The sequence below is a fragment of the Misgurnus anguillicaudatus genome, chromosome 24 (genome assembly GCF_027580225.2).
Source record: "Misgurnus anguillicaudatus chromosome 24, ASM2758022v2, whole genome shotgun sequence".
In the NCBI taxonomy this organism is placed as follows: Eukaryota; Metazoa; Chordata; class Actinopteri; order Cypriniformes; family Cobitidae; genus Misgurnus; species Misgurnus anguillicaudatus.
The window spans coordinates 5,408,955-5,697,312 of record NC_073360.2 but is presented as its reverse complement, the minus strand read 5'-3'; the positions used below and the strand labels follow the sequence as shown (position 1 = coordinate 5,697,312).

At 37.5% G+C, this 288,358-nt stretch overlaps 7 protein-coding genes across 25 annotated transcripts; 3 read left to right on the top strand and 4 right to left on the bottom strand.

Moving 5' to 3' along the window:
- The first annotated feature begins 13,595 nt into the window (after positions 1-13,595).
- On the top strand, positions 13,596-32,430 carry cul3b (cullin 3b). Its single transcript, XM_073863538.1, has 16 exons — positions 13,596-13,855; positions 16,560-16,753; positions 18,382-18,495; positions 18,590-18,750; positions 20,959-21,073; positions 21,366-21,594; positions 24,174-24,319; positions 24,419-24,599; positions 26,497-26,663; positions 26,754-26,861; positions 26,941-27,065; positions 27,162-27,258; positions 27,342-27,473; positions 31,018-31,204; positions 31,290-31,435; positions 31,519-32,430. The coding sequence occupies exons 1-16, from the start codon at positions 13,789-13,791 to the stop codon at positions 31,648-31,650; spliced, it is 2,301 nt and encodes a 766-aa protein (XP_073719639.1). The 5' UTR covers positions 13,596-13,788; the 3' UTR covers positions 31,651-32,430.
- Positions 32,431-34,383: 1,953 nt separating this feature from the next.
- fam124b (family with sequence similarity 124B) lies at positions 34,384-44,524 on the top strand. Its single transcript, XM_055195719.2, has 4 exons — positions 34,384-35,355; positions 35,828-35,859; positions 38,996-39,762; positions 43,032-44,524. The coding sequence occupies exons 1-4, from the start codon at positions 35,279-35,281 to the stop codon at positions 43,578-43,580; spliced, it is 1,425 nt and encodes a 474-aa protein (XP_055051694.2). The 5' UTR covers positions 34,384-35,278; the 3' UTR covers positions 43,581-44,524.
- A 2,888-nt stretch (positions 44,525-47,412) lies between these two features.
- On the bottom strand, positions 47,413-66,896 carry mmp28 (matrix metallopeptidase 28). Its single transcript, XM_073862784.1, has 8 exons — positions 66,603-66,896; positions 64,567-64,643; positions 64,015-64,211; positions 56,395-56,616; positions 55,798-56,043; positions 48,420-48,550; positions 48,173-48,338; positions 47,413-48,043 (listed from the first exon to the last, which is right to left on the bottom strand). The coding sequence occupies exons 1-8, from the start codon at positions 66,684-66,686 to the stop codon at positions 47,640-47,642; spliced, it is 1,527 nt and encodes a 508-aa protein (XP_073718885.1). The 5' UTR covers positions 66,687-66,896; the 3' UTR covers positions 47,413-47,639.
- A 4,369-nt stretch (positions 66,897-71,265) lies between these two features.
- On the bottom strand, positions 71,266-79,470 carry taf15 (TAF15 RNA polymerase II, TATA box binding protein (TBP)-associated factor). Of its 9 annotated transcripts, none has more exons than XM_073863473.1 (16): positions 79,326-79,470; positions 78,852-78,885; positions 78,632-78,674; positions 78,479-78,548; positions 78,274-78,406; positions 78,048-78,181; positions 77,762-77,888; positions 74,414-74,448; positions 73,853-73,885; positions 73,488-73,597; positions 73,269-73,398; positions 72,490-72,609; positions 72,291-72,375; positions 72,126-72,214; positions 71,876-72,011; positions 71,266-71,768 (listed from the first exon to the last, which is right to left on the bottom strand). In XM_073863473.1, the coding sequence occupies exons 1-16, from the start codon at positions 79,333-79,335 to the stop codon at positions 71,729-71,731; spliced, it is 1,329 nt and encodes a 442-aa protein (XP_073719574.1). In that variant the 5' UTR covers positions 79,336-79,470; the 3' UTR covers positions 71,266-71,728. The 9 variants fall into 9 exon arrangements, with proteins under 9 accessions (XP_073719574.1, XP_073719575.1, XP_055051690.2 ...); XM_073863474.1 differs by having other exon boundaries at positions 78,536-78,548; XM_055195715.2 differs by having other exon boundaries at positions 78,536-78,551; positions 79,326-79,469.
- A 1,977-nt stretch (positions 79,471-81,447) lies between these two features.
- Positions 81,448-120,408, bottom strand: porb (P450 (cytochrome) oxidoreductase b). Of its 5 annotated transcripts, none has more exons than XM_055195708.2 (16): positions 120,268-120,408; positions 115,835-116,027; positions 100,673-100,721; positions 99,700-99,828; positions 99,461-99,610; positions 95,528-95,652; positions 95,229-95,318; positions 94,849-94,947; positions 90,014-90,130; positions 88,901-89,019; positions 88,616-88,797; positions 88,192-88,341; positions 87,826-88,093; positions 84,349-84,494; positions 82,632-82,717; positions 81,448-82,539 (listed from the first exon to the last, which is right to left on the bottom strand). In XM_055195708.2, the coding sequence occupies exons 2-16, from the start codon at positions 116,008-116,010 to the stop codon at positions 82,395-82,397; spliced, it is 2,031 nt and encodes a 676-aa protein (XP_055051683.2). In that variant the 5' UTR covers positions 116,011-116,027; positions 120,268-120,408; the 3' UTR covers positions 81,448-82,394. The 5 variants fall into 5 exon arrangements, with proteins under 5 accessions (XP_055051683.2, XP_055051684.2, XP_055051682.2 ...); XM_055195709.2 differs by having other exon boundaries at positions 115,835-116,024; positions 120,268-120,375; XM_055195707.2 differs by lacking the exon at positions 120,268-120,408 and adding an exon at positions 116,957-117,020 and having other exon boundaries at positions 115,835-116,024.
- A 963-nt stretch (positions 120,409-121,371) lies between these two features.
- Positions 121,372-125,809, top strand: sbds (SBDS ribosome maturation factor). The gene is made up of 5 exons (XM_073862599.1): positions 121,372-121,617; positions 121,790-121,916; positions 124,001-124,201; positions 124,308-124,472; positions 125,293-125,809. Exons 1-5 carry the CDS (start codon positions 121,487-121,489, stop codon positions 125,419-125,421), a joined length of 753 nt encoding a protein of 250 aa, XP_073718700.1. The 5' UTR covers positions 121,372-121,486; the 3' UTR covers positions 125,422-125,809.
- Positions 125,810-129,349: 3,540 nt separating this feature from the next.
- On the bottom strand, positions 129,350-260,092 carry dock10 (dedicator of cytokinesis 10). Of its 7 annotated transcripts, none has more exons than XM_055195703.2 (56): positions 259,828-260,092; positions 196,504-196,620; positions 189,357-189,446; positions 186,997-187,079; positions 182,281-182,353; positions 182,069-182,200; positions 181,160-181,294; positions 180,877-181,063; positions 179,662-179,747; positions 178,507-178,590; positions 176,069-176,221; positions 175,130-175,375; positions 174,369-174,491; positions 171,589-171,671; positions 171,322-171,444; positions 170,858-170,937; positions 170,582-170,769; positions 170,306-170,371; positions 170,126-170,218; positions 169,918-170,041; positions 169,695-169,816; positions 169,519-169,602; positions 169,343-169,435; positions 164,785-164,903; positions 164,428-164,497; positions 163,090-163,203; positions 162,935-163,006; positions 162,112-162,258; positions 161,870-161,953; positions 160,731-160,827; positions 160,576-160,608; positions 157,338-157,516; positions 157,134-157,250; positions 156,903-157,011; positions 155,091-155,212; positions 154,093-154,207; positions 151,673-151,739; positions 149,888-149,935; positions 148,363-148,464; positions 147,883-147,992; positions 147,624-147,739; positions 144,395-144,532; positions 143,931-144,113; positions 141,938-142,048; positions 141,437-141,652; positions 141,148-141,205; positions 140,807-140,908; positions 138,164-138,270; positions 137,959-138,081; positions 137,756-137,869; positions 134,210-134,356; positions 133,877-134,087; positions 132,177-132,367; positions 131,976-132,076; positions 129,840-129,978; positions 129,350-129,656 (listed from the first exon to the last, which is right to left on the bottom strand). In XM_055195703.2, exons 1-56 carry the CDS (start codon positions 259,933-259,935, stop codon positions 129,642-129,644), a joined length of 6,450 nt encoding a protein of 2,149 aa, XP_055051678.2. In that variant the 5' UTR covers positions 259,936-260,092; the 3' UTR covers positions 129,350-129,641. The 7 variants fall into 7 exon arrangements, with proteins under 7 accessions (XP_055051678.2, XP_055051677.2, XP_055051675.2 ...); XM_055195702.2 differs by having other exon boundaries at positions 196,504-196,623; positions 259,828-260,091; XM_055195700.2 differs by lacking the exon at positions 259,828-260,092 and adding an exon at positions 219,459-219,945 and having other exon boundaries at positions 196,504-196,623.
- Between the last annotated feature and the right edge of the window lie 28,266 nt (positions 260,093-288,358).

The following is a 288,358-nucleotide window of genomic DNA, read 5'->3' as shown; positions in this document are numbered from 1 at the left end:
TATGACTCCACGTGTCCCCACACAGAACATAGTAATGTCATGGTCTTGCCAGATACACTCAGACCTGAACCTAGTACACAAAGGCCTAGCAAGCCCATGACACTCCAACCACGCCAGAAAAAGTCGCTAGATTTGCCCTAATTGCTTTTTTGAAATAAAGTGGGGTAGAGGGGTTTAGAAAGTTGCTGAATCTAGCGACAAGTCACCAAGTTGGCAACACTGCACTGCTTAGACTTTTACACTGTTGAGACTGCTCAGACTGACTGTGCATGTGCTTGTGTGTCCCACACCCAACACATACACACGCACACACAAACTAGAAAAACCCATTGCCTGTTTGGCTGAGAGAGAGCCTATTTGGCTGAAAATCGCTTCAGTGAGATCAATTATAGCACGCAGCATTTTATTGTCAGTAACAGTAACGGCATTATAACAGGGAAAACAGTATTTTATTTGATTACTCATTACTGAAAAACTAACACCATTAGTAACGCATTTATTTCATTCGTACATATTTTACAAGTGGGTTAATTCGTATGAATTCATACAAAGTTAATCGTGCAAAAACTTATGATTCTCAATAAACAAAACCCAACCCCGCACCTAACCCCAATGTCAAAGGGGTCAAGGAAATCCACAAAAACTTACGAATGTGGTCGTATGAATTATTACGAATTAGCCAACTCGTAAAATATATACAAATTCTCGTGAGATAGTGTTGTTTAATTATAACACCATTATTCCCATCACTGATTAACGCTATATGCTAGTTAATGCTATATGTTAGTTAGCGCGATAATCTTGTTAATGCTATATGCTCGTTAGCGCTATATGCTAGTTAATGCTGTATGCTAGCGTTTAGGCTGAAGCAGGTCCTTACTGAAAAAACATAAACTTACCACTCAGAAACGTCCATTAACAATCTGCAAACAATTGATTATTCCTCAAAATCTGTATATTCGTCTGATACAGACTTAAACGTAAGGTCTGTTTACACACACACTGAGCTACTAAAGGTGTTGATCTGAGAAACAGCCAATCAAAGCAGAGCTCAACATTATTAATCAACCATTTCAAATAAGGTAATAATTGAGCATTTCATTCTAAAGACAAATCCTATAGTTGTGAATGGGCATGTAAAACCATATCTGGATAATTTTTGCACTTAATAAAGCCACAAACCTTCTATGTAGATATCAGAGAACAATGTAAAAGATTATTTCAATGCATTCTTAGGCACCAAATTAACATAAAAAATATGTTGATTTGATGTATTTTTTACAGTGTAGTTCAACGTGTTGGATTTTAAAAAGAAACAGTTATTATAACTATGCATTCTGAAATCGCTGATGTGAATATTTTCAGTACTTTTCTACTTTTTTCTACTCTAATTTTTTACACTTGCTTAGTAGACACAGATAATCACAGGCCTTTTCTCTGTCACTGTAGCTCACAATCTTTGTCTCTTTGATACTCTTGTATAGCTCAAGTCGTCACACTTTACTCTGACTACTTTGTAAACGGCTCCAACCAATTTTAGTCGGTAATGCTGGAAAACCAGCTAAGCCAACAGGTAAAACTAGGTAAACACCAGCTTGACCAGGCTGGAAGACCAGTTTAAATAACTTTGCCAGGATGGAATGACCTGCTTAAACCAGCTACTTCCAGCCAACCAGCTACTTCCAGCCAACCAGCTCAAATATTACACTCATGCTTTTGTGGCCTCAAAAAAATACATACTAATACGTTACATATGGTGGCCTATTTCTTATAATAACAAAGTTCTGACTGATATCAATATTGCATGACCATTTACCTAAATACAGATATTTCAAAATGATAAATGTTTCTTTCTACAGAAAACATTATTATGACTGTGCGGCGATACTCCATCTCCTCCAATATTATGAACAGCCCTCGAAAGAATGAGATTTCACACAAGCCAAGTGTGACTATAAACAACAATAAATGGGCCAAACTGCATGATGGTTTACACGGTCGTCCTTCTAGTGCTTACGGTAAACCAGACATGGAAAAATTAACCAACAGACAGTCCCTTCAGGAATATGACAACAAAAACAGGTTAGTTGAGCTTTGGCATGTATCTTCCTTAAAAATGTTATGTTGCAGATACTATATATTATGCTAATCATTGTATTTAACATTTCAGAGCCAAAGTCAAGACGGTCACTTTCTTGTTGCCTGTAGATGACATTTACACAAATCGACCCGAACGCATTCCTACATGTGAACTTGGTGAGATATCTGAGACGGACTCATGAGCTCTTAACTTGTATCGGGAAAAAGTAAAAACCAACAACCCTGAGAAACGGATGTTTATGTTGACAAAAATGAGGTTTAGTGATGTGGTTGACCTCCCAGTCTTTAACAACAGAACAGAGCATGCTTTAGGTCAGACAGACCACAAATTCATACCTATACCTGACCCGGATACTCGGATTCCAGTTACAGATTTGGTTTCTCAAATTCAGAAGAAACCCAATTCATCTTGTGATCTCTTCCGATGAGCTGTCAGCCCCAGTATGGGATGCGGATCGGGTGTCTGTACACGTGGGTAAAGTACCAGCAGAGATACAGGTTTCCAGAGTTTTACTATTGAGTGACTGTTTGGTGTCGGTGTCACACACTGTGCTCTGACTATCATTACTTATTTATAGTTGTTTGTTTTTTATCTTTTACATTTTCACTAAAACATTTGGAAAATTCCCAATTACTGTAGTTTAGCCAACTACAACGTGCAAAGAATCTTCATTGCGATGCAAGACCTTAATTAACAGGGCAAAAACAAACCATATAAACAAAAATTAATCATGGTTTTACTTCAGCAAACATTGTTTAACCATGATATTTTTGAAAAAATTACGATCATACAAATATGTAAGGTAATCAATCTGCAAATAAAATGATGGTTGCTACACTTTTACTACAAAAAAATCTGTAGTTAAATTTCAAGGGAACACACATATCTTTTCCCATACCATTAATGCATCCACTGCATCAGTACGATTTTCAAATAAACTCACTCAAGGTGTGTTCAGGGTCTCATTACCTCCTGACGATCAGAGATTGCATTGTGTACAACAGAAACCAGTTTTTGAGAACTGCAACAAATGGCTCACTGGAACAACAAAGCACTTTTTTTATGTAAAGTCAAATGACGACATATCCCTCAAATCATTTGCAAAGAAAGTGGATGAGGCCTGTTTAAACTGCTTGGGTGGTGTGTTGTCACTACGCTAAACAGATGCTGTTTTCCCCATAGATATATATTAAGGCTATCAAAATTACCATGTTAATTACGCACTAACGTAAATTAATTTTAACAATACAAATTTTATTAATGGTTGTCCACCCACTTGCACGTCAAAGATGTTGGTTTCGGTTTTAGAACATGCAGGAATTAGAAAATAAAGTGCAGGACTTGCTTGATGTTCAAATAATTATTAAGAGAGATCAAGTTCAGGACCTGATTGATGTTTAAAGAGATATTAAGAGCGAGAAGACTCAAAAAACGATCTTCCTCTCGCTGACTGACACATCTGAATGCACACAGGCGCGCAACCCCAATATATCACACATAAACAGAATTAAAGTTTAAAACATATCTGTTCTGAAAATAATTCACGCAGATATAATCTGTTAAGATTTAATGTCTTATGTAAATGTTTGATTAACTGTTGGGGAAAATATCTGATGTGTATTTTATTAGATCCTTTCCTTACAGTAGATTTTGAAACTGTCTGTGTCTCAATGTCAATCAAACAATAAAAGAAAAAAAATATTGTTTTGTGTTTTGACTATTAGTTTTACCTGTGATTTTAAGGTATGGATGCTGTGATTTTGTTTTTGAACCTTAAAAATGTTTAACTGGATTTTAAAAAAATTATTTTTGCTGACACTTTCACTAATAATAAACATACATTTGCATAAAGCATCTATATTTGAAGAGTTTGATTCCAAAACACAATAAATCCATTTTGACAAATTTTGGTAAAATATTTTTTTCTCTATCAAGAAAGTGACAAGATGAAAACCACTACTTTCGGTTACAAACTTTAACATAGCCTCTTTAGGCTATAATAACATTTAAAATTCAAATCCATAATTAGATTTTCAAAGATTTATTATAAAAACTGATTTTTATTTATTTATTTTCGCAAAAAAAAGGTTTTTTTTATGTTATAAATCTATTGAATCAATATATAAATGTGCATTCATCTTTGCCATGTTATTTGCCAATTAGTTGACTAGTGGTATACACTGATTAAAAAAATAAACGTGTCTATAAGCTTTAATCAAAACACTTACTTTGTCATATTAAGAACACTCTGTTTACTGCGTCATCCTTGGGACGTTGTCGCTGAACTTTTTTGACAGCGATCAGTTGTAAAATGTTTTGGTCCTACTCGACCAATTAGGGATGCGAAGAAGGGGAAAGCCCCTGGAATCGACATGATACATGCAGAAATGTTGATCGCAGATATCACCACAGCCTCCAGGGTGCTGAACAACCTCTTTGCCATGATATGGGAACACAATGCCATGCCAAAGGACTGGAGCAAGGGGATAATATGCAGGCTCCCTAAGAAAGGTGACAGGAAATATTGTGACAACTGGCGAGGCATAACACTCTTGTCCATCCCTAGTAAGATCTGTTGCAGAATCCTTGTTGAAAGACTTAATGATGTCATAGATATTAAGCTAAGAGAGGAACAGGGGTGGATTTCGTAAAGGTCGAGGCTGTATTGACCAGATCTTTACCTTACGTAACATCATCGAACAGAGTATTGAGTGGAATGCCCCCCTGTATGTTAACTTCATTGATTTTAAGAAGGCATTTGATAGTGTTCATTGCGAGAGCCTATGGAAGATACTTAGGGCATATGGAATACCTCCCAAAATTGTTACCATCATTAAAAGTTTTTATGAACACTTTGAATGCAGTGTTATCCTTGATAACACCCTGACAGAGTAATTTCCTGTCAAATCTGGAGTAAGACAGGGCTGCGTCCTCTCCCCTATTCTGTTTTTAATTACCATTGACTGGGTGATGCATCAAACAACATCAGACTGTCCCCATGGAATCCAATGGACTCCGTTCTCATTTATGGAAGACCTTGACTTTGCAGATGACCTCGCGATCATGTCATCCACTCATAGCCACCTTCAGGAAAAGACTGATCGGTTAAGCAATTATGCAAAACAAACTGGTCTGTACATTAACCAGATAAAGACCCAGGTGATGTGCATCAATACCCCAACAAAACCTCCAATCACCATCGATAGAGAGGCGCTGAAATGTGTTGAATAATTTTCATATCTTGGAAGTATTATAAGCAGTGAAAGTAGAACCCAAAAAGACATCAAGGCACGTCTGAATAAAGCCAGAGGTGCTTTCAGCCAACTGCGCAACATCTGGAAGTCCAAACAATATAGCCTTAGAACCAAGATCAGGCTCTACAACAGCAATGTCAAGGCTGTCCTGCTGTATGGCTCTGAGTGCTGGAGAGTAACAAAGCAGGATATGAGAAAGGTTGACGTCTTCCATAATAGCTGCCTCCGTAAAATCTGCAACATATTTTGGCCAAATACAGTCTCAAATGAGGAACTCTACAAGAGGACAGGCAGCTTGCATATGCCTCTGGAGATCAAAAAACGCAGACTAAGATGGCTTGGCCATGTACTGAGGATGCCCAATAGGACAGTAAAGATGGAGCTGAAGGGTATGGTTCTTTCCTGTGACGAAGCACAGGCCAAAGCACGAGACAGGGTTCAGTGGCAGTGTATGATTGCAGCCTTAAGGGCGATTTATAGTCGTGCGTAGCCTGACGCGCACCTCGCAAAATTTTTAACAGCGCGTCAGTTCTACGCGGACCGCAAGCTCTGTGATTGGTCCACCAGAACCCCTCCCGTCAGGTAAAAAAACTGCGTCATAGGTATTTCCGTTTGTGACGGTGAAAACAAAGATGAACCAAATTGAGGAGTGATTTAACTCAAACTGCAACAAAAGTCGCTGTTTATTTACTTCCATTATTGCTGGTCTTCTCAAATTATACACAACAAGTTGCTGTTTCATCTTCGTTTGTTGGTTAACTTGCCCGGTTTCTTCTTCTCTGACGGTCGCGCTGCTACTGTGGTTACACGCGTGGATACTGCCCACCCGCGGTCGCGCGCGTATTTGCACGTCGACGCGGACGACGACGCAAAAGTATAAATGAAAACCGACGCGGAACCTACGCCGTAGGACCTACGCACGACAATAAAGAGCCCTTTATGCCCCAACTGGGATGAAGAGGATAAGTAAGTAAGTACAGGGTTTACAACCAGAGGCTACGTAATGTTGTGGTATCCTGGAAAACTGCGCTCCAAAATGGCAGATGTGTCTACATATCCCTGCTGAAAAAAACAATAAAACCATTACAGAAAATGCTATTGGTTTTATTGGGAATTGTATTGGTTCTAATGGAATATGGAACAAAAAAAAAACTCCAGTGAATTGTTTTTTGCTGGTCTCTAATGGTATGTTTTGGTTCTGTGTATTGGTTCTAATGGAATATTGCCCAAAGCACAATACAGTGTAGTGGTTTTGATGGTAAAATCTAATTGTTCCTATTGGTATTTTAATGGAAACCATTAGAATTTCCTGTAATGGTTCTATTGTTTTTTTTCAGCAGGGATATAGAGTGGTCGAATGATCTAAGTATACATATCTATGATTTTTCCACCCTGATTCTAAACCTCCTTTATTTGGCCTACCTAAAAAAGATGATGTTGATGTAGTTCTTAGTTGTGGGTTCACTTTTTTCACTTTGTAATTCTCTGTTCACTTCTGAAATACAGTCGAAATGGGTGACAAATCACACCAGACTGGACCAGCATAATACAACTCTTTAAAATCCCCATGTGGTGAAAATCAAGTTTTTATTGTTTTTATATATCTATGAGGTGTCTTAATTCATCATTCAGTATGAGCATTTCTCCATAAAATTGGACTTTACCAGCGCGGTTTGAGCAGAACCTAACAGACTGGTAAGGTAAGGATACTAAAACATAAAATGTCTGCATTTGTGATTGTAGAAACGAAAGACAACAAGCCCTACTCTGCACTGCTCAAAACATGTGTTTGAATCATGGTTTAGTCAGTAGTAAATTCTTTAAATATGAAAACATATTTACAGGCTGTGAGTCGGGTTGAGCTATGATAATGACTGCGTGTCCATGTCAACAGGCTGAGGAAGTAAACTGTCAACGACTACTGTTGCTTACAATTCTTGTTTTTGTTGTAGTCCAAGAAAAGAGATTTGTTGGAGACAATAACTTGCGTCATGGTTTACTTTGGGATTTATACCTTTTGCATATGGTTAACATGTACTAATACACACTTACACACCAAAGGAAATGTAAAATCGAGAATCGGATAATAGGTGCTCTTTAAACACTTTAACGAAGTGTTCATCTTTGACTTCATCTTTGAATTTGACTTCAATTCATATTTGTAATAACAAATTATGGATACACTTGGAGCAAAAAGCAGTTCATAACTACAAGAAGAACCTAATATGAAACTGCCTGATGTGTTTAATATTTGAATGTTTCCTCTCATTAGGCCTGATAGGCATGTTCTTAATTTTGGACTCATCTGAAGATCCAATCCCTGGGTAAAAACTTCCAAAACTTTCAGATTCCCATGGTTTACCTGTTAGTGAACACAGCTCTATGCAGTTAAGATTATAAGACATGTCAATGCACTCCTTTATTTTTATTATTGTTTTTATAGTCTAACACAACATGGCCGCCACACCAGTGTTCCCAGCCCTAACTTGTGCCCTTCCTGTACTCAAGGTGGGGGATTCAAGCACAAGAGTCTGGTCTCCAGTCTGACCCTCTTCCGGTTTCTGTGCGAGTGTGTGGTGTTCTGGTGCGCTTAAGATCCTGATTAGTAGCAAAGAGAATAAATAATCTTGGTAAAACATTCATGCATTACACTCAACACAATCCATCCGAGAGGTATTAAAGTGCATTTTAATGTTAATGTCTCTCTTTTTCATCTGTTTTTATGTTTGGGGGTTGGTGGCTTTGTGCTAATGGCCAGACAGGAAGAGATGAATGTTGAGGTACAAAACTGCATTCGATCTCCATCTCCTCTACCACTTCTGGATTATTTAGCTGAGAGGTTAAAATAGCACAACGATTGTGTGAGGGAGTCAGGGTCTGAAGAGGCAAATGCTGGGTTGGTAAGGGCCAGACAGGAGGAGGTGAATGTTGAGGTACAAAACTGCATTCAATCTCCATCTCCTCTACTGTGTCTGAATTATATGAGGTTAAAGTAGCACAATGATTGCATGAGGGACTCAGGGTCTAAGGAGGCAAATGCTGGGTTGGTAAGGGCCAGACAGGAGGAGGTGAATGTTGAGATGAAGAACTGTATTCAATCTCCATCTCCTCTACTGTGTCTAGATTATATGAGGTTGAAGTAGCACAACAATTGCATGAGGGACTCAGGGTCTAAGGAGGCAAATGCTGGGATGGTAAGGGCCAGACAGGAAGAGATTAATGTTGAGGTACAGAACTGCATTCAATCTCTATCTCCTCTACTGTGTCTGGATTATATGAGGTTGAACTAGCACAATGATTGCATGAGGGACTCGGGGTCTAAGGAGCCAAATGCTGGGTTGGTAAGGGCCAGACAGGAGGAGGTGAATGTTGAGATGAAGAACTATATTCAATCTCCATCTCCTCTACTGTGTCTGGATTAAATGAGGTTGAACTAGCACAATGATTGCATGAGGGACTCGGGGTCTAAGGAGCCAAATGCTGGGTTGGTAAGGGACAGACAGGAGGAGGTGAATGTTGAGATGAAGAACTATATTCAATCTCCATCTCATCTACTGTGTCTGGATTATATGAGGTTGAACTAGCACAACGATTGCATGAGGGACTCAGGGTCTAAGGAGCCAAATGCTGGGTTGGTAAGGGCCAGACAGGAAGAGATTAATGTTGAGGTACAGAACTGCATTCAATCTCCATCTCCTCTACTGTGTCTGGATTATATGAGGTTGAACTAGCACAACGATTGTATGAGGGACTCGGGGTCTAAGGAGCCAAATGCTGGGTTGGTAAGGGCCAGACAGGAGGAGGTGAATGTTGAGATGAAGAACTATATTCAATCTCCATCTCCTCTACTGTGTCTGGATTAAATGAGGTTGAACTAGCACAACGATTGCATGAGGGACTCGGGGTCTAAGGAGCCAAATGCTGGGTTGATAAGGGCCAGACAGGAGGAGGTGAATGTTGAGATGAAGAACTGTATTCAATCTCCATCTCCTCTACTGTGTCTGGATTATATGAGGTTGAACTAGCACAACGATTGCATGAGGGACTCAGAGTCTAAGGAGGGAAATGCTGGATTGGTAAGGGCCAGACAGGAGGAGGTGAATGTTGAGGTACAGAACTGTATTCAATCTCCATCTCCTTTACTGTGTCTGAATTATTTAAATATGATGTTGAAGTAGCACAACGATTGCGTGAGGGAGTCAGGGTCTGAGGAGGCAAATGCTGGGTAGGTAAGGGCCAGACAGGAAGAGATTAATGTTGAGGTACAGAACTGCATTCAATCTCCATCTCCTCTACTGTGTCTGGATTATATGAGGTTGAAGTAGCACAAAGATTGCATGAGGGACTCGGGGTCTAAGGAGCCAAATGCTGGGTTGGTAGGGGCCAGACAGGAGGAGGTGAATGTTGAGATGAAGAACTGTATTCAATCTCCATCTCCTCTACTGTGTCTAGATTATATGAGGTTGAAGTAGCACAACGATTGCATGAGGGACTCAGGGTCTAAGGAGGCAAATGCTGGGTTGGTAAGGGCCAGACAGGAGGAGGTGAATGTTGAGATGAAGAACTATATTCAATCTCTATCTCCTCTACTGTGTCTGGATTAAATGAGGTTGAACTAGCACAACGATTGCATGAGGGACTCGGGGTCTAAGGAGCCAAATGTTGGGTTGATAAGGGCCAGACAGGAGGAGGTGAATGTTGAGATGAAGAACTGTATTCAATCTCCATCTCCTCTACTGTGTTTGGATTATATGAGGTTGAACTAGCACAACGATTGCATGAGGGACTCAGGGTCTAAGGAGGCAAACGCTGGATTGGTAAGGGCCAGACAGGAGGAGGTGAATGTTGAGGTACAGAACTGCATTCAATCTCCATCTCCTTTACTGTGTCTGAATTATTTAAATATGATGTTGAAGTAGCACAACGATTGCGTGAGGGAGTCAGGGTCTGAGGAGGCAAATGCTGGGTAGGTAAGGGCCAGACAGGAAGAGATTAATGTTGAGGTACAGAACTGCATTCAATCTCCATCTCCTCTACTGTGTCTGGATTATATGAGGTTGAAGTAGCTCAAAGATTGCATGAGGGACTCAGGGTCTGAGGAGCCAAATGCTGGGTTGGTAAGTGCCAGACATGAGGAGGTGAATTTTGAGATGAAGAACTGTATTTAATCTCCATCTCCTCTACTGTGTCTGGATTATATGAGGTTGAACTAGCACAACGATTGCATGAGGGACTCGGGGTCTAAGGAGCCAAATGCTGGGTTGGTAAGGGCCAGACAGGAGGAGGTGAATGTTGAGATGAAGAACTGTATTCAATCTCCATCTCCTTTACTGTGTCTGGATTAAATGAGGTTGAACTAGCACAACGATTGCATGAGGGACTCGGGGTCTGAGGAGGCAAATGCTGGGTTGTAAGGGCCAGACAGGAAGAGATTAATGTTGAGGTTCAGAACTGCATTCAATCTCCATCTCCTCTACTGTGTCTAGATTATATGAGGTTGAACTAGCACAACGATTGCATGAGGGACTCAGGGTCGAAGGAGGCAAATGCTGGGTTGTAAGGGCCAGACAGGAAGATCTTAATGTTGAAGTACAGAACTGCATTCAATCTCCATCTCCTCTACTGTGTCTATCACATTCACATGATAAGCCTGAGGTGTTACCGTAAAAACTCAAACAAGTCAATTAAAAATTGCCGTTTCAAACATATGGCTGAAAAGGTTAAAACACAAACTATTGGTCTATTTAAAGTACAAACACTAAACTGACTTTCCCACTTACAGGTACTGATATGCCTCTGTGCTTAAGTTACCCGTCACAGCAACAACACAAATTTTTTTATATCTTATGATGTATCAGGCGACTTCTTCATTTCATTCTCCCACTGGGTTATACATGGAAAGTGTAGTAAATATTTACCATAACTGTTTTAAGCTTGTTTTGTGCGTGCTCTCACGACACTGTTTTCTACCAGCCGTCTATTGAAATGGATATCTTGCACAAAAAGGGAAATACGTCATATCACTTACTTCCGTGTTCAAAAATAAAGTGAGTAAAGCTGAGCGTGTGAGCGAATCACAGACGAGATTGATTTCATACAGCCTTATGTTATAGTTTCTCCTACAGCAGCAGAAGTTTTATATAGTTTTTTCTTGACTAAATTGCGTTCATTGTAATTCTTGTTACTTCTCTTCTCCTTTCTGTTTATAGGCGCCAAGCGCCCTCTGGGGGAAATAATCCTCTTCTGTCCTGTTCAGTCATTAACAATATTAGCCATTCTACTTATAAAATAAATTTTATGTAATCTTCATTCATGAAATCTTACCGTGGTGTAATGGAAAAAATGAATTCAATATTACACAGTTTATTTTTTAATCAAGCAAGTTTATGCTTAAAACAGGTAAAGATATCTGCCAGTGGGGTTTGCTGGATATCAGTTAAGAAACATTGCTAATACTTTACAATATGATTGTATTTGTTAACATTCGTAAATGCATTAGCCAACATAAACTAAGAATGAGCTATATTATCACATAATTTATACATTTTTACTTTGTTAATGTAAGTTAATACACTTGTTCACGTTAGCTTATGTGCATTAATTAACAGTAACAAATACAGCATATGAATATAAAAATGCTTAAATTAACATAAACTAACACTTTTACAGCATTTATAAATATTAATTCATGTTAATTAATATTGGTCTCGAACGATTGGCCTCTTTCCTGTGTTTCATTTGGAAATATGTTTCCTTTACAATAAACAATGAAAGTAAATATAAAATATTCAAAGTAAACACTTAAAACTTTTGGAGTTGACTGTTGACTCCCATTTAAGATGATAACATGATGGCATTTTAATATAACATTACTAAATTGTGTTATACATCTGTGAAGGCATAAAGGGTGAGTAAATTATTAGATTTTTTTAGTTTCCAATAAGCTATTTATTTAATGGAAACATCTTGCATACAACATCATTAGTAATTCTAGTAGAAGTCATAGTGGTATTATGGATTTGCATTATGTTTTAATTTCATCATGTGTCATGATGTCTGCACAGGAAGCTTTTAATTACAAAAGTATGCAAAAAATTTATAAAACAAGCAAAATCAATGCATCTTGATTTGAGAATTTTTAGATATTTGTACTAAAAACAAGACAAAAATAATAAGTAAGAAAGTATTTTTATTTGTGTTTCCTTTTGATTACAGTTGTAAAGCAAATGTGTTTATAAAATACAGCATTTTCAGAGAAAACGACAAGAAACCCTGGCTATTTTTCGATTCAAGGAATCTAACAAAACTTTTTTGACCACAGTTTGCAATAGTTATAGCCATTTTTCATTTCTCTGGACCAGAAGGTGGCACTGTGACAAAACTGTGCGCATGCCCCACAGTTCATGACTGTGATGATGAAGCATCATGCTGAATGAAACAATTTTTTAAACACAAATTCAATAACTTTCTTTTATGAGTGGCTCTGAATGCCATTTATCAAATGTCATTAAAAATTGAATACATTTGAAAAATTCAAAATGACATTATCGAAACATCCAAGGATTCAGAGGTTTCCAGCCTTGAACTTTCATGTCAAAAGTTATGAGCATAAAGTCCAAATTTGTTTTCGTAACTTTTCAGACTGTCCTCTACTGTATCTGTGTGCCAAATCTCATAAATTTCCCATGAACAGTTCTGTGGGCAGCCATAAATTTTAAGAGCAGAAAAAACACACTAAAGGATTCAATTACTGCGCTACATCTAGTCTGGATGTATTTATGAATGTAGCTTTTTGTATTGCATATTTCTATTCACATATTACAAAAGCACTTTGAATGACCTCTGTGTATTAAATGTTCTACACAAATAAACTTGCCTTGCCTTGCTTTGCTTTGCCTACTATACACCATTTCTGGAATTAATATACTATAAGGAATTATACTTCTAGTGTACCTGTGTGTCCCATTGAAACCTTAAAAACATTTAAATATAAATGGAGGATTCTGCTTTCTGTGCCGTCAGCGCCCCCTAGTGGAAGATAATTTTCTGAGTCGGGATTCATCTCAGGAAATAATAGCTAAAATAACTTTAAACATTTAGAACCTAATGGGTAATACATTTAATAATTAAAGTGTTCAAAATATTAATAGATTACTATATTAAACGATCATTTACCATAGTTTATATTTTGTATGTGATTCTTAAATCCAAGGTCTCGCGTGATTTACCTCAGTGTTGAGAGGCCGCGGGATTTGCACGTCCGCCATCTCTGTGTGGAGCCCGAGTTGTTGTGCGCAAAGCTGCTTGTCAACAAACCCGAAGAGTGAGACTCGTTACGCTGAAGTGGAGGCTCAGCTGTGCCTCGGTGTTCCCCGTCTTTTCCCAGAGAAGACTTTCATGTGAAAGGAGGCTACGGCGGGGAATAAGTCAGACATGTCAAATCTAAGTAAAGGCGGCACTAAGAAAGACACCAAGATGAGGATACGAGCCTTTCCTATGAGTATGAGCGGCGGATAGACGCTCAGAGCCGGCGAGTTCGTCACTCGAGCACCGGGGATTTAAAGTGACAGGCCTGCGTGGACAAATCTTTTTGCGTGTACTCTCTGTGCTTGTAAAACTTAAGCATAATCAAATAACCATCATGTTTCATCATAGTTTAATTTAGTGGTGTAGTGACAAGCATAGTTGCTTGTGGTTTTGGGCCAAGTTTATAATAAGTCAGGTCAACGAGCTTGTTAGACGCCTAACTCGTTTATAGAATTAAGTAAAAACATAAAAATGCGTGGTTTTGTTATCGCACAGACAGTGTAGAGTTTCCTCTAAATAAATAGCATGTATTATCAACAATAAATGCTAATTTTGCTTTCAATCAAACGGCCTGAACCAAATTGACATAGTTAACACGGAAACCTTTATTGTGGATTCTAGAAATAACGCCTGTGGGAGTTTAATTGTCTGTCTTGACTTTACGTTTGCTGTATGCATGTTTTACGTCACACATGGCAGGAGCGTGTTTGTGTGTGACGTCACACGTGGTTTGTGTAAAACGACGTCCATGAAGCACGTAGAACCCGACAGTAACAGCAGATTTATTTAAAAATATGTCTGTTGGTTTCTGTTTATTCTTTATAATTAATTGATATTTCACAATCGTTCATTGGTTATGGACGGTGACAACTCACTCAGTGAATATAAAAATGAAACGACTGGAGAAGATATAAATGTAAGAGAGTGGTAACGCTTGATAGAAACATTGAGTGCGTTTACATCCACAGTGTTACCTTGATTATGCTTAATAAACTGATAAGACGTGGGATCATGTAAACACGTAAACGGTTTTCTGTTATCGGGAAAGCCCATAAACAGCGTAAGTTAGCCAAAAACGACCGACACAGTTAGTTTTTTGCTCATTACCCCGATTTCTTCTTACATGTAAACACATTAACCGGCTTTCTCGCAGTTTTGTTCATGTGCGCATGTCTCCGCATGTGAAAGTTAAACGTCACAAACGGAAGTAAGCGTAAAGCAATGCGTAAAAGTCCGCACTCAACTAGTGCAGTTGGCAAATAAACTCTGAAAATATAAGTTCGTGTTACAGGTTCTGCAGACATGAGAAGAGATACAACAGTATAGCTTTAAAGTGATTCCCGCCGGCTTTTTAAATGACTAGACGTACTATAGGCGGTGACGTCACTGCCTGCGGAAACCTGACAAATCTCCAAATCTCATGTTAACGCTGTTATTTGCATAGTGTTTGCATGTAAACAGGTTTCTATAAAAAGCAGATTTTTAATAGATATCCTCATGTAAACGCACTCAGTGTTTGTACGTGATGGTCTGTTGTTATTCTCAACATTTTGTGGTTTATGTCTTGTTAGCAAAGGCTTCTGTGTGGCAGCATTTGAATTATTACATCCTTTGTGGTACATACTTTAATGTACCACCATGTATAAATATCATTGCATGAGATAACATGTGCATCTACAGATGCATTTTTGAGCCATTTCCTCAATACTTTCTTTGATCAAGTTTTCACATGTCCTAGCAGTGTAACAACTGATGTAGTTTATCACTTCATTTGTATGTCTCACTAACATTTGACAGCCATAAAGCTTCACACCACTTTTTTACTGTAATTAACCCTCATGTGGTTAAAAAAGTGCCATTATAAAAACGCAACCGTTAATTCATTGTTGTGATATGTAACCCACTCTGTGAAAACTGTTAAAAATGTTGTCAAAATTTTTATTTTTTGTGATTTACTTTTTGTGATTAACATGTGTCTACTTAAAGAGCATTCTGTTAAAATATAACCTTGATATCATTGACCTTGTTTACATGCACCCTCATAATGTGATTATAATGGGATTTTGGCAATATTTTGATTATACTTTACCTCATGTAAACACAATACTTTGATAAAAAATAATGCGATTAAGTTGGACTTTCAAATACGGAGCCCCTAAGGTAGGGCTGCGCGTGGTATCGTATGCGATTTATCGTGCAGCCCTACCCTAAGGGGACATGGAGCAAAATTAAATAACGTTTAGTTTCGCATGCGCCTGAAAACTATCGCGTGCTCACGTGAAACTTTCGCGTTTCAAAACGAAACGAAAGTTTTACATGAGCATCCAAACTAAACTTTAAAAAAAATTCTGCATATGAAGGTTTCACGTGAGCACATGAAACTAAACTTTTGATTTTTTTGCTCCAATGTCACCTTAGAGGCTCGGTAGTCAAAAGATTAATCGCATACAAAAAAAGTTGTGTTTGCGTAATATATTTGTGTGTGTATTATGTCTAATTATTATTAGTAGGCTATATAAATACAACCATACATATTTTATGGTGTTTTTATTTATTTATTTACTTTTTTATGTAAATATAAAATCTATTGACCGACCTACCTACCTTACCTTACCTTACTCTGATTATTAGAAATAATAGCATAATTGGTCAACTTGTAAACGTAGCCAATGACAGAGTTGGAAATCAAACTTTGATGCTTCATCATTAGATCATGAGACTTTAGTCTGGATTTCACAGACAGGGTCACATACATATATTTAGTGACCTGTAGGTTAAGTGTTTTCCTGATTCGTTCAGAGAACTGACACAGAAGCAGTGCTGTTGAATAACAAGGATGGAAACAATATGGTGTTTTTTTTTTTAATCATTCCTCACCTTAATTTTCTCTTAGATGACCATGGATGAGAAATATGTCAACAACATCTGGGACCTCTTGAAAAATGCCATCCAGGAGATCCAGAGGAAGAACAACAGTGGGTTGAGCTTTGAGGAGCTCTACAGGAATGCCTACACCATGGTACTGCACAAACATGGAGAGAAGCTCTACACAGGCCTGAGGGAAGTGGTTACTGAACATCTCATCAATAAAGTAAGCGCCTTTGGTCAGAGAGAACAAAAATTTGAGTGTAGATGAAGAACAGTTCATGAACCGTACTATGTGTTTAGGCATGTGCTGGTATTAAGTATTCATGTTGCTGTAATTGATGAAGCTTTTATTATCACAGTGTTGAATTGCATCACAAAAACAAGTTGCTAAAGTTGCCCATTCGTACTCACTTTTGCAGTACAATAGTGTAATCAAAACACAGACAAATACACATGTAACCTCACAATCATGGCTTGATATTTAAATGAACATTATTTACTGACACATCACTTATTTTATAAATAATTACAGGTCAGTGTCAGCAAAACAATGGCACTGTAATTTATGTTTTTTTTTATAGCAAGCTAATATAGCTAAATAGACCTTTAAAAACAGCACAGTGTGACAAGAGACAATTTTATTGAAGGGCTGTGCAACTAATCGTTTTTCAATTTCGATTTTTGCACCATTCGATTGCAAAAACAAGATAATCGAGGTAATTCGAAAACTATTCGTGGCACACATTCTGTTTGTGTCATTTCGTTTTGTGTTATAAATCCAGTTCGTCATAAGCAGCTGCGCAGTCCAAACACAAAGTAGTAATCCTTATGTATTTGTTAAGTTTTATGCGTTTCAAGCTAGCAGAGACAAACTATCCCTCTTATTTAAAATATAGTCAGCTGCATTGTGGCATTTACTACAAAGCCGTAGTTCATCGACAAGATGGGCAATATCATGTTCATAATCGCGGATGAATCGCCTGTGATTATGAACGTGATATTGCCTAGCTTGTCGGTGAACTACGGCTCTTTGTTAGCCTGGCTAACACCGGACCAGTCTCATGAGTCGCGGTCTGTGAACCACATGTTCATTTTCTCGTATTTGAGGCGTGGGTTACGAATGCCCAGAGCCGTTTATTGGGCGCTACGAATGTCTATCAAATGCGTCCGTACGTAGCTCATAGCCAATCGGTGTGTAGCATAGACGTCGTCATCGTCTTGCTGCCCCCTCCCCATTCTGTGATTGCTTCCCTATGCCATTTATTGGGTGATTTGAATGTCTATCAAATGCGTCTGTACGTAGTTCATAGCCAATCGATGTGTCGCATAGACGTCATCATCGTCTTGCTGCCCCCTTCCCATTCTGTGATTGCTTCCCTATAACTTTTATTGAGTGCTACGAATGTCTATCAAATGCGTCTGTACGTAGCTCATAGCCAATCGGTGTGTCGCATAGACATCGTCTTGCTGCCCCCTTCCCGTTCTGTGATTGGTTCCCTATTTCAGGCGAAAATTTGGACCATGGTTTCCATACTAGATTTGCAGAGTTAATAAATTTGAGCCCAAGGCAGCATGGGAAACCCAGGCTAGCTCTTTGTAGTAAATGCCGCTCCATCTGAAAGCAGGTGATGGTGATTTAGTACCAATCACAGAACCGGCTTTACTGATAAGATGCGCAAGATAATTGCATGCGATTAATCGTGCAGCCCTAACTACCACACACTTTTACTGTTGTGATGCATTACCGAACACCGGCACATGTCTAGGTGGGATGTATTGCAGGTGTTAATTCATCCTCTTTGCTGGCTTGATATGAAGCAGGGTTTACTGAATTTTGTTGTCCCCTCAAAGGTACGAGAGGATGTACTGAACTCTCTGAATAACAACTTTTTGCAAACACTGAATCAAGCCTGGAATGACCATCAGACCGCTATGGTGATGATCAGAGACATCTTGATGTACATGGTGGGTCCTTAGTGTTGTTTTGATTTTGTTAAAAAAAATTGTTTGATTGATGGTTGTGTCAGCTTTCACTCATTTTCTACCCCTCTTTTCTTAGGATCGGGTGTATGTACAGCAAAATAATGTAGAGAACGTCTATAATCTCGGTCTCATCATCTTTAGAGACCAGGTGGTTCGATATGGTTGCATACGAGACCATCTTAGACAGACCTTACTTGACATGATTGCCCGTGAGAGGAAAGGCGAGGTGGTGGACAGGTGGGTGTCTATTTTCTTTTAACATACACGGTTTGCTGTGCTGTAGTGTAGTGTATCAAGTACCATTGGCATCAAACTGTATAGGTTTTGTATCCTATGTACACACAAACGGCACATTTGATGTGTATAAGCTGTACACAATGTTCACTTGAACATGCAGCTTTTCTTTCTGAAGCAAACAAAGTTTTTCCTGCTCCCTGGCACGCAAGAAATTTCAGGGCCTAGGCAGAAGGTTGGGTCGTGACAGTGTTGCCAGCTGCCCTTAGAGTAAATCAGCTTCTGTTTTTGTCCACCAATCCAGTAGCTTGTCATAAATTAGTAAAAAAAAACTGCACTGTAGTTTACTAGTTCTTGCACTAGATCTCTTTGTCAGGTAAATGAGTTTTATGCATTTCTCAAACACAGTCAATTCTGATGTGCGTTAACACTTGTACTCAGGCAGATATAATTATGGATCAGACCAATAGCACACAGGAGACAAAATGATGGTGAAATAACTTGAGTTTATTGAATAATCTAAGATTCAGCAGTTTTTTTTATATCAAGCAGACAGTGGAAATGTACTGCTTTAAAACACATTGCCTTTTAAAAACCTTGAGATTGAGACATTCCCTTATCTGTTCTTCTGAAGACAATACAGCACCCAACATAAAATAATCAGATCGAAAGTAATGTAAAATGAGAAAACATTTCATTTTAAATGCACATATGAATAAGAATAAAAATAAGAAGTGAAATACAACACGGATATATGCTTTTACTCTTGAGTTAGTATTTCAGTCATCTCAGATAATACACGGACATACACATTGCTTTTAAACGTGTTAGAGGCGTGCAAATTGATTCATAAAGGCTTATATATATATATATATATATATATATATATATAATGCAAACATATATTTTGAAATATAAAAATGTATACGAGAATCAGATATTCATTTCCTAACAAACGTGTGTGTTCATACACGCCGATTTCTTTTTCCGCCAGTGGGTGCTCATCACAACGTCAACAGCAGACGTTGTGGAGCGCCCAAGCACTTAAAAAAGAAAGATGAAAGCAGCGTGTTTTCTGAGTGGTTTTACAAATGAAATGTGAAGCGCCCCTTATTAAGCTTTTTCATCAAAGCATTGTAGGAATTGCAACTCATAAAATCCACCAATCAGACTGTCTAATATATCTTTACAGAGAGTATGTATCTTTTTGTTATATTTTAAAATTTTATGCAATTAGATAAAATTAGAAAAAGGCATTTATACTGAATGAAATATTGTAATGTCATAGTAAAAACCTTTTTACCAATGAACAACTATTTAGCCAAACAAAAAGTTGTTTTGAAATATGTTTGTCAGACAATATTTTCATGCAGTATACATTATTAGCCATCATATACAGCCTGGTTTGTTATTCTCTTGTGTCGGATTGCTTTGGCGATCTCAAACTGATTTTTTGGTGCGTATCCGAGCGTGTTCAGTGTTATCCTGTAGCTCAATGGTAGAGCGTTGCATTAGCTGTGTAATTGGTTGTGGGTTCAAACCCAGGGAACACGCATAATGAGAAATTGTATACCTTGTAGTGCACTATAAGTCACTTTGGATAAACACCAATACGAGTGCTTTGTCTGTTTCATTGCAAAAAAAATTAAAAAGGCAACTTGATTCTGTATTTGCACGCCATTTAAGATAAAGCTATGGAAGTGTTGTGCTTCTTGAACAGTGTTAAAATACTGAATTGAGTATCTTGCCTAGTTTTGTGCTTGAATATTTTAATATTTTTTTTATTGAAGTACTTTACTAAGAGTTTAAATGTATTTGCCTAAGACGTATGCAAACGTTTGACAGTAAAAGAGATAGGTCACCTAAAAATGAAAATTTTGTCGCTTAGAAGTGACACTCACCTTCCATAATAGTATTTTTTTTTTGCCTACTATGGAAGTCAGTGGTGCTCCTGTTTCCTGCTTCGTTACAAATATCTTCATTTGCGTTTAGCAGAACAAAGAAATTTGTAACAGATTAAGGGTGAGTAAATAATGACTGGGGTAATTAAATAAATTGGGGTGAACTATCCCTTTAACTGTAGGTGATAATGCATAATACGGAAATTCAGTCATCATCTATTAGTAAGCTTAACTGAATAGTTATTTTTTATAATTTAACTGTTCCTGTTCCTTAGTAAGGATTGTTAAATCTTTTTTTATCTTGATGTAGAGGAGCAATCCGTAACGCTTGCCAGATGCTGATGATTTTGGGCTTGGAGGGACGTTCAGTTTACGAAGAGGACTTTGAGGCCCCATTCTTAGAAATGTCTGCAGAGTTTTTCCAGGTTTGTAAAGCTGATTTACTTGAATTATAAACTTGACAATATTAGTATTAAACACTTCACTTGGTATAATCAAAATGAGACCATAACAGAGAGAACATTTCATCATAAATTAAAAGAAGTTTAACCAAAAATGAACTGTTGCCCCAAATCCTGTTATTCAGTGTTTTAAAATGACATGAAATATTTTCACACGCATATATCCTTTTATGTTAAACTATTGATTTTAAAATACATTTTTTGTTTTCCATTTAATTCAACTTTATTAATTTGTTGTCATGTTTTACATTATCAGATGGAGAGTCAGAAGTTTTTGGCTGAGAACAGTGCGAGTGTATACATAAAGAAAGTGGAGGCTCGAATAAACGAGGAGATTGAACGTGTGATACATTGCCTGGATAAATCCACGGAGGAGCCGATTGTAAAGGTGGTGGAGAGAGAGCTCATCTCCAAACACATGAAGACCATTGTAGAGATGGAGAACTCCGGCCTGGTGCACATGCTCAAGAATGGAAAGACAGAAGGTGCGCTATTCAGATTTAATGTGAAGTTGTATGTTTAAGTGTTTATCATCTGTGGTATAGTAATCAGTACCAAATGAAAGGTTGTTTTAAACCTTTTGTCATGTAATCTGCTATATTGTAATAAGCTGTTTAGGGCCAATGGACTGAAAGAGGAAAGATCCCATTGTTTCCCTGAGTTTTTTTTTTTAGTTGTTGGGGTGTTTGTTAGCCATTAACATGCTTAAAAAGAGCCATGTATCTAATAAGGCACCATATTAGGTCAGTTGCATTTTAGCTAGATACCTTTTTGAGGACCTTGCCCAACACTAGTTTCTTGTTTTGCAAAACTATCCACAAGACTTCAAAGGTAAGATATAATGACCTGTACATTAGAGATGTATCGATCGACCGGCCAGAGACTGGAATTGGACGATTTTACGCATGATCAGACGGACCGGTAAATAATTTAATTCCGTACCCGGAAACGTGATCCGTTTTACATAAAGAATGTGCCTTTTACTCCCATGCCTATATTAATTCCCGCCCTGCATCCGCAAATGACACATTGATATTAGGGATGCTCCGATCGATCGGCCGATCATGCTTGCTATGTTTCTCAATGAATTACGGTGAAATGCCGCTACATCCAAAAGCCAGGGGGCGCTCTCGTGCAGAAACTCAAAATGCGCTGTAGACGAAGAACAATACACACGCAGCTGTGATGACACGCAGCTCCATGAAATGGCTGAAGGATATATTTATATTTCTGTTGTTCAAACCTTTTCAGGTATTTTCATGATAATAAAGAATATGTTTAATAATTATGTTTGACGAGGGTTGCTTTTTCAAATGCATGTTATAAACGACTCAAACTAACAGTGATTTTAGATCGATAAGGACTTACTGATCAAAAGCCGCAGTACATGAAATAGCTGTAATAAGATCGGCTGTCCGATTCAGAATAGTGATCTGGAACGTATTATTAGTGGAGATCAGCATTGATCGGAGCATCCCTAATTGATATTATTCTACCAGTTCACCTGCTCGTTTGCAGGGCTCTGCTCAGGGGTGCCTCAAACAACGATATAAATCGCTGCTGAACCACCATAGGACGATGTACTTTACGATGAACTAGCTTTTCACGACTGTTTCCCGAAAACATAGTAATGTTCGTTGTTTAAACTATGTTGGTTCAACAATATAGTTGATGATGTCATGTAGGGGGTGGAGTACTAATTTGTTTGTTCAGATGGATTTTAAGGCGCTTTAAGCGAATCTGTGCGATGTCACTTTCTGTTAATGTTTGAACTGTTTTCAAACAAACGGAGCGTAGCTAACTCCTCCCCCTCTCTTCCGTGCTTTCATGAACACGCCCCACCCCCAAATCCTTCTTGTCGTTTATTGTCAGGAACACTTTGTTATGTTTCGTGTTGGTAGGTTTGGCCACTTTGTTTTTATTGCAGTTTGTGGTGACTGGGCTGTCTACAGAGATCGCGATTTTTTTACAGTTTGATCATCGGTCAGGCAGCAAGCAGATAGTGAGGAGATGTTTGCTGTATGTAACAAAAATGTTTTGTGGTCTAAAACGCGTGAATTCGCTTAGAGCACCTTTAATTCAGATTATTGCTGTGAATAACGTACATTGCATCTAAAGACTGCTTTTGTTGTCGTGTTTTACTTTTCCGTAGTTAAATTTCAAGATATTTCATTCATTCGCAAGTTTTCTTCTACGTGACTCATCACAGGGATTCCACAGGGTCTTAGGGGTTGTGCACACCAAAACTTTTAAACGAGGCTGAAAACGCCTGGACAACGTCGAATGCCAGCTGTTTTTCAGCTGAGTGCCAGATTTCTTCAGCTAAGCGCTTTGGTAGCTCTGATACGTCAGCTGTGAGACAGTTGGTTGTTGTTATACTTGTCCCGCCCCTCCTCCACTGTGGTTGGATGACTGAGAACTGACATTGACGAGCGGAGCTTTTTTACCCAATGTTGAATATTTTTCAACTCTCAGAGCTGAGCGTGGAAAACCGCCGGGTGCCGGTTTTCAGCGCGGAAGAAACTGCTAGCTGCTGGCTTATTTAAAAAACCGGCGAGCTTCCATTGGAAACAATTGAAAACATGCGCTGGCCGTGGGCGTAAAATTTTTGGTGTGTTTGTAGCTCTGTGCTAAAATCTGCAAAAAATCTGTGCTAAAATGTGCAAAAATTGGTATTGGCAGGACACAACTACAGAAAAATCTGATTCGGTAAAGAAAATTGCAATCGATGCATATCTACTGTACATAATTGGACAGTGCAGTGTTTCCAAACTTTTTTTTATAGAGGCTCCACATCTGTGTATTTTTGATGACATGTGGACCTACAATTCCTTCCATATTATGACTGTGTGGGGAAAATTATTATTGGATTTATTGGAATGCTACTTTTTTATCTGCATTTGTAGCCAGTTGTTGCCAAAACCTTAATGTTATTCCTCCAACCTCTCAGTGTTTTGAAGGTCACCTCTCTCATAATTTCATATCTGTTGCTGTTTTAAATGCGTATTTTAAACTTTATGGTAATATGACATTAATGCTGTTTTTTGGGTGTGTGCGCACACAGATCTGGCCTGCATGTACAAGTTGTTCAGCAGGGTGCCAAATGGCCTAAAGACGATGTGTGAGTGTATGAGCTCTTATCTGCGAGAGCAGGGAAAAGCTTTGGTGTCTGAGGAAGGAGAGGGGAAGAATCCAGTCGATTACATTCAGGTACAACATCTCCTCAACCACCTAAAAGAGATCACATCAAATGAGGAAAGACCCTTTACATTAAAATCTTGTTTCTCATCTCTTTTTATTTGTTTTTAGGGTCTTTTAGATCTGAAGTCACGGTTTGATCGTTTCCTTCAAGAGTCCTTTAATAACGACCGCTTGTTTAAGCAGACTATCGCAGGGGACTTTGAGTACTTTCTGAACCTCAACTCCCGTTCACCTGAGTATCTCTCACTGTTTATAGACGACAAGCTAAAGAAAGGAGTTAAAGGGTTGAGTCGCTTTCTGCTTACCAAATCTTGCACGGGGAAACATTTTTATTCGTTTAACTAACCAGAAGTCACCTTGGGGCTGGATTACACTACACAAATTGAGCACTGATTTTCAAGTCTGTGCCATAGCCTGTAAAAAATATGGACATAGATTACTTGCGGGATTTAAAGAGCCAGTAAGATGCCAATTTTAAGCGTCCCATCACTGTTTATATGTCCCGGACAACAGGTTTAAATGCACGCAAGGTCAAAAAACACTGTAATTTTCTCAAAATATACATTTAAAATTACCCTATTTTTCAGAGATCCCCAAACGATTCGTGTGAAGCCGTTCAATGACTCAGTCTGCCTAAACCCCACCTTTCAGTAGCCTACTCTGCTCTGATTGGTCAACTGACAGAGTCTCCACACAGACCACAGATCAGTGGCACAGACCAACAATAGTGCAACATGTATTGACCTAGTGCTAATATGATTTACTGTTTATGTAAGCTAACCGGGTCTTAGCAAAACCGTAAGTGCACATGCGCTAGCCGCTTGCTAACGTGACTCTCTGACAGTATATTAAGAGTTTAAAAAACAACATCAATACACATCATTCATCATTAGTCCAGGTTATAAAAACGAAGACAGACATTAACATTTTTACACTCATTTAAGCAAGTATGTAGTAGGGCTGGGCGATGTGGCCCAAAATAAAAATCCCTGATTTTTTCACAAAAAATCCGATTTACGATTTAAATCGATTTTTCCCCCCTACTGAAAAATCATTCTGCAGATTGCAAAGAAATTGTTCAAAACAAGTTTTTAACTTTATTTCCACAGTATGGGGACCATATCTTTAGCAATGTACATTGCGACTGCATCTGTGATCATTTTTCCAACTGCCCCCTTCTTATCATACTGGATAGGTACTGGTGATGCGCAGGTCAGGATTTTTTTTCAACCCGCAGGTCCCACTTTTATGAAAAATTTGGCCCGCCTCGCACCACTGTATGTATGTTTCCAACCCGCCTGTGACAGACATTAACATTTTTACACTTATTTAAGCATGTAGCTAAATCATACTTACATGTTGTGGTTAGGAGACGCATGTTGTTCCAAATAAAATGGTTACTGAACCATCTTTCATTGCCAAACGTCTAGTAAATTTCTCTGTGAAAAAGTAATTTTAACCACTGATTTTTTACAGCCAAACGTTTAGTATATCCCTCCTTGAAAAAGTAATTTTAACCACAGATTCTTCATATCTTGTAAATACTCCTTTGGTAGTAAAAACAACACAAACTGACAACACAGTGTGATATAAGGTTTACACACTAACTAGCTGTGGGCAGGTCATAGTTTTCGTTTCTCCCACGGGCAAGGCTGTAGACGGAGATTATTATGCAAAGTGTTAGTATTACGTGGATAAAGTCAGGCAGGAGATTCAATCCATATGACGACTCGTTTCAGCGATTCAGAGTCAACTCCCTACTTTAGAAGCCAATAACTTTATTAATCGTGCACTTTTTGGTTCAACTACTTTGCACATTGTTTACATTGATGACAGCTACATGACACACTGCAATACAAGTCATTTTTGATTTTGGTTCTGTGTGGCTCTTTAACTTCGCGTCATGCGAATTTTCCGCTCCAGTTGAATATTTCGGCAATTGCCCCGCCCAGTTCGCGTCGTCCGCGAAATCATGTCGATTTGCATCTCTGCATTGACTTTGAATGTAATCTGCTCACACAATTAATTAATTTCGCTTCTGGTGTGCACGCAGCATAAAATTATCAGAATAATGACAGTGACAAACCCGAAAAAAATTGTAATGTTAAATATTGTTTATTTCAATTAATTTAAGAAAAATATAATTTTTTGTTTTATTAACTTGTTTTTTATTCATAAAGGGTTGACAGAGCAGGAGGTGGAGTCCATCTTGGATAAGGCAATGGTGCTGTTCAGGTTTATGCAGGAGAAGGACGTGTTTGAGCGCTACTACAAACAGCACTTGGCCAGAAGACTTCTAACCAACAAGAGCGTCTCTGATGACTCGGAGAAAAACATGATCTCAAAGCTAAAGGCAAGAACATCTTCTGTATATCGGTGGGTTAGTTTGCTCATAATGCAAATGTTTGTTTGATCGAATGTCGTTGTGTTTCTCGTTCCACAGACCGAGTGTGGCTGTCAGTTCACATCAAAACTGGAAGGAATGTTCAGGGACATGAGCATATCTAACACAACCATGGATGAGTTTCGCCAGCATCTTACAACAACAGGGGTAAAATAAAGCGAGAGGAACTACAAATGATCTGGTTTTGATTCTTTGGTGCTCATTTTTTTATATTCTTATTTATTAGGTATCTTTAGGTGGTGTTGATCTCATAGTGCGGGTCCTAACAACAGGATACTGGCCCACCCAGTCAGCAACTCCCAAATGTAACATCCCTCCTTCACCAAGACATGCGTTTGAGGTCTTTCGAAGGTGTTAATTCTAATTTGTCTTCTCGTTTGTGTGGTTAGTCTTGAGGTTTTGTCTAGATGTTTGTGTTGACAGCCTGTGACCCGTCTATAATTGCAGGTTTTATTTGGCCAAGCACAGCGGCAGGCAGCTCACGTTGCAGCATCACATGGGCTCTGCGGACCTCAATGCCACATTTTATGGGCCAATCAAAAAGGTTTCTACACTAGTAACACTAGTTATCATAGATCAAATGGGGACCAGTTGTATCATCGTCATCCTGGGTTCTTCTTCCTACAGGAGGATGGGTCAGATATGGTGGGTGGAGCTATGGTTACAGGCTCTAATGCTAGAAAACACATCCTGCAGGTTTCCACATTCCAGATGACGATACTCATGCTCTTCAACAACAGAGAGAAGTCCACATTTGAGGTATAGTACATATACATATATTGGGTCATAAAGTCTAAACCTGGGGTTCATTCTTTGTATAGTCGTTGGCATTACTGGTTTTCAGAGGCTTTGACTTGGTTCCTAAACACAACTGGCTATTTTCCCCATGCAAACTTATATGGTGCAATCTACTTTTTCATGTTGCTAGATTACTCTGCAGATGTTTTATGAGTACACGAATAGCAAAGCAGTGTAATGAAATCTGTAGTTTATGACCATTCAGAACAGAAAACTGTTGACATCATTAGATGTTAAACTGGTCACCAGGTTTGATCAGATTATATACACTTTTGCTGATAGGTTTTAGTGTTTAATTATGAATTAATGTTAGCTGTAATGTACTGTCATTGTATCAAATTCACCCGAAATGTAATTTATTTAAATGGGTAATGTATATTTACTAGGGCTGTGTCACCAACAATTTCCCGATACGAACTGTATCCCAATACAATGCCACGGTATGATACGCATCACGATACAAGACCATTTTGAATTACATTTTTGTTCAGAGTTTATTAACATTATTATGGCAAGGTGTGCAGATGGTGTGCGCACGAGACCTTAAAAAATGTGACCAGAATAATTTATGTACTTTTATATGATTTATTCAAGCCTTTCTTTATATCATTTACTAAATAGGATTTAGAATGTAATTAGTAACTAGTAATTAATTACTTTTTGAGTAATGTACCCAAAACTGTTCACAGATCACATGCGTACTTTCATGCAGATCAACTGCGATTCGTCATGCTACCTTCAAACGTGCATCGAAATCGATAAGCAAGGTATCTGTATCGATGCGCGCATCATCAGGAGTTCATGACGGTGTATTGTCGTATCGATATTTTAAACAGAGCACTAATATTTACTGCTCCTTAACAAAGAAATTAGCTGGAGAAATTTTAAGAGATCATATAAAACTTAACAAATCCTTAGCTACTCAATTTGTAATCTAAGACGTAAAGTTTAAAATTTTTGAGATGCAAGGATTTGAAAATCTGGAACTTGAGATTGCAAAAACCTAAATATTGAGAAAATCGCATTTAGTCCAAATGAAGTCCCTATACAGCAACACATATTACTAATTAAAAGGTTTGTGATCTAAAAAGAAGAATATGTAGGTTTTCTGAGACTATATGAAATATTTTCTTTGTCTTTCTTTATCATTTATGCAAAGCTGTTTTGAAACAATGCAACAGTGTTGTTGCTACTGTAACATGTCTAAATAGTAGGGATGTAACGGTATCAAAAATTCACGGTACGGTGGTATTTCGGTATGATGCCCACGGTACGGTAATTATTGAAACTTTGCAGGAAGGAAAAAACAAATGAAGACTTGGAAAAACTGCCATAACTGTTTATTAAACAAGAACATTACAATGTACAAAGTGTAGTGTTTACAATTTTCTTAAAAGGACAAAAAAAATTAAGTTTCAGTTTAGTTTGTCGACTTTAAACAACTCCCAATCAGTCAGGTTTTAAGAATTGAGTGACTCCCTCAATTGACCTAGTTTTTATTATTATTAAAATTAATGCTAATGCTTAGTACTCCTATGAAAGCAACGGTTGTGATTGTAGAATCAAGAAAAGATGATGGGTTTTAAGATGGGTCAATTCCTGAAAACAAAAACAACCCAGTAAAAAATGAAAATTGCTTGCTTATTGGAGCTGGACTTAGAGCTGAGGTCAGCTCACTTAATACAGGGACGCGTTTCCCAATCGGAAGTCTGCAGCCTCTATGGGTCGCATTTGTAGGCTGCATACGTAATAAAGACCGTCTTATTTCAAAATATTAACATTTTTCAAGTTGACTATTATTCTTATTTAATCGTATATTATTGTAACACGCTTATGACTTGCGAATGTAATACTCAGTTAACTTAAATACACCAGGCGTGTAATGACGGATGCAGCCTGCATATGCCACCTAAGGAGGCTGCAACCTTCTAATTGCGAAACGGCATACACACTCTGCTCATTCACTGATTTACTCACTCGTTTTTTGAATGTCCATCACATTTTGTCCTTTCTCGTTTCTTGTCACAGCGAACGCGAACTTTTTCGACACATCAGATTTAAAATTCGTGTTTCTTTTGCTTCCGCCATTGCCGCTCCACTTGTAGAGAGGTGTCAGAGTAGCATGCATGGGATTATGGGAATTGACGTTCCCGCGTCCCTCCACTCGCTCCACTTGGCCGGAAAAGAACTACACGTGTTGCCCGGAAGACCTAACGTTTTACCGATCATGTGACCACGGTGGTACCGGGAAATGTTTCTATCGCAATACCACGAAATTTATAATACCGTTACATCCCTACTAAATTGTCTAATGTATCAAAAATGTAATGTTAAAATTATACCCCAGTATATTATTTCATAATGATGGTATTACTCCTTTGCTCATCACATCTGTGTATTGACTCTAAGGGCCCTATTTTAACGATCTAAAGCGCACAGTCTAAAAGGGTGTGTTTGAATCCACTTTTGCTAATTTAACGGCAGGAAAATTTGGTTTGTGCGCCTAGCGCACAGTCTAAAAGGGTTGTTCCCATTCTTGTAGTGAGTAATGGGTGTGTTACGATCGTAACGTGCAATAAACCATTTCCCCTTTAAAAGCCAGTTGCGCTCATGCCATGCCGATTTCCTATTTAGATGGCGAAATTTTTAAACTTAAAATTGTTTTGTTTTAATTTGTATTGAAATTTTTCTTTTTTATCCAGAGGTACAAAGTCATCATATACAATAAATCTGTGGGGTAGCATAAAAAAATAAAAATAAATTTAATATTTGCATTTTTTAAAGCAAAACATTAAATTACTTACCAGTTTATATAGGTGAAGCAGCTCTTTATGCCTTCTAACGTCTCATAATCAATAATAATCAATCCTCATTTATGTCCAAGAGACTCAATAATAATCTTTTATATTTTAATCCTTAACGTTTGTGTGCTCTCCATGATTGTAATAAGCAAACGCGCGTTGTCGTCCCATTTATAGGCGCATATTACTAACGCGCTCTTTAAATAACAAAAACAATATTGCCCCATTGACTTTAGACTTTAGACCAGGTTTTAGTTGGTCAATGTTGTAGTCTATATCAGTTGCCTCAAAATATCAATGCGCCAACAATGTGCCTGAACACACCTCATTTTCAGACCAGCATGCCCATGGGCACCCAAATGGGTGCAAATGCATTTGCTATTTAAACAGTGTGACGCTGAAAGTGAAAATGATAACTGTTCTGGGCTGAAACTAGCAAAAAACACTTGCGTCGCGCATTGCACTGGGTGTATCATAGGGCCCTAAAGGTTTGTCATTGAAAGCAATGGGGTACCCTCCATGTCCCTTTGCATTACAAAGTGATGCAGAGTGATCCTGACCAAGCGTCAGTATATGACAAGTTGGAAGTGAGAACGTGTTGGTGATATTAATGATGTTGCTTTATTTTTATCCCCGACCTGAATTAAGTACTTTACGAAATCTTGGTATTTGGACACATTCCTCTGTTTGTTCCTTTACGACAGGAGATTCAGCAGGAGACAGATATCCCAGAGAGAGAGCTCGTGCGGGCACTACAGTCTTTAGCCTGTGGAAAGCCAACGCAGCGCGTCCTCACTAAAGAGCCGAAATCTAAAGAGATCGAAAATGGCCACGTATTCACTGTAAATGACCAGTTCACTTCCAGACTGCACAGAGTCAAGATTCAAACAGGTAACAGCTTTTTGTCTAAACCTAGTCGAGCCTAACCATCTGCTTGGCTGTAAAATCAAACTCGTCTGTTTGTCGTTTTCTGCAGTTGCGGCCAAACAGGGAGAATCGGACCCTGAGAGGAAAGAGACACGACAGAAAGTGGATGATGACAGGAAACATGAGATCGAGGCAGCCATTGTTCGCATCATGAAGTCCAGAAAAAGGATGCAGCACAATGTTTTAGTAGCAGAGGTACAGAGACTACAGTTTTATGATACATATTTATGATGAAATATATGTGCGGACATTCAGTTTTTGATCTTTTTTAATTTCAGGTCACTCAGCAGCTAAGGGCTCGTTTTCTCCCAAGTCCTGTTGTTATTAAAAAGCGTATTGAAGGACTTATCGAGAGAGAATATTTGGCAAGAACACCAGAAGATCGCAAAGTGTACACATATGTAGCATGAACAAAGAGCGAAATGAAATCGGGCATGAAAGAGCGTGTGAGTTTTCGGACTTTGCCACAAATCCGACTTGGACATTATTTTATTTCTTTAGTTTTTTTGTTTTTTATTTGTACTGGGGGAAAATGTTGAATTCTATTGGATTTATTGTGAATTGTTCACACAAGGCCTTTCACTGTATCAGGTTGAACTCTAGGCTTTCACAGAAAGTCTCAGTCTCTATAAGAGAATTAAGGTATTGTGTGCTTGCCTTTCCACCAAGAATCCCAAAACTGTGAATTAAAGTACAGGGGGGATGATTAGCCAACACGTGATGGATGCTTAAGGCTATTCATATCATTATGAGTTACCTTCCCAAACTTGTTTTTATGTCCATGTAAATGTGTTGGTGTCTGTGGCACCTTGTTGCTTGTACAGGTTGTCTGACACTTTCGGCCACTGCGTTTGATTCAAAGCATGCTTTTACTCAACAAAGAGTAACACAGTTTATAAAAAAGATGAGTTGAACGTTTTTTTTTTTATGTTTTTCTTTAACATGTCTGCCCTGGCCAATTGTAGAGGTTGACTTGAAGCTTTTTTAAAGCCCCTTAAATGTAGTTTAAACAGGAATTGGTAGGGGGTTCAGCATTATAAAAAATGGAAGCATAATATTTCAATGTGTATAAATTGTAAAATACTTATTGTACTCGATGCTGGAGTGAACTGTACAGGGCCTTGTTTTCAACATTAAATGTAGAAAAGACAAAAATAATAAAAGGATTGGCCGTTTTGGGTCAGACTGCCTGTTTCGCTCACAAAGGATCGTTTTAGGCACGGACAACTGTGTCTATTGGTGTGACAAGCTACGTTTCAACTGAAACTATTTAAAACAACGTGTTTCTAATTCAGGTACATATTATTTATGCAGTTAAAACCTAATATTAAATGCATACAAGTATTACTTTACTATTGCTGATTTAAAGGTAGTGTGTGTAGATTTTACTAGCATTTAGCAGTAGAATTGCAACCAATGGCTCAGTCCACAGCTCGCCCCTCCACAGGACAAACATGGCATCATCCGAGACAACAAAGTGACGAAACCGTTTGTCCATTTGGGGCTACTCTAAAAACATGGCGGTGCAAAATGGCAACTTCCATGTAAGGGAACCACTGTGTATGTAGATAAAAACAGCTCAGTCTAAGATAATAAAAACAATACAGTTCATTATGTAAGGTCTTTATACACCACTGATTATATAGTTATTAATAATATATTACATTTTTGTCAAGAAATCCTCCTTAAAGTTACACAATGCGCCTTTAATATTAGGTCCTAACTGCATAAATAACATTTCCTTTTGATAACATTAGCTAACATGATCCAACAATCAACGATACTGTAAGCATTTATAATTTTAGTATGTTTATTTTAACATTTACTAATAAATATTTAAAATGAAAATAATTATCTAAACCTCAAAGGCACAGTCACTTTTAGTCGTCAGTCTGGAGTGTGGAATAACTTACGAATGAACTATTACGAGGATCTCAGATTCCGTAGTTATAATGTTGTATGCAATGCGCTATAATATACGATACTATTACAAAATATTTAAATGGATAATTCAGTTTACTTGGGAGCTAATGTTGATCAATTACAATTGGTGTTACATGTGATCTCTTTAATGACTAAGTTTAAAGTTTGGTGGCCGCATTTTGAACCTTGTAATCGTTTCGAGGAAGAATTATGACAAGTTTAAAAAAATAATGACTGCAGTATTCAAGGCAGGAGAAAATTAAAGCATTTATAATCATCTCTATCTCTACTTTGTACACAATTGGCCTCAATTTTGCTATATTTCTCAAATAATAAAAAATGATGAAAGAATTAACATGCTGATAAAGAATCGAGGCCTGTCCAAAATACACACCTAATTTACGAAGGGTAGGTTAAACAAAAATAGATAATGGGCCAAGACTTTCCATCACCTATGGGAGAACACCATGGGGACAGAAATGCAATTTGAACTTTTTGCAATTTAAGAGAACATACAATTTAATTTCATTTGGTTTACAAGAAATACACTGCAAAAAACACTTGCTTTCTTAGTATTTTTGTCTTGTTTTCAGTTCAAATATCTAAAAATTCTTTAAGACGCATTTTCTTGATAAGCAAAATGATCTAAGAAAATTATTCTAGTTTTTAGACAAAAATATACAATTTTAATCTGCTGATGGGGTAAGAAAAAACTTTTTTTCTTGAACACTTTATTCAAGAAAATTTCAAGAACATTTTTCTTACCCGACTGGAAGATTTTTTTTTTTTTGCTTGTATTAAGCACATTTCACTTAAATATGATATTTCGTCTAAAAACTAGATTTTTTTTCTTTGGTCATTTTGCTCATCAAGAAAACAAATATAAGACATTTTTAGATAGTATTTTGTCTTGTTTTCAGTACAACTAAGTAAGAAAGTAATTTTTCAGTGTATGTAGTTGAATGTCATCTGCATAATCGTGATCGAGAAAGTAAATATAATGTAAAGAGCAGTGGGGCCAAAACAGAACCCTGGGGAACACCACAGGACAAAGATGCTGTTAATGAGACATAATTTTGAACAGTGACTAAAAATACCTTTCTGATAATTATGACAAGAACCACTTCAAGGCTGTTTCAGGGATAACAACATTTTCTCACAGTCTCTCAACTAAAGCAGCTGTGTTGTCTAAAAGAAACTATACAGAGCATTAAATCTAAGCAGAGCATTAAAACATCTAAGCAGAGCAGTTTCAGTAAACTGCACTCAATAAAAAACAAAAATTTAGTTTAATAATTTAATGCAAGTTGATTAGCGGGCACCTTTTCCAGGATCTCGGCCTCAAAAGTTAAATTATAGACCTATAAGTTTAGGGCAAAGATGGATCGTTTTTTTTTTTTTAATTGGAACAGCTTGTTTAAAATAATTTAGAATAATGCACAATCAATATACAAACAATAACAAATGCATTTGTATTAACTACCATACCATATGTAACTTGGATTATTTAAATTTAGCAAAGTTTACTCTAGGATGACTCGTCAGTCAGTTCATAAAATACATTTACAGCGTTTATTAATCTTAGTTCATGTTAATGCCAGCATTTACTAATACATTTTTTTTTAAAACTGTTAACATTAGTTAATACACAGTGAACTACTGTATTGGCATTAACTCACATGAACAAAGAATTAATAGATGCTAAAAACTAAATTGCTTACGATTAGTTTGTGTTAGCTAAATTATTTACTAAGCTTAAATGGTTTCACTTTGTAAAGTGTTACCAACTTTTATTATTTAAAACAACTCAAAGAGTTTTTTTTTTTGGTGTTTTACTATTAGCAAAACTGTTTTACTACAGATGAGACCTTGTTTTCGAAAAATACAATCTAGTTATCGTCATCTCGTATGAAACGGTTGGATGTAAAACAGCTTTGTTTTCTGTGGGTTCGCGTGCCTCTCATGAATGATCAGCATAATAAATTATAACTGCGAGAGTGACGTCAGCGTCAACCGAGCCTGCTAACACAAGCGACTTCACACAGCGAGGCTTCATAATGGGATGCAAAAAGTTTGGGGATGTTTAAAGCCGGTTTTACGTGAAAGTTAAGGCGCATGATGCTCCGTTCACCGCTTAGCTTTGACTGGGGAAGAGAAGATGAAACGGCGGATTTTAGCGGGGACAATGCGGGGTGAGTTAGCACAGAAAGCTAAACATTAACATCATATCCACTCTTGTTGTGTTTACGTCTCTAAGCGACAGCGCTGAACGCTTTATGACGTAAATCAAAAAAGTTACAAGATCGTAAGATTGTTAAAATATCTGCGTGTGTGTTATTTTTTTAAGGTAGTGCATTCAAATTGAAGACTCGAACGATTAGAAATAATGCATTAAGGCGATCATAAACAAGCTGGCGATTAATCTGTATGCAGTTTGCCAGTTGTCAACAAAATAACCTACTAAATGTGAGATGTTTATGTAAATATACATTTTAGTATTTTTGACATCCCTGACTTGAACTGACAGACTGTGTGCAGAAGGATACTGAACAGTGTTATAACAGTGTGTCTAATAATATGATCTGAAAGAAAATCGACGTTTAATTTTTTGACACATTTCTCTTGGATTTGTTGTAAACACAACACTTCATTTTATTTCTTTAGATCTGACTGCCGTGAAATGTCATGCAGCATCAGTAAGTCCATTTCTTTTTTGTACATTTCCTTGAAAACAGTTCACCCATGTCATTTATTGATGTCTTTTCAAAAACATGAATTTGAGTTTTTTTTACTGTGCCGCACATAGATGTTAAGACCAGGGCTTCTTTTAGGGGAGAACATTTCAAGGACCCCATAACAGTTATTAATTTAAAGCATAACCCTTAACAAAATTTGTAGGGGAGAGTGGGGCACTTTTTGGCACACATCAGTTGGTTCAAATGAACACTTAAAGTTTGTTTGTGGCAGCTACCGTTATCGTACAATTACACCAAAAGTGACATGAGTGCAAACGTAAAATGAGTGCAAAATGTAAGAAAGGTGCAATATAAATAAAATGTATTATTATTATTATTATTATTATTACTGAAGGAAAAATGAAAATGTAGCTTTTATAGGTTATTGTTCAAATAAATTTTATTTATATATATCACAATTGGTAATTGTTTCAAAGCAGCTTTACATTAATAGAAGCAGGGAGAAACACAAGCATAACATAATACAGATAGCATAAGCAGCAGAATTTGCTGCGGATATGAATCAACATTATAAGCGAGCGTATTACTAGTGTAACGTATAGGAGAGGGTGCTAAGTTCAGCCAATGAAGGCTGACTCCCCGGGTTGAAAAACCCCCTAGGAGAAAAAAAACAGACTTTTTTAGCCGGGGAAAAAGTCCTAGGAGGAAAAAACCCTTAGGAGATATATTGGGATATAAATAAATATATATATCTTCACGTTGAAGGACAGCTAGTAAATCTGGGATGTTCCGACCTTCACATTTCCCAGAACTGGGTCTGTTTGTCTCGTTGTCCTCGGGATCGAGGACGAGACAGGGTGAGAGAAACAAAATCCTATTAGCGTAGGGGCCGTTCACATGTAATGCAGGTGTCACACAGTGGTGTGGTTTAAGTCAGCTCGATTCCAGACAGGCTAACTATTGCGGCATATGTATATTACCCATAGTTAAGGATTTAGCAAATTTGTGGGCCCAGGGCGAATCTATGTATGGGGCCCCCCATCTGATCGTTAAAACAGTAACAGAAACTCATTTGACTAAGGCCAGAAGCCCCACTGTTGTCGTTAATACTAATGTACTGTGGCAAATGGTTCTGTATGACAAACTATTCTCAAGACCATGGGAGAATGCCAAAATCGCAACCCAACCATACGTCCCAAATTAAGACTCAACCGTCTACAAATTCAAAGTTTCAACATATTTCTTGAGAATATTGATACAATTTACCATGCTTTGAACTGTTGATGATAATAAGATTTTAATTAATTAATTTATTATTATTATTAGGTTGTACAAGCTAGCTATTGTGAGATAAGTACCATTACTAAAACAAATTATGTGAATGCCTTGTTAAAAAGAAAAGTTTCAAGTCTAGATTTAAAGTTATCTACTGTGTCTGATTCTCGAACATTATTTGGTAAATCATTCCATAGCTTAGGAAAAAGGATCTGCCACCTTTAGACACTTTTAATATTTTAGGGATGATTAAGAGACCAGAATTTTGTGACCGCAGTGTACATGATGGATTGTATTCTGATAGTAATTCTCTAAGATATGAGGGTGCTAGGCCATTTAAGGCTTTATAGGTGATTAGTAATATTTTAAATTGTATGCGATATTTAACTGGTAGCCAGTGTAAAGATGCCAGAATTGGGCTTATGCGGTAATACTTCTTAGATCGATTAAGCACTCTTGCAGAAGCGTTTTGAACTAGCTGAAGCATGTTTACCTGATTTGCGTGACATCCCCCGAGTAACTAGTTACAATAGTCTATTCTAGAGGCCATAAAAGCGTGGATAAGGTTCTTTGCATCTGATGCAGACAACATATGGCGTATTTTTGAGATATTTCTGAGATGGAAGAATGCTGTGCAGCAGACATTGGCGATATGACTATCAAAGGATAAATTCCTGTCGAACATCACACCTAAATTCTTAACTGTGGAAGTTGGCACCACAGTGCAGCCATCTAGGGGCAACTTGTAATCTGACATATTATGTTTGTAGCGATTCGGCTCGATAAGAAGTATCTCTGTCTTATTGGAGTTGAGCATAAGAAAGTTATGTGCCATCCAGTCACTATTGTCACTAATTTATTAATAAATTTACCAATAAATTTACCAGTTATTAATCTTCCCCGTTACAGAAAACCATCACAGGTTTATCAATGCCATTAAAGTATTTTTTTGTTTTGTTTTTTTGTTGATCATGAAGTACAAAGTAGATGAGGAAAACTAGGATTTTGTGTATTCAACGCGCTGCCATTGTTGTTTACAATGCGCTGTGATTTGTTGAGCGGATTTATTGCATTTTGCAGAAAAAGAGTAGTGGCGTTTATTGCGTTTTGGGAAAAAGGGAGAAAAGGTGACAGAATAACACAGCGGATATTGGATTTTGCATAAAAAAAGAATGTACTTTTTAATACTGACCTGATATAATACTGATTTTGGCAGTAACTTATTTTTTAAAAGGCGTTTATCATGTTTTGGAACCAAACTCTTCATATATACTTTATTGCATTATTTTTATAAATTTAACTGCTATTACATTTTTACAATTTATTTTTATAATTGTTTTATTTTTTTATTTTCATATACAGACACTTCCATGAAAAACTTGTCTTCTTTAAAACTAGAGCAAGATAAGGCTTTTAGACCCAAGTTATATTTATTTAAAGTTGTACATCACCCCCCCCCCACGCCCACTCTCAAAAAAGGCTGCCCACGTTAAAAGGGTAAGGTCATTATATTATGATTGACTACAATACTGCAATTGATGGGTATAGCAGTTAGTTACACGAAAGATGCCAGATTATTTTCAATCCAACGTTGGGTCAAAAGGGAACAAACCCAGTCATTGGATTAAATTAACCCAGAAAATTTTTATATTTTACACAACCGTGGGTTGAAAAGAACCCAGCATTTTGTAAATGATCAATATTTTATGTATGAAATGTTCTGGTGGTATAGGCAATTTTAGAGAAGACAACTGTGTAAAAAGTTAAGAAATGACACACAGCGCTGTAATTCATACTTTAGTGTCATTGCTCGATTGTCAATTTTGCTGCTCTTGTTAAGTTCACCTGATGTCTGTCTTAGGTCAGGAGTCCCTTCCGGTCACCATGCACTTGCTTACCAATCCTGGCGACTCGCTCTTGCTCCAGCATACTCTGGACCGTCTGCTCAAGTGGGTCCGTCCCGATCTTCGTCTCTTCCACGTGTCCGAACGGGCTTGCCCTCTTCGTGATTACTCCAGAGCTCAGCTGTTCCCCGTGCCCGGCTACCCCTCGCACGCTGTGACGCTCTTCCTGCACGAGTCTTACGGAGAGGAACGGATTCTCCAGGCGCTGGAATTCCTGCAGTGTCCACCCTGGCAGTATCACCATTCAGAAAGCTGTGGTGGCAGAGCAGGTGACATTAGCTCCACCACGTCCCCTTCCAACGCCCTCCTAAAGCCCTACCTCGTCCCCAGTCGGGACTTCTACAGCCTAGGTGTTGGAATGCCAGTGTGGGGGGTGCGGACGGTGCATTACGGAGGGGAGGTGGTGCGAATTACTTTGCACAGCACCCATGATAATTTCGAGGACACTGTGCGCTTGTACGAGACAGTGCTGCAGAGGAGGGCGGAGGAGCAGAAAACCGGTTTCTGCTGGTTCACGCTGTTTGTAGAACGAGGGTTTAGCCTGCAGTTGGCCATCAAGCAGCTCTCAAAAGGGCTCAAAGTGGAGCCCTGCTGCTCCTCTGTTCTGCAGTTTAGGGTAGGTGAGGTCGGACAACTAGTGCCCTTGCTGCCCAACCCTTGCTCGCCCATTAGTGCCACCCGCTGGCATACTGAAGACTTGGATGGCAACAAGATCCTCTTTCAAGTAAGTCACTAAAAATGACCTAATCATTTACAGTCATACACAGCCGTGCAAAAATATGATATTGGTATCGAACTTAACTGTTATTGGTGTGAATAGAAAAATTTTTTCCTTAAACTTAACAGTTGTCTACACATTCATTTGGTTTACACTCAATATAATTTTGATGAATTCAGACAGTTTTAAAGGCGGAGTGCACAATTTTTGAAAAACGCTTTGGAAAATGGAGTCGGACCTTGTAGCCCAGCAGTAAGGGGAATGTCTACTAACCAACATGGTTGCGTATGTGTGGGGCGGGTCTTTTAAAAGAAGGTCCAGATTCTATTGGGGTAGGGGCGTGTTTGTTTAGGTGATTTCAAATATCAACATTGGCTTGCAGAGATCATGGATCCTGCCTTTAAATAAGGGAGAGATTACTTGGGTTCAGACAATGATTTTCCACACCATGCATTACTTACTGTATCTCCCCACTGTGAAAAAGCATAATTTTTGTCAAATCAACACATATTTTTATGTTAATTAAGTTATGTCAACTTATCACAAGTCAAAACTTAAAGCAACACTATGTAGTTTCCATGTAAAAATGACTTACAGCTCCCCCATGTGGTTGAAAAGCGCAACAGTGCCTGGTATCAGACACTCTTCTGCGGGTAGGGGGAGGGGCGGGGCTGTGTTTCCTACCCGCCACCGCCACTTTCAGAGTGTGCTTGTAGCAGCTAGGAGGCTGCTCAGGTTGCAGCAACAGTACAATTTGTCCAGTTAAAAGTTGTTCTATCACTGAAACAATTTTAGAGACATTATTTAAAGGTAAAAAAAACTACATAGTGTTGCTTTAAAATAGTAGGTTGAATTGACTTGCAAAACCAAGTTGTTTTAACTTTGTTTAACAGTGTGCATGCTTTCTTGCTTTTTCTAAAGTAAAACTTCTGACTGAGATCAAGCATGGATTTTGAAGAATCACATACTCAGTTTATAATAATAATATTTAAAAAAGCAAGTATTTTTACTTGAAGAGACAATTAAACAACACAACTTTCCCTTACTTTTTATTTTAACTTAACAATCAGTCTGTTCTTCTCGCTCTCAAAAAATATTAAAAAAAACCACACACATATATATATATATATATATATATATATATATATATATATAAGAGTTTTTTTTATTTTTCAGAAATCTCATTTTTTGGTTGTGCATTCCTATTAGTATCAATTCAACTGCAGTTGGTTTGTTTTGATTTAAACCTTCATAACTTAAAAAATACAGTTAAGTAGCACCATAAAACAAAATAATAACATGATAACATAATAATAAACATGTTTTGACAAAAATGTAAAAAAAAAATGGATTAATCTCGTTTTGCGACGAAACACTTCATATAAACACATTGAAACATGAATTTTAAGTTCATAAAGAAGTTACATATCCGGTAGTTTACATTAGTAGAAATTTGATTGTTTGGTGTCTGATGATTGTGATTGTAATGAATATATGGTACAGTGCCAAATGAGTTCAAATTACTTTTGTTCAAATTAAAATGTTAAATATTTTGTTTTTTTATTGTCTGCTGTATGAGGGATTTCTATGGACTTTATCTTTCTTAATTGACTGGAAGGTTTAAATGGTAGCACAATGTTATACTTTGAATATTTTATCATTATAAGGATTGAACTGAACAAAATTTCAACAAACAAATTATAAATTTATAAATAAATATTACATAATAGAAATGTGGTATTGTAGACTAATTGTATGTTTATAAGTTTTAGTAAAATTTTATTACAAGTTTTATTTCATTTTTGTTGCTGAAGTCCCATCTGCTGGGATCAGAATAATCATACTTTTGGGGATCAAACAAATCCCAATCTTACTAAAAGTTTTGAACAGCACAAAGTGATGATTTGATCCAGATCAAAACCTAGATTGGATTTTTTTGTTTTGAACAACCCATTTTGAAATGTTGATCTAATCCAATAGCCGAAATCCAAATGGATTACTTTTGAACAACTTGCCCCTGGTTATCAGAGGAATCATGTAGTAATTATTTTTACCAACAGAGGGCGCTGCAAGTATTTGAAGAACTTGGAACAGTAGAGCTCATCATCTGGTGTCAAAAGACACCATGTTATTTCTATCAGGGTGATCACATACTAACTACTTATGTTAAATAAAGTAGGGGTGAGTGGGGCACAAACTACACGGGGTTAATTGTAACACTTTACATACAAGGCTGAGCAATCTGTGCTTTTGGTCTTGTTCTCTTACTGTCAGATGATCTGCTGTAAATTTGTGAAAAGTTTTGTTGTGTTTTGGTAAGATATTGAACAAAGAGTGTTTTGGAGGCATGAAAGTAAAATTCTTCATCTTAAGTTTTTCTCAATATCTGAGTTGGGTGTGTACGTCACCAGATCCAATCTTATATTGTTTTAATCACGGTCTTGTAACCTAAAACATAACACCAACATGTCAGCAACTCTTAGTAACTGATAGCTGGGATTGAAAACATTTTTACACAGTGTAGTTGTCACACAGTGTTACAATGAAGCCTCAGGTATACAATGATAATGAAATGAAAATTTAAATACTATTAATCAAAATGATAACTGTTAATACACAATTATGATTTTTTGCCCTTTAAAAAAAATCTATATGCACAATACAAGGGTGGTTGGATAAAGGATCATTGATGGATGAATGTGTGGATATCTATCTATCATATGCAAATACATAAACAATATCCACCTTTAGCATATACACAGAATTTATTGAATTATTTGTGTTTAAACTAAACTGGTTTCTAGCAAGTGTTACAACAAACCCTCAGTTTGTTACAATGAATCCCACCTATCGGGTAAGTTGTCACGTTTGCACTCCTGACACTTTCGGTGTAATTGTACGATATAACGGTAGGTCCCACAAATAAACTTGTTCATAAAAGTGTTCATTTGTAGCAGAGATGTGTGTGTTGATGTACAGACTAGTGGTTAATAAAGTAATGATAAAGCCAATAAGCATTACTTTGTGCCCTGCTCTCCCCTACTACTGTTTGTATGTACTATATAACTGGGCCGAAATTGTTTTGCATACAATTTGAAACAACCTTAAAGTATAAGTGTGGGTCAAAGTAGAGTTGTGATATGAGTAAAAAAGCAACTTAACAATTACAGAAATGTAAGGGTGTATACCCTTTGACATGTTGTGCTAAACTGTTCTTTCAGAGTAAAATGCACATGTTGAGCAATTATTAAATCGATGACTTTATTTTCCGTTAGGTTAAAGGTTCTGCACAACCTCAGGGGTCCCTCACATCTGCGTTTCCTCTAAACTGTCCCAGCCTGCCCTCCAGAACCCTGTTGAGAAACGGTGGATCCAGCAGACCTCCATCAGCTTCATCCGGTAGCAGACCGTCTTCTCTGAATGAGCGTGCCATGGGTCAGTCCCGTTTGGAGCTGTCTCAGTATAATTCTCCTCGTAGTTTGAAATCGGGGCCATGTACCGGTTCGGACAGCTCCCGCAGCACCCCTACCGGAAGTTCCTGTTACTCTTCTCAGCGCGGCAGCCCGGCAGGCCTGTCGGTTCATCAGTATGAGCCAACAATGACCTCTGAAACCTCCGTGTCAGAGCCAGAAACCAATGTGGACACGGGCTGTGCTGTAAACCTGCTCCCTAAAAGGCCGGTGAGGGCTTCTGCTTTGGAGACTCTGGCGAGGGACCTAAAATACAGCATATCTGAGCCACCAGCAGACCCCTTCACCCAGACACAGACATCACAGTGTCATATTCAGCATCAAAATGCGCAAGCAGATGAGTTCTTCATTTGACGCAGAAGTATAAATGAATGAAAACTGAGATGTACCTTACAACATAGAGGCTATGGCGTATGTCCTACGCTAAAGTATGAATCTGTCATTACTCGACATGGAAAGTGGAGTAAATAGATGCTTTAAAGGTGCAGTGTGTAGATTTTAGCGGCATCTAGTGGTAAGATTGTGACTACAAGGCTCAGTCCACAGCTCACCACCCCCTTTCAAATGCAATAAGAAGGACAACACAGGACAAACATGTCATCGTCTGAGACAACGTAGTGACAAAACGCGCTCTATAAGAGCAGTTTGTTCGTTAAGCGAAATTCATGTAGGGGGACCCGCAGTGTGCGTAGATAAAAATGGCTCATTCTAAAGTAATAAAAACAATACAGTTCATTATGTAAGGTCTTGATAATATAGTTTTGTGTATTATATTGCATTTCTGTCGAAGAGATCCTCCTAAAATGTACACACTGCACCTTTAATTCAAAGCGACTTCTATAGGTTTGATCAATATGTGCGTGTTGTGTCTTTGGGCTGCTAACACAATGCTCTACCAACTGAGTTACCGGAGATAAAGAAACAATCTGCCAGTATTATTTCAGAGAGACGGATGCATTGTTTCAATCACATGTGTGCTGATCAGTATTGATTAAGATTCCTGGTTATTGGACGATAACATATACCAGCGTTTTTCCTTAGTCAGTATGTATAAACTATACCTCATTGTGTCTGGCATCAGTATAAAATCTAATTTGTAGCCTAAGATTAAAAAAACATTATTGTTATAATTAGGCATCAATTCCTATTTAATATTGTTATTATAGTAACTTATACCTATTATTATTTCTTAACTTTGATTTCAAAAGTGAACCTGGAGCATTTTAAAAGTGAAGTCATCTGACCATTTACAGCTGTGATCATGGCATTATCCAGGTCTGCTAGGGTGGCAGGTTTGGTTTGATCGATTGGTTCATTTAAGGGTTTGTGAACGCTGCCATCCGAACTTTGAACTGAGACCGCTGATGTGTTTGTGACTCCATTAAACATGTTATGAGCTCCTTGTGAGGTAAAAATCACCACTTGACATTTAAAGGCTGTTAGTGTGTATGTGTATTACTAATAGACCTAAATGAGGTATTTATTCATTTTTTTTTATACTTGTGTTTGCCTTAGAATTTTTGTTTTTTGTGTTCACTAAATTAGAATTGAAAATAAAATGCTACATAAACTATTTTTGAACTGTGTGTAGAAATCAAGTATCAGGTACTGTGTTTTACAATTAATACTTGTCATTAACCTTTGCCAAACAAGTTTAACATTTATATCAAAATGTCAAGAAGGGCATTAAATAAAATGAAATCTGGAGAGGTTGTCTTCATTAATATGCTTTGTTGTTTTCTATTCTGCTTGTCAAGACTGTAGTGTCATAAAATGTGTTTTTGTCAGATTAACCGGGTCATTCCTACAATTCGGTGACATTTCAGGGTAGTAACTGGGTGATTCTCACGAAAACTTGGTTTTAAAAATGTCAAGCATGAAAATGTAAAAATTGCTTAAATTGACTTTTTTCCCACCAGACATTGAAAAACAAAGTCTGGAGTAAATGGGAACATTAATTTAAAAACTTTTACTTATCATTTAACACTTTTTGTAACATAATTTAAAAAATTTGTCCTAAAAAATCTCATTACCGCAACAGTCAGAAAACATCAACACTGACATATTTTCAAAATGACATGACAAACCTGAAAGAACATAATTTGGAGATTCTGCACATGCATTTAAAATCAAAATATTATGCTTCTATTAATTAAATTGACATTTAATAAGCATCTGTTGCGGTAATGATAATCAAAATGTCGTGTAAGCATTCTGACAAGACAATATTTCAAATTAACTGTAAAAAAATGATCTTACCTGGTAGCCATCTTGAAGTAACTGGTCCATGTGCTTGGTCACTCAAAATCAAACTTTATTAAAATTCTGTATGTGTGCTTAAACTGTTCTCAAAAAGTGTTGCGGAGGATGAGAACATCAGGCATGGACACATCATTTTCCTAATTTTTCTTCATTATTATTATACATGAATATTCAGTAAATATTTTTTCTGTCATCTTAAGTAGTCTAGCAAAACATCCATTTATTTTTTTTCTTAATATTTTTGTGTTAATTTGATTAAATTACAACATAACGCATGTTCAAACACAGCCGGACACATTGCGGTAATGAGAATTTCAGCAGAAAATGAGATAAAATTTACAATTATAAATTCTTATGTTGAAATCACACATTGTGCAAGGTAGAACACAGTATTGTGTTAATTCTGATGCTTTTTAATGTTACTATATTACACATTTTAAAGCTAAAATCATTAGTGCCGTGGTGTTTCAATGGTTTCGTTAGAATCACCCAACTAACTTTACTTTTTTTTGCATTATTTTATAATTTCAGCTAAAAGAGGATTTATTGAACTGTAAGAAAAATATATTGGTCCAGCTCAAATCTTCTTTAAATATATAAAATAAAAAATAAATAAAACTACAAATCAATACAGTGTACAATCATAGGTATAACAACAACAGGAGTGACATTTTATGCTAAACACGGCAATTATTACTCATGTGGTAAACAACAGACTAACACATATTGACCATAGAGGAAGATTTTTAACATGTTTATTAACAATATTTCTCAAAATTACTGAGAGTCATGTGACTTTTATTGAAATTTCGATAAAAGTAACGGGGGACATTCATCTTAGGGCCACAACTTTATTGAAAGATTTTAATAATTAAAAATGCATCAATAATTAAATAAAGCAATAAGCCCCGCGAAGCAGTGGGTTACCAGTGCATTTTATAACAGCTAAGGGGTGTTCTTAGGCACGACGCGAAGCGTAATGTCGACTTGCACTAAATAACGAGTAATTTTTTTATTTAAGTACATGTCATTTTGTTCTTTAGTGGAGGGGTATTTAAATAAAATATACACTATTATGTCTTGGGCACACAAATGGCACAGAATAGTAGGAATGACCCAACCATAAAAATCTTTCTGTAATAACCACCCATTGGCCCGAAGGGTACGTGTGAAGATATCTAACCTTTAATGTATTTTCTTTGCATTTTTTGTTTCTTTGTAGTTAACTTTTTTTGTCCATACTGTATTGTGTTCTGCACATAATTTAGAGACTTGACTAATTTTAATATGTTTATACTATATATTATTTGTTTGAGTTATTTGTTCATTAGGGACACTACTGTTGCATGGTCACAAAACTGAAAGTCTGATCCTAGTGACCATAGCCAGATCTGATGCCAGGTGCCCAGTTTTATGACAATCTATTAATTTATCATAAATTCTGTGTTATCAAATTTAAAAGGCCCAAATTATGCAAAATACACATTTGGAGATAAATTGGACAATGAAAAAAATCCAACCTCTCCTTTTTATCCATATTAAACCAAATCAGTCTCATTAGACATGCCCTTTTGATTCTCTTGTTAATGTGATGTCACACTGATAAAGCCCCTCCCACTGCCACTGCCTGACTGGTTTATTGTACAGTACCTAAAAGCTTTCTAAATGTGTTTGCTAGTATGTTGTTGTGCTAATGTGGCTAAAGATCATCTCAGACTGTATTTACAGGAATCAGATCGATTTTTAACTAAAAGCGTTCACTGTCTGTTGGTAAGGGAGGGACGAACTGTAGCTCATTTGCATTTAAAGGTACAGAGCTTGGGTCTTTGTGGACATTCTGAGCACACCTGAGACTTATATTACATCTTATAAAAATGGGCATAATATGAACCCTTTAAGAAAATAAAACTATCAATTAACTAAATTACATTGTGTAATTTAATGTTTTTATTTAATTTTATATCGATTTATGTCATGAATTTTCTTTGGGGGAAACGCATGCTGAAAAGTTTGAGAACCCCTGCCCTACACCTTTCTATCATTGGGAACTCAACCTAAAATCGAGTATATCACTTTATCTTTCTGTTGTTGTATTTGTAGACAGTTTTCCTGTTGTTAATTGCACATCTCACCAACACCTAATTCTTCTGATCAAAGTCCTAGAAGGTTATTAGGCTTTAATGATGAAGTCTGGCAGCCAGTCCACTTCAGTCTTTCTGTCCACTTTCCATTGGCAGTGACGCGCACCTTCCCTGGATCAAACCTCCAGTAGTGCTGTTCTTTAAAGAAGTAGAGTTTTCCATCAGGCCGCGTCAGGGCCCCGTTTACCCCCCGTGGAATCCCCGTCCAATCAGTCAGAGGACGAGGGTAATACGGCTCCGGTTTAAGAGTCTCCAGGTTTAGGACGTAGTAACGCGATCCTTTCAGGAGCACCATGTGGCCTAATGGCCGGTAGAAGAAGGCACAATCAGGATGCTTTGGGAGGCCTAATTTAATGTTGTTCTTGGGAAATCCAGTGTCAAGATCAGTGCCTGAGAAACGCCACATCCATTTGCCTAGCAGTAGAAATTAAATATATAACACTGTGATATATTTTGGATATTTTATTACAAGTATCTTACATATTGTGGCTTTAACATCTCAAAAAATGTGTTGTCTGAACTCCTGAAGGACTCTTGACCCACCTTTAAAGAAGTAAAGTTTGTTGTCTATCGGGGAGAACGCAGCTGCTTCAATGGCTAATGGGAGTTTTGGCCAGCGTGTCTGTAGAGGAAGTGGAGCGCTCGCAGTGCCGTTAGATATCGTCCAGAACAGACGGCCCTGAAACACCAGCACCGTCTCGTTCTTATCTACAAAACAAGCTCAAGGTGAATGTCAGGCACTGTGTTTTGTTCATTATTGAGAGTATTCAAGGCTCTTGTTGTTCTTATCCATGGTGATGGCATCAAAGAAATCCAGACAGTAGTGGGGTATAGGGGAATCTTCAGAAATCTCCCAGCCCTGTACGGCCCAAGTCAAATCTTGTCCTGTCAACTGCTTAAATCCGGCATCAGATGGTTTACCTGTTCACTCATACACACATGCAGTATGACAGAGTAACATTTACAGGATATTTACAACATACTAAGACATTCACATCCATATTATCCATATTGTGAAACAGTAATTGCACAATTTGATTTAACTGTATCAGCTTATTTCATAATGTTGCATTACGAGATGCACCGATTTATCAGACAATAATCAGGTATCAGACGATAAAAGCACATTTTCAGACTATCAGCCGTCAATCAAAAGTGAACAAGAAAATGCAATGAATTTGAGCTCTGTGTATAGAAAATGTCAAGAAACATCACTAGTTTAATGTTCACACTGTAAAAAAATGCAACTGAGGTTAAAACAACTTGTTTTGCAAGTCAATTCAACCTAACATTTAAAGTTTTGCCTGTGATAAGTTGACATAACAAATTAAGCTAAACAATTTCAACTTTTTTAAGTTATAGTAACATAAAAATATAAGTTGATGTGACTACAATATAGAATTTTCTTACAGTGCAGTATTAATGGTCATTATATGAATGAATAACATTAAGAAAATGTAATTTAAGTTAATATAGCCACCAAACTATCGGCAGATGGAAAAATTTCATATTTGTGCATCTCTAGTTGCATTCCATTTACTCATTTTCATTCAATTCAATTTTATTTATATAGCACTTTTCACAATTTGGTAATTGTATCAAAGCAGCTTTACATTAATAGAAGCAGTGAAAAGCACCGAAAATCTACCGATAGCACAACATAATACACGATAGCACAAGCAGCTAAATTTGCTGTGGCTATAAATCAACATTAAAGCGAATGTATTACTAATGTAATGTATAGAAGTTAAGCCCAAGAAGGCTGCCTCCCCGGGTTGAAAAACCCCCTAGGAGAAAAAAAACCCAGACTTTTTAGCCGGGGAAGTAAAAAAAGTCCTAGGAGGGAAAAACCCTTAGGAGATATATATATATATATACATTGAAACGGATAAGGAGATTAAGTGGAGATTAAGCGGGTTCTGCCGGTGATCATTTTCCAGATACTTTTTCTACACTGTTAACCCTCATGTTGTTTTAACCCAAATAAATAAGTACACTTAACCTAAACCCTTAAAAATGCCCTCCATTACGCAAGTTTTTAAGTTTAATCCACGAATTGCAAGATTTCTCTCATTCAACAAGAAATTTTGAGTTGAATCAACTTATTTTAGCTTATTTAAGTCTCTGGATTTGAAAATTTTACCCATCATGCATTGTAGCATGCATAAATAACTGCTACTGTTATATGTGTGTTGTTTTGCTCTTTGTTTTTCTTTATTTATACTACTGCAGTTGTTTATGTTATCGTTGTAGCTTATTATTTCTGTGTAAAGTGCAAGAGCTCATCTTTTCACTTCATGAGATTTGATTACTGTCACAATTATTGAGACTTGTGTGTTCATTGTTGAGGTCTCTGTGTGAAGTTTACACCTGTGTTTACTTGATGTTACCTTTGCTTTGCAAGGCATCTTCGTTTTTTGAGGGGCAAAGATTGCAGAGTTCTCTTAACATTACAAGTTTTGTAAAACTATGTTAAAATAAGTTTCTCTTATTGTTAACTGACCATTTGTAGAAAAGTAAATGTTTAGTTAATCAAACAATGGAACAAGACGTTTTACATTCAGATAACGAAACATTTAAATGGCCTGTTCAGCAATTTTAAGTAGATTTAACTTAAAATTACTTGTTTGTGTAACTTAAAATTACTGATTTGTTTAACAAACGTTTTTAGGGCAGCGAGTTACCCTGTGTTTTTTAGGTAGAATCAACTCGTCTGGGCTTACAGTGTATAGCAACTTACAGTGCATTTCTTTATATTACATTTTTCTTAATGGTTACAATCAAACCCATGACCTTTGAGCTGCTAATGCATTGCTTTAGCAATAGAGCTACAAAAAATGGAGTGCATGGCGGCACATCATCTGATAAACATGTAGACGGACACACACACCCACTTTGTCTACTGAATATTCAACAAACATTTGCGTCAGCAGCAGATAACATCACAGTCTCAGTAGACACACAGAATAATTACACACAAGCATGCATGGCTTAGATAGACAACAGGAAACATTATAAGCACTTTACCATCCCAAGATATGCAGAGATTTCAAAACTGATTTATGCCTGTTTGTTCTTTCACTTTAGTTTTTATATTTGTTTACTTTTGTTATATTAGTAGGCATTACATGTTTTCTTTTTAACTTAACTTAAAAACATTTAGTTGTTGTTATTGACAATAGCAATGGGTTATAGTTCACCAAAATATGATGATTCCCTACTAACCCTATGATGATGTACATGACTGTCTTTAATTACACTAGTCAACATTTGAAGTGGATCAGAACATTTCATCCAAACTTTCAAAGACAATAATGGGTATTGGGAATTGGTTTTAAGACCACTTTTATAAGAGATTTTGATCCATTTCAAATGTTGACTTGTATATTTTGTTGAACTAAAGCTGGTAATTGGTGGGTGGATCAATGGAAAACTCATTTAAATAATGACTGAGTTACACTAGTAAAGAGGAAACATCCAACAATTGTCCATGTGTACAGGTGAAAAGATATAACACAGATATTTTCTACAGTGTAATATAAAATACTGTGCAGGTCAAAAGAAAGCTTTCTATGCAGCATTTTATAAATGGGTCCAGATTTGTGGAAAAAATTGTCATTATAAGTGTCATAAATGTGATAAAAGTCAAAATATGGGGGCAAAAAGTTCTGAATACAATATTATTTGGGAGAATTGTACAAAAATTTGACCCAAAACATACTCGGACATTTAAGTTGCAATGCAACTCCTCTTTATCTGTTCCTGTACACTACTAGGGTAATTCTTACTTTTTGGGTCATCATTTGGACCTACTCATTAATGGAGGTATTCTTAAAGTCCCACTCTGGGGAAAATCAGGTTTTTATTGTTGTTTATGTCTATGTGGTGTTTTTAATATGTTTTAGGACAAACCATGTGCAAATGCATCATTCAACACCATTGCTGACTATTTTTTCCATAAAATTAGTCTTATTCCCGTGGTTTAAAACCGCCTTGGTTTCCATCGTCACAATCGTATGGATGTCACATAGACCCGGCGCTGAAATGATCACAGCACTGCTGCTTCAGATGTACTTCTGTGATGCTCACATGTGCAGCATAAATGCTCTCTAACCTTTCAACATCAACGCTTAAAGGTGCATTATAAAACGGCTCGTTCTGGTTCTTCATTCTGATTGGTTGAAACACGTTCTAAGCCGTGATAAAATACCCTGGTAAACCCACGGTTCAGACCGCGTCACAAGTGTCATTGCGCCACTGTTGCTGCGTATTGATTTATGAAAATAAACACCACAGTCTTTAATCATTTTTTAATTTTTCTACCTTTGCACAATTATGGCGATATCCAGATAAATGTCAATAAATAAAACATTTCATCAATAAAGAGAAAACGTTCTCTGAAGTTTTTTTTGTCTTATTGATATTTCCGCTATTATCCACTAGAGTGCAATCTTACGCAACTTAAACACTGAGGCATTCACTCGACACAACAGCGTTTTGGTGGATTTAGCGTGTGTTTTGATCAGGCTCTGAATCTGATCTCTAAGTTCCTCACAAAAATGGAATTATCTCCGCATTTAGCTGAAAATTTGAGAGGTGATAACTGATAAGACAACAAATGAAGGTAGGATGAAAGTTTTTTGATGTTGTTGGAAAGCGGATGGACTGTTCTTTCATTTGATATCTTATGTTTATTTAAAGAAGATCATTTTTCTGTAAGGCATTCAACTAAAACTGGGTGGCAACTTAAAAAAAAACGCTGACGGGGAAAAAGTTAAGCATGCTTACAAACATATTTGATCATCACTTCAACAGTTGCACGATATAAATGTTAATGTATAAATTAGATGAATGTTGATATATAAAAATAAACACCACAGTCTTTAATCATATTTTCATTGTGCCTTTGCTGCGTCTCTGTTGTTTGTGAACTGCGCTCTGTTGCAGCCACACTTGATTCTGAGGAACTACTTTGTTTGGCGGAAGAGTAATATTTATACTAATATAATTACAACTTATTTGTGTTTTATTTTATAAAATCCCGCTAACGTTATGCGTATGAAGTAACCGTTTTATAAACGCAATAAACCCCTCGAAGCGTTGGGCCACCAGTGCACTTCACAACAGCCAAGGGGGTTTAGGCACTCCGCTTCGCGTCGTGCCCAACAACGCCCCTTAGCTGTTACAAAACGCACCGGCAACCCAACGCCTCTTGGGGTTTATTGCTTTAGTGTGTAATATTTAGAAGGATCTCTTGACAGAAATGCAAAATAATATACAAAACTATATGTTCAGGGGAGTATAAAGACCTTTTTATAATGAACCGTTATGTTTTTATTACCTGAGAATGAGAAGTTTTTATCTAAATACACAGAGAGTCCCCTAGTGGAAGTTGCCATTTAGTGCCGCCATGTTTCTACAGAAGCCCTTAACGGACAAACTTTTTTTACTAAGTTGTCTCCAACGATGACATGTTTTTCTGGTGGCGGCTACGTATCTTCTCTATGCGTTTCAAAAGCGAGGGGTGAGCAGTGGACTGAGCCGTTGGTTGCAATTCACAACCTTACCACTAGATACCACTAAAATTTACACACTGCACCTTTAAAGATTAGGGCTGCAAACGCGCAGTTCACGTATGCATTGTGTGAAACTGAACTAAGCAATTGTGTCTGAAACTGTCGACTGTAGCATCTATTTACGTTTATATCTATGGTCCGAGGTGGTGTGAAAGAGTAGAGGCGGGGGCTAATTAGCATATTTAAACTATTGTCCGATCTGTTCGATTAAGTAGAGGCGGGCACTCATTTGCATATTAATAGATACGCATACACCAAATGAGGCGAGGGAGTAGAGTTACATTCAAACTTTTTTGAAAGCATGAAGAAATTATTGTCACATTACAAACTTTATATATATTATGATGCTCATAGATGCATTTTAAATGATACAATTCTTGACTACAAACCAATTAAAAAGTGTATATTACAGACGACGTCATTCTTATCAATGATGTTGTGACTTATAGCTAGAGAAGACCATATAGTCAAAACCTTGTCAAAACTATCCATTACTAACCCTTGAGTTACTGTATATATATCAACTCACAGACAGACTGAGCAACTTTTGGTAAATGGTAAATGGAAAATGATATTGCCGACAGATACCTTAAACAATTTCTCATATATTTTAACAATCATTTTATTTCAGATGTCCCTTTGCTTTATGCATTGCTTATGTGCATGTCAACATTGGCTGTCAAAGAATGAGAAATGCAGAAGAAGGATTAATGAATAAATGTCATTGAAATCTTTCATAAATATGTAAACATGTAAAATAAAAGTTCATTTATAACAAGGGCAAAGCACATGATAGCATGATAAGCTTTCCCCCACTTGACATAAAGAATCCATTTATCATGAAAACATTCAACATTTTCCATTCAGTGACTTAGATTCAATAGGTAAAGCTGAAATCTATATAAAGTTAGGAATGTGTAAATAGAGAGTTAAGGTAGCTGTGGTATGCATTCCTCCTGTACACTAAAGACTGATGGTGTGGCGTGTGGAGACCTGTCTGACCAATGCTTGACGACCAGCTGACAGTTTCACCAGATTATCTGTCAGAAAGAAACTTGAGCTATATTTGTTTTCCAGTATAAATCTTTATTCGTATCTCTTTTACAGCTGCCTCACTATTTGAGTTAGTTTCAACTGTGCTGCCTACACAAAGCTTGTATAAACACCAGGATATAAAGATAAGGGTACCTGAATGTTTGCAGTCTGTTCATGAGCACAGATTTCCCCACACTTGCTGTTTATACGTAATACAATAAAAAATAGAAACTGTATGTAGCCCTGTGATGGAATAAATTTTTATATTACTTTAACTTAATTTTTTAAGTTAGGTTAACTCCTCACAAGCCAAAACCCAAAATAATAGGTTGAATTGAATTGCAAAACCAATTTGCTGTAACTTTTTTTGTTACAGTGCAGATGTTTATTTGGTCTGGCGGACATGCGGAAGCCGATAATAGTTTTATTTCAGTTGAGCAATTTGGTTGCTATAATACTTCTGCTTTGTTAAACGATGCACCGGTTGGTTGTTGTGATATTTGTCCCGCCCATCCTCCACTGTGATTGGAAGGCAGAGTGAGAAGTGACAACGATGAGCTGAACGTTTCACCCAAAGTTGAAAATTTTTCAACTCTCGGCGCTCAGTGCGGACAAAATCCACCAGCTGCTGGGGTTTTTGAAAAGCGCGGGGCTTCCATTGGAAAAAATAGAAAATATACGCCGCTTGCCGGTGTAAACGCTTTGGTGTACACGTTACCTAACACTCCAGCATTAAGGGCGTGCACCAGTGATGCGCGGGTCAATGTATAAACAACCCGCACTCAACCGACGTTTTCAACTAACCCGCCTGCAACTCAGACTGCAAAAAAAGAAAATTATTGTACCCGACCCGCTTCCTTGCCTGCATTTTTTAAAAGTAGTAAATGCTCATCGTAGCGTCATTGGGCCAACAACATAGGAACTAGTTGCTATAGGGTGTTCTTTATATTATTGTAAACTATATAAATTACAAAGGTTTAATTGGCATCTTTATTTCAAACGACCTGACCGACCACGACCCAAATACCACAAAAAATATTTTTGGATGACTCGTAACCACGGGTGATCGCAGGCACCCGCTCGTTTTGGATCGACTTGCGCAACACTGGCATGCACACCAAAGCGTTTAAACGTGTCTGAAAATGCCAGGCAGGCGGCGACTGTAGGCGCTTGTCAACTTTTTTCAGCTAAACGCTTTAGTTGCTATGATACTTCTGCTTTGTTTATTAGTCATAGAACGATGCGCAAATGGTTGTTTCCATATTTGTCCTGCCCCTCCTCCACTATGATTGGACAGCCAAGTCAAAAGTGACATTGATGAGCTGAGCGTTTCACACAAAGTGAACATTTTTTAACTCTCGGCACTCAGCGCCAGGCACAGAAAAAACGATGAGCGCCGGCGGACGCCTTGTTGTGCACGCCCCCTTATGAAAACAACATGCAAGCACTGCTCACATTAGTCAGTATTATGTTTTCAATATTTTTATGCCCACCTACAGTGTTAGAATGTTCACAAGGCATAATCCTTTTAAGATGTAATTAAAACATTTATTTTACCATATAATTGTTGTATGGCGGTGATGTCATCCCAGCTGAGCAATGTATTGCGACCCATCTTCTTATAGTAGGGTGACATAAGAGCATGACGGACGGGTGAATGAACCAAACCCAGGGTGTGGCCAATCTCATGAGCTGTTACCAGAAACAGATTGTGTCCTTTGATGCCATTGAGTGTCCAGCGTTCAGCCATGTCAAAGTGAGCCTCACCACGAAATGGAAAAAACGCGTGAGCCAGAGAGCCACCTGAAGTCATGCAGAAACTATATGACAAATCTCTCATCATTTCCTTACCATCAAGTTGTTTCAAATCTGTATAAATTGATTTGTTCTGCTGAACACGAATGAAGACATTTTAAATAATGTTTGATATCTATAGTAGGAAAAAATAATACTACAGAAGCAAATGGTGCCCCAGATCTGCTTGGATATTAACATTTTTCAAAATATCTAACATCATATGTTTTATACTAAGAATAATCGTTGTCTCTGTTAATTGAGTTGCAGTTAACAATCACTCTTCACCTCTTTTGATACCAAAAAGTGAAGCAAAATGAATGTATAAGAATAAAAAATGTCATGTGATCACTCCTCCACCTGGTCCGTCGAATGCGTTCCCTGTTCCATCATTATGTTCTCCTTCAAAGAAGGCCAGACGGATGTCGGTGGGACCCTGACTGACCTCCTGAAAGATCAGTCCAGATACATTACTCCAGAGCTGAAAGGCCGTGTTCACCGCCAGACGCACTTGACCGGGAGAAAGGTTATGTGGCCAGTTCATGATACGATAGGTCAGGTGACGTTTATACCACTTCTCACCTGTGGAAGCAGAAAACCACCATCAAACCAACTGTTTGTTTTAAATGCTTCATACACTAAGTGAGTGTCAACCAAGTTTAATCATGAAACTAGTCTTGTAAACCAACATCTTGCACATGATTTACACCGATTAGCCTTATGTGTCATTTGTAGCCAAAAAGATTGCATTCCTAGTGTTTAACAAAGACCCTCCACCATCGCTAATTTCTTTGGTTTAGATATGGGGGATATTTTTCTCTATTATGTTATAGAGCAGTAGAAAGCCCCCCTAAGCAACTTCTATCATGTGGCACTGGGTGGAGACTTGGTATAATAACTCTCTACACCAGGGTTCCCCAAACATTTTGGCTACCACAATGAAAACAAAACTATCTGGAGGGCTAATTTTTTGTGTTACTTGTTGATTTTTTTTATTGATTAATATGTTTTATTATTGTTTAAAATGTTAACATACAGAAAAGAAGCCAAGCTAATATGTAATAAATAAATATTAACACTGAGGATATTAGTAGAATGTGCTTTGGTGGGCAACTCACAAACTTGGTGCGGGAGACCACTGATCTAAACCTATATGGGAGATTTCCAAAATTGTTATTTGTTTCGGTAACACTTTACAATAAGGTTGTATTTGTTATTGCATTAGCTAATATTAACTAACAATCAATGTTGTAGTTGAGTTCAACTCAAATCCGAGTCAAGACCAACACGAGAGGTCGAATACGAGTCAAGACTGAATCCACATCCAGCTTTATCTGGACTCGACACTCGATCTCTGGTCCTGGTCTTGTCTCGGACTAAAGTTGGACTCGACTACAACACTGCTTACAATGAACAATACTTCTACATCATTTAATAATATTAGTTCATGTTCATATCGGCATTTAATACATTTATAAAACTAAGCGTTCTATCTGTCAGCACCATGAACTAACATGAATAACTGTATTGAAATTAACTAACATTAACAAGAATAAATACATGCTGAAAAATTATATTGTTCATTGTTTGTTCATGTTAGTTAATGCATTTACTAATGTTAACAAATACATTTACATTTAGGCATTTAGCAGATGCTTTTCTCCAAAGCGAATTGCAAAGATTAGGAAACAATAAAAGCGATGTGTCATATCATATTTCTAAACAATACCTGTTGAGAGAAAAGAAAGAGTTACCAGTGGACTTAAAGGTTCAGTGTGTAATTTTTAGAAGGATCTCTTGACAGAAATGCAAAATAATATACAAAACTATATTATCAGTGCTGTATAAAAACCTTTCATGAACCGTTATGTTTTTATTACCTTAGAATGAGACCTTTTTTATCTACATACACCGAGGGTCCCCTTACATGGAAGTCGCCATTTTGTGCCCCTATGTTTCTACAGAAATCCTTAATGGACAAACTTTTTGTCTCCGATGACATGTTTGTCCGGTGGCGGCTACCGTAGCTTCTCTATGTGATTAAAAAACGAGGGGTAAGCAGTGGACTGAGCCCTTGGTTGCATATCACCAGCACCTCACCACTAGATGTCGCTAAAATTTACACACTGCACCTTTAACACTACAAATCGACCACCGGATGTCATCAAAAGCCGGCGGAGTAGCCCAAGGGAGTAAGGGAGATGGGCACGAGACTGCGTCAGCAATTTCCCCGATGCCGGTCTAGGCTTCATACTACTCCGTTACTTGACGTCCTCCTCCGCAGAAACCTCAGGAGAAGGGCAGAGCAAGTGATAACGTTATGCGATACTTATCTTTTATTCTTAACTCAGTGTTTTGGAAATGAATACCCAATTTGGGGTTTTAATAGTCTTGTTTTAGAGTAATGGTCTTGTTTAGTGGACTTTTTTAATACAACCTTATTGTAAAGTGTTAGCTTTGTTTCAAAGCTGCTGTTCCAATAAAGTATATTGCTCTGTTTTGTGTAGCCTCTTATGGAACGGCTGAAATTCCACAAGGGGGCGTATTTGTTTCTCAGACGTTGCACAATAAACGTGACATCTGAATATATTCATTATAAATCGTGAATGAAAAGTAAGATTCGAACGAATGTCCGTTAGTGAACTAATTGTATACAGTATTTATATCGTAATTTGGTCAGAAACGTCAAGATTGTGAGATGAACAAATCGTTTTGGATTAAAAGGCTTGGATATTCCATTTCCTTGGACTTTTGGGGATTTTTATACAATTTGTTTTGGACAATTTCATTGAAGCAGATAAAGGGAAGATTTTGAAGGTAAGTAAATATCCTAAATCGGCGCCGCCTGGTTCAGGTAACTAACAACTAGATTACAGTTTTATGACTGCTAAAAATCATATTATGCTTCGTGTGCGCGCTTTATGGAAACCCGAAAGTCTAAGCTTTACAACGATGTGCCGCATGACCGTATATTTTGAAGAGTTAATGCTTCAAAGTTACAATGACGTTTATGCAGCCTCACGTGCAAGAGAGGGGGTGTACCGTGTACGGCACAGTGTTCCTTATCAGGTTAAAGATGGGATGATCCCAAAATAAATTTCCTGAATGACTATACTGTACATTTAAGATTAAATTGAACAGATATATCTGTTTACCAAACTTATGCCAATACTGCTTTCATATAGACACACATACCAAATACAACCATAACAAACCCTGTTTCCCCCCCAAATTTTACCTTAAAATTACCTTAAGCACAAACCATATTAAACTCAATAGTCTTGGTTTATTAAATATATATCAGTAGGTTTGGGGACCTTTAAAAGGAACTGGAACCACACAGGTTCTAAAAGCACTGCCGATGTGATGCACAGGCAAAGCGCTGGGAGCGGTCACTTTAAATAGCCATGTCTTACCTCATAAATATAAATTTTGTTGAGCCATTTTTACAGTCACGCAACCAAATTAACACATTCACATGTTAAACATGTCTAAAAGAAAGTCAAAAGTATGGATTCATTTCCAAAAGTATAACAATGAAGCAAAGTGTGAAAAAATTATCCTGTAAACACTTGCTCCAACACATGCAGTATGATCAAATCATGCAGTGTTTTTGAATAATTGAGAACTACTGCTTCTAACATGTCCACTTAACCAGGCAGGAAACCTTACGAGGACTACTTCAACAAGAATAAATTATATAGTGATTGAAAATATTAATTCACTTTACATTTTAGCATTATTTTTCATATTTCTTTTATTAAATGGAATTGGAACCGGGAATCGTTAGGCAGAACTGGAACAGGAATCGGAACCAGAAAATTTCGTACAATACCCAACCCTATACTGTATATCCACTATTAATATCAAACATAATAGTCTCGGTGTATTCTTAGTTTAAAAAGGTGACATTATGTGATGAAATAAAATAATAAAGAGATAACTTTAAAGATGCAATTTGTATTTATCCGGCCGCTAGATGGCGCCAGATCAAACAATAACAATGATGTTGTTTACTGACGCTCTGAAGCAGCGTGGAATTATGGGATTTGTAGTCTTTAACTCAACCGCTGATGGCCATCAATCAGACGCGAACGAGAAATCACGTTGATGGATAAGGTAATCAAGTCTTATAAATGTTGCGTTTGATGACATAGTTTATTTCATTATGTAAGTTTATATGTGTGATGTTCAAAACTAAATTTTCAGTCATAGATATTATATTAGTCCAAATTCGATGGTAAACACAGCACAGAATTAAGTTTTCAACTTACAATCTACAATGATTTTTCACATAATGTATTGACAGTACAGATCTTATTGTGAAGTGTCTTAAAATGACAATTTATATTTCTGTACAATACCTTTTGATGTGCATATCGTCCGCGGGAAGACGCGCTGATTACAATCTACACACTAATGTTGTGATCAATATAATAGCATACGTTTTTTGAAGGGTTACGAATCAAAACAACTCACCCATCGCGTAAAACACAAGCAGGATAAGAATCTCTGTCTAGTTAAATGTTGTCGTGAAGCTCTCTCTATCCAGATAATGCAACAACAAATTGATCCTCATTCTTTCTCTCGTTTTATTCCAAACTCTTCTTGGGTCGTTTGGTTGGCCCGTACACTTACAGGAGCTGACACAACAAGCGGCAGACAGTAAAGAGTTATCCATAAGTCCATAAGCAAGCGCGTAGCCCGACAGGCGCTTCCGCATTTGTCCACGACACTTGCTGCGTCCGAAAACTCAAGACAGGGACTTGTTGCCTCGCTGCCTCATGAGGAAATGACTTTGGAGGCATGAAGGCAGCTCAGAGAAAGGCTTTCCGACGCACTTCAAAGGCAGCGTGTTTGAAATATGAACAGAGAGCGCCTTTGTGATAACTAATCACATATTTGAAAACTACAATACTAATTTCTCGCTAGAAATGCAATTAAAATGTGTCAAAAGTGAAAATATACGTTTATTTACACTAAATTTGTGCTCCAGTCGCTTCCTTGGCCGCCATTTTATTTTTTTGAACTCGACCAGTGTTGTCATGTGTTTTACTTCCGTAAAGGCGGTGACAAAGGGTCACATGGATATTAACGTCATTGACAGGAGACTGCACTGCCCCGTGTCAATGTTTTGAATGGCAATTTTCTCACGATTTACAAGTAGTTGAAAACATACAGATATTGATAGTAATCAGCTGGACAAAAAATATAACACTGGCCTAGTGGTTTTTGGACGTTTTACTGCAAATATCTTACAAATTGCACCTTTAAATATTTAAGATAGTTTGAATTCCTCACAGAGAAATATGTGTATGTCCAGGAAAGACAAGAAACAGAAACACGTCTATTCTTAATCTAAGAGCTGAACTCAGTCAATAATTAACTTCACATGTGACTACATTTAATGACTTAGAAATAATTACAAACTTCTATACAGTTGTCAGAAACACAATTGACTCTACAGTATTCTCAGTGCATCTCAATCATTTATTTGTTTGTCTTTGATATCAACTGATTTATGATCAAAGTGATCATGAAATATATTGGGTTTTCAAATCAGTCAATCCAAACTCAAAAACATGCAGAAAACACATGAATGAGGCTGTCATGAACATAAAAACACTCAGAAACACCCACAATGCACAGTATAGATTCACAGACATGATTCACTTTACAAAAATGCATCTAGATGTAAACGTGAATAATTTGGATTTGTTTGACAACATAATGAAACCCTTCTGAATGTTGAGTGGAGACACTACAGATGTGTTTGTGCAGTTTGTGGGCTTCAGGTACTGACATGAACAAATGTGCTGCATTCCTCAAGTATTAGCAAATTCTTAAACTGACAAGAGTGTGAATTTATGGTTTCATGGCCCTGCCAGCTCACGCAATACACACACAGATGAATTTTTTATTTCAATGCACTTCCAAAAATCTCACCACTGTCTGAGATCATATGAGGGACACTCTTATTTACTTTATTTCACAAAATAAAATGTTGGGCCAAAAGTTTCGCTCAACATGCAGACACTTGGTATGTATGGACACTAATAAGGTCTCCTATTGTAATTGAACCCTTTATTTATTGGGTAACACACCCTACCCAGCAGGCACACAATTACCCCACGCCTAAGGAAAGACTTTTATACGGCTAATAGAGGAGGCAGGAGTTTGGGTGGGTTAGCTTGTGAGACTAAAGGCTGATTTATACATCTGCGTATGATCCCATTTTGAGATCATTTTGAGGGGCAGTAGGTTACTCATTTATTTATTTGTTCATGTTTACTTATTAATGACAAGTCACTTAATTGATGAACAAAAAATAAGCAAGGGCAGCACTGTCATGACCACAATCTTCTTAAAACTGATGCCATTTTTCGGAGCGCAGAAAAGCCCAGCCGCTCTAAAATTTCCAGGGAACAAAACACTTGCTGGTTTTAACCCTCTGTATGCTAACAACATCTCAAGGAAAAGTCAGAGCCTCGCAATATTACAAGCTCATGTGTAAGGAAGAGTCAGAAACATGCACATTACAGAAGGAGTCCATGCCGCACGCATTCAGGTCCGAGCAAGAGTCCGTTACAAGCTCTTTCGCACAAAGCGAAGCCCACAAACCCCTCATGTGAGATAAAGCACGCAATGCGCATGTTAATGTGACACTATGATGATAATAATAATAACCATCGCCAACTATCGTCATGAAAGCCCACTGTTGGTGATATGTCTGACAATTGTCGATACACGAAACTATCGTATATCAGCACAACCCTAGTATGACCTACGCATCAGTTTTTATGTATCAAGAAGCTGCTTGTTGTATACATTGTTGAAGAAGCATCAGCAGGGATAGAATCGTTAAAGCGGCTGGAATCGTTAAATATCAACTTTTATTTTATTGTTGCAATGCGGATAAGAAAATGCGACGCAGAGGTCACAGCGCTTGTGGTCTGCATAGAAGAAACGTTGTTACGCTTTCGGAGAGGTTTGCGTCAGGCTACGCAGAGCCTACGGTGTGAAGGTGCCTTTTTACTATACACAACATTCGGACATGATTGTCGAAGTTCGCCCCCTAGTGGCAGCCGTATGAAGTATCAGTTTAATCGTAACCTGGGAGAGAAGCTCATTCTAATGTTAATAATAGTGGAATAAATAAATGAATAAAACAATAAACAGCTATGCATATATGACAATATTTTTGGAGAGAATGGAGACATGATTAAAATAATAACGTATACATATAAAAATGCAAATGTTACTGATAAAGTTCAACAAAAAAGTATTAATATTTTTCACCTGGCACAGTGTTTTTATTGGAATACTCTGAAATATATCACTTCAGATCGGCGTATCGGAGGCGGTGTAGTCGCACATTTTTAAGATATTACACTGACTCTGAATATAATCTTCATCTACTGTTCATACTCTTTAAAGTTCGGTCAATAAGTATTAATAGACTTTATTTTATGGTATCACTGTTACAGTGTAATTATACATTTAAGTACTAAGTAACAATCATTAACAACATGTACTTACTATAGGGTTGGGGTTAGGATTTGGTTTAGGGTTAGTTGCATGTAATTATGTAAGGAATAATTGACGACGGGCCATTGAATTATAAGAAAATAATGCACACCAAGGTGGTAATGCGGCACGACGCGAAGCGCAGGTGTGCATTATTTTCAAAAAAATTGTCAATTTTTCCACTTATACCACGGTTACAACAAACATTGCTCTGATGCCTATTGTTAAGACATTTGACAAGTTAGGTGTGCGGTTTACAGAAAAATAATCAACACACATAGAACATTTCTCAGCCAATCAGAATGCAGCATTCAACAGACCCGTGGTATAAGCATAATTAACTGTTAATACTACCGTATAATAATTACATGTGGCATGTGTAACAAAGACACCTTAAAATAAAGTGTTACCATAGATTCCAATACACATGAATGTGTTTTGCAGGGTGCATACCTGACACAACGTTACGTTTCTGACGAAGATGCTGCTCGTGTCGGTACAAGTGGCCTGTGAAGATGCTGTTGACCCTTTGACCCCAGGCACTTAGGCTACGGGCATCTTTAACCCCACAGCGGGGTGATGTCATCTTCTCCAGTGTGGCACCATCCAGTTTTCCAGTGATGGGCATGTGAGACAGCCACTGAAACTCTCTAAGAAGGGCACATATACGTGAACACAGAGGGCAGCACAATGTCTGTAACAGCTGCATTACTTTTGTTTAGTGTGTTCACTAATGCTTCTGTTAATGATGAACCGAAATTTAGGTTGACAAAAATGTTGGCCGAATGACACTTATACATATTTCTCTCATGCATATCATGATTAAAATTTGTACTGTGGTTGATTTTAAGTTAGTTCCAACAGTGTTAATGGACTTCAGTATTTAATTACAGAGTAGTTTACATAAGACAAGTGCAAGAGTGCTTTGTTCCTCTTTTTTTTTAATAAAAAGTGAAAAGAAAACATCATTTGGTTGGATAAGGAAGGCAAGAGGCATTGCTTTACCTGATGGCTGATTTGACTTCAGCTGCATTATGAGTTTTATTCTTCTCATGCAGGTATCCATACCGCTCCAAAAAACCCTGAAGACAAAGACGTCATGACATACATCTTTATTACCATCAGCCCTGATATCTACCTCTCAGATATCTGAAACCATTATTTATCAAAGATGAAAAATAAAGCATTAAAATAGCTACATTTGCATGTAGGCGAGGCATTACATTTGTTATACAGGTGTCAATCTCAGTGGCTGCCGGTGACTTCTTTTTCCAGGGCGCACAATGCAAATCGTTTATCATAAACCCTTTCGATGTGTGTGCAGCAGGCACGTATTTTGACAAGACGCATGGTTCACATGATGCAACAAACACATATTTTGAATCTGCGCGCTTGGAAGAGAAGTTACCGGCCGTATTATCCCCTTCTGACATCACAAGTGGATTTAAATTTCAATGACCTATTTTTTCACATGCTTGCAGAGCAAAAGAAGTTACTCAAGTTTTCATGGTTGATACAAGCACTGGGTATCCAATTATAGCACTTAAACATGGAAAAAGGTATTTTTTATGATATGGTTCATTTAAGTTAGCTTTATTCTGAAATAATATTTACTATCTGGATCTGAGCAAATGCTTCAATTAAACTATTTACAACTGGAATTGTCCCTTTATGCTCTGAGGGGTGTATTCACTTCATTATCTTGCAAATGGGTATTGGACAATATCATGGTGAAGATTTTAGATTATTTTACCATTTTACGTTTAAATATAGTAAGAAATGATCAAATTTATGCACATTGGTATTTACATATTACTTAAAGTTACTATTATTAATTATTATTAATAAATTATTAAAAAAGTACCATGTTAAATTTTCAAAGACATGGTTAGCCTACATATGTAAATGTCCAAATAACTACAGAACTGTCCAAAACTTTTTGTGTATAAATAACTAACCAAGTGCGTCGTAACAAACTGATCGTAACTCAAAAGATCATTTGAATTGTTATGGTTTAAATGTTGTATATTGTTACAGTCCATTGACGAAGCAACATGTCACCTGTGCCCGGCCGGTGGCATCGTATTTAAGAGCGCGCGTCAAGTTTTGTGCACGAGCAAAGCAAATCGGCGCGCAAGCAGAGAGAATGAATGCGCTCTCGCCTTGTAATAATGCGCTCGCGACATATTGTCTTTAAAATAACGCCATAATTGTTTCCTATAACATAGACAGACCTCGAGGAAGATCAGCGTTTTTGTTCCTCTAAACAATATATATGTGGAGCTCAGATGCAAAACCCTTTTAAAAGTATCCTTTTACTTTAACTGTGATGCCAAGACAATGTCTGACATTTTCCTGAGAAGTGTATTAGTTTCCAATTTGTGTTTTAGAGACAAGATGTCAAAGTATTGGCTTGTAAACTGGATATTTTCATTTCCTGGTTGTCTGCAAAACCACACACACTACAGTAGGCTACAGTACATACGTCACAGAATTAAGAAATTACTCATTTATGGCTGAAAGAAGAATCCATTCCCGGAAACAACTTTACAGAAAAACTTGAAAAAAAGTGCTTAAGACCATATATCAATGTTTGGATTATAACATTTTGATTAAATTATTTTTAAAAAGAAATCCAATGGATACCATAATACCATCGCGTGCTAGAGGCCAATATTGCGAGAGCCCTAAATGCTGTAGTAGCTACGTTATTATACGAATTAATTAAAATCATCCACATGGATGCCACAAGTGCAAGAAAAAAGTGAATCAATTGTTAGATGCTGGACTTAGCTATGTATGACCCTCCAAGTCATAGGCTAGACAGACATAACTTTATTAGGCTATTTAGTTTGATATTTATTATATTTCTATTTTGTTTATCACTGCTTAAATGTGGAATACCAAAGCCCCGAGTAGTGCAATTTATAATGATAAAGCGCACTTCGCATTTTGTCACTCAGTTTTGAAACACGATAATATTTCACATACAAAGTAATTAAAAGCAGACGTGTGTTATAATAAACACCACCCGGTCTTACCTGAGCTTTTGCTGCTGTGGACACTGGAGAATTTACAGCGGTCTTCACGCACACCGAAACCCACAACAGCACAAACATCTCCATCGGTGCGCATTCACTCTTTGTGCCTCATGTTTACCTCATGAAAACAGACGCAACACAATAAAATGTGAAATGAAATCCAAGTTAGGAGCTCCAGCCTTCATCATCAGTTTCACTAACGCACACTGCCAAACTTCAGCGGACTGAGCAGCTGTTTCGCTTCCAGAGCGCGCGCGCACGCGGCCAGGGACGCTTCTGCACTTAACCTGCACTCATGTTAGGTCATGACTCATGTGTATAAATATTAAGTCTGGTACGCGAAGAACCGTACGCACACACGACTGCCGAATGTGCCGATAGTGACCTATTTGATCGTAAACAAATTATTTTTTTCTTTAATATTGATTTATTTGTTCTAGTTTTATCAGGAGGCAAGAACAAAACTGAACAAGCAGGCAATCAGTGTTTATTTATTCATTTCTTCAATTTTTTGTATATTTTAGAGCTTCTTTTTAATCGCTACCAGGAATATATGTATGGTTTATTTGTAGAAATTAAATAATCAATTATTACAGCTAAACTTGGCGTAGTGATATAAAACTGTGAAGTCAACAGATCTGGCTGGAACTACTTCATAGGTGTGCCTCTACTGAAAAATAATGCACACCCGTAGAACGTTTCTCAGCCAATCAGAATGAAGCATTCTATAGCACCGTTTTGTGTTCAAAATAATAGCAGTGTACTAAAAAAAACGAATAAAGTGCAAACATTTTAAAAACAGAGTATTTCCATATTTCAAATGTATTGAAAACATTACACATTCAATTTCAAATCAAAACATTAACACAATTCACAAGTCTGTCTTAAAGGGAAACAAAGAAAATGATCATTAAGCTGTTCAAAAAAAAATCAATGTCAACATTTTTCTTTGAAGACACTTAAGATATGTTTTAAGATTTATACGTTAAGTGGTTTAAAGGAACAGTATGTAAGAAATGTATATCAATTAATCATAAAATGGCCCTGATATGTCACTAGACATTAAGAAATCATTTTCATTTCAAATACTTATATCACACACTCAAAACAGTGGTCTGGCCAGGATATTGTCATTTAAAAGGTGGATTTGCAGCCCTCAACTGATGTTTATGTTGTCATTTTGTGTATTGCCCACCAGTTGTGTGATTGCAATACCAGTTTTGGCCACAATCCTACATACTGTTCCTTTAAGCTAATATTTAGTTGCATAAGCATTGTTGTTGATAACTGCTGCACATCTGTGTCAAATCGAGTCAACTGGCACCTAGAATATTTCAGCCCTGTCAATTTTTAGGTTTTGTGTCAAAAACTGCATTTTTAAGTTTTTAATGGGGTAGAGATGATGGGATTTAGCTGTACACTCCATAACCTCAATCCTTTCTTTCTGGAACCAAGACTTTGCCCCCTTGCTTCTGTGTTTGTTGTCTTGTTGAAACTTCCATTTAAGTGTCATTTCCTCTTCTGCAAAGGGTAACATAATCTCTTCAAGTATTCTGATATATTCAAACTGATCCATGTTCCCTTGTATACGATAAATAGGCCCAACACGGAAAAAAACATCCCCATTCCATGACTTTTGCACTACCATGTTTATCTGTCGCCTACTGTGCCTTGAATTCAGTACACTGAAAAAAATGATTCATTGAATTTAATCAATTTTTTTAAGGTAAGTGGTTGCAATCAATCCACTTAAGCAACATCCAAACAAAAAAGATTAGTAACGTAAAATAAAATATAAAACTTTTGTTTAATTGTAGCTAAAACAAATTGACTGCAACCACTTACCTTAAAAAATTTGATTAAATTCAATTAATCATTTTTTTCAGTGTACCCGGGGGTCACCTGAGGTTTTGTCGATAACCAATAGACCCCAAAATAACAATTTTACTCTCATCAGGCCAAAAAATCTGAATGTCACAGTACTTACAGATCATCTTTGAGGTGTTGAAAGGCTGAATCTTTGCCATCCTGACTATTGTTGCTTGTTTTCTACCGTGTGCTTTGGATTTGTGTTGCCATTTAAAGCATTTGAGATCATTTAAGCTGAGCATCCTAAACTTTGCTGCATTTCTTTTCTGCATTCAATTCTACGGAAATGTCAATTTTTACAGAAATATTATAATATAATATATATTAAAATGAAAAAATATGTTATTTGAACAATTGCACCTTCGTGAGCCATCAATGTGGCAATACATTAATTAATCATACACTGAAAAAAATGATTCATTGAATTTAATCAATTTTTTTAAGGTAAGCGGTTGCAATCAATTTATTTAAGCTACATTTAAACAAAAAAGATTAGTAACGTAAAATTAAATATAAAACTTTTGTTTAAATGTAGCTTAAATAAATTGATTGCAACCACTTACCTTAAAAAAATTGATTAAATTCAATGAATCATTTTTTTCAGTGTATTAATTAATTAGAATTCTAAGCACCACAGAAGTGCTCGTCCCCACAGTCATGTCAATGCTTTATTTTGAGATCAAAAATTGTGTTTTCTTCCATTTAAAATACAATAATTTGTCCATTACTATCAAATATATGATGTAAATTACATTAAAAAACATCATGCTAAATAAATATTATAAAATATATAATGAAAGTAGTGGTCCCCTGGAGTTGTATTACTGGTGTTACCGTTTAACAAAAAAACGCTTATTTTAAAATAAAAATCACACTGATGACATCACTTCACTTTCTTCTTTCACTTTCCTGGAGATCTATGAAGAGAAGCCCATGGTAAGTCCACTATCTCTTTTCAGGTATTAGAAATCTTTTCATTTATCTCATGATTTCATATAAAGCTTTTGGTTTAAGTCACTGGTATGACCTCCTTTATTGTTTGGAAATTGCAAAAAACTAGGATACAAATGGATTAAACTACTCAATTTAGTGAGTATACAATGATTGAAAACATGTGATTTGATACTTTGTAGCAGCAATTTTGCAGCAAAATTATCACTGGTGTTACCTTCCTTTATTGGTAACCAGTAAAGATCAGTGACTTGTGACACTAATGTTACTGGTTTTTTTCTTTCACATTAAATAAAATCTTTCACATGTGACATGATGATAATTTTAAATGCATTGAATTCTAGTACACTTAAGAATTAAGCTTTAACGCTGAAAAAAATAATATTTCATAAACACCTTTAATATTGCTAAAGAAGTAAGGTAACACCAGTGACAAAAAATGGTGTAAGCAGTCTAATCATTAAGCTGTAATTAATGTGTACTCATAAATTCAAAGAGTAATCGAATAACATGGTCTAAGTTTAAATGTTAGAAAAATAAATCAATTTAAAGACATCTTGACATACCAAAAGTGGACGTTTCTGTAGAATGACCCTTATATGTTTTCCCCTCTCAAAACAACCATTTAATCAAATTGGGTTGTTCCTCTGAGCAATGATGGAACGGTCCATTTAACTTAAAAAATTAAGCAGCAGATATATTTTATAACAATGGGTGAACTTATTTTCTTCCCCTCTTTGTTAATAAGAGACATAACTATAGACAATGTGCTCGTTTTCCATTTAAACTCAACACTGCTATTATTTTGATCATGCTACTTTCAATAAAGGAGTCTATGACTTATAACAAGTTAGTGTAGATATCATTACAAATGGGTCTACTGTTTTTTTTGTTACACTACTACATCTGTAAGTAAATCATTTTCTTTGCAAACATTACTACTATAAATTACAGTGGTTTATCAGGTTACTGATGTTGCACTGCTATTATTTTGAACATAATGGTTTATATATATCGTAGTATTTTTAAAGAATTTTAACACCCATGCAAAATAGGATTATGACCAGAGTACACCCAACAAAACTATGGTTAATTTATGTATGAAGATAATCAGCTTTAAAGGTGACACAGAATGATTGAACGGGGTATTTATCCTTGTTCTGTGATGTGACATGTAGACAATTTTTTTTGTTTGGGTCTGTAATGCCTTAGAAGCTTCCTAAAAACCTCTCTAAGAAAGCTCTATTAGGGTGGGGGATTTCAAACAAGTGGTTTTGCACCTATTTGGCTCCCCCTACTGGCTTAACTTGCAATCTCATTACTGATTGGCTGACTTTGCTGCCACTCAAAAAATGTAGCCAATTATTTTAAAGTGGAGGGGCAGTTAGATGCCTGTGATGTCATAAGCATCAGTTTTTCTGATTGGGCTGTTTTCTGGCTGACATTTCTAAAAGAGGAATTTCTATGAGACCAAGATGTTTGGCATGTCTAGTACTTTATGTATGTTTGTGAATGTGGGTAGACTACCATTATTCAACAAAGACAAGGTAAAAATGGTTTTTCATTCTCTGTCCCCTTTAAATCAGTTTAGTGTAAATGTCCAGTTACATTGTTTTATAGTTCAAGTGCTACTGTACTAAGACTTCTTTAATGCCCTCCATTTATAGCAAAAAATACAGAGCCAATGAAAGCATAAGTCAGTAGCTAATCAGAAATTCAAACAGCTATATAGATGTATGTATTGGTGTATAAACACTTTAAATGTAAATATGTAATGATTAACTCAAGATTCATTTTTAGTTTTCAATGAAAAGCTGCTGGATGAGAATTTAAAAACCAAACATTAAGATCATAAATGTGTTTAATATATGCAAAAGAAAAACAAGTAAAACAGTTCGTGTTGATTTTACAAAACAATAAGCATTTCACAAATCTAATCACGCACTAAATGCCGGATTCTACAAATCAGAAAATTAAAAAGTAACAAGTAACATCTGACCCAAACCCCCCCATTCACCTAGAGCAAAACAACCCTTTAAAGCTGATCTGTGGACAGTTTTATTTGATTTCACAGGTCTCAGACAGACAGAAGAGGAGCTCTGAGATCAGTTTTGCCCTTGCCATATCATCTCTACTCATAGTAGATTCAACATTAACAGGAAAATTTGCTCATTTCAGACCATATGCAGGATGCTCATGCAAGGTATGCACACACAAACCTCTCCCAGTTACCCTTCATTAAATCTACACCCCGTCCCTCCCCCCTACAATAAGCAATGGGCTGGAATGGCATCCGCGTGAAGTCTTCAGTATGGCCGGCCTCGTCTATCATCTCTGTGATCTCCTCTGAAATAAAAAAACAGCAGAGATTTATTATTTTTAATCATTTATATACAAAACAACCTAATTGAAAATGGTTATAACCTATGAAGTATAACAGAACAAACACTTACCTTCCACCCATTTTGTAGCCACCACCTCCACGGTCTCCTCCACGAAAGCCACCTCCTCCTCTGCCACCTCTATAGCCACCACGATCCCCGCGGTCACCCCCGTATCCGCCACGACCACCACCACCACCACCACGGTCTGAAAAGGAAGACAATTTATGAAGTGAACAAACAATAAAACTCGGTAAAATGCTGACTTTTAAGTTAATAGAAATTGGTCACAAAGTGCTTGAAGCACAAGATTTTCACGTACCTCCACCTCCATAACTATCTCCTTCTGGTTTTGGTGTACCACACTTGTTGCATTCATATCTTCGGGCAAAGTTCATATTTCCACACGAGCTTAAGGTGGAAAACAAATTATTCAACATTTCTTCACACACACGGTTTTTTCCAAACATGTCTTAATCTTTTCTACCTGTTAGGACACGGCCAGTCTCCTCCTCTGACATCAAATGAGGGACCACCACCACCACCTCCAAAGCCACCTCTGCCTCTAAAACCTTTAAGCAAAGACACAAATATGCCCAAAAATATACACAATTATAGACTGAAATGATCTGCTAGCAAGCTTAAGCAGGAGCCAAACAAAATTAATAAATATTTTTAAAACACACCACCTCCACCACCACGTCCTCTGCCGCCACCACCTCCTCCTCCACCGCCGCCTCTTTGACTGAACTCAGCCCGCCTGGTAGCAAACGACACCTTGATGGGTCTTCCATTAAAGTCTTTCCCTGTATTCCAGAAAAACAAAGCAAAACGAAACGATATTATACAACACGTATCAGGGCTCAGAAGTGTGAACAATTTGGTCGCACATGCGCCCTAATTTCTCAATGGTGCGCCTTAAAAAAATTAGGTCTCAATCGTGTTTATTGTCTCCATGCTTTAAAACATCACAATATCTTCCTTTGCCTGTAAAGTGGTGATCTCTGCGTGACACTACGTCTCCTTCATTAAGTTGTGAGAGAGTGTGAATGGCTGTAGCCATTGTAGTGTATGAAATAAATATGGATTAAATAATACCCATCCCTGCAGAAATTTAAATTAAATATTTAAAATGGAAAAAATATTTCGACAAATATGCACACTTTGAATAAAAAAAGCCCCAAATGAACATTGAGTTTTTAGTGCTTTCATGACAACCATGCAGGAGGCATGATTTTTCTGAATAGTTTGAATTAATGTAAATAAAGACCTCTTTAGGATGCCAGTGTCGTCGCATTGCTTGTAAAACTGCAGCGTTAAATGCGATTGTCAAAAATTTGGGTGCACCTAACTTTTGTTCTGGTGCACCTAAGAAAAAAGGCGCACCAGTGCAACCAGTGAAAAAAGTTAGTCTCTAGCCCTGCGTATGGTCCAGACAAAGAGACAACATTGATGCTTCTCTTACCATCAAACCAATCAATTGCAGCTTTGGCTGAAGGAGGATCATCAAATGACACCGTGGCTTCACCCTTTAGTCGGCCAGTGGCTTTATCGGTGTACAGATTGATCATGGGTTGACCGGTCTTTTTGTTCACCTTTGAAATGAACGTACTTGTTAAGACTAAATTTGTAAAACAATATTTGCCATTTATAAGTTTCTTGACCCTCGAGTTAGTTAACTTGCCTTTATGATTCCAATCTGTTTGAAGAAGTCTCCCACTTCTTGAGGGGTAACGTCATCACCGAGACCCTGGACAAAGATGGTGTTATTGTCAGAGTTGTCCTGATCACCATCTGTAATTAAGAGATGAAGACAGAGAACATGAGAAATAGTTGTGAATGTATTTACTTACGAGCTTAATTTAACAACACCTCACAAAGATGGAGCAATGGTTTGGTATAATATAATTTGTTGTAATATATAATTTTTTTATATATATATTTTTATCAGCTCAAATTACATTACTTAAAAATGTGCATACTTAATAACAACAACTTATTTTTGCATATTTAATTTTTTTTTGCAAAGTTGACACTATTAACACTTACCACCATCATCCTTTTGACCATAGTCTCTGGATCCTGAAAGACAACAAGAGACGAAAAAGAACAAAAACTTTGAGAACATCAGAGAGACAGATAACTTAAAAAAGAAAGCATAAACATCTAACCCAATTTCACTAAACAAATTGCTATGAAGATGATACGTTGTTTAAAGCGAGTTTAATCTATGTACCAATGCATCTCCAAAATTGCCACAGCACTTTCCAACACCTATCATCACCAGCACAAATTTGCTGTGAGTTTAGTCAAATAAATCCACCAAGTATTCTTCAGTTACGTCCCTTCTTCGTCATGTGCACAGTTGGCATCCAGAACGCAGAGCGTTTAATTCAATTTCCTCATGCAAGAATACCATTCTTATCAAAGTAAAACTGAGATGTTACACTTTAGCCCACTACCAGACAGGAGAACAATAAAAAGCAAACAGTAAGAGGTGTGAGACTCCTTTGGTTTTGACAAATATAATGGTGGCTCTCAAGAGTTAATCTTTCTGTATCTCTCTTAACTCCTTCCCCCATTGAGACAGTTCTGATGCTCATCACTTACCACCGTAATTTTTGTAGCCACCACGGTCACCACCACTGCAGAAGAAAAAATTGAAGATATGATGGCTTTCCTTTGTTGAAACCTGAGAGCGCAAGGCTCCCTCTCTTTATCAGTATTCCTGCCAAGGTTTACTAGTGAGGAGGCTCCCATTGACAGATGGATTACAGATAAAGGCCAATATAGTAAGTGAAACTTTTCAAATTTAATCCAAAGAGTTTTGTGCGCTTTCAAATTAGAAACTAAAAGGAAATCGTTTCAAAATACTCAAACTTGAATTCTTAACTAAAACCAGAGTCGAGCGTGGAGGACAACCTCCCAGCTCCCTCTTTAACTATTCAAATTTAGTCGAATTGTCTAAACGTTGTGGTCGATAAGCACACATTTTCTTCCATTATGAGTGCGCTTAAGAGTTCCAAAGGTCCAACTTTAATTTCACTCACTTTGATACCTGTAGTATAAAATGTAGACCATGTTAAGACAAAAAGAAACAACACTTTAAGACACGCTTTACTGGAGTGACTGGGATTCGTTCCTTGAGCTGAATCTTTCAATGTAAACCGATTTCACCCAAAGAATGTCAATATGAAACATTTTATCTAGGGCTGTCAAAATTAACGTAAAATCATTTTAACGACGCTAATTTTATTAATGAGCGATTAATGCAACGCGCAATTTCTGTTTGCTCGTAGACTTGAGACGCAGCCTTAGACGGTAAAGTGTCATCAAATGTCTAAAATGATCTTTACGTCTACGTTTTCTGTCCTAAACGCAAAACTAATACAAAGGATGTGCGTCTATTCACTTGTGCTTCTGAGATTTTGGTTTTTAAATGTGCAGGAATTAGAAAATAAGTTGCAGGACTTGCTTGATGTTAAAATAATTAAGAGAGATAAAGTTTGGGACCTGATTGATGTTAAGAGTTATTAAGAGCGACAAGACTAAAAAACAATCCTCACGCTGACTGACACACCTGACACCGACATCTACACAAAATTACAGTTTTCAAAATATTTACTTTGACAAGAATACACGCAGATATGTCTTAAGTGAATGTTTGATTAACTGCGGGGAAAAACATCTAAAATGTGACATTATATTAGATCCTACAACTTTAAGATATACTGTAATGTCTGTCTCAATGTCAATCAAACAATAAAAGATAAAAGTTAAACATATATTGATATTGTTTTTGACGGTGTGTGCCAATTCTATTAGTTTTACAGTCATTTTAAGGTAAGGATGCGCGGATTTTGTTTTTGAACCTTAAAAAAATATTTAACTGGATTTCTCAAAATTTTCTTTTACTTATAAAAAAATACATTTGCAAAAAGCATGTATATATTCCACGTCCATGTTGATTAGAGTATTAAAAACTTGAAAAGGGTTAAATTAAACGGATAACTTGTGATTAATCGCACATTTTTAACTCATGACAATCATGCGATTAATCTAGATTAAATAGTTTAGTCGATTGACAGCCCTAATTTTACCGAAACTGAGAAGAGTGCAGCCAAACGTGAAGACTTAATTAGTAGGAATATTCCAACCAGGACAAATCCCAAAGTGATGAGAAACTAAATCACCATATGAACTTGAAACTTTTTACCTTACATTTATTAGGACTGCCCTTCTTTGGCTTTGTTTCAGCAACTTTCAATTCAGGGTAAACAGACATTTGTACACAATACACAGTTTACCAACTCTGTGAAATGTGTTCATGTTGTCAGAGGGTCAGGACTGCTAACACAGACTAATAAATAATAAACCTTATACAAGTAGACAGGCTTTCATTTACCTCAGGTGATTCCCACCAAATGTTATTGATTATTTCACAGACTACATTATTCAAATGTACACACAAGAAACAAATATGTTCACGTTGTTGTTATAAACCGAGGGTCTCAAACTCGAACTGGCTTTGGGCCACTAGCGGGATGACAGAAGCTGTGTCTCCATTACACTTTAAAATTGCGCAAATTGACATTGCAAATTTAAAATACGTTTTTATTTTTTTCTCCGTGTCTGTTATCTGCCCCTCCTGTTATACATGTTATGTCATGTTGTATGCTTTCTTTTATGTAATGTTTAGTGACTATGCAATAAAAAATAATAGTTATAATTAAAATACAACCAATAGAAATATAAATTTCACACAAACTCCAATATAATGCAAAAAAACTTTACACTCGCATTAGGTGGTTTTCATTCTATTCTAACTTAGCTATTGATTAGGAGGGCCATTTCTGGAACGGGACTTTAATTTTTCATTACTTGGCATATTTTGTCATAATTCATGTAAATAATAATAAAAAGTAAAAAGTTTTTTTACTTATAGATTTACACGTTTTGATTAAGTGGTATGTTTAAATTGACGATTGTACAGGAAAACTAAAATATTTGTTTGTGGACTGGATGGTTTTATTTTGACATCAGGTCCAGCTCAAAGAGAGACAGTCGAAAATTACTCTCAGGCCAGCAGTTGAGACCCCTGTTATAACCCCGTTATATATTTAACAATGGGTCTCATTCACTAATAATTGCACACATTTTTCCTATTTATATGCACATTTTAACTTCTCACAAAATCTAAATAAATCAGAACACGCGTGTATGCACAAATTTGTTTCCTATACTTTTACGTTAGCGAATTTTGAGTGATTGACGTTTGGACTTTACGTTTACATTATAAAAGCGACTGCTTAATGCAAAAAGATTTTAAAAATTAGGAAGTCAAAGAGTAAAGAATTGTCAATGCGCATCTTTATATGTATAGAAAGTTATTTATATAATTATGTATACAAAAAATATTACAATATAAAATTGAATAATGCAAATGTCAACATTTGACATACACATCAGTATATTAAGTATGAGACTATAGTAACTATGTACTTGTGGTAAAAGTTGTTCTTGAATCAAACTTTCTGAACGCACATTTGACGCACAAATTTACACGTCCCATGCTTAGTGAATGAGACCCATTGATTGTGAAAATAAGCATATATGTGCATAATGAAACCTGAATATTTAACACGAATCTTTTCAGAAACATCCTACTCACTTCAACAGCTGATTGGGTTTCAGAGATTCATACAGTGGGTGAATTTAAAAATTTAGAGGGTAACCCCCTCCAAAAACATTAAAGATACAATCGATCCATCTCTCGCACATCTAATCAGGAACTATTTAGCCAAACAGTCTGAGAAAATGCTTAAATATTTAGATATTTTATAATATTTAACACCTTTCACGTTAATAATAACTGTGCAATTAAATTACAACAGCATTGTTTCATGCATTACACGACACATCATCCCTCTTATACCTTCTAGCGGGTGACACACTCACCCCATACCGGAGGGTGGTCCTCGGCCACCTCTGTCAAAGCCCCCACGGTCATAACCGCCACGTCCTCTGCCCCTGTAACCTTCAGAGCTGTCAGAGCCACCATCATCACCATATCTCCGGCTATCACCTGAGAGAAAAGTAAATGACTACAGTGAAAGCGTATTTTGTGTCATGATTTACTCATGTATCCTACAATAAAAGTCAACGGGTACCATCAACTGTGTGCTTGTCATCATTTATCAAAATATCTTTATGTCTTCAGAGTAAAGAAACTCAAGATTATCACCATCATTGCGTCGCCCGCCTCCAGCCTGATACCCTCCATACGAGCCTCCAGATTGACCGTACCCCCCAGCGCCACCGGCTCCACCAGACTGCTGCCCATACGAGCGCGGTTGCCCATATGACTTTTCACCATATCTGTGTCAGAGGGGTGAAGTTTATCAAGCATGCCATTAACGTACCAGTTATGGGAGAAACGTTTTGTTAAATTGCTAAGAAAAATCTTTTACCCGGTTGAGGTTTCAGAGGCCTGTTGCCCATAGCTGTCATAGCTCGGTTGGGTGGGCGCCGGCTGCTGCTGCGGCGGTGGCTGACCATAGGCACCAGAGGAATACGACGGGGCTGAACTGCCATATGCCTCTCCTTTAAAGAAATACAGGATTACACTTCATCCATCAATAACAGACAAACCCATCACATTTACAGACTACATACCACCCGATTGCCCGTAACCACTGTAGCTTTGAGCACCATAAGAGCCATTTCCATTACCCTGTCCATATCCCTGCTGAGGTACAAAAAAACAACAATCAACACCAAAATTTGAGATGCTTACAAAAACAAAAAATATAACAATATAAAATTTACCTGTCCACCTGGATAGCTCTGCGATCCACCATAGGAACCATAGCTGTTCATATAAAGACATGATGCATTATAACAAAGCAAATAAAAAACTGGCTATATTGTTTCAAAAATAAAACTAAAAACTTATCCTAATCAAAAATACACAATACACTCTCAAATATATAAAGTTAAAAGATTACTTGGAGGAATACTGTGGGTAAAAAAATGAACAGTGAATTACCTTTGTTGAGCGCCAGGCTGACCGTAGCCTGAATCTACAAGGCAAACAAACACAAACAAGATTCAAATAAACAACTCATATTAGTTGCAAAGAGCTAGAAGACAACTGGTAGTTAAATTTATTAACTTACAAGTAAGGATATGTGAAAAACCCGTGCATATAACGTAACCATTTGGGAATGCTAATGCTAACCACGCCACTCCACACCATAAACATGGCGCCCAAATACCACTCACAAGAATTAAACTATTCGAGTTGGTGGTGTACTTTAAACATGTTACCTTCATTAAATACAAGCATGTATTTGTTCAGAAATGTATACTTTCATATTGACCAAACACGCGCCAACCCATTAGCTGCTAATGCTTAAGCGCACTGTGCTAACGAACGCATGTAGCTAACGAAACTACACAAAGTCGTTTATACAATCATAATTTAAAGCGCGTCTGCGCTTCTTTACGTTATACATCTTACCTGACGCCATCCTCCTGAATTAAATAAAACCAATGGGGATCTGTTTCAAAATAAGAGATATGATTAAAACCCCGGCACGACCAAACCGCGCACTGCCGCTCTTATGAACTTTAACCCAAAACTGTCATGTACCATCCTCTCACCGGAAGTATGCGAATTAAACTTTTTGTGATTTGGACACCTTAACATTAAAAACATAACAGTTTATATTTAAAAAAACAAATTGTATTATGATTTTTTATGACATAGAGATTGTAAAGTTAACCAAAAACATATATTTTATCGAAATGTATGTTGAGGAAGACCTCTGCTTAGTGGAAAGTGGTACAATCCTTGCGCCTTTTCTTTCACGTGATCTCTACCACGTTTATAACGTCACAAAAGGATTGCGTTGACTTTTATTAATGTCTACCTGTAATATACGTGTAATTAAAATACACATTTACTCACAGTTTGTGTAATTTCGTTATCATTTATTAATAAATTGTTTTAGTAACCGTGTGCGTTTACCCGTAAAAAATGTTAACACGTGACTACATTCGTTAGGTAGTCTTCGGCCGTTTCTCAATTCGAAAGCTGCAGCCTCCGGAGGTCGCATATGCAAGCTGCATACGTCATCAAGCCTGTTTTTTTAGTTATCTGAGCATTACATTCGCAAGTCATGAACATACTACAACAATTTACGACTAATTAAGAATAATAGTCAACTTTATAATTGTTAATATTCTGAAATAAGACTTGATGAAGTCTTGATGACGTATGCAGCCTACAAATGCGACCTCTGGAGGCTGCATCCTTTGGATTGAGAAATGGCGTTCTACGCCATATATGCGTAAATAAATTACTTGAAATAAGTGTGCTTCGAATTTCTATACAAGACTAAAACACTTTTTATATTGAGTTGGAAAACAACATTAAAAAAGAGAAAAAGCCTTGTAATGGGAAAAAAATTTCATAAAGGAAACGTTTCAACTTGCAATTAAATCAAATCAAATCAAATCTGTGCTTTAGCTCAGTTCATATACAACAAGAAAAATATATTTTAAAATGTAATTTTAAATCCATTTCAAAAGATTTCAAAAATTGACAAAAATATATTTGCTGAAATATATTTTGAAATGTTTAAAACTGTATTTTTCACCAATGTATTTTTTGACAATTTTTGTATATTTTGAAATATATTAAAAAATACATTATTATAATAATTCAAAGCATTTATATTTACGTAGCATTGAAAGTAAGCTTATTTTCGTTACAAACCTGTAAACAAAAGGTTCAAATGAAATAATTTTTTTCTGCAAAAATATTATTTTATACTCAAACTCTCTCTCTCTCTCTCTCTATATATATATATATATATATAAATATATTTTTTGCCATATGGGTTGTAAAAGTAGAAATGTATTTGTTGCCCCTGAAATAAAATATATGTTGATATTTGAAGGTTAAACTAAATATATTTAAAATAAAAATATATTTATTTAAGCTTTCTTTCTACAGAATGTATTTAGCATATATTTAAAACATATTTTTGGTAAGAGAAATGCAGTATGGGTTGGGGGAGCATTGCATTAGCAGCACAAAAGATCATGGGGTGGTTTCCCGGGCAGGGTTTAGATTAATTCAGTACTAGGCCTTAGATATTTTACGACATTTAAGTATTTTTACAAACAAACTTTACAAAAACTATACGAGTGCATCTTGAGACAAAACAACAGTACTGATATATGTTAAAATATGTCAGTGCAAGGTGTTTTGAAATGAAAGCAGCTTAAACATTTAAGTCTGGGGCTAGGATAAACCCTGTCTGGGAAACCACCCCATGGGTTTAATCCCAGGGTACACAAACTCATAAATTGTAGCTTGAAATTGCACTGGTAGTTGTTTTGGATTAAAGCGTCTGTCAAATGCATAAATATAATGTAAATTAAATCTGGTCAACTCTATATATGGTGAAATTCTTATTTAATCATGACCATTCTGCAGATAGAGTATGTAAACTTGAGCAGAACTGTATATTTAAAGGTTAAAACAATAAAATATATTTTCATGTTATTTCATCTTATTCTCAAATGGTAAAGACAAATTGGTAAATGTGGATAAAAAAAGCAAAATACAAGTGTGATGGTACATTTTTACATTTTATTAATTAAAAAGACATGCCTAAATAGTAGTAATGTATAAGAAATAATAGTTGCACATGATGGATAATTAAAAAAAGTCAAGAGCAACTACTAGAATATATAATTTTTCTCCGGCAATCCTTATCTTTAGGTTAATAAAAAGACAAGCTATTCTGTAAATAAGGCACTAGAGTCGGTGACTTAACAAACCAGCATTACATACAGAAGACTCAATGAACAACTCCTCTAGCAGTTACCAGCGCACAGAGGAGAAAGAACAGGGTTGGCATTTATGTGCACCTCAAGAAAACAGAAAATATCCAAGGATTTACTTTTAATATTCAGCCATAATTAAAACCATACACAAAGTAGGAAAGGAAAAATCTAAAGATTTAAGACGCTTTTACTTTGGAGAACTACAAGCTTATTTTGTGATCCACCTTCACAGAAAAACAGCATTTTTGTATTAAATCTCACGGCTGATGAAAAGATTTTAGGAATGACTTATTTGAAAAGACAATGGATATCAGTCGATTTCATATTTCAAACATGTTTTAGTCCCATGTGCTACATCATCAATTGCATTACCATAAAGCCTCTAAACAGAGAAGCAGCGTTCTTTGACAAAACCATTATTAGTTGGCTAAAAAAATGAGTATGCATAATATGAACAAGATACATTCATCCCTTTAATTGCATGAATCACTACATCATAATTCGAATTAAAATCTGTTATTTAACAGTCAATATCCTACTTGATGTCTCTGCTGTATTTCTCTGCTTTTTGGTTTTATAAATCCCCTAAAATCAGCTTCTGAATTCTGCATGGTTTCACTGCTGTGGCATCAACGTTTTCGTTTCCTAGACAAACATGTCACAGAATTGCAAACATATTTAAACCTATCCTCATGAAAATTGGTTTCGAACAGGAACATTGCTTTGCCCTTTAACTCCAGACGTCCTGCGAGTAGCGTCCTTTAGTCATCAGTTTCTTGATATAATCTACAGCTTGTGTGCGGCTCATACCGCCCAGCTCCTCTGCGATCTCATAGAAGGAGTTCTGCACATCTCGCGCCATGTTACGAGCATCTCTGTGGGAACCAAACAAATGTTTGAATCATTAAAATGCTCAATAAAACATTTGACCCAATATTTTAAAATGTGAAATGTAATGTTTACGAACCCGCAAACGTAGATGTGAGCATTTTCGGTGTGAACCAGCCTCCAAATAGTCTCCTTGTTGTTCCTCAAGAGGTGCTGTACATATACCTGGATGTACAGTTAATACAAGTTAACGTAAGTAACGCAAAGCAATCATGTATGAGGTAAAGGTGGATTTAGCATAGCAATTTTAAAAAAACGTCAACAGTTGTCATTAGTTTATCAGTTTTCGTTTACTAAAACTAGACTAAAATGTCATCGGTTTATCAGTTTTCGTCGACTAAAACTAAAATGTCATTAGTTTTCGATGACTAAAACTAGACTAAAATGTCATCAGTTGTTGTTGACTTAAAACTAGTTGTCAGTTGTCATTGACTAAAAGTAGACAAAAAAGTCATCAGTTTATCAGTTTTCCTCAACTAAAACTAGACTAAAATGTAATCAGTTTATCAGTTTTCATGAGCTAAAACTAGACCAAAATTTCATCAGTTTATCAGTTTTCGTCGACTAAAACTAAAATGTCATCAGTTTATCAGTTTTCGTGGACTAAAACTAAATTGTCATCAGTTTTCGATGACTAGACTAAAATGTCATCAGTTTATCAGTTTTTGTCAACTAAAACTAGACTAAAAATGTCATCAGTTTATCAGTTTATGTCAACTAAAACTAGACTAAAATGTAATTTGTTTATCAGTTTTCGTCAACTAAACTAGACTTAAATGTCAACAGCTGTCGTCGACTAAAACTAGACTAAAATGTCATCAGTTGTTGTCGTCTTAAAACTAGTTGTCAGTTGTCATCGACTAAAAGTAGACTAAAATGCAATTAGTTTATCAGTTTTTGTCAACTAAAACTAGACTAAAATGTCATCAGTTTATGTCAACTAAAACTAGACTAAAATGTTATCAGCTGTCGTCGACTAAAACTAGACTAAAATGTTATCAGTTGTTGTCGACTTAAAACTAGTTGTCGGTTGTCGTCGACTAAAACTAAAATGTCATCAGTTTTCGATGACTAAAACTAGACTAAAATGTCATCAGCTGTCGTCGAATAAAACTAGACGAAAATGTCATCAGTTGTTGTCGACTTAAAACTAGTTGTCAGTTGTCATCGACTAAAAGTAGACTAAAATGCAATTAGTTTATCAGTTTTTGTCAACTAAAAGTAGACTAAAATGTCATTAGTTTATGTCAACTAAAAGTAGACTAAAATGTCATCAGTTAATCAGTTTTCTTCAACTAAAAGTAGACTAAAATGTCATCAGTTATTCAGTTTTCGTCAACTAAAAGTAGACTAAAATGTCATCAGTTAATCAGTTTTCTTCAACTAAAAGTAGACTAAAATGTTATCAGCTGTCGTCGACTAAAACTAGACTAAAATGTTATCAGTTGTTGTCGACTTAAAACTAATTGTCGGTTGTCGTCGACTAAAACTACACTAAAATGCCATCAGTTTACGTCAACTAAAACTAGACTAAAATATCATCAGTTCATCAGTTTTCGTCGACCTCAGACTTTTAGTCTACTGAAACTTGACTAGACTACAATGAGTATGAATGTGACTAAAACTAATAAAAGCAAAAATGACAGCTTGACACAAAGACTAGACTAAATCTAAAATTAAAACAGGCCACCAAAAACAACACTAGTTAACCATATTCTGTAACAATCTTGACGGGTACCGTCCCAACAAAATCATTATAATTAGTGTAATCTGAAACCATTTAGAAGACGTGTTACCTTATGTACTTGGTCTCTGGAGAAGGCTACATTGAGCTTAGTCAAAACTCCAGATTTTTCAAATGCCTCAAGTTCTTCATGGTACAAGAAGTCCTCATTCTTGTGACGACAGCCAAAGTACAACACTGTCTCTCCTACATCCTTACCTACAAAATAAAACACCTCAAGTTGAAAATTAAGCTATCAGTTAAGGGTGAATACGTAATACTGTGCAGATACATTTATTAAGGATTGGGTCATTTTCTGCTACCTTCACCTGTTTGTTTGTTGCAGCCCAAACCATACTAGGATTTCTATATTGAACCCTCTAGCACCACACATTTGCATGAAATTTTGTATGCACAAATATTATAATTATGGCATTTATTGTTTTCTAGGGCTGCCAAAAAATTAATTGCATACAAAATGAAAGTTTGTTTTTACATAATATATGTCTGTGTACTGTGTGTAATTATTTTGTATATATACATTTTTTATATTATTTTGTATATAAAAATTTTTTCTAAAATATTTACATATATGTGTGTATTTATATATACATAATAATTACACACAATACACACACAAATATATTATGCAAACACAAACTTTTATATTTGTATGCAATTAATCACGATTAATCTTTTGACAGCCCTATTGTGACCAATCAAATCATTCTTGTATATTGTTTTAACAAATTCAAAATAAATGTGAGGCTGTATCTCTGCAATGCTCTGGCACAATGAAACGTGGTACCCTGAAGGTATCTGCAATGTTTTGGCACAGCATCATGCACCCACAGATGGCGATTGTGCTGAAAACAATTTAATACTTTAATAGAAAAAAATTGCCATTGCTCATGTTTGTTTTGCACTAAAATTTGCATGCACCATTAAGAAAAGCTCATAACAAAAAGCATTTTAGTTCTTGAAATTTACAAATTAGATGGCAAGATGTCACAAAGTATCTAAGCCTGTATCTCTGCACCAAAGTGTCACATCACAATCGCAATTTGAAAGAATTGCATTAAATTTAATGGCAACACTTACCATAAGGTTACATTTGGTAATACAAATAAGTTGATCCATTAGCTCAGTGCTTCCCAATCCTGGTCCTCGAGGCCCCACTCACAGAAAGTCCCAGATGTCTCCCCATCCAAAACACCTGATTCAACTCATCAGCCTACTTTAAAAATGGTAAACATGTATGTCTCCCTAACAAGCTGATGAGTTAAATCAGGGCCGCTTCTCAATGTCAAGGATACTTCCTTGGCAGGACTAGTCCTTACAAGTCACTTCCTTCAAAGGCTAGGCATTCGGAGAACATGTTAAATTGAACAGGCTAGCAAGTGCACGACGGACGCCGATGACGTAGCATCCTCGAAATTCTGGCTTCCGAGGATCCTTCCTTGACATTGAGAAACGGCCCAGGTGTGTCAAACAAGGAGACATCCAAAACTCTCTGGGAGGGGGGCCTCCAGGATTGGGAGGCACTGCATTAGCTAACATTAACTAATAATAAACAATACTTATACAGCATTTATTAAAAAGACAAGTTGGGTATTTCACACCCAAAGCCCTGTTTTCAGATATAGAACGGTTTTGACTGAAATTTCGACATATGCGGCTGCCCCGAGAATTTTAGGGTGTTTGCGCTTCACCTCACACCTCCACAATGGGTTCAATGGTGCACTGGAACAACCCCTCCCAAAATGCACCAAACCCTCATCCACAAAGACGTGAAACCCAGCGAGTGGCCAGGGGCGTCCACCGACATGCCCACACAAAAATCGCTACAAAAGATGCCCTCCAACAGCTGTTTTAGCATTGGTTGTTAACTTGTGGACCTATTTTTCCAAACGCCTCACACGTGTATATTCTTCTGCTTAGAGCTTGAATAATAAACACTCCAGCCCAGGTGGTGGCGCTAATCGGCCAATGCCAATTGCTAGAATAGAAACAAAGTTCCCGGCGCGGAGTAATACCGTACCTCACAGCACAACTAATACAAGTCAATGGAGTTGGCAAAAACTACGATAAAACAGCTGTTGGAATGCCTATCCTGCAGCGATTCCCGTGTGAGCACACCAGTGAAGACCCCCGACCACTCGCTGAGTTTCACGTCTTTGTAAACGAAAGTTTAATGCATTTTAGGAAGGATTGTTGCAGTGCACCATTAAACACATTGTAGAGGTGGGAGGTGAAACACAAACACCCAAAAATTCTCGGGGCAGCCGCATATGTCCAAATTTCAGTCAAAACCGTTCTATTTCATCATAAACAATCTGAAAACAGGACTTTAAGTGTAAAATACCAAACTCGTCCTTTAATCTTTGATCATGTTATTTTCGGCATTTTTGAACATTTATAAAATCAAGCGTTACACACATATGTATAATTAAAAAAAAAATATATATAATAAATATTTATATTTATATATAATATAAATTATATTCAAATTATTAGTCGCAACTAATCTTTTGGCATCCCTTATATATTGACGGTTTAAGGTTTTGTAGTGTTCACAAAAAAGCTATTAACTGAGGAAATGTTTTGCCATAGCAATTTGAATATCTGATATATTTCTTGCCCTGGCCCATGTTTCTGATCCTCCTGTATTATTATTATTTGAGTTTATTTCCACATGTTTGTTTTTTATAAATCAAATACAATTCAGCTGTAAATTTTAGAAATTATGGAGCCATACAGTAGAAGTGACATAAATCAAATTGGAAATTAAGAAATAAACTTTGACCCTTAAGCAGCAGCAGTCGCCGGTTGGACACCCGATCCAAGCAGGTAAATAGCTTTATGAATATAGCTAATTTTTCTTCTTTAGTAAGCTACATTTGTTACCTTTTATCAACATAAATTGAGGTTCAGGTGCCATTTTTAAATTGAACAAATTTAAAATGCATTTAAACATTTAAATTAAATTTAGAAGTGTGCGTGTTCACCGTAATTTATTTAGAATTAAGTCCAAATGGCAAACTTCATTCAACCTCTATATACACAGACAAGAAATTTAGTTATTTCTTAATTAATATCCAATTTTATATATCTTGCATTGTATCTAAAACTAATTATTTAAAACTGAAATTAAAAACTTCGTAACTCATTATGTTTAATCAAAAACATTAACCTGCTCGAAACAACCTCTCTTTACTTCCTGTCACAATGTATGGCGTGAGGACGGGGCTATCGGAGACTTTTTCTGCTCAGGAAAAGATTGCAGTGGTTAACAATAAGCAATATGGTCCAACTTCCAACAATCCAATTAATTCTCGATGAACGAAATCAAGTCCCGCCCTACAGTTTTCCTAATTTCAGAATCTTTTTTACTCGGATATTCATCACAATACAAAAATGAAGTTTCAGTTTCATGGCGACTTTAACACAGTGGCATCTAGAGGCTGTTTAATGAATAATCTATGGCTCCATAAAAATAAAAACTACATAAAACAGCACAACAGAACTCAACCTCTCGCTTAACTCCCACCTTGTTCTTTGAGCCAGCCACGCTCCTGAATGAAGCCCATGAAGGGTGCGATACCAGTTCCAGGTCCAATCATAATAACTGGGTTTGTGGACTTGAAGGGCAAGCGGAACTGAGATTTGCGTATATACATGGGTACTGTAGCCTTGTGTCCATTGTCGGTTGGCATTTTGCCCTTTAACCAGTTAGTGGCTACCCCTTTGTTGACACGATCCGTCTTAGTCTTATACTCGACCACTACAGCACAAATGTGGATGCTGTTGGGATGCACCTGTCATATAAGAAAACCACTTAACTTCAATTAAACCGACAATGACAGCATTCAATGTAATTGCTGGCTAAACTGTGTCAAAAAAGTAAAAAACTGACCTTGGATGAAGATGCAATGGAGTAATAGCGGGCCTGCAGGCGTGGCAAAAGCTCACAGAGGTGATCGATGGGCGGCCGCAGAGAAGGAAAGTCTTCCAGAATAGCCAAAATATTTCTAGACGAGTCCAGCACCCAGCTCTGGTATAGTGCCTTAGATGACAAAAACAATGTTAGATGTCTCACTATGACATACATTTAAAAAAATAAAGAAAAGAATGTAGGTGGTGCAAAACCTTCCACTATGCTAAGATGACACATAAGACAGGTAGGCAAGACAGGTTAGACATGGAGCCCTTTTTTTTTTATCCATGTGTGTACCAAAACCATATTGTGTCCCTGCTGCCAAAAAACTCTTCTTCATTTCATATGGCTGCAAAATGAAGTCCTTGTAGCATGACTAAAACTAAAGCAATGTGATGCTTACTTTGCCTTCAGGTGATGAGGAGGCCATCTTACGCATGTTCTCCTGTTCTTTGGGGTCAGACGCATATTGAGCCAGTTCATACAGCACGTTTGTGCGTGGAGAGTTTGTGATGTCCAGATAGTGAGTCAATGCAGTTCGATATGTTGTGGGACAAGGGAACGGATGTTTCTTATTGGATTCCTCTAAAAGAAAACATACACACACATTTGAGCAACTCATCTTCACAGATGTTAAAAACTGGTCATAAATAAATGAGTCATAACAGTCTCAGGGTTAAAGCCTTACCGTCAAGGTTGTTGAGGGAGATAACAGTATCAAGGTCCACACCAAGGATATCACCAATCTTGGTCACAATGGTAGTGTCGTTGATGGGATATACAGCAACATGGTCTCCTGATTCATATCTGCAGGAGCAATTTTCATTCAGTTAGCACTTCAAAATTATTAGCACAAAAATTTTATCATTACTACAGGGCTCCAGACTGCCACCAAAATGTAAGATTGTGCCACTGAATTTTACATCCATGTGCAAAAACAGTAAATTTGACTTTTTTTGTGATGTGACACTGAATGTGAAACAGTACATTGTACTTTCTGCATCGTTCATCAAAGTATTTATTATTAATACAGTGGAAATGAGAAGAAATGTGAATATTTGGTTAGCATGTTGATTTACGCCGTGTGCCCCTAAATTTTCTGGTTGCGCTTCTAAAATTTTCAGTTGGGGCTATACACTTGACTATAATGTTAACTATGATCTTAAAATCATTTAAGCTGAAAGAGTATGGTTAATGCTTCAAATTACTTTTGTAGACAAAATATACCTGTGCTAAACAGATACATTTTTGTTTTTAGAAAACTAAAATTTTATTTTAAAATATTATTTTTGAAATAGATGACTTACACTGAATATTGAAGAAAAAGGAGTGAATAAGAGCCCAGATTAAATATGAACTCTTTCTATACTCTTTAAAATTCATCCTAAATTGAAAATTTAAGAAGCTTCTTAAAAAAATTACACGCATATGGTTCAACAATTTCTAGGCAAAGGGTGACTGCACTTCAAATAATAAAATATAACAGAGTTTTGGTTTATTGCGGAAGCTTTTAGTCACCAACATAATTTCCAAAGTTGCATTTGTCTTATGCCATAGGTTTGATGAGTTTATTATTATTATTATTATTATTATTATTATTATTATTAATATGTTATATGTATAATGTATAAATAAAGAATGAGTGAATGTGTCCTCCAAAGTATGTGGGTAGATAACACTTTAACTTCATTCATGGCAAATTCTGAAAAATTTCTTATCAAGTAATAGCTCAGACGTAAAAAAACAATCTTTGAAATGTGACAAAGGTGTATAAAAGTCAAGCATGTAGAATAAACTTTACCTTATCTTAGATCCTGTGATGTCTAGCTCTAGGTGCATCAGGTGTCTGTCGCCGCCTTTATTGAGCTTGCGGTTCACTGTGACCGAAGCCAGAAAAGGATTCTTTGCATCGAAAGGCCTACAAACACACATTTACAACATTTACAAACACAGAACTTTGGGTTAACAATGTAGAAGATTGACACAACAACATCGCTACTGTAGAACTATGCTACACAAGAGCCTTCATTAAAACTCTTTTCCCCATAAGCACTTGGTCCTGCCATGAAAAATTGTGCAGCCAAATTCAAGATAATCTATTAATTTGGTGAGCCAACCAGGAGAGACCGATAAGAAGAGCACTTATCACTGCAACAAGAAGAGAACAGAAAAATTTCAAAGATTTTAGTTTCTGAAGATTACTGAAGATTAACTGACTATGTTTGAGGACTGTGTTTGTGGAAGCAACTTCATTGATTACATTGTATTAAAAATCTTTATTTTGTGAGTGAAAGAACAACTTAAATTAAACAGACCAATGTTCATAGTGTAGTATTGTTTATAATTTTAGGCTTGGTCCTTTTCTGGATTTTGTAGAAACTGTTAAACAATATAGTCCGTTTATCTAGAGATTGTAGAAGCTTGGTCCATTCTCTAGATGTCTGTAGGAATTGTTAAAGAACAATTTGGTCTATATGTCCAAAAACTGTAGAAGTCACAGAAATAGTTTGGGACTGATATTCCTGAAAGAAATTTAGATTCTTGACTGGGTGCTGATCAGTAGCCCCTATTTGGTTAGATTCTAAAAAGATTCGAAAACTTGCACTTCTCCTGTACTGGCCATGGCTGAGTCTGAGATGAAAAACAATGGTTGTGGATCTAACCTGAGACCCACTACAGAAAGACATGGAACAGAACCTCCAAATGTAACAATTGATCAGATATTGGAAAATCTGAATGCATATTTGGACAAAAGGCTGAAAATAATGACATGCCATGATGACATCTGTAGGAAATACAGTATCAAGCACTCAGAGTGTGGACAATGGGCCTTGCCAGACATCAAAAGGGCTTATGGACACAGCGCTCAAGAACAAACACTAAAAAAGATGGATGGGTCTGTGATCTTGCACAAACAAACAAATTCAACAGCACCTGCAGAAGTGGGAGACTGATAAACTGCAACATCAGATTGAAGATGAGAAGGCTAAGGTTCGAGCATTAGCTGAATGAAAGCAAAATGAAAAGAAAGATAAAAAGCAACAGTTAAACCAGAATGAGAAGTTGCTCAATTTGATTTCCAAACAAATGAAATCAAAAGACTGTTTCATAATGAGGACATTAACTAAAGAAACTTGTAGCTGCAACAAGCAACTGACTGAACAACAAGTTACTGAAAATCAACAGCGCAGGGCTCAGCTTAGAGAGTAACCACATGACCACTGTGAAAGTGGTGCTTTAGATAGAGAGGCTACATCACCATTTCACACCTATGTTCCAAAGAGCAGATCTATGGTCTCTCCTGTTATTTTCAAAAACAACTGAAGTTGGCAAAGAGGAGAAGTACGAGAAGAATGGAGAGAGACGAACTTGCACCATGACAAAAGTGGTCAAGAAATATGTTCCACATAGAACACACTAGCCAGCAACACCTGAGCAGATTGACAAATGGTCAAGGTTTGCCAAGATATTCAGCAACTGCACAAAATCTACATTGTACACAAGGGCTATTCAAATCTTACCCTGGAGGGCCAAGCACTGCAGAGTTTAGCTCCAACCCTGATCGAAACACACCTGAGCAAGCTAATCAAGGTCTACATGATAACTAGACAATCACAGGTGGTTAAGTTAGATTAGGGTTGGAGCTACACTCTGCAGTGCTCGGGCCTCCAGGGTAAGATTTGAATAGCCCTGCTCTACACCCATTAGATGGAGCAGTCATTCTCAGTCAATTTAAGGGATCGCTTTAAACAAACTTGGCTGGAACATTTTGGTTTGAATGATTGTGAGGATTTTGAAAAGGACACTGGTATGCCCTTTAAAAACTGCATACGTAAATGGACTAAAACCAAAACCCTGAAAATGCATTACATTGACTGAGACAGAATTGGGGTTGCTTTCAATCAGGTTGTTCAATGGTCAGCAAAGACTGAAAGAACACAGGATGTCCAGCTGAGAGCCTTGCAAACAAAATCTGTGAGTAACAACAAGAGAGACAGACACAGACACTCAAGTGCAAAAATCCAACATGGACGATGCAGATATTGCAACACTGGACAGCATGAGATTAAAGACCAAAATGTTGATGAGGAGTACCTGGATTTTTAGCAGCTGACAGTAGAACAAAAACAAAAACAATACGAAAAGCTGTTAAGTGGAATTGAAACTAAAGAATTTCTCTCTACAGCACCAGCTAGTGGCATTTCCTTCAAAACTAGAAATTTTAAAACAGAAACACACAGAGAAACCTCAACAACAGACACAGAAGGTGATGCCCTAGTAGATGATGCTGTTAATCGAGCCGTGAATGAAAGGGGTACACACCTGACAGTAAGAAATCTCAAACAATAAAGACACTTGACTTCAGCCATTAAAGAAGTTCATAATGAGACCTCCAAAGAAACAAATGTTGCTGATGAAAGATTCAGCAAAAGAGAGGGATGGTTAACAAGACAGGAATTATGTCCATGAGAAACCCGGTTTAAGCCTTTTAAAAATGTCACAGGCAGGCCCATGCCCTTACTCAGAACAGAAAACATGCTTAAAGCTCATCTATATGAGAGCCAAGTCCTGAACGACTCCGCCTGGCAGAACAGGGTCCTGAAGAGCAAGTTCTGAATGTGTGCGAGCTTTCTCAGAGGGTAGCCATGGTATAGTGCGCCTGGTCAATGGATAATCATTCAAAATTCCAGTCTGGATTCAGATCACGACATAGCACTGAGTCTGCACTGTTAAAGGTGCACAGCAACATTGCTCAGTTTGTTGACACCAAGAGCCCTGTTATTTTAGTGCTACTTGATCTCATGACAGCGTTTGATACAGTGGACCATGAAGTCCTTCTGTCTTACCTTTATCACTACGCCGGCATTCAGGGTACTGCAATTCAGTGGTTCTCATCATATTTGACAAATAGAAAATTTTCTGTAATGATTGGGGACTCTTCCCCTTCCACTACTTCTCTCTCTTGCGGGGTGCCTCAAGGCTCTATTCTCGGGCCTGTCTTATTTTCACTTTATCTGCTGCCTCTCGGGTCTATCATAGGCAGACATAATATATCCTTTCATTGCTATGCTGATGATCTGCAAATTTACTTTCATATCTGTTCAAAAAACTCTGACCCAGTTGGATCACTAATTGATTGCATTTGTGACATTTAATTATGGTGGGAGCAAAATTTAAATGAAGAAAAGACTGAATATATTTTATTTGGAGAATCTGTATCTTTTGACTTTGAGGCGCTGAATTCAAAGCTAAGAGCAACTATCAGAAATCTTGGTGTGGCTTTTGATCTTAGTTTGAAATTTGATGAACAAATTGACAGTTTAGTTAAAGCTCGTTTTTTTCCAGCTACGTCTTTTAGACAAGGTCAAACCATTTTTGAATCGCTCTGACCTTGAGAAAGCCATTCATGCTTTTATTAGCTCCAGATTAGATTATTGTAATGCACTTTATGTTGGTGTCTCACAGTCGTCCCTAAAGCGCATTCAGCTGGTTCAGAATGCTGCAGCCCGTCTTTTAACCAACACACGCAAACGTGAGCACATAACTTCAATTCTTTAATCACTCCACTGGCTTCCAGTTTCTTTTAGAGTTAATTTTAAGATTCTAATGTTTGTTTTTAAAGCTCTTAATGGCCTTGCCCCGCTTTATTTAACTGAGATGCTGGCCCTGCGTCAGCCAAACAGAGTTCTTAGGTCAACAAATTAACTTTTGCTGGAAGCCCCAAGGTCACGGTATAAACACTGGGGTGACCAGTCTTTTTCTGCAGCTGGGTCCAGACTGTGGAATAAGCTTCCTGTTGATATATGTACTATCACTGACCTTGGCCTTTTTAAAGCTAAACTTAAAACGTATTTACTTAGACTGGCTTTTAATGTCTAGCAATTATTTATTTATATTTAAATAGTGTATTTTTGTGTATTTTATATATTTCTTGTTGTAGGTTTTTATTTATTCTTTCTTGTTTTTATTGTTCTGTTTTAATTGAAAAGCACTTTGGTTCACCTTAAGTGTTGTAAAGGGCTGTATAAATAAATGTTGATTGATTGAACTCTTAGATGAGTCGTTGCTGTGCTCTTGGGGTAATTTTGATTAACTGGCCAGGGTTCTCCACTGCTCCATTTTTTTTTATCATTTGTGGATAATGGCTTTCACAGTGGTTCGCGGAAGTCCCAAAGCTTTAGAAATGGCTTTATAACCTTTTCCAGACTGATAGATCTTAATTACTTTCTCATTTGTTTCTGAATATCTTTGGATCTTGGCATGGTGGCTAGCTTTTGAGGATCTTTTGGTCTATGTCACTTTGTCAGGCAGGTCCTATTTAAGTGATTTCTAGATTGCGAACAAGTGTGGCTAGAGAAATTAAACTTAGGTGTGATAAACAAAAGTAAGGTTATGTTTAAACAGGGGGGCAAACACTTTTTCACACAGGGCATTAATAATACCCCGTGATAATAAAAATCTTAATTTAAAAACTGCATGTTGTGTTCACTTGTGTTATCTTTGAGTAATACTTACATTTGTTTAATTAAAGTGTGACAAATATGCAATAACTTAGGAAATCTGGAGGAGGACCAACACTTTTTCACACCTCTATACATTTCTGATTTTAAATGTTTAATCAGGTATTTTACTCACGGCTTCTGGTTCTCAAAGCTCTTCAGGCGTCCCAGCTCTCCACTATAGATCTTATTCATGTTTAGATCAGTGTGTACTTTCAGCTCGTACTGCCGAATGCTGGAAGACAGAAAGTGTGTGTAAGAGAGAGACAGACTGTGCTTCTGTAAGAAACCCACCAATATCCTTCATTCATACTGCTTCACAAAACATTTGTGACAACCCATTCTGTATTTATCTATGGAGCACTGAAGACTAATCTGAAAAGGCCAGCACTTGTTCTTAATAAGTAGAAAAGAGGATCTGACTAGAAGACCCAGGTCACTGTGACCCAGTAACAATGGCAGAAAGAAGAACAGACGGCACACTAAAGACCTAGAAAGATCATTATAGTTTCAGACCTGGACTCTTCACCAGTCGCTTCAACTCCAAAATGTTCACACACAGCTGGCCAAAACTGCTCCCTCCATGAAACGAAGTCCTCCTCAAGACTACAAGAGAGACACAAAATAAATTATTTTAGTCTTTTTGTATTACGTAAGATTAATTCTCACCACATGCATGTGTGTGTATTCATATATACATAATTATTAAACATAATAAACAGTAAATAAAAACTTTTATTCTGCAAATTATTAGTTTGCCCTACTTAAAATATTAAAGAAACAGTAAAAACAGTGAAAATGTACATGTGACTCACTTTGCATCATCATCTCCCATTCCCAGATCAAAGATCCTCTGAGCTCCCAGCTCGGCCAGTCTCTTGTCCACATACTTACCCATGGCATTATAGTGCTCGTATGTCTTATTGCCCAGTGCAAAAACCTTCAAAATAAGTTGGAAATTTGGAAAAAATAAGTATCATTGATAGAAAGAAACATTCAACATTCTTACTAGGGATGGACTTCAAATTATATCACGATAATTTCTGGTATTTATCTTAATAATGATATTAATGACAATATAAATATAGTACCAGTGTTTTTGGCTACAAATGACAGGTGCATGCAGACTTAAAAACCTTTGAAAGACACCCATTATTAAATAAGCTCCTAAAATATACAAATTAAATGAAAGATTAAAAAACAGTAAAAATCAGCACCTTTTAAAAATATAAAAGTGATCATTTTCTTTTGTAAATAGTGGAATTGTGCAATTGTACTAAAAACAACAAACAATAATAATTATTACACAATAATAATCCAAAGCAAGGTTTACAAGTTTGAAACAAAAACATAGGTTCTGTGTTATTTCATACTCCAATACTGCAAACAGCAAAAGTAATGAATAAATTGTCATGGTAGGTGCAAACACACGAGCTGAAGATTAATTCTTTCATGACTTTGAGATTTCGGAATGAAGATCAGGAAATAACGGGAGTTTGGCTGCACTCGACTCATTGTCAGGAAGCAGTCGGGCCAATCCTAGCTTAACTTAGGGACTGCACTGGAGAGGGAGAGAAAGAGAAAAACCCATTTCACACTCCTCATTTTGGCAGCCATGGGACCCGAAATGCGAGGAGCAGCACTCCGGTCCCACCATCATTTCACACGTGTGCTTATATTCCGCCACACTTGTTATGGCTCTGAATGTGAGCAGAAAGTATGATGCAGACCGAAATACTAAGCTTTATTGTTATCATCAAAGGGAGACTAGCTCATATTGTTGGGAGAATTTTAACCTGTATATCGTAAGCGATAAGATACCATCCAGCCCTAATTCTAACCTTGGTCTTATTTATTTATTTTTTAACAATTTATGTAAATAAGGAAATGTTATTTAAATGGTGTACCACAGGGATCAGTTTTAGACCCCATCTCTTTCTCACTATACATGCTTTCTGCTTTAAAAGCTGAAAAGCTACTAACAAAAATAAAATTAAAATGGCTTGTAAACGGCAAAGGATTCATGATTATTTACCATTATTTTATTTTTTTCTTACTTTTAACTGTAGTCATCTGTTAGTCAAAGTTTAAATTAAAGTGCACTACAGAAAGAACCCAACATGGTAAAAATGTAAAATTATTTAACTTAAAATTGAGAAATTGTACATAGAAAATAATTATAGATTATACATAAAATATTGCGCAAACTAGATTACTAGATTACCCCTTTACTCCCTTGCTCGTCCGGATTTCAATAAAGCTCGGTGGGTATAGATTTGTGGTGTTAAGCCCACTAGTCGGGGACGGGACTTCAGTCCTTAAAAGGGTGTCACTGCATCCATTTCCAAAAACATTCGCCGTCCCGTGCATTTTTCTCGTTCTCCCTAAACCAAACTGTGCAGAGTCTGTCACTGGGATGACGTTGCATCAGCTATATATATGTTTGTGCATATGTACATGTGTATACATATGAATGGCCCCTATGCTAATTGGGTTTTGTTTTTCTTTCTTCATGTCTCGTCCTTGTCTCCGAGGACAATGAGACAAACAAACCCAGTTCCGGTAAATGTGAAAGTCGGCACACCTCTGACCCACCGGCAGACCTTCAACGTGATGCCCAGCTGATGCATGACCAACGACCACCGGCAGAACCCGCTTAACCTCCGCCTAATCTCCTTAATCGTTTCAATGTATATATAAATATATCTCCCAAGGGTTTTTCCCTCCTAGGACTTTTTTTTTACTTCCCCGGCTGAGCCTCGGTTTTGTTTTCTCCTAGGGGTTTTTTCGACCCGGGGAGGCAGCCTTCTTGGGCTTAACTTAGCACCCTCTTCTTTACGTTACATTAGCAATACGCACGCTTATAATGTTGATTCATAGCCGCAGCAAATTTAGCTGCTTGTGCTATCGTGTATTATGTTGTGCTATCTGTCGTTTTTCTGTGCTTTCCACTGCTTCTATTAATTTAAAGCTGCTTTTAAACAATCACCAATTGTGAAAAGCGCTATATAAATAAAATTGAATTGAATTGAATTATAACCTATGCTCACATGCACTTTTGCTTTAAATACTTGACCTTTAAGTATTTAAAGCTTTCTCCTATGTTCCTATGTTTTTTAGTTTGATTTGATGGTAAAGTAATTTGGAAAATATAGGCTATTAGTGAACTCTTTTAACCATTCATTAAAACAAATCTTTTCAAAAGGATTTGCATACAGTATGTCCATTAAAAAATAATTAAAGAACAAATCTTTTCCTTAGTTTGCCAATCATACATTGTAAGGACATCGGTGTATTTATTGTATTGTTTGCTAAGATTGTTTTTTCTGTCTTGACACATTTAGTCCAGACAAGCAATCTTCTCTCTAAACAGACACAAATAAATGCAGTTTGATTAACATGCAGCTATAATTTATAGTACCCCTGCATAAAACTATCCGGCTATTGTCAATACACTGCTTACTTCACATACTTCTGTTATGTGTACATGGTGACTAGGTCTGGATGCATGATGTCCAATTACATCATATTCACAAAGCAAGATATTACTCAGAAGTATATCTGCAACATCTGTGGTTTCATTTCTTTTTTCAGTGCTCCTTAAACCCATGAGTATGGAGAGTCACTGAACTTTGCATGAATTGTGTGATAAACATGTAGAAATTGTCTGAGACTGCCTTGTAGGACGGTTACTCAGCATTCACTAGATTCACTTTAGCTCTGCTGTCACTCTGTCAAGAGTTTTCACTGCTTGAACCAGCATAGGTATATAAAAATACTGATTGTGGAGTATTCAGGCATGTGATTGGCCAAGGACAAAAAGAAGGAAGGAACCCAAACCACCCCTGGCACGCAAAGACAAAACATACACAAAAAATACATTCTAACCATTATAATGATTTAATTCTGACAGACAATTTAAATTATAAAATGTAAACACAGAAAAGAGCGATTCGAAAGCAGATTTCCTTACGATTTCTCGAATCACTCTCGACTCTTGGTACTTTTGCGGCGCTGCATGAATTTAAACAAACCTAATGTCTGGGATACATGTTGGACGATGGCGAAGTGCGCGTCTACAAACAACACGCGCGTATCCCCCCACTCATCGGATTTACATGGTTTAAACAAGTCATCCCACCAAGGTCAGAAAATACGGAAATCCGTGTTCATACGGAAAATCACATCCCTGAGTATTGCTGAGGTTTTAGCCTAAGAAAGCTCACTTGTGTTGAAAAAGTCCTCAAACTAAAAGTCTTAAAAGCGCATATATGGTAAAGTTTTTTTGTACATTGTAATAGGGCGTTCACACCAGGCGTGAATGTAGCTTTAAGCACAAGTGATTTACATGTTAAGTCAATGCAAAGACGCGATAGACATCGCAATAGAATTGAACGTTTCGAGCGAACGTTTCTGAACTTTGCCGGATATTCACGACACGTTAACCAATCAGGTGCTTGCTCTAGTACTAACGTGATGACAACATAACGAGCTGAGAGAATATGCTGTATGTGTATGCGGACACCCAGAGCTGTACGACATATCTTCGTACTTTTATAGAAACAGGGGAAAAAAGGATCTTGCTTGGAAGAAAGTGAGTGAAAAGGTTAGAAGTGCGAATAAAAACTAGTTGAATCAAAATGTTCAAGCACTCAACTACGCGCGAATAGCGAGATTTATTCGCTTCTTTCGCATCTGGAGTGAACGCACAGTAAAAGCTGTTTGAAAAGACTGCAAAAAGAACTTACGGTGTATTTAACCCCACTGAGGTCAACATCGCCCTCCTGTAACCAATCGTAAAAGTCCTGAGCATTATCAGTGGGGTCGCCCTCTCCATACGTGGCCATGCAGAAGATTGCTAAAGAGTTTTCGATCTCATTTAGACGAGCGAGCTCACTCTAAAAAAAAAGTTTGAATAAATAAACAATTTATTTATTTACAAATCTATTTACAACTAAAACTAGATAAAAGGAGTTTTATTTATTACCATTTCATATTCTTCTGGGTCTGCCGACATTCCCTTCATCCCATAGCGATGAGCATCTTTAGCCAGTCGATTGGCGAACTCTTCACCTGTTCCTGTCTGCGAGCCGTAAAACACCACAATGTTCTTGCCCTAGCAGATTATCATAATGAAAAAGTCATTATTTTCTCAAGAACACACTTCATATGTCTGTATCAAAAAAAAAATCACAGAGAAAACACAATGCTAGATCATTTCTGTTTATCATGAGAAAATATTTGTCTTTACTTTCTGCCTGTAGCAGATTAAGCTGCCAGACATAAACTGGAATTAGGAAAGACTAAAACAGAAAAGCTCAAAACAGAGCCAACATTTAAGATCACTAAACACTATGTTCTGATATGACAGGAATAACTCTGAATAATACAAGTCATTAACTTTTTATATGTCATATCTAATGAACCAGTAATTGCTATGATATTGTGTACACTCCAGCTAAACAGTCACATCTTGACACTTACTTTGCATCGCCCTGCATTGCAAGTAGTTATGTCACTTTGTATTAATTTGTCCTCATATTGACATGATGCCCATCATTGACAAAATGCGCAACCAGATGTTTGAATAATTGTGAGAATATTCGAAAGTCATTTTTGAGCTATTTTGACAGCCCTACTGAACTATAAAGTAACCAAAATAGTTACAGTGCCCTTCAATAATATGGGCACCCTTGGTAAATATAAGCAAAGATGGATGTGAAAAAAATTATTTATTGTTTAATCTTTTGTTTAAAATAAAAATTAAATAAAAATGCCCTCATTGGAAACAGACAATTGTAAACACAACAAAGTTTTATAAGAAGAATATTTGTTGAAGTATTGACACAAAAAGAAAGAATAGAGTTTACTTAAAAATGTCCACATGTATGCTGTACTGTTGAGTGTATACAGTATTACAATTGCAATGTCAGATTTGGCAACAAAAAACACCAACTTACCGTTTTCTTCATTTTTTCAATAAAACTTGTGTCCCTAGTTGTTGAAGACCTACAGAACAAAGACCACCAGAGTCAGATACCAAAAAGTTAACATGACTTTCAAAATAATTACATTATGGAAAACTACAACATACATACAAGCATTTACATACAACGAACATACAGTGAAAGCTTTGGCTGCAATCCATAGCATATTTTGTCTCTCTATCTCTTTTTGAAACATAATACTGCATTTTTTTTTTCAGAGATATTATCTTGAAGGGACGGATCACATAGTGAGCGTTATGCGTGCTGTTTATGCACGCCGAATGCCTTGCGTGTTTGAAGGAGCGCTAAGAGCGTCTGAAGTTGAAAAAGTAAACTCTGAGGGGAAAGCGCCCAACGTCATCTGCGCTTTTCCATTGTCCAATCGAATGAGGGGAGAGGCGGGCCTTTTATTGTGGTGACAGAAGTTTACAGTGGCTTGGAATAACTGAAGACAGCACTCAAACAATGTCCCCTGTGTGTTTGTGCACCTCTCATGCTTGATCAAGGTGAGAGCAAGCGCCCTCTTCTTAAACTTATGCTAATATGACAGTAACAGCAAATCAAAGTTTCAAGTGCCATCTCGCTTAAATATTTGATTGACAGGACAGCTGCCTCTGTGGTTGCCTAGCAATATAAATATTAGGGACGGATACTCCGATGCAGATGATACCAAGTATTGATTTCTTGTGGAAGTGATCGGCCGATACCAATTCCCGATACCGACTCTTCAAGCTGATATGTAAGCTCTTTGATGACGGTATCTGTTAAGATAAAGTAAAACTTCTGAAACTTCTTAAAAAAATATTAATTCATATTTATTTGAAAATAAATAATTGTTTTTGCCAAAAATCCTGTGTTGAGCTCTATTTGAAGTAAGTCTAATGTTTATCATGGAGTCCACGTTTGGAAAAAGTTACAGCAGTTAACATGAGATCTTTTGTTTCATTAACAGACAGGAAATCAGATGTGAAAAAAGAAAGGTTTAAAATTCACCCTTACATCTAGTAATGCATCCAGTTAGGAATATTGATCTAATGTGGAGTAATGTGAAGTAATCAGCAATCATGAAATTCATTCATGCTTTTTTGATACATGGTAACACATTGTTTTCTTTCATGAACTATGGACCCTCTAAAGTAGCCCTGGTGACCCCATTTTTAAAAATCTAGTTCTGCCACTGTTGTAATGTGACACATGCTAAACCTCTTGCTCTATTAACCGCACTTCAACACACAAAATAACAATACATACACAATTCGCAAAGAATTCAAGAGCGTGAAAGCGTGAGAGCTTTTTCACTGTATAAATGCTCTGGGCTGGTGGCCAACTATTGCAAAAGGATATGTACCACGATTAAATGAGTAAGCACTGCTGTTGTATGTGACATGAATGCCAATCATTCATCAAGAAGAGCTTTTCAACAAAAACATTCACTAATGGTAGAATAAAATAGTAAGGTGTAAAGAAACGTTTATGTCTTTGGAAGAATGAAGGTCATGTTTTGACGAAACAATTCTTAAAAGATAAAATTCATACCCGTATTCATAAAAAAAATAGTAAATATAGATTGTAGTTCAACTCACTACACAAACAAACATTAAAACATCATTTTACAAATTTCCACAGGACAAAGAACCTTAGAAACCACGGATTGTTAAAATGAGAAGGGACATATGACCTGTAATTGTGAGATAAGAGCAGTGCAATGTGTTCATAAAATCTGTTTTATTATTAGCAATAGCATGTTGGTTAATCGCTAATTTCTCATGTTGTAAGCATGTTTACTTTTATTCAAAACACTAATATAGTCCTGTACTAAGTACAGATTACAAAAAACACAAGGTATGAATAGATTAAAAACTTTTGAAAAGCACATTGACCGGAATCAACAGAAGCAGGATTAGGTCAAGGTCTCTATTTTTCGTACCCGAAGGTAAATTTGCTTTGCAGAAAAATAGAATTTCATTGTCCAAAGAAAAACATACAAGAAATAAAAACATATCCCAAACAAAAATACTGGATATTGACAACAGACACATGCATATACCACGAACAATCGCATACTAAAACATCTCTCTTCTTCTTCTCATTTAAAACCTTTACTGCCGCTGTAACAAAAGTATTCCTGTAGCGTCTCGTTTTCCATCTCGGGGCCACAAACCGGCAACCCGAGGGAAGTAACGGAAACCTTTCAATAAAAAGATCTAAAAATTCTTTAAATTAAGATGTATATTCTTGATGAGCAAAATGACCTAGGAAAATAAGTCTAGTTTTTAGACAAAAAATATATCAACTTTAAGTAAATTAGTGCTTAAGACAAGCAAAAATGTCTGCCAATGGATTCAGCGCCGTGGGACTGATTCTGCTGACTGTGAACGCTAGCTGTGACCTGTGTGATCGGCTTTCTATATGCCGCGGTGTGATACGTGTCTGGATTCTAACTCACGTGTGATTCAGTTTGGATATTACTGCTCTTATCATGTGGATTTCGTTGCTGTCCATTGTCGTCATCATTGTTTTAAGGTACTCTTTTTCCGAACTTCGCTCATTGGAACATCATTTACTTCCTGACATCTGTGTTCAAAAGACCTTGAAATTATGTCGGCCAAAATATTTACACAGATGATCACGACAAAATGTTTATACTACTGGGACTGGCATTAAAGTTTTATGTTCTCGATCCAAGGACTCTGAAACACAAAAGCGTTTTCTTCGTGGCGTTTGCCATGGAAACTTGAGATATCCACAACTAACTCATCAGAAAATACGACTTGAAACTGCTTGATTTGCACATTTAAATATGCGTTCATCATTGTCTAACAAGACTGCTGTACTCCATGATATCATACTAAACAATGCTCTGGATTTCTTTTGTATCTGTGAGACTTGGCACCAGCCAAATGACTGTTTAACCTTAAACATGAGTGCCCCACTGGGATAAACATATATTGAGAAGCCACGGTTAAGTGGCAAAGGTGGCGGTGTCGCTGTTATCTAAAATAAATGATGTTTCACCTGTTCTTATTGTACTTATTTATCAACCCCCTAAACCAAACCCTCTGTTTTTTACAGAACTCACAGAGCTACTCACATCTTTTAGCTTGGTTTGTTTAAGGATGGTTGTGACTGGCGACATTAATATCCACGTGGATAACTCTAATAGTAATCTAACTGTTGATTTTATGGATGTGTTAGACTGTTTTAATATGATTCAGCATGTGACATTTCCAACTCATAATAAAGGTCTTACACTTGATCTGGTCTGTTCTCTTGGTGTGGACATTGATCAGCTTGACAGCAATAGCTTCTTTCACACACAGTACTTCTGTTAAATTACCATGAATTTACCAGAATGAATTTACCAGTAAATACAAAAATGTGCTGTTCACACATGCAGTGACGTTCTGTCTTTTTAACAGTAAGACATCATTCACACATCAGTATCAAAGTACCGGTAAACTCGGAGAGAAAGCGGAAGTTACCTGTGGCGCGCGGCCAGCCAGCTCCGTGTCGTATTTGTAAACAACGGCGGGTTATGACTTAATATCCAAGGTCCGTATTTTGTTGTTTTCACATCTGTGGCAAACGGTCGCGAAGTTGCTCGTGACCAAGCAAATTGCGTGAGGCGGCGTCAACCTGCGTTTGCACATTAGGCTTCACAGATGGTGTGCTAAGGACGTCGGCAATATGGCAAATAGACGGCAAGCTGTTTAAAACAACTTTGGTGAAGAAATGTGGATGTTAACTTAAGGTGTGCTTGATTTTTATGCAGCAAACAGTTCGGGGGTAAACGCATCACCTGTATAAAAAACTTTCTGAATGGCCCGATCTGTCAGCGTGATCTGACGTCGGCCGTTCTAAATGCCGGTAATCCTATATTTTTCGTTCACACATAGCGCTTACCGGTAAATTACTGGCAATCTTACAACCTGTCTTACTGGTAAATTGTTAGCACTGATTTACCAGAAAGGTTCTGTTCACACATGACATGTTAACTGCAATTTACCAGTAATTTACCAGTAAATTACCAGTAAAGACTGTATGTGTGAAAGGGACTATTGAATTGTGCATTAGTGATCATAAGCTTCTTACTTTTAATGTAAAAGTCCAACTTTTAAGAAGTACTCATAAAAGGGTCGTTCATTTTAGAAATATCAATAATGTTACCTTTGACAGTCTCTCCTGTCAGATTTCAGAGCATTCAGCAGTTGAAACGGTTGATCACTATAATTTCATTTTGTCATCTGCTTTGGATGTACAGTACTAGCACCTATGAAAGAACATGTTGTTTCTTTTAGTAAATCATCTCCATGGTACACTACTGAGTTAAGGGCTGTTAAGATGAAAGGTAGGCAGCTTGAACACCAATATAAGAAATCTGGTTTAACTGTTCATAAGCTTATGTATGATGAGCATTTGAGTGAATATGCTGAAGCACTCAAAGCAGCAAGAACACAGTATTATTCGGCTATCATTAGTGATGGTGCTGCAAACCCTAATAAGATTTTTAAAATGATCAACAGCATTGTTGCACCGGTTAAGTTGCCTATCTGTTCTTCTGTACAGGAGTGCAACAAGTATCTTAGTTTTTTTATGGAAAAAATTGAATATATACACAAGTTAATCAGTTTGTTACCTTGCTCTACACCTATTGAGATCTATCCATCAAGTTTCCTGGAAAGCTCATTTTCTGGTTTTAATATAGTCACTGATAATTGTATTCTGAAATTAGTGATGGCAATGAACACAACTACATGTGCTCTTGACCCAATTCCAACATCTGTTTTAAAGGGATGTCTTCCTTCAATTAGTCCCTTTATCACGAACATTGTGAACAAGTCTCTTACTACTGGTATAGTTCCAAAAGCTCTTAAAGTTGCAGCTATTACACCAGTCCTTAAAAAGCCTGGATGTAATAAATCTGATCTATCAAATTACAGACCCATCTCTAATTTACCCTTTCTTGCTAAAGTTCTAGAACGTGTTGTTGCGGCACAACTCGACTCACACTTGTCTTCCAACAAGCTTTTTGAACCTTTTCAGTCTGGGTTTCGAAAGGGACATAGTACAGAGACAGCTCTGGTTCGAGTTATGAACGACCTGCTCATCTCAGCCGACTCTGGAGCCTCTACCATCTTGGTCTTGTTAGATCTTAGTGCTGCATTTGAAACAGTGTGCCATTCCATCCTAATAAATAGGTTGGAGAGGTGGCTTGGTACTGGTACTGTGCTGAGCTGGTTTAAATCTTACGTTACTGATCGTTCCCAGTTTGTTGTCCTGGGAAACAACAAATCTCAAGTTGGACAGTTCTGTAATGGTGTTCCTCAGGGATCGGTTTTGGGTCCCATATTGTTTAGTGTCTATATGCTTCCTCTGGGGCAAATTATTAGGAAATATGGCTTAGGGTATCATTTCTATGCTGATGACACCCAAATCTACATCAGCTCCAAATCTGATCCTACTCGCACCTCCACAAGGAGGTGTATCTGAGTGTGTGCAAGAAATAAGAACATGGATGCACCATTATTTCTTAAAATTAAATTGCTCGAAAACAGAGATGCAACTTATTGGCAGACCAGCAGTCATTCACAAAGGGAATAATCTTAATTTGATTATGGATGACAGTCTAGTACTTCCATCTGTTCAGGTTCGTAACCTTGGAGTGATTTTTGACACTCATCTGACACTAGACTCTCACATTAAGAGTATTACAAAGTCTGCTTTCCATCATCTCAGAAACATTGCAAGGATTAGACCTTTTCTCACCCCACCTGATGCTGAAAGGCTTATTCATGCTTCCAGAATTAGCTACTGTAATGCTCTATTTGTTGGCTTGCCTGCTAAATCAATTAAACGGCTGCAGCATGTACAGAATTCAGCGGCACGTGTTCTTACACATACATTACGTCAGCATATCACAGGTGTGCTTTATAGTCTGCATTGGCTTCCTGTGCAGTCGCGTATTGTTTTTAAAACATTCCCTTTAACACACAAAGCTTTGCATGGAATTGCCCCTTCCTATATTTGTGACTTAGGCCCAATCCCATTTCTCTGTCTTACCCCTACCCCTTAGTTTTGCATGTTCACGTGAGAGTAAGGACCAATCGGGATAGCCCTTTCGCTCTCGTGCAAAACTAAGGGGTAGGGGTAAGGGGTAAGACAGAGAAATGGGATTGGGCCTTAGTCTGCCGTTACAAGCCTCCTCGCTCCCTTAGGTCTGCTGATTCTCTTACGCTCCAACAGCCTTTGTGTATATTAAAATCTATGGGGGAAAGAGCTTTCTCTGTTGCTCCACCAACGCTATGGAATGCACTTCCCCTGGCTGTCAGAGATGTGAATTCACTATCCAGTTTTAAGAAGCTTTTAAAAACCCATCTTTTTAAAATTGCATATATGGATTGTCACAATTTTTTTATTGTGTTGGACTGTATTTTTATGTATTTTTTAATTCTTGTATTGTATTTTATAATGTGGCATTGTAGCGCCTTGGGTTTTAGAAAAGGGCATTATAAATAAAATGTATTATTATTATTATTATTAATAAGATTTTTTTTCAAATAAGTTTACTACTTAATTCAAGAACATTTTTCTTATTCTTATTTTTTGTCTAAAACTATACTTATTTTCCTAGGTCATTTTGCTCATCAAGAAAATATATCTTAATTTAAAGATTTTTTTTTTGATATTTTTACTGAAAACAAGACAAAAACAAGTAAGAAAGTTTTTTTGCAGTGAGTGGATAAGAAATCACTCAAAGTGTTCGTTCAACCAAAAAAAAAAATCAACATTTAGTCCTATTGACTAATGCTGTGCACAACAAAGGCAAAGCAGATATTCACATCGTGTTCCTGGCTTTATATTTCTCAAAGGATTAAACTTTTTGTTTGCCTCACTTGTGTGAATAAAAACATGCAATACAATTTAGGGGAAGTGCAGTGTGCCATAATCGATTCACATAATCTGGATGTCTTAGGACTGTGGGAGGAAACCAGAGTAACTGAAGAAAACCCACAGCAAAGTCATTTTAAGGAAGTTACATCACTACGCCACCGCGCCACCATATTAGCAATTGCCTCCTGGTCTTGTTAGAACAAGACCTGTTGATTCTGTTTCTCCCCCGCAGAGAATTGGCTCATTTTACTGGAAGGCGAGACTAGAGCGGACATATCTTATTAATATTAAGTATCTTTACTCACGCTGTCACAGGGAGAACAAGCAAACCCCAGACAGAACGGCCGAATGACTTATCTTGGACCTTCTTGTTGTGAGGCAACAGTGCTACCGGGTTCGAGTAAATAATGTTTTTAATCAGTTTGGGTGAACAAACCCTTAAATTAATTGACTGTCACTAATCTTTAACATGTTTAATATTTGGAGTTTACAAAAAGTGGTGTTTCATAAGAAACCCCATGAACAATTTTGCAACAGGGTGAATTCAGTTATGGCATCACACATTTATTTCTATAGAATTTGCAAACGGTGACTCACTATTGTATAATGTGTCACTATTGCAAAATTAGTTTCTGCCTGATGATTACCCTGAAGTAGGCTTTATGCCCAGCTGCACTACTTCCTGAACTTCAGCCAGCTCCTTGTTTCTTGTCTGCCATTATTGGACAAACTGATTAATCCAGGTGTGTCTGATTATTGTTGCTGTGACTTCTGAGGTCAGGTACACCTGGATTAATCAGTTGGTCCAATAATGGCAGACAGGAAACAATGAGCTGGCTGAAGTTCAGGAAGTAGTGCAGCTGGGCATAAAGCCTATTGAGGTAAAATACAAATGTGAAGGACTAAATAATCATTCTGTGAACACATCATGAGAGCTATCCTGAATAAATATTGAACATACATTTTCCATCTTAACACATCTATTTAAATATGAAATGTGAATAAACTGTAATACACAACAATTATCATCATCTTTGTTTACCTTCAACAACTGTTTGTTAAAAGTTGGAGGAAGCATTTTACATAAATGTACTGCTAAATCAATATTTAAGACTAAATACTTTTAAATGTTCTGCTGTGACATGATGAGTATTTGTCACAAATCAAGATGATTCGACAAAAGAAGTGCGTTTTTGGATGCAAGGAGGAGAAAACCTTGTTTGGCTTTTCCTGTCTTAAGACAACAGTGGATGCAGTTTGTTTTTCCCGGACAGCATTGTAATTGCGAATGGGTTGTTTTGAAACCTGGGATGATTGATTTACAAACAAGGCTTGGGTCGACGCCGGATTTGCAACTGAGTGATGGAGCGGTCCCAACTTTAAAAGATCCCGTTCAGGAGTCGGAACCACATGCGTAAGTAAATCAAAATCTCACGTGTTTTGTTTGCGATCGGCCCATACGTGCATGTAATGTAAACAATACGAACAACAGCACACATTTTCCAAACACTGTACTGCACGTACGACATTTACACTTTTTAAAATGGGCAAATGCAGAAAAAATACATCATCAAGAATTAAGTCACTTTTTTATTTAAAATAGCAGATAAGCAAACAATGATAAATTACCAGATAAAGACGTCCTGCTGTAACCGACTCCGTATCTGATTCTGGATAATATATGTACGGCTGTATCTGACTGTTTTTATTTACATCAATGTCACAGCTGTACACATAACTCTTTGCCTCCGCCCATCGTACGCTTTCAAGAGATCGACTTTTATCTGAAAAAATTGGAAAGGCTGTTCTGTCTTTTATAAATCTGACAACACGAAAGACTCTTTGGACATATAAATGATGAAATACTACTCTATAGACGGTTTCATCAAACGCACGTGCGCTGACGCGATACACGTCTGGATCCGAACCATTTTTTTAATGGTCTGACTAGTTGCTAAACTGATCTCTTTAACAAATACCTTGTCGAAAATAACAAATGTTTTAGTTTCCTAAGTGATCTATGTGTTGTTTTTTTGCTTGTTTAAAAAACTTTGTTGTTATTTATTCTTAGAGGAGTTTACCGGAAGTTACGTGCGGACCACGACAGCCGCTTGTTTATGTTGTTACTGCTGAAACTGTCTATAGGTAACCATGAGATTGGCAGAAAGGGTGTGCGTTATGTGATCTTTAATATGACTGCCAAATAAAAAATTTTAAACGTAACACACTTAAAAAAAGAAATTTAAAAAAATTTACATTTTGAACTACATAGTCATCGATTTAAAAGGATAAATCGCCCAAAAAAATGATAATTATGTCATCATTTGCTTGTGTAAATGTATTTGTTTTGCTAAACACAAATGAAGATATTAAAAACTAAAAATTGTAACAACCAGATTGTAAGAACAAATAATACAATAAGTAAATAGGTGCCCCAGATCTGTTTAGCTCCAACATTTTTCAAAATATCTTCGATTGGCTGAACTAACCCTTTAATACTACATCGTATGATTTACTGTGGTAAACACTCACCTGTCTACAGCAACTAGTCTGTCATCCGGTAAGGAAAACACACAGCCCATAGTGACAAACACTGCAGCAAAACTACAACCTGCTCACACTCGACCAAACCACCAACTAACACTGGAGAATAAAGGCACTTCCATGGGTAAGAAACAACGTGCATACATGTTGACAGAAAGATAATCTCCAGCCGAACAGAATCAGAGTTTGACCTCAGCCTTTAGGAGCGACAGCAAAAAGAGAACGGATTCAGAAATCCAAAGGAGGACCATAAAGAGACCATGTAAAGAAGTTGATTTTAGAGGCAAGTAGCACTCCTAACAGAGAAAGAGCTTGTGAAGGACCACTCTTCTGTCCCGCCTCCATCACTAAACAGCAGATGGAGAAAGCCATTGATAAGGTGAATCATCATTTTAGCAAGGCTTGGCGATCATATCCTGTGTCAGAGATGGGCTGCAGTTTCTACGGTCTCAAAAATGTAGCAGCATCGCCAACATATGGACAGGAAAAGGCACGAATATTGGATCCTCCCATGAATAGCAAACTCAATCCCAAGAGTACAAAAAAAAATCACAACAAATGTTTTTCGTCATCCATGAGAAAGATACATAAATCACGCGTGAGCACACGCATGTAGCCGTAGCAACAGTTTGACGGCACTGCTGGTTTTGGAGAGAACTAATGATGGGGATCTGCCCCCTCTTCACTGCTGGGTTAGATTGTCATGGTAACCACGTAAATCATAAAAAGACTCTTCTGCAACAAGCCAGGCATTGAGAGCAGCAAGACAAATTGGAAATGGTTTCCACAAAAACACAATAGAGAGTGAACATAACGGGGGGCTTGTGTTGTGCCTCAACTTTTTGGCTGAGCTCAGAAAATTTCTTGGCCGGCCCCTCTAAAGCACAAACAACATGAGGCTTTGAAAAGACAAATAGACTTTCCAGAAACACAGTTAAGCAAGAGAGAGAAAGAAAGAAAACGGAAGCATTTCAACATTCCTGAAAAATTAGGATTCATGTAGGATGAGCCATCAAAAACTTGTCCAAGAAGAAAATGAGCGTATATTTTAGGAAAAGTGAATATAAAAGGTAATTTTGCCAACTTTTGGTATGCAAATTACTCACATTTACGAATGCTCTTGTTATGTTTAACTCTTTCCTGACAGTGTTTTTAAAAAAGTTGCCAGCCACTGCCGGCATTTTTTAACTATATTTTATGGCGTAATAGCACTTTTGGGAGTACTTCGACTCGCCTGAAAAGTCCGCTCCCCTTCTCACTCTCATAATGGGAGAGGGAGGGTGTTACTGCGCCGAGTAGAAGTACTCCCAAAAGTGCTATTACGCCATAAAATATAGTTCCTCTTTTAAATCCGCTTAGAAAAGCGCTATGTTTTATTTTGTACCACCAAACTTGCTCGTATAACTACTCGTCTTAAATAGGAAAAACGTTGATGTGTTTGGTCACTTCTAACTTTATCTCTAAATGGTAGCATTGAATGAATGGGGCTAAGCTAAATGCTATCGAAGCGTCGCAGCGCGCTCCAGCGCTTACGTGCACGCACACAGATGATAGAGGGATGTATCAACAATTCTTAGTTAAGGTAATAACATATTTTAATATTGAAAATGAGTAGACTGTTCCTTTAAATGTACTTATATCTTTAAAACATCTAAAATCATTCTGCAGAATTCCGCAGATTTAAAAAAAAACCTCGCAAATAGTCTGCAAATTCGGTCTGGCCCTGGTAATTACTGAAAACAGCAGATGTCCAACATTTGCATGCATGCATGTCCAACATTGTTTTAAAAAGGTGGTAAACTGAATGTTTTTGAAGGTTAATTGTGTTGATAGGATGCAATGTAACCTGTTCATGCATCCCGTTCATTAAAAAAATCAAATAATATTATATCTATATTCTACACCGCTGTTTCCATTATCCTTAAAACAGGAAGTTGAGTCCTTTAAAAGCCTCTCCTACAAAAATACGCAATATGCTCAGATTGGTTAGCTGGTCCAGTGCATTGTTTGGGAACATCACGGCCCTTACCATTATGGGTAGTTGAATGTGCACTGGTGTATTTTAAACAGTGGCGTCAATATTTCCTAATCAATTTGAGCCCTAATCAGACCCATGGAATATTAGTGAAGAGCATTAAGGCTGCAAGCACGGATCTTACAGCTCTTCACACCGCAAGCGTGAGCAGAGCGTAAGTGGCGCGTGTTTTTTTTCGGCGCCCATGTTAAAGGAATAGTCTACTCATTTTCAACATTAAAATATGTTATTACCTTAACTAAGAACTGTTGAATCATCCCTCTATCATCTGTGTGCGTGCACGTAAGCGCTGCGACGCTTCGATAGCATTTAGCTTAGCCCCATTCATTCAATTGTACCATTTAGAGATAAAGTTAGAAGTGACCAAACACATCAACGTTTTTCCTATTTAAGACGAGTAGTTATACGAGCAAGTTTGGTGGTACAAAATAAAACGTAGCGCTTTTCTAAGCGGATTTAAAAGAGGAACTATATTTTATGGCGTAATAGCACTTTTGGGAGTACTTCGACTCGGCGCAGTAACACCCTCCCTCTCCCATTATGAGAGTGAGAAGGGGAGCGGACTTTTCAGGCGAGTCGATTAAGCGTCTAGAAGAGGTTTTTCTCATAAATGCATGTAAAATAATGTGAACTTGAGATTTTTATTTTGTTATTAAACTGCACAGTATGCGCTGCAAAAGCAGCCGGTGTGAAAGCACAATGGCCACGCGCCACAAATGCTCTCCTCACGCTTGGGTGTGAAACTGGCGTTACAGATCTTGTTTATAGTTTTTGAATACATTGTTATTTGACTCTGGATCAACAGTGATTGCTACTGACTGTATAGCACAGTTAGTTTTGTCTTAAAAGAACAATAGTTTTATAAAACAGATAGTTTTGTCTTTATACTACAGCAGCCAAACAAAACACAGAAGCATGTTTAACAGCCCTGCAGTTATTGGAGCACACAAATAAACATTATATAAAAGTGCTAATCAAATAATAATTTACACCGATTACACATACAATAAAGTTTGCCGGTGTCAGTAGGCGTTTGTCAGATAAGTATGAATTGGCATTTAGCCAACTGGCTAACAGTGCCAAACAACCTTGTCCTTTGTTTAAATCCTTGCAACAACATAAAAGCAGCTCAACATAGCCACACCCCCTTTGTTGCATATTCCTGGGGGCCGGGTTTGTGTAAATTTTAGGGTTTATGATGTCACTAACCCAGGAAGAGGGTCACTTGTAGTCTATCCAGCCATTTGTTTGTAGTTTATGAGAAGCGATTCTGTTAAAGAAAATACTTTCCTTTGCATTGAGTTTTCTTCAGCTTATAAATGTGTTTCGGTTGTTTTTGTTTCAAGATGTTGCCTTAATTTGTTGGGCCTCATGATATCGGCTGCTAACGCTTTAAGACAGAGAACACAGACAGGTCTCTCATCTGTGCCAACCACACCAACCGTAAATCCAAGATTAAGATATGCCTCATCATACTTTCTTTTCAGCTGGCTTTTTGGTTGATTAGGTTCACTTTCTGTCTTGGTTTTCTCTGCTGGTGCCGAATCTCCAGTTTCTTTTCATTCCATGTCAGAAACGTATCCATTGTTAATTTTATACCCTAATTTTATGCCTATACTGTACTGCCTCTCCACATGAAAGCTTTCATTCCGCTTCAATTAACATTCCAACTTTAATTTATTTTTATAGGCTATGGTTTAACGTGACATTTTCTTCACAGTATGATGTTTTTAGGTTAGGCTTATATTTAAATGTGTCGTTTTGAGTGTATGATCAATAAATAAAGTAATGAATAAAGATGGGCACAAAAATGACCAAACTTCACACTTTGAGAAACACTGCACTACATCAATGTGTAACTTCCAATAAAAAACTTGCACAATGGCGGTGTGCATATTAGTTAACTATTTAAATATTTCATTGGCAAAATAATACACTATGTAAACATACTACTTTGATGGGAGTAAATGGAACACTCCATGTGAAATCAAGCCAAATTTTGGAAAATTCCTATTTTACAAGAGTTTACTTTTATAATGCTTGGGTAAGACTTTACAATAAGGTTGTATTAGTAAACATTAGTAAGTGCATAAACTAACATGAACTAAGTGTTATTCGTTGTTAGTTAATGTTAGCTAATGCATTAACTAAATGTTAACAATTACAACCTTGTTGAGGCTTTTTCTAAAGAAAGAAGTATAAAGAGATCTAAAATATTAAATGCCATGGATGAATATTTTGTGAGTATTCCACAATCTAAAAAAATCTGTAAATATAGGGCACAGTGTACTGTATTAATATGAAGGAATTTTCCAAATAGTTTTTTTAACAGTTATGTGAATTTTGCACTTCATTGAGCACTTCGTTGAACTGAAATGTTCATAAAATTAACAGATAATGGGACTCATTCACTATGCATGCATGAATTTGTGCTTGAGATGTGCGTACGGATATTTCACAAACAAATCACAATTCAACAAAAACGTTTGTTTCAAAAATCATTTCTTCTAAATGTGCAAAAAAATTCAACTTAATACTACACATACGTGATAATCACGTACGCTATAATTATTTAATAAATAATAATTATAATTATTAAAATATTTAATATAAAATATAATTTTTTAAACAAAAATAAACTTAACCAGCAAATTTTTATAAATTCTATATTTTTACCTTAATTTAACACTTTTCATGTTCTAATACTCTAATCAACATGGGCAGGGAAAAAAATGCTTTATGCAAATGTATGTTTATTATTAGTGAAAATGTATTTTAAGAAAAATCCAGTTAAAGATTTTTTTAACTTTTAAAAACAAAATTACTGCATCCATACCTTAAAATCACTGTTAAAACTAACAGATATCAATATCAATGAATGTTTTTGACGTGTCAGTCAGCGTGTGTAAGATTGTTTTCGACTCTTGTTGCCCTTAATAACACTCAACCAAGATCAACCAGGTCCCAAACTTTATCTCTCTTAATAACTCTTTTAACATCAAGCAAATCCTGCACTTTTTCTAATTCCTTCATGTTTTAAAACAGAAACCAAAATCTCAGATGCACAAGTGGATGGACATGCATCCTTGTATTAGTTAAGCATTTAACACTGCCCCCCCCCCCCAGAAAATTACAAAAAAGTGCTTAATGTTTTTATTTTTATGAAAACCAAAATTCCATCCCCTAAAAAGTAGCTTCAAATTTAACTGTGCGCATTCCAACTCATTTAGACATCACGGGTTCATATTACTGTCTAAGGTTGCGTCTCAATTTATCCAACAACGGGCTAGGCCAAGGGTCAAACAGAAATTGCGCAATGCATTAATCGCACGTTAATAAAATTTGTGTCATTAAAATTTATTTACGTTAATGCATTAATAACAAGTTAATTTTGCCAGCCCTAATTATTATATATAATCTATATTATTAGCATATACAATATATTATCAGTCATTATTATTGTATAGGCAATATTTTTTCAACACAAAGAAGATGCGCATAAGAACAAATCTTGACGCTTTGCTTCCTCACCAGTTGCGAGGCTAAATAAGGGCCAGGGTGGCACTGGCCCAATGCATTGACACAAGCATTTCAACTAAAAACTATTTCATATAACCTCATCACAGAACAGATACGATTCAAGACCTATTTTCTCAGGTACTCACGTAGTCTCCAGTTTCTTAAACTCAGGAATGGGTTCGGGTTTCTTGCGGAAGATAAACCAGTAGACGAGCAGGCCAGCGATGAGAGTGAAGAGGAAGATGTCTAGGTTACTGAAGAGAGGCTCATTCTCATCCATCAGCTCCGGTTGAGTGGACGACTCAGGCTGTACGTCTGCCATATTTAGGACGAGCACTGCTGGATTGAGAAATATTCACTTTGGTTAGCAGATGTTTTGCTAGACTACTTTAGATGACAGAAAAAATATTAACTGAATATTCATGTATAATAATAATGAAGAAAAATTAGGAAAATGATGTGTCCATGCCTGATGTTCTCATCCTCCGCAACACTTTTTGAGAACAGTTTAAGCACACATACAGAATTTTAATAAAGTTTGATTTTGAGTGACCAAGCACATGGACCAGTTACTTCAAGATGGCTACCAGGTAAGATCATTTTTTTACAGTTAATTTGAAATATTGTCTTGTCAGAATGCTTACACGACATTTTGATTATCATTACCGCAACAGATGCTTATTAAATGTTAATTTAATTAATAGAAGCATAATACTTTGATTTTAAATGCATGTGCAGAATCTCCAAATTATGTTCTTTCAGGTTTGTCATGTCATTTTGAAAATATGTCAGTGTTGATGTTTTGTGACTGTTGCGGTAATGAGATTTTTAAAATTATGTTACAAAAAGTGTTAAATGATAAGTAAAAGTTTTTAAATTAATGTTCTTATTTACTCCAGACTTTGTTTTTCAATGTGGGAAAAAGTACATTTAAGCAATTTTTACATTTTCATGCTTGACATTTTTAAAACCAAGTTTTCGTGAGAATCACCCACTCATCTATGTAACAATAACAGTAAAAAAGTATTAATACAATATCTGAGACATACTCAAAGACAAACACTCTGTGATGGCCAGGGACACGTACAATGAAGCTACTCTTGTTGACTAGTTGCAAAATTTCATATCATCTCATCTGCTGGGCTACCTTCCCACAGGAGTTACAGCCCCGGAATAATAGCCCGATTACAATAAGAGGAAGAAGGAAAGGTTTGATGATATTCTACCTATTTGTGGGGGGAGAAAGAGGATATTAATCCTAAACTTACACCACTTAAGACTTACAGGCACCTGCCCAACTTGCTGTCCCTCAAACATTGTTTTGGGGTGGTTGAACTTGGGGCTCGAGCCCTGGCCTCAGGTTCACGCTCTCAGAAGTTTCAGTGCTCTGGTACAGAGCTCCCTTCGAGGACAGCAAGCAAAGTTTGTTTACCTTCAATCATTAACACCTAAATGTGCAGGTGAACTAGTGAATAGAGGGTATGCATTGACGTCACTTTTCCGCGAGAGCTCGCCCAGTTGAGTGGCAAAACATGTAACAAAATGGCTGGTTTTCATAGCGGCTGCTGGGAAAATGCCAGTAAAACGGACTATTATCAGCTTAAATTAAATTTAGTTGGATTTGATTGCAGAGGTGGACAATACTAAGTTACATTAGTTACATTTTCCAAGCATCTGTGCTTTATTAGGGTGTTTGAATTGGGAAAAATTTACTTCACTACATTATAAAGCATAGAATCATACTGTGTATTCTGTAATATTGCATATTAAAATTTATTTAATACCTAATTACATTAAAATTGTGTACTTTTACTTAAAAGTATGTTACTTAAATATTAAATGTAAAACAAACACGTGTATTTATGAAATGTAATAGAATAAAAATTATGGTAATATGCTTTGGAATGTATGTTTTCCAAAGAAAAACACAAATAAAATACAAATACTTAAAAAATACTTTTAAGTAGAAAGTAAAACCTCTGCTTGATAGTGACGCTAGCAACTTATCAACCCACCTGTGGTCTGTGGACGTTGGCATGAACAATCTATTTATTTCTCATTTTGGTGTTTTTTGGCAGTCTGTAAAAAGATAGCTCAGAATTCTTGTTAATCTGTTAGTAGAGTCTATCGCACAACAGCTGTTTCCCATTTCGACGCGTTTTCACCGTGTTGTCGCCGATGTCACGCTGTACTCAAATGCTGCCGCTCTGTCTTTTGCCACTCAGTGGGTATAACTGCAGTCCCTCTCGCCGTCAGTGATGTCATGTACATACCCTCTATTGTAGTTCTAAACGTAGGTATGGGAGGAGCCTAAACATTTAGGCCTGGCAATCAACATTATGGGCGTATATAAGGCAGCCTTCAGGCCTCCGGGTCCATCCCTCATCTCCTCCTTCACTGCCCTATTTTTCCTCTGTGCTGTTTCTGTTGGAGAGGGTATAACTTGGCGCTCGAGCCCCGTCCTCAGGTTCACAGCTCTGGTGCAGAGCTCCCTTCGAGGACAGCAAACCCATGTTTACCATTAATCATTAAGACCTGAATGCGCAGGCAAACTAGTGACCACGCGAGACTAGGCGAACTAGTGAAAGCGCAATTAATTTTTATTAATTAAAATTTTGTTGAAAAAATGAGAACCGTGTGAGAGAATCGTAATATGATTTTATTTCCCACAGAGAAAAATCACAATTTTTTGCAAGAAACGTGGAGCCCTAATCGTTAGTTGCAATATATTGATTAAATTGACTTTTAAGTTGTCTAAGTCAGTGTTTCCCAATCCTGGTCCTCGGGCACCCCCTCCCAGAAAGTTTTAGATGTCTCCTTATTTAAAACACCTGACTCGACTCATCAGCCTCCTTCCAAAATGGTAAACATGTCTCCTTAACAAGCTGATGAGTTAAATCAGGTGTGTTAAATAAAGAAACATCTAAAACTTTCTGGGAGGGGGTGCCCGAGGACCAGGATTGGGAAACACTGGTCTAAGTGTTACTAGATTTACGGTAGGAAATATCCCAATGTTTTATAATTCTATAAATCTATAATTTTGACCCATAAACTCTAAAACAAATGGTCCTAAAAAGCTCGTAATCATAGGGGATCCATTTTTAGTGCTATATGCACCTATAAGGCACCTATGAAGAACAAACTGGGGGTGGCCACTATAGCACCAGATATGGTTTTATGTATCACAATATGGTTCTTCACAGGTACTACATAGTTGCTATATAGCACTTAAAATGGTTCCTCGAAGATCACGAGCCAATGAGCCACTTGAAGTGCTATTTTAAGTGTTTGTTATTAAGCGTTTTTGGCTTTTGCTAAAAACCTACCTGTGCTACTAGGTTTTGTGGTCCAGGGTCAAATTTTACCAAGTAAAACAGTGTCACATATCTATGCACAACTCAACCCAACATACAGTACAGTGACAGATTGCTTACTGTAGCAATGAAGAGTAATGTGGATTTAATTTAGTTTAGATCAATGAAGTTTTAGTACCCATGAAGATAAGCAACAAACTGATCAAAATAAAGCAACTTTGCATTCAATCATTTTAATCACTGAAGGCCCCCTCCAAAAAATACAACTATGCCATAATTAACATACAATGATGCCAGAGTCCTGATCAGACTCCATATTGCCACCACAGCAACTTCCTATGCCAACCCATGTTTACAGTACAATTCTCTAAAGACTTAAACAGTTACACATTAGGAACACATTTAATGAAAGGTGATGTAAAAGGACACACAGAAACTTACAACATGCAAACATGTCTGTGACTTTACAAAATAAGGAAGATGATAAAATGTCTAAGTTTGCCAAACCCACATGATGTGGTATGTGACCGGTTGCATTAAAATGACTGAGCATATTTTATGCATTCATCATAAGACGAATGCTGTCTTCTTAATCTTAACCATTGAACATGTTTGCTTTGTCAGAGTGACACAAGATATATAAAACTGACATCACACAGCAAGCCATCAACCTGGTAACAGAAATCTCTTGATAAAACGATTGTATTGAACAGAACACCAGGCATTCTTGAGAGGCGATGCTATATTAAAGTTTATAATAAAGCTATATTATATTAAACTAATGCGGATCTTCATATTTTTTTTATGTGTTTAATATCTTTGGTATTTCTAATTGCATAAGCACCTCTGTATATTTGATGCCACAGATGATCACACACACATCTTTACATTAACATCACTTTGACTCAAATTACCATAATTAATTTGGCTTAATCACGCACACGCGCAAAGTTAATGTCCGTTAGCATTTTTATACACATTCACCTATAACGTAATTCGCAAAGTGAACACTATAATAGTCAGCATATATGGAATAATAAAAAGTTGTGAAACATATTGTATGTGTGGAGTAACGTATTTGTTTATATGAAACTAAAGAACAAACTAAACACACCGATGCGCTTCCAACTAAATTTCAGCGGCATTTTACCTGCCAACAGATTTGTTATCTAGCGTATTTCGCATCTAATAAAGTTAAGTTTGTTGTTACGCTTAGTATTAAGCTGAAAATATATGTTTAAAACAAGTTTTAGGAAAACTCTTACCTGCTCTCTGGAACACCGACCAGCGATTCACTAGATGCGGAAACCTGACGTCACCGCTCCGTCATACACGCTCGACCAGTCCATTCCTCCGAGAGGGGGCGTCAATATTTGTTGAGTTTATTTGCTTGGGGGAAAATGTCATAAGTATACGTGTGGATTTTTAATAGTTTTAAAGGGAATACAGTGCGTAAATTGTGTAATTATATTTTGCGTTTTTGATATCACAACAAAATCCCAAATATGATTTCAGTGTAAACTCACCTGGTAATGCAGTGGATGAAACTAGAAAGGTTTTATGGAGTTCAACATGTGAAGAGAAACAATCAATCTCAAAGTGCAACGGGTTAAGGGTGATGGTTATGTAATCATGAGGATGGCACAACGTGTCTTTATGTCCATGAATCTATAGTAACCTTTCCTAGTGCTGAACGACAAGTACAGTTTACAAGAAAAAAAATAAATAAATACACAAATGGGTAGAAGAGGTTGAACAGTGTAAATCTTGCAATGATACGATTTAGGTTAAACTGCAAGTACAACTAGTACTACATTTTAGTGAGAGATACTTGGAGCAAAAAGTTGAGTACAATAACTTATTAATACGTCCTTGAATGTATCAGATAACATGATAAATAATATAATTAATTATTATATTATTTATTATGTTATCTGATACATTCAGGACGTATTTCCTTTAAGGGCCAGTTGTTAGAGTTATAATGTTGTTATATAAAAAAAGGTAATAATGTTGTTGCAGTAATTAATGTTGAATGAACAAGGTTGAACTCACTTGTAATGATCATCACATATGTACCGATTTTTATAAGCAATTGCTCTCGCGACGCTTTGATGTCACATCGGTGAGTCTGCGCAGCTCTGCGTGAACTCGAACAGGACTCATTTCTGTTGTTCTCCAGTAAGCCACTCTCTGGTGGGTTTAGAAGTGGGTCGGTAGAGTAAGGTTAGTATTAGATAAGAAAGAATAATAAAACACCCATTTAGATAATAGAAGTCAGAATCATCACGTACGCAAGTCAAATTCGCCATCCAGTACAGTAGGAGGAGATAATGCTCGTGAGGAGTCGGTCGCCATTAAAATCAAAGAAGAAGAAGAAGAAGTCCTCCAGTGGCGCTGTGGCGTAGTTAGATTTTTTTATCACGCTCGAAGAAGATACAGGAACAGTAGTGAAGTATCATTTAAAGCCTAGTAAATTCCAACATGTCGATATTTACACCTACTAACCAAATTAGATTAACTAATGTCGCCGTTGTAAGGATGAAGAAAGGAGGGAAACGATTTGAAATAGCGTGTTATAAAAACAAAGTGATGAGTTGGAGATCTGGCGCTGAGTATGTTTCTGTTGATCTACGCAGTAAGCATGCGGTATCAAAAGCCCTTTAATTGACAGCTGGTATTCGTAGGGCTAGTGTGACGTTATGAAAAGTAAATTAAAAATGCAATATAATATACAAAAACATAGTTCCTGTTTTTTTGTTTGTATATTTTCCTTAAATATAGTGAAAAAGACCTTGATGAAGTACTGCAGACAAACACAGTGTTTGTAAATGTGTCTAAGGGTCAAGTGGCAAAGAAAGATGACCTGTCAGTTGCCTTTGGCACAGAAGACCTAACAGAAATATGCAAACAGGTGAGCCTGTGATAAGATCTTCCTAGTTTGTGTTGTGCTTTTTAAAAATATTTTATTATTTTGTTGGATGACGTCAGTTGAAGAGCAGAGAGTGGAGTAAAGTGGCAAGCATTTCACCTCCACGCTTAAAGCATTTCATAATCACTTTGCCCCGCTCCGGGTTTACCTTTTCCCACTCCTTCCTGCTCCATTCACTTCACTCAATGGAAAAATGTGGACCTAATTAATACTCCACTGTAAATTTCATATATATATATATATCAATTACAAACCCCTATACAAAAAATGCATTCAGTGTAAAATAAATATGCAATACTAGGAGAAAATCATAAACGTGCTTTATTGGACCATAGCAAATATATGCTCAAGCCAATATTTTTTCCCACGAGTCCGCTATGTTAGCGATTATAGTCATTGGGGTGGTGTCTTGGTCAGGGCTTATCCTAGTCCCAAAATAAAATGCATGTTTGAGCTGCCTTAATTTAAAAACACCTTGCACTAACATCTTAACACATATTAATGCCAATGTTTTATCTCAAAATGCACAACAGTATTGTTTTTGTAAGCTTCTTTTGAAACTTCTTAAAGAGGACACACTTTTAATATTTCAAATAAATCTTTGGTGTCCCCAGAGTATATGTGAAGTTTTAGCTCAGGATACCATATAATTTATTATAGCATGTTAAAATTTTAACTTAGTAGATGTGAGCAAAAATGTGCTGTTTTTGGGTGTGTCCTTTAAAATGCAAATGAGTTGATCTTTGCACTAAATGGCAGTGCAGTGGTCGGATAGTGCAGATTAAGGGGCATTATTATCCCCTTCTGACATCACAAGGGGAGCCAAATTTCAATGACCTATTTTTTCACATGCTTGCAGAGTATAGTTTACCAAAACTAAGTTACTAGTTTGTTCTTTAGCACATTTTTTTAGGTTGATGGAAGCACCGGGGATTTATAGCACCTAAACATGGAAAAAGTCAGATTTTCATGGTATGTCCCATTTAAATGTCCTTATATAACTACGGCCTAGTCCTGCATTAATCTAAACCAGGGGTGGGCATCGAGGGCCGCAGTCCTGCAGAGTTTGGCTTCGGCCTTAATCAAACACACCTGAATGTCATTTCCAAACAGTCCTGAAGACTTCAATTAGATTTTTCAGCTGTGTTTGATTGGGGTTGGAGCTGGACTCTGCAGGGCTGTGGCCCTCAGGACCAGGAGTTGCCCACCCCTGATCTAAACCCTGTTCGGAAAACTGCCTCATTATGTTTGAAGTAGGGATACTCCGATCAATCGGCCGATAGTGCTTGCTATGTTTCTCAATGAATTACTGTGAAATGCCGCTACATCCAAAAGCTAGGGGGCGCTCTCGTGCAGAAACTTAAAATGCGCTGTAGATGAAGAACAATACACACGCAGCTATGACACGCAGCCATAGGAAATGGCTTAAGGATATATTTATATTGCTGTTCTTTAAACTTTTTCAGGTATTTTCATGATAATAAAGAATATGTATAATGATTATGTTTGACGAGTGTTGCTTTTTCACATTCATGTTATAAACGATTCAAACTTACAGTGATTTCAGATCGATAAGGACTTACTGACCGAAAGCCGTAGTACATGAAATAGCTGTGAATAAGATCGGATGTCCGATTCAGAATAGTGATTGGCCACGTATTTTAAGTGGAGATCGGCATTGATCGGAGCACCCCTAGTTTAAAGTTAAGTTTAACAGGGTTTGTAAATCGTAAAAGGTCTTAAATGCACATTAAATAGCGCGAGCTTCGTCAGATAGCGTCTACTTCAAAATGCAAAATATACGTTAGCAGCCAATGTTAATCGTTAATGATTTGGGACAAATATGATGTTATTTAATGTTAAACTATGTGAGTGGCGCTGTGTGGCACGATAGGGATTTGAGCAACTTCCTGAGTCACAGATGGGCGGCGCGGACTTCAGAGTGAGAGAAAACCACAACACCCGACTTTAAAAAAACCCGCTCCTAGCACCAAGCAAAATCACGCCTCCACTCCTGCACCCTCACATACTGCTCAGTTTTCAATGACATTTTCACTTATTTCCAGATTTTAGCTAAAGGAGAACTACAGGTATCAGACAAGGAGCGACAGAGTCAGTTGGAGCAGATGTTTCGGGACATTGCAACTATTGTGGCTGAAAAATGTGTAAATCCTGAGACCAAACGTCCCTACACAGTGAGCCTTATAGAGAGAGCGATGAAGGACATTCACTACTCTGTTAAAGCAAACAAAAGCACCAAACAACAGGCAGTGCATGATCATGTGAAAAAGTTTGCTACGCAGTCATTATTCCTAATAGATGTTGCTACATTCATCTCAGACACACTAATAAAGACAATGTCGCCACCTCCAGGCACTCGAGGTTATCAAGCAGCTGAAAGAATCCATTCAGATTCAGAGAGCTCATATGCGGCTACGTTTCGTCCTGCCAGCCAAGGATGGGAAGAGGCTCAAGGAAAAGTTTAAAACATTAATAAAGGTGGTGGAGAGTGAGGATTTTGATGATCAGCTTGAGATGGTGTGTTTTAGAGATGTGTCTTTTAAAAAAAATTTTTTTGTCCTTTGGTATATCTTAGGCTATGTTTACACGACAACAAAAGTTTTACATTTATGAAAAAACGTAAGTTGCAGTGATTTTTGTGTGAGCATATCAGTGAACACCCCTGAACACTCGCTGAGTTAACGTCTTTGTAAACAAAAGTTTAATGCATTTTAGGAAGGATTATAGAGGTGGGAGGTGATACAAGAAACACCCGAAAATTCTCAGGCCAGCACCATATGTCGAAATATCAGTCAAAACCGTTCTATTTCATCATAAACAATCTGAAAACAGGGCTTTAAGTGTAAAATACCCAACTTGTCCTTTAAATGTTTCAGCAGGAAAGAAAATGCTTAACACACTGCAAAAAAATTGCTTTTTTACTTATTGTTTTTGTCTAGTTTTTAGACAAAAAATATCCAATTTAAGCAAATGTGTGCATAAAACAAGCTTTAAAAAACCAGCCAATGGAATAAGAAAAATTTTCTTGAATTAAGTGTTTATGAAAAAAGTAAACTTATTTCAAGAAAATGTTTCTTATTCCATTTTTTTTCTTGTTTTAAGCACAAATTCACTTACATATTATTTATTTATTTTTTTGTCTAAAACCTAGGTCATTTTGCTCATCAAGAAAATACATCTTAATTTAAGATGATTAGATCTTTTTACTGAAAACAAGACAAAAATACTAAGAATATTTTTTCTTAAAAATAATTTTTTGCAGTGGTGAATGATAGGAGAAATGTGATAAGATTATGCATGTATTTGAATAAATGTTATGTTATCCCCTCCCCTTCAGGTGTGTTTGATTGATCCCGGCTGCTTCCGTGAGATCGATGAGCTCATCCGCTGTGAAACTAAAGGGAAAGGAACACTGGAAGTGCTCAGTCTCAAAGATGTGGAGGAAGGAGATGAGCGATTAGAATAAAATCATGATCCTCTCTAACACGACTGATCATTTTCTATTTTATTTATATCACATTTTATTTATATGCCCTGTCTGCATGTACAAACTATTAGCAGTAATATTTCTTCAGCTATTACTTGTTTTAGTAACATTTCTGAAGTAAATGACAGGAAAGTAAACAAGACAAAGGTTTCAGCTTGGTTGCAATAAAGGATTTTAAAAAATAGAAATGGTTTAGATGCATAGGATGAAAAGTAAAATGATAAAGTACAGTATAGCGTATTTTTATATTTATTTTGAATTATAATCATTGCATTTAAATACGAATAGGAGTTTCTCTGTTTGAGTTGTGTGCCAAATAAAATGAAAATAAATACGGATGAAAATAAATAACATAACTAAACTGCAAGGTGTTTATTTTTATGTGTGTGCTTGTGTGTATGATAAAAAAAACTAGCTTTGTAACATTACTTTAGAGCTCGCTTTTCTTCAGCAACATCTTTATGTTTTCCTTCAAAGCCAGAAGGAAATGACTGTTGTGACTTTAAGCAAGGCACCTTACCCTCAATTGCTCTTTAGCTGTCACAGTATATGTCTGCCCACTGCTGGGTGTGTGTGTGTGTACACTAACTTGCATGGGTTAAACAAAGAGGACAAACTAAGAGTATGGGTTACCATATTTGACCTCCACTTGGTTTTTTTTGCTCTCGATGTAAGATTAAAAATGTAGGAATTTATTGTTTACTGTTATTAAACTTTTTCATTTATAAATCTGTTGATTCGTTTTGATTTAATGCTAATACTTTAATATTTTGCATGTAAATCTATCATGACAAACTATACATCATTGGAAGGGTCTAAGAATGTAGTTTTCCTATTTCAAAGCCTTTTAGCAGTAATAATAATTAAAGTAATATTAATTAGTTTTTTTAAAGAGTATGCACCAAACCAACACAAACCTCAATTTTGTGATCATTTTATGTATAAAATATATACTATATTGCATTATTTGTATTTATTACAATAAATTTAAACCGCAATAAAAATGAAATTTTGCACCTCCAGACTTTAAAGCAAGACCAAGAAGGCCAAAAGAATGCCAAAGATATATTCATTTGAAGGTGTACATTACCTTTTCACACACCCCCCCACACACACTCAAAAAAGGGCTGCACCAGGTAAAGGGTTAACTCTTTAATTGCCAAGTTCATAAATTATGTCACTGATTTGGGGAAAATAAACAAAAAATGACTGATTAACAATATAAAAAGTGATTGTGCATTTTATTTTTTACTTTTTATCATAGTCTTGGGCATGTCAAAGATTAGTTACAACATTGGCTTTATTGCATTGTTAGTTTTTTTTTATTTGCCCATGGTGTTTTGTTGAGGTTTTTTTTTTCACTTCAAAGCATTTTCCCAAAATATGTGTCACCAAAAATCATTCCATTTGCTTAAACAGAGAGAAAGTTGTGGCCAAATGAAGACTCAAAAGCACCCCACAGTCCCACAGTGGATGAAAACATCCCCAGCAATACATAAGGGTTAAAAGCTATTGCAATACAATACATTCATATTCTAGCAATGCTCTCCCACATATTTTGGCTGAAACCCGGGAACACTTTGTTCTTCTTCTGAAATCTGAGATCCCTTACAATGACTGTATATTTTAACATGTATATTAAAGCAATGATGGGGTGACCATAACAGTTGTTATACATGTATATTAATTTTGCTAATTACCTCTATTTTCTAATAAGTATGCATTTTCTGTAAAGAAGCTTTGAAACAATGTGCATTGTGAAAAGCACCATACAAATAAATGCGCATTATAATGTGCATTACTATGTCTCAATCCAGTGAGGAGTGTGCTACCATCTTGCTCAAAATCCAGTGTGCAACACTTATCAATCATAATGTGCAGTCCTCTTAAAGGCGGAGTCCACGATGTTTGAAAAACGCTTTGGAAAAGGAGATGGGCCGACTACCAAAACACACTTGTAGCCAATCAGCAGTAAGGAGCGTGTCTACTAACCGACATCCTTGCCGGGTTGCGTATGTGTGGGGCGGGTCTATCAACAGAAGGTCCATTCTATTGGGGTAGGGGCGTGTTTGTTTAGGTGATTTCAAATATCAACATTGGCTTTCAAACATCATGGACTCCGCCTTTAATCGTGCAGTGAATGTCTGTCAATGTAGTTGTTGTGTTTTTATTTATATTGTTACATTTTTTGTTCAAATTGTTTGTACCGCACCTTACACTGAAAAAAAAAGATTCTGTGCCTTAGTAAATTTAACTTACGAGAAATGATTAAATTCTATTAAAAAATGTAAAAAGTAAAAATAACACAAAATTTAAGTAATTCTAAATAAACAAATTACTGAGTAAATTTCACTTAATTTTATCATGTAAAATCCACCCAAATTTGTATTATTTAAAGGAACAGTATGTAGGATTGTGGCAAAAACTGGTATTGCAATCACAAAACTTGTGGCTAAAACTGGTACTGCAATCACACAACTGGTGGACAATACACGAAATGACAACATAAACATCAGTTGAGGGCTGCAACTCCACTTTTTAAATGACAATATCCTGGCCAGACCACTTTTGTGAGTGATATAAGTATTTGAAATGAAAATGATTTCTTAATGTCTAGTGACATATTAGGGCCATTTTATGATTAATTGATATACATTTCTTATATACTGTTCCTTTAAGTAAATATAACTAATTAGGCAGTGGACTTCTACATGCTTTGCATGGGACTGCATTTGGAGAGTAAAATTTGAAATTAAACGCTATTTTCTTGTGTTTTTAACAAAAAAGAAAGACTTGTTAATATGTCAGGTACAATTTTGAATATAATTAATCTGAAATTACTTATAAAATATAAGTACACTCAATTGATAAATTATAATTACACTCAACTTAAAAAATATATCTGGAGTTAATCTGGAGATAAATTCATTCTGTGCATCTTCTTGTCATAATAAAAATAAGTAAATTCAACATAAAAAAAATTTCAGTGTAGGTTTGCACCCAATTTCTGTACTGTATACAATGACAATAAAGATTATTTTCTATTCTGATAAGAAGCTATGAACAGTTAAGCTTCATCCTGAGTCAAATGAGCAGATTTCCAGCTATGGTATTTTTTTTAGGCTGGATTGTTATTTGGCGTGAGATTTATTTCGGTAGAGTGAGAGTTGGCAAGCCTGGTTATACAATAAAAAAATGGACAAGCAACACAATCGGATATCAATTTTTAATATATAAAAAGAATTTTAAATATTAATATTTCTTATTTACAATATTCAACATTACATAAAAACAGAAACACAAAGGCAATCATAGAAATGTTATAAAACAGCACGTGTGTGTTTGTTAAATGAGTGGTCTACATGTTCAGCATGTTAGGACAGTTTTACATTCACTCAGAAACTACAGATGTGTTCAACCAAACTGTGTGTATCACAGAAAATTAAAAACATGGCCATTGTCTTTAACTCTTAAAACAGTCTATGTATATCAGTAAAATGTTTACAACAGAAAGAAATAAGGTGAAAGCCCTCTAAAATATTTTGAACAAGAGATTTGCTTAGTTGAACACATCTGAAGTTAATAAAAGTCCCTGTTGTTTAAAACAATGGGATCTGAAAGGCAAATGTGAATATGATGTGTGTGCGTGTGTAATGTACTACATAGGTCGAAAAGACTTTAAAGGACACATATTATGCCCATTTTATATAAGTCTTAGGTTTGCCTGAAATGTGTCTGTAAAGTTTCAGCTCATAATACCCCACAGATCATTTATTATAACATGACCAAATGTCCCTAACAGCGCTGGTTTCATGTGTGTACCTTACTAACAGACACTGAGCGCTTTTGGTTATAAATAGATCTGATTAATACAGTCTGAGACAATAGTATCTTTTGCCGCATTAGCGCTATAATGTGCAAACATACACATTTAGAAAAGCTTTTGGGTAAAAATAACTAGTCAGTCAGCGGCCAAAAAGTGGATTTGGTGTAATATGTGTCCTTTAATGTTTTGCACTTCATTAATTTCTAGAATTTGTTTTACCCTTTTTGTCAGAAACTATCATTTGCAAATGCTGCTACTCCCTCAGAACTGTAACCAGCCCGAGGACTCGGCGGCCATCTTGGATCAAATTGTCCATCGGTGTGTAAGCAGTTTCTGGCAGCTCAGAAGGTGAAGCGCCGTTCTGCTCCCCTGGCTACCTTTGGTGAATCTTTGGAAAGCATGAAAATGTGGATTTAACTACTAACATGCTAACAAAACAGTGTAGCTACAATAAAAAACAATCCAAAGTACAATTTCTCATTTCAACACGCTATACTTTAAAGGTTTTAAACTACAGTCCTGGAGCTCCACTGTTCAGAAATGTTTTTTTTTTTTAATCATACGCACTCACCTGTTCATTCATAATGGCAGACAGTTCAGCGATCATGTCTTTATAATGAGCTTTCATCTCCTCCTGATACTCCACCTGATCTTCTTTTATTAGACGCTCATTCACATGTAAAGCCTGACCACATGCGTCTGCAAACTGCCTGCAGGACAAAATTAATACAGTCGCGCAAAATTATTACTTGACCAAAAGAGTTCAAATGTATACATAATGGGTTCACCTATGATCTGAGGTGTTTTTGATTTCTCTTTCTAGCTTTCGCCAACGTTTCAAAGCTTCAAAAAGCACCGTAAAAATATTAATGGATATTACTTCAGTGCAATGCTTTCTGTAGTATAATAATAGGTTTGTGAGAGGAAGTGATGAACAGTTTTAGCATATTTAGTGATTAATACTTTGTGTATGAGTCATACAGACTCATGATACATTGCATTACTTACAGCAGTGTTTCCCAACCACTAGTGTGCCATGAACACTTGTTTGGTGTGCCGTGGAAAAATAACACGGCACAGTGTTTGAAAAAGCGTTCAAAGCTAGCTACCAGGAAGCGGAGTTGGTCACAGCTGCGTGTGTCTCTTTCACACAGTAATTCTGGTAAATGACCGTGAATTTACCAGAATGAATTTACCAGTAAATACAAAAATGTGCTGTTCACACACGCAGTGGCGTTCCGTTATTTTACCAGTAAGACATCATTCACACATCAGTATCAAAATACCGGTAAATTCGTTGAGAAAGCGGAAGTACCTGTAGCACGCGGTGAGCTCAGTGTTGTATTTGTAAACAATCCACGTCGTTCATATCCACGGTCCGTATTTTATTGTTTTCACGTCTGTGGTAAACAGTCGCGAAGTTGCTCATGACCAAACAACATTGAATGAGACGACGTCAAACCGAAAATTCCTTTTTTAACAACAGTACTGTTTGCACGTTAGGCTTCACAGAGGGCGTGCTAAGGACGTCGGCAATTCGGCGGTAAGCTGTTTTTAACAACTTTGGTGAAGAAATGTGGACGTAAACTTCAGGTGTGCTCAACGTTCAAGCAGCATGAGTGTGGAAACGTCAGTAAACACTGCGGGGGTACACGCGTAATCTGTATTAAAACGCTATGATTGGCCCGAAGCTGTCAGCACGGTCTGACATCGTCCGTTCTAAATGCCGGTAATCCTATACTTTTCGTTCACACATAGCGCTTACCGGTAAATTACTGGTAATCTTACAACCTGTCTTACTGGTAAATTGTGAGCACTGATTTACCGGAAAGGTTCTGTTCACACATGATCTGTTAACTGCAATTTACCAGTAAATTACCAGTAAAGACTGTATGTGTGAAAGGGACTACTGTCATCAATTCCAGCCAGAATATAATTTGTGTTCATCAAAACAAGATCAGGTTTCACATTTAATGTGAATACTATGTTTACAACAGTAATGTTCTAGTTTGACAAGTCATTTAAGCATTGCAATACAGGTTTGTGCAGATCTGTTAATTCTTATTGTGAAAGTGGTGTGCCGCATGATTTTTTTACTTATCCAAACTGTGCCGTGGCAGAACAAACGTTGGGAAACACTGACTTACAGTGCATTACTTGCGTTACGATTATTTTTATTATAGGGTATGTGTTTGGTTCAAAACATTGATCACTTTACAATGACATTACAAAGCTGGAAAGATGGAGGACTGTATTCAATTTGTCCAGTTATTTTAAAGGTGCAGTGTGTAAATTTTAGCGGCATCTAGTGGTGAGGCTCAGTCCACTGCTCACCCCTCGCTTTTAAAACACATAGAGAAGCTACGGTGGCCGCCACCGGACAAGAATGTCATCGTTGGAGACAACTTAGTAAAAAAAATTGTCCCTTAAGGGCTTCTGTAGAAAAATGGTGGCACAAAATGGCGACTTCCATGTAAGGGGACCCTCTGTGTATGTAGATAAAAAGGTCTCATTCTAAGGTAATAAAAACATAACGGTTCATTATGAAAAGTCTTTATACATAATATAGTTTTGTATATTATTTTGCATTTCTGTCAAGAGATCCTTCTAAAAATTACACACTGCACCTTTAAGCTAAAGAAAGGTCATATACACCTGGAATGGTACAAGAGTGAGTCAATTAGAAAGAAACACTTAACAGAAGTACCTGAAGATCTCTTTGAGAAGTTTGACTTGGTTATCAGGGTATTTCTTGGCATTTTTCTCCTCAAGAAAGGCTCGCGCGTATGCCATAGGCCCTGCATTTACCTACAATAAAAATACTCAAATGCATCAAATAAAAAACTAAAACTAGAAAAGAAATTGAATTTCTTAAGTGTGACAGTGTTCAGATAGGTAAGGTATTTACCTTAACACTGACGCTGCCCTGCAGTTTTAGCTGGAGCCGGATCATGTCCACTTCCTCCATGTTGCACAGCTGTTTGAGTTCAGACACTTTTCGGCTCATCTCATCTATCGCCACCTCAATGGGGTTCATCTCTGTACTCTGCTGTTCCACCACCTCGATACGTTTCTTAAGAAAGGGAAAACTGGAGCTCGCTGCAGAAAAGACAGATGGAGATGTGGGAATTGTTACGATACATTGCGTTACCTACAGTGATGCATACATGGGAATCATTTGATACTTGTGCGTATTAACAGATCATGGCTAGGCAGTGTTGAAAGCCAATAATACCGTGGCTGAATTTTACAATAATTCCTAAGTCTGTTCTTTCCTCTGTACAATGTTTGTGGCCTGATTTAGGCAAAGTGAAGAACAAAAAATGTGCATCAAGTGTGTTTTGCTTTTCCCCTAGTTTTAATTAATTTTGCAATGTCGTCATATTTTGCACACAGATAAATCACACATGTATTAAAGGACTATTCCACTTTCATAAAAAAACATTCAGATAATTTACTCACACCCATGTCATCTAAGATGTTTTTTGAGGAAAACACTGCAAGGATTTTTCTCCATATATGGGACCTCAACAGTTTACAGTTTCAATGCAGCTTTAAAGGGCTCTAAACAGTCCCGACCGAGGCATAAGGGTCTTATCTAGCGAAACAATTGTCATTTTGACCAAAACGTGACCTTACGTATTAAATAAACACAACGAAAGGTCATACAACCACCGCTCCGTTGCTTACCGCAGCAAGTGTGATGAAAGAGGAGCGTTCTGACGTTGTTGTATGTTAAGTGATACCAATTCAATTTTTTATTTCAGTTTATTGTTTGAAATGGTCCGCAAGTGTGCGTTTTACATATGTATCGCGTGACCTTTCGACATAATTACAAGAAAAGTGATTGCCAAAAATAATGATTGTTTCACTAAGACCCTTATGCCTTGGATGGGATTGTTAGAGTCATTTGAAGCTGCATTGAAACTGTAAACTGTTAAAGTTCACTATATGGAGAACAATCCTGGAATGCTTTCCTCAAAAACTTAACCTCTTCTCAGCCGAACAAAGAAAGACATCAACATCTTGGACGACATGGGGGTTTTATGACAGCCCAGTCACACTAAAATGCACCTATAGTCACGTAGTTTTTTTATTATTTTTTGTGATAATGTCACGAATTTCCGAGTCTTTTCGTGATCGTATCACGAGTTTCTGTTTATGTGTCATTGTCACGTATTGGTTACTCAACTGTTTTGTCCTATTTTCTTACCATATTCGCTTCAGTTTAGGGTTAGATTTACATAAAATGACATCCCTACCCAAACCCAAATCTAACCCTAACGCCAGGCGACAATGGTTTAAAATTTAGAAAATATAAAACATAAATCAGACAAAATAGTATAAATCAGTACTTCAAGTGACATCCTACTGCAAACACCAAATCTAACCCTAAACCGAAGCGAAAATGGTTCAAAAATAGGAAAAAGCAGTTGAGTAACCAATACATGACAATGACACATAAACAGAAATTTGTGATACGATCACGAAAAAAGGCAGAAATTCGTGACAGAATCCCGAAACAGAATCAAAAAGTTACGTGACTATAGGTACACAATTTTGTGAGACTAGGTAGTTTCATGAAAGTGGAAAGTAATGGTCTCTCACTGGTTAGGATGGTTTTTCTCTTGCACTGTTCTTCCACGTCTCCGTGTTTCTTTCCCGAAAGCGTGAAGGGCGTTTCAAAGACAAAGCGGCTGATGTTGTGATGCTGTTCAAAGTCAGTTTTCTTATCCAGCTGCTCTTTATCATCAAAATAAGGCAGTACAAACGTCACCTGTACGTAGGCAAATCTCGGGTCCAAGTCTTTCGGATTCACCTGCGAAAAACACATCCAGGTTTTAAACGGAGCAGCATAGTCGTCTACAAATTCAGTTACTATGAACAGGAATTAATGAAGGACACGGACAGAGAAACATTAAAGCAGAAAGCTGAACACACCTTGTTGGAGTCCTGGATCATCTTGACATTATCAGCTCCAAACTTGTCCGAATACAGTTTGAGAAGCCTCTGAGAAATCTCTGACAGTCCTGTGAGTTTCGGCTCCTTATAGATAAACTCTTTGCTCTCCTCTTCCTCAAAGAACCCCTTTCGAAAACAACACACATGAATTATTCATTATCTGATCTATCTGGTATCTAAAACTTACGGGGGTCCCCTAGCTAATAACCAGCCCACCCGTCCATCATTATAGGGTTGCAGTGATTTTACAAAGTAAGATGTGATCCTGGATCAACACTTTTTGTTGGTCCTGCACGTTTTAATAAAAAGAAACCCCAAATTACCCTTAACTCAAACGCTAACCATTTTTACCCCTAGTGTGAAATAATAGTTTGAGACAGAAATCTTTTGGATTAGTTTATTTCAAAAATTGGGACAAATAATAGACAGTATCGCTTTATGGCAGCGCAGCACGAGAATTTTTAATTTAGGTAGTATTTTAATAAAAACCAGGGGACCCCCCTTATATATAATTTTGTGCTTTATAGGAGGGCTGTGGTGGGGTTGATCAATTCGAACACTGTTCAAAAACAGATCTCACCAAAGCACAGGCTGAGGGAAGTGATGAAGTTAACTGTGAATGCAACACTCTGCCATTAAAATAACAGCGGTGTTCAGCAAAGTACTTTAAAGGGCACATATTATGCAAAATCCACTTTTACAAAGTTTTGGACATGAATGTGTGTTGGCAGCGTGTGAACAAAACAACCCTAAAATGAAAAAAATCCACCCACTCCTCCCTTTTTAATCCCCATTAAACCAAAGCAGTCTCATGCTGTTTTGATTCTCTTGTTAATGTGATGTCACACTGATAAAGCCCCGCCCACAGCCACTGACTGAACATGGTCTCAGACTATGTTCACAGGAATCAGATCTATTTAAACTAAAAGCTCATTTACATTTAAAGGTACAGACGTGAAAATAGCGCTTTTTGCTTCCACCCAAATAGAGGCATTTTGGACTAAATGCTGTAATAAATCATCTGTGAGGTATTTTAAGCTGAAACCTCACAGACACATTCTGGGCACACCTGAGACTTATATTACATCTTGTAAAAATGGGCATAATATTGGCCCTTTAAAATATGATATTAACCTCATAAATCTCTCTGACACCATTTAATTCAATTAAAAACACTCATCCAGTTTACATTACTTTGTAATACATCTACACATGTTCGGGATGTTCTGGATTAGATGTCAGGTTTTGCAAAGGAGAAATGTGGTACATATAATAAACCACGTATGATATGTGAACGCACCACACGTATTAGCACTTGAAGGGAGATTAGGAGGGTTAAACCATTGAAAGGGAAGAGCAAAACAACTAATAATGAGAAAACTTACCACTGCCTGATAAACACAGCACAAAGGAGAGAAAAGCATAGACTTGTTTAAACAGCAGTTCACTATGCCGTTCCCTTCATATTTATTTGCTTATAATATCAAACTGGTATCTGAAAGGGTTTAGAATATGATGTTGTTATGGCCATCTGCTATACTGAGATTTAAAGTTTTAATTTGCACATTGACAGTGTGAAAGTGTGTTAAATTGTCTTATAATTAAATGTAAACGTAATACAGCCGTATGAAGGAAATGTGCTAACATGCTGACACACCCTCAACTGAATGCAATGCAGTTGCCCAAAGTGATGAGAGCTGCATCCGAAATCGCCTACTTTCATACAATCCACCTTATTTTTAATGTAAATGTGGGCGGCAGCGCGTCATCTTTGAGCTCTTTTGTTTAAGACTTCCGGTGAGCCACTACAGCTAATGGTAGTCGTATTGCGAGTGACACAAGTGTGCTGCTTTGATTGGGTAGTTAATGTTTATCATGAAATTTGTACAATTAGGGGTTGCATTATAGCTTGTACAAACGCAGTAAATCTCTACGAAACATTTGATTTGACCATAATACACGCACAAGAGCTGAATGTGTATGTGATGCACCGGCACCCATAATCTGCACTGCAAAAAATTATTTGCAAGAAAATAAATTTTTATTTTTACTGAAAACAAGACAAAAATACTATCTAAAAATTCTTAAATTAAGATGCTTTTTTTTTGATGAGCAAAACGACCCAAGAAAATAAGTCTAGTTTTTAGACCAAAAATATCAAATTTAAATGATTTTGTGCATAAAACAAGCAAAAAAATCTGCCAATGGGGAATTTTTCTTGAATGTAGTGTTTAAAAATATATTTAAAAAAAGATTTTTTTGCTTACCCTATTGGCAGATTTTTTTGCTTGTTTTATGCAGAAAATCACTTACATTTTATATCTTTGTTCTAAAAACTAGACTTATTTTTTTGTATCGTTTTGCTCATCAAGAAAAAGCATCTTAATGTAGGAATTTTTAGATATTTTTACTGAAAACAAGACAAAAAATACTAAGATTTTTTTTCTTGAAAATCATTTTTTGCCGTGTAAATTCAAGAAAAATTAGCTTACCCCATTGGCAGATTTTTTTGCTTGTTTTATGCACAAAATCACTTAAATTTGATATTTTTGGTCTAAAAACTAGACTTATTTTCTTGGATCGTTTTGCTCATCAAGAAAAAGCATCTTAATTTAAGATTTTTGGATATTTTTACTAAAAACAAGACAAAAATACTAAGATTTTTTTTCTTGAAAATCATTTTTTGCCGTGTAAATTCAAGAAAAATTAGCTTACCCCATTGGCAGATTTTTTTGCTTGTTTTATGCACAAAATCACTTAAATTTGATATTTTTGGTCTAAAAACTAGACTTATTTTCTTGGATCGTTTTGCTCATCAAGAAAAAGCATCTTAATTTAAGATTTTTGGATATTTTTACTAAAAACAAGACAAAAATACTAAGATTTTTTTTCTTGAAAATCATTTTTTGCAGTGTGTAATAACACATCCATCCTTTCATAGAAACTGCCAGTGAACAATAAATTCAACAATTGTTCAAATTTTCTTAGGTAATTTTGCTCATAAAGAAAATGCATTTTAGTTTTAGTTTTTATATATATTTGTATCTGTATTTGTACCAAAAACAAGTAAGAAAGTATTTTTTTTGCAGTGATACTATTAATTTTGCTATTTTATTTTGTAATCCAACTCGGATTCATTAAATGAATAAAAACGAAAAAGTCAATATAAATACAATTATACAAAAACTAAAATAAAAATATAAACAAAAATAAAATATATATCTTTTTTGTTATTTTCGATGAGTGCACGTGTTTTTTTGGACTTTTTTTGGTATCAGTTTTGACCCAGAATTTTAATTTGGTTGCATCACTAAGTTGGACTTCAATCTTTTATATAAAACAAAGAGTTTTGGGTTCCCCTCATGCTATCAAAATTAATTGAAAAGCCTTTTTGTCAAAATGTTCTTTTATGTTTCTTTAGAAATTCAGTGATAAAGGTTTGTAATTGCATGAGGCTGAATCAATGATAATATCATTTACATTTTTGTAACAACATTTTTACTAGGGTTTTTCTGTTTATCTTACCTGTCCATAAAAAGCAACACGATAGTATCGACCAAACAGGCGTTTCTCAGAGTTCACAACCTCTGTCACCTTCAGATATGAGCGATGAATGTCGTAGTACAGGTCGGATAAACGCTACACAACACACAAACACAGAGTTGGTAAATACACGTCCTTCATGTATTATACCTCCAACAAAAAAAAAACCCAAAACGCTTCAGCACCTTGAAATCTCGTCTCTTCTCAAAGACAGCTATGACAGGTTTGTTAATATCCGCGATGAGCTCGTATCTCTCGGACTTCCACAGATAATCCACACACCGCTCCAACTGCTCCACCAATGTGTCCTGCATACAAGACAGAGAAAATTCAGTCTGTGAGAGAAATGAATGACTTTAAATCTAATAATATTATGATATATATAGATACCTCAGTGTAAGGAGTGTCCTGTGTACCCACGTCTTCCTTCATTGCTCCCTCTTCTTTAACATTAGGAGAGATATTCAAAAAGGCGGCCCAGCCCATACTGAACAATGCTGTAGTTTAACACATAAACGCAAGACATACACATATGTCAGAAGAAGAAAATCATATATCCATCTCGCCAGCCACCCAAATTTCTATTGACACCCATCATTTCACTCATTATGCAGTCACTTATCTAAATGATCTATACACAAAATGTGTATAATACATTATTGTTTGTGTCTTCATGCAGTGTTAAAACATTGGGTGAGGTATAAAAAACATGCTTTTGGACGAATTCAGACTCATGTACAGTGCCCACAACATTATTACTGGTATATAAGGTGACTGAAGAGCACAAACTGAAGAAAACAATAACATAATACTGTTAAACTAAACACATGCCTACATTCCTTTAACAATACACTTGACTGATATATACATTTCTGAGTCCCATCCAACAGTTGTCAAACAAAATAATAAGATAAGCTTAATAATAAGTTAACTAGGCTAAACATATCATTTACACTGTATAGAGTTACACTCAGTGTTGGGGAAAGTTACTTTTAAAAGTAATGCATTACAATATTAAGTTACTCCCCAAAAAGTAACTAATTTTGTTACTTAGTTACTTTTCATGGAAAGTAATACTTACGTTACTTTTAAGTTACTTTTAAGTTACTTTGTGTAACTTTTTCTTACTTGGCTAAGGCTTGATCTCTTTTAGGCCTCGCAGGTGGACAGAGGAGTTCTGCAATCAGAAATTGCATATTTCCATCGCAAAAATGTCAAGCTCTGGCCTGCCATTTCCATTTCTGAATTGTTCCCGCTCAGGCGCGCACGCATAGATTGCATAATTCTACATGATTACGTTCAGTTTAATTCAGAATTTTTCTTTTTAAATAAGTTAAATAAACTGAAAAGTAACTTAAATATTAATGAGTACATTTATTAAGTAATGCGTACTTTACCCGTTACTTCAGAAAAGTAATATTATATACTTGTTATGCGTTACACTGCCCAAAACTGCAATGCTGTAAAATGTTTGTCATTGAAATGTGACATTTGGGTTTACCAAAAGTCACTTTTAGTCTGTCCACTGGAGGAATTGCATCCTGTACATGTTTATATAGATAAGTAAGCTAGCTGCCCAAATGAACACAAAGTAGATCTAATAATCAGGGTTTTAGTCAATTAAAATTTATTTTATAGCGCTTTGCGATTTAGCGCTTTGCTATTTAACACATTTTGCTATGTAGCAAAATCTTTACAGTTAATACATATTAGTATAGGCAGTATTTCATAAGCATATGTATCTTTTTTTGAAAGATCTATCTATCTCTGTCGCTAGCTGCGTTTTTTAGAATTGCGCAAAACTTTAGCATTATTCTCTAAATAACGGAACGGGATTTCTGTTACCGATATGTTATGCGACTTAAACAACATTTTGTTGGCTTGCGATAAGTCATTTCAAAGACTATAGTGACGGAGGATATGGCGCCGCGCAGACCGACGTGCGGGTGACATCAAAATAACGTGAGAGCAATTTGAAAGCATACAGAGCAGATCCCGAATCACTCTTACTGTATGTTAATGTCATGCACTTGTTGTTTCTTGTGATGCCACATGAAGTCTTACACACCTCGTCTTGTCCTTCAACCAAACCAAACCATACCACGCCATATTAAAAGAAAAATCCTGTATATATGTTTTCATTGCAGTTTTGCAATATATTCTTTTTTCTAATTGCGTGAGAAACTTTTTTTGCGATATTTAAAAAGTTTATGCAAAATTGCCGTATTTCCATTAGGCGCCTTTTTAATTTGCGCAATTTGAGAGGTAATGGAAACGCAGCTAATGTCTGTCTGTCTTTCTATCCATCCATCTAATATATAGCTGCAGAAAGAAATAAAGAGACCACTTCAAGATTATTTTCACTTTTTCTAGATTTCCTAGGTATTTGTTAAAGTAAAATTGCTATTTTTGTTTTATTCTGTAAACTACCGACAACATTTTTTGCCAAATTTGTAATAAAAGTAATGTTTTTATTTGCATTTATTTCCTGAAAATTGAAATGGAGAAAATAATTAAAATCATAAGAAAGATGCATAGTTTTTTTCCAGATCTTGAATACCGCACCAAAAACAATTTTATATTTATTTTTAAATAACACACAATGTTTTACATTTATTTTAGGAATAGTTTAAAATTAAATATTTCACATCTTTAATGTGTTTTGGCATAAACCATTTCTGAAACATTTAGTTCAGACAGTAAAGGTGTTCGCACATCAGACAAGAAGCACCGCGCTGCGTCGCATGTAGGACAATCTTGCAGCTATCACACACCGGAAGTGCACATTAAATAGCGCGAGCTTAGTCAGATACTTTAAAACTTCAAAATACAAAATATACGTTAGCAGCCTAACGATTTGGGACAAATATGATGTTATTTAATGGAAGTGGTGCTCTGTGGCAGCGTGTGTGTACATTAATAGAAAATAATGTGTTTTTAGATTCGTGGGCGACGCGGCGCTTCTCGTCTGGTGTGCGACCCCCTTAAGAGATACTGGGTCCAGCAGGTGAGGCAAGGCGGAGGGGAACTCACTTTCTCCATCCTGGGGTAGGGTTAGTAAAGGGTTACAGTTAATGACACAGCTTTCCTCTTTGTTCGTGCTGGAGATCCGACTCTTCTCAGGCTTCCAGTAACCTGTGGTTGTAGAGTGGCATGAGGTTTAATGCTTCAAATTTACATGAAAGCACTCCAGCCATGCACATAAAGTAAAGACATGCCTGCATGCACATGCTAAGGGCATTTTCACATAAACCACACCACTGGAAAATCATGAGCATTTCTGGATTGACGGTACGCCAGGGAAAGCACAATAGGAAGATTATTCATGCAATCAATCGTTGACATTAGCAGCCACTTAAATATTAATGGCTCACCTCTCCTCTTTAGGGACTCTGCTATAAGGGCTGAGATGTGGATGTAGCACATGGCTGCCTGAAATCGACAATAGAAATTAAATTAATTTATAAATGAATAATCAATAATTCATATTCAACATTCTGATACACTGTCAGAAAAAATTGTCCAAAGCTGTCACTTGGGTGGTAACCTTTAAAAAAATTACCTAGTAAACTTAGGAACCGATATTTATACACTTGGTATGAAATGTACCTCTGAGGTACTAATATGAACTCTTTTTACCAAGTTTTTGTTTCATAAACTGACCTCAGACAAGTCTCCGTTCCTAACGTGAATCTTGGCCATACTCTCCAGCCAGGTGCGTCTGAGTTCAGGTGTGCTGGCGTAAGAGTTGGCGAGGCTGTACTGTAGGTCCACCAACATTTCCGGGTCTTTTTCATGTTCTTTCATTTGAGATGTTGCCATAAGCACCGTGCGAATCCTCTTCGTCAGGTCCTTCACCTCAGCTGGGAATGCTGTGTTCTGGAATAAAGCCATGTTTATTGTACAGATCTAATACATTACAGCATGTGACAACATTCCAAAACAAGCCAGCCACACCACGTCTAACACCATTGATATATCAAATAAGATATATATACCTTTATTTAAAAAAAAGAGGTTTACATGATCCAGGGTTCAGATTAGCAAGTCAATAATTTTATGGGTCTGCATTTTCACCTTAATTGACAAACCATAATACAGTGTAACAAATGCACGGTCCATGTTGGCACAGAAACAATGCAGGTTTGTGTTGTAAACTCTTACTTTGAGAGGTGCATCCCCATTGGCAAAGTTGTTGATGATGGCCAGAGACTGCTGAAATCGTGACCCACCAATGCCTACATCTGCGATCAGCTGACTAACTGCTTTAATGACCTGCGTAAAATGAAATATATCAAAACCAATCCTAAAACAAACCTAATTCATCTGTTACATATAAGAACACCTTTAGTTTTACTTTTTAAGTCACATCAAAACAACACATTGTTGCAGATAAAAAACTAAGATTAATAGAGACACAAAGATTATATTTAGAATAATTTTATTAGTAAAACTTTACATTTGTATTTGTTAACATTAGGTTGTATTTGTTAACATAAGTTAATACTAGGGCTGTCAATCAATTAAAATATTAATCTAGATTAATCACATGATTGTCATGAGTTAACTCGTGATTAATCGCAACTTAATCACACATTTTAATCTAATCTACATTAAGGCATTATTAACACGTTATTTTTGACGTCCCTAATTTAAAATTATTTTATTAGTAACACCTTACAATTGTATTTGTTAACAATAGGTTGTATTAGTTAGCAATACTTCTACAGCATTTATTAATCTTAGTTAATTTCTGCATTTACAAAAAAAAATGTTTAATCAAAATTTGTAACTGTTACCATTAGTTAATGCACATGAACAATGGTATAGACATATACTAACATTAACAAAGATTAACAAATGCTGATAAACTATTATGGTTCATTTTTAGTTCATGCATTTAATATGAACAAATACAATATTATTGTAAAGTAATACCACTTTTTTTAATTATTAAAATAATTAAGAGAAATTAAAAGACAATATTGCTTTTTATAACCACACTGTAAAAAAATGCAGCATGATGTTTAAACAACTTAATTATGCAAGTCGATTTAAGTTTGATAAGTCGAAATTGTTTAACTTAATTTGTTAATTAATAATAATAATAATAATAATACTGTATGTGTCATGATCCTGTCTTTCTTGTTCATGTTTTTTAGTCTTGAGTCAGGATGATGACAGTCCCACATGTTTTGTGTTTGTGCTGTGTGTTTCCTTGTCTGGTCTCCTGCCCCCTTTATACCTCGTTAATTACTTCATAATTGTTTCATCATTATCACCTGTTGCCCTCTTGATTTTCTCCCTTATTAAGGCTACGTTTACACCTCTTCGGTTTCAAAAATAACTTCGTGCACACATGTCAGTTTTCAGAAAAGTGTTCATTGACACGTACCCGTGTATATATGCAGTCAAGAGCATGCCAAACCTCTAGGTGGCGGTGCAACGAGAAGCTCAAGCCCACGTAAGCCAATCAGAATCCCAAAACAGCAACGAATCACTTCCTGTTCTTTTTTTGAACAAGGTCGCACTTTTGGCGTAGGTGCGAGCTCTGGCGCAAACTGTGACGTTGGCTGCCTAAACATCCGTTTGTCTCAGTTTACATGCAACCGTGTAACCAAAGATTTTCAAATCTGGCCGGAGTTTTTAGAAAGAATAAGATTCAGGGGTGAGTTCTTCGTTTGAGTGTAAACGAAGGGTACAAACGGAGGGACATATCTTAGTTTTTCAAAATAACCATGTACGTGTAAACATGGCCTTAATGTCCTTGTGTTTGCTTTCCTGAGCTGGTTCGTTTTAATGCTTTTCCTTTTCAAGTCTCGTGAGTCTTTTGTTATTATTGTAAAGTCTTAGTCAAGTGTTTTATGTCAAGTATAATGTTATAGTCTAGTCTTAATTTAGTGTAGTCATATCATTATTATTGTCTTTTGTTTTGTGTCCCTGTTTAACCCTAATAAACCTGTTTTTGTTCATCTACGTCTGCATCTGGGTTCGTTCCTTGTAAAACATGACAATATGCTGATCTGATATCATTTTTACAGTGCATTATTGTACATAAGCATAATTGAATGTAACAGCCTATTGCACATGTTTAATATGTATGTACTGTATGAACTGTATATACATGCACACACTAATAAAGAAGCAGAATACTTGCCTGCAGGTGTGAGCGGACGATAGACTTTCCATTTGTAAACTCAAAGTTTGTTCTCATGAGGAAGTAAAGCAGTGCAGCTGCCTCCATCTGTGTGGAGCTGGACCGATGGTTACAACACTTCAAGATCTCATAACACAAACTGCCACACAGATCAGCTTTACCCTGGAAAAATGCTGATGGGAACTGAAAGGCAGAGATACAAATGACTCAATCTTGATGGGTAAAATATGGAAAAACCCAACTGGTTTAAATTAATCTACTGTATGCTGATTTGTTTCAACCTAAATGATTTAATAAGCTAATTTAAACCAATGGATGTATTTGTCCGAACAATCCAGCATTGTTTTGTGTGCATGTTTAGATCATACTGAAGAGAAATAATTGCTTACGTTTTTTGAATAATTTTGTTCCTAAAAACGACTTACTTTAAGTGTGTATAAATTAAAATATATCAAGTATTAAACCTTTTGAATAAAGAGGCGCAGAGCAGTAAAGACATGTTTGAGGGTGGTGGTGGATTGGTTGATCTGGAAGAACAGCAGGTACGTGTCAAACACTTTCTTCATCAAAGAGTTTTGACCTTCGTTGTGTTGCAACTGTTTCTGTAAAAAACAAAAAGGAGTAGTTTAAACAAAATGTTTACTTTAATCATATGTGGAAATAAATCGAATATGAATCGGATACATGCATTTGCGTCTGCAATGTAAGCGGACAGATTGGATATTCCCATCTCAAGACTTGTCGTGCGTCTTTAAAATGACATCAACTCAGGTAGTCACCACCCGCAATAACATTGCCCCTTCTTAGATGCGCAATGGAGGATGATGGCTTCACTTAGTGCAGTCATATTGAAGTTTTATGTCTTGTTACAGAAATAAACATCTATAACCTTGATTAATCAATTTGTCTGTGGTTTAAGCTGTTCCGGGTCAGTATGCCTTTCTTCAATTGTTTCGCCAAGTGTTTAATGTGAATGCTGATATCGAATACGAGTCGCTTTTAAAAGATGATGTAAGCGGATATAGTCAACAAATCGGAATTGGGCATATACGAAAAACAGGATAAAGTCAACAAATCGGAATTGGGCATATCCGAAAAATGGCATAAAGTCAACAAATCGGAATTGGGCATATCCAAAAAATAGGATAAAGTCAACAAATCGGAATTGGGCATATCCGAAAAACGGGATAAAGTCAACAAATCGGAATTGGGCATATCCAAAAAATGGGATAAAGTCAACAAATCGGAATTGGGCATATCCGAAAAATGGGATAAAGTCAACAAATCGGATTGGGCATATCCGAAAAATGGGATAAAGTCAACAAATCGGAATTGGGCATATCCGAAAAATGGGATAAAGTCAACAAATTGGAATTGGGCATATCCGAAAAATGGGATAAAGTCAACAAACCGGAATTGGGCATATCCAAAAAATGGCATATAATCAACAAATCGGAATTGGGCATATCCGAAAAATGGGATAAAGTCAACAAATCGGTATTGGGCATATACGAAAAACGGGATAAAGTCAACAAATCGGAATTGGGCATATCCGAAAAACGGGATAAAGTCAACAAATCGGAATTGGGCATATCCGAAAAATGGGAATAGTCAACAAATCGGAATTGGGCATATCCGAAAAATGGGATAAAGTCAACAAACCGGAATTGGGCATATCCGAAAAATGGAAAAAACTCAACAAATCGGAATTGGGCATATCCGAAAAATGCATGGCCGTAGATTTAGGGTGGGACGCTAGGGACATGTCCTTACCAATATTCAGGGAAGACTGAATTGTCCCTAGCAATAATTTCGACCAAACAATGAATCTGTATTTATATATAACCACTGATGTCCGTCTTATTCTTGTGTTTTCTATTTTTGACTTATTATATTTTTTTCAGGAATCATTTAAATGAGATTAGAAATCTTTTGCAATCCCGTTCTGTAAAAATGACGCTCTATGGTGTACACAAACGGTTAACAGCTTTCGTTCTGCCCGCCTCTCCAACTCACATCACTTTATGATGGGCTTGTCTTATGACTCGCTACGTGTGATAGGATGGTTTCACTTTGTACAACGCACCAAAGTTCACTCAACAAGACACGCGTGATTATTCAGGCTACAGGTAAGTGAGGAAGAAAGTATTATTATACCCACTGTAACTGTTTCATGCACAAAATACGGAACAAGTTGTGTCACATAATGATTCAAGGACAATGTTTTCACCAATACACGACAATCCCATGTTAACCCGAGGAGTTGCAAACTTGTGTCAACCTTTTATAAATGGGGTGGCAAGGTTATTTAGGGGGTCCCTAATCCATGAAAGAAAATAACCCCAAACATGGTAAAAACATGAATTCATGTCATGATTGCTGAATACTTTACATTACTGCACTGCATGTGGTCATTACTTGCACAGATGTAGACATAATGTAAGGTTGCATTTTAAACTTAAACTATTTTTTCACACTGATTAACTGTCTGTTAATGAAAAGATGATTTAATGTGAACTACAGAAACGTTAATAAACGTTGTTCAGGACACAGCATGATATACATACCTACTTCAACACTGGGATTTTTTTGGCAAAATTTAATTAATACTTAAATATTAATTGCATATTCTTCGATGTTATAAAGTAAATATAGATTTGTATATGTTACAATGTGATTTTCTTTTTTTTTTGACAAAGACTTAAACAGTTACTGTTTATTAGGCTCTAGGACATAACGAATTGTTTATTATAGTACATTAAATTTGGGATGGCACCGGGGGTGGCGAGTCAGATGTCACTGAGTAAAGTGCATACTGAGTTGTCTGTTGTGTATGTCAAGTAAACGGTGATAAACAGTTTTTGCAATGCGATCATTTTATTTATGTCCCCACCAATGCCAGAATCAAACCTACGCCCTTGGAAAAATGGGATAAAGTCAACAAATCGGAATTGGGCATATCCTATAATTGGATAAAGTCAACAAATCGGAATTGGGTATATCCAAAAAATGGGATAAAGTCAACAAATCGGAATTGGGCATATCCTAAAATTGGATAAAGTCAACAAATCGGATTTGGGCATATCATAAAAAATGGGAATAAAGTCAACAAATCGGAATTGGGCATATCCGAAAAATGGGAACAAAGTCAACAAATCGGAATTGGGCATATCGGAAAAATGGGATAAAGTCAACAAATCGGAATTGGGCATATTCGAAAAATGGGATAAAGTCAACAAATTGAAATTGGGCATATCCGAAAAATGGGATAAAGTCAACAAATCGGAATTGGGCATATCCGAAAAACGGGATGAAGTCAACAAATCGGAATTGGGCATATCCGAAAAACGGGATAAAGTCAACAAATCGGAATTGGGCATATCCGAAAAATGGAATTAAGTCAACAAATCGGAATTGGGCATATCCGAAAAATGGGAATAAAGTCAACAAATCGGATTTGGGCATATCATAAAAAATGGGAATAAAGTCAACAAATCGGAATTGGGCATATCCGAAAAATGGAATAAAGTCAACAAATCGGAATTGGGCATATCCGAAAAATGGGAACAAAGTCAACAAATCGGAATTGGGCATCATGATCTGCAGTGTAAATCCATCCTAAAAGTAATTTGATGCTTTTTCTTTCTTAAAAATCAAGCAATATGGGACTTTATAGGATTATCTGAATCTGACCTTGTGATGGTGAACAAACAGGCCTAGTACATCCAGAACGGTTAGAGCTACTTCAGTAGAGAGGTTTGCCTCAATGTCTGTAGGGCTGAAGTTATCTCCCTCAGGAATATTTCCATCTAGGACATACAGACACACGGTTAAATAAAATAATTTGTAAAAACATAGCAAATGTCATTGTTTTGTGATTTACTATAATGTAAAGAGCATTATGTCAAAATATAACCTTGATATCTTTAATACTCATTTCAAAGATCTTTACCTGCTTCCATCATATGCAGCAGTTTAGGGTTAGTGAGGGCATTCTTAGTCCTGATAATGGGCATGGTCTGAGAGCGGGCGTGCCTGTGCCCATCCTGAGTGGACATCATCCTGGGGACAATAACGGATTAGATTATTGCATTTTTCCCTTTTTTGTTTAAAGACCTCTCACAGCCCTTTGTGTTTGTGAGGCTGTCAAGAAATGTTTTAATGCCATTGATTTTCTTTGTAGCAAACTAGAAAGGAGATGAATGTGTTGTATACAGACATGCAGTAAATGGTTTTCACACTACAGTATGAATGTAACAGAAGACTACATATACATGACAACTGTGAAAGACATAAAAGGACAAATGCTTTGTGCATGTAAGTGTGTTTAGAGAGTTAGAATCAGATTTAGTTTATTATATTGTATATAAAAGTACTGCACACAGCATGATCATCATTTTTGGAGCTCTAGCAAGACCTGTGAAGTGTTTACCATTGAGGTAGGAGCCCTGAAGTCTGGGAGGACATGTTAGACCCCTTCAGGGTGCCATTGTTCTGCGTGGCCTGAGCCAGCTTTAGAGCGGCTGCTAACTTCCTGGCACACAACGAGCCAATCAGAGAGGGGTTAATGCCATCCTTCATCCTGAACTGATTTTTCTTACACATCAGACAGAAAATAAAAGCCAGACTACCCAAATCACAGTTTAGGAACAGGAAAAGTAAAGTATCGGTTGTATTGTATGATTATAAGTCAAATGTTAACTGTCTCACGCAATACTGGCTGTGTCAGAGATCATTGAATGACTCTATGAAGGTCGTACAGTGTGAATGTATGTTTAACAATCTGGAAGACAGTGACCGAGATGATGCTCTACTAAACATGAAATGAAAATGAGACAGCAGTGCAAATATACAAATACAATGAGAATTCGATGTAAGAATATAACAGGACAAGTTTTATGTGTACAGCACAGGGCATTTTGTTCCCCAAAGTGTCATTTGATGAAGCAGCGCTGAGTTCCTTCGAAAGGGAACCTCTCGGTTACGACTGTAACCTCTGTTGCCTGAGATGGGGAACAAGACGCTGCATCTCTTTGCCATAACTTCTCATGTCTGTAGCTAGTATGCTCTGTTTAACCTCTCTATTTATACATTCTGGTCTGCAGTCATGAGTGACATCATCTTCTGGTGCTATTAAAGGCAAGATAGTTCAACAAATCATTCAGTCGCATGCAAGCTGATGTCTCATTTGTTGAGTTCCCCAATCTCAGGGAACAGACGTTACAGTCGTAAACGAGATGTTCACTTAAAATGTACTTCATCGTTTAGGTTCACTTTATTTTCACATTAGTATAATTCCAAAAATATGTTAACATTTTTAATCATTTAATTGTCTTTTGTTAGTTGAATGACATTAAGGCTTAACAATTTATGTTAATAAAAAACAAAAATGTTACGATTGTATAATATGCAACTAAATAATAATAAAAGACAGACATAACAGACAGACAAACACAGGAGTACAGTATATCCAGTGTATAATAAAGGCAAAATAATTCAGTAAAAATAAAAAAGACCAGTGTCCGGTTGCACAAACTGTTTAGACTTGTCTTACAAGTTTGCCATCAAATTTTTTTCTTCAAAACTGATCATAAAGGTATAAATTCTGTTACATTAAAATGTAGACTGATCTCATTTCAATCCGAAAAGTAAGACTGATTAGCACTAACTAATTGCTAGTTGGTCAGACTAGATCTTAAGACTTACCGGCTATGTTTATGCAACCGGCCCTATGTCTTTATTTTGACTCATCACTGAATAATACAAATACATTTCATTCTCTGTAATAAGTTAAAACTGTGCATTTAAGAGCAGAGGATTTCACTCCATCTTATGAGAAACACATATACAGTATAAAAGACAACACACACAACATTGATCGACTAGATGTACTCACAAACGCACACAGCAAACACACATATCATTGAGTTTCTGAACAATCATACAAATGGCTTTACCTGGCAATGTGTCGCTTTCCAAGAAATCGGAAGTGTTGGAGACATAATCTGTTAAGAGGGAAAAAGAAGAAAATGTTAAAACCCAATGATAGGATATGTTATATAAACTCATTATACACTGTCTGGTCACTCTAATATTTTTTGTAGCACCTATAACATTGATTATAGTGTACATTTACCATCGCATTGTTTCTGCATCCTTATGCATTGTCACAAGAAATATTTTGGTCAAATTCTTGCATTCGTGAAGGGAGAGTCAATCATTTATCCATAATCTCTTTCTTGTTTCTATCTACAAATCTCAATAAATTATTTACACTGCTGAAAAACAATTCACATTTTGAAATTTGCTTCACTGCTAAAAGCATAACAAATAAAATGTATTTCATTTCATAGATATATTTGATTTTTTCCATTTTATATGCTTTTATAACACTGTTTTATTCAACTACAGTAGCACTACTGCTGTTGTTTTACAGCAGTCTACCGCAAATTCAAAACATACAGTAAATCACTGTAAATTATTTGTTAATAACCACAATGCAATGCATATTACAGTAATGAACTGGAAAATGATTGGCGTTTTGTGGTAAGTAACTGTAGAAATTACAGTTTAGTCTAACAGTGCACGTTCTGACATAGTGTAAGGGTTTTGTTTTGTCCCCATGTCTTTTTTAATATATTATAGACATGTTTGTTTCTTCTTCGTTGAGTGACTCCTCTTCCTGGGGCTCACGGGGTAGTAGTACAGGCTACATTGAATGCACACTTTAAAACTTTCTGAAAGTAGTAGAGTCATCCGGGTACTTTTCGCCTATTGTTTTTTGAATATTAACCCAACCATGAGTTGGAACAACCCATTGCATTGAAACAACCAAGCATAGGTGCTTTTATGAACCCAACATGTGTTCTGTCCAATATTTGCCCATCATTGGGTTAAAAATAACCCAGCAGAATTTAAAGTGTATATAGTATGAAAGTACGCTTCGCCCACATTTAACCATAGGTTAAGGAGCATTTCCCACTTGTAATATAGGGCACTTTCACATCTGTAGTTGGTTAATTTGATCCGGACCTAAGGCAAAAAATATGACATTGTAGCTTTTTTAGCAGTTTTGGTTCCCTTTCACACCACACTGATTGCTTTGGTCTGGACCAGTTGAAACAAACCCAAATGCAGTTATGTGATAACATCCACATCAGTCGTTGGCCACATGTGTCTTTGAACATATTTCCTAAACTGCCTTCTGATTGGTCAGAATCAACGTGCGGGAAAAGAGGATTATCGCGCCGCTGTTTATACAGTATGAAGAGATGACTGTGCGTTCTGATTGTGTTCGTAGTCGTTATATACAACACAGTTGTATACACCACTTTAGGCAAACTTTTCATTTTGAGAATGTAGCGCAGATGCGGCTTAAAAATAATGTTTTAATGCACTGCAAAAGGTGAAGTTAGTCCGCGAGCTGCCATCAGGCTTTTGATGCTCGTGCTAACTGTCAACAAACACATTTCTGCTCACACCTACAAAGTGGCAATTTTAACATGCTATAATAAATTATCTATATGATACTTCGAACTAAAACTTCACATATATACTCTGGGGACACCAAAGATTTATTTGACATATTTAAAAAGTCTTCTGAATGTCCCCTTTAAAAAAACAGTGCATTACTTTTTTTAAAGATTTTGATAGTATGGTGCATGTAAATTGTCTTATTTTGCAGTTGTCTGCTCTATTCCCCTTCTCTTATCTATGTATTTGTCATGAAAACAGACACTTACTCCAGAATGTTAAAGAAATCGTTGATTTCCTGATGAATCGCTCGTTGCCAGTATGAAACCATCACCTCTGCAACACAAACACCAAACCATCCTCAAAATGTTAGTGATGCTTTGATGATAATTGAGAATAAATAAAATACACAGTATCAGCAATATCACATGAGTGTTACGAATAACCTATAAACAAAAGGTTCATATTAAATTCAGCCAGGTTACCATACATTTTTATCAGACAATTACATTTATATTTGCAGATGCTTTTATCCAAAGTAACTTATGGCCGGTTCAGACTGCAAGATTTTTTTGTCTGTGACGTCAGTCACTGTGTCAGACAATGCGATTTTGAAAACTTGAGATATCATAGACAAGAAACGTGTCTGACTACATGGTGCCGAACGATCAATAATCTCTTGCAGTACATGATGTCTTCAAGAAGTCTAAACTAGTGACTGACTTCTGTAAACCTGTCCACTGTGAACGCCTCTGCTTTCGTTTGCCAGTCTTTCAAGAAAACTTGTTGTCGGGACGTCGTAAAGCGCCGAGGACACTGCATCGCATGTCGCATACTAGTGTTCTAGTTCTCGAGACCGGTCTCAAGACCACAAGGTCTTGGTCTCGTCTTGGAATCGACCGCATTTTTACTTGGTCTCGTCTCGGTCTCAGAATTTTATTTCAAGACCGGTCAAGACCACAACTGATGGCACATCACAAATTTATATTTTATAATTAATTTTATGCAGTTTATTCAGGTTTGGCATATGATGTTGGCAATGTTTAAGTTTCTCCCAAAGACAATTTTTCTAATTTTATTACTAAAAACACCTGCATTGTGTTAAGTGAATGTCAAGCAATGGAAAGACATTTCAGAATAAATGGTTAATTTGATTTTAGCTCTTTAGTGTTTGTTAACTTGTATTTGCTTATAGACAAAGATAAATTCCCACATATCTGCAATGCCTTTGATTATTTTATCAAATTCTCTGATGGCACACACACACACACGCGCGCACACACACGCGCGCGCGCGCACACACACACACACACACACACACACACACACACACAGCCTTCAGTTGTGCTGCTGTGATGCAGTAGTGTCTTATGGGGCGTACACACCAAACGCGAATTCAACAATTTGCGCGAGTAGATTACATACAAAATCAATGCAAAGACGCAAAAGAAGAGAACTCCCAATGTGAATGGGCAATTGGGCAGCATAATTGCAACGAAAACACGTGCTACTCGCCTCAAACCCATCTTTGCGCAAGTTGAAAATGAAGAGTTTGGTTCCAAAACGCGATAAACGCCATTTTTGAAAAAAAAAGAGCTACTGCCAAAATCTGTATTATATCAGGTCAGTATTTAAAAGTTAATTCTTAATTTTACGCAAACTCCAATATCCGTTATTCTGTCATCTGTTCTCCCTTTTTTCCCAAAATGCGATAAACGTTACTTTTCTACAGAATGCAATAAATCCGCTCCACAAATTACAGCGCACCATTCCCTCCACACACTGTAAACATACAATGGCGGCGCGCTGAGTACCCGGAATCCTAGTTTTCCTCATCTACTTTGTACTTCGTGATCAACAAACAAAACAAAATAATACTTTAATGGCATTGATAAACCTGTGATGGTTTTCTGTGACGGGAAAGAAACGTAAGCCATCAACATCTAATAATTTACGCAAGAGGCAGCCGGGCCGACAGCATCAAGTTTCTGTCATGCTAACACATTGACCCCAGGGGATCTTATGAAAAACTTTCCATTTTTTTTCGCAAAGCCAACGAAAATCGAGCAGGACCAAAACATTTTACAGCTGATCGCTGTGAAAAATGTTAAGCGACGACGTCAAGTATAACCGCAGCAATGACAGTGATCTTAATATAACAAAATAAGTGTTTTGATTAATGCCATTAATGTTTATTTTTTTAATCAGTGTATAACCCTAGTAGTCAACTAAATGAATATAACATGGAAAAGATGAATGCCGTTTATATATTGATTGAATAGATTAATAGCATTTTGAAAAAAAAAACTTTTTTTCTGAAAGTTTGTAACAGAAAATAGTGGTTTTCATCTTGTCACATTCTTGGTATAGAAAACACGTTTTTACCGAAATTTGTCAAAATGGATTTATTGCTTTTTGGAACCAAACTCTTCAAATAATTAACTCAAGTGAAAAATTTGAATGACACGCAGTTAAATCCCGCGACTAATCTAGAGCGAGAAACGCATGCTTTGTGTTTGGTGTTTATGCAGCATTAAAATGCAGCCTTCGAATTGGGACACAGCTTATGTAAGGCAAACGCCGTCCTAAAGCCTACTGTTGTATAAAAATCGGCATGACAAACAATATATACATTTTGTCAGTACGTTCGCTCCGTGGGAATGAAATATAGCAGTTTGTGAAGTCTCACCCTCTGAAATTGTCTTCATGATGTGCAGAAAACACATGAGCAGACTTCTGGTCTCTGCATGGTCCAGTTTGTCAAAGCGGGGAGCGAAACCAATGAGGGACTGAGGCCTGGCAAACTAAACACAGTAATCCCAATCAATCTTTCTTTATAGAAAAACAAACCACGTTTAATGCTGTATGATAACTGTGTGTAAACAATCAAATAATAAAAACATACTTGAAACAAAATCTGGTAATCTTTTGTTCTGTAAATTGGGATTGAATTGTCAGAACAGTCAACATCAAGACTACACACCTAATGACTTTTTTGGGACGACATAAATGCATCACAATGCATTATTAATAATAATAATACGTTTTATTTATATAGCGACTTTCCAGAGCCCAAGGACGCTTTACATCGAATAATTAACATGACAATGATAAGGGACAATGAAATACAGGGAGGCAAATAGAGACAGGGACGAGTCCAAAAATACAAAACAGATATTAAGAGACATATCATAACATTCAGGGAGATATTGATAATAAATACAGAGTAATCAAATCAGTAGGAATAGCATTCAGAAAAAGGTGGGTTTAAATTCAGTTATATTATTTACACTGCAGAAAGAGCGGGGAAGAGAATTCCAAAGTTTGGGTGCAATAGTAGAGAAAGATCTTATTAATATAATTAATGTAATTCATTGATGTTCCTAACTATATATTAAATGATTATTCATTTTAAATACCACATGTACTGTAAAACTCGAGTTTTGGCAATATATCCAGCAGGATAAAGGATGAAACAATAAATTACAGAGATATGAATTTTGGTCAGTATCGCCCAGCCCTACTACTTACATAGCAGACTTGCAAGCAGTAAGCTCTGTATATATTTTGCCAACTGTTACAGTCAACTGGGTTTTTTATGTAAGATGCACAGTATCATGGAGCAATAGTGAGAGTAGTATGTTTTTCTGAACATAACCACAGGCAGCAAAATGTTCAGTCCATCACCTTTTCACATGCGTCCGTCTTCTCACCGTTCCGCTCACCGTTGCTAGGGTTTGACTCGTTGCTAATGAGCGAACCTCTGGAGTCTGCATTATTTGCTGTTGATATGGCCAGCGAGGAAAAGGCTGGGAAGGAAAGAGGGTTTATGTGAGAGTTTAATAGTATATTTTACCTTTTGGTCCACCTACTCACCAACAATTCTGTATGTTGTTCATTTTCAGTGGAACACAAAGCAAGTAATGTAAAAGTAAAATTGGGCAATTGCACCGCCAAATTCGTGTCATTCGCATCTCCCTGTGCGAGTTCGGGTTTATTCGCATCTTTGCATTGACTTTGTATTTTATCTACTCGCGCAAATCGTTGAATTTACGTTTAAAGTCTCTTTCAAGTCTTATGCTGCGTGGACACAGCAAGCATCTTTGTCATTGTGTGTCACCCCTGTCTCTTTTGATAATGTCGTTTGGAGGCGTTTCTAATTCTGGATGTGCTAGTAACAATTATAAGCAACTAAGTAATGTTGCGTACACACCAAATGCGAAGCTTCGCGTTCCTCGCTCTAGATTACTTGCAGGATTTAACTTCATGTCAGCTGAATATTTTCAACTTGCGCAAAGACACATTTGAGATCGAATAGCACATGTTTTCACTGCAATCGCACCGCCCAATTTGCATCATTCGCTTCGCCTCCCACAAGTTTGTGTCTATTTGCATCTTTGCATTGACTTTGTATGTAATCTATTTGCGCAAAACATTGAATTTGCGTTTAAAGCAAGTAATTTTAACTTTGTCAAGTCTTTGGACATGCCCAACAGTCACTTTAACTTGTGTCGCCAAGGTTCCATTGAAATGTCATTCTGCCATTGGTAGTCGCTGGTGGTGTGCACACAGTTTAAGCTCCACAGAGAACCAATAATGTCGACTCTGAATTTCAAGACATATATTAGCAACAGTGTTGGGGGTAACGCATTACAAGTAACGTCCATTACGTAATAATATTACTTTTCTGAAGTAACGAGTAAAGTAACGCATTACTTTTTAAATGTACACATTAATATTTGAGTTACTTTGTCAAAACAGTTACTTTTTTAGTTTAATTAATTTGATTAAAAAAATTATGTACTGAATTAAACTAAACGTAGTCACATTATTTACCCCATGCGTACACGTCTCTGTGGGAACCGTTTGAGTCCGAAACTGAGATGGCAGGCCAGAGCTCGACATTTTTGTCTTGAAATATGCAATTTCTGAATGCAGAACTTTTCAGTCATAAAAAATACCTGCAAGGCCTGAAAGAGATCAAACCTCAGCCAAAAAAAGGTAACGCAAAAGTAACGTAAGCATTACTTTCCATGAAAAGTAACTAAGTAACACAATTAGTTACTTTTTTGGGAGTAACTTAATATTATACTGCATTACTTTCAAAAGTAACTTGGTTAGCAATAGACGATATTTAAAGGCAAGTATTTACACGAGTGCCCACGCGTGAGCGAATTAGCATGGATGTGGACGCTAATATAGTTAGTGTTATAATTAATGTTATATTTATCGTTATAATGCGAACGGCCCTTAACAGTACATCTCTCTAACAGCATCTGGTGACATCACCGCTTGCTCTCAGATTAGAAAGATGTGATCGTACACTGTGGGCGGTAGCTTCGTCCCTCACAAATAAGGGATCGTATGGCCTAAGAGTTTAATTTAAGTGGCTAATTACAAAAAATCATCTCTGCCCAAGCTCTTAAACCTCATTCGCGATTCATTTTTAGATGACCAATTATTTTACATGAAACAAAGTTCAAACCAACATTCCTTTACCTGTTATGGAGTTGAGCACCTCTTTGGAGAAGGACGCATCCATTGAGTTGCCATTGCGTAAGGTGAGGGCCGTCTGACCAGGTCCAACAGTCAGATCTTCTTTGGAATCCTGCAGAGCCAATCATATTAATACAAATAAATACAATTTAACTGCAAGAAAAAGAGACAGGTTGATGTCACTCGAGTCTGAAACAGCAGAGAAAGTTGTGTTCAAATGTCAAAATCTCTGACCTGGTCATTATTGGTCAGGCAGACTGAAAACAGATCTCTCATGAAAAACCGAGGCATGTTATCAAGGATCAGTCCATAAAGAGGCAGGTACAGAGTGGCTATCCGTGCCTGTTTCTCCTACACACACAAGAAGACAAACAACGTAAAGTATGCACATTATTTATACTGTGTGTGTTTGGATTTGTTCTCATGGGTGAACGTCACCTTCACAGCATAGCGGGAGTCTAGCGAGTGTTTGGCCATGAGGTTCTTCAGGCAGGCCAGGGCAAGATGTCTCAGGTCTTGTTCATCATGCAAAGCGAGCCCCAGCTCTCTCAACAACAATCCCGTCAGAAAATGCTTCCTACAAAACTCTTCCGTCAAACTGTACTCGGGAATGTCCACTGAGAGGAGAAAGAAATCACATCGGATTGATGCCAACATCTTTGAAGATAATGATTATGAACATTCTAGACATCTAATTGTCCTGATCTGACAAATATGACGCAGTGAGTGACTAAAGATGAAAAAGCATGATTCATCTACTGCAGTACTTCCCAGCTCTCTACCTCTTAAAGAACAACCTTGTGGAATATTTTAACTTTAAACTATCAGCTTGATAAGGGTTTTAAAGGGATAGTTCACCCAAAAATGAAAATAATGACTCTTCGTTCCAAATCCGTTAATCTTCGGAACACAGTTTAAGATGTTTTAGATCTAGTCCGAGAGCTTTCCGACCCTTCATTGGAAATCTATGCACGGTATACTGTCCATGTCCAGAAAGGCAACAAAAACATCATCAAAGTACATCACTAAAGTTACATGACTGCAGTGACGTGGATGACGTTTTATCCTCAGACATGTTTGCAAAGTTTTTTTTCCAAACTTTCTCCCTCAGACTGTAAACGAATCCCGGGTGCACAAAAAAAAACAGCTGGGGCGCACCCGATAACACGTCAGCCGCGTCATACGTAACACAGCAGACGCGGAGGAGAAAACAATGCTAAATAAAGTGGTAATTTTTGTTATTTTTGGACCAAAATGTATTTTCAATGCTTCAACACATTCTAACTGACCCACTGATGGACTACTTTGATGATGTTTCTACCACCTCTCAGGACATGGACAGTACACCGTACGTAGACCCCCAATGAAGATCCAACAAGCTCCCGGACTAAATACAAAACATCCCAAACTATGTTTCCGAAGACGAACGGAGGTCCCACGAGTTCTGGAACGACATGAGGGTCATTAATGACATTATTTTCATTTTCGTGTAAACTATCTCTTTAACTCACCAATGCTGTGGATAAAGGTTTCAGGATTATATAATGAGTTTAAATGCAATCAGTAAAACAAATACTATTGTACAATTAAATTTTATTAACTTATAATACGTGACCCTGCCCAACTCCAAAATTACAGCAAAGTGTTACGCGTTTCTGCATCACGCTTCGCCTCCTCTAGTTATGAAAATGACACAAATGTATGAAAGTGGAGAACCAGGAGGGTGAAGTAATTTCCTCCAGCAACGCCCAATATAGTGCATTCGGCTCGATCTGGTTGAGACATATTGCCGCATCCGAGTAAAGGACATGCACAAAATCAGGATAGAAGAAAATGAAGAAAAGGTGCTACGGCATTGCAAACAACGTTAAGAAGAGATGGGGAATTTAGCACTTTGGTCCAGTTGTGTTTTCAATTCTTTTTTCAACGAGTTTACTTGTATTGATCGTCAACACTCTTCTTTCAGTCCCTCCAGAAAAGCGCAATTGTGCGATCGCGCGATATATTGCATAATCAGCCAAAGTCCGCATATTTATGTGGGTCTGCATTTTTTCCAAATACTTTCGCTGCATTAATTACATATTTCTGCGCACAAAATATGCAGGGCTTGCATGATTTCATAATCTCTGCATTTTCGTAGCAAAAAGTCACCTATATATTAGCAGACAGTTGAAAAATGTTGCATTTACTTCCCACACGCGCAGCCGTGTCCTCTGTTGCCATGGGAACGTTATGAAGTGACGTGATTATGTGACGTGAACATCATTGCAGCTTTTGCAAGTTTCCGCAGTTTTTGCAAGTTCCGCAATTTTTGCAAATCCCCGCAATTCCATCGCATAAATATCCCGCATATTCCATTGCATTTTTTAAGAAAACGTGCCACAAAATCGAGATTTTGCCCGCAAAAATACTCAGCGTTTTCTGGAAGGACTGTTCAATAATTGTTCTGCACTGTGTGTATTGCCATCTAGTGGGCTCTCCTGTTCAAACATTTCTTTACTCACGCATGCGCTGTTGTAAGCGTACTGTCCGTGGACCTTCCTGATGCCGAAAATGACGTCATGTGGATGGCGTGCGTACATGGATGGCCCTAATATATCTTGGGCTTAAAGTCCAGGCGATGAGGTTTACTTTACTCCACAAGCTGTGTTTCCATTACTCTTTAAATTGGACAAATTGACATTGCGAATTGAAAATATGGCCAAAGGAAACACGTCAATTTTGGAAAAACTACTATCGCAAAAAAAAAAATTCGGAAGAGGTGTATTTTGCAAAACTGCAATGGAAACACTATTTTGGCTTTTTCAGGTCACTTAATGTAAGTCAGTCACATAATTATTATTTGAAGATGACACAGTATGTACTAAAACCTACAACACTGCAAAAAATGACTTTCTTACTTAGTAGTGTTGTCTTTTTTTAGTACAAATATCTAAAAATTCTTAAATTAAGATGCATTTTCTTGATGAGCAAAAATAAGTCTGTTTTTTAGACAAAAACATACAATTTAAGTACGTTTGTCCTTAAAACAAGCAAAAAAAAAAAAAATCTGCTAATGAGGTAAGAAAAAAAACTTTTTTCTTAAACACCTAATTTTCAAGAAAAAAATTAGGAAAAATGTTCTTACCCCATTTGCGCAAATTTTTGAGATTTATGAGATTTTAATCTGGATTTTACAGACAGGGTCACATAAGTTTTTTTTCTTCAAATTATGTTAATCAGAATTAAAGGCAGGGTGCATGATTTTTGAAAAACACTTTGGAAAAGGGAGTCGGGACGACTACCCAAACACACTTGTAGCCAATCAGCAGTAAGGGGCGTGTCTACTAAACGACATCGTTGCCTAGGTTGCGTATGTGTGGGGTGAGTTTTTCTAAAGAAGGTTTAGATTCTATTGGGGTAGGGGCGTGTTTGTTTAGGTGATTTCAAATGTCAACATTGACTTTCAGTGATCATGGACCCCGCCTTTAATGGGGAAGTTTAATATAACTGTTATGAGATCTATCACAATGGGAAAAAAATGTCTCAATCAAAGGCATTTTTTTCCTTTGATTGTGTAATAATATGACCCAGACATGTTCTTGAGAAGTGTCGTCAGAATTCATCCTACTTATGTAAGATTATGTAGGTGACTTTAAGAAGAAATTACAAAATATTCTCATGTGATCATAGTTACCCTGAGCACTTCTGGTTTCTGGTGCTGCCTTATCTGACACAAGGAGAAATGAGACAGAAAGATTGTTAAAGAGGATGTGGTCTATGCTAATGAGTACATCAAGCATGAAGTTATGGTCATGAGATGGAGAGGCGGGACGTGTTGTATTTTCTGACCTATGATTCGTGCAGATGGGACGGGAAGACTCAGAGGCACATAGTGCTCATAGTTACAAACTTCCCTTATGAACTCAAACTTCAGCTCAAACAGCATCTAAAAAACAAATCATATGTTCAAAATATTTTTGTATAGCAAGTGAAATATTTGCAACAGAGACCATTAGATGAATAAATGGTGAATTAAACATTTGGACAGATACACATAAATGAGTGTCTTTAACTATTTCCCTGCCATTGATGAGTTAACTCGTCAATTAAGAGAAAACACTTCCCTGCCAATGACGAGGTTTTTTGGCAATCCATAATACTGCTATTATCCACCAGGTGGCGCTCTTCCACAACTTATAAAACGCGAAAGTTTTGCAATAGGGCAAACAGCTGTATGTCCATGTATGTTTTAAGGATTGCTCTGAATCTGATCTCTATCAAATGTCCTTCACAAAAATTGAATTATCTCAGGTTTTGCTTTTGCAATTTTGTGTTTTTGAAGAAACCTACCCATATTTGAGAGGTGAAAAAAGAGAACTAATGAAGATAGGATGAAACTTTCTTTTAAAGCAGAGGCTCTGTTCTTTGATTTGATATATTGTATGTTTATATATTTAAAAAAGAACATTTTCTGGAAGGCATTAAAGGTGCAGTGTGTAATTTTTAGAAGGATCTCTTGACAGAAATGCAAAATAATACACAAAACTATATTATCGGGGTGTATAAAGACCTTTCATAGTGAACCGTTCTGTTTTTATTACTTTAGAATGAAACGTTTTTATCTACATATAGAGGGTCCCCTTACATGGAAGTCATCATTTTGTGCCACCATGTTTCTACAGAAGCCCTTAACAGACAAACGTTTTTACAAATTTGTCTTGAAGATGTTGTCCGGTGGCTTCTCTATGCGTTTCAAAAGTGAGGGGTGAGCAGTGGACTGAGCCATTGGTTGCAATTCGCAACTTCACCACTAGATACCACTAAAATTTACACACTGCACCTTTAAACTTTCGTGAAAATCATGAAAATGCTGGCGCTGGCTGGCAACTTTTAAAAAAAACGCTGGCTGGGAAAGAGTTAATGCTGTCTTTTCACATTCTAGGCAAATACTCTAATGTCAATTAAAGCTATAAAAAGTCTTGGTCTACCTTGTTGTCATTGGCTGTGATATTGTTGATATAGTTGTTGATCAATTTGAAGGTGAAACCTCTGTCCATAAACGTGAAGCACCGCTGCGGATGACATACAGTATACTGTCAGGCTAACATTACTTAATACACACACAAACATTTACAATAGACTAATTACTAGTTTATAAAAAAAAACTGAAACTCTTTTAAACAATGTGGCAGACAACAAAATAACTATTTTATGTTATTATATTCCCCACCTTCAGAAATGCTGCTATGGCCATGTTGGCACTGCGTGTCTCCTCAGGTAACTCTTTGTTTTTCCAGTAGATATGATCTGACATGGTCATAATCAGGCTCTCCAGTCGACTCTGGAAGGTTCCAGGGAATCGTTGTGGTCGGGGGAGCTGGTAAAAACACATTATTATATATATAATTAAACATCTGTGAAAACTATTTGCTGGCTTTACATTATCATGCATATTACACAGCTACTTGTCACGAGTAAAAATATAGACACAAAAGCTGTAACTTTTAACCAGAATTGTACATCAAATACACTGTTAGAAAAAAAACTGACAAAATATGTACCCTTGCTGTCCACGTTAAAGGTGACATAGAATGATTGAACGGAGTATTTATCCTTGTTCTGTGATGTGACATGTAGACAAATTTTTTTTGTTTGAGTCTGTAATGCCTTAGAAGCTTCCTAAAAACCTCTCTCAGATAGCTCTATTAGGGTGGGGATTTTAAACAAGTGGTTTTGCACCTATTTGGCTCCCCCTACTGGCTTAACTTGCAATCTCATTTCTGATTGGCTGACTTTGCTGCCACTCAAAAAATGTAGACAATTATTTTAAAGTGGAGGGGCAGTTAGATGTGATGTCATAAGCATCAGTTTTTCAGGGCTGTTTTCTGGCTGACATTTCTAAAAGAGGTATTTCTTTGAGACTGAGATGTTTAGCATGTTTAGCACTTTTTGTATGTTTGTGAATGCAAGTAGACTACCATTATTCAACAAAGACAAGGTAAAAATGGTTTAAGTATATTAAACCTTCACCACTGCTGACTTCACACATTTACCTTCAGCTTAACAGAGTCCACTAGATGCTGAGCCATAGACTTTGTCATGATCTCCATGAAAAACCATGAGAACTGTGGAGGATCACACGAATAGTCATAAAATGGACGTGTTCATCATTTAATTTAAATGGGAAATAGAGGTCATGTCTTTTCACCCTAAGGATATTCCTGATGACTGCCTGTTCGTTGCTCTTGAGATCGGAGGTCATTCCCTTTGCCAGCTCCTCGTGGACCGTTCTGAAGCCGCATGTTTCAGTCTTAAACACAAACTGGTTAAAAAAAAAGAGAGAAACTTAACCCTTGTGCATTGTTCAAATTTACTGATTTAGATGAATATTTTTTCCAATTTTTTTTCATAAATCTGTTAATCAACCTCACTACTGATCAAAACTACCAAATGTTTCCAAAAATGTCATGATTTTAACTCTTTAATTGGCAAGTTTATAAGTGGTGTCCTACCCGTTCTCATCAAGATGCGTACAAATGACACGCAGCGTGATTATCGTGCAATAGATACGCCAAATTCCGGTTTTGCGTGCATATGATACGCCAGTCCTTCCCATTCACTTATATGGCGAATCGTTTCGTGACGTTTTATTTATTGTTTTCTCATTTGTTTTCTGTTTTTTAAACCATTTTCGCTTGGGTTTAGGGTTAGATTTCACATTTATTTAAGCAGGTTATTTAATATAGAGGTTTCTCTATGTTTTTATCTATATTTAAGCCATGGTCGCTTGGAGTTGGGGTTAGAGTTGGGGTTTGGGTTAGGATGTCATTTTTATATAATAAAAAGTTGTTCTAACCCTAAACCCAAGCGAAAATGGTAAAAAAAAACAGAAAACAAATGAGAAAACAACAAACAAAACGTCACGAAACGACCCGCCACACAAGTGAATGGGAAGGACTGGCGTATCATATGCACACAAAACCGGAATTTGGCGTATCTATTGCACGATAATGACACTGCGTGTCATTTGTACGCTTTTTGGTGAGAATGGGTTGGTGGTGTCACTGATTTGGGGAAAAAACACACACAAAATGACAGATTTTCAATATAAAAAGTAATTGTAAACTGGATTTTTTAAAACCTTTTTCACAGTCTTGGGCATGTCAAAGATTGGTAAAAACATTGGCATTGAAGAATTTTTAGTTTTTGTGTAGCATCAGTTTTAATTTTTTTCTCCCTCATTTATTGTTAGTGGCTGTTTTTGCCCCATTGACTTCCATTATAACCACATTTTTTGATTGCTGAGCTATGACACCTTTTTATCATGCATTTTTTTATGTTGGTGTTTAAGAGATACACTAGCTCTCGCAAAACTCTTTACTGCCAACCAGCCAAGCTACAGTAACCTCCTCAACATTAACTCTGTCATAACTTCTCCCATCTCTCTTTCTGTCTGCAACATGACTGAAATTTGTGTTGAGTAATTAAAATCCAAACGTAATTAAAAAAGTGGAGCGCTGCAGTGGTTCGTTTTTGACAAACTCACCTTTATGTAGGAGTGCAAATAGTGCTGTAGGTTCTGCTCATGACACTTCCCTAGGATATGGACCAGTACCCTGAATAAAAGGCTTTCATGTTATTCAGTTCAATTAACTGTAATTTCTAAAAAGACTATTTAACACAGAGGACAAATGAAGCTAATCATAAGAGCATGATAATAAATGCTCAATCATTTACAAGAAAACAGAGTCAGACGCACTTAGCATCTGAACTCTTCATGTAATGTTTCTAGAAGCTAACCTGGTTGTCACATTTTTTTATTTACAAAGCAAATATGTTACAGTGACACTTAAATCAAACCCAAACTGTTTAATGTAAACAAGTCAGTGATAGGTTTCTGTACCTTGTGGTGCTGGTGGTCACCTCTTCTGTGTCGTTTTGGGTGATCACTTTGAAAAGCTGGTTGAAGATAACAGGCAGGAAGCGGATGATGACATGAATCTTCTCCATACTTAGAAGCCCCTAAGGACAAAAAGTAAGGGAGATTGTAAAAATCCTGGTGTCATTGAATTATCCATAAACCGGATTGGGCGAGTAGGAAGCCAATAGGAAGGCACCAAGGGCTCCAGACTCCAACCAAATGGTAGCATTTTGTAACCAGTATTTAAGACAGCACAAGCAATTTTTTCAAGTTTTTACAAAATGTGTAGTTTCTTCTATTTTTTTTTTACGTTGAAAGACGAGTAGATCACGAGTCCACAAGTGTGTAGTGATGGATTTAGGCATAGGGCACCCTGTGGCAAACAACGGAATGCGCGAACGGGTTTTTACTGCTCATTTGCACGACACATTAATCGTTTTATGTCAGCATGCGCTCAGTTAATCTACCGATGGGTCTATTATTGTATATATAGTTTAATAAAATCACCAGCAACAAATCAATTACATCAATTATCAAAGTATTTGTTCAGAAATGCAGTTATTTTGGAGGAAAATGTGAATAATTGCATTGCAGGCTGATTTAAGTTTGCTTTCACTTCTAAATTTTTCAGTCAGGGGCTACAGTGCTCCTAGTAAATAAAGTTACTCTGGAGCCTAAAAATAAAATGAAAAACTGTATAGTAATTTGTTTTGGAATATTGTGGTATTTTTAACAAAAGACTTATCTGTGAGCTTCATTATTTTTTTTTTAAATCATGTGGCCTCATAATCTTTCATCAAAAACGCAAATCTCCTCCCCTCCTCTAAACCATCTCTCTTTACTTCCGGTCATATGGTACTGTATGGCAGGTGGGCGGGGTCTGGAAGAAAATCGCTGTTATTAGCAATAGAGACAGAGCGCAGTTATGCAAATTTGAAAACCACGCCCACCGGGGGGGAAAGCAATCCAACCGTCTCCATTGACTTTGTATTGCAAGAGGCCGCCTCCTTGTCATTTCTGGCTTATAACAAAAAACTGAATAATGCCTAAAGGCTGCTGTGTGACAATATGTACAGCTGACAGGCCAAAGAGCCCAGAAATAGGTTTTTGTAAGCTGTCGAGCCGTAAAACCCAGTCTTTGGGGAGAATGGAGTGGATCGCTGACTGCGTTTCCCCCTAGTGGACGCAGTTCTACTAGTGGAGGTGCTGTGAGGGGTTGCCTGTGTCCATTTTTGTGTCTTTAAACGCTCGTTTTTTGGGGTCGACAGCTTATAAAAACTTATTTACAGATTAAACTTAAAAACAGATTAATACCTAAAAGCTGCTGTGTGACAAGGTGTACATCTAACAAGCAAAAAAAAACCAAATATGTTTTTATAAGCTGTCGACTTCAAAAAACGAGCGTTTAAAGACACAAACATGGAAACAGGCAACTTTTCATAGTACTCCTATTAGTAAAACTGCGTCCACTAGGGGGAAACATAGTCGGCGATTCACTTTATTCTCCTTAAAGACTGGGTTTTACGGCTCGACAGCTTATAAAAACTTATTTCTGGGTTCTTTGGCTTGTTAGCTGTACATATTGTCACACAGCAGCTTTTAGGCATTATTCAGTTTTTTGTTATAAGCCAGAAATGACAAGGAGGCGGCCTCTCGCAATACAAAGTCAATGGAGACGGTTGGATTGCTTTCCCCCCCGGTGGGCGTGGTTTTCAGGTTATGACGCGCTGCGCTCTGTCTCTATTAGCAACATGACCCAACTTTAAATTATCCAATCAGATCTCGATGGACAAATTCACATCCATCTCTGCCTTATTTCATTTCAGAAGCTGTTTCACTCGGATATACGTCACCACGTGAAAAATAATGTAATAGCTACTTACATTTGGCGACTTCAAAATATTTGGTTTAATCCGGGCCTGATTGATTTAATAACCCAAACAAATCTTTTGCAATAATATCATATGATTTATCATATCAATATCATAAAGTGATGTAAAACACATATTAATGTGACATATTGATCACTTTTCACAGTCCAGGTTACCTGAAATGGGTCAAGTATTTAATTGGGACAGCAAAACTTTTAAAAGTTGGAAATACTTAATCTGATTAAAAAACATCGTCAAAGCAAAAAAAGGCGATTTAAAAACAAAATTTTAGTGAGCAATTTGTTTTTACACTGTGTGTACATCCTCTGTGGGATCAAAACCATCAAATTTGTGCTGCTACCATAATGCTCTTCCAGTTGGGTTAAAGCGCCAGAACCTGATTTCCCCAACGGGCTTTATCATAAAAACAGATATTTCACAAACATCAGTCAACAGACAGGGAGTGGTTTGACGCTAATTGGCTAATGCCTTTGATGGATACCATAGAGAGATTGAAAATGTTTACATACAACGGTTCTAAATTCTGACAAAAGACTACCGCGAAATGACAGCGTTTCCATTAATCAATGATATGCGACTGATACGTAGTTTTGTTCTCTTGATAAGTCATTCAAACATCACGTTGATGGATGTTGGTAGGTTTACTAATATCACATCCACCGCACTAGGCATTATTTTTAACTGATGGAGATGTAAGAGTATTATCCAAACATTATTGCCAAGGAAAGCCTCTTATGGCGCTTTTCCATTGCATAGTACCCAACGGTTTAGGTCAGGTCAGCTTAATTTTGGGGGCTTTTCCACTGGGTTCAGTTCATAGTACACAATACTCTTTTTAGTACCAGCTTTACCTTATCTCGAGTAAACATGTTGTCATCTGTGCTCTGCTATAATTTCTCAAACTCCTTTTAGCTATAAAAAAACATCCACATGTTGAGAATCAGGTACACCATAACAGTTGTTTCCACACTTGCAGTTTGTGGCGGCACATTCGCGACGGGCACATCCGAATATGCTTAAATGCAACCTAAATAAGGCTCAGCTGAGCGCGTCGACTGACGCCACGGCTGTTTCTACAGAAAATGTCATGTGAGACAGAGGTAGTGATAAACGCGATGTGCAAACATCTATTTGTGGTGGTCAATTTTAATTTTGTGGCGGACTGAGAAATAAATTAATGTATGGAATGTACAACACACTCACTTGTATGATGTCACAGCGCAAATATAACGACACGCCTATAATCCCTCCCACTCTGAAGTCTTACTAAACTCAATGGAAGAGCTAACCACGCCAAAGTGAGGTGACCTGACCCGACCTGACCCAAACCAAACCGTGGGGTTTCCATGCAATGGAAAAGCGCTATTATATTTAGGAGCAGTCACGTATTGAGGTGTTTCTGGGAGGTTTTAGTTCATACCATGCTATCTTCAAAAGATGATTATGTGACTGACTTACTTCAGGTGACCTGAAAATGCGAATAAACTGTTTCCATTGCAGTTTTGTGAAATACACCTCTTGCCTGAAAAACCACCTCATGCGAGCGTAAAAACATTTTTGCAAAATATGGGAGTTTTTACAAAATTTACGTGTTTCCATTGGCCTTATTTTCAATTTGCGATGTCAATTTGCGCAATTTAAAGGGCACAATAATGGAAACGCAGCTAGTGCTATCATTTACACACATCATTCTTACACATTTTTACCAATACATTTTCATGACTTTTTAAAGGGCACCTATTTCAATGCTAAAAAAACGACATTATTTTGTCTATTTGGTATAATACAATGTGTTTGCGTGGTTTAACGAAATCATGAATCGGATTATTTGGTGCTCTTTAAAGGAATAGTCAACTCATTTTCAATATTAAACGATGTTATTACCTTAACTAAGAAGAGTTGATACATCCCTCTATCATCTGTGTGCGTGCACGTAAGCGCTGGAGCGCGCTGCGACGCTTCGATAGCATTTAGCTTAGCCCCATTCATTCAATGGTACCATTTAGAGATAAAGTTAGAAGTGACCAAACACATCAACGTTTTTCCTATTTAAGACGAGTAGTTATACGAGCAAGTTTGGTGGTACAAAATTAAACGTATCGCTTTTCTAAGCGGATTTAAAAGAGGAACTATATTTTATGGCGTAATAGAACTTTTGGGAGTACTTGGACTCGGCGCAGTAACACCCTCCCTCTCCCATTATGAGAGTGAGAAGGGGAGCGGACTTTTCAGGCGAGTCGAAGTACTCCCAAAAGTGCTATTACGCCATAAAATATAGTTCCTCTTTTAAATCCGCTTAGAAAAGCGCTACGTTTTATTTTGTACCACCAAACTTGCTCGTATAACTACTCGTCTTAAATAGGAAAAACGTTGATGTGTTTGGTCACTTCTAACTTTATCTCTAAATGGTAGCATTGAATGAATGGGGCTAAGCTAAATGCTATCGAAGGGTCGCAGCGCGCTCCAGCGCTTACGTGCACGCACACAGATGATAGAGGGATGTATCAACTCTTCTTAGTTAAGGTAATAACATCGTTTAATATTGAAAATGAGTAGACTATTCCTTTAATGACTTTTGAGGCACATTTCTCGCAACATCTATGTTTGTAACAATAATATGCATAGTCAGTGGTATTGTATACACTAACCTTTAGAGAATTGAGAAAATTTGAGGTAGGAGGTTGAGAGAGGTCTGACTCTCGATTTTGGCACTGCCGGAAAAAACCATTCAGATGCGGGTCCTGCAACAAGTGTCCATGGGAATGATTAGATCATAAGATAAGAACACCATAACAACAGTTATTTATCCGTGGCTCTTATCTACCTGGGTGTAAACTGTAGAAAGCACCAAAGTTGACATTTTGAAGATCGGCTTCCCGCCATCAACCCATTTTACATCTGAGCCATTCTGCACAAAAACACACAACAACAACATATATGTTTTTCTCTAACCTGATTGGTTGTATGTCTACATTTATTTATTGGGAATGTTGTACGCACTTTGTTGGATGAAGGTTCTTTAATGAGAAGATATCCACTAGGCAAAGTACACGAAACTGGAATATTGAATTCCTGAGAGGAAAGCTGTCCATCCTTCAGAAGAGGAAGCCAGGCATAACCCACTATTATAGAAAACACAAACAGTCACTGGACTGCAGAAACGTAACATGTACAAAAACTGGGTTTGATGTTGAAAACAGAATTTGTGGTTGATATACGACACCTGGAGTTTCAAGAGCCTCTTTCTTCTTTGAGCTAGTTTTGGCATTGATGTCACACGTCACATGATAGAAGGAGAAGAGGAGATGGTGTTTCTCATGAAGATGTGTGGGCAGCTCAATCTTAACCTGATCAAACATTTTACAACAAACATTCAGGAATCTACTTCAATCTGACCTAAACAGTGTTGACTTTAAAAGTTTCAAACCGACCTCGTCATAAAAATCTGGGTTCTGCGAATGATGCAGAACCGTCGACCAGGCAGTCGTGGTAAAAACTGGGCCTCCTGGTTTTCCATAGATGCGCTGTGGAAATAAAATGAGCATTGTTTGAACGATATTGAAACAATAATATTCACATTTAAATATTGTATGTAGTTAGAGAGATGTAACCTTTAGTGGCTTGGTATTTTCTTCATCAGAGCTGCGAAACTCCACATGAACGGCAATGTTTCGCGCCTGTCAAATAAAACAAGAATGAACATTGCATGACCAATCACTGCATGATAAAATATTAAACTATTCTGCCCTACAAAGACTAAATGCAGTAACTACGCAAACACTGAAACTGAGAAAAATGCCCTTCACCAGCCAGTCAAACATTTTGGCACACACGTTTCTCTGAAATGGCTTGATACACCCTCAATAAAGGGTACACTGCCGTCTTACCTTTGCAAAGCTCTTCTGGCTGTCATACTTTAGGTGTTTAGGGTAGACATAGATGTGATTCTTGTAGACAGTGTAAGGATGGGCAAACTTTGGAGAGTTCTGCTGAAACTCCTCTACCTCCACCGTAGCCGCATGCAGATTGCCGTCCTCAAACGGCCTCAGAGGAACATATGATGATGTCACACAATCTGAGGTGAAAACGCATTAGGGTGAATATATGCAAATTGATAAGTTTTAAGTTCAGCATAAAACTACATAGAATGCTACAGAACATACTGGGACACTCCATGGGAACACAGTCCACATTTATTTCAAGGCTTCCTGGGATGGTCTGGAGTTTACTGGTCTTTTCAGCCCTATAAAAGCAAAAAAAAAAAACTTGACTTCACTGACTTTGATGGGACCTCATTGTAAGGAATGTGTTTGCAGTGTTTCCCATACATTGATTTATTTGTGGTGGCCCACCACAGAATCAACACTGGCCCCCACAAATAGAATTTTCATGATTCCCATTTACATTTTTATTTCATTATTTAAAACAGCTAAATTTGGCTTAAAATATAATTTCATATATAATACAGATACAGATCAAAGAGTAGAAGTGAAACATATTTCAGGTGCCAACACTAGATCAAACGCAAACACGACATGATGACGTCACATATATGCTAATTCGCGGGTGACGTCATCACCACAACAGTCTCTCAAAATCCTGTGGGAAACACTGAAAGGTGTTGTACCTCTTGTACTCTGTGATGAGTTTGATGAGGTCTTCTGTGGAGATCTTATTGCTGTCCTGTTTGAAGAGAGGGGAAAAGCGAGATTCCCTGTCCACCATACCCTGATTATCCTTAAACACTGACCTGGAAAATACAGAAGAATATGGAAGTTAAGAAATTAAAGTGCAACTACTATAAAACAGTCGTAAAAGAGGTTTTAGCAGTTTTATTTGTACTTGCTTGAAGTATAATGGGTAGAGAAAGTAGCTCCCATTAGGTTTCACTCACCTTACAGACCAGGCGAAAGGCATTCGGTACTTTCCAAGTTTGCTACAGAACTGCTTGTTGGACTTCAACAGCTTTTGAACAGTCTAGTTAAAAGAAAAGAAAATGCTGTAAACAAGGATATAAGGGGAATTTTTATGTTTATAGAATAACAAAAATAAATATAGCTTTTTATTTCAGTCATCCTATTGTCTATAAAGCACAGATCTAAAGAAGCTAGTTTTATGTTAAATGCTATTCCACAACAAAAGAGGCAGAAAGCAGAATAAAGGTTATTTGGGGATTTATATAGACTTCACCCAGCTCCAAAGAACCCTGAATGTTTGGCACAAAACTTCCTTTATGCATGTATTTATTTTGATATATTTTGTTATTGGCATTTCCACTTCATTGCTCGGATACATTGCTTGGGGCACTGCGTTAACTTTAAAGTCCCTGAACAAGAAGTCTTGATCAACTTCTGAATTGTGACGCATTTCCAGGTGAAACGGAATATCACACGACGAAAAATAACAGGCGTGCCTTGTGTTTGCCAATGTGAATTGATTGGATATAGAAAAGTAGGCATTTTACTTAGAAATGGAACTCGCAGCAGACAAACAGCTTGGGGGCGGGGTTAATGGATGCTCCGCCCAAGCAATCAAACTGACATAATCAAAAAAAGGATCTCACAAGAGGGCGGAACTACATTTTCAGTTTTTAAATAAAGTTTATGATGGCACATGATTAAAAAAGGCCCACATGAACACGAACACTGCAATATTCCAATAAAAAATAAGAATGGTCAGTTTTGATTTCAAAAGGACTTTAAACACCGTATTTAATACAAATCTGACATGTTTGCCTTAAATATGAATTATTTGAGTGTTTTTATTTAAAATCTTATAAACACATATAAAGCAAACACTATGTTAAGCTTGCCAGTGTTTACACAGCCCATGATAAAATTAATAAAAAAACAGAATTTCTTGCTTTTAGGCTGGATTTACACTGCAAATCTTGGTGCCCAATTCCGATTTTTTGCCTGTATAGATTTTTTTATGTAAAAGTGACTCGTATCAGATATCTGCATTTACACGAAACACTTACTGACCCACAATAGCTTAAACCACAGAGTGGTAGTAAAACGTTGTGATAAGCAATGGACAGACAAAATGATTATACAAGATTAAAGAGCTTTATTTCTCCAATAAGACATTACTAAGTGGAGCCATCGTCCTCCATTGCAATGTTAAGAAGAGTCATGTGATCGCGGGTGGTGTCCGCCTAAGTTGACGTCATTTGCCAGCGTTGTATTTTCAATGACGCACAACACGTCTTGACATGGGAATATCCGACCTGTCTGCTTACATTGCGGACGCGAATACATGTATCCGATTAATATCCGATTTATTAACATATATAAATAAGGCCTGAAACGGATCGGAATCTATGCGCTTTTTCCTGCTTACACATTCGTGGGCCAAATCCGATCTGTGCCACATAGGAAAAAGGAAAATCGGAATTGAGTCACTTAAAACATGCAATGTAAATGCGACCTTAGATCATTAAACTACGATTTTTTTCTGTAATGTACACTGTAAAAAAAATCCGTAGAAATTGCAGCTGGGTTGCCGGTAACTTACCGTAGATTTAAATTTATATTATTTACTGGCAACATTTTGTTCAAAGTTAAATGAACATTCAACATTTACAAGTCTTTGTCTTTACAGAATAAAACTAAAATAACAGCATCAAGCAAAACATTTTGGGAAACAAAATCTGGAGCAAAAAACAGAAAAAGGTTGGTGATGATTTCTGGTTCCCAGAATGCTTTGCACGAGGCTGCTACTGTATAGTTTCACTCTGTAAAGACAAAGACCTGTCAATATTCAAAATTCATTTAACTTTGAACAAACTCCCGCCAGCAAACAACACAAATGCAAATCCACGGTAAATTACCGGCAACCCAGCTGCAATAACATTGTAATTTCTACGGAATTTTTTTACAGTGTACGCCACTTAAGCAGCTCCTGAAATAAATTTGCACTGTAAAAAGATTCTGTAGAAATGACAGTATCACTGGCTGCCAGTAACTTACTGTAAATTAAAATGTATGTTATTTACTGGCAACATTTTGTACAAAGTTAAATGAACATTAAACATTAACAAGTCTTTGTCTTAACAGAATAAAACTAAATAAACAGCCTCATGCAAAGCATTCTGTTAAGACAAAGACTTGTAAATGTTTAATGTTCATTTAACTTTGAACTGTTGCAGGTAATTCACATAAATTTAAATCTACAGTAAGTTACAGGAAAACAGCTATAGACAGTAAAACTGTAATTTCTACGAAATCTTTTTACAGTGTGAACAGCTTCTTGTGTCCAGGTAAACAGTTAATGTTGCTCAAGTGTCCGTACAGAGTTTCTGAGTCAAAACAGCCATCTTTGGACCACCATCAGGACAGACATAAAGATAATTTTTGATATTTAATTACTATTTGGAGCATTGGGATCACTAGACGAGGGCTTAATGTACTTATTTTTATGAAAACCTCAAAATCGACCAAAATCTACATTTCCCTTTTGCTGTAGCTCAAAATAACACGGTGGGCTTTCCGACTCATTTAGACAGCACGGGTCACAAATCTTTTCTTCTAAAAGTGTTAGATATACAGCCTGGCTTGCTCTTTACTGTGTTTCATAAAACAATTTAAGAAATAAATTAAGAAACATGAAATGAATAAAAGTTTCTGACTTATTGAACATCTATTTGATCTCCAACAAGATCCCCAAAGATACCTTGCTAGAATCTGTGTTTTTAATGTAAGGTTCTGCGCCACCGGTGATATTTCCCATCAAAACTTTCTCCACACGTGCCACCATCACAATGTCTGTGTGCGGGTTTGTAATGGAAAAAATAGCCTGGAAATGGAAAAAGAAAATTCAGCATCGTAAACCACATCAACCATGTAAATTACAATTACATACAATAGAAAAATGTTATTATTATAATTATAGCCTAGTATTTAAATAGGTATGTGTGGTATAATTTTTTGCACCTTTCGAAATTTCAGTACGAAAGTTTTTGTTAAAATCATGATTTGATCGTGAAAATGTCCATACATACATGTTACGCACAAATTCGTATGTACGCATACAGTACAGACCCATTTTTTTATTGTTCATGAAAGCAGATTGAGATTACTTGCTACAATATGTGGCATGGTGCATTATCATACTGTTCGTAGCTATTAAAAGATAAATTAGGTAGATTGTAGCCATAAAGTGGTCAGCAACAACACTTAAAACAGGCTTAAAGTGTACCAAAACCTTCCCCACACCATTAACCCACTGCATCCAGCATGGACTGTTTGGGTGTTGACCCAACATCTGTGTGTCTCATAAAAATACAGTATGGATTCATTAGACAAGGTTTGTTTGTTTATCTGGTCTTTAAACTGTCCAGTTTTGGTAAGCCTGTGCCCCTCAGCTGTTCCTATTAAAAAGGTTTGAGTGTACTGTATTAACTATATATTGTTTCTGGTCTCTTGCATCACTACCTGTTTAGGAAAACACAGCCAGTTCTCCAGGTCCGGGCTCAGATGGCAGTCTTCAGTTTTCTTCTCCGCAGGTCCATTCTCCTGCACAGCATCATTACCTCCAACCACCCCCTGACCGCCTGAATTACCACAGTTGTTGAGCATCTTTCGCACAACCTCGTGGTTTAGGTCCACGTGGAAGTCAGCGGAAATCTTCCTTCCCTCACGAATGTCCAGGAGAGCGAGCGTTACAAAAAAAGGTTCAATCTGAGGAGAGACAGTGGCACTGATATGTACACATTTACAAAATCATACACAGTGCATTATATCCAGCAAGCAATAACCATCATTTCACAGTCTAATTTAATTATAGACCCGATATAGTGTTATCGGGAGTATGAGTAACACACTTCTAAAACCGTCATTTTTGCCACTTTTGAAATGTGTGATATTCCATCATGTATGAAAGGTCAAAAGTGTTCAAATGCTGTTTGGTTTCATTCATTAATTTAATACATTTATTTTGGGGGTTTTGGGTCAGACATCTTTTCAATTTTCACTGACAGCCCAAATCTTTTAAATGCAAAATTGCTAGCTGGATAATGACAAGATCTGGCATTTATTATGAAGAAAGACAGCACAAGTAGACCTTTAAACCAATGGATTTCTCAAGAAGAATATTTTGATTCAATATGAATAATTATTGTAGAAATGACTGAGAGCTGAGAATTTGTATGACACTAGGTTTGATATCTAATGCATGCTTCACAACTTTTTGTGGCAACTAACTACATATATAACTCAAATTATCGCACTGCATTCATTTTCCTTTTTATTCATTGATTCTAAAGCCTTTTTATGATTCTCGCTTCGGTGCGAGAGGTTCCGGGTTCAAATCCCGGACGAGCCCCCAAATTTGTCGTATAGTGTGTCGTATAGATGACATTAATAAGATCATACATTAGTGAGCGGCTCATTGTCGACCTCGTTCACACAGCCCTGCAGTGTGAGGTTGAGCGAGCGACAGGATATCATCAGTCTCCTGCCAAGTTTCTCCTCAAACGGCCGGACGGAAACAGACACCCCACAATCCAGCCTTGGGCTTCTCAAAACCTTCAACAAAAAGTAAACATTCATTAGCTATAATGAAACTGTCTTCCCACAAACACCAATCAAAATCATGAAACATTGTAAGAAAAAGACAAAGATGTAGGATAAGACATGGGAAAGTTTTACAGCAGCTATAAATGTCACATAGAGGGTAGTGTGAAGATAAACCAACTACAAAAACCTGTGACATCCTATAATAACTATGGGGATTATTTTAGCTAAAGCTAAGGTGCATATAGTGAGGTGACACAGTTTAATCTTATGGTTTCATCATTTCCGTTTAAAAGTTTTATGACTGTCAGATAAGTTGTAGGAAATTAATTCTCTTCTGCAAGTTGGCATTTAATTGATCAAACATACAGCAAACATTTTAATATAATAAAATAATTCATTTCTTAAATGTTCCCACAAAACTCTTGAAAGAGGTTTTCCCTGCAGTGTCAGAACCAGTGCTCAATATAATTAACTCTTCACTAGAACTAGAATAGCCTTAAAACTGGCAGTAATTAGGGCCCTCATTAAAAAGCCAAATCTGGAACAGGGAGCGCTAATTAATTGTAGACCAATTTTAAATCTCCCCTTTCTTTCTAAAATACTGAAAAAAATAGTGTATAGCCAACTGCGCACATTTTTAGAGCAAAATAGTACATATGAGGCCCCACCATAGCACAAAAACAGTGATGACCTCCTTTTAGCATCTGATCGCTGTAAAATCTCACTCCTCATATATATTACTGGAGCTTACTGACACAATAAATCATAAAATTGAACTAGATAGACTGGAAACTTATGTCGGCATTAGTGGTCAGGTGTTAGCCTGGTTTAGGTCCTATCTAACCTACTGCTATCACTTTATGAGGAAAAGTCATGTTACTCTCAGGTTAAATATGGCGTGCCACAGGGATCAGTTCTAGGCCCTATCCTCTTCTCATTATACATGCTCTAGGAAACATTATTAGGAAACTTATGCTTACGATACCCAGCTTTACATTTCCTCATAATCTGGAAAAAACCATCAGTTTATTTGTTTTTTAACAGACTGTGTCAAAGATATCATAAAGTGGATGGCAAATTTGTTTCTCCTCAACTCCAATAAAAGGTACTGATTATTGAACCAAATAGCTCAAAACAAAATATGTCAGTACACAACCTCTCTATAGATGGTTGCGCTATAGTTTCTTCTTTTCACAGTCAAGAACCTGTGATGCTGGATAGCAATCTATCTTTCGATAGCCACATTTCCATTGTTTGTCGCACAGCCTTCTTCCATCTAAGAAATATTTCTAAAATGAGCCACGTGGTGTCTGCTCCAGATGGCAAGAAGCTTATCCACGCATTTATGACCTCAAGAATTAAATGGATAGTTCACTTTTAAATTTTTCCTACTATGAAAGTCAATGGTCACTATCTGCTGTGTGTTTACCATCATTTCTTTAACTATTGCAACTCATCCTGGGGATGTTATGCAAACCAAGTAAATAAGCTGCAGCTGATTCAAATCGCAGCTGCTAGAGCACTTACGAGATCAAAGAAGTATGATCAAATAAGCCCAATTCTAGCAACACTACACTGGCTACTTGTCAAGTATTTAACTAGAACAGACAGACCAGATACATAAAAGCACATGTGCCTGAGCCCAGAATGGTACTAAGCTGCAGTAAAGTACATACTAAACATCTCTAAACATCTGAAGTGTTGAGGAGAAGTCTCTTCTGATAACTTTATAAGCACATTTTCATAACATATGACATTGCTGCAAGCGCTAACAGAAAGTTTAAAGAACACCAGAGAAACATACCATACACACCTAAAAATAAAGGTGCTTCATGAAACCGTAGAAGAAACATTTTGGGCTAAATGATCACAGAAAGGTTCTTCAGATTATACTACGGGGCTGTTGAATGCTGTATTCTGATTGGTTGAGAAATGTTCCACGGGTGTTGATTATTTTCCAATAAACGCACACCTAACCTTTAAAATGTCTTAAAAAAAGGCACCAGAGCAATATTTGTGGTAACCGTGGTATAAGAGGAATAATTGACTCCGGCCCTTTGAATTATTTGAAAATAATGCACACCCGCGGTGTAACGGCACTCCGCTTTGTCATGCCGCATAACCACCTTGGGCGTGCATTATTTTCGTATAATTCAACGACCCATTGTCAATTATTCCTTATGTAAATCTTCCAAGGAATCGCTGTGAAGAACCTTTGAAGCACCTTTATTTAAGAGTGTACCATCTTAAAACTTTTCAACTTCAATATGTGTGTGATGTTAATTTTGTCATACAGGACTGTCGGGGTCCAGGGAGAACAGGTTTAGTCTTTCCTCTCTTCTGGCAGCTCTGGCCCCTTCTTCAGACTCAGAAATATACTATAACACATAACATCAAAATTAATAAATGATCTAATGCTAATGTAATTATAACATATTTATAAAAGATTTATGTCTGGATCATTGTGTTTTAAATGATCTAAATATTGAGCAGATAGATTTACTTTAGGGCTTTTCACATTTGAAATAGTTAACTCCGGGTTTTTCTAAACCCCTGGTTAACGAATTCCTGTTATCTGTATCAAACTGTTCATACTTAACCAGGGCTTAAGAGATAACCCCAGGTATTCATAATTCAAAAGTGAATTCAAAGTTTTCATTTGCATATTTGCGGTGTCAACAGTCATGATTGGATAAAAAGATCAAATTCAAAATGACTGAATTAAAATAGCGCACTGTCACTTTAAATAACCGCATGTCTCGCGCTTCCGCATCAGTGACAGAACAGGTAGCAAAGTAAATCTCTCCTGGGATGTATTTTTACTTCAATTCAGGTGTTTTCAGTACACAGATTGTGATATGAGGTATAGACGGTTTCAGCAGTAACAACATAAACAAGCGACTCTCGTGGCCCACACGTAACTTCCCTTAAACTCCGCTAAGAATAAATAACAACAAGTACTTTAAACGTAGTTTATTTATATAACAAGCAAAATAAACAACACGTAGATTACATAGGAAACCAAAACATTTGTTATTTTCGACGAGGTTTGTTTAAGAGTTCAGTTTAGCAACTAGTCAGACCATTAAAAAAAACGAAACCGGATGTAAAGTTCTGACCAGACGCGTATCGCGTCACTGCACGTGCGTCCGATGAAATCGTCTATATGCTCTTCAGTTTCTCATTGGCTGTCTGTTGATAAGCACCGAGTCATAACATTATAACCACGGTTCGTTTCATGTGTTTTGCACCACAATGTGGGGTTAACCCCACAAAAGCAACCCTAGGGTAATTTCAGGGATAACCCTGTTTCTAAATTACAAGTGTGAAGCGTTCCTTAACCTACGGTTAAAAGCAGGGTTTAAAACGGAGATTACCCAGGGGGTTAGGTGCAGTGTGAAAAGCCCTTTTGTAAGTGTATACGAGAAGATGTGTTTAGTTGGTGTTACCTTTGCCAGATCAGGGTGGATTCCTTTTTCAGCTGGTTCCTCATTTTCAGGGACAGGAACAACATTCAAAGACATTTCAATGATATCTGAAAAAATTGAAGCATTTGACAAAACAAAAATGTGTATAAAACGAAGCAGCCTAATTATAAGATCTATCTAGATTGGTAAAACACGTATTTACATACTTGCTATTTAAGAAGACTTTTGTCTACAAACAAACCAAAAAGGCTTAGGAAGAAACTAAAGTTTTTAGAAATGTTTTAAAAATAGATGTTTTACCATTCCACAAAAGTATGTTTGAATATACTGTAAAAATTTTATTCATTTTTAAACTTTAAGGGGTGTTTCCCAGACTGGGCTTAAACCTAGTCCCAGACTAAAATGCATGCCTGAGCTGTCTTCACTAAAACAGCTTGCTCTGACATATCCTAAAATAAATCAGTGCCACTGTTTCTTCTCAACATGCACATCAGTAGTGTTTTTGTAAGGTATTTTTGTTAATGTACTAATATAACTACGGCCTTTTCCTAGCTTAACCTAAACTCTGTACGGGAAACTGGCACTATATGATTAAAGTTAACTAAGGCAACAGGTAGTATACCTGACGTTAAAGTTAACTATAAAACAAAGTTTAACTCTGTCCCTGCCATTGACGAGTTATCTCGTCAATTAAGAGAAAACATTTGCATGAAAAAATCGTGTACCTGATGAGGTTTTATGTTAATCTGTAATACCGTGATTAGCCAATTTTTAAAAAAACTGAAGCAAAAAAATATTTACAAATTTTAAACTCTATGTATGTTTTGATAATCGTTCTGAATCTGATCTGTAAGAAAATTCCTTTCTTTCAGAAAATGCATTTATTTCAGCTTTTTGCTAAACATTTGAATTTTTTTAAGAAAAATACCCATATTTAAGAAAAATATAGATAGGATGAAACGTTTTTTTTTTCCCCCGTTTTGTTTGTTTGATTGTTTATTGTTTGTTTGAAAGCACAGGCTCTGTTCTTTCATTTGATATATTTGTATGTTTATATATTTTTTTTAAAGAAGAACATTTTCCTGGAAGGCATTTTGTGAAAATGTTTGAGTTAAATCAAGGATTGTTTAGTGGTTCAGGCTAAAAATATATTACTTTTGACGTACATTATCTTTCTGAAACACTGTAAAGCATGGTTGGATAGTTTATTATAATGTCAAAACATTCATCACTCACCTTGCTTACTCTCACTCAGGTCCAAACTTTTTCGGTCCAGAACCGAGCCATCTGAAGGACTAATCTGTAGGATCCGTATGAGCGTGTTCATCCAGTCATCCATGTCTACCTCATTCTCGGCAGCCAGGACAAAATACGTCACCTCATTCATTTTCAGTTCGAAGGCGTGTTTCCTCAACCGACTGTTCTATATAAACCCAAAATACAACACAAAATCTTATGTGTATGCAATACAAAATGTAATGTTTAATAATCTGCTTTCTGAACTTTTTTATGTACCAACCTGAACCACCCCTGTGCACGAGTCGAGAAAAATGCAGCCTTTTGGTTCTTTAGAGATTTTCTCATCTTTGTAGAAGTTCATGATATAAGAGTTGTCAGTCAACTGGGTTAATTGAAAATATCTCCTTTTGAAAGACTGTCAAAGTAAAAGCAACAAACCCCCATCACTACCCCGATGCAAAGTGGACAAACATTATCCCACTTATTACACAGCTACACGAAAAACGAGTTAATAATCAGAGATAATGTAGGCATATGAAAAGACACAAATTATATATAAAACATATAAGTTAGTTTGTTCTTAAAGGATAAACTGACCTCTGTCAGTCTAAATGTGTAAGATGAATTTTAAAGGACACATAATATGCAAAATCCACTTTTACAAGGTGTTTGGACATAAGTGTTTGTTGGCAGTGTGTGATCACAACAACCCTACAATGAAAGAAAATTTCATTCATAATCCCCAATAAACCAAAGCAGTCTCATTATGAGGTCACATTAATAAAGCCCTGCCCACAACCACTGACTTCCTGGTTAATTTCACTCAAAAGCTTTTCTAAATGTATTTGTTAGCACATTGTAGTGCTAATGTGGCTAAAGATACTATTGTCTCAGATTGTGTTCACAGGAATCGGATCTGTTTTAACTGAAAGTGCTCACTGTCTGTTTGTAAGGAAGTGAGGAGCTGTAGCTCATTTGCATTTTAGCTCCCACCCATTTAGGGGCATTTTGTACATGCTATTATAAATGATCTGTGGGGTATTTTGAGCTGAAACTTCACAGACACATTCTGGCCACACCTGAGACTTATATTACATCTTGTAAAAATGGGCATAATATTAACCCTTTAAACAATGGCCTAAATGGCAACTGATTTATGTGGAAATGGTGTCTCCAATATGGTTCTTACCCGAACAGTAATACTGTTGTTGACGGTGCTATTAAAGTTTCCTTTATACAGCCAGCCAGACTTAAATACACCGATTCCCCCTCCAGTCCCACTCCCTCCTCCACCTTTGGATGATGACAAAGACGTTGTGTCCTACAACACAGAAGCGCTTAGGGTTATAAAGTGTTGTGTTTTGGGCACATATTAAAATGACTGTGAAGTACAGTACTGACCTCATCCTTGTCCACATCTTCATGGTCGATTTCAAATGAGTGTGAGGGCAACTTCTCAGCTTTATACAGCTTTCTGATGGGGTATTATGGACAGAGAGAAGAGTCAGTCTGATTGAAAACAAAAAACATCTACCATCTGCCAAATCCACCAGCATCATCATCATCTGTGTTTCCTAATAAAACGGCTCTGGTTTCAATTTCTCTTCCTCGATAAAATCTGACTGATTTCTAAGGCCATGTCTCACCTTCTTCCACCAATTTCAGTAACTTCAAACACATTACTCTCTCCATATCCCACAATTAAAACAAGGCATGTTTGCAATCCTGAATGTACCAAATGTTTTCTGATCAGGTCTTCCCTGATATTTATTTAGCAGGGTTTCTGCAGGTTTCAACAAGTCTAATTTAAGACTTTTTAAGACCATTATGAGTGAATTTTAAGACCTATAACACGACAATGAAGTCCAAATTTGTGTGCATGCATCCATGCCTCTGAAGACCTTTTATCTTTCATGACAAAAAACAAGATGTGTTTTCTATGGGTGTGATAAGACACTTACACCACACGATGAAACGAGACACAAGATTGGGTTCACAAGAATAAGATCAGACAAGATTTTTACCCTTTGCTGATATTACGAGATAGTTTTTCACCTTAAACTTTGTACAAAATTTTATGAAATCCCCAATGATAAGATATAAAAAGAAAAAAGGTGTTTAATTTAACTAAAATCACAATATTTTGAAATAATTTAATCAATCTAGGGGTTTCCCTAAAAAATTATTTTGGTAAATGATGATCTAATCTAATCTAATACTTTTTGGTAATAAAAATAGACCTTGATTATCACGTATTGGTTACTCAACTGTTTTGTCCTATTTTCTTACCATTGTCGCTTCGGTTTAGGGTTAGATTTACATAAAATGACATCCTTACCCAAACCCAACTCTAACCCTAACGACAGGCGGCATATTAAAAAAAAATCAGAAAAAATAGTATAAACCAATATATAAAGTGACATTCTAATGCAAGCACCAAATCTAACCCTAAACTGAAGCGAAAATGGTTTAAAATAGGAAAAAGCATTTGAGTAACCAATACATGATAATCACACGAAAACAGGAAATCATTATACAATCACGAAAAAACACGGAAATTCGTGATAATATCACGAAAAAAGAATAAAAAAATTAAGTGACTATAGACCCCTTCACGGTTCACGTCACAGGCGGTTTCCACTGCGCATGTCGGGGTCAGAAAAGTTATTTATTATTTGTGGTAAGTCATCATTTTTCAGCCCTGTTAGATTAAATTATAAAGCCTGGATGGTATGAACAGTTTGACCCCATGCTGCGCGCGCACCCGATCGTCATTCAATGTTTACAAACCTTGAAGGGGTCTATGTGGCGGTTTCCCGGACAGGGATTAGACTAGTCCTAGACTAAAATAAACATAAGAGCTGTCCAAACTAAAAACAACTTGCACTTACATATCTTAAAATACATCAGTGCCCTTTGTTTTGCATCAAAATGCACACAAGTAATGTTTTTAGTAAGACATGTTTGTTAAAACTAGTTATATTCCCTAATTAAACTAAGGCCTAGTCCTAGTTTAAGATAATCCCTGTCCGGGAAACCACCCCTATATCATAAAACGTCGTTAGACTGGGTAGACGAAAACAGGAATTCGTTATACGATCACGAAAAAAAGCGGAAATTTGTGATAATATCACGAAAAAAGAATCGTGACTATTTAAGAAAATTTCTTGAGACTGGGCTGGATGGAGCAGAAACCGCGGTGCTTAAGGCTTCTGATGTTTTGCATGCCGTGGCGCTCTTTGTTAGGGCTCAAACTTTTCTCCATTTGCTTATACCCGGTCCACACACTTTAGCGAACACCTCGCAAACGTGTGCATTAGTTTGGTTGTGCCTGACACATAACGGACATGTAAAATAGTTACAATCTTCTTGGCGGTGTTGGTTGGGCAACATTTTGATACGCGGATTTAAGACATTTTAATGCTAATAAAGGCCTTATTTTCATACTACAGAATTTTTGGATGTTTTAAGACTTTTTAAGGATCCGCGGACACCCTGTTTAAAGCCGATTAGAGATGACTGTCACAGATTTTAACTTTCCGAAGCACACAAAAACCTCTATACAGATTTTTATCTGTAATATACGACATAATTTGTGGTTCAGTCGCAGTGGCAATTCAAGTCAGATCCCAATGGAAACCTAGTCTAGCACAAAAGTCACAAAAAGATTTAAAGCACCAATGAAACATCCGCTAAGAGTGGTATTTTCCACATCATTTGGTCTATTTCACTCCTTTCACATCCTTCATTCTGACAGGAACCCACATACAGGCATCCATTCTTCTGTCTGTCCCAAAGCAGACCTCTTTTGTGTGGGGACCATAGCACAAACAGCAAACACGCACGTTTACATCACCCTTTGAAAATCTGCCTGAACATCTACACGTTGCAAAACAGGCTGTTAAGGAATCACAAATTACCATTTTGGCTGCATATATCCATGAGGGAGTCTGAATACTCGAAGAAAACTACCTGTTAACATGCACATCTAAATTGTACTTTCTTATCTTGTGCAGGACCATCTTAAAATTTGACAACTTTACTCTTGGAATTATAAATAAACATGGCCATGTCCTGTTGATTTTTACATTTTAAGACATATGGGCAGTTGTAGCCTAGTCGTTAGAGCATACATGGGCAATATAAGGCCCAGGGGCCGGATCCGGCCCGCATAGTGCTTTGATGCGCTCACAGTTTGTATGAAACTGTCATGGTTGCAGTGTTTCCCATACATACAAATAGTCTTTTCATGTTTCCCATTTACATTTTTTATATTTAAAACGTCTTAATTCATTGCAGCGAGTGTTCAGCGCGCTTCCCTCCCCTTCTCTCTCTCTCGTTGCGTGCAGCTCAATGTAAATGTATGATGATTTTTTCAGACAATGTCGCGTTTTTAGTAGCAGTTAAAGAAAGAGCTGGTTTGATTAAACAAAGAGTTACGGCGTGGGTCATTACTGGGTCCTGTTTAGTCACTATTTTATAGACAACAGAACAGATAATATGTAAAACTAGCATTCGGTTGTGTTAAAATGCAATATAATGTGACAGATCAAGAGTAAAACACGACCCAATGACGTCACATATATGCTAATTGGTGTGTGACATCATCACCGCCAAAGTCTCTCAAAATCCTGTGGGAAACACTGCCTGGTGGTTAATACAAAATAAAATAAAAAAGAAATAATAATAATAAATTATCTTCTCATGTCTTGTGTGTTCGTATGGTGTGTGTGTTATGATTGTTTGCACATGGGCATATCGCTGTAGTATGAATGACAGTTAAACAATATGCAGCATAGGAAATGAATCCTTGAAAGTAAATCCAGTTATTCTAATGTTAGAGTAGCCTAGGTCAGACAGGCCTAGCAAAAATAAAGATCAGTGCCCGGTTGCATGAAAGTCCTTAAGCTAAGAAATCCCTTAAATATAAGGTTAAGGGTGCCCTTAATAAAAAATGGGTTGCAAGAAAAACCCTTAAGTGAACCTTAAGGCTGTCAATAAGTATTTACCCTTAAATGCTAAAGTATTACCTTAAGTTCTGCTATGCGTTGCAACAAAGTCCTTAAGTCACATTTTCCTTTAAAAACTTAAGGGACTATAACAGGTCCCTTAACATCACACGCGATGGCTGATTTTATGGTTAGTTAAGAAAATGAAGTACCAACGCGCATTTCTAACGATCGAAATAATCCCTAGAGAAAAAGATGCACATTTATTAGGAGAATAGCGGTTTGATCGTCCGTCAATCTAAAGTGTTTCCAGTTTGAATTACTTTGAGGTTTTATACACGCGGCACTTTACAGTCTGTTATTTGCGATGTATCATTGTACACAAATCCGCTGTCTGTTGAGCTGCGTGCGTTGATTTGTTACCGTTGTGAGATTTTGTAACCATAGCAACCGCGTGTCCGCTGCCGTGTTTTGGCAGAGACTACCGTAAAATACTTAGTATAAACACTTAGGTAAGGGTGACAGTTAAGACCTTTGTTGCAACGCTCTTAAATAAATCCCTTACCTCAGGGATTTTTTCTCCCTCAGGGAAACCCTCACTTAAGGAGTTTCATGCAACCGGGCACAGGCCTTAAAATAGGCTGACAAAGTCAAAGTAACTGTAAAGTAGCCTTATACATATTTGCATTGAACTATTTTTTACCATTTAATCATGTAACTATGTTTAATTGCAATTTTCCCAAGTGTGGCCCTCCGCTAACTTTGCCAAAGTAACTGTGGCCCTCGGGCTAAAACTGCTGCCCACTGCTCCGGGTGTGTGTGTTCACGAATTGCAGTGTGTGTGTTCACTACTCAATTAACAAACAAAACTCAGCACCAACACGATGGTTGTGAACTAAAATAATGCACACCCAAGGTGGTAATGTGGCACAATGCGAAGCGGAGTTACACCGCGGGTGTGCATTATTTTCAAATAATTTAAAGGACCAGAGTCAATTATTCCACTTATACCAACTTTTACCACAAACATTGCTCTGGTGGTTATTTTAAAACATTTGACAGGTTATGTGTGCGTTTATTTAAAAAAATCAACAACCGTGGAACATTTCTCAACCAATCAGAATAAAGCATTCAACAGCCTTGTGGTATAACAGCTTTTTATTTGTACCTGGGCAGTATGCGGTAGTCACCAGCGTAGTCTTCATATTTGTACTGGACCACATGCTGTTGGGAGTTGAAGTACTGACAGGCCTGTAAAGTTAAAACAGTAGAGTTAGGTACAGTCCATGTTTCATATACAAATATTTTACTGCATGTAAAAAGGAAGCAGCGAGGGTCAGTTATGTGTCATTGTAGAGCCAAATAAACACTGTGTAAAATGACAACCATGTCCTGTTACTATGATACTTCTGCTTTGTTTATCAGTTTTTAAAGGATGCGCCAGTTTGTTGAAGTGATATTTGTCCCACCCCTCCTCCACTGTGATTGGAACGCTGATTAAAAAAGTGACATTGACAAGCTGAGCGTTTCACCCAAAGTTCATCAATTTTCAACTCTAGATGCTTGGCGCTGAGTGCACAAAAAACAAAACACTGAGTCTCATTCACTAATAATTGCATACGTTTTTGTATTTATACGCACACTCGAAATTCTCACAAAAACTTTCCGCCTAATTCACAACACGTGCTTACGCACATGAGTTTGTTCTTATAGTTGTTCTTACGTTAGTGAATTTGGAGTGCTCTACATGAGTGGCGGCGTGCACGAGATTGGTAATTTGCATAAAACACACCCAAGCTCCATATAAGGCTTTTCCACAGTGCTTATAGCAAAATAAATGCCAACTGCTGTCGTTTTTTAAATGTGCGGTGCTTCCATTGGAAACATTTAAAAACACACGCCGGCTGCCAGCGTAAACGCCTTGGTGTACATGCCCCCAAAGACATGGCCAAACCACCTCCATCGGTGAGACTGGACTGAGTCTTTCACTGACTTCACTCCAGTCCTGTCCCTGATGTTATCATTGGAGATGTTGTTTGGCCAGAAGACTGTGAGAAACTTTAAACTGTATATCTCATTATTATTCTGTTTTCACCCTTTGCTGAACAGTAACAGTTTGGCTCTGACAATGCATATTAGATCACGGGATGTGTGTTATGTGTGTGTAGTACAGCTGTGTGTGTGTTATGTGTGCTCTACAGCTCTCTTGCAACCCTAAAAAAGCACATTTATCCACAAAAAGAAACCAAAGCCAGGCCCTCTGCAGTGTACAACACATTTATACACATGCACACACACTGAAATCAGGTCAAACTTAATAAGTTTGTGGCCCTGAACAGGAAGAGGAGTTTTCAAATGAGAGGTTTCCAAAATTTTGGGTTGGAATGCCCCGTCCTGAGTGGAGATACACACATTTAAATTAAAAAAATCCTCTTCTATGTCTGTCCGAACTGTTTCTCTTTCAAATTGTAAACAGTTTACAAGCATGTTTGTGTCTCCTATGACCAACTGCCTCATATAGAGGGTTTTCACGACGCGTCGTCAGAGCGGTAGTCGCCATTTTGGAGGCACTCCGCATCACAACAGAGCACAGACACTGAAGTATATCCCGAACGTCGTCAAGGAAAATGGTTCATTATTGCCGTGTTTGAGGTTGTAGGACAGATGGAGAAAAACATTTGGAATATTATCGACTTCCAAAAGTTATTAAAAACCAGGGAAAGGAATGCAAGAAATGATCAGAGGAGGCGCTTGTGGTTGGCAAAGCTCAAGAAAAAGAGTAGTATTGTATTAGAAATATGATTGAAGTCCATAAAGTATAAAACAAGTATGCTTCTACTTGTTGTGCTTTATTTAAAGAGTATTTAATATGTACTTTTTAAAAGTATACTTTTAGTGTATGCACAAAATGTACTTAAACACAACTAAAATTTGCGCTGCAATGCCTTAATGCCAGTGTGCTTAATTGCTCATAACAAATTTTCTATTGTAATGATAATAATATTTTTAATAGTAAATGGTAAAAACAATAATTGCATTTATTGTTTTACTGTGTGCTTATTTTACTGTAAAGCACTTTGGTACACTGGCTATTTTAAATTTGCTATATAAATAAAGCTGACATTGACATATGGGCTCGGCATGAAAACCAGGTAGTTGACTATATTGGGGGATGCAACTGAAAAAAGAATCGCCAGGTCGTCACGGACCCAATGAAGAGGGAGCTAACTCGTAAGGATCTGCACCGCCTATAAATTGTAATTTCTCGAAATATCATGCCTTTTCTTGTGGTCCAAGTCCTTCCCTATGTGCCTTTGTATCTTGGATGTGTTTTTTGTTGTTTAGACATGTCTACATTCACTTAAAGTATCCAAAGCGCACAATAATCCACTGTACTCCGTTCAGTTCTTTACACCGAGTCCGAGTGCCTCCACAATGGCCGCGCATCCGGGTTACCGCCCAGAACGTGACGTCGGTAAAAACCCTCTATGGGATTCCAATTAAATAAAATCACGTGCACACACTTACCTGTCTGACCAGCAGACATTCAGTGTGTTCATCGGCACCTTCTGGTACAGTGGACTTTACTGTTCTCTGCTCCACAGGAAGACTGGACACCTGAAATAAAACAGAAAAAAGACAGAGGATGAGATGAGATGAGAGTGTGAGAGAGAGAGAGAGAGAGAGATTTGTTGTTCTGTTCCATAAATTTTTGCCGTTTCCCTGTCTCGGATCCTAGATCTTTGTCATCTTTGGTAGCATTTTGACATTCATATTAAAAAGTGATATAATTTTATATCTGAGGTGTGGCATACTGGTGAGAAAAATTGCAGCAAATTTGGCTGACCATAAATGGAAAAAAGACAATTTATCTCATTACAGTTGTTCAAAGATAGTTTATATCAGAGAGTTCATATCAGAGAGCCGCCAAATCAGCTAAGGCGACATATTTTTGTAATATAATTTTACATAATTAATCCAGACCCAAGATTTTTGTTTTTTGTTATCAATTATGTAGTTAATCCCCCGGTCAATTTCATGTCTGTTGCCTCTATTGCTCTTTGTGAAGTTTCTCAAGTTTCTTCAGGATTGGTAGCTTATACCCCCCGTGGTTGTCTGCATATTGGGATGTTTTTAAACCTGTCTCCCTTCAGTCACTTAAAGACACTAAAATCATCTGAAGCTTCAAGCTGAAACCATTCGCACACATGGCCGTAGCCAGCTATGAGGTCACAGAGGTCCGGACCTTGGCAATTTTTTCACATTAAAAAATAAAATTTGAAGTTCTCTGAATGACTAATTAGTTTTTCAAAATGAATCCGCATATATAATTAAGTTTGGACAGTTTACTGTATAGTTTAGTGTAAAATGGCGAAGATTGGCTTAAGCTGCGACGGCGCAGGTATTTGCAGTGTTGCCAGATCCCATTGTTAAAAATCCTCTTTAGACGTAGTGTTTCAGCAATTAATGTGACACTTTGACATTATCTATAAAGTGATTGTTAGGTGTAGGTTAGTATTAGCGATTTCTCTGATTTATTTCGGAAATACAAGGTTTGGAAGAACTTTGTTTTTAAGGCCAATTATTTTTGCTTGTTTTTCGTACTAATATCTGGCAACATGGAAACTGAAAGTTATCAAATCAGACGCATCATTCAGCGCGGGCAGGTTATTGCTGATACTACATTCGGTAAGATAAAAGCAGTAATCATCATAATTGTGTCTGTAAGAGTATCAACAGTATCAACACTATCGATAAACAGAAAGTAACTCTGCTACAAAGATGTAGAAGAATTGGGTTTAAATAAATAGGCCAAATATGTTAAAACACGTAGCATAAAACGGTAAAGCTAATCTCAACAAAACATAAGAATTCTGTTATTTCATTTATTTTAGAAGTCAACCTTTAACAAAGTCATGCTAAAAACAATAAGAGCACTAAACAAGTTCTTGTTTAAAATCTTGTAACGTTTTTGTTATATAATATTGCTTATTAAAATGATTACAAAAATAAACATTGTTGCATGAAAAAGTAATAAATAATCCAGCAGTCCCAGTCCATCCCCCAAAACAGAAAGTGTACCCAAAGTGTAAAAAGGTTAAGACAGAATATTTTAGATCCCAGGTAAAAATAAAGTATGCCTCAATGTACTTAAACCACTCAAATACATACTAGCAAGTATATTTGTAAGTTATGTAAAGTTATGCTACAAATATACTTATTAAAATTAAAGTTCTACTTGAGCAGTACTTCAGTTTACCTGAAAAAGTAAGAATACCAGTACCAACTAGATTTTTTTTAAATAAATGATGTCTCAAAATAACACTTCTTAACTTAATTTTAAGAAGTACCAAAAACAAATGTGATATACACTGAAAAAAATGATTCATTGAATTTAATCAATTTTTTTAAGGTAAGTGGTTTAAACAAAAGTTTTATATTTTATTTTACGTTACTAATCTTTTTTGTTTAAATGTAGCTTAAATAAATTGATTGCAACCACTTACCTTAAAAAAATTGATTAAATTCAATGAATCATTTTTTTCAGTGTATAAGCCACAAAATGAGTGCACGAAAATAGTACATTTACTAAGTGTACTTAAAAAGTGTATTTTATTTAAGTGCACTTTTTTCACCTGGGAGAGCATTTGTTAACTCTTAACACCCCACCCTGGACCTCTGTAATTTTCAAACCCTGGCTACGGCCATGTTCGCACATACTCAGTTATAGTGTGACATCTTTATTTTGCGTTATTTACCCAATCTGTTCATAAAATAAAATGCAAATCAATAATGATCAATATTATAATCATATTAAACCTTCCCTGTGGTAAAAATCAAGTTTTTTATGTCGTTTATGTTCATGTGGTGTTTTTAATATGCTTTAGGACAAACCATGTGCACATTCATTATTCAACATTATTGCTAAGAATGCTTTCCCTAAAATTGCAGTTTCCCAAAGACGCTGGTTGATACTGCTCCCCTGTTTTTAACTTCACAAGCTTGTTGTAACCAATCACGTGAACGTGTTGACCAAGTGGATCAGGTAGTCCGAGATGGTGGGGACTCATTTGGATATCCATTACCAATATGCTCATTAAATGGGCAAATCCAATGATCATTTAAGATATATTAATGACAATTGTACTACAAAACGTACAGTATTTTTTTTTTGAATTAAAAAAATTCCTCTTTAGTCCATAAACAGCTGATGTCAGACAGATGAAAACATTAGTACAAGACTGCACTGACTACAAGACATCAGTACTTGTTTTCACCAGGACATTAGTGTACCTCTACGATCTGTAATTGTAATTATGTAATTAACAATAAGATGGGAATTTTGCTAAACAGTCTTTGCAGGTGTTGGCTGTGGAAAACCAGCATCTTCATATAGCTTTTGGCAGAAACCCAGCGTTAAGAAAGAGTATGATGCTTGTTCACATCAGTGAAAAGTTTTTTATGTTAATGCATAATGGATGATCCACACTACCACCGCCCCAACCCCCACCTAGCGACTGTTACTCCTGCTGAACACGCCAAACTGTTTAACTGCATCAGCATGCTTCAACACTGGCTAACCACCTCCCCAACCTAGTTTATTTCTTATAGAAAACCTTTCACATTGACTGTTATAAAAAATGGGAGAGCTAAAAAATGTGTTTTGTACCTGACAACAACCTGTAAAATATATGGCTTGGTGCAACACACTGCTTGGGCGTATTGTTGCTACCAGTAGTATTTTATATGACTAATAACTGACATAGAGTGTGCTAACTTTTGTATCTGATATTTAAAGCATCTGTATGTAACCCGCTGCTGTGGTTGTGGTTGTAAAGCTAATTTAAGATCATTTTCTGGCTTGAACATGTGGCTGTATTAGTCGTTCTAGTCGTTGAAATGTATTTCCTATGCAAAAGCCAAACATATAGTGGACATTTATACTTAGAATTATCAGAAGCTAAACCGAGTGTTCATTTCAGAGAATAAAAAACTGTGTGAAGCCAACACAGAAGTGACTTAAACTCCAATGTATTGACTGGTCGCTAGAACCTGGTTTCAAAAGGGAGTCAATTCCCATAGACCCCCCATGTTAAAATGCCCAACTTTACAACAGAAATTAATGTGTTTACAGCCTGGCACAACAAGTGTTTTTGGTCTATACTGTATAGCTAATTTGGGCTTTATGACAAACTAGGGCAGGTTTCGCCAACTACTGCCTTCAAAAAAAGCTCTTCACAAACCTATGGGTGACGTCATGGACACTACGTCCATATTTTTGCAGTCTATGGATGAAACATGGTCATATTGTTCTAAACTATGACCTTGTTTGTGCGCAAACTTTACTAGCATTATAATGGGACCTTAACGGAAGGTATAAAATAATAAAAAATGTCAAAATCCATAAATTGGCAGCATATTACTGTGAAAGATTCCAGGGCATCCACACCAAAATGCCAATTCAACACAGAGGAATCAAACACTATTCTTTTTCAGACAAGTCAGAATTAGTCAGCACCTCTCAATTTGTTTCAACACAGCCATTATCCTTGCATTGTGAGATGTGTGTGATATGACAACCCAAAAACCCCAGCTGGAAAAGCCCTGGAAAACATTGACACTGGTCAACGGCTCCTTAAAGAGCCCAACCTTCTAAAAGTAGCATGAACTACTTTCAGCCAGAGCTGTTTCTTGTCATTTTGATGACCAAGACGAAACCCCTATTGGCACCCCTCAAAGAAGATCATTCAATTTTACATGCAATATTACAGTACATACAAAAAACACAAATCATGAAAAAATTTACCACTTTTCTATTTCTTGCCAAACACCTAGCAGCACTTTTGTTTTTAATAAGTAAGTAAGTACTGTAAGTAAGGCTGCGTCCAAATACCCACATTTGCGATCTTTGCACTTGACTACTTAGCAAGTGTAAAAATTTCAATCTAGGAACCTTTCAGAAGCAAAATACTTTGCGCCTGTAAAAAACTCTTCATTTTTGTGCATGCAGCTTTATTAAAGTTTATTGTTTATTCAGTAGTCCCTGAATAAATAAGTGCAGGGACTATTCAGGGACTGCAATAGACTTCCTGTCACATGCACTGGCTCTCAAGTGGTCAAGACCACAAGTTTGGGTATTTGGATGCAGTATGTGAGTGAGTGAGTAAGCGAGTGAGTAAATAAATAAATATAATTTATAGGCTAATTCAATTTTGGTTGTATTACATTTCTCGCCCTCCCTACCAGGTGTCATCATTGGAAGATTCTATGATGGCAATTGACCCCTCTGTGCAGCTATTTAATTCATGCAAGTTTGGAATACGAACAATTTGACTGTGGAAAGACAGATATCCCTAAAATTAGATGCATAACTTTAACCTCTCGACGCACACTAGCTCGGGGGCGGGATGACGTCAGTTTTTTTAACGCTGCTAACAAATATATATAGCCTACTGTCTACAAACATTAATAATATTAACACTACTATGTTTAGCAGCAGGGTCTCTGTTATGAGATACAGATGCTCTAGCATCATAAATGTAGTATTTTGTGACAGAAGTCCAGATGACAACATGCAAAATATAAACGGGACTTCTTATCTTTGTGTTGATATGACGATCGCGAATCAAATCCAGTCTGTTTCAGATGTGTGAATAACCCAAGAAAACCGTCTAATAGAATACATCCAATGACCGTGTATAAATGCGTATAACCTGTGAAATATAGATATATAGTCTGTTTTTTACATCAGATTTCACATGAATGTCTTGTAATAGAATATAATATACAATCTGATGACTATTTTCGTCGTAACACTTTATATGAGATTACACTCGCATTCAAACCCGCGTTCAAACTTTATTTAACAAAGTAGGCAGTAGTATAATACATAATAACCAAACAACGCTGTCAAATATTGTGACGTTATCTGACTCGCTTGTTCCTCCAATGACTTCATGGAAAATATTGAGACAGAATGTGTAGCCAATTAGATAACGAATCCAACGATCTTTGTGTGATGTAGGGTTGTTGTGGTGACAGAATTTTCCCACTGGTTAATCAGCGCCTGACAAACCCGGTGATACCGGTTTCACCGGATGGGAGGGGCTTATAAATGCACATACAGACGTGCGCGTTTTACTTTCATTTTTGAATTAGATGCAACTGTTGTTTAAATCCAGCGCTTGCGTACGCTGCGTTAAATCGCGTATAAATTTGTGTGCAAATGCGAGTGCAACAGCTGGTTTAAGTGCTTGAGTCAATGTGCGCAGGTACTTCTGACAGAAACCCGCCACTCCCAAGCAGAGCAACCGGCTATTCCTCCATAAAGCGCTGCTTGAATGATGGGTTCATATTTATTCTTAATGAAAAACACAACAACAAAACGAACTCGCTTATATAAAACATTATATATGTATATTATAACAAAAACGAGTTAAGCACGCGGCTTCTGCCATTGTCTGGTCAGTCAGCTCACCGCAGTCTGACAGGAATAAATGCTCTGTGACGTGACGCGTGTTCAGCTCTGCTGAATTCAGGCAGCAGACACATTCAGTTGTAAGTGTTTGCTCTCTCTAATGAAACTAAATGATTTAATTACAAGAAAATATCAAAACGAAGGTGAAAGACGGTGTCGCAGTGGGCAAGTGATCTAACCGGTGAGCAGCTGAAGCACCGGTAATCACCGTTTCACCGACTATCGCAACAAGCCTAGTGTGACGTTTTATTTCCTGGTGTGGAAACTGCATTTTATACACTAACATAAGTGTAAATAATAATAAGAACGAACGTGTGTGCATGTAAGCGAAAGACTTTTATGTTGGGGCTGACTGGCACTAGTCTTACAAAAACCCTTGCAAGAACCAAATTTTTGGGCCTATTGACCTCAAACGTGAAACATAACTTCTTCAAACTTGTGGCTTTGGCATCATTGCATTTCTAGGTTTCACACACTCACACACAATTTATTATTAAGATTTTTAGTATTAAAAAGATGTTATGCAAAAACAAAATGTATTACAATGTACTTCAGCCTCTCTAACTTTTATAATTTTTAACTTAAAATAATTTTGAAACCTGGAAAATGAAGCTCAATCTTCTTTCTAATGATAGAATAGTGTATGCTTGTACTCTAAATGGTTTAGTAAAAACAACAATTTTAGTGAAAGTAGGTCTTTTCATGGTTTGGGCCAGAGTGGGGGTGCTTTTCAAGAGGTTCAAATCTAACTATAGGATGTAATAAACCACTCACCTGTGTGAGAAGAATAAATGATGTTCATCATAAATGAATGTTTGGGAGAACTAAGTTCATTAATAGGAATATATAAACTTGCGTGTGAAACAATTTCTTGATTTGATTATATCCTGACTACATTCTTTAATGTTGCAGATGTGTTTTTAACATGTATATTGTTCATGGCTCATCAAGACAGTAAATACATCATGCAAATAGTCTGTCGGTATGACACTACATGATGTTATGTGTTAGGTTGGTGCATGCACACTGAGCAAACGTGCGCAAACAGTGCTTATATTTGTCATACGTACAGCCCAGATCTGTCTGAAAGAGGATGTGGTCTGAACAGACCGCTTTCTCGTGTGTTCTCAGTGCAAGAATTTTAAGCACATACACACACATAATGTACACTACAGACAAATATCATTAAAAACTCACAGTAAAGTCGAAGTCTGGAAATAATAGCAAGTCCTGCAGTGGGTCTTCCCTGAACTCAGGTTCCAGCTCTGAGATTACCGCCTCATAGTCCAAAGGATCAATCAGTTTGGGTTTCTCCTGCTTTAAAACACAGACAGCACACCATCATCATCATCATCATCATCACCAACATAATCACAATCATCAGGAAAAAACACTTACACTAATACTGTACACAATAGAAGATGCTCAAATCATTCTGTAATGTCAAAACAAAAACTTCCTCTTTAATACAAAAGCAGCTTGTTTGCCATTTCCTTATCGATCTAACGTCAACTGATCAATGATCAACACCCAGCCATTTGTCATTTTACATTTGTCTTTCTTTTATTAGGCACTGTATTAGGTAAGACAATAAAAGTGATTATACCACGGGTCTGTTGAATGCTGCATTCTGATTGGCTGAGAAATGTTCTATGGGTGTTGATTATTTTTCTGTAAACCGCACACCTAACTTTTCAAATGTCTTAAAAATAGGCACCAGAGTGTTTGTCTGTGGTAACCGTGGTATAAGAGGAATAATTGACTCCGGTCCTTTGAATTATTTGAAAATAATGCACACCTCCGCTTCGCGTCGTGCCGCATTACCACCTTGGTGTGCATTATTTTCTTATAATTCAAAGGACCTGAGTCAATTATTCCTTACATAATGACTGTCAAATTTTGGCTTGGCATGAACACGAGGAAATGATGACAGAATAAATTAACACCTAATATCAGTCCTGGATCTGTGGCTAATGTGTGACGGTTTTCTATTTTAAATAAGTCCTCAAAATACACTTCCTCGGCATTCACACATTTTTCCACATAGACGCAGAAGCCATGATGTTTTGTGAAAGGCAGAAATTCAATCACAGCAGAAACATCTGGCATGAAAGAGAAAGTTTTAGGATTTAATTTCCAGCCTAGAGCTGGAGGTCCAAAGTCAGAGCTGAAACAACTTTCTTAACAATTATGCTTTGCATCTTTAAAGGTCTAATAATGAAATACGAAAGTGAGCCAAAAACGAATCGAAACCATCTGAAGTTGACATGTGTGTTACTGTAGTATATAAACAACATTATTACTAAAACTCTTTATTTCGTAATACTGAAGGTGAAAACATGAAGGCAAGGAGGCTGGACCTAAGTGCACAGGATACAAGGAAGCAACACAAACAATGAGAGGCATCCAGCTGCAGCCCCGCAGACTCACTTCTTGCTAGACACCAGTGGATGGACAGCTGACGTCATTTCCATATCGTCATTCACTTTTCAAATTTGACGCGCCATGCAGATGTCAGCGGTAAGAAAAAATAATAAACTGTCGCTGATTTATAGGTCATGTCAGAATTCAAATGCACAAACTAGCTAGCCAGTTTTAGGGGGCAGGAATGAGGTGTGGTGTGCAATAGTTAAGTTTATTTTCTCTTGAGGAACTTCCCCCACAACCTTACGGGCCTGACTGTTGCATCTTCATTCTGATGGTCAGATTTGTCTAATTTTACTAAGATGTGTGTAATTTCCAATAAATATTGCAAAACCATGAAGTGTTCATTTGATCTGGATTGTTTGGTAAATTGTCTGATCATGTGAGTCTACGTATATTTTAAAAACAGAAGTGGTTACATTTACAAAAAAATTGTGTCAATTAACCCGTACAAGTCTGTTGTAATGACAAAACGTTATAGTCCATTGATCTAGGCTGTATTTAAGTCACAAAAAATAGTGATATGATCTGAACAATATATATTTTCATGGTGGTTCTTGTGATGCAGTTTGCATGAATTATTGCTGTTATAATATTAAGCATATTATTGAGAATTGTTTTATGTAAAGAGATATGATAAAGATCATATTTCAATTTGCACACAGATTTTATATTATATATTTTAAGTCATAAGTTAAATGACAATACGGAAAAGACGACGTGTGCAATTAAGCCTGCAAAGAATGCTGTCTATCCACTGGTAAAAACCGAAAATAAATATGCTGTCTATCCATAGGTGAAAATATAAAATAAATATGCTGTCTATCCAGAGATGAAAATATAAAATAAATATATGTCAATCCAGAGGTGAAAATTTAAAATAAATATGCTATCTATCCAGAGGTGAAAATATAACATAAATATGCTGTCTATCCAGAGGTGAAAATATAAAATAAATATGCTGTCTATCCAGAGATGAAAATATAAAATAAATATATGTCAATCCAGAGGTGAAAATTTAAAATAAATATGCTATCTATCCAGAGGTGAAAATATAAAATAAATATGCTGTCTATCCAGAGGTGAAAATATAAAATAAATATATGTCGATCCAGAGGTGAAAATATAAAATAAATATGCTATCTATCCACTGGTGAAAACCGAAAATAAATATGCTGTCTATCCATAGGTGAAAATATAAAATAAATATATGTCAATCCAGAGGTGAAAATAGGAAATAAAGTTGCTGTCTATCCAGCTGTGAAAACGGAAATTAGCGGCGAAACGGAAATGACGTAGGCTGTCTATCCACTGGTGTCCAGCCACTGGTGTCTAGCCGGAGGTGAGTCTGCGGGGCTGCAGCTGGATGCTTTTGCAAACAATCACTAACACAACAAAGCATTACCTTTACAGGTGGAGGAAAAAATGAAAATAGCAGTATTGCACCATCCTATTTTGTACAAAAATAATAAAAGCAACCATAACAGTGCACGCACATCAGAATCCATTAGTGTTGTAGTCAAGACCAACTAAACCAAGACCAAGTCAAAACAAAGACTAGAGTGTGTTAAGACCAAAACCAAAGCAGGGCAAGACTAATTCAAGACGAAGACCAGGGCTGCGTTTCACGAACAACGACGTAACTCGCTGCTGAACCACCAAAGTACGATGCATAGTTGGAGAAACTAACTACCTTGTCAAGACTATCTCCTGAAAACATAGAAACTTTGTCACACATTCGACCTTTGAACCATGTTGGTTTAACAACATAGTTGATGATGTCACGTGGGAGGTGAAGTACTAATTAATCTGTGCAAATGGGAAGACTGATTTTGTTTTCGTGATGTAGTTTTCTGTTGTTTATTTTTAAGATATTTAATTTAAGTTCCCAAGTTACGTCACTCCTCCCAGGGATTCCCCAGGGTCTTAAAGCTCGTACGACTGCGCACATGCCCAGTTTTTACAAATGTAGCGCTTTAATTCTGTTTACAAACTTAAAGACGTAAAATAAAAATTTAATATATTTAGAATGATGGATATAGACGGCACCAGTTTTGGTCAAGTTACTTGGAAAAAGTAATTAGTTACTGATTACTGATTACTTCCCTATGAAAGTAATCCCGTTACTTTACTGATTACTTATTTTCAAAAGTAATTAGTTACTTTACTAGTTACTTTACTAATTACTTTTCAAAAACATGATGCACGACCTGAATATGCTACACAGTATAAAGCAACAGGGCCCGGTTGCATAAAGTACCTTAAGTGTAATGTTCCCTTAAATTCACCATTATGTTTCATTTAAACTTAAAGTGTATGTTGCAGGTTAACCACCACTGTCGATTAATGGGTACATAAATCACTCAAGATATGTGTATAATTTTTAAAATGTCTCAAAAATGGTCTTAAAGACCACTTTTTTTACGTTTTTGGTATTAACGGTTTTTTAACGCAATTCTGCGATGACGTCACGTTGGGGAGAAGTGGAGAAAGACTCAGCCAGAGCCATAGAGATAGATGAGACATTTATTGCTGTTTAATACTTACGTATATAATTTGGAAATCATATGTACATCGTAGGAAATATATAATGTGTTATACTGCAAAGTTACCTTGCTAATTATTATTTATGATATATGTGGAGATAAATAAAACTTCGCAAATCTGCTGATTTGATCCATTCATGTCCTGACCACCAGGCTAGAGATTTTTAAACATCCTTAATCCACACTTACTAGTCTATCAAATAATATCTCAAATATATTGTTTTGTGAAATAAAAAGATGCTTTGTTATATTGTTTATGCGATTATAACGAATCACACGATCATTTTATATGCAGCAGCAGTCAGCAGCTGCAGCATACTCGGATCCGACCGCATACATACTGTAATAAACAGGCGTTCGGCGGCTTTTTACATCACGACAGACTATGCCATTTGAGGAGGAACCGCTCATTGATCACCGTATTTTTATAAATCCTGTACATGTTTGGACCCGCCGAACAGGTTGAGCACTTTTATGTACTTTATTGTGCAGAGAGGCTGCCTGCACAGTTTGACCAGCGGGCTGCGGGAACCGGCACACATCACGCCGCCATACGGTGTTGCTAATATAACTCGAAATGTATAACTATTATCAGATCGGCCCGGGAAAGTCCCGACTCTCTCGATTGCCATTCCGCTAGAAAGTGAGTGCGTTTGGGTCGCTGGTCCCCGCGAACAGACGTGACGTGCTTCACTCACCTTCCAGGATTAGAGACATGCTGCCAAAACCGTTTGTGCTGAAGATCGCATAAAGTTACACCCATTTCAGGCAGGATCATGGACCCCCTCAAGCCAGCATGCACGAGTATGTTAATTGTTTGTTTACTTTCTACACGAAGATATGCTAACCTTATGCTATCTGGCTGTCTGCCTATCTCTCTATACCAGTGGCGAACCGTGAGTACTTCAGCTGGGCCTTCAAAATATGCAATGAAGTGCAAATGCCTCTCCATGCGCAATTACGCATGGCGCAATAAATGAAAGTCACAAATTTAATGGATAGGTTCTACTTACTACACCGCCTTAATTCTTAAAAACAGGAAAATGGAGACAAGTGAGCATGGGGGAAAAAACACCAAAATAAATTGAGAGTAGTTTGTTTTTCATAAATTTTAAAATTCAGAATATAATACTAGGCTATTCGTATTTCGTTAAATCATGCAGTGAACGTGTAAAAATTCTGAGCACGCAAAGTTAAATTACAGAATAGGCATCGTTTGCCTTTAAATGCAGTTTTAAAGTTTAAAATTACTTTAATCTAACTGATAAACACAAATACAGACTCTGCTGCTCTGTAAATTTGCATTTAATTTTTGTTTTTTGTAAATATATATTTAGCTGTAGGATAGCTTGTTAGTCTTTTTTCATAAGGGGAAATATAGCACCCTGCGTTCTCAGTGCACCTCCTTGTGGCTTATAACTGTTATATTTTGCGGGCTCGCAAAATCCCTAGCCCGAGCCCCGGTGAATGTTTTTGCATTCTCTGAGATTTAGTTAGGTAATTATATTGTATGTAATTCGGCGTCGCCTGCAGTCATTACTATCCTCAAGTAAAACTGTCAGGAAGTGAAAGTATAATTAAACCCATTATTTTTCTCGTGTTCACGTCTGATATGCGCAGCGCAGCTGCACGCGCATCTCTCGGCTGTGCTCTTCACGAGTACCCGCTTAAGTAATTTCGTTTTTACCTCAGCCCTATCAAACTAGCCACAACGTCAATCACGTTTTCTGCCATTTACCTCAACCACTCTCACCGCAGAGATTCGGGCCATTAGACGGTCTATGATTAGGACGACTTCTTCTTTGGTGTTTTACTGCAGCTCGCATCCAGTTTGTTGCATGATTAGGACTTCATGAAGGCTTACAATGCTTTGTTTTTTACCCGCCCACTTGAAATCAAAGCGTGATTGGTCGATTTGCCCGTCACTCTCCACACCAAAACACATAGCTTGGCCTTCCTTGGGATTCTTGAAGTCCTAACCAATGAATGAGCCAGTTTACCGGGCCTTAATAGAGACAGACGATTCTGATTGGATATGAACCTGACAGTAAGCTTAACGTTAGAACATAGATGAGAGAAAATATATTACATGTATTAAATTAAATTAAATATAAATTTAAACATGTAAAAACATATTTTATTGAATACTTTATTATTTATTAGTATTATTATAAAAAATATTTTTATAAATTTTTTTTAGGCCTTCTCTGAAGGCGTAGAAGGCCCTGAAGGTTCCCCACTGCTCTATACTAGCCTATCCATCTGTCTGTCTGTCTATCTATCTGTCTATCTATCTTATCTATCTATCTATCTATGTATCTATCTATGTATGTATGTATGTATGTATGTATGTATGTATTTATCTATAATCTGCGCTATCAGAACTGTACTTTACTCGTCTTTCTATAGTCATTCTCAATGCTCTCAAGGCGGCTTTGGTCAATTCTCTCCCCAGCGTGACGTCATACAGTGCGTTGTGAGGGAAAGGAGAATCATTGCAAATTGCTGTACTTTTTCATACTTTTTCGGGTTTTGTGATACCCAACAACATAAAATACAATGGATAACAGTTTAAATGTTTATTATCAACAAGCAAATTGCACAAATTCGTTGAAAAATTTTACCTGCAAAACGCCCTTTAAGGGTTTTGCAAAAAACCTTAAGCTTTTTCTGTTGCATCTCCATGGCAACAATAGTATTTTATAAACCTGGGTCACTGTCGTGAAACATTTAACGATTACCCTTTCCTAAGAGAACCATTTCAGGGATTATACTGTATGCAACACCTTTAAATTATTCTCTTACTGTGGGTTAGTGTCATACTTAAGGGAAAAACTTAAGGTGCTTTATGCAACCGGACCAAGACCTTTCTGCCTAAGTTAATTCTATTCTTTCTGCATCCATCATCTGAAATTGAATCAAATGAAACATTCTCTGTTTTAACCTCTCGACGCGCACTAATTCGTTTTTTTAAGCCTGCTAACATTAATAATATTAATATCAACATTACTATACATCGTTTAAAAGGTCTACAAGTTTAGCATCAGAGTATGGTCTCTGTTTTGAGATACATATCATAGGCTAACGTTATATGCTATAGCATCATAAATGTAGTAAGTTATTTTGTTACAGAAGTCCAGATGACAACATGCAAAATATAAACGGGACTTCTTACCTTATAACGACCGCGAGTCGAATCCGGTCTGTTTCAGATGAATAACACATGAAATATAAAATTCATCAAATGACAATTTTTGTCCACAAATGCGTATAATCCATGAAATATAGTAGTCTGTTGTTGACATCAGATTTCGCGTGAACGTGTATGAGATGGAGCCGCAGCGGTCACGTCATCTTGTCCACAAATGCGTATAATCCATGAAATACAGATATATAGTCTGTTGTTTTAAGTTACATCAGATTTCGCGTGAACGTGTATGAGATGGACCCGCATTGGTCATGTCAGCTGGGGGTTCAGGGATATTTTCAGTAAGTTTCACTTTCTTGTGCCGGCTTGCTAGGTGTTTGCTTAGATTTGAGATGGAATCTTTCGCTGTAGATAAAAGTTTTATTCCCACGCAGAGTGTACAGCGGTCGCTGATGTTTTTGTAACCGTTAAATTGGTTAAACTCAAATTAATGTATGTACTTCCAAGAATTGAACGCTGCATAGTCTTGTTCTCTTCCGCGCTCCATGTTGTCTTCTCACGTTCAACAATACACTGACTGAAGGCGCGGCGCTCATACGTAATTGTCACTCGACTCGCGTCACGACACGAGAGAGTCTCACGAAACAAAATCAAGATTAAAAAATAACGCAGTAACGCAGCCTGCTAATGGGAAAGTAACAGTAATCTAATTACTGGTTTTGCAATTGTAATCCCTTACTTTACTCGTTACTTGAAAAAAGTAATCGGATTACAGTAACGCGTTACTTCTCTTCCCATCACTGGACGGCACTACATGTTTTTTGCTTATTTTGTTCAAAAGCACGATCAACGTAAGTCTACATATTATAATAACAAGGAACTATGCTTCTAACGACAGGGAACAGCTGTCGTTCAAACCACACAAGTTTGCGATTCAGCTTGCGAATGTTTGTTTGAACTATGGTTTCGGGAAACACCAAATCCTTGAACTTTGTCAGTAACGACAAAACTTACGACAGTAGTTGGCTAACGATGTTTTCGGAAACGCACCCCAGATCAGCACTCCTTAAAGGGGTCATAGCATGAAAATCTGACTTTTTCCATGTTTAAGTGCTATAATTGGGTCCCCAGTGCTTCTGTCAACCTAGAAAATGTGAAAATAACAACCCAGTAACTTAGTTTTGGAAAACCATTCTCTACAAGCATGTGAAAAATAGGTTGTTCAGATTTAGGACGTAGATAGCAGGTCCAATTACAATAATACCACTCATAATAATCTACACTATCCAACCACATCACTGCCATTTAGTGCAGAGAGAGAGAGAGAGAGAGAGAGAGAGAGAGAGAATATTTGACAGCACAATTGAGTTTCCATTTCAACAAACCACTATTATGGTGATCAGTGTTTGCTTTTCATCAGCTCATTTGCATTTTGAAGGACACACCAAAAAACGGCACATTTTTGCTCATACGTACAAAGTGGCAATTTTAACATGTTATAATACATTTTCTGGGGGGGTATTTTGAGCTAAAACTTCACACACATACTCTAGGGACACCAAAGACTTATTTTACATCTTTAAAAAAAATCTCATAATATGACCCCTTTAAAATCATTTAAACTATATCTTATTTCAGTGCTTATTTTCCATGTTTTTTCATCCAAAGAAATCATCACATCAAAAGTTTTGTTTATTATGAATACAAATGACTATGGGATTATGTTTATAAATAGGTATATCATAAAATATGCGGACGACTCTGTGATTGTAAGTCTTCTCAGTGAACAAGATCAAGGGCATGGCCCAGTAGTTGAGGACTTTGTGGAATGTTGTGGGCGTTTTTTTTCTCCAGTTGAATGTTACAAGACGAAGAACATTGTGATCGATTATAGTTGGTCTCTCTGATTACATCAATCAAAGGATTGGATATTGAAATTGTTAACTCACATAAATATTTGGCGGTGGTTGTTGACAACAAGTTGAGTTTCTAACACAATGCTTTGAAGGTCTGTAAAAAGTAAATCAAAGACTGTTTAGAGTTTGTCCTACTATGATGATTCTGTAAACAATTCATTAAATCAGCTTTTCCTTTTGTATTGTTGCATGGTTTGAGGTCCTGAGCCTGACAGATCAAAATAGATTAAGTTCTCTGTTGAAGGCGGCAAGAAGAAAAACTGGTGTAAATCAGGCTGGGCCTAGTTAAATGTTTCAAAATGATGTATTTAAGAAGGCCCAGGTTATTCTTAGCATTGCATATCATCCACTACATACTGAGTTTCAGGTATTGCCATCAGGTCGTCGCTTTAGACTTCCTGAATGCAGGATAAAAATAACTTGTAACTCATTTATGACTGTGGCCCGGTTGTTAAACTATTAAATTGCTCTATGGAGAAGAAGGTATTTGTTATGTAATTTTTTTATTTTATTTTAATGTGTATGTGAAATTGTATTGTGGTATCGTATGATCATACTGAAGTTACTGATGTTATATGAATGTGGCTTGTGTTATACTAGCAACCTGATGCAATCTTAGTTTCCCTAAAATAGATAATAACGTTGAGTCAGAGTCTGCAATAATAAGACTTTTTAAATTTAACACTACAATTGCCATAAGCGAATCCATTAATGAGTTAGTCACATCATTATTTTTCAACCGATTCTTTCTATATAGTAAAGAAAGAAACAATGCTTTAATGGGTGCTCAAAAACACACAACAGTCCTGATGTAGATTTGTGTGAAACTATTTTTTTTTTGCTGAAACACAGAAAACTTTAACACTGTGTCTAAAATCTGGTATACAGTAAGGGGTGTTATTTTGAAATACTGACTTTTTCCATTTAAAAACGAAGATATCATTGTAAATGGACTGCATTTATATAGCGCTTTCATAGACCAATGGCCATCCAAAGTGCTTTACAATTTTGCCTCACATTCACCCATTCACTCACACATTCAAACACCGACGGCGGTGTCAGCCATGCAAGGTGCCATCCAGCTTGTCGGGAGCAGCTGGGGTTAAGTGTCTTGCTCAAGGACACCTCGAAACTTGGTCAGGTGGAGCCAGGGATTGAACCACCAACCTTCCGATTTGTAGACAATCTACATGAACCACTGAGCCACTGCCACCCTCATATCATTTTTGCAATCATATCTTGACTTTTGTATTCATTTTGTTGATATTTTTGACACAATACCTTATTGAATGTATGATTCGGCATATGACAAAAGAAATCAAATTAGAAATAAGTTATGCATTTGAAACAGGAAGACATGTAATCACTTAATGACGGCAACTAATTACTGCATTTGTGATCTTGACTGGTGTAACACCCTGTATGTTATCATAGTTGGCACTATAATGACGGTTGGGGTTAGGTTTTAGACTGGGGTTGGGATTAGCTTGATGACTGCATGTACGTCAATGATATGGTCACATAATAGTCAGAGAATTTGGCATAAAGCCCAATTTATAGTCGTGCATAAGCTCTACGCCGTACGTTATCCGTAGCCTGTGCATAGCTTTGCGTAGCCTGACGTGCACCTCGCAAAATTTTTAACAGCGCGTCAGTTCTACGCGGACCGCAAGCGCTGTGATTGGTCCACCAGAACCCCTCCCGTCAGGTAAAAAAAACTGTCATAGGTATTTCCGTTTGCGACGGTAAAAACAAAGATGAGGCAAGTTGAGGAGTAATTTAACTCAAACTGCAACAAAAGTCGCTGTTTATTTACTTCCATCACTACTGGTCTTCTCAAATTATACACAACAAGTTGTTGTTTCTTCTTCGTTTGTGGGTTAATTTGCCAAGCTTCTTCTTCTTTGACAGTTGTGCTGCTACTGTGGTTACACGCGTGGATACTGCCTACCAGCGGTCTGCACGTGTGTTTGCATGTCGACGCGGACGGTGACTCAAAAGTATAAATGAAAACCGACACAAAACCTACGCTGTCGTGGCTACGCCGTAGGACCTACGCACAACTATAATGAGCCCTTACACTGGTCTTGAGATAAAATCCAGGGTACTCTTAGTCTGAGACCGACCAAGACCTTTAAAAAGACTAAGTACTACAGCACTAAAATCCATGTGGAAATAAAACAACAACATGCAAATGCAATATCATATTCAGTTGCTGCATATATATTTTGCGTAAGATGTAAGTTGTGCTTGACTTCATACGGCACTGGGCAGACCATTCAATGCAAGGCGTAAAAGTACCGCCAGAGCAAATTGAGAGGAAATTGTAGTAGCTATGTTTTTTTGGTATATTGATTACCATTGGCAAAACCATGGTTAACTAGTAACAATGTTTTGTTTCGGTTTTTAGCTTAATTTTCATAAGGGTTGGTGTCATAGGCCAATGGGTCTGTGCAGCACCACAACAACACATCCTCATCATCTGACTGCATACACTGAACTGTAAGGTCTGTACCATGATGGTTCGGGACAAATACATCTATTGTTACACCCCTACTTTAAAGAGGAAAAGAAAAAGGGGTATACACTGAAAAAAATGATTCATTCAATTTACTCAATTTTTTTAAGGTAAGTGGTTGCAATCAATTTATTTAAACTACATTTAACAAAAAGAAATTAGAATAGTAAAATAAAATAAAAAACTTATGTTTAAATGTACCGTATTTTTCGGTCTATAAGCCATGTTTTTTTATAACTTGGCTGGTGCTGCGTCTTATAGTCAGTTGCGCCTTGTAAGTCAGTATGAATTAAGTTTAACATTTATGAGGCAAGAGAGTTGTGAGAGTCCGCTACAGTATGCTGCTCCTGTATTTATGTAATTTATTGGGTTCAGTAATGTGGAATAACTAGTATGTGAACTTTACACTAGTTGGCTTGTTTGGTTAATTTAGACTATTCAACCTTCCAGGTAAGTTCTGTATGCTATGGTTTATTGTTTAAATAACTGATAATATTACTTTAACGTACAGACATCTATTTAGCCTGCTGTTCTGTCTGGTATTGTTTAGTTGAATAACTTGCCTTTCCAGATAAAATGTCTGTTCTTCAGCTTGGATTTTGTGAAATAATTTTCTAAATAAACGCGACGTATACTACACTGTGACTTATATATGTTATTTCATCTTAATGTTGAATTTCTGAATGATAAGGCTTATACTCCAGTGAGGTTTATAGTCCGAAAAGTGGGGTAGTTTAAATAAATTGATTGCAACCAAATTCACCTTATGAACAAATTTGTAAATTAAATGAATCATTTTTTTTTCAGTGTACACAGAGAAATAACCAGGAGGATAATAACACCTCAGTGCTCGGGCTGTAAATAGTCACACGTGAGAACGTGAGAGTTTACATTAATTTGACACTTTAGACATCCTACATCCCATCAACTCTTATTAATTTACAACTGCATGTCAACTAACTCTCATTACAGTATTAGTAGACTGTTAGAGGTAGGGTTAGGGAAGTGGTTAGGTTTAGTAGAATAAGTTGACATGTAGTTGCAAAGTTACCTATATTCAGTTGAATGTCTGTTGGGTATCATCACAATTAAGCAGACTAATGACTATTTAAATTGTAGTCTGCTAATAAATATTCTAATGACTGGTAGATGACAAGAAGTTGCAAAATTGCTTATAGTTTTTTAAGATACTGTGTCTTAAAAAGAAAAATATAAGACTTTAAAAGATTGTTAGTGAAGGTATTACCAATCTGTTTTATGTCGTAGAATAAAAATAATAAAACTATCTTCAATTTCAACTTGTTAACTCAAGATCTTATTTAAGGAGTTTCACAAAAACCCCATTCAAAAAAACAATTGACTTCAGAACTAGAGAACCGAAAGTGCTAAAGTGCTATCTCATTTCCGGGATTAACCTAAACAAATACGTCATCCTAGCAGCTCTCTGTACTAATTATAAAAAGACAACTGGGTAAGTAAAGATAGTAAAAATGACGAGAAAGCAAATTAACTGATTCAAAATATTCCCAGAGAACACTGGGAATAGACAGGGACAGTGTATGTAAGGAAAAATTATTTTCAAATAATTAAAAGGACCAGAGTCAATTATTTCGTTTATACCAAGGTTACTACAAATGTTGCTTTGGTGGTTATTTAAAAAAAAAAAAAAATGGCTGGCCGCACACTGAATCCAAAAAGACTGAAAAAGTCTAGAAAGTACAAAAAGTGTTGAATGAATTGCATGGTGCAATAAATTGCAAAGTGTGAGTTAAAACAGAGGAACATGAGCAAACGTTTCAGCAGATTGCTATCCTCAGTGCTATACCCTTAGAAAAATAATCAACCCGTGGAACATTTCTCAACCAATCAGAATAAAGCATTCAACAGGCCCATGGTATAAGATGTAATAGCCAATCTGTAATTAAACCCAACACAAACATATTAGTTATTTCACAAATTAACCAATTGATCCCTGTGTCACAAACCATCTAATCTTTAAGTAAATATCAATTAAATACAGTACGCTTCTAGAAATGCATGAACATGCTGAAAGCAACGACTATATAATTTGTTAATTGTAAACACACAAAATATGCTTTGTACCAGACATCTGAACTTTTAAATGTGGCACGGTCAAGCTACCCTTTAGGTAGTTCTGCTTTGTGAATGCTATTCTTTGTTAACTTTCAGATCAACCATTGTTTCTCAACTTCCCCAAATTGACATGACATACCTGTATTGACTCTCGGATGGAGACGCACACGCTTATCATCAATGTTAAAGGTGCCGTAGAATGTAAAACTGTATTTAGCTAGGCATAGATGAATAATATGAGCTCTGTAAATGGTAATGACATAATATGAGCCTCCTCCTTCTTACTGTATGTAAACCTCATGCATGCAAGGCCAATCTCAACATAACACCGACTGTGATGTTACAGTTGAGTTGCACACCCCAACATTAAATTACACATTCAATTAATTACAATGTTGTTACAATGCTAAAAACAAAGTTGTGACTGAGTTAGCGCTATATGCTAGTTAATGCTATATGTTTTGACGTTACAGTTACGTTTTGTTGGTCCATACTGGAAAAACACAAACCTTCCACTTAGAAACGTCCATTAACAATCTCCAAACAATTGATTATTCCTCGAAATCTGTATCTTCATCTGATACAGACTCAAACATAAGGTCTGTTTACACACACACAGAGCTACTGAAGGAGCTGCTCTGAGAAACAGCCAATCAGGGCAGAGCTCAATATTATTATTCATGACGCTTTTAAATAAGGTAATAATAGACGATTTCATTCTGAAGATAAATCCTAGGCTTGTAAATGGACATGTAAACCATCTCTGGATCATTTTTGCACTTAATAAAGCCACAGAGAAAAATTTAACATATTGAATCAATGCATTCTTTAGCACCTTTAACGCGCGTGCCATTAATAGCGATTCACTTCTGTGATATAGTTCAATTGTATTCATATCAGCAGTGAATCGTTTCAGAGTCCACAAGAACCGCAACCCAAATCACCATTTTTAGCCGGACTCGGGTGCTCACTCAAGTTCGGAAAACGGTGTTCACATCATTCAAATGAACCAAACTTTGGCATCACCAAAAGTGCTAGTGTGAAACCCCCTTTAAAGTACATGGTTTGTCATAGTGACCACAACTAATTTTTTTGCAACTTGTTTGTACTAAAACAGTGGTTTTCAAACTGGGGGCCACGAGATGGTGCCAGGGGGGCCCCAGTTTTATGACATTTTATGAAATAAATTAATTTATCATGAATTCTGTGTAATTAAACCTAAAAAAAAATAAGGCTACTAACCAAAAGCACTACTTTTTTGTATTATTTAATGTTTTTTATTAAAATGTTGAGTTTTAGAACAGTTTTTTGTTACAAATTTTCTTTGGGGGGCCGCAAAGGAATGCACCAAACACAAGGGGGGGCCGCACGCTGAAAAAGTTTGGGAACCACTGTACTAAAGGACACCTATAATGCAAAATCCACTTTTGCAAGGTGTTTTGAAATAATGTGTGTCGGCAGTGAGTGAACACAATCACCATACGATGAAATAAATCCACCCGCTCCTTGTTTTTTAATCCCTATTAAACCAAAGCAGTCTCATTAGACATGCCATTTTGATTCTCTTATCAATGTGAGGTCACACTGATAAAGCCCGCCCACTTACAGTCCTGCATTACCATAGTTTCCATGTCCATTAGATACTATTGTCTCATACTGTATTAATCAGATCTATTTGAACTAAAAGCACTCACTGTATGTTTGTAAGGAAGTGAGGAGCTGTAGCTCATTTGCATTTAAAGGTACACACAATAAAAAGGCACGTTTTTGCTCTTACCCAAATAGGGACACTGCATTATTTGACAAAAAACTTCATCAAATACAACAACACAAAATCCTAAACATGTCACATATCTTTAGAAAGCTGAGATTCTTGTGATTCGAATGAGGTAAACCCTTCAATCAACATAGCATGTACAATTAGTATTCTTTTTAGGAATTTTTTAGCCTTTTTCAGCAATGCTAAGGGGTCAAGAATTCAAATTGGTAAAACTTCATTTAACTTAACAACGCAACTTGTGTGGGCATCTCAGGATGAGAGTGGTTAGTTGTTGCTCAGGAACGAGTAAATATCCACATATAAACACAGCGATAGTGGTTATGCTCATATTTTTCCTAACATCTTTAAATTCAATTAAAAAATAATATATACTGCATACACACATGCTTGCATATGGTTCATAATTAAATTTGACATTTTAAATTTTCTTTTAGTTTACTTTTACTTAAATTCAAACTGATTATAAGGTGAACCAGCAGATGCATCTTAACATAATTAACAGATTTAACAAATCATAACATCATCTTATCACTGTAGATATATTGCAATTGAACTGATATCAGAATGCAAGTAAACAAATGTTAGAACACTACGAGTGAAACACAAGGTGATAGTTAAAATAAAGTATTAAAAAAGATAAAATACATACACAGCTCACTCGAGTACAGTCTGTTCGCACCCTCCTGCCTTTATTTTTCTTCCGAAATGTGATTTTACTTCTAAAACTCATAATTACACACAAGTCGGAGTGCACACAGTCACTCAACTTTAGGAAGAGAACTTTTCTGAGCGCAAGTGAAACCTGTCCGGCTTCAGCACGTGGTTAAGAGGAAGTAGACCTACAGTGACGTGTGACCACCAAAGATAGACGGAGAGAGAAAACAAAAAACAGAGACAGAATATGATAGAGATAAGGAAGGATACTGCAACCTTTCGTCATATACAACATTTAAATAATATGCATTAATATATACTGCATACACACATGCTTGCATATGGTAACTTAGTGTACATAAAATAATAATAATTGTCAAATTAATATTGGCCTTATTCAAATAATCTGCGACAGGATGTAACCTTGCCTGATTATCAAAGTCATAAGCTGCTTCCCAATACGCCTACTTATACTATGTCCTAATAGTAGGTACTATTTTGTATTGGAATAGCACATACTGTTGAGTGTATGTATGCACACAGTAGAACATGCTAATGTAAAACAACAGTGACGACTGTTGGCTACACGACGTTGTGATCTTTTAAAAATTCACACATGATAATGCAACTCATCTTTGCATTTAAGCATTTCTTTATTTATTATTTTTCATGTAATGTTTACTTTTTATTTTAATTTATTGATTCAGTCATCTGGCGGCACGTGGGCCAAATGCGGCCCTCCAATCATCTTTATCTGGCCCGCCGGTCATCTTTGTCTGATTTAAAGAGCCACACAGATCCAAAATCTCAGTGCTGTCCATCAATGTAAACAATGTGCAAAGTAGTTGAACCAAAAAGTGCACGATTAAAAAGTTATTGGCTTCTAAAGTAGGGAGTCGACTCTGAATCGCTGAAACGAGTTGTCATATGGATTGAATCTCCTGCCTGACTTTATCCTCGTCACACTTTCCAACACTTTGCGTAATAATCTCCGCCTACAGCCTTGCCCATGGGAGAAACGAAAACTATGACCTGCCCACAGCTAGTTAGTGTGTAAACATCATATCACACTGTGTTGTCAGTTTGTGTTGTTTTCACCACCAAAGGATGAAGATATATGTAATCTGTGGTTAAAATGACTTTTTCAAGGAAGGATATACTAAACGTTTGGCTGTGAAGAATCTGTGGTTAAAATTACTTTTTCAAGGAGGGATCTACAAAACGTTTGGCAATGAAAGATGGTTTGTCTCCTAACCACAACCTGTAGGTATGATTATAGCTACTTGCTTAAATGAGTGTAAAAATGTTAATGTCTGTCGTCATTTTTATAACCTTGACTAATGATGAATGATGTGCATTGATGTTGTTTTTTAAACTCTTAATATAGGCTACTGTCAGAGAGTCACGTTAACAAGCGGCTAACGCATGCTCACTTACGGTTTTGCTACGACCCGGTTAGCTTACATTAAATGAGTGTAAAATGTTAGTTTCTATCGTCGTTTTTATTTATTGGTTTAATGATGAATGATGTATATTGATGTCGATAATGTCTTCTCTGTAAATCATGTTAGCACTAAGTTAGGTCAATACATGTTGCACTATTGTTGGTCTGTGCCACTGATCTGTGCTGAGACTCTGTCAGTTGACCAATCAGAGCAGAGCAGGTAACTGAAAGGTGGGGTTTAGGCAGACTGAGTCGTTGAACAGCTTCAGACGAATCGTTTGGGGATCTCTGAGAAATGGGGTAATTTTAAATTTATATTTTAAGAATATTACAATGTTTTTGACCTTGCATGCATTTAAACCTGTTGTCTGGGACTTATAAACAGTGATAGGATGCTTAAAATTGGCATCTTACTGGCTCTTTAAAATCAGGGTGGTTATTTTAAAGCCGCATTTCCACATGACAAATGACGGGTGAAAAACCGGAAAGAGAGTCGGAAAGGGGTTGCGTGGGGTGTCAACCATCTGCGAGTGCATAATTTTCAAATCCAGTTTAAGCTTGGAGTGCATTTAAAAGAATTAACTTGTTGTACTACACCACTTGTGACACGCTGAAGTGATGTGTGCAAGGTGAAAATTATTAATCCTTTTTTTATTTAACATTATCAGTAACACTTAAATCCATTAAAAATGATTGATTACTGAATTACTGAAAGTAAATAATTAAAATATATTTGAAGATTGACGGCTCTTGCGGTGGAATGAGCTTCTCTCCCATGTTCACATGGATTTACGATTAAACTGAAGTTATATACGACTGCCACTAGGAGGCAAACTCTGACAGTTGAATGTAGTGTACAATGAAAAGGCAGTTTATCCTATATATATATATCTTTAAAATACTTATCAACTTATTAACACAGTTTAAGAGTTGGTTTCCTGATGCTAAACATAGGCAAGGTGTCAAAAAAGCAGTTGGACATGTTACAGAGTATTTCTGTGCCGAATGCACTTTTGTCAGGGTTCGCACAAGTTTTGGAAAGTTTTTTTTTTTTAAATTCAGGCCCAGCTAACGTATCATGGGTAGACGTTACGTATCATTTCTTTTTATGGGCACTTACCCCAGAAAAGCAGGCCCACGTGACAATCAGCGGGAGAGCGAGAACCGAGGATGCTAGAAGTCATATGCATACGACAGCTTTGTTTTATATCAAGACTCAACAAATGGCATGAAAGAAGAAGAAATGTATTTTTGGATGTAAGGAGAAGAAAGCTCCTTAGGAGAAGATTTTATAAAAGTTAAACAAAAGAGGGTTAGGGGAAGTTGTAGCCTAGTGGTTAGAGTCAAGCTTGTAACCTGAGCGTTGCCGGTTTGTGGTGACTGTGGTGCCCTTGAGCAAGTCACCCTTAATCTAATTGCTCTCCGAGTGCTGGGATAGCTGCTCACCTATCTAAATGGGTTTGTTTGTGTTCAGGACTTGCAGTGGGTTAAATGCAAATTTCGAGTATGCATTGCATAATTCTAATTTCAAAACTATTTAGGATGGATAGTATGCAGATTGGGACGCAGGGAAATTTCTGAGTTTCATAGTGTTTACAGTACGGAGCTATAAAAAGACAAAAAGTAGGCAAAGATTTAATGAGCATGAGCTTATACATTGCCATCCACTAGCATTGGCACCCTTGGTGAATATGAGCAAAGACAGCTGTGAATAAATATATTTATTGTTTAACCTTTTGCTTAAAATAATAAGAAATGAATTGCAAACACAACACAATAAAAACATATATGTGTTGCATAGTTATTGGCACCCTTTTAGTCAATAATTTGTGCTGCCTCCCTTTGCCAAGATAACAGCCTTCTGAAGAATACATGGCAAGGGATCTGAGACTATTCCTCCGTACAAAATCTCTACAGATCCTTCAGATTTTGAGGTCCAGGTTAGTGGACCCTGCTCTTCAGTTCACCACACAGGTTTCCGATGGGAAAGAGGACTGGGATGGCAAAGGCAAGACCTTGATTTTGTGGTTAGTAATCCATTTTTGTGTTGATTTTGATGCATGTTTTGGATCATCGTCTTTCTGGCAGAAGCAATTCATTTAATATTTGTTGATATTTGATAGACTCCATGATGCCACGTATCCTAACAACTTACCCAGAACCTCTGACAGAAAAACAGCCCCAAAGCATTAAAGACCGACTACCATTTTAACTGTGGGGATGAGGTACTTTTCCTTATGGCTATCTCTACGTGTGTGTCAAACCCACCCTTGGTGTTTATTGCCATTAAGTTATAGTCTAGACCATAGAAGCCGATCCCATTTGAAGATTCAGTAGTGTCTGGCAAACTGAAGATGCCCGAGTGTGTTTCTGGCTGTTTTCTTGAAACCCTACCAAACAATTTGTGGTGCCGTAGGTGACGCATTGTAGTTTTGGTGACTTTCTGAACCTAAGACCCAACTAACTTCTTCAGTTCTCCAGCTGTGATTCTCTGAGATTTTTCGGCCACTTGAACATTCCTTCTGACAGTGCATTGGGACAAGATAGACACACATCCTTTTCCAGGCTGATTCATAACACTTCCAGTTACTTAATTATTGGAAATTGAAAAGAAATTAGCATTTTCAGTCTTTTTGCAATTTCTTATAGCCACTTCCTATTTTGAGAAGCCCAACAACCTTTTGCAGCACATCACAACTATGGTCTATGGTCTTACCCTTTGTGATAAATGACTAAGGGAGTTTGGCCTATATGTGACCCCATATGTATACCCCTGTGAAACAGGAAGTCATGGTTGTCACCAAGGTGTACTAAAAAATGGAGTATGAATAATTGTACCAGAATTCACTTTGAAAAAACTGTGTTGTGTTTGCAATAGTTTGTTTTCAAAGAGCAGTGTTTTTTTATATTTTGAGCAAAAGATCAAAACGTTAAAGAATAAAGACATTTATTTCACAGCCTTCTTTGCTCATATTTACCAAGAGGGCCCTTCCTTAAAGTCCCCATTAAATAAAATTATATTTGTTTCATTTTTGTATAAATACGGCATAAGGTTATATATAAACTGGTATGGTCTAAAAACGCTGACAAAGTTTGCATTCAGAAGCATTTATAAGCATGTGAGCTACAATTTTCATGACATCATCCTAAACTTCAGCTTCTCTTTTCAATTTCCTGTCCAACCACATGCTCTCTATCTGAAGCACCCTGCCTCCTACATTAAGCAGAATCTTAACCTGAAATCAGACGCACCTGAAAAATCTACCCCTTCTTATATAGAGAATGGCACATAGTGCACTATGTAGGGGATAAGAAAGGATTCAAACCATGTAAATATGCTTTCCCTTGAGGTGAATAAAGTCTGATATAGTGACAGTGTCACGCGAGTACTTCAGTGTACATATATACAGACAGTAAAGTGTGATCCAGTCCAGCACGAAAGCACAAAACGAATTATATGTAGGTAACAAGACAGTGATTAAAAAATATAAGGTTGGATTTGGTGACTTACACACTTAACTCAGAAATCAAAAAAAAAGCTTAAGATGTAGAAATTTACTTTCCGGGGTTTCCCGCAGCAACCTTACCGCCTTAACTAGGTCGTCCAGAAAAAAAATTGCTGCACAAAAGACCGTCAAGTGCATCTCGGAGAATAGCACAGAAGCGGATCACACCGCGAGCAGGCACACGCGCCACACGGCCGAAATGGTCCTTCGCTGTCTGGAGAATAGCCAGTTCATGAAACGCGTGTCAGTGAGAACTGTAAATGGACTTATGTTTTGGGTTTATTTAAGCCTGTTATTGCATTAGTCTATAGTTCTTGCAAATTTAAAGTAAGTTAGCTGGTGATTTTGTTGTTTGAGCAACCTGCTAACTAGGTGCACGTGCCTGTTGATTCAATATAATTGTTGAGCGCTCTTGCTCACGTTATTTATGTGCATTTTTACATGCTGCAGTAGTTACACTTCTTTAAGATAATGTAATTAAGAGTGGGAAATAATCAGTTTTTACCATTTTTGCGCCATCTATCATCGTTCGCCAGACGTTCTACAACATCTGCTTTAGTTTGTGTTTATTAACCCTTTAGTTTCACTTTATCACGCAGCTATTTTCGTTAGGTATCTGTTAAAACATTTAATTCATTAATTATCTAGTATGTGTTCATTTTCTGTCATAGTTTCTTCAAAATTAAGTTTTATTTGAGTATTTTAAATAAAAATATTTACATTTTCATCATGACGCATATGCCCCGCCCACACCCACCCGCCCAACTCTAACACCTTAACTAAATTTTCTGTGTGAAACCCTGCTTTCATGCCTCCAAAACACTCTTTGTTCAATATCTTAACCAAAACACAACAAAACTTTTCACAAATTTACAGGAGATCTTCTGACAGTAAGAGAAAAAGACCAAAAGCACAGATTGCTCAGCCCTGTAGAAATATATAAAGTAGCTGTGTTACAATGAACCCTGCGTTACTTGTGCCCCGCTCACCCCTAGTTTTTACAATATAAAGAATAAGCCATATCATCTTAATTATAGTAACTTAAATAGAGCCTCACAACAGATCTCAGACCAGTCTCTCCTTCACAACAGAACAAATGCACAGATGCTGCTTGGCTTTTCCCAAAGATCCCAGCATTCTTCCGTGACTCCCATTCCCCCAGGGTGTGACTGCTGAAATCATTTTCTCTGTCCCTCAGCTGGAGCGGAAACCCGTCTACAATGCTGGATCACAAATCTCTTGTCTCCATACCAAATATTTTAAACAACATGTGTGCACCACACACACACACATGCACACACACACACACACAAACAAACACAGTCAGGCATACATGGTTTAAGGGACAATTCCATAGATGCAATGCATTTTATACTGCACTGTATATTTTATTCCCCTAACCTACCACAGTTCCTAACCCCAACCATCACAAAAACCTGTTGGCAGTCTTTAATTTATGAAAAAGTACCATTTAAAGTATGTTTTTAAGCTGTTCAGTTTAAGGGGACACTGTAAACCATGTTTATAGCATTATAAACAACATGCATACTATATATTATACACAAATCATCCCACACACACGGCATGCATGCACACACAAACATTAGCATATTCTATGTTCTCATATAATCTATTAACTGCCCATTTCATCTGTTTGATATGCAAATACCTCAATCTAATTAAAAACATATGATGTCATCTTTCCAATATAAAGACATATCAAAGACTTTTGCATTAGTCTGTGCAAACCCTAATGCTATACAAACCAATACTAACTGAGCTGTAATATAACTTTAGTTTTTTAACTGAGAAGTGTTAAACCGGTGAGAAAGAATCATTAACATTGAGCTTCCTGGGGATATCTCAAGGACGAGGTTAGGGGATGTTTTTGCTTGGATTAGTAAGCAAGCACCTTAGCAACTGCAACTACCCAAAACACCCTAAAATTGTGGTGGCTAGTTCTGCAAAAGCAAGCACGACTTTCTTTAGCCAGATTGTTTTAGAAACGTTGAGGTATTTAACACAACCACAGAGAAAAGACCCATGAGCATGTTGGTGCGATTAATATGAATGTTTTACAATTCTGTACCGATCTGATCAAAGTGTAATAAGATCTGGTTACCATGATGGAAATAATTTGTGGTTTACTGATGACTGTCTCCTCTTCCAGTGGTGGGATTTCCAAAAAAAGTCTTTCTTGCGGGTGTGAACAGTTGCTGGAGTTGTTTCTTCTCAGTATGGTGCGCAGAGCATGTAGTAAAAACACACTGGACGTGCAGCCCATGCCTGAAAATGAAAGATGCCCAAACCAGCTCAGGGCCCCATGGATTTTCACCTGAAGCTCAAATCACAGATTTTTACAGTACACGGCAGCAAAAAAAGGCTAACGTCCTCCACATGGGTTCATAAGGCCGCACAATCCTTCTCTGCAGCCATGTCGTCTCCCGGCGTGTTCAGGTCTATGTGCTCAGATCTGCCTTTGCATATCCGCTTACGTCCTGTGCATGTATCTTCCTAAAGTACACACACTCGGTCCCTCTTTCTAAAGTAGCGCAGACTAGAAAACACTAACAACATTGTCTAACACAAATCAGCCTTCGCTGCAGCTGTGCACAGCTGGATGCACCAATCAGCACCAACCCTCCACATCAGCTGACCAGAACAAAGAGCCAAAATCATGCTGGCAGCATACACGCTCCCACAGTCTGCTCCCGAACTCTGTTAGACACATACCCAAGTCTGCTTTTTCTGTCTAGTATTCTTTCAGGATGCATAACATGAAAATGGTGAGACATTGGTGGTCATGTTGCATACACATTTGAACATAAAAATTATTTTCTGTCTGATATAATACAGTTAAGTCATTATTTTTATAAAAAAGATAATTTACATGCTTTACAAAGAGAAATCAAAATGAAATAACTTAGTATCTGTATCCCACAATTTAAAAAAGCATTGGGTCAAAAAAGGGACGAACCCAGAAATTAACCCAGAAAATGTTTATATCTGATCCAACAATGGGTTAACACAACCCAGCATTATGGAACAACCTAGCATCAGCATAGGTTGAATTACAACCCAACCGGTTGGGTTCATCCCATTAAGCCCCCCCCCCATTTGATTGCAACCATTTTTTAATAAAACCAAATACAATTTCTTTTCATAGCCTTTAGTGACTCTTCCTCTTGTAAACCTCAACATGAAAAAGAGAACACTAAAAGGAGCAGAAGAAAATGTCAAAATTGCATCTGATGTCTGCTGCATGCGAGGTAGGAACAGGTGAACAATGTGAGGTCACATTGATAAAGCCCGCCCACTTACAGTCCTGCATTACCATAGTTTCCACGCTCAGTGAGTTTTACTCTGTCCACTAGATACTATTGTCTCAGACTGTATTAATCAGATCTATTTTAACTGAAAGCACTCACTGTCTGTTTGTAAGGAAGCGAGGAGCTGTAGCTCATTTGCATTTAAAGGTACAGACATTGAAACAGCATGTTTTTCTCCCACCCAAATAGGGGCATCCTATAGTAAATGATATGTGGGGTATTTTGAGCTGAAACTTCACAGACACATTCTGGACATACCTTAGACTTATTACATATTCTAAGAAGGCCATAAGAGGAGCCCTTTAAAACAATGCTTTTTACTGCTCATACACAGTCTTTCTAAAGGAAAAAATATAACAATTAAAAGATAACTGACGAAAAATGTAAAAAAAAAATTATTTTTTACAAACAAAATGGCATTACCAAGATTTCGGATCTGGAGAGATGTTGTGACTGTATGGCCATCGACAGATAAGGGTGAAACCTTGGGAGGAGGGAAGAAGTGATTTTGGACCATTGCAGTTGAGTTTATGGAAGTTTGCATTCATCCAGGATTTTATTGCAGTTTGTGATGGTTAATACTGTGGCAGGAGTGATGGATCTGGTGCTTAGGTATAGTTGTGTGTCATCTGCGTAACTGTGGAATTTTAGTCCGTGATTATGAATGATAAGTCCAAGGGGAAGCATATTCAGGATAAACAAAAGGGGACCTAGCACAGAGCCTTGAGGGACTCCATGATTGACAGGTATGGTGTGAGACGTACAGTTATTGTACAGTTGTCACACTATTTTATTTAAGTTATTGAAGTCCTTTAAGTTATTCACACATTCAAATATATGCACAGATTAAAATCTACTCCTATTTTATTAATGCAATCAATCGTAAATCATTTAGGTACAATGTAACTGTTACAATCCCGGTCTGTCATCCTGCTGGTTCTCCCTGTTCTTCCCCCTAACATGGTATACAATTAGAATAAAATAAAATATGGCTGGTTATTGTTTTTCACCGGTGTAACGACAAGTTAAAGACAAGTAAATGGTCTTTCAGAGCAGTGTCTGGTGCACAATTTTAATTTTAATAGCGCATGCACACCTCCGCACCAGTTACATGCACCCCTGGCTATTGCCTTACCTGAAACAAAAAATTCTGCATTTGGACCTTGCATCATATGTGTTAATGATGTCTTTGATGTTTAATGCTGTAGTTATGTCAACTGTAAACTTGAATTTGACGTGTTGTTGTTCTGATCTGTAAAAAAGTCTTGAAATATGTACATATGTTCATTTTTGTAAAATGTTTAAAATGTTGGCCGCCTGCAAAGCACGTACTGGATATGTGCCATAAAATATTAATTTAATAAGTTTTAATATTAATTGATTTTAATTAATCACAACAACATTTAAAAATGCTGTAATTTATTAATTATATAGCCTTCATCTATGAACAAATATTAAAAATAATAACAACTTAATTTCACAGCATTCAATTATGTTTTCCACAGCTGCTCTGTTGCTGCTTTAGAGCCGTCAAGGATTTCTCATTGTTTGTATTTTGGGACAGAGAAAACTGTTTTGACCAACAGAGCAGTATTTTCATGTAAAAGCAGCAGAAACAGCTGCCTTTCAGATAGTGATATGCGTGGAAAAACTAAGTCCGCGGCCAGCCTAAGACAAGCTCCGCCCATGGGCTCTCAAAGTGCTTGATACAGATGTGAAAAAATGCAGAAAATTGAACCCGATCCAAATGTTTTTATGACCGATGAGGCAGTGTTTAAATGTGATGGACGTGAGGACATATTAATTTGTTAACGTGTGAAAATTTTGGCCATGTGCAAACTCCATTAGGGTTAGTGTTTTGCACAGAAATCCTACATGCAAAATCATGCACATCTGGTAAATTCATATGAACAGGGTACAGTACTACCACTGCTCTTCTGGTCCCTCCACATAAAGAAGTCATGAAAATCTTTCTGTGTTCAGAAGTCTCGACTTTCATAAAGGACACTAAATGCAATAGGTTTGACACTTAATAAAAGGCAGAAATGCCATTGTGTTTTCTCTTTACTGTTTTACTCCCATTATCCTTGGGTATGTGTCACGCAATTCTATTTTTAGACCAAGGCCAACAAAGATTTAGCCACTTAACATTTCCCAGCTGTGATAGTTGGCTTCACCCCCATTCGGCTCCCTATCTACTGAGTAACAACTCAAATCCAATCACGATGAAAAGAAAGATATCCTCTTAGAGAAGACCAGATGTGCCATAACATGATCTGACTATTACTATACATACTGACATGTTCCCAGGCTGATGAATATGCAAGCCTAAGCCCTGAATTTGGGCTTATGGGTGAGTCACCATGAAAATGACAATTGTGACTATTTTATAGGATATTATTATAAATAATTTGTCCATTCAGGTCATCATTTGTTTTAAATTCATGTGCTTTAATAATCTTTAATAAAAGAATAGTTCACCTAAAAATTAAATTCTGTCATTATTTATTCACCCTAAAGTTGTTTCAAACCTGTATACATATCTTTGTTCAGCTGAACACAAAGGAAGATATTTACAGATATTTCTATAGTAATTCCTCAAAATATCTTTCTTCATGCTCATCAAAACAAAACAATTTATACAGGTTTGTAACAACATGAGAGTGAGGAAATTATGACAAAATTTTTATTTTTGGGTGAACTATCCCTTTAAGGCATTTATGAAGAGCTGCAAAAGCCTCTAAATGCCACCACCATCAAAAACAAGATAATGATAATAACCGAATGCTCTCGCCACGTATTATATGCTGCTTATCAAATACTTTTGCTTCAAATATGCTTAATCCCAGCTTCGGGCCATTCAGAAATACCGGTTTGTTGGCAGAATCCATTAAACTCCACAAAGGTTTTTTTCAGCAAAGTGCACGGAAGACGAATTGGATGAACTACGTTGTGTGAATAGGGGGCGCTCACGCGGTTGCTAAATATATTAGGATATTGAGCGAATCTTTGAGCTTTTTACCTTTATTCAGAAAGGACATTTGCTTTTTTTAGAAGTGCAGATTTTTGTATGCACTTAGAGGGTTAAATTTGTTCAATACCAATGAAATTACTAAAGTGACATTTGTGAAAATAAGGTATTTCAATTACTGGCAAAGATGAATCATACCAAATAAAAGTGATTTTTTTGCATATGTTTGTGTGTAATTATTGTGTATATTCAACACCACACACACATACTACATATATTTATTTCAGATATATAATATAGAATATATAAAAATAAAAAATAAATATATATACACATGTAAATGTTTCTTAAATACATACATAAATGTGTGTGTATTTATATATACATAATAATTACACACAGCACACACTCATATATTATGCCAAAAATCACTTTTGTTTTGTATGCGATTAATCGCGATTAATCTTCTCAGACATTTCATCATGTCGTAGGAGGGGGGTGGGGTGCGATGGGGTGGAGACGCGAGCGCAAGGTGGAGTTTCAAGTTGAGCGGGGATTGGATGAGAGCAGTGGACCAATGTAAGCTGTCCGGCCGGACATCTTACATTGGTCAACCTCTCTGCCGCTTTACACCCAATAGAGTGAATGGATTTTTTTCATTCCTTTTTCTCTTCATATTGTTAGGATTTTACTGTAGAACCATAACCAGCATCTAAACGAGGTTATTAATAATGAACAATCTTTGAAATCGTAGACCATAGCTTTAAAGTGAAATTACTAAAGCTAAACACAAGAGCCTGATAAAAACAAAATGTTCATTTGCAAGAAAGCAGTCAGACGCACTTAGAGGGTTTTGCATCTGAAATCTTTATAGGGGACGTTTCACAAAACTTTTTAAAGATGTAAAATAAATCTTTGGTGTTACTAGATTGCGTATGTGAAGTTTTAGCTCAAAAATGTATTTATTACAGCATGTTCAAATCGCCACTTTGTAGGTGTGAGCAAAATGTGTTGTTTTTGGGTGTGTCCTGAGCTGAAGAAATGCAAACACAATGAAGGATGATTTGTTAAAATTGAAACTAATTTGTGCTGTCAATTATTCTCTCTCTCTCTTTCTCTCTGCACTAAATGACAGTGTTGTGGTTGGATACTGCAGATTAAGGGGCGGTATTATTAGATATATATTTATTTTAAATAAAATAGGTTGGTCAATCACACCTCTACAAGTGTATCAAATACGCACACACGCTAACAGTGTGTTTAGGCTTTTAGCATGCGTGTAAACTGCAAAAGACTGAGGTTCAAAGTAAAACCTCAAAACACAGGATATGGCACACCTAGTGAAACTTCTGAGAAACAGAGAGTGCTAACACAACGTGAAAAGGTAATTGTGGATGTCATATCATGTTTGCAGTTTCAAATTTAGACGAAGGTCCTGTAACCTATAGTATACGACGACCACCACTCTGCCAATGGTACAGGTTTTACTGTCTGAGTTTAGCATTGTGGGAGTGTGTGGAGGAGAGAGAGAGAGATGATCATAGAAGAGCATAAAAGAGTTAAGATACACTCATGTGTCAGTAAAAACCAGAGAGGCCTGCAGATGGCAGTCTTGGCCTTATATGAAAAGAGACTACTCCAACTTAAAGCATCCTACTCTGAGCATTTGAGAGAGAGGAAAAACATTTAGACACGAAGGGGTAGAAGAAAATAAACTAGTCATTATTGTGTCATTATTAGACTTTTTGTCTTTAGATGAGGGATCTCTAGATATATAGATTTAACCAGCTCCAACACACCTGCCTGGAAGTTTTTAGTAATCCCGAAGACCTTATTAACCGGATCAGGTGTGTTTAAATAGGGTCCCTGTGGCCCCTTTAGAGTTTGAGAAACACTGCTCTAGATGATCTACAGACAAACTGCCTAAGAAGAGTTCAGATGTATATTATTTTCAGTGTAATTCATTATGGCAGAAAAGAAGTACTTTCAGCTATAATATCAGGTGTTGTTATATTTAATATGACTCAAGAAATCAAAATTATAGGCGAAATCGTTTATAATTATTTGCCTTTTGGTCTACTTCTGCTATATCTTTCGACCACTAGGTGGTGCCAGCCTCAAACCTCACTAAACCACTTCAGAGTCTGGTCCTGAAGAAACATAGTTTCATAAAAATACTCCTATGCATTTGTACAGCATTGCACTACAACATTTTAAGCCAAAATGGCTGTCTAAGGAACAATGGATAATATTAAAGGGGACATTTCCCAAGATTTTTTTTTAAGATCTTTGTAGGTGTAAGCAAAAGTGTGCTGTTTTGGGTGTGTCTTGTGCAAATGAGCTGATCTCTGCACTAAATGGCAGTGATGTGGTTGGATAGTGCAAATTAATGGGTGGTATTACCCCTTCTGACATCACAGGGGAGCCAAATTTCAATGACCTATTTTTTCACATGCTTGCAGAGAATGATTTACCAAAACTAAGTTACTGGGTTGATCTTTTTCACATTTTCTAGGTTGATAGAAGCACTGGAGACCCAATTATAGCACTTAAACATGAAAAAGTCAGATTTTCATGAAATGTCCCCTGTAAGTTCTAACCCGTTTTTTTCTCATGACAAGTAAATGTCATGTGCATGTGCCCTCAGGTCATGATTGCTATGACTTATATTAAAGCTCCCATAACACATGCTGTTTCTGCTCATCTCATGATAATCGTGAGTACCTTTAGAGTTGGATTACATCTCCGAAGAGTCTTAATTTTAATCAGATTTATAAAGACAGATCAGCGATTGTTTCTAAAAGCACAAGATCCCAGAGGTGTCCAGCGGCAGGAGCGAGTCACGATCAAGCAACACACACAAAAAACATTATCCCACTATCTCTGGATTACTTATGATTCACTACATGTCGTTTAAATGCACTTACGTGCCGATTGCCAACAAAACACAAACATTTGATGCAGTTTTACTTATCACCTGCGACCCATGAACCAGTTGGGACCACCCTATTTTAATGAAATCCAGCGTTAAACAAACACACACGCTGCTACCCCAGATAAACAAACTATACCTATTGTTTCTATAACATTGGCTTACTTGGAAAGTTTAAAATGGCTTTCTTCTCCTTACACCCAAAAACACACTTCTTCTTCTTTCATGCCATTGTTGATTCTTGATAAAAAACAAAGCTGTTGTGTGCAGTGATGCCTGTGACTTACTGGAAGCAAACGATGCTAAAGTGCGTCCTCGTTCTCACTCTGATTGACGTGTGGGCGTGCTTTTCCAAGGGAAGTGCCCATAAAAGGAATATAGGGTCACTGATACGTAATGGGTACTCATGTTCGAAAAAAACTTTCCAAAACTTGTAGGAAGAAGGAGCCATGAGTTTGGCCCAAAAAAATTCAACTGCTTTTTTGACACTTTGCATTTGTTTAGCATGAGGATTACAACTCTTTAACTGTGTTAATAAGTCAGAATGCATTAGGAACAATTAACGACAGGTAATTGAATAGGCTTTATGCCCAGCTGCACTACTTCCTGAACTTCAGCCAGCTCCTTGTTTCCTGTCTGCCATTATTGGACAAACTGATTAATCCAGATTTGTCTGATTTTTGTTGTTGTGACTACTGAGGTCAGGCACACATGGATTAATTAGTTTGTCCAATAATGGCAGACAGGAAACAAGGAGCTGGCTGAAGTTCAGGAAGTAGTGCAGTTGGGCATAAAGCCTATTATATGAAAATAATGCACATCCAAGATAATGCACTGCAGGTGTGCATTATTTTCGAATAAATTATTCCGCTTATACCACGGTTACCCCAAACATTGCTCTGGTGTCTATTTTTAAGACAATTGACAGGTTAGGTGTGCAGTTTACAGAAAAATAATAAACACCAATAGAACATTTCTCAACCAATCAGAATAAAGCATTCAACAGACCCGTGGTATAAATAACAATACATCCCCCCCTTTAACTTTTGTGTCAATGTGCCAATTAAAGCATAGACAATACATTGCCTCAAGTATATGTTGGCAAGTTTGTGTTTAAATATAAGTGTGGTTTGGTAAGCTTTTGACGACTTTTGTCATGAGTGTCCTAGATGCTGTGTACAAAATGTCATGTAAAGGCCGGGGTATAAATTTTTTCCGCGTCCACGTACGGTCCGCGCAGCTTTCCAAGTACACTTGGACAGCGTTCGACACTATACGAAATACAAATGATTTCTTATTGAAATTTACTCTACCAGGCCGTCAGGGCAGCACTGATGATTAGGATAGGTGAAGAAAAGTAACCGATCCACCATTGCAAACACGGTTTAGAACAAACAACAAGACAACACAGAACAGGAATCAAACATTATGGTAATGAACATGCTCCACAGCTTTCTGTTCTTGGAAGAAGTAAAAATTAAAGAAGTAAAACGATAGTGTGTGTGCAAATGCTGTCTATTTCCTTTGTATAATTGTTTGTAGTGGAGTGTCCTGTCGAAATATTTTCACGCGCATGCGCTGTTGTACTGTCTGCGCGGCCTCCAATTTTGGGCTGCACGCGGACGACCTTGGTGCCTCCTGATGACGAAAATGACGTCATGCGGACGGCGCGCATACGCGGACGTCCCTATACTTTCGGCTTAAATCAGATATGCATGGCTAGGCTAAATGGTGTAGGATGAGTTCAAGAAAGGAGATTTTCAGAAAATGGCAAAACATTTTACAAATGTAAATGAAATTGGAGATACACTTTTTGTAGGCCATGACGCAATAATTGAGTAGAAATCTGATTTTTTTAGTCTAGCTCTTACTTTCTCAGTGTTATAATTCAAAATGCAAAAATTCCTAGCTGTCTATGGGTGTGCGTCCATGTGTCTGAGTAGCAGGTGTGATTTCTGTCTATCGCAGCAAGTTTGGTATCTCTACAACACGTTTAGGGCATAAAAGTGATCATAAAGAGAATGCAAGCAGCAGTTATGTGGTCAAGCCCACCAAGGATACAGCGTAAAATCTATGGGGACATCTCTGATGATGAGTTTTTGGAAAGTGGTTCAAAAAACCTCATTAACCACTTGCAACACAATAACATTGTTTTGACTAAGACATACTGCTGTTGCCAAACTTTTATGAAGATATCAAGACATTTGCAAGGCCTTTGGGATTTGTAATTTTGCAGATCTTGACATACATGTACAATCATACATTGTGAAAATTTGTCATTTTAAGGACAGACTAATAATCTTTTTAAAATCATTAAAGTAAAATTACTGAATTACAATATCATAAAGCCTGTAAAAGTTAATTCACAATGGTCCAACAAATGCCAACAAACTCATTCCTTCTAAATTAGACTGTTGATGTTGATTGTTAATTGTTACTGTGTTTTATCAGTCAGTTAGCATCACTTTCATTCATTTTGAAAAAAAATATCAAATATCCAAAAACACTTTTGCCAGGAGATTTTTGGTCAAACCACAAAGACATATTTAAAGGAATTAAACTACACAAGACCATCAGACCATCACACAGACTTTGCAGAAATCCTGTCAGAATTAGTAGGTATGGTAAATAGAGTCTTAATCATTGGTGACTAACATCCACATCATAAAAAAATAGGACCGGCTTTTATACATTTCCTCAGATCTGTTGGTGTCAGACAAAATGTTATTATATCTTAGACATAATTTTGTCATATTGACTCAAAAATGGCCCTCGTGGTTGAGTCTGGTATCTCCCAAAGTTTTTTCTCCACTTTTATGTAATTTGACTGACTGACGTCTTGCTCAGCTCCGGTAAACAGAAACTCCCGCCTTCTTTTATATGATTGGTCAACATTTTGAGCTCCGTTAGACCGCTGCACTGATAACAGCGAGCTGGGCCGGCGCAGATTATCCAGCGGCCCACCAGGAAAACTCCTGGTGCTCCAGATGGCCAGTCCGCCCCTGCTTGCCACTGTCGCCTTTGGCTTGTTTACTGAGAGACTGCTGACATTACATTTAGGGTTAGGATTTGATACTTTGCTAATATCTCTTTTATTATAATCGTCCAACTACAACTTTATAGACACTTCACTATTTGTCTTAAGTAGTAATGAAAATGTAGACTATATAATTTTTCTGTTTTTAAATATTATATATATTATTTATAGCATAATATTAGAAGTGTAACAATGCATCGATATGGATCGACGCATCGATTAAATTTCTAACAATACAATACACCGATGCCACACATAAAATATCAATATGAGGAACTTTTATTTTGACACTCCTCCCTGACATAACGTCTATCTACGCATTTACGCCAAAAAGTGCACATTTTCGTTTATTTGCATGTGTTAGTGTCAGCAAGTGAATGCAATGCAGCAACAAAGCGGTTGTAGCACCAAAAACACAGCAGAAAAGGCAGAAAACGTGACTCAAATTGTGGGTTTGGAAATATTTTGTATTTGATATTATACAGTATATGTGTTCCTGTATACTGTAGCTCAGTGGTAAAGCATTGTGTTTGCAGCACAAAAGGTCATGGGTTCGAACACAAATACTGATAAAAATTTATAGCTTGTATAGCACTGTAAGTCGTCGCTTTGGATAAAAGCATCTGCCAAATGAATAAATATCCATGGGGAATTGAGACAGACATGTCATTGATAAATGGATTGAGAAACAGATTAGCAGAAAACCTTTGCCAGCACCAGCTGAAAGACTTTGACTGTTGCCATCATAAGCTTGATTTTATGTGACATTTTTTCCCTCATTATTTTATTTCTTTATTAAAATAAGTGTATTTTTTCTCAGTTTGTTGTTGTAAATCTCCAACCCAGTCTCACGGGAAGTCGTGTTATAGTAACGAAAATTTTGATTAATTTATTCGTGTTTGATGACACAGACACGAACAGCCATTGATAGAAATTCGTGCTGGGAAGGACGAAAAAGACATTTGTCTCCAGAGACACGAAAAACAGCGGAAATTCGTGTCATCAAACACAAATAAATTAATCAAAATTTTTCGTTACTATAACACGACTTCCCATGAGACTGTGTTGCAACCAATCTCCCAATTGGGACCGAGATTGTGCCTTTTTTAAAGAGTTTAATAAAAGTTCATGTTATAAATTTTGATTTATTAGTTATTAAAAATGTAACTGCTTAACTAGGCAAGTAATATTAAAGTATCAACAAATGAATCTAATCTAATCATAATTGCATCGAAGAAACGTTTGATGTATCGGCAAATATTGCATCGCTGGCGGAGATGATCGATACCACTGATCTATATAAATGACTGGATTGCTCATGACGTCACAACTGTGAAGCCACCGCGCCGCCATGTTGGTATACCCAAACATTCTATTAAATCAATGGACACGATCAGATTTTAATGATAAAACATCACTTTACTAGTCTTCGTTTTTTTATATCTGAAGTTACCCTGTACAGTATTACAACACAAACGTCCTACGCATGTACATAGTTGTACATTTGTACCGTATGTGCATGCAATAATTTGCTGGTTTTATATTATCTAAACTTACAAGTTACCTAAACTTATTTAGAGAAATAACGCTGACCGTGTAGCTGAATGTCAAAAAAAAACTTTATTTATACCCGTGTCATTAACAGAACGCAGCACAGTGTTTCCCCTAGGTTTACATCTTGGGGGGGGGGGGGGGGGGTTTGGTTGGGTATGTATATACAGGGGTTAAATTGTGTTTGTTATGTGGGAGCTCTGTGGGGAGGGGTACTTCGAGGGGTAACATGTTTAATCCTGATGACAGCAAAGCCACTGGTGTGTTTCAATGACATTCTGGACTTCTGATAGGATTTTATAAGTTTCAGCTTTAAATCTGTGTCAGAGGTTGACCCAAATTATTTTAAAAAGAGCGTCTTAAATGATGCAAGTCTATGAGTTTGACACCCTATATCAATTTGTTGCACGTGTCATTATGCACAATTGATCAAACTTTGAAGGAAGTTAAAAGAATCAAGCTCCTTGAAAAATTCTAAGCATAAGATGCTATCCCAAAAGACTTAATTATCAAGAAAAGGTACAACACACAGTACTGGATCAACAACATGTCTTATAAATTAGCCATAGAGATTCCCTGTGCTGGTCAGCAGCTAGTAAAACAATCACTATATGTTTGATTTGTGTAATCAAAATACATTATTTTATTAAACTATACAATGAGTTATATCCAGTGTTATCCAGTTAACATACTGTAATTAGATGAATGACATACATACTTTAGTCTTCTATTAAGTTCTCTCAACGTGGGCACCATTCTTACCTCTATTACTCTCTCTCTCTCTCTCTCTCTCTCTCTCTCTCTCTCTCCTCTACAATGTCAAAAGATCCTGCGTGCTCGTTCTTGAAGCTGCTCTGAGTTTTTTCGCTTGAGCTGCATATTTTTAACTTGCGCGAAGACGTGTTTAAAGGGAAAAGCACGTGTTTTCGCGGCAATTGCGCCGCCCGATTCACGTCATGCGCAAATTCAGAAATATGACAGCATACAATGTTACTGTTACACAGAGTTACTACAAAACCCGTGCGCGGCGCGGGCATTTATAGCATGAGAGAGGGAGATAATGTGCGCGCGTGTGTGGGAAAGTCATGATAAAATCGATCAGTCGTCCTCTCTGTCAGTAACATCCGTGACTGTTGATGTTTAAGCAGAAAAATAAAGTATACGGAGGCGGACTTTCAAAACACCGTCACCAGTTATGGGAGAGAGAGGCGCGCGCTGCACAGAGAGAGAGCATGCGCAGTAAATTAAGCCGAACAGTAAAATATAAATGTGCGCACTCAATTGGATAATTTTAAGTAAACGCGCAAACACTGACAGAATCATGCCATCGTGGAAATAAGATAAATAACATATTACTTGAGGGCTGTTTAGTTTGTTTAATAAAATAACAAAATGTTCTCTGGCACTTCAAAGAAAATCTAATCAAATTTACTTGACCTTCAAGGGCGGCGGGTGGAGCCGTAAGGAGGGCGGGGCGCCCCCCTTATATAATGGAGGAGAAACACTGCAGCAGACACACTCACCTTAACGTTTTTTATAAATCCATTTTCCTGCCCGATTAAAACATTGCAAATAACACCAGAATTAACAGTTAATTTACGTACACATATCCTAAAATAAATCTTGCGTGACTGATACGCTGTAAAGCGGGTGAATTTAAAGCGGCTCGAACTCTGCGCTGGCTTCACCTCACGCTGTTACGTTAAGTGTTCTATGCACAATCCAGTCATTTATATAGATCAGTGATCGATACTATATATATATATATATATATATATATATATATATATATATATATATATATAGCAATGAACTGTCCGATTTATACCACTACCTAATATCAAATCTAATATACATCAAAATTTGATACACATAGCCGTTTCAATAAAACTATCAAATCATAAATATTTATCACAATTTGAACAGCACAATAAGAAATGGTATACTTAAGTATGGTTTACACAAGGTATGTGCTTGCCGCCAGTGTTGGGTAAGTTACTTAAAAAAAGTAATCCACTACAAATTACTAATTACAACTTAAAAATTGTAATTTGATTACATTACTGATTACTACATGCAAAAAGTAATCTAATTACTAATTACTTTACTTTTAAGTTACTTTGACAACATCAAATGTAAAAAAGCTACAAAGTGAAACTGTCAGAAACAAGGACGGATGAACCCAAACGCAGGCGATGACGGGGCTGAACAGAAAACACTTTATTATAACACAGACAAAACAAGAGCCCACGTGGGGGCAGAACAAACACGGAATACTGACAGATGACTTAAACTAGACTTGACTATGATTCTAACACTAGACAGAATCACACAGTAACAGTACAAAATGAACGAGCACAGGACTAAGAACACAATGGCATTAAATATGAAAAACTAAACAGGATAAGGAGAAAACAAGTGAGGGTACTAATGATTAAACTATTAACAGGGAGAAGAAGGGGGCGGAGACAAGAGACGAGACACCGAAGGTCATATTTGAATGCTTAAAGCTATTTTGGTGTGATTTGCACTCTCCTAAAATTACTGGGGCCCGTACCATGAAAATGGTTAAACAAACTCAGGGTTACAGGATTAGTTTCAGTTTGACAAAACCAAGCCAATGTGCAGGCCTTGTTGGTAAAAGCTATTTTCATGGTACCCAAAACCCAGGATTTGCACAAACTAATCTTAAACAAAGCTGGCTAACCAACTAAACCAGCTTCATGGTATAGGCCCCTGGTCATAATGATGCAGAAATATTTGTAGCTTTTATAATAAGTTACACATGTTTAACATTTCTCATTAAACATTCTACATTTATTAACATCTATCTATCTATCTATTTTTCTATCTATCTATCTATGCACATTCATTCGCGGTCGCGGAGACAGAAAGTAGAGTTTTAACACGTCATCGCATTCGCGAGAGCTTTTTGGTCAAGTTAAAGAATGTAAATATTCATGTTAGTTCGCTAAATATAACAATCAAAAGTTGTTTTGGTAATTGTTTAAATAAACATATGATTAATTCATGCAAGTGCACGCATTGAGCTCATGATTAAATAACATTAAATAATGTTAAATAATGTTAACAAAGAAAACCTTATTGTACATTAGTAATTTAAAAACACACCTGTACAATCGCTTCTGGCAGACCAGATGTCATCGCGCAAAGCCCACTTTTTTGGACATGTATTGTCTGTATTCCACTTGAATGATCAATCACTGCTCCCACAGCATCCATTTGCTTGCGTCTCCGACGAGTGATTATGCACATGCTCGTTAACTGACGCTGCCCGCATGCTCGTTAACAGACGTTGCTGAGCAACGGCAAAACGTCATTTTAAAATACATTTTAATTAATTTTTCAACACTTAATTTGTAACGCTAGTAACGTAATTTTGTTGTCATTGGTAACTGTAATCAAATTACATACATTTAAAGGGACACCATGAAACTTTTTGGCCACTAGGGGGTGCTAGACATGTATTTTTCACTTCTAGCGCCCCTATATGGAATTACATTTGTGTCAAATTAAACGCACGCAACTTTTGCAAAAACAAACAAAAATATACATTGATAAAAGAAAAAAACTATCTGAAAATAAAAACAATCAACTAACTAGCAAAAAAATTAACATCATCTTTAAATATACTGCATTCTTTGTTTATAGTTTTCTAAGTTTCACTTTCACTAAACATAGTTTTGAATGTGCTGCAAATGTTTTCGTTTTCACTTTCCAAGTTTTTGTTTGCGATTCGCAAATTTACGTTCTCCATTTTGACACAAACCTCTCGTGAGGGGCGGGCTTAACAGCGGTTCGCTCTTATTGGCTTGTGAGATTTTGATTGACAGCTCATTGAACCGGAACCCCGGAACAGAAGGTGGCGGTAGTGCACCAATAAGCTGGATCCCAACCGCTGTTAAAAATAACAAAAAGAAGACGATCGGACGCTGTTTATCAGCGGAGCTCAATAGCATCCAGCTGCAGCCCCGCAGACTCACCTATGGCTAGACACCAGTGGATAGACACCAGTGGATAGACAGCCTACGTCATTTCCGTTTCGCCGCTAATTTCCGTTTTCACCGCTGGATGAACAGCAATTTTATTTCATATTTTCACCTCTTGATAGACAACATATTTTTTATATTTTCACCTCTGGATAGACAGCATATTTTTTATATTTTCACCTCTGGATAGACAGCATATTTTTTATATTTTCACCTCTGGATAGACAGCATATTTATTTTATATTTTCACCTCTGGATAGACAGCATATTTATTTTATATTTCACCTCTGGATATAGACAGCATATTTATTTTATATTTTCACCTCTGGATAGACAGCATATTTATTTTATATTTTCACCAGTGGATAGACATTCTTTGCAGGCTTAATTGCACACGTCTTTTGCGTATTGTCATTTTACTTTAATGACTTAAAATATATAATAAAACAATTCTCAATAATATGCTTAATATATTATAACATCAATAATTCGTGCAAACTGCATTCACAAGAACCACCTTGAAAATATATATTGTTCAGATCATTTCACTATTTTTTGTGACTTTTTTGTCACCCTAGATCAATGGACTATAACGTTTTGGCAATACAACAGACTTGTACGTGTTAATTGACACAGTTTTTTTATATGTAACCACTTCTGTTTTTAAAATATACGTAGATTCACACGATCAGACAATTTACCAAACAATCCAGATCAAATTAACACTTCGTGGTTTTGCAAAATTTATTGGAAATTTCACACATCTTAGTAAAATTAGACAAATCTGACCATCAGAATGAAGATGCAACAGTCAGGCCCGTAAGGTTGTGGGGGAAGTCCGGATTTCAAGAGAAAATAAAATATGAACAGTTCCAAATAAACGATTGCACACTGTGCACACCACACCTCATTCCTGCCCCCTAAAACTGGCTAGATAGTTTGTGCATTTGAATTCTGACATGACCTATAAATCAGCGACAGTTTATTATTTTTTCTTACCGCTGACATGTGCATGCGCGCGTCAAATTTGAAAAATGAATGACGATACGGAAATGACGTCAGCTGTCCATCCACTGGTGTCCAGCCACTGGTGTCTAGCAAGAAGTGAGTCTGCGGGGCTGCAGCTGGATGCCTCTCGCGGAGCTGCAAGTAGTCTAAACAAACGGTAATAAGAGTATATTAAAGAACATTATTGATAATACACGGATATTTTACACGTCAGCAGAGGAATTACAATAGTTCAAGATGAGTAATCGAGAGGCTCACGGTCCAAAGCACCAACACCATCCTCCTCGGCCGGACAATCGAGGCAGCCTGAGGTAAGTTTGTAATAACTATCAAAATAAATAGAATAATCCCACTGCAAGATTTATTCATGTGTGAAGGCTGCAACAGTTGTGTTAAACTGTATATGAATGGTATTGCATTTCTCAAAGCAGAGCAAAGATCGTTATGTAACAGACCCATTTGTTCCATAGTCTACTTTGGCACATATGTTAGGCTTACAATGGATATGTGAAACGCAAAGATAATGATCTTTCTTTAATTGTGGTTAGGTAAACAATTCTATCTTTATTATTGTCCATTCAAAAACAAATGTAAGATTTTTATATTACTTATTACTTATAGGACCAAAGAGTGTAATTTCTCCAGGTAGGCACTGAACCATCTCATGTTGTTCTCTGTATATATAAATACCTATTTGTATATATAAATACCTATTTAAAGGGGCTTTGGTAAATTTTAAGTTTTTTTTAGTTTATGTTATTATTAGATTTGAAATGTAACGAGTTCAGCATAGAATTCATGTTAGCTATTTCTACAAGAACAAGTGTGAGAACATATTTTGCAGCGAATGTTTAGTTTAAATCAATTTTAATTCAAATCAATTCATCTTTAATGCACGTTTACAAGAGCACTGTGCTACATAAGGTTAAAATGAAGCCTTGAAAGGGGTAGTCATGTTTGCTGTTACTGGTGGGACAGAAAGCTCTTTTTGAAAAGATAAAATTTTAAAGATCTTTACTTGTGTTCAGAAGATGAACCAAAGTCTTAAGGGTTTGGAACGACATGAGGGTGAGTAAATAACGACAGAATTGTCTTATTTAGGCGTATTAGCAGCACTCTAAAAATGCATATCTCCACCACATCTGGTATTATTCAGCCTACCTGCCCTTAATGTAGGAATGCCACTAATTTGGTTTCCATAATACTTCACATGATGATTTACTATGGACAGACATTGCTTTTTTATAAGCTACGATTTGACCATACTTCTCTCTCTTTTTTTTTTAGAATTGAGACTCTATGGTTTGTTGTTTTGTCTGCTGTCTCTTGTACTATGAAGATCTGCTATGGATGATGAGACAGTGCTTGATTCTGCAGGTGAACTGCACCTATTTTGTAAGACCAGATTTCATTTTAGAATATTTATCAAGAATTAATGTTTCATTTTTCATCTTTTATTTTTATTCATAATTCTAGCCAGGTAGATGGCATGACATTAAACTCTTAATAAACAACAACAAAAAAACACTGTAATAATACATCCTTCCCCCCAAACTATTTTGCAAAGTCATTACTCGTTATCATAGTAAGTAGTGTGCTGTCCCCTTCCCCTTAAAGCAAATGTGATCTCAAGACTCATCCAATGCCATGTGTAAATAGGGCTTATGTTACATGAGATTGGAATGACATTAACTAAATATCAGGATTTTTATTCTTGATATTCATGTACTTGCATATAGTTACTTTGGCATTATGTAATTATGTGTCCTTAGAAATGTATCAAACTAAATTTGGTTAGCATTATAACACATTGTTTCTTTTTCAGATGGTGGAGCAACTTTTTCAAGAGGAAATTGTTGACAATGTCACAGAGGATGATGGTGTGGTCGTGGTGCCAGAGATCTATTGTCCTTTGTCAGACCAAAAGCCTTTGATATCACCATTGAATGTCTAGGAGTTATACCAACAGACACTCGATGTCATCCAAAGACTCTGCTCCATTTAAATTGTAAAAGTCATTTTCAGGTTTACAAGATACAAAAGCTGGTTCACAGATGTACCTTTCCTTTAAAACTATTTCCCACCTGTAATCACAATGGAGACACATCTCTGACTGCTGGGCTTCCCCTCTTATTGTGTTCGGATTCATATGCATCTGCAGGGTTATTCATGGCAACACTTTATAGCGTTGTGCTGGTAATTTATCTTTATATATCATGCCTTCTCACTACATCTGTCTGCCTGTGCTTTACATATCTGAGAGTCAACGCAGATAAACATGAAGGACAAATGCAATGCAAGACGTTATGCATGTTATATATCGGCATATGGATGATTACATTAGAAACTGCTTTCTGTTGGTGTGTTTAAACATCACGTGACATAGAAAATTAACTGTCCTCCATTTTCCTCCTTAGATTTACTTTAAACGTCAATGGGAACTATGGGACGTCTAATGGGAATGTGAACTATCCCTTTAAGACTCTGTAAACCGCTCAGATGCATGTAAAATCATTAACAACTGTTAAACAGCATCTATGAATGATAAAAAAGACATTACTATTGGGAGAAACATTTTGTCTAGACATTTGAGTTCATTTCAACTGACACTCTGTAAAAGCAAGCATCATGTTGCACTGCTGTTTCCATTCTTTCTTTAAATTCATTTGCTTGGCCTTCGATGCATGCATGTGTGATCAGTTATTTTGAATGCGTTTTTCTCTGACAGAAGCAGGTGCCTGTCAACCCCTGCATCACTCGTGGGACAGAAAGTGCTGCCTCGTCCGAGTTTCGCCGTCTAGGGCAGTAAAATAAACAATTAGCATTTAATGACATCACTACATATAGCACAATAGTCATTCAACACTAATACTTTAAAATGTATAACTTGTTTGTAACTAATTGTTGCTTTAGCAAATTTACAGACAAGGTTAACATAAGAACCCTGAAATTTTGAAGCTGGTCACCCTGTGCACGGCTAACAGCAAAAACCTTCTCAGCAGCACATCAATAAAAATTGCAGTGGGATTATTCTATTTATTTTGATAGTTATTAAAAACTTAACTTACCTCAGGTAAGGTTGCCTCGATTGTCCGGCCGAGGAGGATGGTGTTGGTGCTCCGGACCGTGAGCCTTTACTCATCTTGAACTATTGTTATTCCTCTGCTGACGTGTAAAGTATCCGTGTTTTATCATTAAATTAATATACTCTTATTACCGTTTGTTTAGACTACTTGCAGCTCCGCTGATAAAGAGCGTCCGATCGTCTTCTTCTGGTTATTTTTAACAGCGGTTGGCATCCAGCTTATTGGTGCACTACTGCCACCTTCTGTTCCGGGGTTCCGGTTCAATGAGCTGGCAATCAAAATCTCACAAGCCAATAAGAGCGAACCGCTGTTAAGCCCGCCCCTCACGAGAGGTTTGTGTCAAAATGGAGAACGTAAATTTGCGAAGCGCAAACGAAAACTTGGAAAGTGAAAACGAAAACATTTGCAGCACATTCAAAACTATGTTTAGTGAAAGTGAAACTTAGAAAACTGTAAACAAAGAATGCAGTATATTTAAAGATGATGTTAATTTTTTGCTAGTTAGTTGATTGTTTTTATTTTCAGATAGTTTTTTTTTCTTTTATCAATGTATATTTTTGTTTGTTTTTGCAAAAGTTGCGTGCGTTTAATTTGACACAAATGTAATTCCATACCCCTAGAGCTCACAAGCGCCGCAGCACTGTCGCAAAGGAAAGGAACTGGCCAACCTTAAAACTAAACTAAAAACTAAACATTTAAAACGCTAAATGATCAACATTTTGAGACAACAGGGAGAAACGCAGTCATGTTACAACTTTCTGATGAGGAACTCGTCGTGGCAGAAGCCATGTCTCAATCTGAAGGTTGCAGCCTCCAGATGTCGTATTTCTAAGCTGAATACGTCATCAAGACTGTCTTATTTCACAATATTAACAATTACATAGTTGACTATTATACTTAGTTAATCGTAAATTGTTGCAGTATGCTTATGACTTGCGAATGTAATGCTCAGTTTACCTTAATAACCCAGGCTTGATGACGTGTGCAGCCTGCATATTTGACCTCCGGAGGCTGCAGCCTTCCAATTCAGAAACGACCAGACGTATTTCCTTGCCTTTTTCCAAACAAATATTGTTGCATCCTCTCTCTCCCTCGCCACCAGGATTTTCCGCAATGGCGCTCGTTTTTCCTCTCTTTTGAGTGAAAATTGTCGCTCCAAATCCAAGTAAACCGATGTGGTCCAAGCAGACCTAAAGGCTGCCGCTTTGTAATACGTCACGCGAGTGACAGCGGAATGCAGCAAATGAGGAAGAGAGAAGAGAGAAACGCTCGGATCTGATTGGTGAATGAATAGGGTTTGGTTTTACACTCTGTGAGTTTGAGCAAGTTTGACTGCTATTGCATCCTGGATTGGAATGTAAATATCATAGACACAGTAAAAGAAAGGTAAATACGCGAACACCGCATGTGAATACAGGGAACTATATGCAAGATAATCGCCGTCATTTATAAAGAAGATCGCATTTATGTATGAATCAAGAGTTTATATGAAAAAATTGCCTTAAAGGGGAATCGAACCCGGGTCGCCCGTGTCATAGGTCCGTGACACTAAAGACTGCGCCACAGAGTCACACAATAATAGCTGCTCTCTACATTCCTTAAGTAAGCCTCCAGCAAAATTCACGTTAAAAACAAATTGTGTGGAGGAAGTGACGTATGCCGTAAAGCAGTCGAATTTTGTAGTTTTTTTGTGCTCTGGTTACTACCAGAAACCCTAAGTTTTAAAATACGAGTAAAAGTGATACAGACCCCGTCAGGCTATGGTAGACATGTCATTCAACCTATTTAAAGTCGAGGTACTATCACAAGGGTCTTGAAAATGTATTATGAAGGTTGAAAAATTACATGGTGTCACTTTAAAATGTAAAGCGTTACGTTACTGCGTTATCAGGAAAAGTAATTAGAGTACAGTAATGCGTTACATAGTAACGCGTTATACCCAACTCTGCTTGCCGCTTATGCAAAATGCCCTCGAAATGCCATCTGAATATCTATCTATCTATATATCATCTATCCAACTCAAAAAAACAAAAAAAAAAAACGCATGATAAAGATATTTATATTCATGTGGCTGATGTGGCTCTTCATCCAGAGAGACCATCTTCTGACTATGAGACTAAAACCATCAATCACTCTCACCTGTGTAACTACACTGTAAAAATGTTTTTATCTGGAACAAAAGCTACAAATTCCGGCAGCTGGGGTTCCGGAAAAATACTGTAAAATAACTGGCACAATAAATTACAGAAATTTTCTGCGATACAAAAATAAATATTTTTTCCGAAATTTTCCATTAATTTCAGCCCATTCCCATGAAGTGCTTATAAATAGCATGCAGTGTGAAAAGTCGTGCAATATATACGCCAAACTCCAATTTTGCATGCATATGATATGTTAGTCTTTACCGTTCACTTAATATGACGCATCTTTTCATGTTGTTTTATGTATTGGTTTCTCTTTTTTTCTATTTTTTTATCATTTCTCACTTGGGTTTGGGGTAAGAACAACCTTTTGTTATATAAAATGACATCCTAACCCAAACCCAATTTTAACCCCAACTCCAAGCAACCATGGTTTAATTAAAAATAGACAAAAACATGTAGAAACCTATATATTAAATGACATTCTAAAGCAAATCCCAACTCTAACCCCAAACCCAAGTGACAATGAATTAAAAAACTGAAAAAAAAAGAAAGCAATACATAAAGCGCCACAAATAATTATTTTCATATTAAATTGTAATTTGGCGAATGTATTGCACGACTTTTCACACTGCGTGCTATTTATGCACAGTTCATGAGAATGGGTTGATATTACAGGTCCGTGGTACATTTAACCCACGTTTATGCCCTGTTAGCAATTAGCAATACTAACTGTTAAAATACTTGTCTGTAAGATTGTAATTGGCATGCTAATATTCAAATCAAATTATTCATAATGTGCTCATATGTGTCTGCGCCAGTGGTGTGGTGTGCAGCGCTTCATCATCTTCTTCTCAGCTGGCACTGGCTGAGGATGGAGGTGGACTGCAGTAGCTGCATACTAGCTTCCCACTCAAGAATGCAAAGAGCCCCTAGAGAACGCAGGAATTCATTCAAACAGCAGCGCAGAACTTAAAGACTATTAATACTCGCTCGCTGCTGACGGTCTTTGCTTGGCCCATCCCCCAAAACAGACCCAAATTGTTTGTAGTCTAAACATCTGGCTTGGCATTAACAAATAGCTTCATCTTAACTGGTCCAACATTCATAATTTATTCAACATTTTAATTAATGAAAAGGAAAATGAGTATTCCTCATTGTATAAAAATCAAGAAGGCTTACATAAAACGAAACTCACCATTTCAACTTTTGAAAAGAGAGTTCACCCAAATATTTAAATGTAGTTGATATTTACATACATTTGTGTCGTTCGACCCCCCCATGGATTTTCTGCTCTTCAGAACTAACTAAGTCTTTGTTTTGCCGTGTGGAACTGACAAGAAGAAACAAGCATGCATTTCTTATTGCTGATTGTTTAGCACACAACTATCAGGGCCTTAAGTATTCTATACATGCACTTACTATACAGTATGAACTCAAAGTTATTCAATGACCCAACGGCTCGTATGATTTAATATTATGGTCTTCACTTTCTAATGTAAAAACGAATGAAAACGTATTTTTATAAACATTTTTTATTAATTATATGTTTAAATAGATGTTGATGAAGTGTACTATGTAGCAATTTTTGCAACATTTAATCGTAGCATGATTACGTTTTTACAGCTACAAAACTTAAAAAATTTACAAATCTTTTATACCATAAAGATTGCTGTATAAATTTCCTTTAAAGGCGGAGTCCACGATGTTTGAAAAACGCTTTGGAAAATTAGACGGGCCGACTACCAAAACACACTTATAGCCAATCAAATCAAATCAAATGCCGTGTTGCGTATGTGTGGGGCGGGTCTATCAACAGAAGGTCCAGATTCTATTGGGGTAGGGGCGTGTTTGTTTAGGTGATTTCAAATATCAACATTGGCTTTCAAACATCATGGACTCCGCCTTTAACCATTTTATTGATAATGTTACCACCCTAACCCAAATCTTACCCAAAACCCAAAGCCTTTTATAAAAAATATATATTGTATTTTTTTATATATTATGCAAAGTAATGAACAGAAATGTGTAATTTTGCTAACAATATAGCATTTAAAATATATTTTAAGCCGCTAATACAGTCCTATCAAGGCTTTGAACCAGTTCACAGAACGAAAATGAAAACCAGAAACTTACGAAAACAGAAACTTATGGTCTGGAACAGAATCGTTTATTTTAAATAATGGTAACCGGTTAATATACCATTATTTTTTTCGTTCTTTGACGAGATTTCTGTGCAATACTCAGTGAAGTTCACTACCGGTTGTTGTTGACTCATTGGAGAAATGAGAAGCTTGCCACCAGCAAGTATCCTACTCAAGCCCAAGTCTCTAATGCTCAACCATAAGAGGTAAATATTATTACTATCAAGTTTCTCAAGATGTGTTTTTAATACTAATTAGTGGTGTAACGAATCACAGTTGATCCGTACAGATCACGACCCACGGTTCGGCTAGCTTGCGATTCGCGATTCATAGGCAAATTTAAATAGGGTGAAAGTTGATAATTTGCACGGGTTTCAAAGGTTTGCAAATGTTAACACTTAAGTGATTTTAAACAATTTAACCACAAAAAGGCGCTAAAGTGAGCAATTTTCTGTACGCACAGACGCACATGTGGTTGAATGTGTCAGTTCCAACTCCAATCAAATGTGATTATGTAGGCATGTCAAAATTACAGTAATGTCGCTTATATAATGTAGCCTTTTTTAATGTTTGATGACAAGATAGAGACTTAAAGATACAATTTGTATTTATGCGCCAAAAGATGGCGCCAGATCAAACAAAAACAATGATGTTGTTTACTGACGCTCTGAAGCAGCGTGGAATTATGGGATTTGTAGTCTTTAACTTTAGCCATCAATCAGACGAGAACGAGAAATCACGTTGATGGATAAGGTAATCAAGTCTTATAAATGTTGCTTTTGATGACATCGTTTATTTCATTATGTAAGTTTATATGTGATGTTCAAAACGAAATTGTTAGTCATATTGATATTACAGTATTAGTCCAAATTCGATGGTAAACACAGCTCAGAATTAAGTTTTCAACTTACAATCTACAATGATTTTTCACATAATGTATTGACAGTACAAATCTTATTGTGAAGTGTCTTAAAATAACCATTTATATTGCTGTACAATACCTTTTGATGTGCATATCCTCCGCGGGAAGACGCGCTGATTACACTAATGTTGTTATCAATATAATAGCATACGTTTTTTGAAGGGTTACGAATCAAAACAACTCACCCATCGCGTAAAACACAAGCAGGATCAGAATCTCGGTCTAGTTAAATGTTGTCATGAAGCTCTCTCTATCCAGATAATGCAACACCAAATTGATCCTCTCTCGTTTTGTTCCAAACTCTTCTTGGGTCGTTTGGTTGGCCCGTACGCTTACAGGAGCTGACACAACCAGCGGCAGACGGTACAGAGATATCCATAAGTCCATAAGCAAGCGCATAGTTCCGCATTTGTCCACAACACTGGCTGCGTCCGAAACCTCAAGACTGTGAGGACTGTCAGGACTTGTGGCCTTGCTCCCTCATGAGGACATGACTTCGGCCTCGGAGGCCTGAAGGCAGCTCAGAGAAAGGCTTTCCGACGCACTTCAAAGGCAGCGTGTTTGAAATATAAACAGAGAGCGCCTTTGTGATAACTAATCACATATTTGAAAACTACAATACTAATTTCTCGCTAGAAATGAAATTAAAATGCTTAAAAAGTGAAAATATACGTTTATTTTCTCTAAATTTGTGCTCCAGACGCTTCCTTGGCCGCCATTTTATTTTTTCGAGCTCGACCAGTGTGGTCATGTGGTTTACGTCAGTAAAGGCGATGACAAAGGGTCACATGGATATTAACGTCATTGACAGGAGACTGCACTGCCCCGTAACAATGTTTTGAATGGAAATTCTCTCACGATTTACAAGTAGTTGAAAACATTACAGATATTGATAGTAATCAGCTGGACAAAATATATAACACTGGCCTAGTGGTTTTTGGAGATTTTACTGCAAATATCTTACAAATTGCACCTTTAAGGAAAATTATGTAGACTAATAATTTAAGTTTAATGTCCTAATGATCAGCCTACTGAGTTGTATGTTCCACAGCTGACATGAAAAGTTATTAACCGGTTCGGGAACTTTATTTTTTTGTTCTAAACGGTTCAAGAACGTCAATTTTAAGGTTAAACCGAAAACCGGAAACTTTAAAATACTGTTTCAGTTTGGAACGAACCAATTGGGAAAAGAATCTGGTTCAAAGGCCTGAGTCCTACCCCTAAACTTACCCAAAGCAGTTTTATTAAAATCATGTACTGTTAAAAATAACTAAGTGTAATGACAATAACTTATTTATTGTAAAATTTCGAAAACAGTACAAAAAGTAGATAAAATGAGGATGTGCTGCAGGCGTGGTCCTCTCTCGAGGACATGAAGTAAAAAGAAGTTATTAATCCATGGGAACGTTAATTCAGCTTCTCTCTGTCAATAGACATTTAAAATGTTAAAAGCACATCGACTGAAAGACAGCAATGTTGCAAATCTGTGACGTAGCACGCAAGAGCCAATAAGCATTTGATATCACTACCATAAAGCTTCATAAGGCGCAATGTTTAAATTACAATTGTATGCATTTTAAAGATGTGGATTACAGCAAATTAATTAAATTAACTTCTTTTGTGAATTTATGTTGTGTTTTTGTGTAATTATTGTAACATTTCATTTCTGTGCCTAAAGTAAACACAGAGACGATCAAAGTCAATGTTTTAGCAAGCTACGTCCGTGTATTTTTAATAAAGCGTAGTGTCAATAAAATAATTGATTTCAGTATTTTTCATGTTATAAATAAGTATTGTATATTGAAGGTCTAGTTTTTAATATGTCACAACAACGCAATATCTCTGTCGTTTTTATGATCATGGCTACTTTAAATCTTATAATTCAATTACGCGACTTTAGACAGAGTTTCACAGGCAGGGTCACATTTGCTGATCATTTTATTTCGTATTATTATTTTATTCTCTGACGCATTTAATTAGAAAGATGCAAATGATGGTCTGTTATCCACTCAATCCCTTACTTTACATAATCACAGACATGAATGCATGTGAGATCATGCCACACGGGACAGAGCGCTGCACCAGTCCACTTGCTGACATCACAGAGTTCAAACACTGGAACTATTCAGACCTCACACACACATACACACACACACTTTCTCTTTTCTGCCCTCTTGTCTTTCTCTCAGCTCTGTGCATTTCATTCATTTTACTCTCTTACATGCACAGTCAGAAGATTCTTGTTATGCCATTTACTGTTAAGTCAGTGACCTCAACAAGTTGACACAGAGTAGCGTACAGCTGGCTAATGATGGAAGTAAATCCGTAAATCCAGCATGGCAGGTCACCAATTACACAGCGTGAATCTCCTGCCTGTGTCTGTTTATTGAGCGATGCTGCTGTTTTTAGCATCACTTACAATCTCTTACATGGAAACAAAGACAGACAAACTTGTGTAACCTTATTTTTATGATCTGATTATGATACGGTTTAAAGCTGCTATGCTATTTCCGCTAAATAAAAAAAGTAAAAGTGTCACTCATAAGCAATTACAAGTTTTCATGTACACACACATAAATGATGGACTGCTACATGTTTGTGGTGCTAGTAACAAGTAACAAACCAGCCTCATCATCCGTCCATATAAAACTGCCAGTTGCTTGTTTGTTTGAAAGCGTCTTTCCACAGGTGACATCTTCATCACTACCCTTAAAGGAACAGTATGTAGGATTTTGGCCAAAACTGGTACAGCAATCACAAAACTTGTGGCTAAAACTGGTACTGCAATCACACAACTGGTGGCCAATACACAAAATGACAACATAAACATCAGTTGAGCGCTGCAACTCCACTTTTTAAACGACAATATCCTGGCCGGACCACTGTTGTCAGTGATATAAGTATTTGAAATTAAAATGATTTCTTAATGTCTAGTGACATATCAGGGCCATTTTATGATTAATTGATATACATTTCTTACATACTGTTCCTTTAAGGACCTTCGGTAGTGTTAAGTGGCCTGGCATGCATTATACAGTATTTTTAGTCGTTTTCGCAAACGTGGATCGCTTGGACAACGTTGTCGTGTACACGTGAAATTTTTCACAAACACAAAAGAAAAACTTTTACGTTTTCAGTACAATCGTTATCGTGTAAACTTAGCCCTAAAGACTAGCAGCGACTAGCAGTAGCAGAGCTACAGGATCTCCTTGATTTCAATGGAAGCTGTGCAATTTCCGGCTACAAGAGCGACAGTAACTGTTGGTGACTGAATGGGGCGTGTCCAGTAGCGTGACAAAGTTGAGAAATGTTTAACTTTATGCAAATTATGAGCGACATTCGGGAGCGACTACCAATGAGAACAAAGCAGTGGAGTTCACGTCATCTGTCTCGCGTTACTGGAGTGGACATTACTCATTTGTTTATGACAACCAGATATAGAAACGCCTCTTTTGAAAGAGACAAGCGACACCCAGCGAAAAAGTTGCTTATAATGTAAATGTACCTTGAGTCACCCTATCAACCACTTTGTGTACCCTAGCTACTAGTGATGTGTGGGTCGACGTTTTTTCCAACCCGCGAGTCCCGCTTTTATGAAATACTTGGCCTGCCCCCACCACTGTATCTTTTTTTACAACCCGCACTGCCCCGCGACCATTAAAATAGACATACTAGGCATTTTTAATGTAAATAAAAAGAGGCTTAATTTCAGCCTAAAAGTGCTTGAAAACAGCCATTAGATTACATCGCCCTGTAAACTGGCAACAACATATGCGAATGAACCATAGTAACCAGCATTGTCATATTAATATAGAGATAGGATAATGATAAACATTTTTAACATTTACAAAGCAGCATTTGTATTATCTATTCACAAATTCCCTACCTTAATTTCTCCCGCAGATCATCTTTCATCTTTTAATTCTCTGTTTGCTTTGTTGTTGTGGCTGGCAGCGGGAGCAACTTGGCGCTTCCGTGACGTGACACCAAAGGTTTGGGGATATCAAGTTACGTTGCGGAAGTTACATTGCGGAAGTTATGTTGCCACGTAGGCCTACGTAATTTAACCTTATCAAAGAACCTAATAAAATATGAAAATATTAGAATTAGACGCAACATACATGTTTTTATATTTTGTTTTTAATGACCCGCCCCAACCGCCCTACAATAGAGTTACAATTTCGTTACCCAACCCGACCTGAGGGTTACCCGCGGGTCATCCTGTAACCCGCGGGTAACCCATCACTACTAGCTACCACATAGCAACACCGTGGCAACCACCCTGGACACCCTAGCAACCACCCTGGGCACCCTAGCAACTGCTCAGCAACATCCTAGCAAACGCATAGCAGCAGCCTACCAACCACTCCAGGTACCATAGCAACCATGTTTTGCCATGCAAGCACCACTCGCATTTTCTTCTAGTGATTTTCTTTTTTTGACCAAAATTGGCATAAGGGTTGAGCAAACCAAGGCGTTTACGCTAGCGTATGTTTTCAATTGTTTCCAATGTAAGCACTTCTCAAAAACACCAGCAACTGGCAGCTTTTTCTGCGCTTAGCGCCGAGAGTTGAAAAGGTTAAACTTTGGGTGAAACACTCGTCAATGTCACTTCTCATTCGGCCGTCCAATCACAGTGGAGGAGGGGGGGGATAAATATCACAACAACCAACTGGCGCATTGTTCAACGACTGATAAACAAAGCAGAAGTATTACAGCAACCAAAGCGTTCAGCTGAAAAAAAGCTGGCAAGCGCTATAGTCTGTGTTCGCCTGCCTTTTTTAGCTGCATTTTAATGCTTTGGTGTAAATCAAGCCCGTCAATTTGAGCCCTCATTCATTAGTCTATGACAGTACTTCTCAATTATTTTCTGTCACGCCCCCCCTAGGAAGAAGTAAACATTTCCCGCCCCCCCAACTCTCCGCCGCGACTGTAAATAGTATAATTTGTCTATAAAATGACACATCTGCAAAGCATTGTATCCTTATTAACATTAAAGAAAACACAAAAAAAGAAATATCACTCAACTTACAACAAAGAATAACTTTATTAACATTGTTTTTCAGTCTGTAACAGAAAAGACTTAAAATGCATCAATTTGCCTGAAATAAAAAATCAATCCTTATTTACAGTATATTTTTGACCATTTGATACTGAAAAATTAAATTAAATATAATCAATAAATAATAATAAAAAACTCAAGCGGCTTATCAGCGTGTTTGGGGTGTAATGTCTTTAAGTGACAGTGCAAAAAAATCACTTCCTGAAAAAGTATTTTTCCCCAGGGTCTCACGCGCCCCCCCTGGGGGTCCCGCCCCACTATTTGAGAAGCACTGGTCTATGATAAACTGTGTGGAAAGAGTAAGGGGGCTTTAATCAGCATTTCATAAAAATAAATATGAACTTGTTTTAAGGTCTGAAAACATTGCATCTTTTTATTTATATTTATCTAAATGTATACCTATAAATTGGTAAAAATACATCAACCAACAACTTTAATTTAAGCGAGAAATTAATGTTTGCACTGCAAAGTCTTTTTAGAATTTGGTTGTGACTCATATTGGTCACTATATTTATACAATAAGGATGTCACTCTTGTTTATAACTGAACTGTGCATGAACAGTAAGCATCCAAACACTGACAGCCATTTTCTGCATTAACATTTTTTTTTGTTCCATTTCTGTGTTTGTTCTTTGATAATGACTGAAATGTAATGACTCTTATCTGATGACTAAGAGACCAAGAGACAGGAAATATTATCAAATTATTTCACTGACTCCACCAAGTTCTGTTCCCTTGATGTAAATCCTGTAGATGTTTTTTTGATTCTCATTATAGATGATACAAAAGTACAAAATCCCATGCAAGATTTTGTCAACTTGTATTTCTTTTTAAACCTGTAGCCCTTATTGTGATGCCATTACTTACAAAATGCATTTTTATAAGCAGGTGTGTTCCCTGCATTCGAACACATGACCACATGACACAATAATCTACCACTAAGCTAAATATGAACCATTTACTACTATTTCATTTTTTTTAACCTAATAATCAAAGTGCTTTAACAAAACCCTTTCTTTTGTAGAAAACACTGTGATCAAAGAACGGTAACCATTGTGGCATCAAAGATTATGACTAAAGGTTTTGAGGGTTACAGCTGTCAAGAATTAGTAAAACGTGTAAAAGCCTTTTCTTTAAATGACTTCACTAAAATTAGTCTCTTCCAGTTAGTTCCTTTCACAGTTACTAAACTGTTACTGAAACTGCAAAAGTGTACCGAGATTACACCAGTGCAGCGTGAGAAACTACTGATGTTCTGTGGTTGCAAATGTGCTGAAGGCATTCGATGCAAAGTTCTCTACACTTTTTGCTCATTTTTGATGACTGTAACCCTGAAAGTTTTATTTGTGATCTTCTTTTGTGCTACAATTGTTACTGTTCTCTAATTTTGATCACAGTGTTTTTCACTAAAAATATATATTTTTTTGATCTCCACTGTTAGTTTGCTTCATAAAACAGAAGCTGTGCACTGTGTGAGTGAAAAATAACTTAAGATATCATTGATTGACGGCATGCTTTGAAGGTGCAATGTGTACAATTTTGTTTGAGCTTGCCCTATGCTGAAACCAAAGCAGACGTTGTGTCCGAAACCGTCTACTTCCATTCTATATAGTAGGTGAAAAGTAGTAGTATGACTTACTACTTCCGACAAAATCCTAATGTGATCATTAAATGCCTTTATTTTGCCACTGGGAGAGGAGTTATCTAACAAAGAAAAAGAGACATTTTTTTATTCAAAGATGTCTGGGAGCGTTAGCTACTCAAAACGCAAATACATATATTAAACAGCAGATTTCCTTGTGGAAATTGAGCTTGTTTAACGTCATTCAAGTTAACGACTAACTACTTGTTATGATGACTTATATTACGTGATGTGGATGGCGGATCTAGTACGTCTGAATTCATTCATACTGTCCATATTCATACTATTTAGTACCAACTGAGTCCCCTGTCACACTGACATGGGAACACCTTTTATTTAACTTTATATGATGCTATGTGATATGAATAAAAATATATAGAAAATGACAAGTCATAGAGAACTCCAAAAATATGTGAACTCAATCACTCACTAGTAGGGTTAGGAACCGAGAACCATTTTTTAAATTCAGAACTGGTTCTGTTTTGTAAATGGAACCGGAACTGCGTTAATTAAGTTGAGCCACTGTTTACAGTCATGCAACAAAATTAATGCAGCTTACCATAGAAAAACCCTTGTGCTGCTGAGGTACACTTTGTATACTTATTGTTAAACATGTCTAAAAAAAGTCACAAGTGTGGATTCATTTCCAAAGGTATAACGATGAAGCAAAGTGTAACTATTCTTTACAACCTGTCCACAATGTACATGTGTGTGCAAGCCTCCTCTAACCCCTCTGAGAGGGTTTTCTCCACAGCTGGAGATACAATAAGCCAGGAAAGGTCTTGCCTTCTCCCAGAGAATGCAGACATGTTCATTTTTCTTCAGAAAAATTGGTAATTGTTTTGCTAAGTTATAATACTGAATGTTAAATTAATTACAATAGTCAATTCTTGAGGTCATAAAAGCGTGGATAAGCTTCTATGCATCTAATGCAGACAGCATATGGCGTATTAAGATAGGTTGCTGTCGAACATCACGCCTGAGTTCTTCACTGTGGAAGATGGTACAACGGTGCAACTATCTATGGACAAATTATAATCATATTTTGTTTGGAGCTATTTGGTTTAATAATAAGTATCTCTAATGTATGTCATCATCATCTATAAGTATGTCTTATTGGAGTTTAGCATAAGGAAATGATTTGCCATCCAGTTACTGATGTCTTTATACAGTCTGTAAGCTTAGAAAATTGGTGGGTTTCGCTAGGATGTGAGGAGATATAAAGCTGGGTATCATCTGCATATAGCAATGAAAACTGATGTTATGTTTCCTGATAATGTCTCCTAGAGGTAATATATATAATGAGAAAAGGACAGGACCTAGAACCGATCCCTGCGGTATGCCATATTTAACCTAAGAGTGACATGACTTTTCCTCATTTACATAAACAAAGTGATAGCAGTTCGTTAATTATGATCATAACCAGGCTAATTAAATTGATATGAATTGAAATGCTCTTTTAAAAATATCTTGACAGTGATTATTCCTTTTATCATAATAGAATCGGAATTAGAACCGGGAATCGTTAGGCAGAACTTGAACCAGAAAATTACTTACAATGCAACACTACTCACTGCAGAACAAGAAATCAATTAATGTGGCAATCAGTGTGTATTTTTTCTTCTTTTATGGAACCAAGTTTTAAACATAATCAAGATGTATTCTTTAAAGTCTGCCATTTTGATGTCGCACATAAGAAGAGAAGAAGGACACATCTACAGGTAAACCCCAATCAATTTAACAGGCTTCATGCCCTGTTCTGAGTTGTTTTTCTGTTCCTGACAAAATAGGGTAACCAGCAAACATAGGAAAAAGTTCTTGACTTTCTGACAAATGCAACACATGAAAAGCAAAGTAATGTTAGTATAATTAAAATAGCACAACATAGTATATTCATGTTTCTATATCTGTATGAATACAGGGAAAGTTTTTTGCCAACGGAATCCCCAACTTCTCAAAAAACTGCTTTCTTGAGAATATAAACCAAAATCACAGACCTTGGTTATGTATTGTTATTCATAAGCCCTAAATGTTACTAGCAGTGAGCCTCTAGAGAAATCCCCCACCCCCAGGTGTGACCCAGACTCACCCTGCTCTCATTACATGTCATGAGCAAGGGCTTGTGGGGGGAGCGTAGGAGGTTTCTTGTAGGTTTCTGTAAGTCATCTGAGAGTGCAGTGATAGGTATCAGACGTTGCCTTCCTGTTAAACGTAATTGATAAAGTAGATGTGTTGAAACGTGGGAATAAGAAGAAATAAGATTAGAAATTACTGCTTAAAGGCAAAAATACAGACTCCCTACAGATGTTATGATACAGAGAAAACATTGTTACTTCAGAGATACACTTCAGTGATTTATTGAATTTATCAAAATAGTAAAAAAACATCACTGTCTGACCTCTGGCTCCAATGTCACAAACAGCCTGAAGTCAGACATTGCAAATGTGCCTGATTCATACTTCTGCGTCATACCTATGCCATAGCTATGGCCAAGTAAGACGGTAGCAGTGCATAGCCTGACGCGTACCTTCTGCAAAAAATTACCTACGTATCAATTATTTTCAGACTGTAATTGGTTTGCTAGGACCTCTCCCTCAGGTTAAAAATTTCATTGCATTTCCTTATTTGCATTTTTGCTTGCAACGGTAAAAAGGAACGAACATTTTCAATTGGGGGCCACTGTGCTCCTAGTGAAAAAAGTTAGTCTGGAGCCCTGAAAGTACTTGAAAAATATGAATCTGATACCGTCAATCAGTCCCTCCAGAAAAACGCGATTGTGCGATCGCGCGATATATTGCATAATCAGCCAAAGTCCGCATATTTATGCGGGGCTGCATTTTTCCAAATATGACGCACTTTCGCCACATTAATTACATATTTCCGCGCACAAAATATGCGGGCTTGCATGATTTCATAATCTCCGCATTTTCGTAGCAAAAAGTCACATATACATTAGCAGAAAGTTGAAAAATGTTGCATTTACTTCCCAAAAGCGCAGCCGTGTCCTCTATTGCCATGGGAACGTTATGAAGTGACGTGATTATGTGACGTGAACATCATTGCAGCTTTTGCAAGTTTCCGCAGTTTTTGCAAGTTCCGCAATTTTCGTAAATTCCCGCAATTCCATCACATAAATTGCATAAATATCCCCGCATTTTCCATCGCATTTTTTTAGAAAACGTGCTGCAAAATCGAGGATTTTTGCCCGCAACAATCACAAAAAAACTCTGTGTTTTTCTGGAAGGACTGGTCAATCACTACCTTGGACACTGCCTACTAGCGGTATGCCCGTCGACATGAATGCCAACGCAGAAGTATACATGAAAACTGAAGTATAAATCAGCCTTTACTAGGCAGCCCTTGAGAATGGGGTAAATAAGCCATATGGGTCCATGCATTCAGAAGGACAAATAATGAAGATAAGATTTAAAACAATTTAAAAGCGGGATAATAATTTACACGCCCATGCAAGTATTTAAGACAAAGAACAAATTAACCCACAGGTAGAACCATACAGTATAACAATGTTTCACTACACACTATTGGGATTCATACTACAAACTTCAGAGTCAGTCCTGATGCTGAGTCACACCACTCCAATTACCATCAAAAGCTTCCAGATTGGGATAAAATTCAGACAGAGCTGCAGCAGGCATGCATGCATCAGGGCACACTGATTGGGCGCCATAAAGCCAAAGATAAGCAAACATGCCTGCTGGTCTTGTACAGCCAGACACTCAAGAACCATAAAAAAATCTGGCCTAAACTACAGTTTATTCCAACCAAGAACCACCCACAGTACACAGGAAGAGAGTATCTGCTGGCATACACAGTACACACTACAATTCATTTTTGCATGATGGTTGGAGGGAATACAATATGAAATCAAAGATTTCACAATAATAGGCTGCGCATGTGTGCAACATTCAATATTATTGCATTAGTCACTGCATTAAGCAAGCTTCCAACATCTGTGTCTCACAAATGCTCAAACAAACAAACACTACCACAAAAGTCATCAAACAGCAAGCAGCTTAACATGACTTCAAAATATGCAACAGTCATAAAACAGAGACAAGTGAAAGAGAGAGACCAAAAGGCCGCCTTAGACCAGGTCTGATTCTGCTGACCTGGTTTTCTCTGCCAGCACTAAGAATAAACAGTTCTGCCACCAATCAACACCAATCACACCAAAGGAAATGTGTGGTGTAGCTGTGAAGAATAAACAGAATGGAGAGGATGTACAAAGCAAAGCGCACCGAAAAGATCAAACCACAGCAATCAGACTGCTAGGACCCTGCAAAAAAGACCAACATGGACACCAGTACTGTATGTGCAGCGGTTTGGACGCTGATGTGCTGGTGCCCAACCTGGGATGCAGGTATATTGGTTTGTACCCACCGGGCTACTGAACCACAGACATTATCCAAACTGTTAAACATGCAAGAAACTAGCGCTTCTTTTCAAGCTTAACCAGGAACATAACCTAGGTCAACAAGTTACACAAAACATACTGTAAAAAGTAAAAGTTGGATCAACTTAAAAAATTACTTCAATTGGTAACAATTTAAGTTCAAATTACTTTTTTAGGTAAATTTTTAGGTGTTACCAATTTAAATCCAACTTTTCACTATTTACAGTGCATGATGCATTTACTGGTCACGTCACAAATATGCAACATAAACGATTTCTATCAAATCATAACCAAACATTCGTTTATTAAAAAGAAATAATCAGAATTCGACCTCTGGATTCAACTTATCCAGTGAGCAGTGAACACACGCACTGCAAACCGTAAACACACACACTGAAAGCGGTGCCCACTCTGGTACCCGGGATGTCAGAATGGGAAAGAAAGGTGATTTATACAATTTTGAGCGTGGCATGGTTGTTGGTGCCAGACGGGCCGGTCTGAGTATTTCACAATCTACTCAGTTACTGGGATTTTCACACACAACCATTTCTAGGGTTTACAAAGAATGGTGTGAAAAGGGAAAAACATCCAGTATGCGGCAGTCTTGTGGGCGAAAATGCCTTGTTGATGCTAGAGGTCAGAGGAGAATGAGCCGACTGATTCAAGCTGATAGAAGAGCAACTTTGACTGAAATAACCACTCGTTACAACTGAGGTATGCAGCAAAGCATTTGTGAAGCTACAACACGCACAACCTTGAGGCGGATGGCCTACAACAGCAGAAGACCCCACCGGGTACCAGTCATCTCCACAAATAGGAAAAAGAGGCTACAATTTGCATGAGCTCATCATCTGGTCTGATGAGTCTCAATTTTTGTTGAGACATTCAGATGGTAGAGTCAGAATTTGGCGTAAACAGAATGAGAACATGGATCCATCATGCCTTGTTACCACTGTGCAGGCTGGTGATGATGGTGTGGGGGATGTTTTCTTTACACACTTTAGGCCCCTTAGTGCCAATTGGGCATCGTTTAAATGCCATGGCCTACCTGAGCATTGTTTCTGACCATGTCCATCCCTTTATGACCACCATGTACCCATCCTCTAATGGCTACTTCCAGCAGGATAATGCACCATGTCACAAAGCTCGAATCATTTCAAATTGGTTTCTAGAACATGACAATGAGTTCACTGTACTAAAGTCCCCCCCCCACACAGTCACCAGATCTCAACCCAATAATAGGCTTTATGCCCAGCTGCACTACTTCCTGAACTTCAACCAGCTCCTTGTTTCCTGTCTGCCATTATTGGACAAACTGATTAATCCAGGTGTGCCTGACCTCAGCAGTCACAACAACAATAATCAGACACACCTGGATTAATCAGTTTGTCCAATAATGGCAGTAGCCTATAAAGTGAGTTTATAAACAAAATAAAAAAGTAGCATTAACAAGTAGTATATTTATGTTTATAAGGGGAAATGTACTCACTGAAAATATAAAAAGTCACAACAAGCCTGAATACAGCAGTGTCGTCTGGACGTTTTGTCATAACCCTCTATGCTTGCTTTAAAGAGCACACTATAGTATAACACACATCATTTATTTGTTACAAATCTTTTACTTTACTACGAATTTCCTTTACCACATTCACTATTGAGTGAAAGACTTTCGAACTGTAAAACAGCAGAGTTTCTCATGTACCTCTCCACTACTGGTGACTGTGACAAGCCACTCTGTATGTGAAGGCATTGGCATCCGCTAACACTCTTCTTATACACAACCTGATAACAATACTGAGAATAGACCAACAATGTGCCTATCAATGTCACCTCATGGAAAAAGAGAATGAGTAAGAGCATTAATCAACGATGCACAGAGATCAGTAAAAAGTATATAGGACATTGAAGATCAGTCAAGGTTCATACAGAACATTTCTCATTTATATTTTTATTTTGATTAACACAAAAGATGATGGTAAACACACAGTTGATGGTGCCCATTGAATTCCGTTGTATTTGTTTATCCTACTATGGAAGTCAATGGCTACAATCGGCTGTGTGCTTACCATCATTTATAAAATATGAAGAGTTTGGTTCCAAAACGCGATAAACGCCATTTTTGAAAAAAATTAGTTACTGCCAAAATCAGTATTATATCAGGTCAGTAGTTAAAAGTAAATTCTTAATTTTACGCAAAATCCAATATCCGCCGTGTAATTCTGTCATCTTTTCTCCCTTTTTTCCCAAAATGCGATAAACGCCACTCCTCTTTTTTTTACAGAATGCAATAAAGCCATTCCTGAAATTACAGCCCACCAGTCACGCAATGCAAACAAACAACGGCGGCGCGCTGAGTACACGGAGTTCTAGTTTTCCTCATCTACTTTGTACTTCGTGTTTGTCAACAAACAAAACAAAATTATACTTTAATTGCATTGTTAAACCTGTGATGGTTTTCTGTGACGGGAAAGAAACGTAAGCCATCAACATCTAATAATTTCCGCGAGAGGCACTCGGGTGCTTCTCCCGACAGCATCAAGCTTCTCATGCTAAAACATTGGACCCAGGGGATCTTATGAAAAACTTTACATTATTTTACTCAAAGTCAACGAAAATCGAACAGGACCAAAACATTTTACAGCTGATCGCTGTGAAAAATGCTAAGCGACGATGTCAAGTATAACCGCAGCAATGACAGTGTTCTTAATATAACAAAGTAAGTTTTTGGTTAATGCCATTAATGTTTATTTTTTAATCATTTTATACCACTAGTCAACTAAATAAATATAAAATGGTAAAGATGAATGCACATTTATACATTGATTTAATAGATTTATAGCATTTCGAAATAAAAAACTGTCATGGATTTATTGCATTTTGTGGAAAAAATAATTTGTTTTTATAATAAATCTTTGAAAATCAAGTTATGGATTTGAATTTTTTATGTTTTTATAACCTAAAGATGCTTTGTGAAAGTTTGTAACAGAAAATTGTGGTTTTCATCTTGTCACTTTCTTGGTATAGAAAACACGTTTTTACAGAAATTTGTCAAAATGGATTTATTGCGTTTTGGAACCAAACTCTTCATATCTTCTTTTGTGTTCATCAGAATAAAAGAAATTCATTCAGGTTTAGAACAACACGAGGATGAGAAAATGATAGCAGAATTTCATTTTTGGGTGAACTATCCCTTTAATTTGTCAGTGTGATACAGCACTGGTGGCGGTAAGAACAGTTACCATTAGTGATGGGCAGTCCGGCTCTTTCCATTGATTCGGCTCTTTCGGCTCAAGCGCTGGCTCTACATTTTAGTGATGGCAGTCCGGCTCTTTTCATAGATTCGGCTCTTCTAGCTCGGCTCCCTTAGAAGAGCCGGCTTCCCTGCCTGCGTCTGAAGATTCGGCTCTGCTCGTTCGCTACAAAGAATCAGCTCTTAGAGCCGTTCGTTCGCGAACGACCCATCACTAGTTACCATGGCAACCGGAAGTACTTAACTGCCGAATACAAACTTCGTTCAAAGGCTAATCCAACAAATGCTAAAAAATTAGTCTTTAATTATATAAAGACCACCAACCACATAAAAAAATCCCATCACCTACCTGAGGTAATTTATGCCTCTCTGATTATTTAAACATCTGAAATGTCTACTATGCTAATTGTTTAAAATAAATGTGCGTTATCCAGGATAATATCATGATATTCATTAAAACGTTCAAATGAATTATTAATTTAATTATTTTTTTAAGCAATGACTATTGTAATGGATATTTGGATACATATATTATATATATAATAATCATTAGTATCAAATGTAAATCAAGATAAACGACATTTTTTTCTATAATTACTTTTGTTAGTCCCCATGTCTGTCTGGGACAGAGAGAGAGAGAGAGAGAGAGAGAGAGAGAGAGAGAGAGAGAGAGAGAGAGAGAAAGAGAGAGATCTAGTTTTTCTATTTGTAACTTGCTATAAAATAATAAATGTAAAGTTAAGGCATTATTATGTTCTTTTAGATAGACTGCCACAAAAATAAATAAATGCACTGCTTGCAATAGATTATATGTTGTGCTTGGTAGGATGACATTGAACACCAAAATTATCAAGCACAATATGATGCTCTTTATACGGATAAAACACAGGATAAAGATGTAAATGGTGGTCTGTTAGCCATGCATTAAAAAGTAGCAAAATAATCCACATGGTGCTCGCTCTTTCTCGGTTCGTATTAATCACCGACCTTACCGTTATAGTTGAATTCCTGATAGCATTAGATGCGGTTTGTCGTATCTCAGCTGCGCTTCCCGGCTTCATTAGGTTTTTTGTAAATTTCCGTGTGGATTCCGCTGCCATTTCTTCATCGGTCCAGATGTCGGGGATATAACCGTACTTCCCACAAATCCGTGATGTTTAATGAGGTTGAAAGCGAAACACGGTTACACGACTTGTGTAAAACGTCCCCCTAGCATGTCATGCACGGGCTTTAGTGTGGCAAGGTGGGCAGGGTTTTGTTCATACACGCATGAGAGCAGTGGGAGATCATAGTGCTTTCATTCATTCAGGTATATTTTAACCAGACATTGTTACCAAAGCAACGAATAGTAAGATAGGAAAGTGTGATGGTAGCCAGAAATGATTAAAATATTAATTAGCATTTTTGTAAGCTGCTACACCATGCAAACTTAACATGAATGTGCTGACTGTGTTGCAGACAGACCGCCGCCAGTTCCCCCTGGTTACACATCTGCAGTGTGCCAAACCTTTTGTTTATCCAACAGATAACATGCATAATAATTTTAACGCGATTATTGGTCAAATAAATAAAAGTTAAATGATTCGTCACGCTGACAGTTGGTGATATACTAAATATTTCAACGTGTTTGATTGAGGAGAAAATGAAAATGTTGTCTTACAGCGCCACGCCGTGACGAATGCGTTATTTTGACTGCAGTAATATCGTACTTTGTTTATTGCTGTAAAATCATTTGTTTGACTTTAGCGCCATCAAGCGTCTTACCTTGCCAGAGAGAACTCACATCGTCTTTCAAGATGCAGACAACAGCAAATTGTAAATCTTGCACGATTGGAGGCTGCAGTTTCAGGACCGCAGTTCTAGGACCCTACTTTTTGTGTCAGCGGCACCTACCGAAATGGATGATAGCGGCGGCTGCAGTCAAAGGACCGCAATCGCAGGACCCTGGTGGTTTAGTTTGTAGTAATGTTTGTGCGTAGTATCAAGATATTAATCTCAGTAGTATTTCTTTATAAATGTGATTTCTGATTCAAAATGCATCAGAGATTATTTTCCAAGTGTGCTTTGAGTAACAATTTTAAATTTAAACATGAATTTAGCCTTAAACTAGGACATTTCCTAGTTCAATGGTCACAATATCATTAAAATGTAATTTGTTTTTAAGCAAAATCCCCTAACAAAAAATCTAGCTTTAAGACAAAAAATAATAAATTGAAGTGAAACCATGCAAAAATCTGCCAATGATAAGACATTTTTTCGTAAATTAAGTGTTGGCATATTTTTTTTGCTTGTTTTAAGCACAAATTTGATATTTTTGGTCTAAAAACTAGACTTATTTTCTTAGGTCATTTTGCTCATCAAGAAAACAAGAGAAAATACTAATAAGAAAGTCGTTTTTTACAGTGAATACAATTAATTGAACAATTTCTGAAGCCGAAATCTATTTGTTTCTCTTTTTATACAATGCACAGAGACATACTTCATCAAACATTACACTTCTTCAGCTGATTTCATAGCATTGTAAACGTGAAGAACAGAAGGAATAATGCAAAATGTAAACATATTAACGTTAGCCTACACAAAACAAATGCTCAGCACCATGCTGTGATCAGTTCACTTCATTGGTTTGTTACTTTAATTTAACATGAGTAGTTAGTATCTTAACCCCCGATAACTTTGACAGTTTTCATATCTTATGATAACTTGATGACGCGTTCTCATGTGTCTCGTAGTAAATTCTTCTTCGCTAGAGCAGTGACGCGAAACCAAGTAGCTCGCGGCCCCCTCTGCTGGTGAAAATTATCATTACATGATTGCTCCGGTCTGGTACTACAAAGGCTACATGTTGTTCAGTGTATTTGCTGGTTGTTTTGGACGTGCTGTACGGGGACATTTCCGGGGACTGCTCCAGTCGGGGACAGAACACCAAAAAACGGGACTCTCCCCGGAAAACGGGGACGTCTGGTCACCTTATCTATAAACAACTGATAAAGTGGAGTACCTTAGAAGTTTTAATTTCTTGAATTATACTGATATATTGATTAACCTCTGTTAGTTTAACTAATTAGCTCATTATCACACTGTGCACTAATGGCGGCTGGTGAGTTCTTTCTCGAGGGTGCACAAATTCAAAATATGTAATCCATGTGCATCATGCATAATGTACAAGTTCACATGACATGCTGAACATATATTTTGACATGACGAGCCACACACATAACGGGCTACATACATGTTGTGACGAGCTTTGCATTGTGCGCCCTCAGAAAATAAGTCACTGTCCGCCACTGTTAAGCAGATAGACTAACTCAGTGGTTCTCAAACTTTTTCGGCGTGTGGCCTCTCTTGAGTATGGTGCATCCCTTCACGGCCCTCCAAAAGAAAATGTATGACATAAAACATTCTAAAACTTTAAATTTTAATTAAACAAAACATATTAAATGATTCAACATATTGCTGTAATTTTGCCCTCACTCGCGGCCCCCAGTTTGAGAACCACTGGCCTAATCAGTGGGTTGCCTCAGTACGTGACAACAATTATGACTAAAAATATTAGCTAACTTTAGCAGTGATAGCTTAACTAATCAGATATATTGATTACTGTCATTGTTTCCCCTAACCGGGGATAGAGGCATATAAATCATAGTACAAAATTGACAAATTCCTCCTTTCTGGGTGTTTCTTCTGTGATGACATTCTGTAGAAGCATAGCCCAGGATTGTCTCCTCGTCGGTAAGTGCATTTTATTGCACAACAACTATTTAGTATCAGGGCTAAACACACAAAATCACTTCTTTACCTGCTGACAAGTGCAAATAGGACTCTCTTGCCCTCAAGTGGGGCGTTTCCCTAAGTCACGTGAAAACTATCAATGGATAACCATTGGTCAATGGTGCTGCCACATTGATCCAAGCAAGAGTGCACCTCCATAAACACATACAAGTAAATGGGGGAACTGTAGTTTTTTTGATGGAGCTTGGAATTTTAGTCCGAACCCAGAGCATTTCCCCCTCCTTAACTGGGATAAATATACCAGCAGAGAATGAGGTGATGGGGTGGAGGAGGGATGCTGCAAAAACTGTCATGGTACAGAGCAGAGGTGAGGAACGGCTATGGGCCATTCTACAGAATTGGTGCAAAGTCAGAGTTGGAACCTCTAGAAAAAGAAATTCCTCACAAATTTTGCATGTATTCAATTTTTTATAAAATCTCAGGTACCTATTTCTAGTATTTGTGCAGTTCATTCTCATACTGGGTTTTCAGAAAGTTTTAGAATATTTGTCACTACTGAAACACAATAATATATAATTTATTAGAAAGGGTTATATTGACCCATTAAGATTTTGGCTAAATCAGGTAGAGTGTGTGTGTCCATGTTGATCGCAGAAAATTGACAGTGTGCCTTCTGTGTGAACGCCTGTTATTGATTCTGGGGTCACTCCAGAAACAGTATAGTAACATTTACAGAACGCATCTGTGAACAAAAGACTGAAACAATGGCAGAAGGGGTGTATTGTAGTGAGGACACGTGTGTTATAGAGTGCCGCAGGGATGACATATTTTGTAGGCCAACCCGGAAGTTAGTGGGACACTGGTTTCCTTGCCAACAAGCCCATTCACTTTTCCCATAGAATTTCGGCAGTTTTGACACTTCAAGAGTTCAAAGCTTTCCATGGCAGTTATGAGTTCTGTGATCGTTTTCTTTTCAATGACCAAAGACTGCAGCGGTTAGTCAGTGAAACTTTGTCATTTAATGGCTCAGGCTTTGTCTTTTCTGGATAGTGGGTTAACCATCCACATCATCCGACAGACCTAATTCTGCTTCCATTGGCCTGTCTGAGCCTGAGAGCAGCAGCCTTGCGCACAGTGACTGCGCATGCTGTCCTAAGGACATGACGCTCAAGCGGAGCAGCATCCAGGGGATTCCTGTCTGTTTGTTGGAATGCGCACAGCTAAGACATAAGCACCTGGGCTCCAGGTGTAGCACCAATATCTAACTCATAAAACTGAAACATGAGCAGAAAGGACCAGCCTGCCGCATCAGACATCCTGAACTGAAGCCCCTAGCCACAAGGCCTTAAAGGCTGCCATACCCCGAATAGAGTAAGCTCTGACGGCAATGGGTGAAGGCCATCCAGAGGTCTCGTAAGCAAGAGTAATAGCCTCAACTATCCACTTACTAAGTGTGTGCTTGGTTACTGGGAAATCTTTGTTGGGCAAGCCAAAGCACCCAAAAAGTTGCTCAGATCTCCTCCTTGCACTGGACACACCAAGTTAAGCTTTTCCTGATTCTTATCCCTAGACAGAGGGCCTGTAGCACAACAGGCTGTGGCACAATAGTCAGTACCTTAGGCATATAGCTGGGCCTTGGGTACAAGAAAGCATTAACAAATTCCCGGCGCAAATTCGAGGCACATAGGGTATACGGACAGGGCCTGAAGGTCACCAACCCTCCTAAGAGAAGTAACTGTCAACAGAAGTATTGTCTTAATTGCCACAAACTTCACTTGAACTGTCTCAATGGGTTTAAACAGAGCCATGGACAAACCCTCAAGTACAACGGTCAGGTCCCAGGCTGGAACCATGGGACGGACCACAGGCCTCCGAGTGCCACGAAGGAAGCGAACTACAGGCGGGAACTACAGAAACTCCAAAACTGTACTGATAGGGCAGTTAACACGGTCATGCAAGTAAACACTCCCCACTTAAGGGCAGAGCTCTGGAGTGTAGAATGGTTGAGAGACCATAGTTTATGAGTCTGGTCCCCTCAGATGCCAGACCCACAGTTTCCATAGCTCTGGGCAGGGGTGAAGAATCAAGCCCCCTGCGAGAGAGAGGAGGTCCCTCCTGACTTGGGCCGTAATGGAGGGACACCAGGTCCGAGAACCATATCCGGCTTGGCCAGAGTGGGGCAACCAACAACAGACAAACCTTGTCGCGATGGACCCTCTCCAGAACTCCCGGGAGCAGGGCAATTGGGAGAAAAGCATACAGGCACAGCCTCGGTCATGGCTGAACCATGTGAGAGAAAACCATAGTGGACAGTGTGTCGTCTCTTTTGGGACACAACAGATCCACTTCCACCTGGAATTTAAACTGCTCTGAGGGAAAGCAGTTTTCCCTGTGTCCACAGAAGGATGTGGCGTGCCAATTTGTCAAAGGGCGTGAACATAAACCCCCCTGGTGGTTGATATACGCAACTACAGATGAGTTGTCTGTCCGGACTAGCACGTGATGGCCCCGCAGGTGAGAGATGAAACATCTTAGAGCATAGAAAAACGCCAGCATCTCTAGGCAATTTATGTGCCAGCTGAGCTGGTTGACTTTTCATAATCCATGGGCCAAGTGGCCTTCCATAATTGCTCCCCAGCCTGTGAGGGAGACTTCTGTTGTCAGCGTAACGCAACAAGACTGAGCTCCCAACGTCAGCCTGTGGGAGAGAAACCATGGTCTCTTCCACAGATCTTAAACACAAAGACATTTGCGCATGACCTTACAGAACGTGTTGCCCCTCGGGGAAAACACTTTGGTTTTGAGCCATCGCTGAAATGGTCTCATGTGAAGCAGCCCATAGGGGTATCACACTGGACACTGCTGCCATCAGCCCCAACAGCCTCTGAAACTGTTTTACAGTGTGTGACAAGCCTAACTTCACTCTGCTTACAGCCAAAAGAATGGATACCACACGAGCAGGAGACAGATGTGCCTGCATTGTTGTTGAATCCCATATAAGCTGTCCTCTGTGCTGGAGAAAGTAAGCTTTTCTTGGCATTTAGCCTTAAAGGAACAGTATGTAAGAAATGTATATCAATTAATCTTAAAATACCCCTGATATGTCACTCGACATTAAGAAATAATTTTCATTTCAAATACTTATATCACTCACAACAGTGGTCTGGCCAGGATATTGTCATTTAAAAAGTGGAGGTGCAGCTCTCAACTGTTTATGTTGTTATTTTGTGTATTGGCCACCAGTTGTGTGATTGCAGTACCAGTTTTAGCCACAAGTTTTGTGATTGCAATACCGGTTTTGGCCACCATCCTACATACTGTTCCTTTAACCCCAGCTCTCTCATTCATTTTGTAAATGTGCGGGGTGACAGAGGTAGACCGAAAGGGAGAACCCGATATTGGCAAGCCACGCCCACGAAGGCAAACCTCAGGAACCTTCTGTGTTGCGGGAGGATCAATATGTGAAAATATGCGTCTTTAAGATCTATCGTCACAAACCAGTCCTTGAATCTGATTTGTGTGACAATCTGCTTTATAGTTAACATCCTGTACTTTAATTATGCAACAGGATGATTTAGATGGTGCAGATCTAAAATAGGGCGTAGTCCCCCAGCTTTCTTTGGAACTATGAAATAACGGCTGTAAAACCCTGACTCCCTGTAGTGAGGAGGAACATATTCTATGGCTTCCTTGCACAAGAGAGTTTCTACTTCTCGTTCCATTATTAGAGCCTGCCCAGTGCCCAATATGGTAGATAACACGTCGTTGAATCTGGGCGTCTGGTTGCAAAAAACTGAATTTTGTACCCCTTTTCTATAATCGACAGAACCCATTGAGACACGTTTGGCAGAAGTTTCCATGCTGCCTGATTTTCTATAAGGGGGCCTCTCGAGACTGGCCTCTGATATACTGCTTGAATTTTGCCTGGTGCCCTGAACCAGACTGGCTGTTTTCGACCTGGCTTATATTGATGCCTCCCTACTCAGACATAGGTGTTGCGTTGCGTGCACACACAAATTGGAAGCCGCTGTGCCCCGAAACAGTAATTGTGGTGGGGGTAATAGACTGGCATTGAGAAGAGTCGGCCACCATGTGCTAAGGTGACTGCCTCTCCCCGCTTGGGGGCTGCTCTCGAAATTACAATACTACGTCTCACAGGACTTCTTTTTCGCCAAAGCCTTCCTAGCCATGATAACAGCCCTCAGGTCTGTTTTCTGTTTGAAAGAGTTCTGAGTGCGGCTGCCCGAGCCCTAGTTTTCTGAGGTGGACCACGGGATACAACACTCCCGTTTTTCAGATGCTCTATATCAGGGCTATTCAAATCTTACCCTGGAGGGCCAGAGCACTGCATAGTTTAGCTCCAACTCTGATCAAACACACCTGAGCAAGCTAAACAAGGTCTTCATGATCACTAGACCATCACAGGTGGTTAAGTTTGATTAGAGTTGGAGCTAAACTCTAGTGCTCAGCCCTCCAGGGTAAGATTTGAATAGCCCTGCTCTATATGATGGAGAGGGCTGCTCCCACAAAGCAGCCCTGGAATCTGAAGCACGGCGGGGGAGATACCATTCGACCGCCACCAACTATTTACAAGCCTCCCTGAATCTCTCGACGACGGTATTACCGGGATCTTCGAAGAGACCAGAGGGCGCAACAGGCACGTCTGTCTCAGGATTTAAGCCTAGACATTAAGCCATAGATGTCGATCCATGGCTATGAGAGCTCCCATCGATCTACCCACGGCTTTAGCCGTGACTTGACAAAGCTCTTTAAAATTATCGGACATACCCCCCACCTCTTCACCTTAGTTCTTCAGCATCTCTGCTTAGTACGCTTGCAGAACAGTTAGTATGCAGAGAAGCCCCAGTTTTCACAACCACCCCTCTCAAGGGATGACCGTGCATGTTGTGCACAGAGGCACATAACACAAAGAAGATGCGATTCCTTGCTCATAATAAAATGAGGACACAGGAAGCACACTCTCTAAAACTCTTTTTCGGTTTAGCTCCCTGAAATGACTTTTTGCAAGTTGGGATGTCTGACAACATGTCACTTAACCATTGGATTGATTTGACATACGTGCTTCAGACGCAATCACGCAAAGGGAGCCCCCATAGTGCAGCTGCGAAGGGAACCAAAGCTAACACAAGACTGCACAAGAATAAGCGTGACGTGATGTGATGGAGGATGAAGGAGACAATAATGGATGATAATAATAAAAAATAAACTTTAATTATAAAACAAGAAACAGAAATTCCAAACATACATGTAACAATTTGATATTGACCTCAGACTAACAACGACAACTGGCAGGGCAAAACAGAGGAACTTATAGACGGTGTCAGCAGTAACAACATAAACAAGCGGCTTTCATGGTCAACACGTAACTTCCTGTAAACTCCGCCAAGAATAAATAACAACAAAGTACTTTAAACATAGTTTTTATATAACAAGCAAAATAAACAACACGTAGATTACCTAGGAAACCAAAACATGTGTTATTTTCGACTAGGTATTTTTTCAAGAGTTCAATTAAGCAACTAGTCAGACAATAAAAAACCTGAAACCGGAAGTAAAATTCAGACCAGACGCGTATCGCATCACCGCATGTGTGTCTGATGAAACCGTCTATATACTGGAACTGATATGGGTGATTGCTGGCAGGTGAGGATGATTACCAATGATGATTAGGTGAGGGAGAGTGGAGGATTATGGGAAAGGTAGTCCAAAGGGAGATGACTGGGAAAACAAAAGCAAACAGACAGGCCAACAGAAAAGGACTGTAACAACGCAAGAAAAGGTAAACTACTGGGCCAAATTTAACAAGACTATAAACAAATGCTCTTATGTGCTTCTGTAGACTTCTGCTGATAAAACTGCTTCCCCTCCAGCTTATATGCTGGTAGAGGTTGAAGCTTTAGGCTTATGCGTAAGATCAGATGGAGGCTTTGGCAACTTAGAGGAACCCGAGGGCTGTGTTGTCTTCCTCTTCTCTGCCTCCACTTCTCTTACAGAAAACAGTAAGAGGATCCAACTATTGCAGCTGACGGTCCACACACTGACCCAGAGACAGGCATCCTCTGGAGGCCAGCTTGATTATCTTCTTCGCCTCTGCATCGCATATGATCTGTATGTCACATAAGACATGACTTTCTCTTGCTGCTTTGTCCAGGTAGCAATACATGGTGATAAGGCAGTCCCCAATGTTCACACTAAGCTGCCTGGATGCCCTCTCTGCAGCTAGTTGTATCGGGGTAGCACGCACAAACAACTGAGTAGATGTGTGGATGGTGTGCTGCTATGCCTTTTCCCAAAACTTTGCATGATTGCAGCATTATCAAATGCAAAACTGACACATTTTGTCCATGATATGTCTCTCTTCTTTACTTCACCATCAAACAATTTAAAGTTTGCTGATCTAGTACACTCTCTTGATTCACAAATCTTATGCAACATTACAACCATCCTCCCAAGACTGCTATCAAAAATCCTAACTACAATGTTTAATTCAATCCAAATTCAAAATGCATTTCCTTTACTGTATGAGTAAGAGCAGCACTGGAGTGTCCAGTTTTATATAAGAAAAATTGAATGCTTTCTTTCTCTCTCTTAGATATTACAAGTTAGCATTATGGTACATGTTAAAATCCCCTATGGTACACCGCCTATGATACATGGTAAATCATGGTAACTTTTCATAATCGCTCATTTATAAATTATTCTTATTACAAATCACAACAAATGTTTGCACATCTTGCAGTCAAGTGCATGTTATAAATGGAGCCCACAAGATCATATTTACGTGGAAGCAAGGCAAAGGCAAGGTGGCGGACAGGACTCGTTACAATCGTCAACTCCAGATGAGGTAGTTAAATATTTCAGTTAAATATTTCAATTTACCTTATTGTGGTATTGGATAGATTAAATAATGAAGCAGGACAGGCAGAAGTAGTGAACATTCAACAGACAGACTTTTCATTTTCTGCACATACACAACGTCATCACGTCACATGCTCTCTCACTCTAGCAAATCTGCATTTCCCTTTCAAAATAGTAGTCCCCAATGCAATGTTATTCATGAACACAACATTTTCCCTCTTTTTAAAGAACATACTCTGGATCAACTAAGCAGCCATACAGGTTACTTAAGCAGTGATCATAAATCTGAATTATAGTTTTATAGTTGTCATTTCAACCTTTAACTTTTATCACATACCATTGTACAGTAACAGCAATTTTAACTATATCATACAGATTGTAACCACAGCACTTATGAGTTAGAACAGCACAACATATTTTATAACAATTACGATACAGTGCATTCAAGACATCATAAATGCAATAACATAAGATCTAAGTGTAGCGGCCCCTTGGATTTATTAATCAAAGACGCAGAGAGTTTCAAACGGGTGTCGGTTTATTTCCTCTCAACGAACACCATGCACCATAAGCACCATGAACACTGTGAAAACTACAACAAAACAGTAGAAATACAATAATAATAATAATAATAATACATTTTATTTGGCCGACGCCTTTCTAGACACTCAGGGACATCTTACATATTACAGAGGACATTAAAAAAAGGTAATACATTAAAATACATAAATTCATAGTAATACATGTTAGAAAAAAATGTTTAAATGCTTTCTTAAAAAGATAAGTCTTTAACAATTTTTTTAAAGAATTGACTGTGTCTGCCTGTCAAATGTGGGAGGGGAGGGCGTTCCAAAGTCTTGGAGCAGCACGACTGAAGGCCCTGGCTCCCATTGTGGAGAGACTGAAATTGGGTGTAACAAGGAGGCCAGTCGAAGATGAGCGTAGGGATCGTGCAGGGACATATTCAGATAGGAGGTCAGAGATGTAGCTGGGTGCGAGATTATGGAGTGCTTTGTAGGTGATGACAAGGATCTTAAAATCAATATGGAAATGAACAGGGAGCCAGTGTAGTGTGATAAGAATAGGTGTGATATGTTCAAATGACCTCGTACCAATGAGGATTCGAGCAGCAAAGTTCTGAATAAGTTGAAGTCTGTTTATCAGCTTAGAAAGGAGACCTATGTAAAGGGAATTACAATAATCCAGACGTGACGTGACAAGGGCATGGATTAGGGTTTCAGTGCTGGCTTGTGTCAATGATGGTCTGAGCCTGGAAATATTACGGAGGTGAAAGAATGAGGTCCGTGTAAGTGATTTAATCTGGGATTTGAATGATAGGGAACTGTCCAAAATGACACCAAGGCTTTTGACTTGAGTCGTAAGGGGGGTCGAGATATCATTGATGATTATATTGAGGTTTTGCTGTTTTGAGAGAGTAGATTTGGAGCAGATGAGCAGAACTTCTGTTTTATTGGCATTAAGTTTCAAAAAGTTTGCATTCATCCAAATTTGAATGTCTTGAAGACAGTTGGTGAGGGAGGTAGGTGGAAAGGGAGATGTAGGTTTGGATGAAATATAAAGCTGAGTATCGTCAGCATAGCAGTGAAAACTTATTTTGTGGTGTCTCATAATCTTACCCAGGGGAAGCAGATATATGATGAAGAGGAGTGGACCCAATACTGACCCCTGGGGAACACCCTGAGGCAGGGACGCACAGGCCGATTTAAAATGTTTGAGTTGTACAAATTGTTGACGATCCGTGAGGTATGAACAGAACCAGGAGAGTGCATCCCCTATGATACCAATACGGGCCAGACGCTCAATGAGAAGGGGATGCGAGATGGTGTCGAAGGCAGCACTCAAGTCAAGTAAGATCAGGATGGACAATTGACCAGCATCAGCAGCACAGAGTAAGTCGTTGGTGATTCGGACTAGTGCTGTTTCCGTGCTATGTTTAGGCAGGCATGCTTTGAGAAGACTAGTAGGCAGAGGGTCTAATTGGGAAGTAGATGTTTTTGATTTGCTGGCAAGTTCATTAATCTGGTTCTCAGTGGCCAAGGTGAAGGTTGAGAGGGCGGTTGTAAATGCACAGCCCTGTAGGTCAGGTTATGAGCTGAAGTGTTTCTATGTAGTTTCACAAATAATTAGCACATAAATCATGTTCACATATTAATCATGTTTACACCAAATGTAACCCATTTTAACTAATAACCAATATAGAATGAACAATGTTTTTAAGCTATTATGACAAATAAAATATCACATGCTTCTTTTAAATTAAATACAATATATTACAAATGTTTACAGAAAAAATATATTGCTTTTATCAAGATAACACGTGCAATTAACTCATAAACAAATTAACTTCATGACATTCTCTTTTTCCACAAACAAAATCTCTTCTAATAAGAATACACAATCCACATTTTTTTTAGTTTCATACCTCATTCCGCTCTCCAAGGGCACTTATTAAAGAGTTCTGCCATCAGCTAGCATGCTCTCTAACTCGACACGCACACACCCTCAAAGTTCAAGGCTCTTAGAAATAACAGGTACGAACAATACAAAAATAATAAAGTAAATCACAATGTAAACCTTTTTTTTACAGGATTCAAATGGATGAACATGATAAACAACTAATATGTTTACAAGTTTTTACCGTTCTTCCGACGATGCATCAGCACCACATTGCAAAGAGTGTAACAGGAAGTTTAGCACCGCAAAACATTAGAAGAAGAAGAAGACGCGCTTTTCAAAATAAAAGCAGAACAGACCACAAGGTGGCACTGTAGAACTACAATGTCTTGTTAACACATAAATATAACACTGTGTAGGAGAATATTAATGCAATTTATCAGACATTTACACTAAGTGACATAATTACTCAACCAGTTAGGTTTACGAGCAATACGTTTAGGTCTTGGGGTATGAGTGTTTGCGCATTGGCCAGTGTCCTCAGCTGGAGTGCTGGTTGTAATGCGTGGAAAAGGAGTGAGGTTGGAAGCATTCCAAGTTTTTCCATCACTAAGGACATATGTACCCACACCCAGTTTCTTGTTAACTGTTAACTTGTTAACTGTAAACTTGTTAACTGTAAACTTGTTAACTGTAACTGTGGTAACTTGTGTCCTTACTCCTGTTCCCAGTCGTGATAGAATGATCCGGCCATTCAAGGACGCAGCGAGTTTGAGGAGGAGAGCTTCCCCTGAAATTTTTTTAGGGGACATCGGGATATGCGTTCTTCGAAGTCCCGATGCCTGGAGTTGACCGTGAGGGAACGCTCGGAACTCCAGGACTCAAGCGAGCGGTCGCCACACCAGATTCATTCCCCGGGGTGGTTGCCGCGACACACGAGCCTGTTCTTGCGAGGGTCGAATCAGTGCAGTTGGTTCCCCTGCTGGTCGAGTCGTCTGGTCTGGTTCCTGGGAGGTCCACCGCAGTGCTTGATCCGGGGCTCTGAACGGATGCCACACCCGATTATTTCCCTGGGGTGGTCACCACCATGTGTGAGCTTGTTTCCCTGAGATGGTGGGAGTCGACTTCCGGGGGGATCGAATCCCTGTTCCCAGGAGGGTCGAGTCGTCTGCCTCGGTTCCTGAGATGGCCACTTTTGTTTTTCCGGCTTCGTCCCTGCTTCCTGCCCTGCCGGTTTCATTTTGGCTCCCTGCCCTGACGGCTTCGCCTCGGCTTCTGCCGGCTCTGCCTTGGTCTCCAAGCCCTCCGTCTCTTCCCCCAGACTCACCCTCCCGGACTTTTGTTTTTGTTTATGCTTGGGTGCTTGTATCTGGAAGCCACTCTTTGGGGTGTACTGTCACGGTTAGTCTGTGTCATGTTTTGTTTTTTGTTCCGAACGTCGTCACCTGGACAGTCATTGATTAATTACGTGATTCATCACACCTGTTTGTTATGTTTAAATGTTCTTATGGTACGTGAACTCTGCACTTGTGTCCTTACTCCTGTTCCCAGTCGTGATAGTTTCAGATAAGATGAAAACCTTAATTCTAATAACCCAAATAATCAAAGAATTGTCTGATAAACGTTAAAGAAATCAATTGTACACACAAGTATGTTAAGTGATATTATTAATACTGTGCACAGACAATGACATTTAAAATACCAGCACCTGTCTAGTTAAAGCATTAAAGAGTAGCAAACATACATTGACACAGCAGCTGTAAAAGCCCTTAAAGGGACACCATGAAACTTTTTGGCCACTAGGGGGTGCTAGACATGTATTTTTCACTTCTAGCGCCCCTAGAGCCCACAAGCGCCGCAGCACTGTCGCAAAGGAAAGGAACTGGCCAACCTTAAAACTAAACTAAAAACTAAAAATTTAAAACGCTAAACGATCAACATTTTGAGACAACAGTGAGAAACGCAGTCATGTTACAACTTTCTGATGAGGAACTCGTCATGGCAGAAGCCATGTCTCAATCTGAAGGTTGCAGCCTCCAGATGTCGTATTTCTGAGCTGTATACGTCATCAAGACTGTCTTATTTCACAATATTAACAATTACAAAGTTGACTATTATACTTAGTTAATCGTAAATTGTTGCAGTATGCTTATGACTTGCGAATGTATTGCTCAGTTTACCTTAATAAACCAGGCTTGATGACGTATGCAGCCTGCATATTTGACCTCCGGAGGCTGCAGCCTTCCAATTCAGAAACGACCAGAAGTATTTCCTTGCCTTTTCCAAAACAAATATTGTTGCATCGTCTCTCTCTCCCCCTCGCCATCAGGATTTTCCGCAATGGCGCTCGTTTTTCCTCTCTTTTGTGTGAAAATTGTCGCTCCAAATCCAAGTAAACCGATGTGGTCGCTGCCGCTTTGTAATACGTCACGCGAGTGACAGCGGAACGCAGCAAATGAGGAAGAGAGAAGAGAGAAACGCTCGGATCTGATTGGTGAATGAATAGGGTTTGGTTTTACATTGTGTGAGTTTGAGCAAGTTTGACTGCTATTGCATCCTGGATTGTAATGTAAATATCATAGACACAGTAAAAGAAAGGTAAATACGCGAACACCGCATGTGAATACAGGGAACTATATGCAAGATAATCGCCGTCATTTATAAAGAACATCGCATTTATGTATGAATCAAGAGTTTATATAAAAAAATTGCCTTAAAGGGGAATCGAACCTGGGTCGCCCGTGTTATAGGTCTGTGGCTCTAAAAACTATGCCACAGAGTCACATAATAGAAGCTGCTCTCTACATTCCTTAAGTAAGCCTCCAGCAAAATTCACGTTAAAAACAAATTGTGTGGAGGAAGTGACGTATGCCGTAAAGCAGTCGAATTTTGTAGTTTTTTTGTGCTCTGGTTACTACCAGAAACCCTAAGTTTTAAAATACGAGTAAAAGTGATACAGACCCCGTCAGGCTATGGTAGACATGTCATTCAACCTATTTAAAGTCGATGTACTATCACAAGGGTCTTGAAAATTTATTATGAAGGTTGAAAAATTACATGGTGTCACTTTAAACTCACTGACAAAGCTATGGTGGGCAATAAGTCATAGGATCATTAATGTTTTTACGATTGACACTAGTGTACACACTGGTTAAAAGGTCAAGTGGCATAATTTAAGAGTTATAAACATTGTATACATTACAACTAACCAGGTTTACTTTGAAGAAGTAAGAGTTTAAACTGTTTAAAAACTGCAGTAAAATTTGCTAAAGGTCTTATTCCAATTGTGAATATCTTCTAGCAATCAGGAAACAATACAAGAGAGCAAATATGTCCTGTTATGAGGAGCAATATCCATGTATTTCACAGAAGCCGGGGCATTTCATCATGGTTATTACATTATGTAAAAAAAGAGAGAGAGAAAGGGGTAAAAATAATCAAAAATGCATCTAAAATAATGCACTTTTCATAGTCTATCCATCATTGTTTCACCATGTTCGGTTCTTTACGAGAAGAGATGAGGAGGAGAAGAAGGGGTAATGGGTAGTTTCGCTTGTGTCTGAGATGCGGCCTTCTTTCTTAAGCAGCTGATGTAATTGAATTGAATAAGACTATTTCAGGAATGGTCCACATAAATTCTATTGCATGATGCCATGAGCTTGACCTGGATAAAGCAAATACGGCAGTAATTGTTTTAACTTGTCTTCTGTATATCTCTAATGGAGACTAGACAGTTCAGCGATATTGTATGTATCAAAGTAAAGACCAGGGGTTGAATTCACAAAACACTCTTAAGAAGAAAATTCTTCCTAAATGCCATTTATTTGTTAAATTCCAATTAAAAAAAAATGTCTTAAGAAAGGTTTTATTTTTCCCTTAAGGATGTTCTTTAAAAAAAGAAAATAGTGAACCACAGGGAACGTTCATTTTAAAGTCAAACAGCTTAGTAAAATGTCAACGTGAACATTTTCAGGTCCCCCTATCTAAGAGGCTGTTTACCCTTGGCATTAACATGCATTTTTGTCGATTGGATCACAAGTGGACGACGTTAATACCAGGTGTAAACGGTGTTCAAAACGTTTTGAGCTCATCCACTTTCGACCACTTTTAACCACATTCAGAGGTAGTCGAAAACCCTTTAGTTCGGATTGGTTTTGTAGTGTAAACGCACATGTGGTTGAATGTGTTCGAACAGCCACACGCGACCGCTTTCTCTCCGGCCATTTATCTAATCTGAGGTACTGAACACAATGTTTTACGTGTTTTCTGACTTCTGGCGCGAACACATGGTGTACAGCGCTATTTTTAGCCTTTCATTGATAAAACTAAAGCGGCAGATCTCTGCGTAGTTTTATTTTGCAAGTGTGTGAAAGTTGCGCAATCTTATTTCATCAATTGCGCTGAAATATCAGAGAAAGCTCTAACATATACATGTGTCACAGGGTGACTATTATAGGGCGGAACCAAAAGTGGCGAAGATTGGTTCCGCCCGAAGATGGTTTCCGCCCAGACCGAATTTTTCGAACACCAGTGCTTCCTGGTTTCTGGGGCAAGACAATCGGGGCTTTATGAGCAGCAGGTGAAAATAATTAATGTGGCGACTTGTGATTGGAGGATGGGCTGAAGAGGAGACAGATAAATAGAGCAGTAGAAACACCAGAGGAGGAGGTGGATTTCCGGGACGAGTGCCGCTCCGCCAAGGGCGGACCACAACGCACACTTCCTGTGAAGAGCCTAGAGCGCCGTTGATCCGGGGATCGCTTTAAAAGCGAGCGGAAAGAGTGCGGGGCCAAGAGAGGCGAAGGAAAGGAGTGTGGCTGTATAGTACAGGAGCACCAGGGGTTGTATTGTTGTATTTTGTGCTCGTGCTGGTCTCTACGGTTGTGGTGCGGTGTATGGTCACGGAAGCCTGATCCAGTGTGAAGGAAACGGAAGCCGGGCAAAGTCTGTAAATAAAGAAACAGAGGCTGTATTAACTGGGCGAAGAAAGCATCGCTAATGCGAGTCACTGGGCTGATTAAGTGAAAGACGGTCGCTGTTATGATGTGGATGCACTGACATGATATGTCTTTGTGAAGTTAGAGATTTTGGAGAGCACTTACCGTAGTGGACGTCGAAGGCCACATACAGCGGAGCACCAAGCTGTGAACAGGACTAGGAATAACGGAGAGGCATCAAGGAATGTGAGTAAACAAACTAAAGCTATTGTGAAGAATTAAGCAGAGTGTATTACTTGATGTTGCATCGTGAGTTTAGCACGTAGAGTTGCGGCCCCACTGTAGAGAGAAGCGTGGGCAAGCCGGGGAGTAGCATTGGAATTGCAAATTGCACGTGAATAGCATTAAAGTCTGTATTACGTAGTGTGAAGCTGAAAATGTATTACCTGATCTTATGTTGTGAGTCTAACACATAGAGTTGCGGCCCCACCGTGGAGAGCAGCGTGGGTGAGCCGAGGGATACATGTAATAACCACAGGGGGTCCCGTGTCCATCTTCTATACACATCTACCCCTCCACCAAGAAAATCGCCCAACCAACCGCACGGCGGGCCCGGGTCGAGTTTTGGCTCAGTCCGTAGTTCACTAGAGTGTGTGTAGTGCTGTGGGTGAGTCTTTGTCTTCATTGTGTGTGTACACCTAAAGCTTGCACTGCCGTGCTGTGCTCATGTTGACAGAAGCCACTTTGAGGCCAGAGGAGTCGTGAGGAGATCACAGCCATTGAGGTTGGTGGAGTGTGGGTTGAAGAAATTTGCAAATAGGATTTCCCTGAGGATAAAGTGACAGATCTTTTCCTGGCGAGCAAGCGGGCAGTGGTGAACCATACTTACCTACCAGAGTGAGTAAACCACCTCATGATTAGTGCTTGCTGACGAAGGGTTTTTGGTCCAACGCTTGCATATAATAACCTTCCTTGTGTGGAGCCTCTTCAAAGGTTCGCCCCGGTTCAGTATCTCCTGAACCGTGAGTGGAGGAGGAGCAAGGGAAGCGCTCCGCTCTACGCACCCATACCCGACGTCCCTTCGACACCCAGGGAGCCGCAGGTTGGCCGCAGGTTCCCCCTTCCCTTTTTGGAGGCCGTAAGTCGAAAGCACATTGTGTTCAAACATCACCCTGTTAAGTCCACTGCCCCAGAGTAAAAGTTGTATAGAGATAACCGTTGTGTTGAGAGAAACAGTCGAAGAAAGTAACAGTCCCAGTTTTGTGTAATACTTACCTCTGCTTACAGCACGACCCTGAGGAAGAAAGTAAAGTCCCAGTCTTGTGTACTACTAACCTCTGCTTACAGCACGACCCTGAGGAAGAAAGTAAAGTCCCAGTCTTGTGTATCACTTACCTCTGCTTACAGCACGAACCTGAGGAAGAAAGTAAAGTCCCAGTCTTATGTAATACTTACCTCTGCTTACAGCACGAACCTGAGGAAGGAAGTAAAGTCCCAGTCTTGTGTAATATTTACCTCTGCTTACAGCACGAACCTGAGGAAGAAAGTAACAGTCTCAGTCTTGTGTGATATTCACCCTTGCTTATAGCACGAACCCGAGGAGGAGAGGTTAAAATCTTTGTTGCCTGTGTCATTCTACCTTTGCTTACTTACCTCTGCTGCAGTAAGGAGTACCGCGCTGAACCACCACCGTTGCTGGGAAGTATCCATTGGACCCCTAACCAAGAGCCTAAAGGGCGAAAGAGAGAACAGAGGATTTGTCACTACGAGGACATCTGCAGTTGGAGTATACCCCCGTCAACCCCTGCAGAGATTAGGACTGATAGCCCGAGCACTAATTGTGTTTTTTTTGTGATCCTGCCTCCAGGAGAAGAGGAGAGCACCACGGGTTCAAGTAACCAAATCAAAGGAGCCTGTCCCCCCTGTTCCCGTGGAAGCTCCGCCTGGAGGCTTGAAGGAGCCATTGTTTTAACTTCCCCCCTTTCCCTTACCCACATTATTTTAAATAATTTAATAAAGATTCCTTTTAATTATACTCATTCTCTGTGTGTCTGATCATTGGGGTGGCTTTGGGAACTCCTCGAGGTGGAAACTAGGAAGGGGCGTGGCTTGTTATATTCTGTGGTCCGCCCCGACCTGTGACACATGTACAAAACACTGTGCAGAATGTTTACTTACAACAAAAGCAGTGGGCTCTGACATAATATTAGTTTGCGTCCATAAACTCGTCATTACTCCTGCTTGCGTTTGAATGGCAGCAGAGAGACTCGCCCATCGTCTCGACCAAGCGTGCCACACAAGCCCTGAAAAGTGAAGCCAAAACATCTCGATCGCCCCCCCCCCCCAGTGACTGGTCCCAGTATAGGTCATAAACCCGCCTCCCCATGTTATTCAATGGGACTTGAGACCAACTAAACAATTTAATTAAACTTCAATTATCTTTTTTCCGTTTTTTTCTGTCATTTACTGTAGTTTTTATCACGCTGATGTAAATTCAAACGTTTGTTTTTAAAATAAGTTTGTTATTAGTTAGTTATTTAATGATATGAAAAACTGTGGCGTCACGTCATGATTGACAGTTGTGATATCGTGTGATATGCGCATTTTGCGAGAGCGAGGGCGGGGTCTTGATTTCGCTGTTTTTATTTCCTGCTCACTACTGCGCGGGACTGGTCCCGAAATCGCTACTGCGCAGACTCAAGACCCAAGATGTCAGCACCATATCGGGACACTGTCGGCTTCACTTTTCACCAATAGAAGAGAGCGAACAGGCGTCGTCCATCTTTTTTTACAGTCTATGGTCTCGACAGACCACCCCCTCATAGTATTCAGGACAGAAGGGGTCGAAAGTGGACAAAAGAGATGGATTAAAAATACCAGGTGTAAACGTGTGGTCCGATTGACGAAAACACATCTTAATATCAACTGTAAACAGCCCCTAAGGGTGTTTTCGCATCTGTAGTTCGTTTCATTTGATCATACATCAAGGCAATTTTATTCACTTTAAACATTGGATTAAGTGATTGTTTTCTCTTTAATAAAGATGATGCAGAGTCATTAATAAACTATGTTTATCGCTATATTGGGATTATAAAGCTAGCTAACAGTCTATGGGCTTAAGCTCATTTCTGTCCGGGAAAACCAACCCATTACATTTAAAGTTAAGTTTAAGTTTCATTGGTGGCTTGATTGTAAACAGCTTCAAAAATGGCTCTTGAGAAATTTATGCCTATGCCTTAGAGGCTGCCATACTCTGAGTCAAACAAGCTCTGATGACTGAAGCTAAAGGTCATCCAGAGGTCTAATACGCAAACAAGATTGCTTCAAGTAGCCACTTGCTAAGTGTCACTGCAAGATCTTTCTTGGCTTTACCAAAGCATACAAATAACTGTTCAGATTTACTCCATCTGTGCACATACGCATCCAGTGCTCGCACTTGACATACCAAATTCAACATCTCCTTATTCTGATCCCTAAATGGGCTAGGACAGAAGCCCTGCAGAACTATAGGCCGTGGCACATAAGTAAGCACCTTAGGCCCGTAACCCAGCCTAGGAAAGACTCAACTATTCAAAGTGCAAATTCCAGCCATGTTGGGGAAACCAACAAGGCCAGAAGGTCACTCTCATCAGAGATGTGATGGCTAACAAAAAAGGTCTTAGGTCCCAGAAACTTGTCTAGAACGTTTTTAACAGGTTTAAAAGGAGCCTTTGACAAACCATCCAGAACCATGACCAGATCCCACGCAAGGATCCTGTTGTGGCTTACAGGTCTCAGAGTGCCACAAAGGAAGTTACCAATGAGTCTCTCCCAAGTAATTGACCCCTTAAAGGAGCGTGGTTAAGCCAAGTTCAGACTGCACAATTTTCAAAGTAGTTGGGTCACAGATCTTTTCACACTGCATGACTATCTGGGGTAGCGTTCAGTTGCTACTGTGTTAAAACCGCATGATAGATCGGCGACAGGGGTTCCACACTGCCCCAGTCCACAAACTAAGCCTCAACCAAACACATGCAAGATTTGACAAGCAAACAATGCAAGGTCATGAATGCAAGACTGGAGTTCTCACGTGAGACTGGGATTATTATTAAAAATGGTAGCCCGCAAGAAGCTTGCCATTCAAATAGCATGTGCTCATATAATAATAATAATAAAAATAATAATAATAATAGTAATTTGTTACAATTATATAGCGCTTTCCTGCAGCACTCAAAGCGCTTTACATATGAATGGGGATTCTCTTCAACACCACCAATGTGCAGCATCCACCTGGATGATGCGACGGCAGCCATATTGCGCCAGAACGCCCACCACACACCAGCTTATTAGTGGAGAGGAGACAGAGTGATATAGCCAATTAGTATGAGGGGATGATTAGTAGGCTAACGGGTAAGTTTGGCCAGGATGCACACCCCTACTCTTTTTCGAAGGACATCCTGGGATTTTTAACGACCACAGAGAGTCCTCAGTTTAATGTCTCATCCGAAGGACAGTGTTTTTTTGACATTATAGTGCGAATGCAGTGAATAGAAGAAAAAGAAAAGAAGATTATGAAGAAGGAAATTGTTGGGTAGACTTCTACCTGAACTTCCAGCATTAGTCTGTATGTTGCACTTTCATTGGCTGTAGGTCATTGCCGAGATTATTTTTTAGTCAGAACACATTTCACACACTGTTTAAATGTCACTCGCATGAACGAGCACCGATTTTCCTGTGATTTCAGGCATTTGTCTGTGATTTCTCAAAACCTGTTGGCGAGTCAAAATCAGGGCTAAAATCGTGCAGTCTGAACTTGGCATAAGTGGATATAGCCACCACATACACTTTATAGTAGATGGCATTAACCCTGCTGCAGACCTATTCTGTAAAAAATTCATAAATGTTCCAACAGAGCACTTAACCTTATTATACATATGCTCAGTGCACCAAGAAGTAAAAAGGGATGACCAGAGTGAAGTATGGTCTCCACAACCTTGGCTGGCTAGACCCACATTTTCCACAGCTCTCAGCGAGGAAATGCCTGTACGCCTTTTCCCCTCTGCTCATGAAAAACGTTTTGGGTGCCAGAAACTTGTTTGGAATGTTTTCAACAGGCATAAAAGCCGTTGACAAACTGTCCAAAACAATGGTAGGACATGTATGCTGACTGTACTATGATTAAACCTACTGTTTGTACGCCATGATGCAAGTTAGTAGGGCTGTAACGATTAATCGTGCAAATGCGTGTTTTCTCAATAAACAAATTTTAATGAATTACTGTGAAATCCCAGCACACCCAAAGGCCAGAGGGTGCTCTCGTGCAGAAACTCAAATTGTCCCACAGAAGAAGTACCATTACAAACACTATTCCAGGAAATGTTTAAAGGAATAGTTATATCACTGTTCCTCAGATTGTTTCAGACATTTTCATGATAAAAAAGAATATTTTGAATGATTTTGTTTAACGAGTGTTGCTTTTTTACACGTTAATGCACGTTATAAACGGCTCAGACTCATAATGATTTTGGATTTATAAGGACTTCTTACTGACCAAAACGCCATAGTACACGCACAAGCTACACATGAAACACAAAACACCAGCCTTGCGATTCAGAATTGATTTTAGACAGGTCTTTTTAATGGGACACGGGATTTATCATTACAGCCCTACAAGTTAGTAAATGTCATCAGGATGCACTAATTGTAAACAACCACAGCAATGTGAATCACGGATGCCACTTTTGCACTGGGAGCTTGCATGTAGTTTACATAAACATAAGACTGGCCTGTTTTTACAGTAGTAATACTGAAAATTCATCATGACAATGGCAATGTTACGCTCAGCAGTGTCTCTACATAGTTTATGCAGTAAAACATTTTTAACTTTAAGCAACATGTCTCCTGGATCAACACGCCTTTTCATGTTGCATTTTCATTGACTACTGAGTAAGTGTAGGTTGTAGGATCATGCTCAATTTCTGACACTGGTTAGCCTGGGTTTCCCCATGCTGCCTTGCACACAAATTTATTCATGCTGCAAGTCTAGCATGGAAACTATGGACCTTTTTTGCCCCTGAAATAGGGAACCAATCACAGAACGGGGAGGAGGCAGCAAGACGATGACGACATCTATGCAACACACCGAAGCAGTTTTGTTTAGCAGACGCAAAGTTACTTTTCATTGCAGCCTTAGATAGTTTTTCTTATATAGAAGATCTTATATAGAAGTCGTTTTGACGCAAGTTTATTTAAAAAAGAGCAACTTTTGGCGTTAAACAATTTCATATCCAAGAAGGATGTGGATATAGCAAGACATGATAGCCACAGAGTTTTATAGGACCAACCTGCTAGGCATTGTCGTTGACAAAGTACAATTAACTTATAAATGCTAAGTGGTATTTATTAATGTCATTGTCATTATGCCTGTACTGCAGGGGCGGATCTAGAAAATTATTTATGGGGTGGCAAGGGGGTGGCATGAGAACTACGAGGGGTGGCAATGAAGTAAGCATCCTTGCATGGTTGTCGTGGATACAAAAAATTATATACTGTATATACTATTTGCGGTGTATACACTGGACCTCAAATTTTTATAACATAAAAACAGGCAACAACAAATGTTCCTATAAGTACCCAAGCAGCTACCTTTAGCATCTCTACTGTAGCACCCTTTGTCTTAATACACACATCTTACCAATATCTAAAAACACTGACTGTAACCATGATGAGCAAGGTTGAACATAATGGTATAAAGACTGTTTTAAATAAATAAATAAATATAAATAAAATAGGTTTGCCTAGTTTATATTAATGTAAAACATATTTAAAAGGCACACATCTCTTTCTCTCATAACCCTTTTCTTTAATCCTTTCACTCACTTCATGATGGATTTCTCTCTTTTCACTTCTTTTTAGCTCTTTGCCATCCATATGTTTCTTTCTTTCATGACTTCATCTACTCATCTTCCTTCCACAACATATTTTTCTGTTTTATTTGTACCTTCCACTCCCATAGTATTTGATTTTTCTATTCTTTTTGGTTAAAAAAATGGATATCAGCCTTCTTTTCATAGTATCATTAAGTTTTGTCTTTCAAGCTTTCTAAACATACACAACACTGAATAGTTTTGTCTCCATAATGAAGAATATATCATAATGAGTGATTTCATACACGTATGGAATATTTTGATTGCTGCACTAGCTAACAAGATATGACGGGCTAACTCTAGAAAGAACTAATATTTACTGCTTACACAAACGTGCAGTTCAGTTGTTTTTATATATTAATATTAAACAATCAACAGTTTAACTTTTGTATTTTTATCCTGATGCAACATTTATCTGTAAAATATGACCGTATTCAGTACTCTGATTTGCTGATGTGATGCTCAACTTAATCACTTAAAGACACTAAAGAGAAACCACTAATGTTTTGCCAGCATGTGATGATGTGAGATGCTTTATTAGATCAGAATTACTTGCTACAGACGTGAAGAGACTCTCTCTTCATGGGCATAAGTTGCACATTCATAAACATTCTTGCCTTTCACTTCAACGATGGAAAAGTAACGTTTGTGCTTTTTATACTTTGTGCTTGCGTCCGCTACCTTTGTTTTGAGCTCGTTGTACTTTCCATCGCTCTGTTGTCGCGGGTTTGTGCGACTCGGATCACGGATGGACTGCAGCGCGAGAACCGGGCTGCATGTGAGTGCCTTGGATGGGGTGATGCATGCTTTCACGGCAGTTTCCAAAAGTTTCCAACCACGCCAGGAAAGATCGCTAGATTTGTCCTAGTCGTTTTAAATAAAGTTGCTAAAGGGGTCTAAAAAGTTTCTTAATATAGCGACCAAGTTGACAAGACTGCACAGACTTTTTTTACACTGTAAAAGACTTTCTGCTCTGACTGACTGTTCGTGCTTGTATATGAACTCTGCTGCCTCTGGTTGGCTAACAATGGAAATTAAGCCAATCACAATCAGCTATGTGGTTGTCCCACCCCCTCTAAGACACACACACCAATCATCGTCAGATATGTGTCTCCCACCCCTAAACACACGCAGAGAAAAACTACATTGCCTTTCTGGTTAAAAGAGCCTACTCGGGTATATATTATATATATTAGGATACCAGCGCTGGGGTGGCATATGGGGTGGCAATGTTTTTATTTAGGGTGGCAACTGCCACCCCGTGCCACCCCGGTAGATCCGCCCCTGCTGTACTGTGGTTGTCATAGTGCCACTAAGTTGTGTTGCTTTTCAATATCAATATACAGCTACCGGTTTAGTTGCATAGCTTTCAGCTGTGCGCACACGTACCAATAAATGTTGTTTACGTTTGAATTGATGTCACTCTACGTCATCTGGTATAATTGAAACTATTGGCTATGAGCTACGTACAGACGCATTTGATAGACATTCGTAAACCATGCCTCAAATACAAGAAAATGAGCATGTGGTTGCCAGACCACATCTCATTCTCTATGAGACTGGTCTGGTGTTATCCGCACCTGCTCTATATCTCTATACTCCACATTTAAATATAAAGCATACAATTCTTCAGATATATCTTTATTTATTATTATTATTATTCTTTTTTTTGCATTTTTGTGTGGGTCCATATCGCATCTTTGCTTTAAATATTTTTTTTACCATTGATTAAGTCAATATATTTTAGATAAAATGCACTGTAAAAAATACTTTGCTGCATTAATTTTTTTTGTTGAATTAACTCGGATTTACAATTCATTTCAACTTACTATTATTTATCTTGACTAGAGATGAGTTGTTATAACTACAGGTGAGTTGTTATAACTTGAGTTTTCTCAACTATATTTTATAAGTTGTGACAACTCATCTCTGTTGACATGAGGAAATTACATCATCTGGATCTTCTGAAGGCCATGTGAAGATCAAAAGTCACTTTTCTCATTTTATTTTCTGTATATAGTATGGTATTGATGCTATGACTTCAGTCCTCTTACCTATATTATGTCTCTGGTGTTTACGGTTTACTTAAATTTAAAATAAAAACTGGTGAATCACTACAATTAGCTCAATGTCTTTATGCTAATTGGCAGGATTTTCTGGAAAAGAACCCAAGCGCAGACAGAGATGGGAAAATACACTGATAACTTTAATACAAAACAAGAAAACAAAAACCCACGAGGGGGTAAAATAACAATAACAGATAATACAAGAACACTAACAAGGAAAGACTAAACTATAAACACTGAGTTGGACAAGAGCAAACACTAACAAGACTTGACTAGATTGAATCTATGACTAAACAGGAACAATACACACTCCATGAAAAAACAGACGATCAAGCACAGGACAGCAAACACAAGGGCATTAAATAGGGGAGCAAATCAAGAGGGGAACAGGTGACATGAATCAAACAATAATGGGATGAATACCGAGTAAACAAGGGGGCAGGGTCAGGAGACGAGACAGAAAGCACATGGCAATGAAAAAACAAAGCCAGTGCTCTCACACAAAACATTGGGCTGCCATGATCCTGTCACTATGACTAGACAACTGTGATCTGAAGACAGGATCATGACAGGACCCTCCCCTTAAGGGACGCCACCTGGCGTCCCCCAAGGGAACACACTAGACACGAGACAAGACATACTGAGAAACAGAGAAAAACCAATAAAACATAATACACAAACACAACGGTAAACAACAACTTGCAATGACAGGGTTTGGATGGAATAACAAAAACATAATTAAAGGGAGCGGGGGACGGGGGAACAAGAAAGTTCATCGGGGGAAGTCCAGACTGGGAGGGACTAGGTCTAGAGCGGGGGGTCCGGGCAGGCTTGATAGGGGGTTTAAAACGGACAGGCTTGGTGGGGACAGGGCAAGGAGGAATAGAGGAATAGTCAGACAGAGGTGGGGTAGGGGGCGTTGCAGCTGGCTGTGGCAAAGTCAGCGCTGACTGGGCAGGCGGCTGTGGCAAAGTCAGCGCTGACTGGGCAGGCGGCTGTGGCAAAGTCAGCGCTGACTGGGCAGGCGGCTGTGGCAAAGTCAGCGCTGACTGGGCAGGCGGCTGTGGCAAAGTCAGCGCTGACTGGGCAGGCGGCTGTGGCAAAGTCAGCGCTGACTGGGCAGGCGGCTGTGGCAAAGTCAGCGCTGACTGGGCAGGCGGCTGTGGCAAAGTCAGCGCTGACTGGGCAGGCGGCTGTGGCAAAGTCAGCGCTGACTGGGCAGGCGGCTGTGGCAAAGTCAGCGCTGACTGGGCAGGCGGCTGTGGCAAAGTCAGCGCTGACTGGGCAGGCGGCTGTGGCAAAGTCAGCGCTGACTGGGCAGGCGGCTGTGGCAAAGTCAGCGCTGACTGGGCAGGCGGCTGTGGCAAAGTCAGCGCTGACTGGGCAGGCGGCTGTGGCAAAGTCAGCGCTGACTGGGCAGGCGGCTGTGGCAAAGTCAGCGCTGACTGGGCAGGCGGCTGTGGCAAAGTCAGCGCTGACTGGGCAGGCGGCTGTGGCAAAGTCAGCGCTGACTGGGCAGGCGGCTGTGGCAAAGTCAGCGCTGACTGGGCAGGCGGCTGTGGCAAAGTCAGCGCTGACTGGGCAGGCGGCTGTGGCAAAGTCAGCGCTGACTGGGCAGGCGGCTGTGGCAAAGTCAGCGCTGACTGGGCAGGCGGCTGTGGCAAAGTCAGCGCTGACTGGGCAGGCGGCTGTGGCAAAGTCAGCGCTGACTGGGCAGGCGGCTGTGGCAAAGTCAGCGCTGACTGGGCAGGCGGCTGTGGCAAAGTCAGCGCTGACTGGGCAGGCGGCTGTGGCAAAGTCAGCGCTGACTGGGCAGGCGGCTGTGGCAAAGTCAGCGCTGACTGGGCAGGCGGCTGTGGCAAAGTCAGCGCTGACTGGGCAGGCGGCTGTGGCAAAGTCAGCGCTGACTGGGCAGGCGGCTGTGGCAAAGTCAGCGCTGACTGGGCAGGCGGCTGTGGCAAAGTCAGCGCTGACTGGGCAGGCGGCTGTGGCAAAGTCAGCGCTGACTGGGCAGGCGGCTGTGGCAAAGTCAGCGCTGACTGGGCAGGCGGCTGTGGCAAAGTCAGCGCTGACTGGGCAGGCGGCTGTGGCAAAGTCAGCGCTGACTGGGCAGGCGGCTGTGGCAAAGTCAGCGCTGACTGGGCAGGCGGCTGTGGCAAAGTCAGCGCTGACTGGGCAGGCGGCTGTGGCAAAGTCAGCGCTGACTGGGCAGGCGGCTGTGGCAAAGTCAGCGCTGACTGGGCAGGCGGCTGTGGCAAAGTCAGCGCTGACTGGGCAGGCGGCTGTGGCAAAGTCAGCGCTGACTGGGCAGGCGGCTGTGGCAAAGGCTGCGCTGACTGGGCAGGCGGCTGTGGCTGCTCTGGCTGGGCAGACGGCTCTGAAGGGGAAGGTACGGAGGCTGACTGTGATGCCAACGCTCCCTTCTTTCGCTTCTTTCTCCGAGGGCGAGGAGCAGAACCTGAGGCAGGTAAGGTGAGGACTGAGGTGGGAGCAGCAGGTTCCGAGGAAGACCCCTCTGATGCCGACTCCCAAGAAATTCTCCGCTCTCTCTTACCCCGGAGACTAACGGGCTGGACGGAGCCTTCAGAG

Coding starts and splice junctions, on each gene's coding strand:
- taf15 (XM_055195713.2), bottom strand. Junction 78,552..78,631: donor AGAGCTATCCAGGTGGACAG/GTAAATTTTATA, acceptor TTTGTACCTCAG/CAGGGATATGGACAGGGTAA. Junction 74,449..77,761: donor GGACCACCCTCCGGTATGGG/GTGAGTGTGTCA, acceptor TTTCTTCTGCAG/TGGTGGTGACCGTGGTGGCT.
- cul3b (XM_073863538.1), top strand. CDS start 13,789: ATGTCAAATCTAAGTAAAGGCGGCACTAAGAAAGACACCAAGATGAGG. Junction 24,600..26,496: donor GAAAGGAGTTAAAGGGTTGA/GTCGCTTTCTGC, acceptor ATAAAGGGTTGA/CAGAGCAGGAGGTGGAGTCC. Junction 27,066..27,161: donor GCGTTTGAGGTCTTTCGAAG/GTGTTAATTCTA, acceptor CTATAATTGCAG/GTTTTATTTGGCCAAGCACA.
- dock10 (XM_055195700.2), bottom strand. CDS start 219,620: ATGGGCTGCACGTCCAGTGTGTTTTTACTACATGCTCTGCGCACCATA. Junction 169,817..169,917: donor AGAGGCTCTTGAAACTCCAG/GTGTCGTATATC, acceptor TTTCTATAATAG/TGGGTTATGCCTGGCTTCCT. Junction 140,909..141,147: donor AGAGTCCCTAAAGAGGAGAG/GTGAGCCATTAA, acceptor CTACAACCACAG/GTTACTGGAAGCCTGAGAAG.
- mmp28 (XM_073862784.1), bottom strand. CDS start 66,686: ATGGAGATGTTTGTGCTGTTGTGGGTTTCGGTGTGCGTGAAGACCGCT. Junction 48,339..48,419: donor TCTTTGATGCCATCACCATG/GATAAGAACAAC, acceptor GCTTGTTTTGTA/GATAAGAACGAGACGGTGCT. Junction 48,044..48,172: donor CAAACTTTACTTCTTTAAAG/GTGGGTCAAGAG, acceptor TTCTACTGCTAG/GCAAATGGATGTGGCGTTTC.
- porb (XM_055195707.2), bottom strand. CDS start 117,005: ATGTTTGAGGGACAGCAAGTTGGGCAGGTGCCTGTAAGTCTTAAGTGG. Junction 99,829..100,672: donor TTGAAAAAATGAAGAAAACG/GTAAGTTGGTGT, acceptor ATAATCTGCTAG/GGCAAGAACATTGTGGTGTT. Junction 88,798..88,900: donor CTCCCTCAACAACCTTGACG/GTAAGGCTTTAA, acceptor GTTTTCTTTTAG/AGGAATCCAATAAGAAACAT.
- sbds (XM_073862599.1), top strand. CDS start 121,487: ATGTCGATATTTACACCTACTAACCAAATTAGATTAACTAATGTCGCC. Junction 121,618..121,789: donor AGTTGGAGATCTGGCGCTGA/GTATGTTTCTGT, acceptor TAAATATAGTGA/AAAAGACCTTGATGAAGTAC. Junction 121,917..124,000: donor TAACAGAAATATGCAAACAG/GTGAGCCTGTGA, acceptor ACTTATTTCCAG/ATTTTAGCTAAAGGAGAACT.
- fam124b (XM_055195719.2), top strand. CDS start 35,279: ATGATGCTCCGTTCACCGCTTAGCTTTGACTGGGGAAGAGAAGATGAA. Junction 35,356..35,827: donor TTTAGCGGGGACAATGCGGG/GTGAGTTAGCAC, acceptor TTATTTCTTTAG/ATCTGACTGCCGTGAAATGT. Junction 39,763..43,031: donor GCAACAAGATCCTCTTTCAA/GTAAGTCACTAA, acceptor ATTTTCCGTTAG/GTTAAAGGTTCTGCACAACC.